Here is a 246,163-nt window from a genome sequence, read left to right as displayed (position 1 = left end):
CTTACTTTAAAAATCTACTTATTTGGTTTGAAATTTCTATGCTTTCCTTCACTTTTTATGTTACAAATTTAGCAGTAACTCCAAAAAATAGATTTGTCAATTTGGGCAACCATAATCACATTATAAAGTGGATATAGCTAAGAAAGGAAGTAGAAATGTTGCTAAAATTCATTTAGGGTATTTACAATTAATCTGCTCACTCCTAACTTCACTGTTGGAGCAGGTCAGGGCAAAGGGTCTTTATGGTATGGTAGGATGAATCTCTTTGGGTTCACGGAGATATTGACGCCTCAGCTCCATTCCCTGCATGGCTGGACGTAGCCCAGTGCCTTGCCTGGGGCGGCCTTTCTGTCTGCGTGCCCTGCAAATACAGCGCCCCACACCACTTAAACACACTTGTGTTTAAGTTACTGGATTGAGATGTTTCCAGGCTAAAAAAAGTGAAAAATTGTTTTCTTTAAATCAACGTGGTTTCACCTGACCTTCAGTAAATCTGCTAACTTCAGCTTTCCCCCTGTGAATTAGGTACTGTCAGGCTAAGTTGGTTGGAAACCAGGTGGTAGGAGGGAAAACATAATTATTTAAACAAACCCCAAAACAAATCCTATTTCATAGACAGAGCTCATCTCTTGTAAGTAGGTCAGAGTTGTTACAGAAAACAGCGGTAGTCATACTAATGATAGGCTCTGGTTTGTTTAATAGTTCCTGTTAACATTTAAGACTTTTTTTCCCCTTTTAAAATTTCCATTTTGAAGTCAGATGATTCATGATAATACTTCTGTGGTTGACCCAGCATCTAGGCAGCAGCACTGGGAAGCTGTGGTCAACGGTGAATCCAGGTCCTCAGGTCTCTGAAGGAAGCACCCATGAACGGGTCCCTGGGATTAAGGAGGAAGCAGAGGTTTTAATGAAGCAGTCTCCATTCTTTGGAGGGGTGAAGGGAGGTAAGGGAAGCTCCTGATGCTTGTGTGATTATTGCTAATTACTGTAATTGAACATCCTCATGACAGGAATATTTGGTGCCTGAGGTAAAGCTTGTTTGCTTCCATTCCTTTTTTTTTTTTAAACTGTCTCGTGGTGCCCTCTCGAGGTAGGAGTGCAGCCTGTTTTATCCCCTATTTTATGGCAGCTGGAGCACAAACTGGAAACACAGACCTGGGTGAAGCAGCTGAGAAATTGCTGTTTGCTTTGAAAAACAAATTAAATTTGCTGTAACTCCATGCAAAGTCAGTGGGGTTTTTTCGGATTCCCATTTAAAGCAGCACGCCAATCTCTTTGCCTCCAGCTTTTCCATGAGATCAAGCACTAGAAAGGACAGGAAAAGCACTGAGGATGCTTCTTCGCAGTGCCCTGAGGCCACAAAGGTGCATTTCCCCCCCGAGCGGGAGCCAGCGGATCATTGCAAGGTTAAAGCCTGTCTGTTTCCACGCAGGAAGGGAACGCGTTTCCCACAACATTCTCTTGTGCCCTTGAAGTTTAGCACAAAATGCATCAGGAAATGATGACATGTTTAGAAACTCAAATTGATTAAGAAACCTTAGGAAAGCCAGCCTTTGGGTTCAAGTCAAATTGAGGGTATTGTGCTTTTGGGGAAGGTCTGTGAGTGAGGTGCCTGTCCCTCTTGGTTGGGGGGAAGCTGAACACCTTGGATGTGATCACCACCTTCCTGTGAAGGACTGCAAGCTGTAGGTTTCTCTTTAAAAGTGGCTATTAGATGCTTAGTCTTGAAATATCTCATGCCAGGTGACAGCAGACTGTCCTTCCAAAAATGCTTCATCTTAAAGCCAACAAGGAGCAAGGATTGGCAATATGGTGGGTCCTCAAGAGTCAGTGAATTAATCACTTTTGGTTTGGACTGGGATAAGGCTGATGCTGAGTTTCTGGGGCAAAGACAGCCTGTCTGAGATGAGCACGCTATGGCTGCACACTGATTTATTAGTAGTCTCCCTTACTGCTGAGAGGGTATATTTAACCTCACGGTGCAGCCTCTGCTGTTACCTTTTCACAGGATCCTACTGAATCACGCCAGGCTGTTTCTATCTGATCCCATTCACTGCTGGTATGAGGGTTTCAGGAGATTAGACACAGGAGGCAATTGCTGCTGTATTTTGTCAAAGCCTGAGTCCTTTCAGACCTCATGCCCCTTCCAGGTGCCCTAACAGCAACAGTCACTCTGAAGTCTGCTATGTCCATCTGACCAAAACCTCTGTTTCTTTGTTTCCAATGTACTCTCAGAGATGAGCACAGAGTGCTTGATCTGAACTTACGTTCGGACCTGGGAGCAAGCAGAGGCAGTACCATTGCATCCAGGAGGCCCACCAACATGGTGGGCTGATGAATGCAGCTCTACTTGGTTGTCTTAGCAAGTGGTGTGGCACCTTTTCTCCTCCTGATAGCACCACAGCTGGGATTTTCTGAGGCACCTGAATCAGTAGGCACCTGGGGAGCAAGATTTTCTCAATGAAGGGTTTTTTTGCTCCGATTTTCCTCTGCTGCTATAATAGACTGTGGACTTCATGAACTAGAGCCCCTCCTCCATCCTGTCTTTTATGTGCCGCTCAGTTTTGGAGTTCGGAAGGCTTTTCATGTGTTGATTTTGTGCCCATATTGGATACATTTTAAAAATACTTTTTTTTTTTTTTTAAACACCTCTGGTTCTCATAGGTAACTTTTGATGGGGACAGTTGGAAATAAAAGTAAATAAATGCTGAATTACATGCTGAATCTGAAGGCATAAATCCCCTCCACAGAGCTGTAAATTGAAGACTCAAAGCTCCTGTTGTGTTGAAAAGAGGGACTCTTGGGCCCAACAAGGGGTAAGATGTTAATAAAACCTTTGTTCACTGTTACAATAGGAAACAGCTAAGTGTGGTTTGGGGTTTCTGCCAAGTTAACCCTGACTTATTCCCATTGTCACAAGTACTGCTAAGAAACCCCTTAACATGTTATTAAAGATAAAGAACGAAAAACAGTTAATACTTTTCATTTTCAATGCTGTATTTAAAGCAAAAGCTTTCATTTTTAAAAACATCCTTTATTCCCTTTCCCTGTTGCTAGACTAGAGGCTTTAAAGACAATTCACATTTTATGTGACATTAACTTTCTTTTTGTGGGGAAAAAACAAAGTTAGCTTAAATGCTCTGAAACTGGCACTCTCTTTAATGTTACTGGAGTCTTACTCTCTTTAAGATGAAAGTGCAGGTGTTCTCAGTCCCCCCGAACACATGCTAACCCGGCTTATTTGATTGTTTCCTTTACTGTGGTCTGTTGGGCTCTGCCCATCCGTGGTCTCTCACCCTGTTGTTGTCAGCTCCTTGGGGCAGGAACCTTGTGCAGCACATTCAGATCCAGGACTGGACAGAATTGCTATGATAATGTGAATAATAACAACAAAAAGTCATGGAAAAATAAGACAATATTCAATCAGCATTTCAACCTCTTATTTCTTCAGTGAAGAAAGGCAAAAGAGAGACAGCTGCTGTCTACAGCCCTGCCTTTCATTTGCAACTGTGCTGTTAGGGCATCAGAGGCTACTCAATACAAGGTTTTGGAAACCCTTTGGATGAGTATTAGGTTGTAGGCGGTGTTGTTTTAGGTGCATCTCCATGAGAAGCTGATAGTGGTATGATGATGGGTAGTGTTGTCTTGACAACTAGGGAAGAAAGGAAGGAGAGAGGTGGCAGGTGTACCTGCGTCCTCTCTGGTCAAGTTAGGATGCCTTGAGCATGGGAGCCTCAGGGGTCCAGCGGTGTCATGTTTAAAAGCAGGCTGGCAGAATATAGGTGGTCATAGTCACATTTCTTCCAGCCCTCATACCCTCCTCTGCTCTCCTTTGTGCCACCTACACATCTAAGGAAAGGTGGCATCTTTATTCTGGTAGAATTAACTAATCCAAATACATTGTTGGTGATTTCAATTATAAATGTTTCCTCCCATTCTTAAAATGTTTCCACTTGTTTTCTTGGCAGGACCTTGAGGATCTCTCCCGAGAGTTCCTTTCACATAGATATGCACAAAATGAATAGTTTATCTCCAGCTCCTGCTGACTTTCATGAATAATTTGATGTAAAAAGCTAAGTTGGACTTCTGCTGTCTCAGATAACTTGGGAGTACCAGCTTCTAATATTCCAGCCACAGACTGAAACAGACTTTCTAGTTTTAGAGGCCAAGGTGGCCTCTCTGGCTTCCACTCACCTCCAACCTTTTCTGAATATTTCCACTACCTCATTTTTCCCTCCTTTAGCTACCTGGCTGCTTCAGGCTCCCCCCACAATGAGAGAGTCTCTGGGGCTTCCAGCTGACAGAACTGCTCTTCTGAATCAAAACTATTTACTTAAACAAAGAAGATTTGCTGGGACAGACGATGGTGATTTTTACTGTTTCTTGTTCACCTGCCCAGGTATATGCCAGAAAATACCGTGGTCACTCCTGAATGTGAGCAGCTTGTTTTACGGGGGTTTTCATCTGCCCAGTCTCATTGAAGGCAAACAGAATCGCTTCTCTGAGTAATGTCACACATGTGCCTAAATGACTGCAAGAGACTGAAAGGAGTTGGGAGGAGAAATAATAGCGCTACTTCATCTCGCACAGAGCAGCACCAACAAAATAATGAAGCTGTATGAATAAAGAACCAACATAATAATCAAGGTCTAACCATTCTTGGAAAATTAGCACTTCTTCCATAACAGTAATGACTGCTGGGAAAATGGTACAAAATATTAACTGTCAGGTTATGCACACCTTAATCAACATGTGCTGAACCCCACTGATGCATCCTCAAACCTGTCACTTAAGTACTTGTAAAGGCCAATTAAATAAACAAAATTTTAAAGCCTAATAGCATAAACCACATAAATAACATAAAAGAGCCATAATGGTTGAATGGGTGGGTGTTTAGTCCTTCTTGATTTAAAACAGTGAAGTGAAAAATGTTGGAGCCCTTGAAGGTGATTTCGAAGACGAGGAAGTGACTGTGCTACACAAACAGCAATCAGAGACAATTAAGAGAACTGGGACAAGTGCCTCATTCTCTCTGCAGACTGCATGGGAAATTGCGCTTTACATTTCAGTCTCGTTGCATTTCAAATAAGGCCCCCAGCTATGTCATTTTTCAAGTCCAACTCAAATCAAAAGATACTGCTTAAAATCTTCCTATTACTCCAGAAGTGAAAGGAATGATTGTCTATGCTGATGAGCCTGCAAGATTGTCTTGGAAAGAATTTGACAGTTTTGTCTCCCAGTCCCATTATAATGTTATTACTGCCCCTGAAGAAGACTGACAGAGCCTGAATACCGGCGTAAGTACAGGGGTAGTTTAGGATGGCTCTCTGCCGCTGCAGATTTCATGTTGTTTCTCTGCACAGTAGAGAAACTGTGCGCTACGCTGTGCATGTGTTTTCTTTTAAAGCTTAATCTGATGAAGAATCTTAGTGAGACTATATAGTAACAAAAAAGCAGAAAATACAAGCAAGCTGAGAAAAAAAACTATAAAAAAATGGGAAGAATGGAAATAGGGAAATTTGGAAATAATTATCCATGTCTAATTATAACCCTATCCCTATACAGAATACACAGCCCATGAGTGGTGCTTTTTCAAGAACTTTCTGGTAAGCATGAAAAGGTTTCAGTACGTAATTCAGAAATTTCCAGACATGCTGAAGTGGCCTCACTTTTGTAGCCTTCTTCGCAAAGACAGGAGTACATTGAGCTTTCAGAGCTCTTATAGCTGCTTTGGTTTGTCATAATATGCTATGGTGCCCAGAAACAAACACATTAGTTTTTAAATGTGCTTAAATACTGACTTAAGCGACTAAGTTTCCCCTTGCCTGCATTTGTGTAATACAATAACTTTCGCTGGTGTTTATCCTGTTAGTTGTGAATAAGAAGTAATTGCGAAGTAAGATGAACATATTGAATGAAGTTACTAGAATATCAGTCCTTTTTAATGTGATGCATATGCAAGACAGTTTACTTAAAAAAAACCAAAACAACAAACCAGAACAGGGGCTGGAGGAGGGGTTGAAAGCAGGGTTGTGCTATCTCAGGCGCAGTGCTCAGCTCAACGCTTGTGTCTCTGTTTCCACCTTGCTGCAGCCCGGGAGAGCCTGAACCCTCAGGATGCCCCAGCCCAGGTGCCACTTGCTTCCCCCAACTGCCCCCGACCAGCCACTGCTGTTGCCCCGGCACATGTTGGTGTGCAGAGGGATGCGGGGGGACTCTGCGCTTCAGCTGGCTGCCCGTGCGGTGCCTGATAAACCTTCCTTTAACCAGCTCTGACTTCTCTGCTCACCGTCATGAAAACTGTAAGATGGAGCGGCTGTGTTGTATATGTAGAAGTGATGCAAGCTTTGCCTTACAGCAATTTTCTCAAGGAAGTATCAATGTCAATCTCATCTTACTGTTTTCTTTGTGTAAGGCACTTTTTTTCTTTTAAATATTTTTTTAAAATGAAAGAGGCTCTAAATGTAAATGTTCAATTACAAAGCTAATTAATAGAAAGTTAGTATAAGATCTCTCCACTTGGATTCAATCAACTCTGCATAAACCAGGTCATCTTAGAAAACAAGAACCTAAATCAATTATTTCCAGATTAAAGATTTAAACTTTTACTTTTCACTATATAACAGTTGACTGAGAGATAAATTACAGTTACAATGACAACCTGGTACTTGCTCTCCTCAATCCAGTACATAAGATATCCAGATCTCTGAAAAAACACCCCAATGCCTTGTTGATTTGTGAGAGCTGCAGAGCAAATATGCCCACTGAAATTAAGAGGAATTTGTGAAGGAAACAGGCTGCTTGTGAGCCAGGGATTGTAGAAGTCATTGACAAATCTTGATGACCCCAACAAGAAGCCTTTCTCAGTGTGGTGTCAGAAAGCAAGTCCAGCTAGATCATTCACATATGATACTACACAAAAGAAAGAAAAATACTGAAAACCTACATCCACTGCTTTCAGAACCTTACCAAGAGTCATGATGGATAATGTCTCTAGCAGAAATCTCATCCTTTTCAGTGGGACGTCCTTGGAGCATGGTACTACTCAACTTGATGGCAAGGTTGGGTCCTAAACTGCTTGTTTTAAAACAGGTTTAGCAAAAATATATTTAGAGGCTAATTCTGGTCATAGTAAAACCAGTGGGAATTCTGTGACTTAGTTTCTGTATTATACAATGTAACTTTTCTTATGTTTTCATGTACCTCAAATATGTAACTCCTAACCGGAACACATTTATGTATGTAAAAATGATGTATATAAAAATGCAATGTTTATTATTTTATATTCACTAGTAACTCTGTATTAATATCTCTGTCTTTTTCTGAAACAGAGCCGAAAGGCCAATGGGAGCAAAACACCAACCTGAGATAGCAGTCTAGCAAGAAAAGCAATGCTGTCACCGCAGAGGGACTTCGAGCAGAAGAAGTGACACCTGCAGTTACTGAGACTGTCAGTCCAAATCCATGTTGCTTTGGTAGCCCGGATAAAGATCAGGCCAACTGAAGAGCTGGCGACACGCCATGCAGACAGATGGACAGATTGGTGAGCAACACAGAGACCGTGCAGGAGCATCAAGTGTGGATTCTGAAGGCAGTGTTCACAGCTGGGAGAATCCAAACAGCTGGCCAGCCTGAATTTTTAAAAAACAATTTCTGTTTTAGGAAATGCCGTGTTGTTTGGTTCTACATGACGTAACATACTGAACAAAGCAGGGATAGGAAGGCGTATTGTTATTTAATATCGGCGAAGTTGGCTTGAGCTGCGCAAAAAGAAGGAAGTGAAAAAGGGGCATGCCCTCCAAGCCCTGGAGAGACCGAGGATGAGGAACGGTAATGGAATTTCTCTGTGCTTTTCTGTGGCAGGGCAAAACAGATCCCACATGCTGCTGAGCGGAGCAGCAGAGGGAGTGCCAAAGCTGCTTGTTGGGGACGGGGAGGAGAAATGTCGCCTTGGGTTCAGAAGCTGGAGTTCATCACCAACTCACACTTCAGCCTCCTCTTCAAAGAGGATCAGTGTCGGGGTAGGGTGCTATGGGAATACCGCCTTTGCTGGGACAAGAGTAGCATGTACTAGACAGGATAAACTTGGACTGTTATTACAAACTGGAAAACTGAAATCCAAAGGTGAAAATCTGATGCCAGTGCATTTTGTTTTGAAGAAAATAGTTTAAAGGAGTTTATGTGAATTTAAATATTTAGCTTTACACAGTTTATTTCCTGGCACACCAAACTTTAGATGGTTAAATTAAATTATTCAACTCTAAGTAAAAATGGGGCTGCTGTACAAGAATTTGAATGATTGGTCCCCACATGCATCAGCATCCACTTGACTTGTAATATTTCATCCCTTCTGTTTTCAAAATGGATAGAGTTTTTCCCAGGCAGATACTCTATCTGGACTGTATTATATTCTGTCTTCTAATAATCAATCCATGCTGCATTTCAAACATGACTTCTACTCCACTTTCTGTAATTCGTTCATTATTTCTTTCAAAATCCTGCGTTGCCCCATGTATTTTGCCAGTGTTGATGCATATTGGGCAGCCAGGTCTGGAGTCATCCCAGGTTATTCCTGTTTGTGTTACTCCTGTTGAGAACTCAGCTTATATTTAACTTGGGAATAATTGTCATAAAAAAGGCCAACAGACCAAAAAAAAAAAAAAAATTCATTCAGTGCACTCAATATCATGTCCAGTCACAAACTGGGTTAGAAAGGGACAGGATGAGTGAAGGGACTGATAAAGGGCACCTCAGTTTGGAAGCGGTTTAGATTTGCTAAATCAGAAAACTATTTCCAACTACAAGCACTGATTTATTGCTGGGTACATCTCTTCTGGTGCACTAAAGGGATAATAGAAGAAATGACACCAGCAGACACCCTTGTTGGTCTTTGGAGAAGAAAGGAGTATATTTACTTATGTGAAACTTTTGCTCTCACACATGCGTACGATCAGAGGAATGTTGTGAGATCTGAGTGGGGCCATGCATGTGGCAATTACAAAATAACACCAGGCGTGTATTTCAATGGCAAAGAAAAAAAATTAGAACAGCACCTTTAATAAATACTAGCATATTACATATTTTTTTTAAGTTTATGGAAGAAGAAACACCTTTCCATTAGTGCGCTTGCCTAAGACCTTTGTTCTTCTACCAGAGACAACCAGTTCCTATTAATTTTGCACTGAGATGGGCATGCAGCTGCACTTTTTGTGCTTCTACAGCTAATGCTTACAAGCTTAATAATAATTATATGCCTACAGTACATTAAATAAAAGAAATACAATGAAGGAACATGAAGGGTATAAGGATGCAAGCAAAACAATCGAGTTGTTTATACTTGAGAGTGAAATCTTAATCTGGGGACTTCAGCAGTACAGCTAAACCAGCTGACGCATGAACGCTTCTAGTGACATCTCAGGACAAGACTGTGACATTCTTCCATGGTCTCTATAGTTCCCACATAAAGGTAACATGCACAAAGGCTAGGTGGTGGTTGCGTTGCATTCAGGAGGGCTCTGATTTGGATCATCAGAGGCCCAGGACCATGGCTGTCAGTGTAGACATTATCTAACTGTTGGCCCTCTCTTGGCTTGCAAAGATCAAGCACAGAACATTGTGCACCACCAGCAGAAAGAAAACATTACCATGACCCCAGCTCTAAGTCAGTGATGTTACAAAGGGGTGAATCTGGATTTAAGTCTGCCTCAGCTTTTTTAAGGTCACTGATTCTCTCTAAAGAAACAAAACAATACACAGACTTGTGTGCGCACAAACACACACACACACACACACACACACACACACTAATTAAAAGAATTAACACAGGACTTAGTTTGTGTTGCAAATCAAGATTCTTGTTAACTGGAAATTTGCCATATGCTCTCCAACACTAGACACAAAGAAGAGCCATTCCACTAACTTAAACCTCAGTCTTGCTGTAGGATTGGAGTGCACGTTGCTGTCAATTTGCTTGTTTAGTTTAGAGTATTTATTATGGGGATTGTATACAAAGGTTACTTGGAAGAAATTTTTTGAAACTCTTTTTCTCTCAGGCTGCTGAGCTTTTATTTTGAGGAGAAAGTAAAAGAAATAATAAAATGCAGAGGTAACAGTGGGCTTAGTGTAAAGACTTCGAGGTTTATATGTCTTCCTCCTCTTTTTTTTTTTTTTTTAAACAGTCCAATTATGTACCACATAGCAGCAACTGGGCTAACAACAGCCATATGATGGAATAGCTCGTAATCCGGTTGTGGGTCTAGCTCCATGAGACAGACTCCAAGTAGATGAGTTTTAAATCTCCTTAGAATTAAGAAGCGTTTGGCAACCAAATTAATTGTTTTGGAAAAATCCTGCTTTATGGATCATGAAGAGGATAAAAAGGGAAAAAACATGTCATCTGTACTGGTTAGTCAGATGTTCTTTTGGAGTTACACCGATTTCCTCTCTAATTCCTCTTCTTGTTGACATTCCCGTTAAAAGAATAATGAGTACTATGTTCATTGCCTTAGAGCTACTCATCCCTGTGTACATTACGAAATCTTTGCATTAAGCTACCCAAATGGATTGAATCATATTGTAAGGCAGACAGTAAAAACAATTGCACTCAACTGTAAGCTTGCATAAAAGTGAAGTATAAACTGATACGCTACGATACAAGTGATAATAATTGCTGGTACACTGTACAGTAGTTTGTTTCAAAGAAGTGGTGGGGCCCAGACTCCCGAGAGCATGCATCAATCTGTTTTAGCAGGACTGAATTATTTTAGTCATTGGATTTTTAATATTTATGTAGTTACCCTTTTACCCGTGAGGTTGTGATGCTTTGGAAAAATATGTTATATGTATTATTAATGCCATGTTTAAATAATGGGAGACAATTAAACAATCACTGGATAATAGTTTCCCAGGTGTATTTCTATTTTATATATTTTGTAGATATAGAATGTATTCTCACAGAAGCTACATTACTTAATTACCCAATGCTTTTAAAGTATTTTGGTAAAAATAGGTGTGCAAAAAAAGGTATTATTATTTCACAGGTGGCATAAAAGCGGCTTCATTAAGGAGGCTGGTACTAATAGTCCTTTAATACAGAAAGCCAGGAGATGGTTCTTCACATGGTACATTAAACAGCGAAATATACCAATTTTGACTTGATTTCTATGCTCCTAAACTACCCCACATTCATTTGCTTCAGCTTTAAGCCCTTCCATTCTAGTATTCTCTAGCCCCGGTTACAGAATTGCAGCTTGCTTTTCACCTATCTTCTAACAGTTTAACATAGATGTCTGGGTCCAGTCCATTGTTCCAATTGTATATAGTTTAAAAAGCTCTGCAGTATTTTACTCTTTCCATTATATCTTGGCTTCCCTGAGCGCTCTGCTCGCTGCATTTTGCTTGTACTGGCTCTGTTTTCTAAACCCATTTATGGCTTTTTTTTCTGTACACACTTGTTCATTGGGGAGCTTAAATTGACTTCTCTCCATTCTGTTTCCTTAACTAAAACCGCACCATTAAGGTTGATTGAAGTCTTTTGAAAACACTTCATAAAAAATGAAAGGCCGTAAGAAATTAGGCTACCAGTGTTTGCAAATACCTGTTTTCAGCCAAATTGATGGGAAGGAATAAGAACTGAAATTTAAAAATGCTACTGATATATATGTGTTTGCTACTTATTTTTATGAGACTAGAAAAAGCATGTGTAAAGCATTTTGAGGAATAAAATATTGAGACATTAACAAAATATGCCATGCCGTAGCTTTTTGTTGCAGAAAGCTTTCCTCCAAAAAATATCAGGCACAATTCTGGAGAAAGAACATGGCAGAATGAACAGAAGTATCTGGATCAGTTATTTTCATTATTTTCTTTCTAAAAAAAATAATACTTTTTATTTTCAAATATTTCTCTTCAGAGAATACTGAAAACGATTTCTTTCTCAGAGTAACATTTGAACCATGGAATAACATATTTATCAGGAATAGCAGGAGTTCTTAAGAAATTGCTTTACAAATGCGAGAAAAAGAAAGGTTAATTAAATCAGTGAAACTTTGAGTCTCATTTCAGCACAAAAACATCTGTGCAGTGGTTGAGGATATTAAGTATGTTTTACATTATGTACACGTACACTTCATAAACAAAGCAGCCTCATTTCACAAATCGTCCAAAAAAAAAAAAAAAAGGAAAGTCATTCTGAACAGCATGCTGAATTGTCAGGGAAACTTTTATGGACATATGGAAATGCATCTACTTTAAAAAAAAGAAATATCAAGAGGGATTTGCACAAAGTTAAAAGCAAAGCAAGTGCTTTAGAATCAAAAGTGATTACATTGAAAATGGCAGCTTACTTGTCAGAGCAGCTGAGACAGCTCCCTCACCAAGGAAAATCCTAATCGTTCCAGCTGTTTCTAGGCTCTCCTAATACTGCTGCCTATCATTAAAAAATAGAGAGTTTAGAAATGTGGAAAGTCCTAAAAGAAAAATTATTTGATTTTAGTTTATTTTTAGATAATTTTTCAGACAACTGTCAACTGTTTCTTATTTACAAGATATACTACTTCTACGGCTTTTTCTCTTTTCAGAAATATAGATATTCATTCTGACAGTCATCTCACTAAGTGGAGACATCTAAAATGCAGACAACTTTCAGTATAAAACTTATGTTACAGAACAGTAGCAAAAAAAATCTGCATAGTGTGCATTTTACAGTTTTAATAGACTTTTTCCAACAAAAATAATCTTAATATGGAAAAAAACCAACCACCTAGCCCCAAGATCAAACTCAGGTTTGAATTCAAGATCAAACAAACTTGTAAATGAAAGCTGTTCCCAGACCTTGCCTTTAACATTATGATCCATTTAAGATTTTTGTTCATTTTATAAAAGCAATAGAATAAGCCCGCCAGACTTCAAATGCGGTAGTATTTGATGGTTTACGTGAACACAAATTGTAGCATACTGTATCACTTCCTTTAAGAATTCTCCCGTTAATGGAGGAAAAGAGCAGTGAGATCAACAAGAAAAGTAGCTAAGTACAAGGAGGTCATGCAGCAGCGCTGAGTTCTGCAGCAGAGGTACAAGGGAACCCTGTCACTTTCCATCCCATTAAACAAGCTATGAGCTATGTGTTGGACTCACTGGGATTACCAGCAAACCCCTACCAAGCTGTGTGCTAGCTCTTGCTCACATCCTCTATCAATTATTCAGTTCCTTTTATGCAAATAATGTTTCATAGAAGCAATGGAGATCCATAATGGGAAGAGGAGTTACATCCATTTAGAAGAATTAAATGGTAGATGAAAAGTGTGACACGTTGCAGGCGAAAGCTATTGAAATGGTGCAGTACCAGTACTTTTTAAACGTCTGCATGCATGCACAGATGGGGAGATTCAAAGTTGTGTTTGCTTTCTTTTGATGATCAACTTTATACAAAATTAAATAAGAAGGCAACAGACAAAGACTCCTGCATTCACAGTTCTGCCCAGGGGACAGTTGCAGAAGCAAGGCCTCTGTAGCAGATCTGTCTGTGTTCTTCAGGCTCTAAGCTTTCATTTTGTATTTTACAGGGAATGTACAAGCCTGGATGCAAATGGTGTTTATAATAAAGAGAGGCTTCACTGTTCTTTAGAGTCAGCAGTCAGAAAAAAAAATAAGGGCCACTCCTGCATCCTTTTAGCAGGCAAAACATCCCACCGATTTCAGTGCATATATGGGATCAACACTTCTCTGCTGTAGCACCACTACAGTTCACTGCACCAAATTCAGCAGTGGTGTATGCAGAGGCAGTTCCAGTCCTGTCAGTGGAAGTAAGCCTGCTGAGTGAGATTCAACAAAGATGCTCCAGGAAGGCTTGCTTTATTCTGAGATTCTTCCCACAGAAGAGACTGATAAGTAAACGCAGACAATCCTGGGTGCATCCAGCCAAAGAACTGATCATGTCTCTGTTGCGAGCCTTTAAATCCTTGTCTGGGATTTTACTTGAAGGTTTATCCCTTTTCTTGTCAGTAAACTAATTATAGTCTTCCTGCTGAACTGTCTGTGGGCTGTTTGACCACTTATGTCTGGGTCCACACTGGCAAGTTTGGGAGTGGTGATACCCCACTAATGCCTCTTCCACTGCAAAGGTTGTGGTGGAGCTGCTTGTCATGAACATAAACCTCTCAGTGGGGGTAAGACGACCTCCATCATCAATTAGAGAATCTCATAATAACCTTGAGTTTTATACCAGAAATCCAGCGTTTAATACAGCAGAAGCACAGAAATAGGACCACAGCCTCAAGGCTTCTATCTCTGTCCTGCTGCAGCCCCTTTGCCACACTTTGCTAGTGCTCCTCTTTGTGTGCAAGGACTGTGACTGTGACTCAAAAGTGAACAAAATGTTATTAAATCTTTCAATTTACTTTGGGAGACAACGCCTATATGCTAAGAAACTTCTTACGGCTTGGATCTGTATTTCCTTGAACTCACATACACGCTCCAGTGTTGTAACTATGTCTTCTAGACATGAAGACATCTCATCTAAAAGCTTTGTTATGTGAGTGCCCTGTATATTTATGGTGCTTCTGCATTTAACTATCTTTAATTATACTGTTATTCACAAAGGAAATTTTTTGATAAATAAGGAGAGACTGAAAGTGTGTTTAAATGGAGCGCAGTTAGTCCCCCAAGCAGAAATATGCTGCCATTATAAAATTGTACACTTAAAAAAGCCCCGGCAATAGGCAAAGGTGGAATTTAAGAACCCTGAAAGAGATGGAAATGTGAAAGAATATTACACACAAGCATAGATAAGTTCAGAGAAATAAAAAGAAGCAAAGCTCCAGGGGGTACACATATATTTCTAATTTCATGTTCTCCACATTGTGCTGTTACAGCCTACCGAAATGAAAGCTATTAACCTGTAACAGGCTGGGAGAGCAATGCTTTCCATCTCAGATGGAGGTAGCATGCCACAGAAGCTCCAAGTCCTGTGGGAAACTTTGGCTGCTTTAAAGCACAGGATATTCCTACTCAGGATTATACAAAGGGCTTTCTGTAGGGTTCAAAATTACATGGAGAGCACAAGAGCAAAAAGCTGCACTGAGCAGTCTCTGCAGAGAGCTATCCGAGCTCACTTGCATCTCTATCCTCTCCCCTTATCCCTAGTTAAGGCCAGTCGTAAAGTCTTGCATTGTTACCTGTGGAGGGCTGGCACTGACCTTGTACAGAGATCAGTCACACAAGGCCCTGAGTACCACATGCTGTGTGAGCAGTCCTACTCTTCTTTTTCCTCTACATACATTACAACCAGTTCATTCATAAGGGGCTATCTTCTGGTTTGTGTTGTTCCTCTGCCTCCATCAGATTCTCTCTCCTTTGGGCTCACCTTAGAGGTACAAAGTATTTTCCCTGACACCACCGTGTCCTTGTTCAGGTTGCTCTGGCTCTCCTGCAATGAACAAACCCGACTGCTAGCAGGTGACAGCCAGGCAGTGATCTTTAGGTGCAATGTGATCCAAGTTGTCTGTACAAAAACCAAACCAGTCACACTCAGACCCACTTCTCTACATGTCAGGGCTCCAAATGAGTCAGAAAGCAAAACGAATCTGACCCAAAGGCTGTGCTGCTTTCACAGACCCCTGCTGAGCTCTGCAACACTGCAAGTGGTCTTTCCTTGCCTTGACATTTCAAGAATGGGATTTAAAGCTTTGATTTATTCTGGTGCAAATCTGCCATAACCCAGCTGAAGTGAAGGAGGGGAGTCTCTGTTACCCTATGTACTCATGGCATGTCTTAGCAGCCCTGACGCAGGAAATCAGCAGTACAACAAAGACATCTCGTGGCTGTCCGGCAAACCGCACGCGAGACAAAGATGACTTACTAGCCAGAACGGGGATCTGACCACAATGTGAGTGTCTGCAGTCTGGTAACAATCTTCACACTTACTGCCTGCCATCTGCTTGTAGGTATAATTAATAGTAACCCCACTTTCAAATCACCTAGGAGAAACAAAAAATAATATACAGAAAATGAGTGTAATAATATTTTGTCAAAATTATATAAATCATAGAAATTTGATGATGGCTTCCAAATTAAGCAAGAAACTCAAATTATTAAATTAAAAAACCTCAATAACTCTAGTAGTAATTTAATTTGACCTGATATGAGAAGTGAATGCTATGAAAATTTTATCAAGTCTGGAAGTATGCTCTTATAATAGAGATAGTACTCTAAAGTCTTCTAAGAACTTACCATGTTACTATGAAATTAAAAAGTTATATTTACTTTTGATATACTTATAATTTTATTAGAAATCAGTAGATATAACATGTTTATAGTTTTGTATACCAGTATATTTTTTAAAACCCTATGTAATCCTATACAGTATACCCCAAACCCCATATTTAAAAAAAAAATTATGAAAAGTGAAATGTATTATTTTTAAAAGAGATGGAATAATAAAGTCGATAATTACATTCAGATGTAGTTGCATTGCTATTCCTTGTATCAGTTCACACACATATATATGAGAAAGGCTCTACGGATACAGTAAGCGCATCTCTTATAACGAAGTGAGAATTTTTGTGATCTAAACTGTATTTCTGAACAGCAAAACAAAATCTTGCCTAGTAAATTTACCAGCATAAAACCTTGATCTGATATGTACTGATGTTTTTTTCTTCCTCATTTCTGCATTATTTTCCCAGTTTTGTAAAAATAAAAGAGTAATTAATTCAGATCATGAAGCTCTTGGAAAAAAGAGCAACCCACTATGTAATAAAGGTGGAGAGATCAGATTCTGCCCTCCATTTTTTCAATGCAAATCTGAAGAAATCATTGAATTCAGACTTCTTGTCAACTACATTCTGAGATTTGATTCCTGATTTATACTAGAGTGAGTGAAAATGGAAGAAGTCAAAGGGATCTCTTTGTGTCCCACAGGATCCAGATATTCTGCATGTGTGTAAATGGTTGTTTCACTGAATTAAATAATTTCATTACATAATTGATATTTTGTGTCATTCATTATACGTTCACAATCACCGTATTAAAATCAAAGTACAAACAGCCAAATTCTCCCTTTGGTAACAGCACTTAAGTCTGTGGAACAATCCTCATGAAGATTTTTTCCTAGAATTTCTTTAATTTTCACAGTTGTTTTGACTGTTATGGATGATTTAGCTAGGAGAGGCTAGAAACGATTCCAAGTCAAACCACAGGGACTTTATTTTTTAAAAAATACATGTTAATTTAGAGAAGTAATAATCATAATTATACACATTTAATACATTAAAACCATGACATTCAGTCCTATCATGTGCTCCCATGATAGTAACTTTATTGTGTACCCTTCATGGATGAAATCAGGACTTTGCTGAAGTAACCTGGAGATCTACCTGTCGTGGTTTAACCTCAGTAGTTAACTAAGCACCACACATGCCCAAGGAGATGGGGAGGACAATGGGAAAAAACTTGTGGATTGAGATAAAGACAGTTTAATACATAACAAAGGAAGAGAATAATAATAATACCACCACCACCACAAATGATGCACAAATGCAATCGCTTACTGTATGTGAAAGGAAAATAAGACAACCTGATGCCCAGTCTGTTTCCAAGCAGCGATCCCACCTCCTGGCTAGCTTCCCAGTTATATATGGCGCATGGCGTCACATGGTATGGAATATCCTTCTGGCCAGTCCAGGTCAGCTGTCCTGGCTGTGCTCTCCCAGCTTCTTGTGCACCTGGCAGGGCATGAGAAGCTGAAAAGTCCTTGACTTAGCATAGACACTACAACTACCCAGCAACAACTAAAAATCTCAGTGTGTTATCAACATTATTCTTATCCTAAATCCAAAACACAGCACTATACCAGAAAGAAAATACTATTTTCTTTCTACTAGAAAGAAAATTATCTCAGCCAAAATCAGGACGCTACCACTAATATAGATAATCCAAGGTTTCACCATGTACTTCAGTACATCCCTCTAAAAGTATTTTCATAACTTTTTTTGTTTTATAAAGAAGATGAAATACTGAATTCCCTTAGGATCAGATTTGTAAACATACTTAGGTATTGCTCTGTTAGCCCTGCAAGGCCTAAATATCTTGCTAGTTTTAATCCCACTGAAATTCAGTTATCATATTCCCCATACTAACAGGTGATTCACAAGTGACAAGCAGAGAAATATGCCATTAGTGGTTCATAAACATCCTGTTGCATCTTTTAACTCAAATCTAACTTATTGATTTCTCTGTATAAGGAGAAATCTTTTAACCCTGTTCCAGTTGTGATAACATGAGAACAGTACTGACCTAATACTAAGGAGCATGTGTCCCAGAATGTGACCTGAAAGAACCCGTAAGATAATAACTTATTATCTTATTATCACTCTCATCTACAAGCAGCTGATGGATGGAGTGACCGCCTACTGCTTTGTGCTATCATCAAAGGATAAAAAGCTAACACTCTTAAAACACAGGTGTTTTCATTCCAGTCCAAATTATCTTTTTTTAATCATCTCTTTTTGGTAGAATTTGCCTTCTATTGAAATATAATTTATAACTATAATATATAAAACTGAACAAAATTAATCCTGGAACATCTTTATATTCAAAAGGGCAAACAAATGTGATATTCTGTTTTAAGCAGGGAACTATAGTAGAAACTCCAGTGGTAAAGCAAAGTTGTTTTGCACATTAAGCAAGGATTCAGACTCCTTCTTTTGTACATTAAACAGCACATTACCAGCTCTCTAACAGAATGGGAAAATTCAAGCAAATCCATTTGTTACTTTTTGAAATAAAATGAGGTGAAACTCTATCATTTAAGAGCTTTGCCTTCCTGTGTGGGTTGTTTCTCCTCTGGATCATAACAAAGGAAAAATACATGCGCTTTAAACTTTCAAGGGATATATATATATTATACGTAGACTGCACCTGAATAAATTAGTTGGCAGTAAATTTAAGTTACTAATATAAATCATACACAAGTGTTATGATTAACTAGGTTACACACAACCCTAGGACAAAAACCCCCATCAGTTAACTCCAAAGGGTAACTGTCTTAATATGCGTCCACCAGCCACTGACCCTGTGGCCCCCATGGCTCATTTTCATACAACAATTCCACATGTTGCAGTGGCTCACTAGCATAAAGGTGTTAATTGAATGTTACCTGCCCTAAGAATTGTCACGGCTGCATGGTACCTTGAATAGCAGTAGAGCAAAGGACAGTGGGCTAACTTTGGGCATTGAAAGAGCAGTGTCAAAAGACCTGACGCAACCTTACAACTTTTTGGACTCAGGAAATCAGGATCTTCCTTCCTACATAGATACATAGTCACAGTTGAACTTACATTGCCATACAAACTAACTCTTTGACTACAAAGATCAAGGAAGAAATACATGGGTTCATATGTTTTCTGGTGATGGAATGCAACTATAAATTTAGCTTAAATGACTCCTGTAGTCTTCCTGCTTTGATGTAGCAGTGAATCTTCCTTGAAGTTCAAAAATTAAATACTGATTAAAGACAGATCCTGTATACAGAAATAATGAAAAGTATCACATAACAGTATTCTTGTTTTATTTTTACTTTAGGGTAATGAATGCAACTCTGCAAACTGATTCCAGAAAGAATCACCTCACTGACTTACACAAATGATTTTGAGGGAATCTCTTCAGGTAGTAAATATCAGTAATCAAGATGGAAATGTAAAAGTCTTAGTGCCAGACCTGTTTGTTCACTGCCCTGTTGTGGAGAAATGTTTGATATGATAAGAAATGTTAGTGTAACAGTCAGTCACACACTGGCTTGTGCCAGCTGCTGGCAGTCAGTAATAGCAAGATACTGCTGTTTGTATCACAATTATTAGACATATTTAACCACAGAAACAGCTTTACCCTTGCATTTCTGCTTCCATACTTGGTATTTTTAATTACTAAACAAAACTAGACTTTATGCAACAGAAAACAAACAAATGAACAAACAAACCAGAAAGTCTTGAGTAGGATTAAGCATGGATTTGGGAGATACCAGCTTATTTCTGTTAAACAGCTGGCTCCATTTTATAGTATAGACATTGTTCTAATTGAAAAAGTTTAAATTGTTGTCTAGATGTTTTCTTAGATGCACTGGACGCTTTATCAGAAGAAAGAGAGTAAACACATTATTGGTGTCTCTGGAAACTGAGGTAAAGAAAATACAGCAGCATTTAGAGAAAGAAAAGTAATGTTTGAAGAGAAGTGCTTTGGCTGCACTCCCCTAAGAAAGGAAAGACACAGCAGCAGTGTTTAGGGCTGGTAAGAGCCTCACCTGCATTTTCTGTCTTGCCCTGATGCAGTTGGCTGGTTCGAGAAGCAGCAATGCGATGCACCAAATGGTTTAGAAGATTAGTTGCTGCTCCTTTGGCTTGCCTAAGAGCTCTTTCTGCATGGATGCTTCAAAGATTATTTGTTGTAATTCCTGGGTTCTTAGACTTATCTGTAACACAAAATGCACATGGATGTGCTCCCTATACAGCCTCACCCCAGATGCCAATCAAGCACTGCACTCATTCTTCTTTTCTTCTTAATTTGCCTCACTAGGACAATGTTACATCATTTCCTTTCAGTTCCTAGCATAGTTAAAACTTTAATTTGCAGACTGAAATTGGTTAATAAATTAAAAAAAATTGAAACAAACCAACAACAAAACCCCAAAGCTTTTGAAAGCACTGAAAGGCTAATTCTTCTATCAATCACTTAGACTGAATCTGAAGATCCATCCTAGGGTAAAGAACTGACAAAGATATGTATTCCTCCAGAAAATACATTTCCCAGCTCTGGGATGGTTGTGAGAAAGTTACAGACTTGCAAGATACCTAGGAGAGATAAAAATGTCCTTGTTAAAATGCTTTATATGGCCATATAATACGTAGCATGAACTACATACTATGGAGCGCAACTGTGTTAAGTATCCACAAATACGTAATCCTGTTTGTTTATGCTTACTTTCATTTGATATATTTGGTAGAGGCTCTTCAAGTTCATGACCAAATACAAGATCAGAGCCAAATAAATGGTAAATGGTTTCATTTAGATTCCCATTTGTTATTCTGAGAGGATTACGTCTTCTAAAGTTTGCTGACAGTGTGAGAAATCCAGAGTCCTCTGGAGAGTTTGTAATTACAAAACCCTTCATAAGAAAAGGAAAAATAAAAATAAAGATTACATATCTTGCTCTTTATGATGTCTTTTTGGTTTTGCAGTAATATAAACAGTAATGATCCATTTTTTGTGAGTAAAGAACTGCAGGGTCAGTTCTTCAAATTACTTTTGTGAGCTTAAGATTTGACTGTTGCACTTTCTAGATCAGCTGTCAAACACAGAAGCTATGCAAGTTGTGTACACTAAAAAGCACCAGTAGCTATGAAACTCAAATGTGTGAAACAACACATTTGTTGTTTGTTCAAAGAACAAAGCTACTGTAATGGACTGAAGCTGTTTTCACTGAGAAAGATGGAAACCAATATATTTTCAAATGTAAACCCATTACAGCGGATTGCTGGCAGGAGGCTGATAAAAATTCAGGTTTGGAAGGATCTTTATTTATTTAAAAATACTTAGTAGTTCATAAGACTCATGTTGTGACCACCACTTCTTGTAGCAACACACTTGAGGCTGTGTGCCAGCTGTGCTGATTTGTTAATTTTGTTAAAACTGGGTACAGCACAATGACAACGGTGATTGATTGCCTCCTGTAAATCATCTCTAATTCAGCAGTGACAATGTTAAAAGAGATATAATCAATAGCAGGAAAAAAGAAAATATTATTATGTACAGAGTGTTCTGGTGTCTACCTAAAACAGTACTAAATAAAGTGCTAGCCTACTTTCTGCTGCGAAAATCTCTTTTGAAGCTTAAGATCAAAAGCACTTTTTAAGCTTAAACAACACCATACGGTTTCAATTCTTGCTTTCTAACAAGCACTTTAAAAAGCACAACTAAAATGCAACTGACAAACTTGAAAAATCTTTTGTGTTGTTCCACTTGAATGATCTAATGAGAAAATGGCTCAGTTCTGTTGTAGCTAATGAGGTATAACATCTTCACTGAACCTGAATATAAAACAGAGATTTCTCTAAAGATATAGTTTTAACATGCTTCTATTGCTTTACTCATTCTGCCATGTTTTCATTTAAGTGATGTCCAATGAATAAAAGCACAGGTCAGTTTTGAAATAAAACATTTACGCATGAAATCCAGAAGTGCTTTGAACTCTGTATACAAGCATTGTTGCTTCAAGTGGGAAAATGTGTTTCACTAACTTACTAAGGTCTTAGGTCTGCAAACAGATATTAGTGTAGCCAGAGAGAGATCTGTGATAACAGTTTTTTGACAGATGAAGTTCTGACACAGAACTCAAGCGTACATGGATTTTAACCTATCTGGTTTCAGCAGTGACCTACTATCAATGTGAAGACAGATTTGGCAAAACAGTGAAGATACCACTAACATCAGTATCAAATAATAGTGTTTATTCTGGTAGTACCTAGAAGCTAATATCCTGCTAAAGGGCTTTATTTCTACAATAAAATATTTATGCCAAGAAATTTGTACAAGAATACAATAAGGACATAACCCATAGGAGTGGGAAGCATAAGATAACAGCAAAGGGTTAGATTCAGTGCATCAAGTAGCATTTGCAGCTCAGCAACAGTTTAGATGTGGTTGGGCATGGTGACAGTATTGTGGCAGTAAAAAAATTAAGGAGACAATTGGAGTAGAATAACCTTGTGGTGTGTATTTCTACTGGTAGTGCTTCTTATCTATAAAGCAAAGAGGTTTGAGGAAAAGCTGGACAGGTTGATAAGGATGGGAGAATAAAACCGATCGTACTGATGCCTCTCATCATCCTTAGTACGTATGCTTCAGATGTGTAAAAGAACTGTTCCTGTGCTCCATAAATATGAAATGGAGACATGAAGAGAGAACTGGTTTGCACAACACAGAGTGGGAACAGACTCTAGATCTCCTTATTACTCTATTGATTCTTCTGGGGAAACCGATGGTTAAAATGCACACTGCAGTCTTTTGAGCTGGAAGGAAAGAATTCTGTTCATCAAACAAATCTCCAGAGAAGTTTCATGCTGTGATACAGAAAACACAGGTCTGCTGTGGGACAACAAACTGTTTCAGTGAGTGAGGTCTTAGTGATAAACAGAACCACAGAGACAATGAACCTTCTGTTCGTAGGAGATACGTGCTGGGCTAGCCTCCTCTCTGACTCCTTGCTGTTGTTATTGTTATTCTTGTATTTAGGAAACCTAACAGTGAATCCTACTACAAGTCTCTGTTGCAGTGAATTTATACTGTAAAATGAGATGAGGCACACCCAATGAATGCAGACAGACTGACAGATGGGTGAGCACAAGAAAATAATGAGCAATAAAACTGGTCAGTGTGACAGACAATGGTCATAGCAGATGTCCAACTGTTGTAAAGCTTTCTTTTGGTTTCACAGTCAGAATTTCAGGGCAAGGTCTGGAGGAAAACAAGGTAGCTTGTGCAGGGAACCCCTTCTCAACAAAAAGAGTAGCGAAGGGAGAAGCACGACGGTGAAAAAGAGGTGTTGATGACCAGTAACAGTGGTCAGCTCATGGTATGCAATTGCATCTCAAGGCATTAAGACATGACCTCACTCTGAACAAGAAGCATGGGGGTAGGCAAGACTGAACCACAGCGATGGAGACAAGTACTTTGATGAGGAGGGACACTGAGAGCTAACACAAAGGAACAGGCTTATGGGCAAAGCAATAAATGAAGAATATTATCTCTGTTAAAGTATTTACAATGGATACAGATGGGACATGATAGTATCCTTCAAGATGAGACAATATGATATTGCATTATCAAATTATAGTTGAATATAATTATGAAGGTAACTATCAGCAAGACGAGAAACTGCAATCAGGTGTCAAGAATCCCTTTTACCAAGAAAAGATGGACAGAGAAGTTATAATGGTGAATATTGCACTTTGAAATTACAGATTGACACAGCATTGCTGTGATACTGCATTATGTAGTAACATTATGAGGTAAGAGAATTAGGTTCCTCCGAAACTTTTATTAAAAAATTATCAGACACAGATACCCTGTGAAAGTATGGGTACTTTTGTTCTATCTGGTTGTGTTCCACATGGACATACTTGCATGACACTAGTAGTGCATCTTCTTAACCTATGTATGAGGATTTGGTTCATCAAATGTGCACCTGTAAATTTAATTTCTCCCCATGATCTCATTGTACCTGTAGTCTAGACTATCCAAAAGCTGTGTAAGTGCACAGGAGCATGAACTGAGAGTGAACCCTGCTGGAAAAAAATGAGTGGATTTTCTGCAGCATGGAACTTCAGGGTAAGTATAAGTTACTACTGGGGCTAAATTTCACATTTCTGAACAATAAAATCTATGATGTCATCTGTATCTATAGATAGATGAGCCTGAGATTCTAGTGGGTCTTTTACAGTTTTTAAATGTTTGGTTTGTATTGCAATTGCCTATCACAGGCACCTTGACGGAGATATCACAACACCCAAATAGTAGGCATCTTCCTAGCAGGATGATAGAAAGAACCTGTTATAGGTTCTCACACTCATTACATTGTGTGGTGAAGAAAGGGAGCAGATAATATGTCTTATTTTTCCCAACTTTACAAAACCTGAGGTTGCCTCAGAGAGTTAAGAAGGGGAAAAAAAAAAAAAAAAGTATTTTAATGCTATGATAACCACATTAGGCACACTTTATAGGTGACATGAATATTGTCCTTGGAATTTGAATAACATTTACTTTACTTGTTCTAGAGGCTGGTAGTCAGCTCTCATCCTCTCTTCTGCATTTACTGGCAGTCAAAACACAAGTAATGAACAGTAGTTCTTCAAAGAACCTTGTGCAAAGAAAATACAAAATAACCCAGAAATGGGGTCCTTGTCCAACAAGTCAATCTATAGTATCTCAGCTACACCAGTAAATGTCTGAACCAAACCTTACACCAATGCTACTGTCCGAGGAACAGAATCCAAACTGTGCAGAAATGACTATACACGTTTCAGCACCATTTTTCAATTTTAAGTGCTCATGAATAACTGACACTTTGTACTGACAAAGTGGCATGCTGTGGGCAAATTTATAACTTCATCATCAATGTAGCCGGGACCACAGCAGCTTCTCATGGCCCTCAGCATGTTTGAGGATTTGAGTGCACTGTTTGCCCCGCAGAGACATGTATAGGCAACAGCCTTATAGAAGGCCAAGTGTTGAGAAGCAGGCTGTGCTGCAAACAGAAAAGGCTAGCAATATTTTTCTATTTTAACAGCCAATGTTATTGAAAATGACAGGTGATAAGGCATCTGAAGTGTGGAACATAGTGGTGGGTACTACCTGAAGCTTACTAATACACTGTGAGATGTATTTCTTAATGCCACATTGCACAGGAGACAGCTGAGCCCACCACCTTGGTCGCCTTCAGGAGAAAGTCTAGGCCTGCAATTCTAAAGAAGGAAATCCTGCAACAGCAATTTCCCAAGAGGAATCTGTCTTTTTTTCCTTGTAAAGAGCATGGCTATTCTTGCCATTACTGGGTAACATTCAGTTTGCTTGACATTCTCCTACCATTTCATCATCCCTTTCAGAAGCCAGTTCATTTCCCTCCCTTTGAAAGTTGGTTTAAAACATGTCATAAGTGCAAAAATATTCTTTTGAGTCAACCACTAAAAACAGAGTGCATGACTGCTCCATATGTACTACTGCTCCAACATGCCCCTGCCTTCTCTCTCCCCTGTGCTTCTAGCTGTTGCTTTAGACCAGAAACTGCTGGTTTACAGTAAAAGGAAGTTAAGGGGCATTTAGAACTTGGACTTTCCACCTAACATTCAAGGGTCTATTTATGAAAACATGCCCTATGAACTATATTTTCAACTGAAATTTAGAAAGCCACATTTTTTCTCAAAACTAACAATGAAAAATATATTTTTGTTTCCATTTATGTTTGATGCTACTTTAAAGCTCAGTAGTCCTAAGATACTTAAATACATGAAGCTGAGATCCTACAAACTTTCTTCAAACACTTGGCCCTAGTGAGTTCCACTTGTCCTTTTATGGCTACTAGGAAAGCCTTTTCTACTGTGTGAAAGTGTTAGCTGTCTTCTGTCCCATAGCTATGTATTCATAAAATCAGAAAGGCTAGCATCTTCTTTACTGTGTTCTGATAGTATGTTCCCGGGGATAAAAAAGGCGAACCAATAGTACTACACTGAAAAACATAAGCATTGCTGGAAAAAAAGAAATCTGAAATATCCCTTTGGGACTTTTTCAAGGAGTGATGTGCAAAACAACAAAGATTGCTATCGAGCCATTTTAAAAATAAAATCAAGTATTTCAGAAATCCTTTAACATTGTTTGATCTTTCTTCACAGATCTGACCTGCTTTGGAATATTGAGAGGACAGCCCATCACTGCAACATACTCATGCAAACACACACATTTTAAATTTATCTTGCATCACTATGAAGAACAGTATGCTGAAGAACGAGTGCCGTCTGATCACAGTATGGCTGTGACAGGCACAGTGAGGCGATGTGATCATCACATATACTATGAAGCTTTCAGCCTTAAAACAATAATAGCTGACACTTAGGAATTACCTGGTTATGGAGAAATTCTTAATAGTTTGAATGATTATAATGAGTGCAAAAGCAAAATGAGCACAGAAATTTGTCACACTATGATGGAAGCCCATACAACCCTTAATCCATGTGTGTTTCTACCAATGTCCTTTTTCCCCAGACAATCTGAAAACAAATTCATGTTTTTCCCATATTCCAGATGCTGAGCATATGCAAAGAATGAAGACAAGAAGAGCTGAGTGAAGTCTTGAGAAGTATACACACAATAACTAGGTTTTGCAGGATTCTCTGATGCTCTGTCACTGTTACTTTTATCAAACTTGACCAAGGTATAGAGGGAATTCTGCATGGTGACTTTGCAAGATTTGTCTGATATGATAAAACTGAATTTCACTATGGGTATTGCCTTATATATATGCAGAAATAAGTAAATGAATCTTGACAGCTCCTGGAATTTTCAGGAGTGCACAGAAAGAGAGAAATGTAAACTGAAAGGTAATTTGAAAATGCTCTTTAGGACACAGGCTGATCTAATGTTGATGGCAAAAGGAAGAAGAAAGAAGTATGACCGTCTCCTTCAAAGGATGACAAAAAGACTATCTGTCGTGGTTTTACCCCAGCAGGCAGCTGAGCACCACGCAGCCGCTCGTTCACTCCCCCCTCCATCAGGATGGGGAAGAGAATTAGAAAAGTTAAAGTGAGAAAACTCGTGGGTTGAGATAAAGACAGTTTAATAGGTGAAGCAAAAGCCGCGCGCACAAGCAAAGCAAAGCAAGGAATTCATTCACCACTTCCCATGGGCAGGCAGGTGTTCAGCCATCTCCAGGAAAGCAGGGCTCTGTCACGCGTAATGGTTACTTGGGAAGACAAACGCCATCGCTCCGAATGCCGCCCCCCCCCCCCGCCCCTTCCCCCAAGCTCCTTATAAACTGAGCATGACGTCATATAGTGTGGAATATCCCTTTGGTCAGTTTGGGTCACCTGTCCTGTCTGTGTCTCCTCCCAACTTCTTGTCCGCCCCCAGGCATCCCGCTGGCAGGGCAGTGCAAGAAGCAGAAAAGGCCTTGGCCCCATGTAAACACTGCTCAACAACAGGTTCATAGAACAAAAACATCTCTATATTATCAATGCTGTCTCCAGCACAAATCCAAAACGTATCCCCACACTAGCTACTATGAAGTAAATCCATCCTCTCAGCCGAAACCAGGACACTATCACTTCTGAAATGAGCAAAGGAAAGGAGGTTTACTGGCAGAATGAATGACTACTTAGGCTACACACAACATTGCAGAAGAACTTTGGGTGAATATACAAAAGCCTTCTTTATGCTCATAAAAGGTACTGAACTGGCTGAACTCATTGATTCTAACAAGGGGTTGTGATGGCCATCAGAATACTATACATTGTAAGGCAGCTGAATTTTCACAGGTCAGGCTCAAGGGACTAAAATACTCTCTCAATTTATTCCTCACTATCTGAATATATTCCTAAAGTTTTGTAATGTTGTACAAATTTAAGTAAAGAATGAAAACAGAATATCAATGATCAATCTGATCAGAGATACACGTACGCACTCCCAGATCAAACCAGCAGCCAGAGACAGGTAGGCGGTTCCCTTACTTAAAATGAAATCCGTTGTAGGAAGGTGAAAAAACTTCAATGTATGCTTAACCAGCTATGCAATAGGATCCAAAGAACAGATGACAGCAGCCTGGTTGTCCTGGTTTTGTCTGGGATAGAGTTAATTTGCTTACTAGCAGTTAGAATACTGCTATGCTTTGGATTTAGGATGAGAATAACGTTGATAGAGCACTAATATTTTAGTTGTAGTCAAGCAGTCAAGGACTTTTTAGCTTCTCAACTGGCCTGCCAACAAGAAAGCAGGGGGCACCCAAGAAGCTGGGAGGGGGCACAGCCAGGACAGCTGACCCAAACTGGCCAAAGGGATATTCCATACCATATGATGTCATACTCAGTATATAACTGGGGGAGTTGGCTGGGAGGCAGCATGGCTCAGGAACTAGCTGAGCATCAGCTCCAGGTGGTGAGCAACTGTGCTGTGCATCACTTGTTTTGTATACTTATTATTATTCTTTTCTGTCCTATTAAACTGTCTTTATTCTCAACCCATGAATTTTACCTTTTCCTTTTCAATTCTCTCCCCCATCCCACTGTGGGGGGGATTGACCAAATGGCTGTGTGGTTGTTTTAGCTGCCTGCTGGGTTAAACCATGACAGTCCTTTTGGTGCCGAATGTGGGGCTCAAAGGGCTGAGATAATGACAGATCTGACCAGAGTGTGTTAAAACAAATTATATTAGTTTAATAATTTCTGGTCACAATGCTTTATTATTTGTTCGTATGGTTGTGTCGTGTAAATCCTTACTTGCATTATGTATTCCCTACAGTGCAGTTTGTTTACCATCTCTGGGAGCTGGATGAGGATTTTAATTTTGCCACACTGTGTAATATCACCTTACGATAAGATAACATTATTGGCCATGAGAATAATTTGGTCTGTGTATTCAGCATATAAAGCTGGGGGAAGAAGAAGGAAGGGGGCATGTTTGGAGTTACGGCATTTGTCTTCCCAAGTAACTGTTATGCATGATGGAGCCCTGCTTTCCTGGAGATGGCTGAACACCCGCCTGCCCATGGGAAGCAGCGAATGAATTCCTTGTTTTGCTTTGTTTGCATGTGGGGCTTCTGCTTTACTTATTAAACTGTCTTCATCTCAACCCACAAGTTTTCTCAATTTTACTCTTCTGATTCTCCCCCCCATCCCACTGTGGTGGGGGGTAGTGAATGAGTCGCTGTGTGATGCTTAGTTGCCAGCTGGGGTTAAACCATGACACTGGTATAGTTAGTTTGATGAAGAAATGGCCTAACAAGTTGTTTGCAAAGAACACAGGAAATAAAAGCCAATTAGATGATGCCAAACATACCGTACAAGAGCACGTAGTGATAGAACAACAGGTAATGGCTTTAAACTGAAAGAGGGTAGATTTAGATTACATACTAGGAAGAAATTCTGCCTGATGAGGGTGGTGAGGAACTGGAAGAGGTTGCCCAGAGAAGCTGTGGAGGCCCCATCCCTGGCAGTGTTCAAGGCCAGGTTGGATGGGGCTTTGGGCAACCTGGGCTAGTGAAGGGTGTCCCTGCCCATGGCAGGGGGGTTGGAACTAGACAATCTTTAAGGTGCTCTCAAACACAAACCATTCTATGATTCTACGGTATGTGCACAAAACAAACAAACAACATACTGGGTTTCTTCAAACTAGGAAGGGAAAAAATAGGGAGATCCAAAGCTACTGACACTGAAGACACCTCCTTTCTCCTCAGTGGAGTAAAGGAGAGATAAAAGTATATTTTAAAAAATGATGGTACTTGCTTCCTTTTGCAAGTCTTTGCTGTCCATAGACATGAGAGGCCACTTTTCAGTACAGCTGCTGCCTATTTGTTACCTGATTTGGGAGCTTTTGTCCAGGCAGTATTGATTCAATGTGATTGTAGTTAAGAAACAATACCTGTAAAAAGGAAACATAATTAATCAAACAGAATGTTCCTCTGCTAACATATAAGCAAAACTGCCAATTAAATTTTTCTGTTTCAGAAATTTGATCTTTAGAATGACAATTGGTCAGTTTAAAGTGCTTAAAAAAGTTTGGTGCAATTCACTGATTTTGGATCAGATTACCGCAACAACACTGCAAAATTGAAACAGTGGTTGCAATCAGCTTTGCACTGATTGATTGCTGTTGTTCCAAAACTCCACAAACAACAGTGTATTAAAGGAGATTAAAGACTATTTTCAATCAAAGGAAATTAGTTTATTATTAATATTACAAAAAATAGGAAAGACTGTGTCATGAACCCACCTTGGCATTAGGAAGGAAGATTAAACCACTGAAAGACATGAAATTATTGTTCAGTAAACTCACACTGCAGACATTTCTAAACTGGTCTGCTAACACCAGTTCTACAGCTCAGAATTAACTAAAAAAAGACAAATATGGATTGAGAATAAAAGTAACATGCAAAAGTAAGAGAGAAAGGAGATACATAGCATGAGCAGATCCATAACATGCTGGCTTGGGGTAAGAAATGCAACATGTTTCTATTGAAGAAGCACCCTAATGAAAATCTCATAACAAATTCACAGTTCTTTTTCCAGTAGTAAACAACTACTCTGATACTTGATCAGATTTGATTCTGACACCAAAGGCAAACGCTTTCACCAGTATGCTCTGTTTGCATCTATATCACATTACTGAAATTGCAGTTCCATAGCTCTTTAGGCTGTTTTCATTGCTTTCCAGCAGTACTGGAGCTGCAATTGCTCAGATGGAGTATTCCATTCTCTGCTTACCCCAAGGCCTGCCAAAGCACCACACCGATTGTAATTGTGTACCTCAGCTGCATCAAAGCCTGCTTACAAGGTACTTGTTACTACTTAATGGTAGAAGCAGGATACTCTGTTGGTCAGAGAGACACTCCTCAAGTATTTTTTAGGAATTCATAACTGTGCTGTTGATATATCTCTTCAAGAAATTCAAGGTTTGCAATAAATACCTTAAAAGGCACAGTCAGTGTTATAGTACTGCTCTACAACCTTTTACAACAAAGCCTCTAGGGAATGAATGTCCTTGCAGAAAATAATCCTGACAAAAATGTTTAAATACTTGTATCTGTCCTCACATCTTAAAACAGTCTCTTGAAATGAAGAATCAAACTAAAAGGAGTTACAATTTCTTTATGAGCAAGACTTACTCAATTCCACCAGAGTATTGACACTGATATTCCTGGCATGGTGATACTGTTGCTGAAGGCCTTCTAGGCTACCTATGATCAAAAGATGAAGATCATGGACTGTACCATGAAAATTGTCTTCACATGTTGGATCAGGTAGGGACTTTCACTGACAGATGCAGCATACTGGGAAAGAATAAAATATACATATGTCTCTAAGAAGACAAATACATACATATAGCCCATAGAAATACTTTCCTAAAGATGAGCATCAAGGATGATGTTTGCAAACAAGTGTGACTTGTACTATGTAAAGCACTTTTGTTGCAGAACAGTGACTGTCCCACTGGGTGCACATACTATTGTTCAGTTAAGGATGCATTTAATGCAACCAATCACAGGTCATTCTTGCTCTAAATTCCTGCAGATCTACAATGGGCAAGGCAGCTTTCTCAGAAATCAGATTACAGAAGCAGCCCTGCACATACATACATGTGTGTTCTCACTTGGGCCGAATTTGTTCTGAAAGGAATCAGATCGGATGGGTTTTGATCAAATAAAATCTCTCTTCTAGATATACTTAGTCTGTAGCCAGTACCCTATCTCTCCTACACACTCTTCTGTCAAATTGTGTGCAGGCAGCACCATTCCCTAAATGAAAAATGGAAGCATCTAGAGAAAGAATATTTCTTCAATGAAACAGTGGAAAATAACACTTTGTGATGAAAAATTACACTACAGATCAGTCAAGGTAATTTGGCCTACAAATTCTAGGGAATTATTAGGCATATTTGCTAAACACAGATTTTCACATTCTAACCACAATATCAGATGCTACTTTTAATAGATAATGCATTTCTGAAAATCACTGCACCTGATATTAGAGGTTGTCCAATTTAATTCTTGCATTTCTGTGAAGTTGGAATGTGCCGGTCTATCTGCAGTCATGTCAGAGGTGAGTTTGCCTCCAAACAAATCTTTTGCGCTTTCTCCTTCTGTTGGCTCCTGTTAAATGCATTTGAAGCGATGTCTGCTATATTAACGCTGGTCTAGAACTATCACAATCATATAGGCAAGAAACATTTTACAATTCAATGAATTAAAAAGGTTTTAAATCAAAGTAACTTAAAAAGTGTTATTTTGTCTTTATGTGAGCAGACCGGGGTGACTGCTTTCTTATGGAACAGATTAATGGAGACAGTCTGTGTTGTCTCAGTTTACAGTATAGATTTGTAAGTAAAGTACACTAATTTCACAGGTGTTAGAAATGATTAAGCTCCAAAATTATAGTTAAAGCCTTGGGAACCCTAGCAATGTGCCAGGACACTACTGTACTATGTATTATTACAAAAAAAGGTAATTTCTATCCCAAGATGACTAAAGAAAGAAAGAAACAGACAATGGAGTATTATGGAGTACATGAAAAGATTACACACATATCAACAAGTCTGATCAGCTACATCTCGATTTGTTAAAGAACTATTTCTAAAAAAGTTATAGTAATAATCTGCATACAGAATAACTTACTACTGCGATGCCATCTAAGGCTTTGAGAGAGGGAAGATGGAATAAAAGAAATAGTTGGTAGTGATCTTGTTTCCAGACTATTCTATTTCTACTCACGTCCAAAATTATCAGATTAGTTAAACCCTAAGCAGAAAAAAGCACAGGTTTATTAATATAACTTTAAAACATCCATATATAGGTGCATTCAAACTTTTCAGCTCCTGCTTCAGCCATCATCTACATAACTGAGAAATCACTTAACAAAATCCAGATATCTTCATTTAGATTAATATCACTTTTCAACACTCAAGCCACAAAGCAAGCCCTTAAAGTGAGTGAAAAATATACCAACATCACCTTAAAAGCTTTTGTGCTTTCATGCAGTTTTACAGATTCTGAACATAAATAAGAATCAGGGCCTCAGTCTCCAATTAGTGTTTGAATCCAAAGTCTGTAATACGTACATTAGCGTTCCAGGTAAGCTGAAAAGAACTGGAACTGCTGCGGGTGTAATTGTTCATTATTTGACACGAGTTGCAGAATTATTCCATGGTTTTAGCCTACCTGGTAGAAGTGATGTTTAAGTCTGCAGAATATTTTGAGCCTAATTCAGCCACAAGGTTCAGTACCTCCTTCTCAGGAGTGAGTATCATCAATCCAAAAATGTTAGACTGGGGTTTTCATCAGTTTGGGTCCCACTTTAAAGATGGATGACTGCAGTACCCACCAGCAGAACCTCCAATTTTGTTCAAATACAGCTTCCTCTATACTTGAACAAGTGGGGAAACACTGCATTTCTAATGTAATAAGAAACAAATTAGTTTTGCAATAGTAAATATGTTCTCTTGGTTGATATAAACAAAGTTATTAGTTATGTATAGCTCTATCAGGGAGTAAGTTTTCTTTAAACCAGCTAATGATGTGATTCTGTTCTCAGTGAAAATGTAATGAAGATGAGACAGATTTTCAAGCACATGTCTTTTGAGGCTGATAAGATGGTTGTTTACGCTATGTCTTGTAAGTCTGGTGAGCTTTGAAATTCCTTGAAAAATAAGAAAGATGCACTAAGTATAAAGTGAGCTGTAATAGAAAAAGATGGCTGATACAGAAGGTAAAACACATTACAAATGACACAGTTTGTGTTACTGGGTCCAGCCGTAACTAGATCAATTAGATCATTAAACATTTTAATAGGAAATACTTATTCTCCTGGAACATAACTGTTCTGCCTCATTCCCTTTCTTCAGTTCTGCTAAAGATACACTCAGATTTTTTAATATTTGAAAAACTCACTCTGTTGGCAGCGAGTAAAAACTCACCCTCTGTAACATTTCACTATAAAGAAACTTCTACTGTGTCCCAGCTTAACAGCCTGCATCATCACTACCATAGTAAATATAGTACCATCTAGTGTTGAATTGTAGCTTTTATCTAAAGTGAGTTATGTGAGGTTAAGACAAGACATTATTCCTTCTATTTGTGTGAGATTGTTGTTGTTAAATGATGCCCATCTTAAATGCTCCAATTTTTCCAAGTAGGAAGTTCTGAAGAGTGTTGGTCATCCAGATTTAAGACAGTGATCTGTAATTAAACTCAGCATTAGAATTGAAAGAAACCGACCAGTCAATTGATTTGTAAATTAATTCCACCTATGTATTCCGTGCTCAGTTTCTATGTGTACATTTCCCTGGATGCAGGGTGTGATATTTCCCCATTATAGAATCATAGAATCTTTAAGGTTGGAAAAGACCTCTAGGATCATCAAGTCCAACTGTTGACCCAACACCACCATGTCTACTAAACCACATACCAAAGTGCCATGTCTACACGTTTTTTGAACACCTCCAGGGATGGTGATTCCACCACCTCTCTGGGCAGCCTGTTTTAATGCCTGACCACTCTTTCAGTGAAGAAATTTTTCCTAATATCTAATCTAAACCTCCCCTGGCAAAACTTGAGACCATTTCCTCTTGTCCTTTTGATGGTTGCTTGGGAGAAGAGACTGACACCCACCCGGCTACAACCTCCTTTCAGGCAGTTGTAGAGAGTGATAAGGTCTCCCCTCAGCTTCCTCTTCTCCAGACTAAACAACCCTAGTTCCCTCAGCCGCTCCTCATAAGACTTGTGCTCCAGTCCCTTTACCAGCTTCGTTGCCCTTCTCCGGACACACTCCAGCACCTCACTGTTCTTCTTGTACTGAGGGCCCCAAAACAGAACACAGTATTTGAGGTGCAGCCTCACCAGAGCCTAGTACAGGGGCACAATCACATCTCTACTCCTGCTGGTCACACTATTCCTGTTCCTATTGCAACAGAGCTACTCTTCTTTAATACATCTCAAAAAAGTTCAGCTTCTCCTCCAAAACCAAGAACTCTATGACCTAAGTATGCCAGCTCCCAAATGTACCTTTGCAGTTGAGGCTATCTGAACATAGGCATTTTTTTCTTGTCTGCATTAGATCTTAGATAGTTTTGTTCAATTTAAATCCTTCTGCAATATGTGATTATTTTATTGGCTAGTCTACTTTACACGTCCTCATTCTGCAACAGGACTTTAATGGAGACAGGATTTCAGCCTAACACTAAGGCTGGATATTTAGTCTAGAAGAGGCTGAGTGCAAAGTCAGAGCAGGATTTATCCTAACTTTATAGATCTTCATGCTTTTTATAAACAAAGTACGCTTTTCTCTATACAACAGATTAACAAATTCAGTAATTGTCTTGTTTGAAATATTCTTGAACAGAAACAAATAAATATCGATACCAACCATCTGTTTTGCTGCCCAGGTTGTGAAATGACTGTCTTACAGGATCTGACTTTAGACACCTGGCAGCAAGCTTCCTGTAAAGACAAAACTGCCAGTGATCCTGTCTATAATTTGTTTGTACTACTACAACTCCACCTTTCTGATAATACTACAGTATTTAGCCAATCATTGTACAATGAAGAAAAGATAAGATCAGAGTCCCAATCAAAAAATTCAAATTATCCAGTAGTGTATTGCGATTGTATCCAAGACAAATAATCACTTAAATATAGATTGGCTTTGGTGATGACTAAAAAACATTTTTTGGCTATATTATTTTCCAAAGTATTTATCATGCCCTTTATGAATCCCTTCTCTCTGATGTCACAAAACATATATGACATATGCTAAAGCATTGATTTTCCTGGCAATTTTTCTAAACATGAATTCCCTTAATGCACACAGAATGAAACGCCACACGTATCAGCAGAAATGTGTTTTCCTCTAGCTATTCTATATTCTAATAACAAATTGAACTGACAGAGGAGCTTTTAACCTTTCATACTGGGTAGATTAACATGATTTCAGCTGATGGATCAGAACAGGTTAGGATGACCTTGGATATTCCTCCACGGACTCTTGCAGCTTTTTGCTAGCTCTGTTTCCTAAGGAAACAAGGCTAATGTGATTGTCCTATCTGTATATCCATCTGCTAGCCACTAATTTTTAAACCTATTGGTGAGTTTTGGCCCAATTTGTCAGACAAGCACTAGTCGACGTCCTACAAAATCCATGAAAATGAGCAGCTGAATGAGAGGTATAAACTGACAATCCCAGTGAAGGAAAGTCTGCAATACTGGCTCAGCTACAATGACAACTAGAGGATCCAGGAGAGACCTGTTGTGGTGGGTTGACCTTGGCTGGATGCCAGGTGCCCACCAAGCCACTCTATCACACCCCTTGTCAGAAGGACAGGGAAAGGAGAAAAATAAGATGGAAAAAACCCTCAGGGGTCAAGAAAAAGACAGTTTAATAGAGCAAAAGGCGGCATGTGGAAGCAAAGGAAAAACAAAAAATTTATTCTCTACTTCCCATCAGCAGGTGATGTTCAGCCACTTCCCGGGAAGCAGGGCTTCAGTATGCATAGATATTGCTTTGGAAGACAAACGTCATAAATAACAAATACTCCCCCTTCTTCCTCCTTCCTCTCAGCTTTTATTGCTGAACAGATGTCACATGATATGGAATATCCCTTTAGTAGGTTTGGGTCAACTATCCTGGCTGTGTCCACCCCCCAAGATCTTGCCCACCTCCAGCCTACTGGTGAGGGAAGGAATGCTGGAGAGACAGCCCTGACTCTGTGCTAAGCATAGCCAGAACACTGGTGTGGGCCAGCACTGTGAGGGCTGCTGTGGGGAAAATTAACTCCAGCTCAGCCAGACCCAATACACCTGTTCTGAATGATATGAGAAACTCTGAGAGCTGATTATGCACTGGATAACCCAAAGACAAGGCTCCTTCTGAAGGCAAACCAATTTCCTTCAGCACTGCCGCTCAGCAAGTGACTGCTTAATTAGTTTATAATTTTAGGTAGACTTTCAAGGTGAGAGAGAATGTTCAAAGGGTTATTCTCCATGTTTGCCAATTTGAAATTAGACCTACTAGCTTTCTTCTTGCAATCTGTACTTTGTATTGATATTTAGTAGTTCTCTCTGAAAGTTTTAATCCTGCCCGATCACAGAAATGGATTAGTATAGAGTTTTCAATATGCATGTGGCAAAGCTCATTTGGCTTTAGACATGAAATATGCCTAAGCCTCTAAATTTTAGGGCAGGGTATATTGGAAGGGTCAGTATTTGAAAACCATTTTGCTATATGCATTAGAGAATTTATGTCTATAGAATTTATTAAGAGAACTAATGTTTCAACATGTTTCAACATTATACTTTTTTGACATCAGAAAAAAGTTGGGTTCAAAACTGGTGGAATAAATAAGCTAAGCATAACTACTGAATTTTCTAAGGAAAAATTCTCAGGGCCAATCTCTACTGATCAGGGAGAGAATGCAAAGGAGCTGGCTGCAGTTTCCTGAATCAGTCTGGTTCTCTCATTATCCTTGCCACCAGTGTCCTTGCTCCTTAAAAAAATGCTCAATATTCTTGAAGCTGCACTGACACTCTCCTTTGAAATACTTCCAGAGTATTTGCAATTCCTGGAATCCTTAAATAAACTGAGTAGATTAAGGACTTTGTCTTGCCTTGGGAGGCAATTCTTTAAAAAAACAAGCAGTGTATCTCATAAGCACGTCCTTTATACACCCTTGGTGTTTTAAAAAGGGCAATTTTCATATGCCAAAGGCAGTCACAAGCAAAATGAGTGACACAAAAACTTCAGCTAAAAAAATATGAAGGCTAGTTAGGAGAGGTTTAAAGTTGCAGAAGGTTAAACACTAAACACTTCAGAATTATACACTTTTCCATTTACAGTTTAAAAAATCTTCACCCTTTGAAGTTTACAGACTAAAGCAAATATTCCTGAGCCTGACTGGATCAGGCTATGGTCCTTTTATTCCACTGCAGCAGAAGTGAGTGAAAAATAGGAAAAATGATAGCAGTGAGAATAAAACCGTTTTTAGAAACATGGACTGCTGAAAATGAAAACTAAAAATGTCAATGAGAATTTGATGGCTAATATAATCAGAGATCATAATCAGGACCTAATGAAATTCAAGCAATGCTATAGGCTTGATCCTGTCTAAGGATTGTAAAATAGTAAATCAGAACACAGAAGAGAAAGTTTCAATCTGTGTTTCTCTCTGCCTCTGGGAAGAACCATGATGAGATACTCATAATTTACATGGATAAAGAAATACTTTGTATTTCATTAATTACTAAAAAGAATCTAAAACTGGAACTACTCATGTTAACATTTTTAAAGGCATTTTTCAATCAAGGGTATTAATGAACCAGTTGAAGAACTTTCTGAACCACCCATCAATTCATATTATACAAATGACAGTATGCTTAGGAAATTCTAAAAGGTTATAAACAAACAGAAGTTATAGTAGTTTTGAGGATAAATAGGATGACCAGAATAGGTCAGTTTTAGCTTGATATCATCCTTGGGTAGCACAGAAAGGCTGATATGAAACACAGTAAATAATTAAAAGTTAATGGCCTAATTAATAGATGTCAGTATGATGCATTGGAAACAAAAATTAATATTAAATTGCTTTTGATTACAATTTAAAAGTATTGATAAGATTAATAGCTTCTGTCTGAGAATGTAATTAAAAAAGAATGAAATCCAAAAGTGAAGGTAACTCTTGTTAAATAGAAAAAAACTGGCTAAAGGATGGATCTCAAAATCTAACTATAGAAAGAAAATCATGACTTTACAGACTATTTTTATTGATGTTCTGCTCGAAATTCTTTTTCTCAATGACCTAGCAAAAAGAGCAGGAGTCCCTTTGTGGTAAATTAGGAGATGACATAAAGGTATTAGTAAGGTCAGCTTTACACAACAGTTTTATAATAACTACATGGTGGCTCTATTGAAAAAGCACATTTCTGTATAGAACAAATTGTAAATTATGTAGGAACAGAGAAATTCACACTCACATGATGAAAGACAGTATCTCAGGAACACTGAAAGGACTAGAACTAATGACAGAAAAACAGAAGAATACGAGTTTGTACTGTTGCCACAAGGACATGCATCTCAGTTAAGATTTAATCATTGGACTGGTGAGTAGGATTAGGCAAGTGGAATATCATTATCAGTCCAGTGCTGGAAGTTTCTGTATAGTTTTGTAGGAGGCCATACATAAAACCCATGTGGACATAATGAAACATGTTCAGAAAGGAACTAGAATAATATCATGAGAAACAAAAAAACATGTTATAATGAGACACTCAAGAAGTTCAACCTACCAGTTTCTTTAAGATAAGATGAAGTGGGATGATTTTGGCTAAACAAGGAAAAGACTTCTGATCCTTTAGAACATCAGGTTCTACTCCTTGAGAACACTGGAAAGAGACAAAATGAGACCCAGTGCATTAAATTTGATAGTAGAAACAAGGTAGACATGATAGAGAGATAGGAAAGGTAGATTCACTGTTACTTGAAACCTTAAAACAGAGACTAAAAGTGGGTTCCATAACAGCAAAATAGTATCAGCAGCAGACATATCTCCATCTGGGGTGGCTGGTTGGGCTTTCTGGTAGAATGCAATTCACTGCAACCTACAGTAACCCTCTGAACTACTTTTGTTTCTGCACTGTCTATATAAGGAATGTAGGGTGACTATTTCAAATGTGGTTATCTACACTGTAGGTAAGCAAAGTTAGGCGAAATTCTTCCTAATCTGAATGGTTTACTGTAAAATCTGCTGTAGCTCAAAAAGAGGCAAGGACAAAACTTCTACCTTCACAGAAACCAGAAAACGAAATGTTTGTTAAAAAAATAGGTGCAGAACTGTTCCTAAAGCTTTCCTTGTCCATAGCACTCACTATAATTTACGATAAAACAGAACATCAAACCTGGGTCATCTTTGATCCTGCAATATATTGCAATGCTTTTGCAGCTTCTTCATTAGCAACCAGGACTCCATCTAGGTTAGTGAGAGCCTTTAACTCGCCAATGACACTCACCTGCAATGAGGCAGGTTTGAAGAGATGTATGAAGTGTTACAATTTTTTTGAATTGCCAATATAGTTTACATAGAAGAAGGAGACTTGCATTTCCTTTCTGTTTAGTGTACTGTCATCTCATGGATGTCAAGAGCTAGAACTTTGCTATGAACTTCACCAGAGCCACTGCGTCATCCTTGCTTACATAGTTTGCTAGAAACACATGCGACAAGGTACGTTTGGGCCAGTTTTGATTGTCTTGTTTTTATGTGACACTGACCGTAATAAACTGCTCTGGAGTCACATGGGCTAACTCATAAGTTTACTAATCTTACAAAGCTCACTAATATATAAGATGCATTTGTATTTGTTTTTATAATCGAGGAGTTTCACTTATGACCTATAAATATTACGAAAACCAAAGAAAGCTTCATAGGACATGTGAGAAATATTTAAAGGATTTAGAGGTGTCACCAAAACCTCAAGACATCACCACAAACTTATTCTATACATACAGAATGTGTTAGACTGCCCACTAATTTAAAATATAATGCACAAAATACACACCTCTCACATAATGAATAACAATGTCTTTGTGAATGGAATATAGATATATTTTGACAGCCAAATAAGCCAAATGCAATCACTTATGAGCTAGATGGTAGAACATCCTCTGAGAGGCAGTGTCATGGTTTAACCCCAGCTTGTAACTAAGCACCACACAGCTACTTGCTCACTCACCCCCTTACTCCCCAAGGGGATGGGGAGGTGAATGGAAAAAGAACCTTAATGGGTTGAGATAAACACAATTTAATAGGATAACAAAGGAAGATATCAATAACAACAACAACAATAATAAATAAAGCAAGTGATGCACAAATGCAATTGCTCACTACCTGCAGAGAAAAAAAACAGAAACAACGCAATGCCCAGTCTGTTTCTGAGCAGCGATCCTGCCTCCCAGCTAGCTTCCCCAGTTATATACTGAGCATAACACCATATGGTATGGAATATCCATTTGGACAGTTGAGGTCATCTGTCCCAGCTGTGTCCCCTCCCAACTTCTTGTGCACCCCCAGCCTACTCGCTGGTGGGGTTGTGTGAAAGGCAGAAAAGGCCTTGGCTCTGTGTAAGCACTGCTCAGCAGTAACAAAAACATCCCTGTGTCATCAACACTGTTTTCAGCACAAATCCAAAACATAGCCCCATACTAGCTACGATGAAGAAAATTAACTCTATCACAGCCAAAACCAGCACAGGCAGTAAGGATTTTTTGTTTTGCTCTGAACTGAACTACCTAGACATTGTGGTTGGAGGCCTAAGAAACTCCGGAGAGGCACAGGTTTAGTGACGTGTAATACTCAAGAGTTACCATGTTGACACACAGAGCTGATGGTAAAGAACACAGCAAAATTAAAAGTTTACTTTGAAACACCTAAGTCATAACAACAAAGAACCATAGACCGGAACTGGTAGCTTCTATTATTTCTTTTTATATCTTAGCATGTATTGAAAAGATTCACTGAAGCTTAATTTACAGGCCAAACAGACAAGGCAGCATCTTTTTGAATGCTTCCTGGGTGCCCCAATGGAGTTCTGTTTCCTGTGTGGCTTTGTGGTTCAAATATTTGAGAGAGAGATATTCTATTCAGGTAGTACTCTGTTTGCCTGACTTTGACTTGTACAAAAATATTAAATATAGTGTTAAACGATCATTAAAAAAACTTTTTAAAGAGTCTTTCAATGCCTCAAATTTGTAAGGTTTAACTCTGCTGATTCTGATGGAGCCCTTTAAAGAATGCTAAAATGTACTGATTCAAAGGGAATAAAGAACAGAGAGAAACATTTGTTCCAGAAGCTGGTTGGGCAATAGGAATGAATGAGAGTCAGTAAAAGGGCTGAGTATTGGCTTTTTCACCAAAGCTCTAGCCAACACAGCTGTGCTGCTGCAGACAGATACATGCAGTAACAGAGAGACTAACAGTGTATATGCAATCCCCAAGGCTAGGAACTGTCTCTGCTCCCACCCCTTATTCAGTGCAGCTGAGACAGCAAAATTAAAGCCAGGGCTTGGTTTTTGATATCTGGTGCAGATCACCAATAAATTTAATTCTTAAGGGAAGCAAAAAAGAAAGGAATTATGCCTCAGAGATGTCTCTGAACAAAAATGCCACATGGCTTATTCACTTGGTTAGGCTGCGACTACAAAAAGAAGCAAAGGCCCTGTGAGAACAAAGATGCCATAAAATGATCATAAGGCTTCTTACATTGCAAGGACCTTAGAATTAATAAGGTGCAGGACCAGATTTTAAGCCTTTATAACTGTGGTCATGGTTAGAATGCTCTCCCAAGAATTTCAAGCGCTGCTATGTACCTCATGCCATGTGTTGTGTGTGATGTCAAGACTGAGTAACACTTGGGAGTGTGTTTATGGAAGATGTTTATATCTTCCCTGGATATTTTCAGCTGGATCCAGCTCAGGCTGAAGAACTCCAGTTTGCTTAATGCCCTCTAATGCTCTCAAGGGTGACGACATGGTTATGGTTTGTATCAAAATATTCCCGACTGGGCTGCAAGACAACACAGGTTTGAAAATAGTTGTATGGCCAAAAGTGTCACAAAAGAAACTTTGGTTAAAGTAATTAGACGCATTTAGTCTTTAAACACACTTAACAGGATCCAGTGCCTGGGACTCCCCTTGCTCAGTATTGGGTCTGTTGAGGGAGACCTAGTGCACTGCAACCATGTCACTCTATTTGTTAAAACGAAATGACCATTATAAAGGTCAGATGGGTGATAAAGTGATATCACTGTAATATTGTGATTCAAATTGGAGGCAATATCAACTGGCACCAAAACTGTGGGCTGCTAATAATATCACAGTATTCATGATCCTAGTTTAGTCCCCCATTCTGTTCCCCTGTGTGCATCCTAGCCCAATGCTGCCCTGTGAGCACACCCCACAAGGCAACAATATTTATGTTAGTAAATATTCCTTAGGAAAAAAAAATAATTAGAGCTTAATTTCTCACCAGGTTATAAATATTATTTAAGGAAGTAAATTCATTAAAACTGATGATAAGCTTTTGAAGTGCTTTTAAGTCTAGAGATGTCCTGTAGCGCGCTCAGGCTGTTTCCATTCAAATTCAAAACCTAGGCCAAAAGTAGATCAGTAATGATAATTTTACTGGACGTGCAGCCAAATTCTGTAATACTCCATAGCTTTCTTTAAAATGAAAAAGCTTCAACTGATGGAGTACAAATACTATCCTACTGGTAAATCATAAAAAAGAGTATAAAATATTAATCCAAACTAACAGGAAATAGTGAAAAGACAGTAAAGGCTATGATACTCTTTTTCACTTATTTGAAGGCTATTTAATCTCTATTTTCTCCCTGAAATAACAGTGACATGGGTAAGATGGGGAGTCAGACAGTCAATCGGTTCACAGGAGAAGGGAACAGATGCGGCCGACACTAAGGAACTGCCAATTCTTCCATTATGGGAGTGCAGTATGGGAAGAGTAGAGCAGAGCAGAGACAGGCAGCAGCTCCTTAGGAAAAGGCAAAGGGAGAAGAGAATTGCTAGTATCTCACTGCAAACACAGATCACTGGAAAGATGGTACTTTGGTAAAATAAGCAGAGAATTGTTCTCCTCTTTCTTAACATTGCCTCTAAACGAGCTTTAGAAAAGAAAAAGTTTATTTGAAACTAAAAAAATGGGATTGAAAAAATAACCATCAAGTATAAGAAATAACACCACTCTCAAACTTGAGTTAAAAATGGGACAGTTCAGAAACTATTTCACAGTTTCATGTATCAGATATTTAGCAGGGCTACTTCATCAGAAAAGGCAGCTACTGAAGATGCTACACAACAGTTACGCATATGAATGCAATGTCAGAATTATGCATATAAATGTCCACCTCAAGAAGTGTTTTTCTGGGCAGCTATTATAAAAATATGTATTTCTGAAGCTAAAATCTGTAGCCTGGTACAGTTTTGATGTGTTTTTTTCCCCAGGCTACATTCTTGTGATGTCAAATCTGACCAAAAGACAATCTTTTCAAGAACAACTGGCATAATGGCATGAAGTCATGTATTTCATAAAATTCAAAGGAAAGACTGATAGTTTAGGTCATGTCCTATTCTCAGATACATTCTTCTTAAACTGTTTGTCATTGAAATTGCTTGCCCTTTACACAATAGGACATGCAATTAGGATTCAGCCCAATAATTGTAATTCACATTGCATAATAACTGACAGAGGAACACAAGTTTTGGTGTTGTTAAGTAAATGTAAGCAACATCATAATCAAGCCTGAATGGAAACGTTAATTTTTAACTTTTGTGTTTGGTTAAGGTCATAATCTATCACTCAGGGGATACATATGATACAGAGATTTAATCTGATTACTTAGTGTTTTTCTCAACAGTACTCATTTTTATTTTGCTTAAAGATAAAGGCTGTGGATTTTAAGGGTGAAGATTTCATCTCTGGTATACGCATGTTGCATTTTGCAACACGTGCTCAATCCCACTGTACAAAGAGTGGGTACGAAGCTGTGTGAAGTTGGCTGCTTTTAGTGTGGACTAATGACTAAATAGCAGTGTGGCACAGGTCACTAAACAAGCACAAATATTTATTCAAAGAGGAATCTTCTTGCTTGTTATTGTCTTTGAAAAAATGCACTTCAGCTGAGCAGAGACTGTGTTCTAAGGAATGAAACCTCTTGACACAACCCAAAGTCGAAGAGGAGTTTAGAATACAAGTTAATTTTAAAAAAAGTTAATTTAACCTTAACTTTATGCTAAGTGTCTACAAATACATACCATTGCCAGAAGTAGACACATCACTTTCTAGGCATTTCCATGGCCTGAACACTGAATTAGCTTCTGGGTAGTTGAATTGATGGATGGGATTCATTGCACAAGCTGGCACACTGCGGACAAGGAGAACTTTTGCAATTATCACTTTCCTTAAGTGAGTGAGAAAAAACACTTCATATTTCTAATTCTAGCTTGGGGGTGCTGACAGGATAATACAACAATTGTGCTTAATGTAATAACAAACAGGCTACATCTTGGGTTAGCAAATGAATGCTCTAATATGTATATAATACATATTAATAAAATTATATGGTTTTATATGTATTATGATTCTGGTTTTACAGGGTTTTTATGAAACAAATGTACATTGGCAAAAAAGATTACATTGTGAAATCTAACACTTGTAGTCAGCTAATACTGAAAGCCAGTGGAATCAGAAATACAAGTAATTTCATAAACAGTGAACCTGTGAGGCTAGGTATCCTTTGGACTTGTGTCTTCCAACCTCTTTCTTCCATATTGCAGTAAACCCAGCTTCCCCAAGCTCCCTATGACACCAAGACCAAGCAGAAGGTAGTATGTGCAGTGGCAAGTCTCAAGCTATATATATGCTGACAAATTTGCCCTAAGTCCATGCTCACTGCCCTGTTGGCTGGTGCTAAATGAACCCTAGAAAAGCTGAGAAATGTCTCTTTTCTTTGTGGGGAGGAGGAGGTGTCCTAAATCAGGTTAAGATTTCCAGAAAAATTATAAATACTTAATTACCTTTAAGACTTCTATTTTTTTTTTTTTTTTTCCCAAATTGGGTTGAAATTTGATTGTTTCTAAGTACTGCAATAAGAGAGTCACACAGCATGACTGTTTTTTCCCTTCTGTGTGCCCTGTCCTGGACATGAATTGACCCAATATATTTGTGTCTTTCCTCACTCATCAAGAAAAAAATCAGACATATCTAATGATTGCTCACATGCGCACATCTCTCATAGATGCTTCAAACTCCTGCCTGGGAATTACTCCCAGTAGTCTAAGCCCTTTGTGGAGCTTCCTAATACATAGAAATGCCACTGGGATGGATTTCAGCAAAGTTTTAGAACTCCTTTCAAGGCTGCACATGCCATCTCATGGCCATCTGCTGTATTTACAAAATGTCCTTTCTGTAACAGTAATTCTACAAGCCATACAGCACATATTATACAACATCTTTCCAAACTTTGAATTACCATGCTTGAATGACTTCTCAGGATCACAGCTGGTTTTGCCTTCTGCCTTAGCTTATTGCTTCAGAAACTCTGTTCTGGGACATCTACACATGCTTAGACTGTTATAGAGAAGAAAAGCTTTTTTTTTTTTCCTGTCAGATCACTGCAAAGATTAAAGCAAGGGTCAAGTATCTTTATTTGACTGAGATCATCCCTTAAAAATGTAAACAAATTTAAGCAGCATGAAAATATAGCCATGAATTATGCTAAGGGATGGCAGGCAGGGAAGGTGAAGAATAATGAGTAAGAAAATAGTTTACAGGGTCATTATTCCAACAGAATGACGGATACGAATAAGAAAATCAGATTGTTAGCTCTGTGGGAAAGGGTCCATTTTCCTGTATGCTTATATAGCTTTTGACACCACAAAAAGGAATCTCAGTGGAGCCTCTGCAAACTAGGATGATATAAACAATAATAAAGTGAAACAGGACAATAGATACTGTATTTGAAGATACAATCTTGTCACTCCAAAATGTGATCTCTTCTCAGAGCAAAAAGAGAAGGGCAGGTATGCAAAAGGTTGGAAAGAAGAAAAGGAGAGCAATGGGGACCAAGGAAGAGTTGCCCTGAATTAATTTTCCTACTCTCTATTCTTTTCCTTCATAAGTCAGAACGCAAACTTTCTTACCTGAAATATTTCCATCCTTGGAGATATTCAAAAGCTGTCTGGACATGGTCCTGCACAGCCTGCTGTAAGTGACCCTGCTTGCTTAGGTGGGTTGGGCCAGGTGACCTCCAGAGGCCCCTTCAAACCTCAACTATTTTGTGAAAATACTACTTCTGTTCATAATTTCTTGCTCAGCATGAAATAATATATTCCATCTGCCTGGCTATTTTACAGTCTGGAGATGGAAGGGATCACTGGGGCAGTTTCTAGCGTTATGACTGGTCTGACAACTAGGATCCATGCCAGAGGGACCCTATGTTTAGGGCAGGGCATATAGAGATACCAGAGATAAACGGACTAGGGTTAAATGGAAAAAGGAGGCAGTGATTTAGAGTGAGGATCAGGTTTGCAAGCCAGGACCTGGGATACTATATTACTAGAACTGAGACTGAAAGAACTGAAACCTCATGCTATGTTTTGTGCTAGCACTGGTAGGAAAAACAAAATAATAGCAAAATAATATTGCGTTCAAACAAATACAAATGAAAATTATAAAATAAATGGCTGAAGAAACCACTGAGCCAATGAGTTCCACAGGCAGCAAATACAGGTGCTGCAGCTGTTACTGTGGAGACTTCCAAACCAGTCCTACATCAGTCCCCACAAACTCTAGTGGTGGGCACTGATGAGAAGTGGTGAGTAAGAAGAGACAATTTGCCTCAAAAAGAGCAAGGGCAAGGAAAGGACAAGAAGATGATGAGAAAAACTGGAAAGCACTAATCATACCTCTGCCACAGATGGCATAAAGACATGAAGAAGGAAGCAGAGGTAACACAAAGAAATATAATGAGACAGAGGAAGAAAATAGAAGAAAAATGAATAGAAAAATGATGAAAGGAGGGAGGAAAAGAAAGCAGCACTTTTCTGCATTCTCTCTTTACTAAACAACAGCATTCTTCTGTCCACAATGCAGCATACTGTATGCACTTCCAGACCCTGAAAACTATCCTCCAGCATTTGTAGCAGCTGTTTTTCCTTAACTGGTTATTCAGGGTTGCATACATAACAGAGAGATTCCATCCTTTCTTATTAAGAAACTACAAAGAGAAGACATAGAGAAGGACTCCAGGTTTTCATTATGCTGTTGCAAAAGCAGGCAAAAGACAAGAATAGACATTCTGACCATATAAAGTTTATATATTGCACAATATTTACTAAGGATAACAGACTATAATTAACAGAAATTCCATAATACTGATGTTCACAGTAATCATGAGATCCCTTGCAAGACTTGTTGTTTTTCCCCTGCCTCTTTATAATCAGTAAGAGCAGTCTCCATGTTCTATATTACATTAAAAAAAATTTAAAAAATCTGTTTATTTGCCTCTGGAACCACAAGTCTTGTCTTTCCTGAAGATCCCTAGCAGGAAGGTAGCAATAGCATGACAAGAAAGAGAATAGTACAATAAATGTTGACAGCAGATCCAGAACCCCATACTAATACTACAAAACTGTTGATAACTTATATTCTTCTTGAAATTCTTCTTCATAAGGATGTTGTTTCTGGTGATTTACAACTTCTTTTTACAGAAATATTTGAAACTTCTCCTTAAATTTCAGCCTCAGAATTTGATCATGCACTCTAAAGATATGATTTATTTTCATTCCCATGATACTGTATGATCTGTAGTCCCAGGTACAAAATTGTAATTGAATTATATGACAAGAAGAACTAAACCTGTGTGCAGAAATGCACAGAAGAGAGCACTAAGTTAATATTTTCTTCTTGTTTTGCACTGATTTTTTCCAGTGCTATCTACATGATTTTCTTCTATTTCCTATTCAGAAGAAAGAATCACAAGCCTTTATCCTGTTTCATTTAATTGTAACTTTATTCTCTCACGTGGAGACAAATAAATTTACCTTATTTTCTCCACATGCTGCATTCAAAGTTAAGCATCAAATATCAATATCTAATCATATGTGATTCATTGTGTTCCTTTTCTCTATCTGCACTGTCATATTTAAAATCAGTTCAAATCCTTCTTTACTATGCAAATGAGCAGTTCCACTATACTAAGCACAATCATACACAAAGTGAGCATGCAAGAACCTACAACAGTTTCTGCAGTTAAACTTGAGAAAGAGGAGACAGTCCACTGGCCAGCAAGGAACCTGGGGGCAGAAGCTCACCTGTTCCCTGTGGTACACAAGTCAAATCACTTAAAAATATGTGGCCATTTTCTCTGTGCCTGACTAGGAAGACAATAAACTCCCATATTTGCATCTGGTACTATGAGATTCCTTAAAGATAATGGAGTAACCAAACGCCTTAGAAAGAGAACCAACCTAGAAATGCAGTAGGTTCCCCAGTTTTTCAGTCGACTGAAAATTTTCTTAGACAATAAAATACAACAGTCAAAATCATTACTGCAACTAATAAAAATATTGCTCTTTCTCAAAAAGATTCTGTGCTAAGATTGCTCATCCAAAAAACTTTGTTTTGGTTTTCATTCCTGCAAGAGTAATTTATTAATTTCTCCTTGCCAAAACAAAAAGATCCTTGGCTTGAGAAAGTGGCATTAAAAGTAAGCAGAATGTTATTTACAAACAACCTCAAATGGAACCTGTAAGTACAGGACTACCTGCAGCTCTAACAAACATCCCTGTACACAAAAAGAAGGCATACCTGAGGTGGACAAGCTTGGAGTACTCAAGCAGAAAACAGTCCTTGAAATACTGCCAGTCTAAATTTGAATCTCCCCTTAACTGAGCATCAAGGTTATTCATACAAAGATTATGTAAGCAACTTCTAATGCTTCTTTACAGGTAAAGCTGTGTAGGAACTTAGAATAATCATTATCACTGTTGTTAAACAACATTTGGATAGCTTATTCTTTTACCTCCCTTTTTAAAATAAAGGGCTTCATAAATAGGAAATAAAAAAACCAAAGACAACAAAAAAATCAGTCCTTGTGGATGCAAAGCCTCAGCCTAGAACACCACTAAGAGAAGGAGAGGGGAGAGTGTTTCCTTTCTCGTCAGCTATCTGCAAATGGAGTCTGTGGAGCACTGATGCTTCAAAATACTCCAGATCCTTAGAATAAATTTGTTTGGTTAAAAATTATTAACTTGGAATCATAAGAAACAGGTTCGAGTATGAAGTATCTTTAGAAGTTTACCATGGATTATTTGATAAAGCTTCTTCAACGTGAATGCTTCCCACTATTTCTGATTCCACCAACAAGAATAGTGCTACCAAATTAAAACTTTACTTCATTTCCACTTGGAAATCTTTTTAAGTTCTGCCTGGAACAACATAACAGGCCCAATAAACATAATTTTTTTTTTAAGCAACAAATATAGACGAACAAATTATTACAGAAAGATTTTTTTTAAAAAAAAATCTAAAAGATTACAACTGTGGATATACTGATCATAATATGTAGATATACTGGTCCTATACTGATCCATAACACCAAACTTCATCCACATCACCCTCAGTGTTGTTCTGTAATCATTAACTTAAAAGAATCACCTCCTCAAGTAAGAGAACGTCTTAGTTTGCTATTCAGTATCATAACTATGTCAATCCAAATTGCAGCACTAATGAAATTGTGCTGGACTTGGGTGCAGCGTGAGGCTGGTATGAAATCTGTGGCAAGTAACAGCAACAAATTTCACAGTATGTTTAAATTCTCCCACACCTCCACCAGTTGTTCCATCCTTGAGATGATCAACAGTCTTCCCCTCTCTTTTTAGCAAGCTTTAAAACAGTACTACTTCTGTATACTATTCAGTATACTCAAATGCAAAATCTAAATGATTTGATTCTTTTGCGGCCTGATGCACTACAGACTCTTTGTACTACGCTGGTAGATAGGAACAGTGTTCATTGGTCTTAGACACAAAACCAAAGCAAGAACTGGCCAGCTGAATGGTATATGCCTTAGCTGTTCTGCAGAACATCAGAAAGAAAACGGACAGCTTTCTACTCATCAGAAGAGAGCCATCCAATTCTCCCTTCATAAAAGTTCTGTAGAATGAGCTTCAGACCCATGCTGGCATCCAACACTAGATCTATGGCATCACTGATATCCTCCACATGCCCTGTTACGAAGGATTCTCTGTGTAGACTTTGTGCTGACCATTGCCTTTAGAGTGAATTTGACTCATGAAGTCCTAAGCTAGAATCAAGAATGACAAGAAAAAGAAGCCATTAAAATCACATTGGAATTACAGGGGAAAAAATCCCAACAACAAACAGAAACAAAAAAACCACAGCACTTTGCTGGATCTCTACTGTTTAAAGGCCCAAAAAACTTTTCCAAGCACTGGTCCAATACAACTACTCATCCCAGATATTTTTGTTCAATCCTTTTCCTGTTTACTGAGATCACCAGTAATGGGAATGGCAGCATCTGTCTACTACAAGCTGGCCTGGATCCAGTAATTCAGACCACATAAGAGCTGCTACTTTCATGATATTTGCAATACTCCTAATTTGGACCTTATAAAGAACAAATGTGAGACAGCCTTCAAGTCCTGTCATTAATCTCCTAACCACCAGCCACCATCATACCCAATTATTAATGTCTGAAAATATCAGAATACTCTTCTTGTACAATTCACTAAACATACTCATTCAGTTTTCTGTTCTGGAATGCTGTTCTTTTCTCCAGTGCATTTACTTTTTCAAAGAATACCTTTTCAAGACATGTCTTTTCTGTATCTTCATTATCATGAACTGAATTATCAGTTTCCAGCTTCTTACTCCTTAGAGATTTATTACTTGATGTTTTACCCAACATTTGCAGCTTGGCCAATTCACATTCCAGCTGATAAAAAGACTACATTAGGATTCAGAAGCAAGAGGTTACGTTAAAGTATAGCAGAAAAATGATCTTATTTGTGTTTCCTCAAAAGATAAGCCCTCTAGATATGTGCTAAAAAGCATATCTGAAAACATCGAAACAGAAAATTATTTTAATAAATTCAAACTCTTGATTGACAATAGAAAAAGCTGAATTACTTGCCAAAGGGACAGCTCTGCTCTGAGCAACTGCACATACCCTTCTGTTGTATACTGGCTCATATCCCAGTCCTATTCATATCAATTAGACCATTGTTTCACCCAGGCAGGACCAATCCCTCAACGTGACTTCATTATGATGCAAGTCTGAGCAATGAAAAGAGAGAGGGTACAGTTAAAATGGAACTGCAGCTTTCCTTCAGATACCTAAGGGCAGGGACCATCTCTCCCCATGTTTGACCACTGTGTGGCATAGCAACTACTCTCTGCTTTGTAGAAGCAAAACTCTTTTTGCATTATTTTTTAAGAGGTAAATCTTTAGCTGCTATACAGCTGAGATTAGGTAAAGCAAGAGAATGAACTTCTCATTCCTTTTGAATAACAAGGAAGGATCTGGCTCCCAAGTATAAAATTTCCATAGAACTCTTCTGAAAGAAAGCAACTTACCTCACTCTGCCTATATACCCCAATGTGAATATTATTTAAAATTAACTAACTAGAGGCACTTCTGACAAAGTGAGACTGAAGTTTATGTCTGTTTCCTAGATCCAACCTGATCTACATATGCAATCAAAGGAGGAAGATATGACCATAAAGGCATGAGCCTGCACTGGCAGTCTTTGGTCTGTGCACCCTTGATCAAAAGAACCTGTTGATTCTTGATCAAAGTTCTTTTAAGGGGTCCTATTTATGTAATCGGCAATATTTTTTCAGTTACTTGTGTATAGACATATGTGCAAAGAGCTCACTCAAAGTGCATTAAAGACCTACTAGGAATGTTTACAAAATGCTGTACAGAAAATCTGTGGCGGGTCTTTTCATTTTAGAATAACTGTGGTTGCATTATGTCACTTTTACACTGTTCTTAAAGGAATGGGAACAGGCTAATCAGTTGGAAATCAGAAAAAAACACAGAACAACCAGTAACTTGAGAGCTGGGTGAAAAGAGCTTCCTAATCTGCAAAAGTTTTCTGTATCAGAACAAACAGACCTTTCAGAAATGTTTATAGTATCAACTAGAATAGGCAATAACCATCATAATCTGGGAACTCAGCAGGAAGGTCCTCTGCAGATACCTGTACTAGATGACTAAAAGCAGAAACTTGAAACTCAGTTTACCACATTTGGTGAGTATCTTCTCTAGTCCACTGTTCTGGACTGTATCTCTAAGGCTTCCTTGGTGCAGTTCCATTTAAGAGCCCATTGGTCAAAGCACTCACCTGAGGCTTGAGACACCAGGTTCAAATAATTATGAACCTGGCAGAACTGAAACTGGAAACAGATCCCCTGCAAGTTATTAAGTGTCCTAAGAACTTGGCTGTTGATTATTCTAAAGAAATGAACAATGACATCATACATACAATATATTATTTTCTATTTCCACTCAAAGTGTAGGGATAGCATTTGGAAGAACTCTTCATTACAGATAAAGATAAACCAAGAAAAATTAATAGATTCTCTAGTATCTGCTTAGAAACACAGTCATTATTTACATTTCCATTTACAACCAAACAGGCTTGATTTAAACTAAAAGCCCTTTATACTAAAGGCCGTGAAAAATAAATATATGCACAAATCCCACCGATACCTATTTTCTGTCGTCTTTGACATGGCTACATCAATGGAAAGGAGTTGGGAGTAAACAAAGATGAGCCCTAGGGAGTTCTGACACAGAACTTTCAGATGATGAGGGCTGTGTATATTGGATATGACTCTGAACCATGCAAGTTGGTAGGAAATTTTTATTAGAATGAGAGAAAGATTAAACCATGTACATAAATCCTTGGTAGTAATCAGAATGTTCATGCTAGAAATGCCAGACTGATATCACCTTCCTATTTCTTGCTACTAAGTTCCCACTGAGGTTGACCTCTTGCACATTCTGCAGAGTATGTAAGCCCTGTGAATGTTTTAAACAACACAGTTTTAATCTAATATAGCACTGCAAATGCTGAAGAGCCTGTAGGCTAAGAGGCAGATCATTCAAATGTAAAAACAAATTTGACTGCAGTCTAAACAATGTTGGCCTCTGTTGTAAACTATAGCTTTCTTTTGACATGGAAAGAGAGAATGCATTTCGCCAAAAGGGAATTAGCTTTGAAAGCCTCTGTAAATGATACTGCAATGAAAATAAACTAAGTCCCCCCAGCCTCAGTTTCACAGCTGTGCATAAGAAACCTAACAGATCATGCCTCATGTCATGAGTACTCATTAGCTTTTGGCTGCAGCCCACATCTTGGCCTCAGGATATCATGAGAACTAAATCACTGATGTCAATCATTTCTCTCCATGATGACACTGCAGTTCTTTGCATTGAGATGCCACTAGTCTTTGTAGTGTCCTTGCTAACAATAATAATAATAATTTCTGGAAACACTCTACAGCATTTACACTTGTACTTTCGTCAGCTGTAATTTCTCAGTCTTCGCCTTCCTTCCCTATCATCATGCCCAGCTTCAATTTCTCTCTCCTCTTTTTTACGGCTTTGAAAGATCACAGTGATTTGGTCTCATTCACCCCTATCAGTATGTCCTTCTGCTCCAACTACTTTTATCTTGGTATCAGTATCTCCTTCTGCCTTTTTTTCATGTACTCTCCCAAGGGAAAATGGACTGAGCTGCAGCAATTCCATCTCCCTGTAGGGGCATGAAGAGTCAGGTAATTCAGAAAGCTACATGATCTTTTGCTAGAAATGGACATTTACACATTTCTTCTTCTTTTAAATGCCACGCTGCTAATCACAGAGCTCTCGCTGGTTCTGGACTAGCCTCCAACTCAAAGGTTAGCATGGGGAGAAACTAATTTTTCATAGGAGCTAATTTGATATATGACAGAATGAGAAAAAGCCAGGATAAAACTTCCCCTGAACAGGAGTTCATCTCTCCAAGTTATAAAAAAATAAAAATCTAAACATTAAAATAAAAATTACATGGCAACTCTTTACATAGTACTGAAGTGCAGACAAAAATCTGCAGTTATAAGAAAACTAAAAAAAAAAAAAAAAAAAAAAAAAATCTTTTCCTCATCATGAATCTCAGAGGTCTCTGAAAATGAGTGATTTAGTTAACTCTGCATATGCAGAAAACCTTGACAGCTAATGAGTTCCAAATAATGTTTCAGCCTTAATTCTTATAAATCGAAGGTTAAAATTTTCCTTTCTGTTGTTCAATACTTCTAGAAGTTAGCTCTATTTATTAGACACATTCTTATACCATACTATTAAAATACCACAAATTAGACAAATTAGAAGAAAAGAAATCATAAGAAGGACACCAGACTCACCTCTATATTCTTGATCAGGTTATTATTCAACCAAAGTAAATTCAGCTTTGTTAGGGCTTCCAGATTTTAAATCCTGGAAATTTCATTGTGATAAAGCTTTTGCAAATTTACACATTTTTTAGACCATCTATTTTACCTCTCAGAAGAGGTATTACTTTGCAACACTGAACAACAAAACATCACTCTCTTTTGTCAAGGTGTCATAACTTGCACAGAAAATTGTTAGGTAGTTCCAAATAATTTGAGACCACACCCTCTGTGCAGAATTCTGCTGTTTTAGAAAGCTTTTCTATTAAGCCAACAAAGAAAAAGGAGTAGCAGCTACAACGGTTCATGGTAAATTATTATGCGTTTTTAAATAAAGTTTTATTTTCATTAAAATGTCTTCCTGGAAAAGGTTTCAATGTAATTAAGTATTCTAGTATTAAAAATTATTGTTTCCAATGAGAGACAAAAAAAAAAATCCAACAAAAGGCTCTAAATTACAAAAACCTGTACTAAGTAACATGTAATTTGAGCCATATCTACAATGGGATTTTTGGGTACTTGAGTAAAAAAGTGCTAGATCCTGACTCCTTTGAATAGTGCCTTCTTCCTTGAACAGACAAAAGGAGTGTTTGTGAAAAAATATGATTATTATTGTAAGGGACTGGAAATTGTATAAAGTTGGCTAGAAAGAAAACTCGTAGTTAACTTACCACTACACAGCCTTCATCAATCCATAGATCTTTGAGCAACAGGCAGTACTCTAGGTATGAAATCTTTTAAATACTTTGGCCAATGAGAATGAGAGTAGTTATATTTGGGAAATGTTTCATGCCTACAATTCTGGGATAACCTGAGAAAAACATCTCCAGTGCTGTTGTTTTCAGTCTCTCTTGATCAACGCTCTCATAATACAATCCATTACATGTGTACTGGAAATGGAATGTAACTATCATCTCTTTATGATGAAAAAACCACATTATACAGTAGAATGTCTTACTGCCATTACAGTCAATTAGAGATATCTGCTTAACATCAGTTATGTCTTTTAAAACTTCCTGTGCAGCAGAATGTGTTTGCAATTGGCCACGTTCAGTATAGAGTGGTTACGTAGCTTTCTCCTGCTCCCAAAGCACATTCGCGAAGTATTACACGAGTGCTTCACATCACACCTCAGAATGCACCTTCAATTTAAAACACAACAATTTTCCATTATGCTAATTTTAATGAAAATTAAAGCCTGGAAATCTGTAGCTTTACATAGACTGTAAGCTAGTCTATGTATAAATATACATATACGCATCCATATACATACGTATCCATATACATATATGGATGAGGACAGATGGTGCGCTTTATCAGTCCTGTAGTTTTCCACTTCTGGAGTGGTTGTATCAAGGAAATATAATAATAAAACCTTTTGGCCAGTAAAAAATAAAAAATTTACATGGAATTTCTTTAAGGATGAGATTCAGTTTGAGATTAAGACATAAAGCAATAGGTACCCACACATGTGCCTCTTGCCTAAGCTCTCATTTTAGTCAAGAGATTTAACCAACACAGCCAGAGGATCCTGGAAACCCATACAGATGACTAGAGAGGAGGTGTTTGTGTTACACTAAATTGATTTATTCTGTAGGTTCCCTTGACTATATTAAGTAAGGATGGGATTCAGAATATCCGTTGCGATGTCAGAGACCTTAAAGCATCCTACAGCAGCTGTTCCAGTAGGGTGCAGTTTTCTGTCTATCCTTAGATATGTGCGATGTCTTAGATACCTTGAGGCAAGTAAAATGGCACCTATATCTATGCAGCTGAATCTTATCCTTGATTTCCACTGACTCTGAGACCCAAGAAATGAAACACATGTGTAGACAACTACCTGTGCACACCTAAATGAAGGTGTCTTAAACTGCAGAATTTTAAAAATTCCAACCAGTTCATAGTAGAGAAATTTCCACTATCTTAATCACCTGATTCTGCACCGAACTATCCATTGTCTAGAAAAATGCAAGACTGAGTCAAAACTGTAAGATTTATTTTGATCAAATTTATGTAACAAGCTTGTTTCTTATACAGGAATATTTCTGCAGGGCATTTCACAAGAAACAGACAAAGTAGGGAATAGTACCTTAAAAATAATTTACTCTGAAGATACTCTCTTGAGATATTCTCATTTCTGCATCTTAACTACTAACGTGTTTCCCACAGTTCTGAAATGTTCAGATCACACAAACTCTTATTAATGCATGCCCTATACCACCTTCGAGGCATTCCAGAATGGAGACAGTCCTACAGATGGTATCTCTAGAGAAGCAAAAACAATTGTATATTCTAGCAAGGACATTGACATTTATACAAGTACTGAGAGGGAAAGAAAAAAACCAACTTAAAACCAAAACCAAATTAGTAACTTACCAGCTCCTTAATTATTTCCACAAGGTTCTGGTTTTGGTTATCACTTGCATCATCTCTTGAATTTTCAGCAGTGACTATAATTTCTTAGTATCTTCTTAGAAAAAGTACAGTAATATTACCAGCTGTGTAGCCACTCACATAATATATGTCATGGGATTTCCAAGAAGTTTGGAAAGAAGATCTAAATTCCGAACAGCCCGAGTTCCAGAATCTGTATTTCTAATGGAATCACAATGGAGATTACAACAGAAGAACGTTGAAATTGTCTGGAATACTCTGACTTGTTACTTTTTTTAATTAGCTTTTTTAGATTTCAAAGGTCCAGAAAGTAGTTTACCATAAGCTATTCTGACCATCTCCATAAGGAAAGGTTAGGAATTGCACCCACTTATCCTTGTATTTGACTTGGTAAATTGTATTTGCACAAAGCATAAAGATGCAGTAAAAACTAACCAAAGCTCATAATTCACCAAAAACCTCAAAAAAAGCCCCACTGCATGTATGAAAAAAGATATTGGAATATAATTGAGTATAAAACCTCTGCTACATTTTTTTAATCCAACAGCTGCTACAATTAATCTTTAGAATTACCAAATGCTCATTAGTATACAATTGTTGCAGCAGCTTTTTTTTTTTTTTTCTTCTTTTGAAAGCACTTACGTGCTATATTAACCACAGTATGCACACCCTTAATATACCACATCCCCACTGCTTTTGAATTTCTGCCGCAGTATTTAATGACACCCAGCCCCTCTAGCAAGTAATTTAGGGTGGGAAATGAAAAATATATTTTTCCATTCACAACAGCTAACGAAATTACATTAGACATGAATTAGATTTGAGTGGATGCCCATTCTTCTGGGCTCCATAGAGGAGCTCAGGGAACTGTTCTATCTTGTCTAGAAAGAGCATGGTTTTGCGCACATCTCTTCTGGAGCACTGCCTCCACAGAGAGCTTCCACATCATAGACTCATAGAATGGTTCGGGTTGGAAGGGACCTCAAAGATCATCTAGTTCCAACCGCCCCCCCCCCCCCCCCCCCCCGCCATGGGTAGGGACACCCTCCACTAGAGCATGTTGCCCAAAGCCCCATCCAACCTGGCCTTGAACACTTCCAGGGATGGGGCAGCCACAACTGCTCTGGGCAACCTGTTCCAGTGCCTCACCACCCTCATAGTGGAGAATTTCTTCCCAATATCTAATCTAAATCTCCCCTCTTTCAGTTTAAAGCCATTCCCCCTTGTCCTGTCACCCCATGCCCTTGTCACCAGTCCCTCTCCAGCTTTCCTGTAGGCCCCTTCAGGTACTGGAAGGTGCTCTAAGGTCTCCCCAGAGCCTTCTCTTCTCCAGGCTGAACAACCCCAACTCTCAGCCTGTCTTCACAGGAGAGGTGCTCCAGCCCTCTGATCATAACATAATACCCTCCAACAGTGTAATGCCACCTATTTTCCCACTGCAGCCTAGCCAAAGCCTCAGCCCACAGCACATCTGAGCCCTCAAAACTGCCACCCAGAGTGCCGTGTGTGGGAGACCACCTTGCCCCGCCCACTAACAGACTGAGAGCCAACCAGAGGTGACTGTGTGATGAGGCGATCCCCTGCCATGGGCCAGGTGGGGCAGAGCAGCAGCCAATCAGAGGTTGGGGCGGGACGGACTGGCGGCAGAGACCGCAGCCATGCCAGTCTCCTCAGTGAGAGGAGTTTGCATGGGGTATTGGTACATCCCACAGGGCTCAGCACCAGTAAGCCCAGTGAAAGGGGACAGTGGAAACTGTGTACTTGCATGACTCGGCCATGCTAGGCCAATGGTCTGACAGCAACATGCTGGAGACCTTCCTCATCCTTTTTCCACCTGACCCAGTGCTGGTGATTACGCTGCAATGACTTTTCCTCTTGGTTTGTTACTGTGTGAGGTGGTGGAGTGTAGCTGGTAAGCTGGTTTGTGAAATGTCAAAAAAAAAGAGGGCTAGAGCGTTTTATTCTGGCTCATGTGTCTCCCTTGGTCAGGGAGGGTGTCATGTATGTGCAGCAGTTTATCTTCAGGGGGAAAACTGTGCCAAACTGCAGCACGGATGCTTACCGTGGCTTAGCTTAAATCAATTAGAAATGACAGTGTGAGATAAAATAGGCCATTCTTAAACCAAAAGGACCATGTTCACTGAGCCATTTGCACTGGATTAATTTTATCAGTTTAAGAACAATTATAATTAAACTAGTATGTTTGGGGTTTTTTTGCATGCAGTGACACCAGCTGAACGTTTCCCAGTAGTAGAATTGCTCAGCAGAAAACTGGAACCTGATGGAAATGAATGTCATCAAAGATGTCTGATTTGTGAGTAAGGAGGTTAAATTTATTGAAAATTGCAAAGATTTCTGTTAAAAATTTTGTATTAATGTTTCTTAACATTTTTAATGGATAGGGAGAAAATTGCTCGAGCAGCTTCTGTGGTTCTACCAAAGTGGATCAGCCTGTAGTTCATTACTTGCACTGCTTTTTCTTGTCACCAGATGGCACTCCAAGTCCACATAACGCAGGCAGCTGCCTTTTATTTCTACATTGTAAAAGGTGTTCTGGCTTGGTCTTAAGACTTCCCTATTTGTAGATGCTACATTTCACTTAAAGACAAAAAAAAAATTTAAAATATCGCTTCTTTTAGCAGAAGTCTGTGACAAGGTAGGTCTATGAGTCCAAATTTTCTCTCCTGAATTAATATATCATAACAAGTACATAATGGAACAATTTGAAATTAAAATTGTTAATGCTCTGAAAACTGTCCACACTTTCTAATTCAAGGAAAAAACCTGAACCAATCATCCACTCTGAGCCTTTTTCAGAGAAATTTTTCATAATTTGCTTAAGGGAAGTGTGTTCTGTTACCTTTATACCACATCCTGCAAGAAAGAGGGTCTTGTTTAGCAAATGATTCCTATTTTTTTTTCTTTCTCATTGACAAAGAATCTTAGGGGCAACCTTCTCAGCAAATTGGTTTAGGCAGCTAGGCCAACTGGTACCATTTTGTGACCTGTTTAATATTTTTTAAATGGTAATTGAATGAATATGCATTACAACCGGACATTGCATCCAAATTCAGATATTCATTGGTACTATCAGTAGCAAAATGCAACTGCTTTTGTTTCTGAGTGTCTAATGGAATGACTCATTATTGGCAGTGAGGAAAGCCAAATGATCTAATTTGGGTATAGGGATTTCTGTTTGACTGGAAAGCACTTCTCTCTTACCAGAAGGGAATTATTGTAAAAAAAAAAATCAACATTTTTGTGAAACACTTTGGTCCTGTCTAGGTGACTGAATCATCTCAGAGCGACCTGCTCTGGCAGCCTAAAATCTGTGTGTGTAATATTCTTCTTCAGCTGCAGCAAACATGCAGGGCAGCATTACAATCATTAACTCAGCTCATTAAGAGCTAGCTAATGTTACTGCTAGATAATCTTGTGTTGGTTTATAAAGCCATTAAAATGTATATTTACATGTACAGTATTTAAAAATGTCTGGCAGCAGTTGCTAGGTTTCTCTTTTAATGTAAAGGATTTTCAAACCTATCTCAGACTGAATTAATAATTTCAAGTGTGTTATCTTTCACCTTCTGCTGTGGCACATTCTGCTCTAATTCTGCTAAAGCCTTTTAGTGTAATTTGAAATAATTTCATAGCATAGTTAAAGTAGCTGGTTAAGTGCTGATGATGCTTTGCTGCTGTATATTTACTTTTGGCATTGTCCTTGTAGTTTTGCTGATTACCATAGAAACTTTTGAAACTGATGTTCATCAGATTCTCATGGATCACTGTGCATCATAGGCATGTGTTTCTGCTTCTGCCTCCTACTGGTGTTGATATTTTTATAGGCTAGTAGATGATTTGGTTTCACTGGCATTGCTAAACAGTGATCATTGTATTTGTTTGTAGAATGGTCTCCATCCTTAAAAAAATATCCTTTGTAACCTATGTACAGCTTTTTGACTGCTTCTGCTTTGTATCACTGGAATATTTTTGACTTCCACTGTATCATTTATTAATCCAAGTGCTTCTGGTATCATCTCTGCAAACCAGTGCATATTTAGATGAAATGTCAGATTAAGTGGCAAGGAGCAGTGATGATAGACCTCATGTAAATGTTTGAGAGAGATTACATTTTAGAAACCAGTCTTTATGCCTTACACTTTTAGTATCAGATATGATATATGAGATAGTTTTGGGGTTGTTTTTTCCTACTAATGTTAGCAGTATAAATATTTTGATGTGAAACATGGCTATGGCTTTTGAAGTATTTAAAATAATAGATTTCCCATTAAGCACCTGGGAAATGTCACCCCTTCAGCTGTGATTGGAAGCAGTTAAGTTAGCAGGATAAGCATGGACAGTAGTTGGAAACATGGTCTAGTTATACTGGTGTCTCCACTTAAATGCAGAGTCCTCACTCCCACTGAGGTCAAGAGAAATATTGCTGAGACAAGACTGAGGAAGGCTTCTAGGGTTTGGCCCAGCAATGGTGATGCATTAAGTGTTTTCACAAGAGTCCCATGAGCCATGGGCACAAATAGGCATTATTTGGGGACCATTCTGGCATGTATCCCTTGACCTGCAGGATCAAATGGGATAAAAGTGTGTTGTCTCAAGTATGTCACTAGCGACAAACAGTCACGGACAATCCAGACTCATGACTTTAAATGCAAATGGATTAGTGTTTTATCTAAAATAACTCATGAATATCTGAGCTGTGGGTGGACAAGGTCATTTCCCAGCAACTCTGGCTGCATCCTCATGCCACAGAGTGTATGATGCAGAATGGATGTCAGTGCTGTGGGACCCTGCTCTCTCTGCAGCTCACCTGGTTTTATAGACAACTGCTTACCTTTTTTCTACAGTAAATGAACAGAAGCATATAGGTGAATATGTATTTCTGTGCTTTGTATTGTGCTGTATTTTCTCATGGCTTTGGATGACAGGCCATAAAAAAACTGAGGAGTGAAGATGGGCACTGGGCATCTATATGAAATTCCCTGTGGAACAGGGCAAGCTGCTTCTTAGGTATCTGTCAGTAACATGTAGGAAGGAAGACTGAGTTATCTCAAATGACTTTGTCTTGGGGATAGCTGTTGAAAGTCTCCTGTACGGAGATAAAAATTCAAAACCAAACCAATAAAATTTCATGAGTGCTTCTAAAAACAATAGGTAAGACATTACTTATAGAATGTTTTATTATTGCAGTAACTTCTTCAGCCAGCTCTGGACCGGATGTCATGCTAACAGACAGAAATGAGCTCAGCATTGATCTATAAATTAGCAGTTGCCTAGTGATTCATGATCCTGGCACACTTCCTTTATGCAAACAAAAAATAGCACTATGCAACAATGGATATACGACAATTTTTTGTTAGGGACATTGTCCCAGGGCTTACAGCAATTTTTGACATAAATTTTGACAGGGAGAGTAACCTGGTAATGGAAAATGTCAATGAAAGCAGGGAATTCTTCAGAAACCATCAGATAGGTACCCACAAAGGAATGTTACTGTAAACACCCTGCAAGGGGAAAAAAAACCACACACACTAAAATCTGGCCCAAAATATATGAAAATAAGTAATGTAGCATAAAATAGAATTTGAAGGGCACACATTAAATGGATTAGAAATTAGCTTAAAAGCAGATCTCAAAATGGGAAAAATAATTTTCATTATTATTAATAAATTTAATGAAGCTATCTAATCATCAAAAGTGTAACATAGGTCTCTGCCAGTTAAATCTGTAGATGGCACAGGCTTGCTGAGTAGTAAGTAATGAAGTTACACCTACAAAATGATTTGAATCACCTAATCAAATGTCACAATCCAGCAATATGCATGTCAGTACTGCAAAATGCAAGGCGATACACTGGGGCTACATGGGCTACAGCTACATGATGAGACATCCCAGCTCAAAGTGGTCTGACTCAGGAAAGGGATATAGGGTCATCATAACAAACTGCTTCAGCCTGAGCTCTCGTTGTAGTGGTCAACTTAAATTAACCAACATGATCTATGGTTTATCAAGTAGGTGAACACAGGGAATAAGCCAGGGAAGGTTTTTTCTTTTGTATACAGCATCAATAAAACAGCTTCTGTAACAGTGTGTTCATTTAATGTGCCTTCACTCCAGAGAAGGAGGCCATAAACTTAGCCATGAACTGGAGACCAAACCTGATGATACACTGCTAACAGACCCTCACTGATGAAAGGAAGGTTGAGACTGAACTAAATAGTAGTATATAGATACATATGGAAAATTGAAAGTAAATATACCATGGGATGTGGTGTTCTTACGGGCTCACAAAGTTGCAAGGGAAGTAATTTTGGCTCTACTCTGCAGCCCATGTGTACTCCTATAACTCCACTGAATCCCATAGAATGATGCTAGTTTTGTGCCTGCTGGAGGCCACAACTATATTATGGTCATATTCTTGCCTGCTGTGTTTATTCTACACATGGGGCATTAAACCCAACCACCAGAGTAGGTGTGGAAGAATCATTTCAGTCTTATAAGGCATCCTTATGAATCATCTTTTCCCAGAGCCTAGTTACACTGAGATCAAGACCAGTAGTTACAAAGTGGTAGGGAGAAGCAAACAAAAATATTCAAAAGAGTTCTTGAGCATATTCTGCAGTCACACTAATGTCGGTTACCAGAGGTTTCTAGGAAACGTGAACCTCAAAAAGCACCGCAGAAGTAGCACTGGAACATTTTGTCTAATAGCTGGGGCAAAAGAACTGCACTTGAAAGCAACAATGAAATGCAGTGAGGAATTTTCACCTGCTTTTCTTTTCTTGCATTTTTCCATGGTGACTAGCCCATCTCTTTGCCTCTGATGCACAACGGAAATTGAAAACCTGCTGGACTGGAACAAGCACAGTCAGCTTTCCAGGATGAAATAATACCTTAATTGGTTTGTCTGCGTGAATGAAAAAGGGCCAAGCCCAATCATCCCAGTCTGAGAGATATGATGAGAAAAGCATTCTAGATCTGCTATCAGCAAATCTTCCTTGAGCTATTTGTATCTTTTGATGAAGAGACCTGGTAACATAATTCACAGAACAAGGATACCGTAAGACTTATGTATCAAAACATTGTTTTAAGCATGTAATGGACTTCCTACATAATCACCTTAAGGAAGTCTTAAAAATACATTTTTCTTTCTCTTTTATTTCTTTTTTCATCAAACTTTTTTTCCTGAATCACATAAACAGGACTAGCAAGCACCTTGAGAAGTCACCTAATTCACCCCTTTGCTCCAAGGCAGAAAGGACTTTTTCCAAACCTTCCCTGTCTACTATTTTTGTTATCTGTTTTTAAAAGCCTCGCGATGGAAATTCCAAAACCAAAGACTGATGGAAAATGTTAATCCCAATGAGCAGAGAAGGTTAGTGAGTGCAAGAGAAAATAGTGGTATGCTTAATGGCACTTTGATATTACATTACATTTTAGGTTTTGCTGTGGGAGAGCAAGAACTTGGAGGTTTCTAAGGCTCAGCTGACTGTGTCAGGAGCTTCCATCATTTCTCCGAATTATTTGTACAAGTTTATATCCCTTTATGTTACATAAGGAATACATTTCTTGTTTAAATTCCTGAACTGAAGACTGATAGCAGGGAATGGGATGAGTATGCTTTTGACTTCTTATTGTGATACAGGAGAAACCCCTCGATTTATAGTTTTGAACAGGTTAATGTATCAAAAACCTCCAAAACATAAGTAGCAAACACCTCCAAAACATAAAACCATTTTTGAAATCATCTACAGGGAATTATATTTAGCTGTCAATAGGCTCCCACTGTAAAAAAAATAGAAGTTGTAACACAGTCTAAAGGACTCAAAATTACTCAAAGTATAAAATTAATATTCTAAGTTAATATTCTGAATGAATAACTTAATGAAACATCCTAAAGGCTGCTAAACATTGTTATACTTTGGGCAAAGGAAGACTGAGAAATGGTCAACTGGTTCTGCTCTTCAAAGAAGGACTTAAGGATCTCTGTGTTATAGTTAATTAAAAAAAAATAAATAAATTGAAGAATTCCTGCCCAATTCTGAGAACCACAACGGATGTATTTCTTTTGAAAAGATGCAGCAAAAATGTGCCTTTAATTCTTCTTCGTGTATCTCCATAGGTAAAAATGTTCTAGGGCAAAAAGATTATGCATGAGTTTCTGTTATGGAAGTGACTATCTTCTGACAGGTTAAGATACTGATATTGCCAAATCAAAGGAAAATTTTGAGAAGCCCAAGTGACTGAGTCCATCTGAAATGTAGAATGACTCCGTCAATAGATGTGCCAGGCCTGTGGAGCCCCTGAGCATCAAGAGGCTTGACAACTGCCTTCAGTTGCTCTGGGACAGGGATTATGACTTCGGAAGTGCAGCTGAAAGGCTGCACTCACATTTCTGGAAAATTATTGTAGCAATATAATTTACCAGTCTTTTTGAGCATATTATAGAAACTGGATACAGGGCTCAGGCTACTCTTATCATTTCATTTTCGGAGTGAAGAATGTGTTTTTCAGTTTCTGTGATAATTCTATTGGTTCTGTGACATCTGGTGTTGAAAATTTCATGCACACACCATTTCCAGACCTGCATCTTACCACCTCTGTAACCAGTTGTAGGAGTCACACGTGGATCTGGATCTCTTTGCTCTTTTAAATGCAACTGGAAAAAGAACAGGTAGTAAACCTCCCCACCCATTAAAAAAAAAAAAAATAGGCAAAACAGCAAAAAACCCGACAGAAAACACAAAAACCACACATAGGGGCCACATGGCCTAGTGCCAGTCAACATTCATTCCCAGAGTAGGGTAAATCATTGGTGTGTGTCTCAGTAGAGAATTTCTAGCCAGTACAACCAAGAAGAGGATTTCTCCATTAGGATACGAAACACAAACACTGATAGCATCAGATGCTTTGCTTCTTGCAGAAAAGAGGAAATGTGGCTCCCCAGAATGTTGATTGTAGTACTGCATCATATTCATAACCACATCTTGGCTCAGCTGTGATTCAAATTATTTCTTTCACTAAACTAAACTCCTTACAAGAAACCCACTAGGGAAACAGTAGCAAAGGCTGCTTTGCTATGTACAGCAGTATACACATGCATGCAGAAAAAGTGCCCTCTGGGATTAAGAGGGAGAGCAGACATAGTAAAGACAGCTGATGAGACTTGTTTCTTGGTTGTGCTTCCCACAGACCAAATTAATTCCAACAGATGAGTAAAAGATGGAAAGACATGCTATTTAGCAGCTTTTTTTTAATGAACCAGTACTGTCCTTCAGGATCTAATTTGCTTTCTAGTTAAGGCTTATGATGTCTGTGCTTTCAGAGGCAAAGGTGGCCAGGTTTCTGTTTCTCCAATCCAAGGGTTCATGTATTTCCAATACTTGAAAAGAACTAATTCAGATTGATGAATATTTACTTATATAGTCCATATATACCCTCCAGATGATGCAAGACTTCTTTCACTACAGCTCTGGGCAATTAGATGGCACAATAGATTCTACAAAGACAGAGAAAGTAAAGGGAGCACAAAGGGTTGAAATTCATGGGTAAGACCATTATACCAGCGTGGTGGAGAACAGTCATGGTTGTGAGACAATAAACACAGGGAGAACGGAACAGGAGGAGTCTGGGGGAAACCACTGTAAGAGCAGAAAAGCCAAGATCTAATTGCTTTGCCTACAGTTTATATGTTGAAGGAAGAAAACAGAAAATATTTAGTGGAAAATATGGATGGAAGGAAAAAAGAAATCTAGAGAAATATATAAAAAAGAACTTAGCTAGTTAGATTAAATTGGCTATGAGTATTAGATAATTTCCTGGAAAATATATGTGAATAGTTGTTTGTATCACTTCTCTAAATTTGGGGGAAAAAGATACATATGATAAATAGTTGTGCTGGAAGAAATTGAGACCTAACACTCTCCTCTTTCACAGCCCAACACACTGGCTTTACTACCACAACACATGTACTTTCAAAAATTCAAAGCCATGCTGGCAAGTAATTTCTTCCCAATTTTTATGCTTCAATTTGTGATCAATTAAGATGTTTGAAAACAATTAGGAAAACCATGAAGGAGGCTGAAATGCTAGTTCAGGGTCAGTTGTGTACTAAATTTTGCATCAAGTCTGACTTCATAAATACTCAGATATTTAAAAATAATGGGATGCTAAAATGTTCGCTGACTCATGACATCAAGGAATAAAGGCACAGAGGAAGTGTATGGTACTGTACTATAATGGTAGTAACATGTAGTGAATAAAGCCTTAAGGACTATCTTAGCATGTTTGGAAGACAAACTCAGAGCCTGCAGACCACAAAAGCAGAGGACAGAGGTTAATTCATTTGTTACTGTTACTTGGCTTTGGTACTGGTCAACCACAAAGGATGCATTAAAAAGGCCACCCAACACCCCAGCAGCTTCTCGCAGTGTGACAGATCTAGGACTGTGCTGCCACAGAGGTAATAAAGACAGGCTTGGGCAGCATCTTTTCTCTTCCAAAACTCACATTTCTAAGGAAATACTGAACAAAATAGAGGGGAAAGAATGAGAAAGATGTTACATTTGTCAATGATAATGAAACTCTGCATATTGAGCTAGCATCAGGTTAGACCAATTCTTTCTTGCCAGGCAGATTTGATTGCTTTTTTAATGGAATTATAAAATGTAATGGAAAATGGGAATAAAAAAATCTAACTTCTATTAGATGGAATGTATATTTGGAACTGATACCTCTCAAAATTTGAGGGGATTAGGTGGGGGGACTGTGACTGGCAGAGTGGTAACACCTGTATGAGATGTTATAATGAAACTGGCCATTGATCAAGGGAAGTCTTCAGCTTTGAAATAAAACAACAAAAGCTCAACTTACTGTTTTGACAGATAATACTGAAAGTATAATTTAGTGCTACCTCAATCAAATCAGTTACAGAGAGCACAGGAGTATCCAGACGATTGCTGCTTCTGCTGCAGGGAAAGGAATGGCCATGCTGATTTTCCTACCCAGACACATCCTGTGAGAGGGAACATCAAACACAGTCCACATTGTCTTGATCTGTTCCACTTAAAGTTATGGCAAAATTAATCTGCCTGCATGACATGTGTCCCTGAGGATTATTTATGAGATTCTGGTGTGAGAGACAAATCAGAAATTGGTGATGTATGGATAGGGAAGCAGCAAACAGTGTGCAACATGCTCCTAAATTCTGGTTCAATGGTTAAAACATTCACTGCTCACTGACTGCAATGAGGTTTGGCACTGGTGGTACTCTTGGCAAAACCAAGTTCTTCTTTCTGTCCCTTTCTAATGCCTCTAGACTTTCAGTCACCAAAGGAGATATCAGAGGTCCAAGTTGGGTAGAAGCCAGGCAGAAAGCAACAGCTTCCTTCAGCATTAGTTTACACACTGTTCTTAGTCTCTAGTCTTCTGGGGTTGCAGCTGGATTCAAAAGATGGTTGTGTGGGTTAGATGCTGTTGCCCCTCTGCCTACTGTTCCACCAGAAGAGGAGGAGATGAGCCAAACTTCTGTTAAGACAGTTGTAACAAATCCAGGCAGCCTCTGCAGCTATTGGGACCTGCCTGCAAAGCTGCAAACCCTGTTCTCCAGCCTCTCCCACAGGACCAAAGTACCACTAGACAGAATCACTGAGAGGTGATCTTCACCCTTTTGTGCAAAAGGAGTTCTGTTTCTCACCGTGCCACCAGAGAAAGATGAATGCAGCAAGGGTCAGCTTAGCAGACATGGAACTGGTTCATGGATGCCTGAGTTTAGTGCTTGTCATGTGTATCCTCGTTTGCTGTGCATGTGTGATGTGGTCTCTCTACACAGTATGCCATCCAGCCGTGACATGGCATTCCTTACTGTGCAGAAGCAATGGCTGCGGCATATCCAGAGGGATATTTCCATTGCTGGAAAGTCAGAGTTTGAAGCAGGCTGATGCCACCATGCTCCATAAAAGGCAGTCTCCAAAACCAGAGGACACAAATGGCTAAAATTATCACTGTCACAGCAAAGTGCTGAAGCATAGATTTAGTGCTGTGAGAAGAATTAGCAAGCTAGGCGTGAGGGAGGGAAATGGAGGGGAGGCTTAGTGAGCTGAGGGGCAGGAGAGTGAGAAATGACAACTGAAAAGAGGAGGCATGGGGGCATGGTGTTCAATGGAGGGATCCTCCCAGTGATGTGCAGGGGGCACATGTGCTGGTTATGTGCTGCTCAATGTACTCATAAATGATGTGGAAAACGGAGAACAGTGATGTGACAAGGATTACAAATGATGTGGAATTAGTCAGGTTAGTAAAAACAAAAGCTGCCTGCAAAGAGTTGCAAAAGGGACCTCATAAAATTTGAGCAACCGGATAGTGAAACAGTAGATGAAACTCCATGGTGATAAATGCAAACTACTGCACATGAGGAGAAACAGCCGTGACTACAGATACGCACCCATGAGCTCTAAATTAGCTATCACATCTCAGGAGAAAAGATCTCAGAGTCATTGTGGATAATTCAATGAAAATATCAGTTCAATGTTTGGGAGCAATGAAAAAAGCAGACAAAAAGTTAGAAACCACTGAAGGGGGATACAGCAAAACATCGCACACTGCAGCAGCAAATCCCCAGTGTACCCACACCTTACCTCATACAAGCAGTTTGGCCTCTTCCTAGTTCTTCCTTCACAAATTTTTTTAAAAAATATAACTAGAAAATGCTTAGAGAAGAGTACTTAACATGACTGGCATGGAATAATTTCCATATGAGGAGAGCCTAAATGGAAGTGCTCCCCTTGAGAAGCAGATGACTAAATCGCAGAAGTATATAAAATATCAATAAAATACATATTTATAGATAAAATATGTATTTATATATAAAAATATATAAAATATGCCACACAAGTTGCATGAATATGTAAATAGGGAACAATAGCCATTATTTCTTACTATACAAGCACATAATGAAATTGTCAGGCAGGTTCAGAACAAATAAAAGGAAGTATTTCTTCAAGCAGCCTATAATTACATTGTGGAACTCATTGCTACAGGATGCCATGGAAGCTGAAAGCATAAATGAATTAAAAATGTGATTAGACAAATTTGTGGATATACCTCCATCAAAGGTTGTTAAACAGAAGGATGGAGTTTCAATATCTGACTCAGGAAATCTTTCAGCAAAGATTGCAGGAAATCTGCAAGGATATATTGAGGAAGGAGGGCAGAGGATTTTCACTCCCTGTGAAAGGGAGTGATTTTCGCTCCTGGTTTCCCCACTCTGTGTACACTTTCTCTAATCAGCTGCAACTGGACCCTCTCAGAGACAGGATCCTGAGCAATCCTTTGGCTTGACTCATTATGGCTCTTTATAATTCTTACTTTATTTCCTTTCTCCTCTCCCTGTATCTGTCTTCAGTTTTTATAACCAAGCCATTGGATTAGCTGACTCTCAGTAGCATAGCTTCTGGCTGACCGGAGTTTACAACCCTTTTTGACTCCTGGGAGCACTGGACAGTTTACCCATGTCTTCTCTTAATGCTCAGCACCTGGCAAAATGGGGAGGATTTTTAATTATCTCCTGGGTACATGAGTCATACAGTTTGTTTTCCTTGATGCATCCTATAAGTTTTTGAAGACACCACTAGGGAAGTGTGGGCAGTTGTCTGAAGTGCACAACAGACCGGAGTTACAGTTCTAATTACTGGTGATGTGCTCCTGGAATGACTGTGGTAGTGCAGAGTGACAATAGTTAGTGAGTTGAGCTGGGTTGAAAAAAATCTGTATTAGAGCTACTCTTCATGAATGAATTTCTGTCATCTAAAAGAGCACTTAAAGGCACAATTAAAAAATGTGTAAATGATTCAGCTATGGAACAGGATGCAAACATCAATTGGGGGGAAAAAAAAGCGACTAGGAAATGGATTCTGGAAATTAATTTAAAAAAATGACCTCTCTCTTGTAAACTGATACATCTGGGAATCACTCTGCCCTTCCTCCTCCCTATATTCCTATTCTCAATGGGAGATGGAAATGTTAGTGAGTACATAGAAAAGCAGAGGTTAAGTGAACAGTAACAGGAAAATGAAATGCCAGTGGTATATTGAAATGGAAATGGGGATGACCAATTTGATCTGCATATAGAGAGACATTATGTCATGAAATCTCTTTTGATTTAACTGTAGTAAAAGCATGTCTATGATACTGCAGCTAGTTTCAGAAGAGTGCTAATAATAAAACCAGAACAAATTACACAAAGTTTAAAACCTTCAGCAAAATGAAAATAGGGAGTGACTTTTGGGAAGCTATGAATATTTCAGCAAACACCAGGGAGGGGGAAAAGTTGTTTAAGCTAAAGTACACTGTTGGCACAAGAACAAATGGCAGTAAACTGGCCATGAATAAATTTACGCTGGAAATTAGAAGAATTTATCTAGCCCTAAGAGGAGTGAATTTTTGGAACAGCTTTCCAGTAGAAATAAGGACAGAACACTCTACCTTATTTTAAAATGACAGTGAACAGCTTATGTGATATTGTTGCCTGAAATAGAAAAGCCAGGAAGTCCCTTATATTTTCTGTATTTTAAGCAATTCTGTATTATAAGATGAAGGTATATTTAAGAACATAAACATTTGAAGGGCAGAGGGAGAAAAAGTACTTTCTTGAGAAACTTCCTGAGTGTGGTTATATAATATTTACTCAAAGGAGCTCACAGATGACTCATCATTTGGGTTGTCTAAAATAAGACTGAATAAAGAAGTAATCCAGGTACTTTCATGATGTGCAATGTGCACTGCAGTGGCCAGTGTAATGAACAAGGCAATCTTAATTGGTTCATCTTCATCATGAGTCATGTTACAGGGCCTTGAAGGTTAAAACCCTGACAAAGATATGATACACAGGGAGATGGATTATCTGAACATTGCTGAAAAGGAGGAAATAGGACCAAAAGTCATGGCTGTTGGGCTGCGGACTCCTACCTGCTCACCTCAGCTTGCAGGTAAGTGGTGTCAGGTTTCCACGTTGGTATGAGCAGGGTCTGCATCCTAGAGAGAAGCCTGCAGGGAGATACACATTTCAAGAGGAGCTCCAGGACCAACATTTCCAGCTATGTGGTTCAAAATGTCATGAAAGTACCTCAGATTCTGAGACCAGGTGGCTTCAGGGAAGTTCACATAACTAAGGCACTGACCATGGAAGTCAGCACCTAAAAGATCAGACCTCAGGTATAAGGACCTGATCAGAGGGATGGAGCACCTCTGCTATGAGGACAGGCTGAGAGAGTTGGGGCTGTTCAGCCTGGAGAAGAGAAGGCTCCAGGGAGATCTAATTGTGGCTTACCAGTACCTGAAGGGGGCCTACAGGAAAGATGGTGAGGGGCTGTTTATCAGGGAGTGTAGTGACAGGACAAGGGGTAATGGGTTTAAGCTGAAGGAGGGTTGATTTAGATTAGATGTTAGAAAGAAATTCTTTACTGTTAGAGTGGTGAGGCACTGGAACAGGTTGCCCAGAGAGGTTGTGGATGCCCCATCCCTGGCAGTGTTCAAGGCCAGGTTGGATGGGGCTTTGGGCAACCTGCTCTAGTGGAGGGTGTCCCTGCCCCTGGCAGGGGGGTTGGAAGTAGATGATCTTTAAGGTCCCTTCCAACCCAAACCATTCTATGATTCTATGATTCTATGACTGGCCAGAACAGACTTTAAATTAATTTCTAATTTTAGTTTTATCTTTAAAGAGCTTACTACTTCTCTCTGAAGATGGCTTTTTCTAATATTAAGCTGCCATCTAATCTTGTGTGAAACATGATGTTGGAAAGGCTCAAGGATCCCCTATCCTCTTTCTCAGGCATGAAGGAGCATTTTCTGTCATCTGAATGCCAAACATAGCAGTGGGTTTTCTGTTTAGAGCTGTGGGAACATTTTTTTCCAGATCAATGGTGAAAGTGATAGTATGGAGACTGGAACAGGTGGAAGATACAGTAGGATGGAATAACAGGCCAAAATGTTTTTCTCTTACAACAGCCACCGATGCTTTAGTGCATCTTCGAAATAATAGCCAGGGTGCTTTGTAGTGGGTCACTGGCACTAGGCACAATGCATATTTTAGAGAGTGTCATTATTACACCAACAGGTAATGGTGTCGCAGTGGGGTTTTTAGATCTTTAACAGGGGATGAAGATACAAATTCTAACTTCGTTGATTGTCTGTTTTAATGGAAAATAAGCCATAGTAAAAGCAGGCATAGTTGGGAAATTAAACTCTCCAAATGAATTTTCTAATTTAAATCCAAATAAAGTTTTGATTCTTTACATTTTAAAACTTGTTCGCATGCATATCAGTAGAAGGTCATTTCATTGTCCTCAGAGAGACCTTTTAATCTGCCCCCTTGACATCTGCATTCCTTGATAAAATAAATATGCACCGAGGGCATTTAGTATCTGACTGTGCCCACTTACACAACAGATGTCAAGCAGTTACCCTTTATTCTTAATATACAATGAAATTGCTAAAAGCATTGAAATTTTGGGCTCTGTCCAAGATGAATAATTAAAGTAAAAAAGACTGCAAGTTCTCACATTTCTTTTTCATGAACTCACTTGATGTAACTTTCAATACTGAGAATACCAGAGCTGGACAAAACCCTGTCGGCAATACTTTCACCACTAAAAATGCAGGTTCAGAATCATGAAATGTCTCCTGCTGATTCTGCTGAACTGCTTCAGCTGGGAGATCAAAATGCCAATCCAGAATCCAAACCACTGTTTTGAGGTAGTGTCATTTAAATCATTTAACTTTCATAGAAGTTATCGTATTAACCAAAACTATTTCAAAATTTATTTTATCTAAAATAGTGAACATCTAAAGATTCAGAAAAAAACCCCCATGTATCCACTATTAATGAGCACAAAGGCAATTAAGCTAGTAGCTTGATACAGCTGCAAGTAGGGGATATGAAGAAAGTTCTGAGAAGTCAGAAAAAAACAGAATCGCAAATGATTCCTCCCTGCTTCCACAAGGCAAACCTCAAGCTGCCTCTTCACAGCTTTTAAGTTTTCAACTCTATATTGAATCATGTGGTAACTTACTATGTGTTTGTCTCATTTTAATTTCTCACCCTTGGCTGGAGAGTCAGAGTTGCCAAGATTCCCCCCTTCTTCAGAAGCCTTTTCCTTACACAAGAATTGTGTATATGACACAGAGGAATCAATTGTGTCTTCCAGGTTAATTCTGTGAAACCTGTTCTACTAACAGCAGAACAAAGACACTGCTGACCCAAAATACTTTCTATTAGCATCACAATCCTTCCATTTGGAGTTAGCCTTTGTCATGCTGTCCTGGGAGCTCAGTTACCTCACTTTTTGTTTTTTCCTAGCCCTATTTCCAGTTTGCTTTGTTGATTGAGGTCCTAGAGCTTGCAAAGCTCCTGCTGCCTGGCATAGATGACAGGATTATAGGAACATGCGGTCTTCCCTCCACTTGGAAGGGCAGGGTGATCCTTAGGAAGGGATGTAAAACTTCCAAGTGTAAAGCATAGAAAGTATTCAACTTGTTTCACTTGCTTGAAGTTTCTTCCTCAACTCCCCAAGCTGTGTGAAGGGCAAAAGCTCTTTTCCTCTTACAGCATCTTTCACTGGCTCTTATCTGTTTCTGTTTTCTTATCTATTTCTCTGCCATGTTCAGTGGTAATGAGTTGATAGGAATTCAGATAAGGAAATTACAATGAACTGGATGTTGTTTTCTTCTTAGGCATGATAAGGACAGATTCTTTATGCCTTACTCTGGGAAACCTTTCCTGCAATGCTCCTTGTGAGTGGCAAAATCCACTTTGTTGTCACAGAGATGAGTTGTAACCTGTAATTCTATTTTCATAAACATAATGTTGATGGCCAAAGTTGTATGTTGATGCATACTATGAACTTTCCAAGGCAGTGATTCATCTCAGTGTTTTGAGGAAGGTAACATTTTCTTCACAATCCAGCAGAGGGCCCTGGATCTGATTTCACTTTTTTTTTTTTTTTTTTTTTTTGTCAGAAGGTGACTTTAATTATACAATGAGGCTGTTCACAGGAAACCAGCAAAGTCCTGTTTTAAGTTCAGGTTTTGATTTTTGCAAAAGTTAAGTTACATTAAGAAGAGAACATGCCACATGTTATAAAAACAAGTAATCAGACTTATTTACTTATCTACCCACTTCACTGCAAAATGTAGAGAATAAAATTGATGATTTTAGGGGTTATTTATATCAGGGATTAATCCTGCCTGGTTTTGTGTTTTCAGCACTGACATCAGCTAGAGTTTGGGGAATGTAGACTTGTGTTCATTGCAAACATTTAATTCACAAAATAAAGCCACAGATAAGTAGAGCTGGTAAGAATTTTCAGGTTGTTCTCTCAAATTTGAATAATGTGATGTACAGAATGCACTACAAAGTGATTTTGAAAGGTAAAGCAATAATGTTCCCTTTGAAGTGCTGATATCAAGTGCTAAATGATATATCAATTAAATGCAAAAACAAATCCCAGCCCTGCAAATATTATACAAAACCAGCTTCTTTGAAGTCAATGGGACTAATTACAAATATAAAATAGAGCCTGGTTCTACAGCACTTCAGTTAACTGGAGTTTAATTTCATGAATTTAATAAAAAATAGATAAAGGTCTTAGAACAACTGTAGCTTGGCTTCATACTGGCAAAATACAATCCCTGCCTGACTCAGCCATCTATTGGTCTCTAGCACCCAAACACCTCAGAGCTGTGTTTAACTTTGCATCGCAAAGCATTACAGTTCTTATGTCATAGGTAAGGTGTGTGGGCATCGAGTGGCAAAGGGATATATTCAGTATTATTGCCTAACTATTATTATAACACCTAACATTTAGGCAGGTAGAGCCAGGTCAAAAGGGCAACTACACACATCCGTTACTTGCTGTCTATTTTGAGATAGAGTAGCTGTGCTCAGGGCTGACTGGGTATGAGCCAGCTAATGAACAGGCAGTGGATTCTTGCTCAGATAACTTCTTCTCATAAGAAATATTTAAATGAATAATTAGAAATGGGGAGTTCTGAGCCTGATTTTGATTTATGGATTGGCCCCAGTGGCTGCTGTAAAGATGTTCTTGGTTCTCATTTGTATACAAAGCAAGAAAATTAGGTCTGTGCTATAAAAAAGTGGAAGAAAAGACAAGTATGTTGCTCATTAGCGGAATATAAGTCCCAGCTATCAAGGTAACACTGAGGCAGCTATTGCAGTGTTTAGTTTTATCATATGCAGACCTATCTGTCCTCAGACATCTTACATTAAACTTGACCTCTCAGGTTACGTATTAGCACCGTATTTTTAGATGAACCTAGGCATACACATAGATATCCTCATAGCAACTATTAGAAGCATTGGTGATTACCTCTAGGTGACAATTGCTTAGAGGTATCTCTGGGCACAAAGCACTGTGTCTATCAAGAATGTGTTCCCTTTCACTGCAGTTTTGTCAATATTTGCATATTGCAGCAATTCTGGGTCTTAGGGATGGTGGCTGAGCCTCTCAGTTACACTATAAGGTGTAATCTCTTCTGTGTTTTAGAAGTGATTGCAGGTCTTATCTCCATGGCTGATTCTCTGATACCCTCTGTGCCATGCGAAATCCTAAATGAAAGCATATCAGGCCATTTCTGTTTTTTCCAGCATGCAAGCTGTTATCTTTAGCATCTATGCGTTTCCAGAGACGTGCAAATGGTACATAATCAACACTCAGAGTCTGATAAATGTGTGTACTGTATCAGCATAAATCAGGACTCAAATGCTAACCTCTAATGGACTTGCTGCGGAGCTGTGTAAGTGCACAGAGCACTCTGTGCACAAATGCCTTTGGATGTAATGCAAGGGAATGAGAATTCATAAGGAAAACTGTTCCTGCTTCTCTGGCAGCTGCCTGTACCTTTTGGGTACCAACTGAACTATCTTATGATAGAAGCAATTCTGGTTAGACCTTTGTCTCACTTTCTTCAGCTTCTCCCAAAAGCAAATCTGTGGATATTTTTATTGTAGTTAATTTTTATTTACTTTTGCTGTTTTACCAGTATCAGCACCATTGCCCATATAAACTTCTGGCCACTGTATGATCTGTTTGGAGCTCACATAGACTGTCTTGTTTGATACTTTCTTTTCAGCTGGATCATTAACAGTGAAATTAAATAGCACCAGACCTATTGGTGTCAGTCTGAACATTTTTCTCAGTGATGACTGGCCTGTGAAACTGCTCTGCCAGGGCTTGAAGAAGGAAAGCCTGTTCCATGCAGCTGGGAATCTCTGACAGGACAAATTCTAATGCTGCTTCTTTTAATAACCCTGGGCTGGGGTCCCAGGATGAGCACTGTAAACAGAGAAAAAGATTACTGTTCTGAAGATGCTCGTGAACAGCACTTGCAATAGCACACAGAGATCCTGCTGCCGCATGGAGGATGTACTTGCAAATAATATCATCAGCTAAGATCATGGATTCAGATGCAGACTCCTGCTCCAGTGCCCTCCAGGACAGGGAGTCATTTCAATAGACATATATTCTAGCAGTGAGTGCAGAGCCTTTCAGACATAGCACTTAGATGGCAATTCAGCTACCAAGCGCTGCTGAAACTAGGCCACTACTGAATGTATCTTGCATATGCAGAGCTCCCACCTACTCACCTGTCTACTCTGCTCAGCTCTCCTTCTCTACAAAGAGGTTGAAGCTGGGCAGAAGTGGGAAACAGGCTGTGTTCATTAGGCTGAATGGGAAAGTTCATTAGGCTGAATTAGAAGTGGGAAACAGGCTGAATGTTTGTCATTCAGCCTGGTGGGTTTCCTCCTCTCTGACACCTGATACACACACATGCCATGGCTGTGCCTGCTCACGTGGTCAACATTTTTGTGTTTAAGCTCCTGTCACTGGATTTCCTTGTAAAACTCCCTTTTCAGAGAAACAGAGGTAATCCTTACTGCTCCTAGAGTGGCTGTTGATGTGGAGGGGGCTGAAGGATAGAGCAGTCAGTCAGGCTTACCCGGGGAAGGCACCACCTTTAATCACATTTCATTACAACTGGAGGGCTAGAGATGCTGAAAGCTCTGGCGTGATGTGGGAATTAAAGGGCCAGGCAGGGACTTTATATACTGCTGTGGTACGACCAAAGCCAGGCAGACCTCAGAGCAATGAACTGTCTGCTAAATACTGTGGCTGTGAGCTCTGAAAGTGAAGGAAGGTTAAATTACACAATATACAGTAAAAATGCTACTATTTAGACTCTGGCATTTTTGAAATTGCACTTACTGGTGGCCCTAGTTCAACCAATCTCCTCATTTTACAGCATGTGGTAAGAGATGGCCCTCTCCAGGGGATCATTTTCAGAGCTGCACTTTTGGACTAGAGTACCTGTCTCATCTCTGCAGTCGTTCACTACAAAAGAGAGCACACCCTACACAGCTGTTTGTCCAGGAAGGCTTTTAGTACACCCATATTCAAACTTCTGTCTTTCCTGGTCTTAACCAGTTTTGTTGTTGCTTTCCTGGCACTGGGATGCTTGTGCTTTCAGCAGGAAAATTGGATCTAGGACCCACTTGCTGATGCAGAAACTTACTCCAGGTTATAAAGCAGTGCTGTGGGAGAAGCGGGCAGGTGGATGATGCCTTGAAGCTCTGTAGGAGGTTAGGGTACCTATTTCCAGACAAGCCTGAAGCATTAACCTTTGCAGTTGTAGCAGTGGGAAGAGTAGATGAAAAGGACCCTGGAGAGGCTGCCTGGCCCTGCTTCATTGCCAGATGCCAGGGGGAGTCGTTATTCTCACCAGGAATCCAGCCTTGCCTTGGGAGTCACCTGCCTTGTAGGGCAGGTGTGTGCCTGATTTACCCCACAGCATGGCTCCTGGGGTTTCTACCTGGCTGTGCCTGAATGAGATCTGATTGCATGCTGTGGAAGGAAATTCATGCACGCTGGCCAGGCAGTGCTGTCACGCACTCCCAGAGGTTTGCTTGTTTGGGGGAGAGGATGTGAGACACACGTGGAAACCAGGTGGTCTGCAGTGCAGATGTGGTCAACTGAAAACCAGACCATAGCTGCTACAGTGCTGGAGTCTTTGCTATGGGGTAGGGGGAGGTTGTTTTACTCATCTTTGTTTTCCCAGTTATGTCAAAAGTCTCTTTTTTTTTTTTTCTTTGCTTTTTCCTATTGAAATTTGTTTATTCTAAAACCTCAAGAATAAAACCTCAAGGAAGAGGAGATGATTTTTTTCTGTTGCTGAATCAGTTGATACACCCTGCCAGGTCCTTTGCTCTTTGCCGGTAATGTTACATCTGAGACCAAAAATCCCCTCGAGGTTCAAAGTTACTTTGGCCCAGCAGCATACATCAGCCCCAGAGCACAAAGGACTATAAAGGAAAGAGAAGCAATTTGTGTGTATACGTTTTCAGACTTCGTATATTCAGAGACTTATAATGGCCAAAGGGAAGAGTGAGAGAATTAAATACCAATGAGCAGAAATAGATGAGCCCTGTGCAAGTCAGTTTTCAACACAATGCAATACAAACTACTGGGAGCTTTTGTAAATTTGTTGAAAACAGAAAGAAATCACCTTTGATCCTTTGTGTCGAGTATTACTTAAACTCACACCTCTCTTAAGCACACATTTGATTAAATCTTCATCCATCCTGATCTTCTTGCGGGGATATTAAAAAAGCCTGTAAAATGTCTAGTGACATAACCTTATACATGACAGCCCAGGTTGTGCCAAGTTCAAAGTTGTCTGTACAAGCATGCAAAGATGGATCAATCAAGAGTTCTGAGTATCTGTCTTGTTGTTCCAGTTGATTTTTCTTTCATCCATCCTGGCAAACCAAAGCTTTGCCATCAGAAATGTATGTACCACACCCGTGATGGTGATGGTCAGTCGGAGCCCAGGATTTGTATCCTACATTTGAAATTGAACCTCTAGTTTCCATCCTGACTTTGCGTGGTGATGAGCAGGGCTGATTGTATTGCATGAGACTGTTCCAGGTCACCTGGGGACTGTACAGAAACTGGTGAAATAAAGCCCTGGGTTGCACTACAATTGGGATCCCTGAAGCAAAACCCGACTTTTTTGCTTTATTTATGTACTTATCCCTGCTTGTCCCCATTTCTCTTCAATAAGCAGAGCACACAGTCCACATTCTTTCCTGTCTTTTGCTATAGTAACACTGCCTGTGTTCATGCCAGCAGCCTTCAGATCATGATGACCTTTTTGGTCTGTAGAAATGAATCATTCCTAGCATGTGTGCACACATTCTGATGATGCTGCATTATCAGGAGACCTTTGTGATCGCATATTGCTCACACAGCAAAGCTGTCAGGGGCTCGGTGCTCTCACAGGCCTTCTCCTGAGCCCTCCAGTCCATTACCGACTCACACAAAAAGTGTCAAAGGGCCACCCCAGAGAGTGATGGACACAAAACTGGAGAGTCTGAACAAGGATGTGTATTAAGATCTATGGGAAGATATATTTTTGAAAACATACTGTATATCATTAACATCATTAATAGTAACTTAAGTCACCAGATTCTTGCCAGAATCATAATCAGACAATATACTGTGCATGATGTGGTGTGTTATGTGTGTGCCAAAGGGGGAACTACACATTAGGTAAATTTATCTCCATTGCTCATGAGGTGAGCTTTAGGTGTGGGATCAGACAAGGAACTACTGGAGAGAGTCCAGCGGAGGGCTACAAGGATCTCTCATATGAGGAAGTGCTGACAGCTGAGTCTGTTTAGTCTGGAGAAGAGAAGACTGAGAGAGGATCTGGTCAGTGCTTATAAATATCTAAAGGGTGGGTGTCAACAGGTTGGGGCCAGACTCTTCTCAGGGGTGCCCAGTGACAGGACAAGGGGCAACTAGCATAAACTGGAACACAGGAAGTTCCATCTCAGCATGAGGAAAAACTTCTTTACTTTGAGGGTGACAGAGGACTGGAACAAGCTGCCCAGAGAGGCTGTGGGGTCTTCTTCTCTGGAGATATTCAAAACCTGCCTGGATACAATCCTGTGCAACCTGCTCTAGGTGACCCTGCTTTAGCAGGGAGGTTGGACTGGATGATCTCCAGAGGTTCCTGCCAGTCTGTGATTCTGTGATTTGGCAATACAAACATGATGGCTAAAATCATAAGCTACTGAACTGCAGCAAACACCATCCTATCTTGACATAAATAAATAAAATCCAATAAGCCTGTGTGTATAAGGCGGCTTGAACACACTGGAGGGCATATTTTTACCATTGTTCCAAGAAGGTGTTAAATAATGCTTAATTAATAAATGCTTTATGTGTGAGTTACAGGAGAGTCAACATTCACAAGGAGGGATTCAGCAGGGCTGCATGCTTCAGGCAGCTTTTTCCTCAATCAAAAAGCTTGAAGCTGTTATCAAAGATACGTTTTCTGTCTATCTCAGGAGTATGGATTACCTGGAAATAACTCACAAGTAAAGCTGAATTCGATAGACCATGTTGTGTGACACTTATGTCTGTCATTGTTTTTGCAAAGCAGTGGCTCAATAGGAGATTCCCTGGTAGTCTCTACCCTCTGGATAGCCGTATTTCAGCCAAGTGGTTTGGAGTAGTTTTCTTGTTCTAGCCCAGATGGTCTTGCCTGCTGTGTTAGAGCATATGTTGCCCTGAAAGTAAAATGACCTATACAATAATTGCTGATCTTGAAATAGGGTGCAAAGCATAGCAAGGGGAGAAGTGGGTTTGATGTCATTGTCTTTCAGTAATTAATCACATTAGGGAGCTCACAAGAAGAAAAGTTACTGGTGGTTAGGTTCACACTGTCTGTTGACATCTACCTTAAGTACTAACTCACCAACCTATAACACAAGTTTTCAAGTGTGGCTACCAGGGCAGGCAGATCCTCAAGAGTCCATAGGACCTTGTGTGTACAAGTGCATTTGACAATGGTGTGTCATGAGTCATGTTTGCAGAAGCTGTCCCACAAGGCACCACAGCTTACAGGGCGGACAGAAGACAGTGCATTTGGTTTATAGCTACTTCTGAAGATTTTTTTTCCAGGGCAATACAGAAACAGCTGTGTGATTTCCCTTTTTAAAGTCAAATCTTTGCTAGTGTTAGTCTACAGTGTCTCCGTGCTAGAATTGTACCATGCAACCCCAATCAGAATGATATCTTATTGTTTAAAATCACACTTGCCACTCAGAGCTTGAGACAATAGAGTTTATCTGAATTCACACCAGTCACTTTACTTCCAGTGTGATTTGCTAATCTTGAGCATGTTGCTCACACTGACAGCTTTGGCTGCAGACCTCCAAAAGGACACCCCTGTCCCTGGTCTACCCCACTGTGCTGAGAAGCCCATCTCTGAAGGGCCACAGGGAGCTGACATTGAACAGCATGGACTCAGGCAGCAGCAAGATAGCTTCCAGAAATAGATCTAGACTGGAGTGAGGATTAGGGTGGCAATTCCCTGGGAAGATAACACAAATGGAAATGCTGGATGCTACTTCTAAGACTCTTCATCTTGCAGTGTGGACTTACCCTGAATTTCCCCCCCCCTTTGCATGGAGAGAGTGGAAACATGGTAAGTTTTCAAACCCAAGCATAAGCATGCTGGAGCTGGAGAGGGCCTGAAGCATACCTGGGGATTCTGTGACATAAAGATCTGTTGCAGCAACAGGCAAAGAGCCAGGGTGGGGTGAAGTCGTCTGGCTGGGGCAATCACTCTTCACTTCATAGCTTGACTTGTCACATCACGAGAGAGGTCCTTCTGCAAGACAGTAGACTTCTTTCTTTGACCTGTCAGTGCCGGAGCTCCATGCAGTGCAAGAGTGATCCCGTACCATTTACCTGACTTTGTCTCCTCATCTGTGAAAGAATGGCAAGGATACTGGTCCCCAGCACACCCGGGAAGTGTCACAGATCCTGCCCTGTAGTTTCTCCTTTGCTATAACTCATGCCACTGCTGCTCTCACAAACAGCAAGGATCCCTGACAGTTCCCATCACCTCTAAGCACACATTACTTCTGTGAGAGAGTAAGCAAGCAAATACAATGGCACAACACCAAAAACAAACAAACAAACCCAAAAAAAGGCACACAGACACCTGCTGTGAGTTTATTTTGACAAGTGTCATTTAGATGCAATAAGCTGTCATCATCTCTCTGGTGTGGCTGCAAACAGAAAGGAGCCAACTGGGTAAACAAACCCAGGTACTTGGGAGCAGAGTGCGGGTTGGGGGGCCGGTGGAGAGAGCGGGGAATGGGGAGCTTTTAGGATGCGCTTTGCCGTGGGCTGTCTTTCCCCTCTCCGCCAAGCCTGGAGGTGCAGGAGGAGCTGCGCCGCTCCGTGGGATGCTCTAGAGAGGAGGGGATGCAGAGGAAGGGGGATGCGCGCTGCGTGGGGGAGCGCAGGAGAGGAGAGGGGGGCGGGTGCCTGCCTGGAAGGGGGCATTTCTTCCCTTATACACACAAGCCGATGCCTACCCTGCTGAAGCAGTTAAACGGGGGAGAGCAGCAGCCAGGCTGGCAGATTCCTGCCCTGTGATATGCCAGCCACAGGGTGACGCAAGGGCTGGAAGGCTCCAACTAAACAAGCCATTTTCACCTGCGTAATAAGCGCTAGTGGAGATACAGCAACAGCAGCAGCAGCGGCTCCGAGTCTCCGCAGCCGGCCAGACACCAGCGCGGCCGCAGCACCATCCAGCCCTCGGCGGCCACCGCAGCTTTTTCGGTGGTTCCCGCCGCAGCCCGAGAGCCGGAGACCAGCGGCTGCCTTGCAAGCAGCATGTCAGCCCCGCCGGACCCCCAGGACCTGCTGCTGGCGGGCACTGGGGTGCACTGGGCTGCGGACGGAGCGGACCAGTATGCAGCTGGGGCTCCGCTGCGGGATGGAGATGGGGCTCAGCAGCGGGAACAGCTGGTTTTCGGCTCCGCCAGGGAACACCCGCCCGTTGCCATGGCGACTGCATCCCCAGGTAAAAGGCGAGGGGTACCCAGGGATGCTCAACAAAGGGGGCCTGGCAGCAGCATCTCCTGGTTGTCTCATCCCCGTCCCTTCCCTGGTTCGTCTCCCAGCCTGGCTGCTTGGAAACATTACTAACGAGTTAGTGAGTTCATCTAGGAAAACAGAAAATAATGAGCAATTGCGGCCTTTGCAAATAATCTTTTTTGCTGATGTGGGGGAGGGGGGATGCAGGACCCAGCCAAGTTCCCTAAAGCTCTTTGCAGTTTGGTAGGCACTGGGCATCCAGATTTCAGTTAAATGTTAGAGGGCATTTGATTTCACCTGACTTGATGGGGCTCTGTCCTCATTTGTTGTACACCTGTACACATCTGGAGTGACAGATCTCAAAGGAGCTACTTCAGATGTTCCCTGTGCACCTGGAATTCCTGCATGGCCCCTTCTGTTATTTCCACACGTAGCTTTTAATGGAGTGCCTGTTCTGAAGTGTTACATATTTTCTGCATGCTTTTGAGACATGTCCACTTAATCATGGACTTTTTAGTTGCTGTGTTTTCCTCCTTTTGCCTTTTTAGGTGCATTTGACTTAAGGTGCATTTAGTTTAGCTAGGGTCTGCCGTTCATTGATTTTCATTTTACTTTCGGGGTGTACTTGATTTCTCTTGGTTTAGAGTTCATTTCTTTAGTGGATGTATTAAGAGCAAGTGTATATCTGTTAATGAACCCCAGAAGCCTTCAGTGTCCAGTAGCTCCCGGTAGAAATGTTTGGGGAAAAAAGACTCTATTTCCTTCTTGGTGACACTTCCCTACTTTCTTTCCCATTGCTTCCTGTCAAAGAACTCAAATAACCAAATAACTGAGGTCTTGGGAAGCTGATGGATCCTGTCTAGACTCCTCTTCACTGGGAAGTAGATGTTTCCATTATACAGCCTGACAGCATTAAACTTGTCTTGAGTAAGTTGAGGGTCAGGGCTTGGGACTGGAATCGGTCTCCATTATGCAATAGCTGCAGGAGCATTAGGAACTGCATTTTTGGGCTGAGTCCTTTCTAATCCCTTCCAGTCAATCAGCACAAAGAGTAGCTGGCCAGAAACAACACGGTCTGCGTGACTACATGTATTATTCCACTCATACCCATCTGTATGTTTTTTTCAGGGTCTGAGTGTGCAGCTGTGCATGTGTGTGCTCTCAACATGGATGTTTCCCTGGTGCTTTTCTGTCTGCTTGATGCTACTGAGTTCAGTAGTAAAATGGGATCTAACGCCCATCGGCTGATGTGGGAAATGTTTTGCTGTTTTGTAGCTTTGGGCAGGCAGCAAATCTGCTGATGTGCTGCTCATTCGCTGATCTGAGTGGTAGGTTGTGAAACGTGACTTTTTACTGGAGAGAGGCAGATGGCTTGTAATGTAAGGCTGTTCTAGGTGCAGGGGGTGTGTGTGTGAAGAGGGACAGGATTGAGGTCCCCAGCTAGGGTTGCTTCAACAGTATAATGACATGAAAAAGGGGGAAAGGATCTTGTGAGCTTTTGTTGTTCACTGATGGATAAAAATATGGCCATGCTGAATCTTAATGTACAGAACAAAGAGGGGTGGTCTCTTAAATTGTGTAAATCCCCATTAAGTTGAATGACTGTGATACTGCTTACGTATAATGAAGGCTTCGTCAGGCTTAACCTGGTCTGTAAATTCAGGCTTATAGAATGCAGAATAGACAGAATGAAAGAATGAAAGGAAGAAAGAGAAGAAAAGGAAAGAAGAAATAAAAGGAAAAAGAGAAGCAATAAAAATATTTTTTGGCTTTTTGAATCCTCTGCAAAGGGGCTTTAGACATGTTTGTTTGCATGTGTCAAACTCTGGCAAGGTGGAGATAAAGTGAGCAATACAGATCTTTTTTGGTGTTTGCTAGCTGTGGATTGACAGTCTGTCAAATTAGCAATATCATAAGAGTAGTAATATATTTTAAACATTTCCCATTTTATTCTCCCTGTTTAATAAAATAACTGTTATGTAGTGCTGTGTGTGTCTAGCCGACCACAGCAGACAGAGCAGCATCCCAACCAGTGCAGTCCTGCGCATGCAGTCTCCTTTTCTGTTTGTGGCTGCAGCACCTGTATTTCTGTTCCACATTACCTCAACAGCTACAGCTCCTGATCCTTTCACCAGGGGAAGTAAATAATTTCCCTGCTGTCTCCATGCGACTAAATATTCTTAAGTTGCTGAATAAGAGGTCTGTCATATTGCTGAATATCTAAACCTGTCAAGTATTTCATAAAGCTCTTTAATTTTCCTGCTCTGAGGGGGATTCCTGCGTATTCCTAAGCTGTAGGAATGGACCCAGCGGGAGATACCTAGCTCCAGCAACTTACAACACTGCCATAAACTGCCATAAACTTAAAAGACTCCCTATACAATGGAGTGCCTGGGGACACTTCAGACCGGGAACAATGCATCCAAACAAGAGTGAACTGGACAGTATGTTTTCCAGGTAATTTCCCAACACATCCCATATCTTCCTCCACACCTCTCAGAGCAGTTTTTTTTGGTGAAAAACATAGTTATGCTCTTTGAGGCAAGAACAGGGTTTGGAGACTGAGAGATTCTCCCAGCATGAAAATAACTGAAAATAAATGGTGGGAATTTATCACAAGTTGTACAGAAGTTTTCTTATACAACCTAAAAATTTGCAAACTTTCCCTCATCTCAGCTTTTGTTTTAAGTTTGAAAACCAGCCAGGGATTGTTGAAAGGTTCGGGAATATTTTCAAGCTGGCCATGGGCCCGGCTTTGAGCCAAACTGGCTTTGTGTCAAAACCTTGTGAGTGGTTTCTGAATGATGAAAAGAAATGGATTTCACTCCCCGTTCTTCAGATCAACCAAAATCGGCAATGATTGGGACTGCAGAAAAATTCCCACAAGGAGTGGAATGCTCGGAGATTTCTCAAGAAAAATCAGGGCAATAAGGAGTTGCAGATCCCACATCTGTTTCTCCTCCTGCAGAGCAGGAGTGAAGATAGACTTCAGTAGCTTCTGGGCAGGGACAAAGCAGTTTCTCTTGCTTTTTATATTTGCTGAAAATGCTTTTCTCCCTCAAATGGAGTGTTTCGCTCCTTCCCAAAGATGACTTTGGTTCAGGGTGAGAGCAGCTTGCAGGCAGCTCTTGCAAGGACTGGAGACTGAAGCAGTCCTGAAAGGCTGGTGAGCAGTTGCATGTTGGTGAAGAGAGCCCCATGTCACCCAACACACCATCTGGTCACATATTCTGTTATTTATTTTTATACATCAACAGTGATTAAAATTCCTTGAAAAGAATTATTTCCAAAAATATTACACAGTCTACCAGGCATCTCCCAGGATAAATACATATGGTTTCCTTCAGAGAAATGGCAAAATGTAAGAATGGACTGTACCTCTATAGTGCAGGTGTGCTTAGGGGGAAAAAGAGGGGGAAAAGGGCAGGAACTCATACGAATGGTGATTCCTGTGTCAGGATCTGGGAAGCTGTATGCAGCCTTGTGCATTTGTGGGTATCTGTAGGGTGATTTATAGGCAGCAGTGGTACAGGCAGCCCCTACATCCATGTAGCTAAGACTGAGAGAGCTGCCAGTGAGCCCTGCCTGCTGATACTCATGCCAGGATGCTCTTTGCCTTCAGGCTGGCCACAGCAGTCAGGACATCCCTGGCAATCCTGACCCATTTCCAGCTGCCTCCAAAGACAGGTCGCAGGTAGGATTCAGCTGCCCAAAGGAGAAGTGGCCAGTGCCACAGGAGATGGCATTAATAACTGGGACGTGTCTATGGGGACACAACGGGATGGCAAATATGGCCTATGGGAACCCTTCTGGAACAGCAGCCAGAGGCTAGTTGGGATTCCCCCGGGGTGCCTCAGTGGCACGAAAGTCCTATGATTATGGGACTGAACACACCCATGTGGTATGTGCCAGCAAGGCAAGGTGGGAAGGAGGAACTACAAGCTGCTTGGATGAGGCGGATTTGTTGAGGAACAGCCTCTGCCTGCCAAGGAGCAGTGAGATACCAAATCCCAGGAGTGTTTTATGCTCTGCTGGGTGTAGATGTAGCACACAAGACCGTGAGTGGTCCTGGCTTCTGCTGCTCCGTGACAAGGACGGACTCTCTAGGCTCAGTGCTTTTAGTAAAGCCATTTTTAAAAAACCTTTCTAATTCACATGATTCATAGAGGTTGAGCTTGAAAATGTGTGCTGTGTACCCACATGCTCTCACTACGAACTAACCCACCAACCCCCTGCCAGCAAGGGACTGCAGTGAGGTGCTCCTAGCATAAGCCTGTGTTTGTACTGATAATGCTTCACCTCTAAATCTCAGTTTATTGTTTCTCTCCAGTTACTGGAGAGGGTGAGTTACTGGCAGCTTTACACCTCAACATGAGAGAGGTGTTTAATGGTTTTCAAGGCAGCTTGACAGCCCTGTGGTTCACCTGGGTGGAGAGAAGTGGGTATGAACGTGAATGTCTGCACTGCTTGGGTTTGGCACTGACACTTTTTGGAGAATTCAGAGCACAACCAAATGCAGCATGTTCCCCAAGGCCAATGGGAACACGCTGCATTTGACCTTCCCACCCCTTCCCAAGTATTGCTTTAGCAAGAGGTCCCCCTCCCTAAGCATCCGTGGCAATGTACTGCTCAAGGCCATGTGCACTGTAAAGGCCAAGATCCAAAACCTGATTTATTAAGTTAAGTTATTTATTAAGTTATTAAGTAGAAGGAGTCTTGATAGGGTGGATTCACTGACTTAAGCATGTGCCACAGGGGAGCCGGAGCAGCTGTTTGGAAATACGTCCTCAACTGTCAGACAATCTTGCTCAGATTTAGCCAACTGAGGCCAGATTTAGTCTCACTTTGGAAGAGTACATATTCATACCAATTCTATTATTGACATTTTAGTCTTTCCTGATTTAGAAAATTAAATTTAATTTTTCTGTGTTCCCTGGATTAGTCCTTCAAAACCTCTGACATACTGGTGTGAAGTGAAGGCAATGGAGATCATTTGGTGGAGGCTCTCCCCACTCCCTGCGGTTTTGTGGGTGCAAGCAAATTTTGCAGAGGGATAGAACCACAGTGGATTTCTTCTTGGATCCTTCTTTTCCTGTAATTCTCATGAAGCTTGACAAAGTGGCCATTTTGTCCCAGCTCACAATCAGTCATCTAAAAAAATTCCTATTGAAATACCATCATTCATTCCCACTTGGGTAAAGTAGGAGCAATGGCTCCTGTTGGGCTCCTCCAGCAAGTGCTCTGCATCTGGGGGTGAAAAGTGCTATTGGAGGTGTTTAAAATGTCCTGGTTTAAAATCTGTACAGAGATCTAGTTCTCAGCTCTACACAGATCAGAATGCAGCTGTCTCTGCCCTGTTCCCCGGAGGGATGCAGGTAGCTCCATCCCCACTTTGACTTCCATGCTGATGAAATTTCTTCCGCCTTCAGGGCTGCAAATGGATTGAGGAAGAGGATGAGGCAGATGAAAGAGCAGAGTAGTACCAGGAAGGGTGACTCACCTGCCTTATTCTAGTCTTCATCGCTCAGTAATGAAATGTTTTATTTATAGGCAAGGAACTGAGGAGGAGAGGCTGGGGAGGAGGAGAACAGCATGGAGGGGAGAGGCTTTGGATGTCCCAGTTGCGGCAAGCATTGGGTTTTTTTGTGTTGCAGTATTTCCTGGGCTGCAAGTCTCCCCTGGGCTGGGTGGTTCACTGTTCTAAGGGTCCTGGGAGGCACATCTGCCTCCTTTTTTTCTGCAGCTCTAGAAATGCCATTCAATGACATGTCTTACACCTTATTTCCCCCTCCAAAACTGTAGTGTGCAGTACGTGCACACTGAGCGTGTGCCCTCAGTCTGCCGGGTGATAGTGACCCCAGCAAATGCCTGTGTGCTGCCTCTGGCTCAGTCCTCCTGGAAAAGTTTGGGCAGATCCCACAGCTCTGTTTATCATGCCTTCATAGACTGTCCCACGAAAGGATGCTGGCCCAACTGTGTGGCCTGGATTGACCCGCGATGCTCAGGACTACCGTTTGGCTCTGCTTTAGGCCCTGAGACCTGATTTGGCCTCAAGACCTACCTATTTCATGCATGCGTTTTAGCTCAAAGTTCCTGAAGTACCCAAGGAGTTGTGCTGCAGGTCCACATCATCAACAGGGAATGGAGGTTTTTAAATGGGTGACTTCTTAGGAATTTGCCTCACTTTCCCTCCTAAGTTGTTGGTACCTCTAAAATGGGCCAAGCACACACTAAACCTTTTTCATTTTTAAGATAACATTTATGTCCTTGTGTCTGTTTTTCATGTTGTGTTCTCCTACTGCCAGATCAAGGCTGCTTACAAAATTCTGGGGGTTCTTGTTTTTCTTGGGTTGTTTGTTGTTTTTTTCAAAAGAAAAGAAGGCCGTCACATAGCAAACCATGTTTCAAGTAATGAAGCATAATTTGTAATTAGTTTTCTATTTTAGGGAAAGTAAATATATGTGCTGCTGTAGACTTGGCATGATTCAGCACGCACGAACACACCCCACATGTAGTATTCTGGTTTTTTAAGACACTTCTGATTTATGGTCAGCCTGTTCCTCTAAGAAACCCTGTACCTTCAACAGTGAGAATAAATTCTTGGCACTCACCTGCAAGACAAGACTTGATATAGAGAGGACCTTAATCACCTATTTCAGTCCTCCTTGTTTCAATAAAGTATTTAAGATCCTAATTATACGGAACATAAGCACATTCTTAAGTGCTTTAAAAAATTAGGATGGTCTTAAGCATGTGCATAAAGGTGAGCATGTGTTTTGCTGAATTTAGGGATAAATGAAATAGAAGATATATCATGGATAAATTGTCTTTATTACCCATTAGACCAAACTGCTTCAGGTCACTTGTCTGTAAAATGGAGGCACCAGCACTTATCTATCTCATTACAGCACTGTGGAAATTAACATTTAAAGACATTGAAAACTTGGAATGAAAATCATTATAACGTTGTTGTTGTTTATTTTGATCTATTGTGTGTGTCCAGGTGAGACTAAAAATTGTTGGAAATTACTATTGCCTTCATAAGGCTGTCTCTTTCAAATACTAAAGTATTATCTCATAAGCATTGGCTTTATACTTTAATATTCCTTAAAAGTGGGGTTTTCCATCTTTATTTAAATAACAGCTGCTAAAAGAGTTCTTTGACTATTTCTTTCACTGCTGTAATGAGACACCTGCCCTTGATACAGCCTTCAATTATCATGAGATCTCATATCAGAAAAGGTAGCTGGTTCTTCAGAGATTATTTTGACACAATTGCCGTTAACAGCTGCAGCTTTCCCAACATCTCCTTCGTGTAGCAGTGACTCCCGTCCCGGATGCAGTGCTGCAGTGGGGTGTTTGCTTGGGTACAGGTGAGGATGAAGTGCGGGAGGATGCTTATGGGAGGATGCTTGCTGAAGGATGCTTTTTGCGCCGGAGTGACTCTGCAGAACCGCAGAGTTATGTCAGCTCAAAGCTTTACTTTGCCATTCAGAGCATGAATTATGTCTTATTTTTCAGCAGTGCTGAATTTATTAACTGCAGCTGATTTATTGTTGGTAGCTTTAAAGACACTGAAGGGCTTGTTAACCATGGCCAGTAAAAAGCAAATGTATGGGACAGCCTTGTCAGGCTGGAAACCTTCCTGCTCCCAGCCCCTGGGGATCTTGTGCTTCTCTTGTCTCTGAGGTTTTTTTCTGTGCAAATATCAGCCCATGTCTTGAGCGCACATGCAGGCATCCCTGGGTGAACCCTGTGGCCAAGGAGGAGGACTGTGGTGTCAGGGCACAGCCTCTGGTCACGGGGCTGGACAGGAGCTCCTCGCTGCTAGATCTGAATGACATCCCCAACCAAAGAGCCTGAAAATCCTCACCCTGTGCAGCCTCTGCAGCACAGCTGTGCAGAGAGGCACTGCAGACAGCCCGAGCTGTCAGAGTTTGTAGTGCTTTTCTTCTGCTGGGCCTGGCCCCTGCTCCTAAAAGCACTTGAGGGTACCTGTAAAGGAATTGGAGATACAGACTGCATTTATGGCTATCAATCAGCAAGGGAGTTTTGCCTTTTTCAGGCCTAATCATGCCCATCAACTTGGAGGTAGCAAGGCTGATGCAGGGAAGATGCCTACACCCACCAAAAGACAGCATTTTGCATGCCAGGGAGGTGGGGACCCCCTCACACCATATAGGTCCCAACACGCACATAGCCAGCAGAGCAGCTTTGCTTGGAAATGCTGTTAATCCCAAACTCATTGGCAGAGCAAAGGGCTAGATCCTGAGCAAAGCCTAAAAGTCACTCTTAAGTCTGCCACCACTGTGTGGGTGTTCACCCACATTTGGGTCAGCGGCATCCCCCTCCCTGTGTGAGGAACGTGCACCGAGGCCGCAGCCGGAGCAGGAGGTGAAAACCTGCAGCAGGCAGACCCGGAGGTCACAGCGTCTCATCTCCACTCTGATCTATGGAGCAGCATCCCCTTGTGCTTTGTGGGAGGGTGTAATGAGGTTTCATGGGTCCCATCTCTCCAGTGACTACTGATGTACAGGGTGGTCTGAATGCCAATAAGTCTTAATTAGGTCTTTCCCTTGATGTCCTTAATTGAGAGGCAAAAGCGATGCACTTGCTGCTCATATGCGTAGGACATGTTTTGCATTTCAGGATATTTTCATTCCTGTTGACTTCAGCAATGAAGCGCAATGCAACACACTGGAAATTAAATGTGCTCTTCAGCTGAACAGGAGGCTTAACTGCTCTGTGTGCAGGTGTAGCTGTATGGTATGAACAGTAATCATGTTATTTGCAGACTGATTGTAGTAAAAAGGGAAATGCCTTCTCCCATCCCTTATAAAAGTTATAAAAACTTATATCCTAATTTTGCTCACCATTTTTTCATCTTCTGGTTAGTGCTCATCTGTGTCTTAGGACGTACCATGTTTGTCACTTTGCTGATTTTTTTTTCCTTTTTATTACAAAGGTTTATATCTTCGGTAAACATCATTGACCAAATAGATGCTCTAAACTGCAATATTGCTGTGCACTAAACTTTAATTGAGACAGTTGCCTTTGACGTGGGGCTAACCTAAACCTAAGGCTGATTCCTCTCTTTTGCAGCTTTTGCAGTTCTTTAAAAAAGTCATAATGCAGCATTCACGTTTCTCTACTGCTGTATTCTGTACTGCTCTAGCAAAAGTATCACTGTAGTTGAATATAGAATTGATTTCTCAGAGCCTCCTGGTTATCCTGAAAGTCTGTGTATATAATCTGTGATTCTCAGACTAAAATTAGTTTGTAGGAAAGGTGTTGGGCCCAAAGGTGCAGCTCCAAGATGATGTGTGAGAATCAGAAATCCCAGAGGCTTCAACCTCTTCTGAACACGTTGTTTATGAAAGAAAATAAGATTTTGGATCCTCTGTGCAGTAGCTCTGTTTATCACTTTCACTAAGCAGAAATCCTTATATCAAAACGGCTGGTAAGTGGCATCTTGGTTACAGGCAAAATAGGATTTTTACATCACTGAACAATTTGGAGTAGATCTTTAGTAGGTGGTATCTAATTCTCTACTTAAAAAGTTTTGTGTGTGTGTGTAACGTGGGTATGTTGCATACAGGATTGAAAAGTCAAGCAGGCAAATAATTGGTCGCATGCACAGATGTGGAGTCACTGAGTAAGAAGTGGGTTACTTTTATATGGGTGAAATAGGAACTCTCCCTTTGAAAATGCACACCTGTCTCTGCTGATGCCAGGAAAAAGGACCAAAGTTCCTGAAATATCAATTTTTTGAGAAACTTGCCTTCAGACAAGAAAATCTTTCAACAAGAGATACACAGATTAAAATAATATTTTAAAAAATAGTCAAAATTTTAGAAAGCAGTGTATATATTTTCAAATTATTCCCAAATCAATTCATATGTTTCCCCTGATTTGGTGGGCAGCAGTTTAGAAATGTACTGTATCCACATTTGGTTTTATAGTAGGACATTTATTCCAAATACACATAAATTTAAATTCTGGCCTGCAAAGTTCTCAATTCTATTTTAGAATTGCCATGTCATGCACATTTTTTCTGTTGTTTTTTTTTCTTCTTTTTTTTCTTTTCTTTTCTTTTTCCTACTCTAAAAAATACCACTGGAAATTATGGTGGATCATCTGAGCAGCTATCATAGTAAAAGCCAGTTGCCATTTTTGGAATTTTTTTTTCCTCCAAAGTCTTTCTGACATTAGCCTTTATAATTCAGTTGCTGTGTGGTAGAAGTTCAGGTCAGAGCTAAGGAGACAGGCTTGGGGATTTATGCTGTGTAAAATATATGCAATCTGCTCTCACTTTGAACGTGGTAAACAGACCATGTATAATCCCTGGAATATTTGGTAGATCTGCCAGGCCATGAAGATGGCATTTGTAATATTCGTCTAGCTCCATGTACTTTTACATGGTTGTCCGTCCCTATGCCATCCAAACTCTATTCAAAAGCAACCTGAGGAGAGAGGGCTGAACAAAGAGTGAGAAGAAAATATATCATTCCTGGTAGGAGATTTCAGAGTTTGGGCTTCTTTTTTTCCCCCCTCTCTCTCTGCTGTTGCTTTTTAATTAATCGTTCTTGTAACCTAGTTTAAATTGAGCATCTAGCATGCTAGATGTTTTGCAGATGAATCATACTGTGCAATGCACTTATGCATATCTGCTGTGCAAGTACATTGTCAGCTTGTATTTGATAACCTACCAGCAAACAAGATTTTTTTTCTGGAAGCTTGGGATACTAGCATCGTTCTCCAAGTGAGAATAATGCAACCACTGTTAATAAATCAACCTGGGTCCGAGGATGTTTCACCATTTTCACTGCCTCCTTGATTAGCATTATCCTCAGAGGTATAAATTAAAGAGGAAAATATATAATCTGGGAAGCTTTCCAGCATCATCTTTGAAAATGTGAGCTCGATGCTTTACTGAGATTTCTTTGGTGGAGGAATGCTAATAGCAGTGCTGAAGATGTGCTCTGATTGCACCCTAAAGAGTAGGAAGGTGCACAGAATAGCTTCATTTCTTTTTCCTTTGTCATCAAGATAATTTCTAATGTGATCTGCACAGGATGAATCTCAAACTGTTTCTACACAGTTCTGTGAACTGGTCCCAGAAGTGCAGCTTTGGTCGCTCCCTTTTCTACTACTTGTTCTCTTAGTCTGACATCTGCATAAAATATGTTACATGTTTTCCCATCTCAGCCTGCAGATAATTGCCTGCAGCTGCTAGCAGTGAGTGGACACGGTCCCTCTGCTATATCGGTCAAAGCCTGAGCTTCAGCAATAAGGATTTCAGGAATTTCTTCTGACTGTTCCTACGAGGTATCATCACAGCCGAGTGGTAACTCCTGACGCCTTCCTCCTTGCCAAGGCAGGAAAAATGTGCTGCAGAATGTGCTGATTTGCAAAAAAAAAAAATGTTTCACGGGGAGGGTTTGATTTTAGTGAAGTTCCAGCTGTTCTAAATGGGCAGAAAAGGGATTTTTCAGCATATCAGCAACATCTTGGAAATGGAAATGTCACATCCTCCAGCATTTTCTTAGGGGTCAGTTTTCCCTTTCCCCTGCTCATAACCCACTTGTGTCTTTGGTATTTACTGGAACTAGGAGTTTAGCAAGACTGTAGTACTTGGAGACTTGCTTTATAATGTCTCTGTGTTTCTATTTGCTTTCTCTTGGCCAGCTCTCTGCCAACATCATCCTTTGCTTTCCAAGAGACAGTGGAAGGTGCAGAATGCAAGACTAAGCTCGTGCTCCTCAGGTTGCATTTTGGGGAGGTGTAAGGAAGTAGATGCCTTTATTACTATTTTGCTGATGGGACAACTGATGGACAATGGAGTAAAGGGTCTTACAAATAGTCCCAGCAGGTGCATTTGAACTAGGTCTGGGTCTGCTGAGGCCCAGGCTGCTCCAAACGAGTCTCAGCTTCATCATCGGTGACTCAGTTTGTGGGGCCTCTCAGGCGGAGACTCCAAAAAGTCATTGCTCTCTCCTGAAAAATGTAGGACAGCTATTTTTACTTATGTGCATGAAGATAGTTGGTTTTTTTCCACCTGTTTTTCACTTTTAAACTCGTATTAAGGATTCTTAGTTATGTTTTGTAAAGGCATTCACCCTTCCAGCTGAACAACATAGAGGGAATACCATGTGTTATTTGTAGTCTCTACTGACATTGCTAAATTTGCTGAAGCAACGTGTTTCAACATTTCCAAACATTTTTCCTGTGGAGCTTTCTCTTCCATAGAAAGGTTTTCTGTTTCCGCTTGATTTGAGATGAAAAGAAAATTGAAAATAATATGAAATTTTCCCAGGGGACAGAATTTCTTTTGCAATAGCTCCACTTTCAGCTAACATCAGAAAAAACATAAACAACTGCAGTCAGTATGCTTAATTTCAACCCTGCATTTACAAGTTATTCTTTGCCGTTGCTGTCTGAAGATCAACGACATCAACACACTTTACTCTCAGCTTGAAAATACCCATTAAATCTGAGAGCTAGTGCACTAGCAAGTAGGATTTGTTAGCACCTATTTAATGCACTCACCAGGAGTGTGACCTGGGTTCTCTGTCACTGGTGAATATGAAGTTGCCTCCTGGTCCAGCCCATCTAATTGCTGCTGAACTATAATACCAAGCAGGTTCTTCTCTCTTTATGGAAGATGACTTTGCCACCACCTATCAGCTTTCCCCAACCTAGCAGCTGCCCAGTGTCCTTGGATTCAAACAATTATATAGTGCTCTCCCATTACTCACTTAAAAATGTTGCTTGCCTACTGGTGCTGAGCAAGGAAAGCCAGTGAAGACAGCAAATCTGACTCATTCTTCGTAGGCTCTATAAAAGATAACCTTTTTTTAAATGCCCTCCGCTTCTCTGTGTGATCAGGAAAGCAGTGCAGGCTTCTCTGTCAGCGAGAAGTGAAGACTTTAGAAGCCATCAGGTTCCCTTTCCTGACCTTGCACTTGGAGGTGCAATGGCGACTGCTTCCTCAGCCTTGCTGTGCTGTGTGTTTTAATCAGCATTTTAGAAAAAAAATGAGCTGTTCCAGAAGTTTTCAATCAATTTCAGACCCGTTTAGCTGGATGGCGGTAACTGCCAGAGCAGGTAAGATCTAAGGTTTCCCAGGAGTCCTCTGCTCCTGCCTGCACCTAGCACCAGGTGCCCCAGGCTTTTGTGGCCTTTAGAAATGAAAAAGCTAGATGTGAGCAAAACACCATGTTGCCTGCAGTGTTGCTTGCTCAGGTTTCTGGTCACAACTTCTCTGCTGTGCCAGGTACAAGCCAGTTCTGAGAAGATGCGTTAGAGGAGCTGGTTTCTAACCTCGTCCAACAAAGTGGAGAGGGAAAGGGGTGTTTGCTCCTGGTGCTTGGAGCAAACAGACAGGAGAAATGAGCTACACTAAAAGTCAGTGTAGGCACAAGGACAAAATGGTATAAATTGGACAAGAGCATTCAGGCAAGGGAGGAGAGGAAGTCACGATGGAGAGAAAAATGAATAACAAGAAGAAAAAATCCAAGCTACTCTCAAGGGTTTGGATTTCTCAAGTGATGGATATCTCATCAGTTTATGGAGGAAATTAGGTAATGTGATGCTTGTAGTGGTAGGGAGGTTAAGCTTAGAAGCTCAGCAGGTGCCTTCTGGTCCACTTGTCCTGCGTTCATGAGCTCTGGAGGCAGACTTTCCTAGCAAAACCATCTCCCCCACTCTTTGTTTAGTTGGCACTATTAACATAATTGCTTTTTTAAAAAAGATTTTGAATGCATTTTACTTTTTCAATTACTTCATTTACTCAACTGGAAGGGCACAAAATTGCCATTCTTCAAGGTAGAGACAAATTTGTTCAACCTTTCACCATGCCTGGAGGACTGCTGTGCCACAGCGGGACCCAGTGTGCTGGCTTTGCTCTCCATACCCTTGGAGACTGGCTGACCTCTCCCAGCTTCTACATCTTGCACTGGGAAACTACAAGGAAGACCATGTAAAACTCAGAATGATCTTGGGCATCTGTATAAATGGTCTGAATAAATAGGAAGGGTTTCAGCAGGGACAGGTTATTTCCTCAGGAAGAGCCAACTTCATAAACACAGGATAGGAAGCCACAGATGAGTCCAGCAGAGGAGGACTGGGGTGTTGAGGGTCACAAGGGAAATGCAAGCCACCGTAGGCTGCAAAGCTTGTGCTGTTTTGCTGTTGCTAACCAGCAAATGCCACGCTGAGATATGGTGACGTGGGTTTTGTGTGCATGATGCAGCAAATGGCCTGGGGAGGAGTGTGGTGTCCAGTCTGGAGCACAACACTTCAGGAGCAATGCAGAAAGTCATGCAACGCAGAGGAGAGCAACCAAGGTGATCAGAAGTCTGAGAGACATGATCAAGGAGGAAAGATTTAAAGAACTAGGTTTGTTTCAGCTAAAGGAGAGAATCACCAGGGTACAGAAAAAGAGCAGTCTTTAAGTACATGAAAGCCCAAGCGAAGAGCCTGAGTTAACCTGATCTTCAGGTCCATGGTGGGCAGGAATGGATATGGCTTCAGTTGAAACATAAGAGGTTCAGATTAGTCATTTGGAAAAAGCTTTCAGAGATGTAGACATGTAGGATAGACAAACATGGGTTGCTGGGGGGTGGGGTGGCTGCAGCTCTATTGCTGGAGGGCTGTATGGGCAGTGCAGAGGGACATTGCCCAGATGACGTAGGAAGTGGTACTGCTGCCTGAGGCCAGTGATGGAGCTAGGTGATGTCTTTCAGCCTTTCTGGCCCTATTTTTGGAGGACTGTATAAGCTGGGGTGAGGGATGGCAGCAGGAAATACATTAATTTCTTCTTTTCCCATCTTAGTTTAGTCCCTGTTCTGCTCAAACCAGCAGCTTCTTCTGTTTCCCTTTGAAAGTGTGCACCAACCATGAGTCACAGAAAAGTAGGAATGGCTGATATTTTTGTATTTCAGTGTCTTGTGATGGTAATGATTTATTTTTTTAAATAAAAATAGCTTTTTGTTTGTTTTGCAGGAAAAGCCATGCTTTCCTTGAGGGGGTGAATTGACTCCTGCAGACAAACCTAAACATAGCATTCAATGGCTTAAGTTGGACTACCAGGGCAATCTTCAGCATAAAAGAGTAGTAACAAGGATTTTTAATAAATGCAGGCTTGGCAGGGACAAGCTATAGAAGATGACAGTGCAGTGATAGTTGGAGATTGACAGCATAGTGCCTGCATCCAAGGAAGTAGGAAAGGGAAAAAGATACAGCAAGTACAGGCATATTAATTTGATCTAATTAGTATTGTTAAGAACATTAAGGTAAAAGAAAAATGGGAAAAATGCATGATTGATTTATAAATGTGGATTGTGAAGACAATCATGATAGTTTACTTTAGTAAGATACCAGTTGTTTTCTGACTGGGTTTCAGTGAAGTGTAAAACCCAGTACTACATGGAAAACTGGTGGCTGAGCTGGAGAAGGTGGAGGGCAATACAGCCACGGCGTGCTGCGAGTTACCTAAAGAGCAGACAGCTTATGCTAAAAGCAAAATGCTCAGGCAGCGCAGCTGCTGCTGGTGAGGCTCCTCAGTCAGTCTCAATGCCTATCTTATTAAACACCTTTGTAAAATATTTGGTACCAAAAGCCAGAGCAGACTATGGGAGTACGCTGGGAGTCAAGGCAAGAGGCATCTGGAGCATCTTACGGGGGAAGCTGGCTGAGCTGGGTAGTCGTGAGCTGTAGAAATACACCCTGACACCCTGCAAGGGTGTTTGGGGTGTGTTTGTTGAGGTGTATCCTCTCTGGAGTGAGGTTGTAATGCCTTTGTACAACTGCTGGTTCAGCTTCTGCTTTGACCTTGGGATTGCCACTGTCATTCAGTGCCATGGGTAACTGCACTGGTTGTGTGCAGAGTCACTATTACCCTCTGACGAAATGGTGAAAGCAGTAAGAATGACATCAGAAAAAAAAAAAAGAAATGTTAAATATTTGACACTTGGTTTCAATGTTTTCCAAAACAAAAATACATTTGTTTGGGAAAAGTATTAATTGGACAAAAAATTTCCTGAAATTACCTTTTCCAGCCAATTCTTTTAACTAGAATTTTCTGACCTCCTCAAAGGATGAGGAAATAATCAAAGAAAGTAGTTTTGAGAAATGTAGCACCTCTTCCCAGCTGTGTTAATATCAATGAGCAAACAGTGTTTCCTCAGACCAACTCATGAACCAAATTTGGAAATTATTCCCTTTGTATTTGGGCTCTATAGACTGAACATGAATATTTGAAATGTGAGCTGTACTGCTTAATTGTAGCCTCTTATAAGTCACATGATTATTTAACGAGCATCCTTGATTGGAAGAATGAGCAAACACATCTTTTATACATACTTGATTGTGCCTGTTTCAGTGCTTATTTTCTCTTGATGCTGATATATACACATTTGTCATTGGCCTTGGGAAACATTTCTTTGCCAAAAAAATCATTTCTCAAGCATTGACAGAAAATGAGATATGGATTTACCTAATATAAAATCATTTAAACTTGTAATAGCCACTGAAGAATGTTTGTGTCATCCCCTCTGTACCAAAATTAAGAACATAACACTGAGATTCACTTGCGAGATATTTGGGTGGCAGCATTGTATGTGTCCAGCTGTGGAAAATTTATTAGGTGAAGTCGGAACCAGCTTCACGAAAGGCCGATTCGATTGCTTGCTTAGGTCTGCTGTAAATTGGAGGCTTGGGGTTTTTTTTTCATTTCTTGTATGTTTAGGTTTCTCCTGGGTGTTAGCGTGGCTGTAATTCTCACCTCAGAACAAGAGTGGGTGTTGCAGCTCCAATATAGTTGCTCCAATGCCGCATCTTCTGCTGGTCTCTGGGTCTCATCCTGCATGCAGCATTAATGGGGAATCACAAGGTCCACAAAAGATCACTGTGCAAGGACACTGGTAGTTTTATCATTTGTGGTACACTGTTGCAATAATTTTTCAGAAAAGTTTGTTTATTAAGTTTGGGGAAAAAAGACTTTATCTTTCCTGACAATCTCATTAAAGCATTCAGCTACAACAGAGTTCAGAAGAGCCTTCTCTGAAGTACCTTTTCATTGGATTTAAAACTGTTTCATGGATATAAAACACAACATATGTGATCTTCCTTCTGCTCAGCAGCAAAGGCTGCTGCTGATGTAACACAGAGTCAGTGAGCTGCCTGGATTGAAAAATAATCTCCATTTTTCATGCTGTAAAGGTCAGTACGGCTGCAACAGTCCAGGATACCTGACCTACTTGATCCCTGAGGTTACAGATATTTTTTATATGGTACAAAGGTGAGAGTTAATTTGTTTGGATAGTGACTCCATGGGTACAACACACTCATTTTCTATCCCAGCAAAGATTCCTCCAAACATTGATGATTATTTCCCAGTTCAAGTGAATTTTGTAAATTCATCTTGGTGGCATGAATATTTCCAAAATTCCTTGGTCTATGTGTTGGCTTAAATTATTAAGAAGCTGTCCTTTCAAACGCCACTGCCAAGCCAGCCACAACCCCTTGAACCACAAACATAATAAAAGGCAAATTCTTTCCAAAAACACAATACTGTTTGTTGAATAGATTCTACTCACTGGCCAAAGGAATGACAGATTAAGTAAGAAAAAGGGGGAAGAAATAATAGGCTTGGGAATCCGAAGCTGAGCATGGATAAACAAGAGGGGATCGTGACAGTCTTTCAGCATGCAGATAGCACACATTTGAGAAGAAAAAATTGAGAATGTTTTGGAAAACATCTGAAAGGAGCAGTGCCAGAAGGTTGCTTCCTTTTTGATTGGACTAGTATTTTTCTTATAAAATATGAAGACCCAGTTTTCATATTTGTCAATATTTACAGACCTTTGCATGTAAGGAGAAAAATAAGGTCTCAAATAGAACTCTGTGCATGCTTAAAATAAGCTGGATATTCTGTGCTTTGCTGACTCAACCTAAATGGCCTGAGAATTTGAAGTGCTGGGAACACCTAACTCCTTTTTCAGTTGTTGGCATGTGAGAATGCTACAGCCCTATTACAGAAAGGATTTTATTTAGAGGAGCAAACTCCAGGCACCCATGATAAGAAAATTTTAGCTTATGTTCCTACCACAGCAAAATCTTGCTGCTGAGCATTGACTGGAATCAGCTTTCTTAGTTTCTACTTGTTGCTGGTGATGCAGTGAAAGGTTTGTTGCTTGAGAGATTCGGGACCCTGTCTAATATTGCAGAGCAGGGAAAAGCTCAAAGAAATAAAAGGAGGCAAAGAAGAGAAAGAGTGTATGAAAATTGGCCTGTGCTGGATATTTCGTTATTAAATGTTTTCAACTGTAAACATACATGTTCCCGCATCAACCACTCTGATAAGCAGAGGACAAAATCTATTTTTTAAATAGCTCCCTCGATTTTTGTTATATGGCTTTGCAGTAACATTGTTTTACACACTTATAAGGGAACATATCCATTTTATATAACCTTGAATAGCTTCAATTAGTAGTGAATGGGTTTCATATCAAATGTTTGGGTTTTCTTTCACAAATCAATGGTCTTAAATTTATGTTTGTAAGACATGCCATTCAAGTGGTGTTGAACTGTGGGTATTTTTTCATTTCATTGTATGCAAGATTGGGAAGAACTTCCATCCAATTTGAAATTCAGATGCTGGAGTTTGAGTGGGACTATTATCTAACGTCACTATCCCATGGGGTAAAAATACAATTTCTGAGGAAGTTGTAGAAGTTCTTCTGCCATTTTCTACCGGGGGCCGTTCCATGGAGATCTCTGGAAGATATCCTGAGGATGTTCCAATCCAAGTGATGCTCCCATCCAGCTGGACATCACCTTTGTAACACAAGATGCTGCTGCATTTCAAGGACCCCCAGGTGCAACACCACCCACTGAGAGCCTGATATTATGGGGAGCAGGGGAGAGGATGTGGCACGGTCGTGGGTGTGTGATACCCAGGAGGGCTCCAGGCTCTGCTGCCCTGAGTCACCCTCCTCATCACAGACCTCGTCCTCCCCTGGTGACATGTGGATCACTGAAAGAAGGCCAAAAATCTATGTTATGGGGCACTGAAAGCAAATCACTTCTTACACAGGGAGCGAATAGAACTTTTTAGAGTCCTTCTTAGGATTTTACTGGACTTTATTAATTTAAAATTCATGAGAATTTTGCTAGCATAATCTGAATAATGCATTTATTCATGCAAACATACATGTGTACATTGCAAACACATGGTGCAATTGTCCTGTCAGAATGATGTGCAAAGATTCTGGTGGTGAGTGGGTTATGCTGCATGAGCTGTACTAGAGCAAGAGCAAAGCCAGTGAGTTGAGAAGAGATTATTCCTTCTATTCAGCCAAAGGAAAATATTGAGCAACCTGAGCTAGCTTTGAAATACCACCGCTTTGAGCAGGAGTTGGACTGGAGACCTCCAGAGGTCCTGTTCAGCCTGAATGTTTCTGTGATTCTGTGACTTTCAAGACTCTGTTATATCACCTTTTTCTCTGCTGTGCTTCTGCCTACTATTCCTGACCACTTCCACCTTTTATCCCATTATAAATATAAAGGTGATTAGGGCTATTTTAAAAGCTAGCTGCTGGCCCTCGAGGCACTTCTGTACCAACAAAGGTCTTGGGTTTCTTCTCAAGCCCAGCTGGGTGTCTTGTTGCTCTGCTGAGTAAGTCCTTTCTCTCTTTCTGGATCACAGACTGAATTAATGAATTAAAAATATAAGTATTTGTGCAGGTCAGCCTGAGAAGGAATTTTCAGTTTCCTCAGGAAAACAAAAAATAAACAAAAAGTTATTTTTATTAAATCCCAGGTGTTCAATTCTTTCCCTGCCAATTCCTTTCACTTCACTTTGGAAACTATTTACTATTTTTACGAAAAGTCAGCTTTGGCAAAAGACACTGTTTGAACATAAACAAATTGCAGTGCCATTTGCCACAACCACTGTGCAGTAAATGCAAGCCTTTTCAACAAAATCTTTTTTCTTAGCTAAAATTACTGTCTGAATTTGGCAGAAACTTCCAACCATTAGGGTTGATCAAGTCTGAGCTTTCCACCAAATGAGCTATTGAGCCCCCATATCTCACCCATCTTCAATCCTGGCAGTGCAGCAGGGAGATCCCATATCCCATATCTGTGCTACAAACTCCAGTTTTTAGCAGAGTAAAGCGGAGATTTGCACTGGTGAAGATGCTGCTGGTTTCAGGGAGGAATAAGCTGGCATGGAGTGTTTCCTTGGTTTATAGGAATGAAAAGCTGGACTGAAGCTAAGGAGAAAGGTGATGGCAGTGATGAGTTTTCTGTTAGGCAATTTGACTGAGCAACTGAAATGGGGACAACCACCCATCATCCCAAGTGCTAACATGTTCAAGACCTGCATGGATGGCTTTTTTCCTGTCTTTCTCTCTCTTTTCCCCATACTCAGAGATGAATAACGGTTGCCTCTTGGAGCTGGCACTTTTTGCCGGTAGCATTTTGTGCAGATGGGTGGTGATAATAGAATAAAGGCAAGGTAGTGACAAAAGTGCTGCTGTTTGCTCACAGGCTGTGTTATCAGTTCACGGGTGGAAAACTCAATTAACGCTTGAGAAATCTTGATTTTTCCAGAGGACAAGGTGTTTGGCCACGAATCTGCTCTCTCTGAGGGTTACTCCAGTTGCACAGTGGTGGGACCCAGCTCATGCCGGTTGGTTTGGACCAAGGCAAAGGGAGGAGAGCAAGTCTTTGGGGCTGCCACATCTCTCCTGCTGTGGGTTGGCTTGTCTATTCTCTGGTTTAATTTCCATGAGCAATGTGCACTTCTCCTGCTGTTCTGCTCACCATGGGGTTGTTGTTACAACATTTTAGTAAGGCAGGAAAGAAAAAAGAAGCACCATTATCTATCATCTCAGCTAGTAGATGCTTGCATGAGGGGAGCTAAGTGGGCGTGCTGGACCCCAAAGGTGCTGTGTGTGAGATGGTGTGATGCAGACTGTCCTCTCGCTGTCAAGTACTGACTTTGCGTTCCTCAGGCCTTGACTAGCTCAGGAGAAACTCCCTCTGGCAAATGCTGTGATAAGAGGACAAGGTGCAGAGTGTGATGTGGGGTCAGTATTCCCAGGGAGCCTGGCCCCAGCAGAAATGCTGCAGTGCAGATGTGAGTGCTGCAGATGATATGGAGAGAGAAGCAGGATCTCCAGATACAGAGAGAATGGGAAAGTGGTGAGAGAGATGTCACTGAGATGTAGGGGCAGTTGAGACCAGGCAGTAGCAAGCAGTGCAGTACGGATGAGCCATCTGTCCGTCCATCCCGGGCAGTGCCACACTCTGTGGAGGTGCTGTCTTGGCCTTGTGAGCTGAGCTTCTGCAATGATCTGCCTGTCTGGACAAAATAAGCCTCTCAGAAGGACTGAGCAGCTGAGGCTTAATACTGTGCTGCTGTGGTGATGCAGTGTGGGCAATGCAGATGTGCCCAAGGACAAGTTGGACATTTTCCACCATCCAGTTTGCAAAGAGTGAATGGGTTTGAGGAGACAGTCAGCCTCCTGCTTATAATGGTAACTGGTCTGTAGAAGGTTTGGGAAATAAGAGGAGGTCCTGGTATGGAGGATTGCATGGAGATTGTAGGTCAAGTGGCAGATGGGAGTGGCACACAAAGGTTTGTAGGACAGAGGGATAAAGGTATGCCAGAAACCTCTACTGTGCTTTGCTGTTGGTTTATAGAAGCCATGAGGTATAACATTTCATTCCTGAGTGCAGTTTTCCAGAAGTCAAGCTGTGCTCCTGAGCCTTAATTTCATAAATAACCTAATACAGTCTGCCCCAAACATAATCTGCTTTGCCATTTTTCTGCACAAAATAGAGTATTTTCTAATGGCAGAAACTCCAGCAACCCTTAATTGGGTGGAGTGGAAGAAAACATGTATTTGAATCCTGAACAAAATATGAAGCCTATTGTTAAGCTCTAAATGCGTTTTGAAAGGAGGTTTAAATAAAGCAGAAATATTTACCACAGATATTTACCACCTCTTTTTGCACAAGACTGCATCTCTCTTGTTTCCTTTAAAAATCTCTGCTGGAGTTCCTCCAGTAAGACCAATAACATCCATAACATCTCTGCTACCCCCACATGGGCCGTGCCTTGCTGTAAGTACCAAGGATGATGTGTGGGGTGGCAGACCCAGACCCTTGGCCACTGTAAGCCAGTGGAGCTCCACTGAGGTCTCGTTTCTGGTTCTTTGAGTTCAGGCGGGGCGTGGATTTGCAAAGGCGTATTCTGAAAGCCTCTGCCCCTAGCCTGTCCTTGGGAAGGGTCGATCTGATCCCTCACAGTTCGCACACTGTTAACTTTTCCCTACTACATTCCTATCTCGATTTTTCCAAGAAGATACTTGGCAATTGCTTGGAAGACTTTTGGTCCCCCCCTTTCTGTTTTCTTTGGATTGCAGGCATGGAAAACCGTGTATACAATATACTAAATACTTTTATTAATTTCACACTGTTTATGAGCTACTCTGTCTCCTGACCTGTCGCAGCAGCAGATTAAGCTGGAGTTGACCTTTGTCTAATCTGCAAATTGAGAAATTTGTCGGCTGTATCCCTTAGTTATGAAACTGGGATTATTCCAGCAAGGTTAAAATCTGAAGGCCATCAACTGCTCTGGCTGAGCTCCTCACCAGCTGGGAGCAGGAATACATTTCCCCCTACTGTAAAATTAGCTGGGTGCATTGTGGGAGAGTGTTTGCCATCTCTTTTAAATGCTGCACTTAAAGCCAGGATGTTCTTTGTTTATGTTCTGAGTAGGAAAATAAAGCCCCTGGCACCATGCTCTGTTGCAGTAGGAGTTAATATGTGGTTTTGTATCCAGGCCATTTCCAAGGAGATGTGATGTTTGCAGGTCATCCCTAGCATACGAGCTTGTCCTACTTGCAAGCAATCTTGCAATTCTGCTTCTGCTGGGGACTGTCACTTTATCAGGCTCGTTTTTTCCTCCCTTTCTCTGCTGAGCATCAGCTGGAGATCCCTTCATATGCTCCTGTAACTCCCCGCATAGGAAGCGAGTCACAGGGTCTCCGTCAGTGCCTTCCTGCTGGCTGGCAAAGCCCCAGTGTCAGACAGCCCTCTTCTCCACCAGCCCGTCACAGCAGGCCTCTCTGACACCACGACAGTGTGTCTGAGATGCCTTCCTCTTCTCTCTTTTCCATCTGTCTCTTGGGGACAAGCACAAAGAGCATCGTTATCTGCTGTGACAGGCAGGGTTATGCAGAGGAGAGCTCCTCCCGGAAAGCAGATGGGACAAACTGAGAGTGGACAGGAAGATGCGCTAAACAAATCTGGACCAACCAGTGCATTGGGCAGGTGGTAGGGAGGACATGTGTGCCAGGAATGGAGAGGTAACAACCATCCACAGGCCTGATTTTCAGCTCTTAGAAGCCAATAAAGCTCCCGTGCAGGAGATCTAGGAACTCAGGGACGTGGTCGTATGCTTCATATTTACTGCTGTCTCTACTGAATGATACCCCCCACCCCAGATCATCCTGTACAATGCTATTTCCCTTATGGGAGTGACTTCAGCTGAATACACGTGCTGTTGACTAGCATGTCGGGATTTCCTCTGCAACTGTGAACACAGTGTGTGTGGCCTCTCTGGCCCATCCGGGCAGGCACCTGGGGCTCAAGAAATAGTTAAATGGATCTGTAAGATAAACTAGGGAAAATAAACGGCCCTTGAGGCCTGTGAGGAAGTTTCAGAAATATTTCTGCTGCTTTTTTTGATCTGTTCAAAAGAGGAATTGGCTGCTGCTTCTGTGTTTAGAAATATACTGTGGAAAGGTGCCTCCTCCAGAAGATATTGAGCTATGCAAGGGGGGCTCATGCTGGGATGGTGAAATTGAGGGCGAAACCCCACTCCAGCAGGCAGAGCAGCAGTCCTGGAGAAGCATGAATTTCCTGATGCTCTCCCATGTCCCTGCTCTTATGTGAAGCCAAGGAGAGTCCTAGGTTGGTACATAGCAATGCCTCATAGCACGCACAGGGTCACTGCCCTGGAGATCTCCGTGGGCATCAAAAACCATCCCAGAGCAAGGGACTGTTTTCCCTGTCCGTAATGGGGAAAGCTCCTGGAGGTGTTTGAAAAACACATTATATTTGCCATAACTTTGTGTTGATGTTTCATGTTGTTTGCTCCCAGAAGCACAAATCTCCAGGTATTTGTTGCTCAGAAAATGGAAATTCTTTGATCTAGGGCTGTTGAAAGCACACAGAAACACAGTGTGGGACAGGGAGAGAAAAGAGACAGGTCAGAAACCCCGTCAAGAAGGGGGACAGTCTTGCCAGAACAATTTCCATGTCATCAGATTGCAACTTTTTCGTGTTTGGAAGGAAAAACAAAAGACTTTGACCCAACTCAAAGTCCAGCCTGGAATGGTTTCTTTTATTTTCTATGTTATTAGGTGCTTATCTCCATCCCTGTTAGCCTGTGAACCCCTGATAACAGCCATTATGCGTCTGACTGCCCGTGACATGTCTGACTGCCTCTCCATCCCTGCGACACACAAGTAGGATACTGCAACAAGCAGACTTCAAAGGTCTGCTGGGGCTCAGCCCTTATTGCCCCAACCTGCTCTGGAGGCAAAGGGTTATAGCAGCCTATAGCCACCCCTCAGCCTTCTGTTTTGTGCCTGTCTTTGTAAATAGCCAGGCATCTTAAGGCAGACAGGGAAACCCTGCTGGGATGCTGCTATTTTTGCAGTCCTCTGGATTTGAAACATTTGCTTTGCAGTTCACCTTTTAAAGGACAAAAATGCTGATGAGCCCAAGATAAGGCTGGCCCTTGGCCATCCTCAGGAGCCCTGTCTGGTGTCAATCATGAAAATCTTGCAAGAAGGATTAACGTATGCCAGGGCTGCTGCTCTCTGTGCAAATGGATCTGGTCCCCTCACAGAGCCCAGACCTGGGCATAGGTGCCTGCCTGTGTCAATGAGCCTGATTTATTCCCTGTGCGCTGCTCCTGTTAAGGTTAATGGGAAGGTGTTCTTAAAGAAATTTTTAAAATACCTTTTTAAATGGAGTCAATTTTAGATCAACTGTTTGTCATTGTGTTTTGGGCTGTTTTTCTGCCATTCAGTGTAAAGGGGTGTAGATAGGAAGGGACTTGTCCCTGTGTGGTTATAATCCCGCTAACTTTAAAGCATGTCCATTGTAGATTTTGCTGGAGGGGTGTGGGGAGTTATATGAGACAAGGACTCCATCAAACACAAAATCAGAACAGCTGATGATGAAACAAAGGGAGGAGGTTTTTTCCACTCTTCAGTTGAAAAAGTATATTTTCCAGCAGCAGTTCTGCTAGATCCTCTGCAACTTGCAAGGACCTGAACAGCTGTAATGAAAAAAAGAACAGTGGAAATAAGTCTTACAATTTTGTTGTGGTTTTGCCCTAGTTGTGACTTTTGATGGCCATTCTTGTTGTGGTGGGAGTTTCATTGCAGCTCAGGGAACTGCGCAGCAGGGCCGAGCTTTATGGTCCCAGCACTGCTTTCCTCCTCCATCCACTTCATTGCATGCTGTGTCTTTGCAGGTGGCAGACCCCGACTGCTGACTTTGTGTGGGGCTTGTGAGGGTTTCCAGAGATGCCTGAGATGTTTAACTAGCAGCTTTTCTAGACAGCTGAGCACGCCAGGCACTTTATTCACATCTCTAGTGGCAAACGCCCTCAACTGCTGTACTGGGGGATGGGAAGGGAAGGCTTGGTGGGTCAAATCTGACCCCCCCACCACCCCAGCCCAGGTCTGAGAGGACAGAAAATTTCCTGAACCGTTCAGAGACAGTGAGTGGTCAGTGGCAGGCACAAGCATGAAGGCAACGGTGCGGGGAAGTGAAGCCTCCATTTACCCGTCAGGAGAGATCAACCCAGCAGGCTTGCCTGCCTCAGCGAGATGCAGGGATGACCTCTGCGTCTGCAGCTTGTGCAATATTTATGCAGCTGATCTGGTAAATGGCATGGTTTTTACTCTTTGTTAGGTGGATGAGTGCTCCTCAGTCTCTCAGCTGTCCCAGCCCTGTCCCTCCAGAGAGCTCTGTGGCTGCCTAAGAGAGATTGTGAAGCATCATTTCCACAGCCCTGTGCATATTAAGTAGGTTGCAGAGAGCTCACACACAAATAAATGCTGGTTTGAGAACACACAGGTTAGCAATGTTGCGGCTTGATAAAACTTGTGTGGGGGCAAAGAGATGCAAGCGTTAGTGAAACTATGCAGCGAGCCTGTTTAACCACCAAAGAAGGAGGGATCCACGGTGAAGAGTGACAGCCCTTCCCTAAAGCAGAGAAAATACCTGAGAAAAGAGGAAAGTATGGCAATGAGGACAAAATCTGAGGCCTTTGCCTCCAAGCCATGATCTGCAGCAGCCCAAGGTGGGCTCAGGACTCAGGTGTCCCCTGGAAGCCCAGGCCACTACAGTCCCTGACCTGCTGTCTGCCCTGCAGGGAGGAGGAGGAGGAGGAGGAAGAGGAGAAAGAGAAGAAGGAGGAGGAGGAAGAAAGGAGGACTTCCCTGCAATGTAGTGGGAGGTGTGTGGGGGCTCTTCTCCCAGGGGATGTCCCCAAAAGGTCTCATTTCACCAATGCAACATGCCTCTTGTGCTTCCCCTTTACTGTGCTGCACTGAAACCTCAGTTACATGCTAATGCTCAATCCCAGGCTGCTTTCTGCGTTGGCGTCAGCAGGAAATTAATCTCTGCCCTGTGCCAAGTGTGGATGTGTGGGAGAGCCCCTGCCTTCACTCACTGGGCAGAGACTGAACTGCTAATTAGGAGCCCAGGCTGAGGCTGTCAGGACCACCCTGAAGGGGATTTGGAGACATGTCTTGCATTAATTCTGGTGCTGTTAAAGCAGTGGAAGTAAGTACCTGAGCCTGATACGAGACACCTGTTTGCATCTTAATCTTGGAGCTGGGTGTCTCGCTGTTGCCTCTCCACCTCTTCTAAGATTTCCAAGCTGTGCCACTCTAGCATCCTGCATGCTGCACCCAGCATGTTTAAAGCCAGCTTTCACCCATGGAGAAACTCTGGAGGATATTTGGTGGTGAGTAAAGTGACATACAGAGACTATGCCCCTCCAAATGATGCCTTTAACATTGTACTCTTAAGGGGAGTGCAAAGAAGCATGCTAGATTTTTACTTCTGCTTAGTGCTATTCACCCATGAAAAAAGAGCAGCTATGTGCCACAAACCAGTTATGTGCATATGCACTTCCCATTTTTTGCAATGTGTTTTCACCTGACAGCTATAGTGCAGATAATGTTGCTACAATAACAAATTGTTGGAAGGTATTGAATTCCAAGCCTGCTAGGCAGTAACTTTCTCTGGCAGAGGGAAGAGCCCCTATCAGCAGCACATGGAGAAATGATGTTGAAGAGTTTCTCTCCAGTGAGCAGAGCCCTCCGAACCAGAACCCTTATGTAATTATGTGGGGTTTTTTTTACTCCAGATCCTAAGAAACTCTCTCTTGAATAGTATGTTTCTCGCTAGTTCGTTCATCTGTGAATTTCCCTGGCAGGTAGCGTATAAATAGCTCTGAGGCACAAGTGATCCACGAGTTCTTTTCAGAATACAGTATTGAGTCATTTTAAAGCCTCCTACTGTAGCTCCTTTAAAGATGAACTCATTATTTTAAGTGTAAGATTTCTGCCCGAGAAAGAATGAGAAAATCCTGGCTTAAGTTGTCCTTCCAACAAAGTACCTTGTTTAAAAACCAATAAAGAATAAAATCACATGTGAGTTGGCCAGTGAAGTGAGCAGGCAACATCTGCCCATCCCTGCCATGGGTTGCTCTGTTCGTCACCAAGAGGCTATACTGCTTTCTAGAGCCAGGAATAGAAACCAGCGTTCCTTATTCCCAGGAGCCCTTTGCCATGTAGGGCAGAGCAATCCAGCTGGATCCCTCCGGCCATCCTTGCTGCCTGACCCCAGACACCACTCGGCTTTCAGTAATTAGGGCAGAATTAGGGCAAGATCCCTGGGGATGGAGGCTGCTGGAGCAGGGCTTGCACAGAGGGCAGAGCTCATCTATATATTGAGCTGAGCCTCCTTTCCCACCTGGAAATTTTGTCCGAAGAGAATTAGGGGATTTGATACACTTGTATGGGTGTGGCATCCCACCAGGTTATAGCAACAGCTCCGTCATTGCCCCTGGATATCTACAAACATCAGATGTGTCTACAGTGAATATTCCGATAAATACCTGCTGTCGGTGCACTGGGTATCCAAAGCTTCTGCTGACAGAGGCTTATAAACTAAAGCAAGAGGGAAAACCAAAAAGAGATCATTTCTCTAGCACCACTGCCCATGGAGTGCCGTGTTAGTTGCCTGAGGAACAATACAACATGGCTATGGTGCTGACTGCACACATGAGATGAATAACATATTTCGATGAAACAGTAGGACACCTCTTAAACAGACCAAACTGTAGTGACCTGCTATGGAAACCGCCCAAGACGCTTCTTCCCTTGTGCAAAATATCACTACACTGCTCATGCATAAGTAGTTAAGGGCTGTTTTCATATGGATGTACCCCAGCACAATTTTCAAGGGGTGGATTAGGATTTACTTCCCCATTAAGTCAGACCAACATCCTTTTTTGGGGGAGGGGCAGCTCTGAGATTATATGTAAATCTGAAGTGGGATATGTGATCAGATTAAGCCTGTGACAGGGGTTTTAATAGGATACCTGGGTGGAATTTTCCTTTCTTTTGTCATCAGAACATGCCTGACTGCCCTGCCCAGAGCAGCTATCTCCTTTGCTAGATGCATTGTGCACACATATACTGGAATTAGTACTGTGTCTTCAGTCCATCTTCCTGCAACGTGGCATCCAAATTCTACCCTCAGCATGAAGTGCAGTAGTGGCTTGTCCCTCCTGTGCAGTCAAAAGAACACACGCAAATCCTGTAAACCATAAACATGTGTAACTTCTCTTAAAGCTCAAGGTGAACATTAAAAATAGCCATTTGATGCCTGAGACTTTTGATGCATCTTTAGCATGTGGTTCTGCTGACATGAGCCGTCTGAGTCACATATGCCATCAGCACTCTGCAGCTTCCCAGTGCACTTTTAGGGGTCCTTCCTGGTGCACTCCTGTCACTGCTCTTTCACTGCCACATCTGCTGTGAGCCAGGGACTGAGCCAGGGGCCACAGAGCAGCAAGATGCAAAGGCGTTGTTCACAGGGATGCAGTTTACCTGGGGCTTGTGGGCTGGGACTGACACCGTAAGTGGGAATAATCTGCTGACAATCAGATGCCCTGTGGTGTGTTACAGATGGACAATGACATGCTAAAGTCTGTAGTCTTAACAGCTGCTGATGTCCTGATAAAGTAAAATATCAATGTAAAAAAAAAAGTTCCTTCTTAAGAACCAAGTGAATAGATTTGAATCCATGTATTATTGAAATAATACATGTCTCTCCTACAGAGACACCCTAATGCATTAGTGCATTGCTTGGGAGGTTACTTTTACTCTTCTTTGACAACTTCTGTGTTTAAAAATAAAGCGGTTAGGGTACTGCGATAAAGCAGCACTCACAAGTGTTTGCTTAAGTTCTGATCAAGTGTTAGGTAGATCATCCAGACCCCAGTGCACCAATATGAAAGTGATGCTTCTCTTCATTTTTACAAGGATAATAGGGGTATTTGCTATTCATAATCTGCTGCTGGTTATTCTCATCATCAACTGAAGGAGACAACATCATACGAGTTAATTGTTTAGTTCTACAGTGACTAATGAGTAGTGTATATATTCCAAACTAACCATTTGCCATAGCTCCACAGGAGAGAGAGTATTAAGTGTTCAGTGACAATGTGCAAACAATGAACATATTTATAGAAAGCAGAACTGAGGGACAATAAAAAGGCCTAGGTTTCTGGGTAATTTATTCAGAACTAACAATAAGATAGTAAAGGAGATCCAGATTAAAAACGTACGTATGCCATTTGGGAACTCAAATGAAATTCCCAGCTTTTCAAAAGTTCAAGCCTTTGACAGGTCCTATTGAAAACAGTGGGAGGACATCTGTGAAAGATGTGGCTGTTCAGTGTCTGGTTAAAAGCGATCCAGCCTTTTTGTCTGGCACTTGTGTCACAGTTCCCTCCTAAGCAAATGTCTTGCTAACATGTTTTCAGCAAGGCAGTGCTTGATTCTTATGTCCAGCCCTCAGAAAACCATGGATTTCAGGTGAGGACACTCAGAAAATGTCTGCCTTATTATTATCATATCTAACTTATAACATCAATCAAGGTCAAGGCACCATTAAGATTGGCACTCTATGGACATGTAGTAAGAAAGATCCTGCCTCTGAGGTGCACAAAACCGAAATAGTAAATGGTCCCAGTTACACTGACACGGCTTCGTGTTCCCCATTTCTCCTTCACTTTCTGCCTCTGTCTTCTCAGACCGTAGCCATTTGGGGCAAGACTATCTTCTTTGCTCGGCATACAGGAGTCCCTCTTGGGACTCCTAGGGTTTATTGAAATTCAAATAATTAGGAATAATAGTACATGCACTAGAGTTAATGTATTGTGTGCCTGTATGCAAGTGCATGCGTTTTTCTAGACTTAAGGTACCGTTGCACCAGATGTGCACCAGAGTGGCAGATTACATTTTAAGAGTGTTTCTCTTTGGAAGCTGTGGCTTGAAAGTCAGGCTTGTCTATTTGACGAAAATTATTTTGAACCTATTTTGAGGACCCTACACTTATGTATCCTAAGAACAGTGTCATGTGGAGACAGGTGAGGCTCTTATATCCTATTGGCACTGCATGAGACAATAAACCCACCTGCAATGCACAGTGGCTGAGCATGAGTGGGAAGCAGTTGTATCTCCTTACCCGGATCAGCAACAACTGTTGCTACTGCTTCACCTCTCCTTTTAGTGAGCACAACAGAGCCTTTGAAGAGTTCTTGAAATTCCCACCTTGCTTTTTAGGACACAGGCAAGGGTTTCCAGGCTGACTTTTTAAAGGGGTATCTCATTGTAATTGTCTGTTAAATCTAGGTTATTAGAGGTGAGTTTCATTGACCCCTCAACCCAGTGATCAAAGGACATTCTCCCACTTGACGGAGAATGGCAGCCATTGACTTCAAGTAGAAGGATAAATGAATTACTTGCGTGATTGGTTTCTTTCTTTCTTTTAAACATCCTTATAGTGACAAGGTTTAGTGTGCTAAATTCCCTTGGCGTTACTAACTTGCTTTTTCTTTCCCTATCCTTAAAAAAAGCCCCAAGCAGATATAGCTAATGCTGTGTTGCATCCCACGCACTCATGTTGCTCCTGCAGTCTGTTGCTTTTTCAGATTCACACACACATTAGCATTTGCAAGCGCCACTATTGCTTTGCAGTAAACACTGCTCATGCCTCTCTCATAAGAGGATCCAGATGTCTTTCTCTCAGGATGGTGCATTTATTTTTAGATTTTTCTGCCTATTGCTGCATACATTGGATTTTCTTTGCTTTTGTGTATAACCCTTGGTCCTCATCACAGACATTGCGTTCTGGGGTGAGGACAGCGATGGGGAGTGAGAGATATTTGTCTTCCAAAAAAAAAAGTTTTATTTTCATTCTCCTGATTCCATCAGGTCCCCACAGACAGGTCTATGCTGTGAATGCTTTTCCCATACAGCTAAGTCTGCCTTTATCAGCCATGTGCTCTTTGATTGCGCATGGTATGTGCAGGTATTTGCTGGCCTTTGGAAGCTGAATAAGAAAAGGATTTTATTTGTTCAGTAGCTGAAATGTAAAAAAAAAAAAAAAGAGAGACTTTCAGCTTTTTTTTAGCAAAGGAAGGAACAATCTGGATGATGGAAGGGGTCAAACTCCTTTTGTTGGGAAAGGAGTAATAAGTGAATCCTGATCACACTGAAGACTAGTGAAGTTCCTAGTGAGTGCAATGACCAGAATATCATCCTGTGAAATTTTACCGCAAGTTCAGTGAGAGCTGGAAATGCGTGCATGGATTAGGAAATGCATTTACTCTTCCTTTCCCTTCAGCCCAATCTTTATGTCATTAACACATCAAACTTGACCATCAGAGTCATAACAGTGTTGCAGCCATGACAGCCTGAGGAACATGAGGCAGAACTGGTAAGCAGAGATAACTTCTAATGGACCAGCTAATATTGATGGGGAAAACACAATGCTCTCAGGCACAAGTGCTTCCTTGTGTCTCCTTCTGTTTGCCTGTCTACAGCATTGAGGGCATTCAGAATGAGGATTTGCATCTTCAAGGCACAAAGTTCCTGCTGACCAGGGTAAAGGACCATCTCCTCAAACTCAGCAGAGAGTGACTGCTATAAGTGAGCTATTTTGTTGCATTCCTGGGGAGAAACCTTTTTTACTTTTCACGTGGTTTCTCAAATCAGGAGCCTAATTGGGTTCAGATGGCTAGTGGGAGCAGATTCACGATCAGCCTCTCTTTCCCCTGTTTTGCTATAGTAAAGGAGAGTGTTTTTAGCAATCAGAAGGCTTTTCTTAATCCTGCTAGGAGAGATGTGTGGGAACTATATCTTCCTTAGCCCCACTGGTGTGTCTTCACGGAGGTCTGAAATTTTCACAAAACAGTAGAAAGTCTAATGAAATAGTAAAAGTGATAGCATTATAAAAAAAGCCACCTGAATGGTGCCATTGTGTGTATACTTGAATGAGTTATAAATACATGTTTATGAATGTACCAGCATAATGCTGTCTAAATGAGAGACATAAGGAGAAGATCAGGCCAAAAGGTGGTTGCAGAGTGGAGTCACTCAAGAACATTGGTTTCACACATGAGGCAACTGCAAAAAGGGAAAGAGAGGTAAAAATATGTCCTTATTACTACATGGCTTACTACAGGCAACCACATGAAAACCTCCAGTGAAAGCTCCGTGCAGCTGTTAGGGTTATATGTGATCCAGTCATTGCATGGAAAAAGGCTTTTTAACTACCTACCATGTGAATCCAAACGCCCCATTATACACCCTACTATGTATGCCCTGCGTGCTCTTCAATCCCAGCAGTATCAGAAGGGCACGTCTCACTCCTCCTGAGCTGCTTCTCTTGGCCCTGGCGCCCTACATGTCTCAATGCTTGCCATGGGATCAGCTATGTCACCAGCACATCTCCTGCCTGACTTGGACCCTCCGTCTCCTCTTTCTCTCTCTCCATAATTTCTTGCAGGAGGGAAACCATCTACTGGAGATTGATATTTCACTGTCTTTTTTTAAAGTTGCGTGGAGAGGAGAAGCAAGAGGGTGATTTGATTTTTTTATAATCTTTCACCCTTTTGTCTGCTTTATAACCTTGATCTGCAGGAGAGTTCTTGTAGGAAGAGAACAGGAGGATTACGATGTCCAGTACTGGACTTTTATCAAGGGGAGTTAGACTGTAATGCAGTGAATTTTTATTTGGAAAATATTTATTGTCACTACCCAGGGCCAGTGTTTTCTGTCCTGCACAGGCAGTGACTCAGGTGATCTCATGCATGTTGAAGAGCAGGGGCTAAATGGGGATTGGATTTAGGATGTCCTGCTGTATCAGCTGTCAGCTGGTACACATGGTTTGCATAAGCTCACAACTTACCAAAACACATGCCTGGAGCTGGGCAGAGGATTCATGTCTGATCTGTCACTGAATTGTTAATTTGCAGATGGAGATGCTGTTGAGGTAGCGTGGCCTTGGGTGAAGATTTAGAACAGGACAAGTGCCAAAATTACCAAAAACAAGGAGCTGAAGTTTTCAGTGTATCACTTGTGGATGGAGCTGTTGACAGCCAAATACTTTAGCAGATATACTGATCCCCTTTGCTAAGTCCTGTCATCACTTGCTGAGCCAAAGCAGAGTGCGTTAACCTGCTGTGAATGGCCCTCTCCTACATACCCCCCTATTGCACATTGTACCTTAGCTACATACTCGTTCTTAGTATAGACTCGCATCTTCATGTCTTAAAATATGAAAGCTTTTCCCAGTGTATTTGAAATGCCAAAGTTAGGACTCCATCCACCACCCTAAGTTTTCTTTGAACTGTCCTACACAGAAGAAATTTGCCCCGTTTCCCTGTGCTAGAGCATCAGCACTCCCACTCGTGCTGCATTTGGAGAGCAGACTCCGGGCCCCACAAGGACCCAGGGGGGACAGGTAGGAAGGACAGGGCTCTGGGGTGGTGCAAGCCATACAAAGGCATGCTGCCTTCTGCACTTACCAGGAGAAGCAGCTTCTTTAATGCCTGAAGACTGACTACAAAACTCAGTATTTCCCCCTAACAGTTACAGAGCACAGAAGTTTCAAAGCTAAAATTTGGAAAATAAAAATGCATCTTAGATCAGTTTTTTTAATTTATTTTTGCTTTCTTAAGTGGTATTGAGGATTACTGCATTTGGTTACATAATAATTTCTCTCAGCCTGAGCTTTTTAGCAGTTAATTAGTCAGGGATTTGGGGGAAAAGATATCTAAACTGTTGAATATTTGCTTACTTGTCCACAAATGTGCTCTATTTTCTTGTAGCTGCTGTTTCTGAAAGCCTCAAGAGAAATTTCTTTTAAAAATTGGAAAAATCCATGACATCATTTTTGGTTTTCATTTTCTCTATCTTTATTCAGTGACCAAGAGTAGAGAGGGTATGAGAAGCTAACACATGGTTAGCAAGGAGAACACCAGTGCTGGTGCCAACAGGTTATGCAGAGCCTCTTCCACCCAGCCAAAGAGATTCAGGTTCTTCTTTTTCTTGAACAGCATTTCCCTCACTGTGTGTCACAGGCAAAACACTTTTGTAACCCTCAGCACGACTCCAAAGTTGCTCATATCTAAGGAGTAGGAGAGTTCTGCTTCATTCAGTGCCTGAGATCAAACCCTTCCAGGTTGTTAACACCAGTCTCCAAGCCACGTAATGACCTGCTCCAGCTGGGTAAGCAGAGCCTTTTAAAGCTGCTGTTTCCTAACAAGATTTGTAAAACCTTTGACTGCTTCAAGATCTGCAGGTTAACTGTGCAATATAGAGGCTTGTTTATTTACTAATGTCTCCCAGCAAAACCCTCATCACAAGGAGAGGAAAAATTACTGGGATGCCTTGGCTCAGAGAGGAAATCCAACTGAGAGTTGAAAATAGAGGATATACCCTGACAATACATGTCATCTATAGATACATCTTTAAAAGCATAGCTGCATTGTTTCAGCCCAGTACATAATCTGTTGAGATGTTCCCTATCCTTTGGAAGCTATCTTTGCTTCTTTTTCCATCCCTCTCCTTTCTCTATGCTAAAAAAGGTCCCAGAGCATCTTTATCCCTAATACAGATATCACTGAAGGAGCACTTACAACTTTACGGGCTTCCCTTCTTATTTTTGCCTTCAGACACCAGCTCACAGCAGTGTGATGAGTGGGTGCTAATTATGAAGAACTACATTTCAACAACAGAGCCTTACTGCTGCTGAATACAGAAAAATTGCTCATTAGAGCAGCATGATATTTAGTCAGATTGGCTTCCCTAGACATTAACATTCTGGCATTAATGCAGACTGGCAGTGTAACACTTGAATAAAATGATCTCAAGATAATATACGCAGAAGGACTTGTACAACCGTTGTCCAACCTGCAAAGTTTGCTAGGCATTTCAGCCGGGGGCTCCCACATGCTGCTCCTGCAAAAAGCCCCATCTTTGGTAACTTACATATACAATTTCTTGGTGGTCTTTTAAAATAAGATGCACCTCACAGGGCATGGTACATCATGCATATGATTTATTTGAATGGAATGAAACATGCAGTGCTTGATTATTTAACTTTTAACCACGTTGTTTGATGTGACTGTGCTGCATCCATGATGCAGGTGGGATGGTTATCTGCTTGATGGCTCTCTCTGCACAGCGAGGTGTGTGCAATGTTGAAGCCACCCTGGAAAATGCATTGTTTGTACCTGTTGCACAGAATTAACATTATAAAGGAAGCTCAGCAAAAGCTCTTTGAACACAAAACCACCCTGGAATCTGTAGGTGCCTTGCTTTAATGCAGGGAGACCGTGGGTTCATAGAAGACTTTAGCACCAAGGTTTTCCCATGTAGTTTTATAAGCAGCAAACACAAAGGCAGCAGTTTGAGTTTGTAATGCTGCAAGCAGAGGGGCTTCTGCTTGCACATGGCTCTCTGGTCCTCCCTCCACAGCAGTGGGGCATCTCCGGCTTGGCTTCCTGCTTGGCTCTGCAGAGCTGCCCACATCTCCAAAGCTGCATGGGGAGAGCCAGCGGCTCTGCTGGGTGCACAGGCTGGTGTCTGTATCTGTGCAGCCATGTGAGCTGCTGCTGCAGAAGCCATAACCACAGGGAATTCCTCGATCCCATGTGCTACCCACTTCTACCTCTGAGCTGACATCAGAAATAGCCGCTCCAGTAGGCTAATGTGATACAAACACGCACAGAAAGGACATAACTGTTCAGCAGACAGCAGTACTCATCTATCCACACATATGCTAGAGTTTCCTCTTCTGCAACCCTCTGGGCTCCCCTTTGACTTGAACACCAGCTTTTGCTAATTAGCTCAGCTTTGTCTAATTAGCACCCAAATGGGAGTGCCTCCCTCAGCTGCCTCTGAGCTTGCAAAGAGCCTAGAGCTAAGGATTTATGTGGAGGGGCAGTGGGAGTTCTTTTTTGGGGTTTGTGTGGTGTGTCCTCAGCTCTGTGCACTGGGAAGATGAATGCGTCCTTGTACTGGTGTTGCTGTTGGTTGATACAGGAACTGGATAGTACCTGCACCAAAATGTCACTGTCTTGTCTAACCTATTTCTTTCCTGTGAGTGGTGTTTGTGGTTGGTGGAGTTTGTGGGTTTTTTTGTTTGTTTGTTTTTTTTTAAATAATGGTCATGGTATTTTGCCCATAGTTTGCCTTGGGAAATAGAGTGTGTCCTACATCCATATCTATTTTAAGACTCTGCTCTGTTGCCTACTACCAGCTGGGGATATGGCTAGAAGGAGTAGTGGTTTCATGTTATAAGAGGAAACACTGGATGTTTCTAGGGAGCTTGTAACTGTGAGATCCTATATATGTTTATAACCCAGAATGTTATGCTCTTAGGGATAGTGCTTATCTCACCTAACTTTAGTATTTTAAAAATTGGCATGCTGGCTTAACTTAGTTGATTAAGATCTATTTGCAGACAATGGAGAATGAGGCACACCCAGAAAGCAGATTATTGTGTTTCCAATGTCTGTATTAACTTCAGAAGAATTTCCTTTTTCTTTGTGTCAGTTATGCTCAGAATTACTTGGGTTTTGGGGGACCAGGGGAGAGTATCTTAATGATAAGAAAATTTGTGCTTAATGCAGAGCAATGAAAAGGAATTGGGACTTATCCCTCTAGATTGTTTAGGCACTCTTCATGACTGCCCCTCTGTCAAAGTCAAGAGAGCCCAACAGAGCAGTGACCTTTGTCAGGAGCAAGCATTGCTTCAAGCCACAGTGTATCTGCATGGTTTCCTTTTTCACAATGTTGTGCAAAGGGGAGACTGAAGTGAGCTCCCAGTTTGTTGCAGTAGGTGATGAATACCGGCACTACAATCATATTAACCTTTGTCATATTGTAGGAGTCTGTGTGGGGTTGATACTTAGAGCTGCAACTGCTCAAGTCCTCCCAATTGGTGTAACCAGAAGTTGTTTAATGGTGGTGGTGCACACCTGTGTTCAGGTACGTGCTTAGTAAAGGTTGTTGTGAGTGAGAACTCATGCAGAGCAGATCAGTCCTGCTCTTACTAATGAAGTGCTTACAGGACCCAGTCCTTTACTGATGGAAACCTATTAACTACAGTGGTCTGTCCAGATTAAAGTAGCTGAGGGTTATGTGCATTTTCTTAAAAATTAAGAGCCAGCCAGAACCACTGTCAGAAAAGCCTGAGGAGGAATTTCAGCTGCGTGGAAGCAAAGAAGATTTGGGAGCAGGAACACGTACGGATCCCTCTCTTAACATTGTGCATCTTGTGTTTGTGCCTGTGAGGGTCTCTTAGCACACAGCTGTCCAGCTCAAACACTGGGTCATTACCATCCTGACTGCTTAGTTGTGTTCTCATATGTGTGGTTTTTTGGGTGGGCTGATTAGCAGGGTTTTAGTTAAATCACAGTTTAAGAAGGAATGTGGGTCAGAACTGGTTCGAGAGTCCAGGTGTCTGGCCCCACCCTGTGTGTGCATTTGCCCCATCCCAGAAGGTTTTGTGTCCCCAGACACCTTGGGGTGCACAGCTTAGGTGATGTGCTTTACAAATGCTGCTCTGCTGCATGGGATGGTGCTTGTATTCACAGATGCAACCAGAAAAGGTTAAAAAAAAAAAACCCACAACAAACAAAAAAAAACCCCAACAAACAAACCCCCCTGCCCCTACCACTCAGCCCACCAAAACCCAAACAAAACCCCCACCAAACAACAAAAAAAACAAAACTAAAACTTTATGGCCAGAGATGAGTCAAGAGGAATCCCAGGGCTGTGTGGTGTCCCTGGACTTGTTTTCGGGTTTTGTTGGTTTTTTTTTTTTTTTTTTTTTTTTTTAGTGCTGTGGCCTGCATAAAAAGAGGGAAAAGAGTACATAACTGTGTCCCTTTAGCTCTGGTAAACCTGGCATAAGTTGTTCCATGGTTAAAGGTGGGTTTTCTCCAAAGTCCTTCTGTTTTGATTAAACAGCTCTTTGCTTTGCAAGAGCTGGATGGTTGGTGGGTCAGACCTGATTGTAAGAAACTGCAGTGTGAGATTGCCGCTCCAGTGCTAGGTCTGAAGGTGAAAAATGCCCCCCCATTTCCCTTGCTCCTATTTATCTGAATATCTGGTGGCCCCAGCTGTTTCTCTGCCTGCACTGAGACACAAACCCATCTTCCTGGATTTAAGCCAATGCACTGGAAATAATGGGGAAGGATCATACTGGTTTTAGTGAGCTTGTCCTGGTGAGTAGAGAGGATAGAGGCTAGAGAGGAATGCTACGAGTGAATTTGGGCCAGGCAACGTGATTTGGAGAGGAGGCAGCCAATATGTGTATTGGTGTTGGCCTGTGCTACATCAAGCTCATTGTGAGTTAAAGAAAGTAACAACCCTGTGTCTGTCCAGCGTGTGCCGTTCATTTACTACCAGGTAACACTTGGTGCTCTCAACAGTCTTTCACAGTGTTCAGTGGTTCTGCTGTTTGGGTTGGTTTTTTTCTTTCTTCTGGGGAGGTCCAAAACCACTTGCAAACCTAAAGCTCACCTCTGAGACTGAAAAGGAGGAGAACTTTCTCAGTCAGAGTTTTCCCTCCACTTTCATCTAATATTTAAGACTCAGCATAAAATTTACAGTTTATGCAGTAGTACTAGGGAGTGAATTTTGTATTGATTTAAAAATTAGTAATTTTTAGCTTACTACTTTATGCATCAGAAGATGGCCTTAACTTCAGTAAGAATGCTGTATATTATTAATATAAATCATTAATTTATTCTTGGCATTGGGGTAGTAAAAGCACTTAATTCATTGCCCTGTCCTTAAAGTTGGACAAGTGAGATCTTAATAAAATTGTGATGAGGAGCAAAGCCATTTTGGAACAGAGCTGTGGTTGCACCCTTGTTTTCCTCAAACACCTCTTCCTTTGGGAGTCACTTGCATCTCCAATCGGGTCAGCACAGCAGTGGTGCATTTGGAGGTGCTGGACTTGCCCGCTGGAAGCTGCAGGTCTGATTCTGGCACCCAGGCAACCAGTAAGGAGACTGTGAAACCCTAATGGTTGATAAAGCAGCTGATTTGGGTTGAGGAAAAGGGATGGGGTGGGGATCTCACCTTGTGTGGGACGTGGGCGCCTTACCCTCATGTTTAGGAGGGCTGGAAACAATCCACACCCCAGTGGGGTAAGTGCATGAGCCTGCGTGCAGCTAGTCGGAGATGGAAAGTGCTAGTGCTTCAGGCAGGCCTCCAAGGCAAAGGACCTCAATTTCAGTCCCTGTTCATATGCTGGTTTATTTATGAGCTATTAAAGATGTATAAAGTGATTTTTGGAGCAGGCAGTGGAGCCTGTGTGTGTCTCCTTCCAAGTGCATGGTCTGACTGACTGGTTACAGACTCCTGCGTGGTGGTGTGGGGTTTTTTTGTGTGAAATCCTCCCATGTTGGACACTGTAGTTGTTCCGTTGACATAAAAGTTGAAATTTTGTAGGATATGGTTTAGTTAAAGCAATGAGCAACACCACATATAGTTTGTTTGGTTTTTTTAAACTGCAAGGAAATGCATCCTGGTAAATCACCACCCTCTCTGTGCAGGGTGTTTCATGTGATGCTTTCCACCAGAATTGCTGGTAGTTGTATTCATGCTGACTGGAGATGGCTCGATCTCTTCTGCTAGCTTTGTGGCCAAGTGACGCTCACTAATTTAAGGCCACTTTTGGTTAAAATTTTCCTTGCAAAAGAACAGCAATTTCAGCGGTAGATGCCTATTCCTCCCCTCTAAAATTATTTTGTTGCTCTTAGCCTGCTTGCTTATAGAATCCTGACAATTAGCTTCTGTTTCACCGGTTAGCAAATGCCACTAAAAGCCACATGTAAACAGAGGAACTGCCACATCTGAGGAGCATACTTGTTCTCTGGCAGGAATGTAATTTACACAAATGTGTGATGTTGTACCAAAGCTACCTTAAAAAAAACAAACCCAACCACTTCACGGGCATCATGATTATTCTGAGTTATTTGCTGGGGTATGTTATTGTACAGATATTGAGGTGTGACATCTGAGTTGGACTGATGGTGCTTTCAACTATCCTGTACTTCGTGATGTTAGTTCAAGAAATACAGCATCATGACAAATGGCATTGTTTTAAAGGCTTGAGGAATGCACTGCGCAAAATACTGATGAACCCTGAGCCTTAGAAAAGGCATTTTGTAAATTGGTCTTTTAAAGTCTTTTCAGTCTGCTGCAGGATCCTTAGCATCACTTACAGCTGGGCATATGATATCTGGAGAAGTGCTGCAGATGTGCCATTGGGAACAGCCAACAACAGATCATTTTAAGCTCTTTGATATATGAGGGTGCACGAGCCAAATTGTATTACTATCATGTGATTTTTATTGTTGTAAAAGCAATTGTAGTACAAGTTACAGTAATCCCTGGCATTCTGCTCCAAAACCCCTTGAAGTCTGCATAATGGCTCCACTGAATTTTAGCAGCCTTTGAATCAGGTTTCCCATTGTAGGACAGTACTGATCAAAAACTGGTGCTCCAAAGCTATCTTCAGAAATCTCTCTCACTGCTGTCTTCCTATTCTGGCAGTTACAAACACTGACACAACCAGCATTTAGAAAGTTTTCTTAGATCTACTGATAAAAAAGGACTGTCTAAGAGCTAGAAATTATTATTCTGCCATCACAAGTCAGGTTAGTGGGTTACAAAGTCTGTGCTACAGTGAGGAGCTTGCTGCCTTGGATGTCTGCAAGAACCAGTTCACCTCCACTTTTAAGCTATGATGATGGAGCTTTCCTTCTGGGGTGACTCTTTGACCATGCTTAATAAACCCCTCTCCATTGCTGCTGCTTTGTCTAAATGCAAGAGCAGTGCCCTAAAAGAGGATTTTAAAACTTGCCTTTTTGGAGACCTTGGGTCTATTCTGAACATGGTGCTGCAATAGATATGTACAAACCCCTGGCAGTGTTTGTGACTGTAAAGAATCCTCCTGCTGAGTGCAGCCACTTGTGCACACCAGTGAAGGGACACATGGAAGGCACCCATTGTGTGGGGTGAGTGGTGACTTGAGATGGCCATTCACTTCCTTGAGCTCCCAGTGTGACTTTAGGCCTATCACTTAAATTTTAAATCTCATGGTTTCCCACCTGTAAAATGAGAAGAGTAACTACTTTCCTGGCCCTGGCCAGGGTCACTCTCTCCAGCAAGGATGCTCTGCCCAGTGAGGGCAGCACCAGATTGCTGGTGAGGAAGCAGGTTGGAGACTGTCCCTGCTTTGACGTGCCCGGAATGCTCCACGGCTTAGGAAATGGGGATACAAACCTGCATATGGTGGGCTGACCCTGGCTGGGGGCCAGGTGCCCACCAGAGCCGCTCTATCACTCCCCTCATTCACTAGACAGGGGAGAAAAAGTACAACAAAAAGCTTGTGGGTCAAGATAAGGACAGGGAGAGATCACTCACTGATTATTGTCACGAGCAAAACAGACTGAAATTAGAGAGGAAAATTCATCTAGTTTATTACTAAGCAAAACAGAGTAGAGGAATGAGAAATAAAATCAAATCTTAGAACACCTCCCCCCACCCCTCCATCTTCCCGGGCTCAACTTCACTCCCAGCTTCAACCTCCACCCCCCTCAGCGGAACAGGGGGATGGGGAGTGGGGGTTACGGTCAGTTCATCACATGGTGTTTCTGCTGCTTCTTCACCCTCGGGGGAGGACTCCTCCCATCATTCCCCTGCTCCAACATGGGGTCCCTCTCACGGGAGACAGTCCTTCACGAACTTCTCCAACGTGAGTCTCTCCCACGGGCTACAGTCCTTCACGAACTGCTCCAGTGTGGTCTTTTCCATGGGGTGCAGACCTTCAGGAGCAGACTGCTCCAGTGTGGGGTCCCCCACCGGGTCGCATGTCCTGCCAGCAAACCTGCTCTGGCATGGGGTCCTCTCCACATGGGTACACAGGTCCTGCCAGGAGCTTGCTCCAGCGCGGGCTTCCCACAGGCCACAACCTCCTTCAGGTATCTCCCCCTGCTCTGGCCTGGGGTCCTCCATGGGCTGCAGGTGGAATCTCTACACCCCCTCATCCTCCCTCCATGGGCTGCAGGGGAACAGCCTGCTTCACCATGGTCTTCACCACGGGCTGCAGGGGGATCTCTGCTCCGGCGCCTGGAGCACCTCCTGCCCCTCCTTCTGCACTGACCTGGGTGTCTGCAGAGTTTCTCACATCTTCTCACTCCTCTCTCCGGCTGCAAAAGCGCTCTCTAACTGTTTTATTTTTCTTAAATATGTTATCACAGAGGCGCTGATTGGCTTGGCCTTGGCCAGCGGCGGGTCCGTCTTGGAGCCGGCTGGCATTGGCTCTATCAGACACAGGGGAAGCTTCTAGCACCTTCTCACAGAAGCCACCCCGGTAGCCCCCCCGCTACCAAAACCTTGCCACGCAAAACCAACACACTGCAGCGCAAACCTGGCTGTGGTTCTCTGTATTGTGCAGTGCTTGAGCTGTTTGTGTGCCGTGTGGAGTGTATTGCTGTCTGTATTTCCTTCACTGAGCAGCAGGCTGTTAGGTTGTTTTTTTTTAAACTGACTTTCTTGCTAGTGTTGCCAGTGACTTGGTGAAACCTAGAAATGCATTTTCCCGTTTAATTGTTCCGCAAAGCCCATTATTGGCTGATTGGGGAGCTCCCATCCTGCACTTAGCAGAGACGCAGCATCGATTCAGTGTGGGTCTTCCTGAAGCTGAATTAAGAGCAGTGTGCCTCTGCTTGCAAGCAGCAATTCCTCTCCTTGTTTAATAATGTCTATGGGAAAATTCCCAGCCCTGAGCATAGGCGGCTTCTCTGCCTGTGTGCTGTTCAGATCATCCCAGAGCATCTTGTAGCTAGAATATGCCTTTGTACCATTTCTGCGATAATTCCTGTAGAAACTTATTAATTCTTCCCCTGTTTTGTTCCTATAGGGGATGAAGGTGACCTGACTGAAAGCTTTAGCTAAGTAGAAACAATTCAGACTGGCTTCACTGAATTTTCAGTTAGGTCTCAAATATGTGAATACCTGCAAAACTGGGATCTCCTTTCTGACAATCACTATAGGTAAAAATACAGTTCATAGTGGACCTTGGCTCTCAGTTTGCTGCAATCATGCAGGTGGGTGTGGAGAGCAGTTTAGGTGTATGGGGAATGGCCCATGATCAGCTAAATACTGTGCTGAGCCGTGCCCCTACAGAGATACCCAAACCTATATAGCATCTGCCTTTTTATGGTAGAGTCCTGCTGGTTAGGTAGCTCTGCACGAAATATATCCCCAACCTGTGTGCACTGCAAGCAGAGATGATGAGGGCTGCTGCTTTGGAGGACAGTATGGATGAGATGATATTGTGACTAGTTCTTTATTTACAGCTTCTCAGAGCACAGCAGACAGCATGTAATTAGAGCAATTGGCTCTGATGTTAGAGAAAGACAAGACAACCTTGTCAATCAGTGTGTCAGAAAGGCAAGAAAGTACGTGTCTGATGGGCTCTAGAGAGAGGAGATGATGCTTTTGGAGAGGGAAGCAGGATGTATTTGCATCTTGCTTTCATTATGGATGGAAGATAAAATATTGCATTAATGGGAAGGTATTGAACAGCCACTAACTGAAGCTTTTTAAGCTGAAAGGGTTAGGAAGAGAATTGGCCAAAGAGATTTTTGGGAATGGGGAATGCTGAATTTGAACCCACTCTGTAACACAGAAGATAGAAAGGACTGGGGAATAAAGCAAACATGGTGGTGGTTCTGGTAAATAAAGTAAATGAAGCAGGATTAGCCTTCAGCCAAATTGAGGGAGTGCTCTGGGAACCCATGGAGGAAGTCACAAACTTGCTCTGAATTTTTGCAGGCAATCCCTATCTCAGTCTTGTCCTTAGTCCTGCAGAGACAGAAGAGCTGCCTCTGCTCTGGAGACAGCTTCATGGGTTCACATCCTGATGGCTGTGTTCCTGTGCTCAGCTGGTTTGCAGCTACTGCATTTAGCAGGTCTGTATTTGACTGGCTGCTTCTGCAGGCTTTTTGTTTAGGATTTGTCAGCAGCAGAGGTGGTGTTGAACACAAAGACCCATGCATGCCTTGGAGTGTGAGGTTAGTGGAAAACATTCTGTTGATGGGCCTGGTGATCTCTTGAGCAAGAGGGCAGTGAAAATGAAAAAAAAAAAAAAGTTTTTATTGAGGCCTGCTAGGTGAAGAAATAGCCAGATGGCTCAGATAATGTTAGAGCAAGGAAGCTTTTTGGGAGGGCTGGGAACTGAAAAGGGAAGAGCCTGAGTAGGATTGATTTATAGACAGTAAAGACCTCAGTTTAGCTTGTGAGTCACAGCTTTTTCTACTTGCTATGGCTTAGCAAAGCATGGGCTTGTATTCTGGCTGCTCCCATGTTTTATGTTAAACATGTAATTAAGAGGTCTGAGTAAGAACCTGTGGGCTCTGCAGAAGCAAGCAAGTTGGTGCAGAGGTGGAAAAATCCAGCACAAAGGTTGGAAGCAAGTGCAGGGCAACACAGACTGAGGACTGCAGGCCACGTCCACCTGATCTTCCAGCCAGGGGTGCCACAAAACACTGAAGGTTTCCTGGGATCTGAGCTTAGCATTGCACCTGTCCTCAGTTAAATAATCCTGATGGGGAAAATGGGCTTCAATTCCATGGTCTGAAGTGCTGAAATCTGGGAATGGTGATAAAATAGGCAGCACGCAGAAGATGAGGGTAGTGGGACAGGCAGCTTGCAAGTAAACCCAGGGATTAGGTGCCCAGCAGGGCTGAAGGCCTGATTCCCAATTGCCTGTGCCCTGGATTTCATAAGGATGGTGAAGTTCCTGGAGGTGGGCCAAGCTGGTTTAGCCCCTCCTGAAGTCTAGGACATGAAAGCCGGCAAGAAAGACAGCCCACAGCTTGCTGGTTCTGGTACAACGCAGGGTGGTGGGAGACCCCAGCCAGCTGCTGTTGGCTTGGAGCAGAATATAGTCCGGGTGCTGATGAAATACTGTCCAATATGATGGTTTATCCTGACATGTATTTAATAAAATCTGACTGTAAATATTACATTGATCCCCTTTGCCCTCTGGTGCAAATGGGATGGAAAGGAGCAGGGGCAGGGGCAGGGGAGTGTCTACAACCTCAGCGCAGCAGTGGATGATCTCCCTTGATCTCCAGGCATGCAGTGAAGGTGACAGCAGGTGATGTCCCCTTGAGGTGAATGTCCTCCCTCTAAACCCTGCAGAGCCGTGTGGGTGCATGCAGCTTGATTTGAGGGGCAGGGGCCAGGCAAGCAGCCCCCACTGCTGCCTCCATGCTGCGTCCTCCTTGTCCGAGAACTAGTAAAGGTGACTTCTCCTCCACGTGCCTGGGGTTGCTGGGCCCTTCCCTGCAAATTAGGCTTGTGGTTTTGCCAGAAATTACATCATTTGTTAGGCAGATTTCTTCATTAGGAAGCTTTCTAATCTCAGACATGAGCGACACAGAAACCTTCCCTGCCCCTCGAGCACTGGGAAAGCCAAGCTGCATTGCCAGTCTCTGCAGTACATTTTGCTTATTTATCATTCATGGCATAGTGTTTGTTTTATGAAAAATGAACTTAATCATGATTTTCACAGTGGAATACACAGGAAAATACCCAGGATAACCATAGCTGCAGGTACAGAAAACCAAACTTAATTTAGAAAGGACATACAGCAGCAGTCTAAGCAGCTGAAGAATTAAATTCATTTAATAAAAAGACTCTGCTATACATAATTCTTTACGCTGGAACAATAGCCCCATGAGATAGGATGGTGCTCAGATTCTGCATTAAACTTTTTTCTTGTATGCTTAATGCTGAACCAAATCATTATCATTATTTGTTGCTGAAAAGTGCATTCAGGTGTTGGGAATATTTTTCCCCCAGTGTTGCAAAGTGGAGGAGGGTAGGAATTGCTGATTATTTATTAACGCTCTGCTCCATTGTGGTCTTAATCTCAAGCAGATGGGCCAGGATGCTCTGGCTAAAATTCAATGTGAACATGCCGACTTGCACAGAGCTTTCCACTTCAAGTACAGCGATGCAGGGACTGGACCAGGGCACTGAGTGTGGTCATCCAGAAATGTGATTCCAGAAATTTTAGAGGCTGAGAGTTAATCACTTCAGCTTGGGAGAGAAAGGGGTATGCATGTAGGTGTGTGTTCACACACATTTCTGACCCTTATTAGTATTTTTCTTCCTCTCATAATACCAGAGCAGAAATTTCCATGGTTGAACCAAGAAGAACAATGCTTCGGAAACTAGCCTACTGCTATCAGTGTATTTTCATGCTACTCCAGCCGAACAAAATAATGTGAGCTGTCTGCACTGCACTAAAATGATTTCACTATGTAGAAACATCATTAAAGAGTGGCTTAAAGTGCATAGCACTAAAGAAGAATTTAGGACAGAAAATAGAAGAAACTTCCCAGACCGTAGCACAAGGCATCGTAGACTCTCCATAAGATTTAGTGTCAGGGTGTGGAAAGTTTTCCTTAGGAGACTACAGATAGTAATTTGTTCAGTCTAGCAAAATGAAAGCTCCAAGGGAACGATTGCTCCCTATAAATATTTTCAAGGGGCAAAAGCCAATGCTGACAGAGGAACTAATGGATGTAGGTTGGTGATGAATAAATTTAGGCTGGAAATTTAGGAGTCTCCTAAACACCAGAGAAGTCATGTTGTTGACCAGTTTTCTAATGGATGTGAGGAGTCAAAAGTCAAATTGTTTTTTAGGACAGAGGTTGATGTCCTGAAAATGGCTCTGTGATAGTGTTTACTATCAGGGAAGAGGATGGCTCTACTCAGTGATCCAAACATTCCCCATTTACAGCTTTATATTTTGATGAAAACTGACTACTTTTCCCATGAAGTGTCCTTAAAATGTGTTGGAAAGCAGCAGGCTGCTGTGTGACTGAGCAGCTTGGCTCCAAAAGTCCGACTCCTTGGTTTAAAGGTGTTGTAGCTGGAGATAAATAGGATGGCCTTGTCTCAAGGCCCCAAAAAGTGCAGTCAAGAAGCGAGGTCATGGAGATGCAAGTCATGGTGGGGCTGGAGAGGGCAGGAGCATAGAGTGTATCACCCTGTGGTGTGCAAGCCCTACCCCCTTGCACATCTGGGAGGCATTTACCCTGCTTCCATTATCACCTTTGAACAAGCTGCCATTCCCTTCCAGCAACATGGGTAACTGAACTCCTGCCAAGTGCTGATAGGAAATAGATTTATTTTTGAGGGCTGAAGTGCTGGTGAGCAGAAGGGACCTTCAGCCATTTCCAAGGCTGGCAGCAAGCCTCAGATCCGAGATATCCAGACTCTTTCTTTAGGTGGCGTATCAAGGCAGACTGTGTTTGAAAGTCTGCAACAGAGGTCTCTCCCACATCTTAAATCCGTAAGGGTTTTGTTTCTGTGTTGTCCATGCTCTGCATGGCTTTGCATGGGATGGATGACAGAGTACCACCATGTGACAGACTGATTCCCATCTGGACACTTGTGTATTCTTCACTTTCTGCATATGCATGATCCATTGAATTCACCAAGAGTATGTTCCTCCGACCCTCAAGCAGCACTTCTGCATCTTCACGGCCTCTGCTGCTGAGCCACAAGCCCTTCCTGGAGTTCAGCACTGCTGCTGCCACGTTTCCACCCAGCTTCACCCTCCTGATGTCTCCCTGCATCTCTGGCACACTCCTCTGGCCATGAGACACAGCCCAACCTGCTAACTTCATTAAAGCCACCTCTGCTGCAGTCAGGACCTCTGGGGCTCCAATCCCAGAGGAATGGACCAAAATTGGGAAACCTACAAATTTTTAAGCAAGAGTCTATATTTTCTGAAAGAGAGTGAAGGGATTTGAGAGCCTCACATCAATTTAATGAGCATAAACTGTGCAGGTACTCAGACTCTGATGCACATTGCTGATATTTTTAGTGTCTGGACTCTCAGGAGGATGCATCTCTGTCAGCCCAACTGCTATAAGACGCAGCTGAGTAAAGTCGGATTGCAGACAGACAAAAGTCTTATTTTTGTTTTACCTCTCATGAACATGAAGCCTCCAGTGCCACTGTAAAAAATGCATCAATGTCCTACTTCATACACTTCCAGGTGAATAAGGCTGCATAATTTAGGTAATCGGTAAAATATAGCAGCCAAAGGGAAGGAACGTGTGGGTAAATGGATAATCAAAAGATAGTTGTGTGAGTACTGCCAAACCTTGTTTTAGGTCCTGTGCCTCAGCTCATGGTTGTCCCCAGACACCTCCCAGGGAGGCAGACAGATGCTTTTCAAAGCAGGCTTAATATATGGTATGGTATAGTATCATCAAATTGCACGTGGCCTGGAGAGAGTGCTGGGGGTGGGTGGGTAGAAATGGCTTTGTGCATCTCCATGTGCTGCTACTCCATGTAGTCACTCTCCCACTGTGGAGTTAGAGCAGCCTTGAGGCAGGGCTAAGTTATGTCAGCCTCAAGCAGCCCTAAGGGGAAGAACCTGGAGCTGATCTTTCCTCAGACTCAATTCCTGCTTGCCTTGTTGCCCTACCCAAGGAGGGATCAATAGCTTATACAAACTTCTAGGTTTTTCCTCCTATAACTGGATAAATCGACCTCAGCTGATGCTTATAGTGAGGGGCAGAGCAGCTGTTATGTGCATGGAACAGGACACTACAGCTTATTTGACTGATTCAAGCACAGAGATGACACTGGGGGGAAGGCTCAGCCTTAAATCAGCACATTTCCGCCTCAGACTAATCCCCTCCCTGCCCAGTGTTTCCTGCTGCAGCCATGTTGGCCAGGAATATCTGTGTTGGGTTTGCGTGGCAAGGTTTTGGTAGCGGGGGGGGCTACCGGGGTGGCTTCTGTGAGAAGCTGCTAGAAGCTTCCCCTGTGTCTGATAGAGCCAATGCCAGCCGGCTCCAAGATGGACCCGCCGCTGGCCAAGGCCAAGCCAATCAGCGCCTCTGTGATAACATATTTAAGAAAAATAAAACAGTTAGAGAGCGCTTTTGCAGCCGGAGAGAGGAGTGAGAAGATGTGAGAAACTCTGCAGACACCAAGGTCAGTGCAGAAGGAGGGGCAGGAGGTGCTCCAGGCGCCGGAGCAGAGATCCCCCTGCAGCCCGTGGTGAAGACCATGGTGAAGCAGGCTGTCCCCCTGCAGCCCATGGAGGGAGGATGAGGGGGTGTAGAGATTCCACCTGCAGCCCATGGAGGACCCCACGCCAGAGCAGGTTTGCTGGCAGGACTTGTGACCCTGTGGGGGACCCACGCTGGAGCAGTCTGCTCCTGAAGGTCTGCACCCCATGGAAAAGACCACACTGGAGCAGTTCGTGAAGGACTGTAGCCCGTGGGAGAGACTCACGTTGGAGAAGTTCGTGAAGGACTGTCTCCCATGAGAGGGACTCCATGTTGGAGCAGGGGAACGATGAGAGGAGTCCTCCCCCTGAGGATGAAGAAGCAGCAGAAACACCATGTGATGAACTGACCGTAACCCCCATTCCCCATCCCCCTGTTCCGCTGAGGGGGGTGGAGGTTGAAGCCGGGAGTGAAGTTGAGCCTGGGAAGATGGGAGGGGTGGGGGGAGGTGTTTTAAGATTTGATTTTATTTCTCATTACTCTGTTTTGCTTAGTAATAAACTAGATGAATTTTCCTCTCTAATTTCAGTCTGTTTTGCTCATGATGATAATCAGTGAGTGATCTCTCCCTGTCCTTATCTTGACCCATAGGCTTTTCATTACACCTTTTCTCCCCTGCCTAGTGAATGAGGGGAGTGATAGAGCGGCTCTGGTGGGCACCTGGCCCCCAGCCAGGGTCAGCCCACCACAATATCCCAGCCCTGCTGATGAGGATGGCAACACAGCAGCACAGAGCAAAGCATCCTGCCTCCCTGCTCCTTCCAGCAGCAGGTCTGCTCCACCCAAGGTCCTCAGACCTGATGTGGAAAAAAATTAGCATCAGACTGGTGCTGCTGAATCTGTTGCAGGCTATCGTTCAGTGGACTGGTGCCAAGGGCATGGGTTGGCCGTGGTGCAAGAAGGAGCTGCCTTGGTGCAGGCAGCAGGAGCTGCACAACAGCTCACATGTTGACCATATTGTTCCTCTGCCTTCATGCACGTGTTGCTCCTCATGCTGTTTGCTGCCCCAGACTGGAAAAGCTCCTTCCCTGCAGGAAGCCAGATAAAATGCCTGAGCCATACAGGGATTGCAACCAGCACCTTCTTGCTCACTCCCAAACATCCTCTTCTTCGGGGCTGTGTGTGCATCTGAGAATAGCTCCTTGCCACAGCCTCCTCCGCAGGAACAGTTATTTATTCATAGGCATTGGGTTTGCTCTGATAGTCTTTCTGAATTTATTCTAAAAAGAATGTGCCGGGGAAGTGCCTGGCCCTTTCTCCAAAATGGAAGCGAGAAAAGCTTCTAGTGTGTCTTTGTATGTAGTTAAAAATAGTGTCCCAGAAATGTATGATGGATAAACTTGAATGAGGGAAGCGTAGATCAAATGTAGTAACCTTCAGACTGTACACACGGACAGGTATGTGTGTCTATCCTAGCACTTCTAAAATTTCTTCTATCTCTTCTCAGCCATTTCATACTTCAGCCTCTGCTTTCTTCTCTACCTCTCTTGTTCTTTGTTCCCATGACTTTTTAAATTCTTCTGCATCACTTGTCTTTCATTTAATTCTCACTCTGCTCTGCCTACTTCTCTCCACATCAGTGTCCTTTTGCCCTTCTGCTTTCCACTCTGCTCCCACACCACCCTATCTTTTCCCTCTTTCCCAGTACCTCTCCCTGTTCTTAGCACCGAGCTCTTTTCCCCATTCTCCCTCTTGTTTCTGCATCCTTTTTGCTTCCTTTCTCAGCTGTTTCCTTCTCATCATCACAACCCAAAAATCTGTCGGGGATGCTCTGCCTATGGAGCCCCTGGGGCAGGCAGGCGCTAAAGATCTCTGGTGCAGTTTAGCCACCTGGTACAGAGATGGCCAAGACCTGCGTGTCAGCTTACAGGCTGACTTGAAAGCTAGCTGAAAGATGCAGAGGTTGGGTAAACGGGGCTGGGGGATGAAGCATGTTGCATCAGGGTGACCGCCTGTGGTTAGGATGGAAAAAGCTATTTTTGGTCTCCCCTTCAAAGACCAATCTGACCTTGGTCTGCAGTTTGAGTGAGACCCACCTGGATATACCTTGAGGCAGGTCCAGGCAGGAGATAAAGGCTCTCGATCCCCAAAGGCAGGGACCTGACCTGAGTTGCCAGCACAGCCTTTGGCTTGGGAACAGGGATGGCAGCCCAGGGAGATGTTTCATTGCATCCTGGATGTGCAGACAGAAATATCTTACAGGAATGGCTGCTTACACTTGTCAAAAGCCAGCATACAATCCTTAAGCCTTTATCTGATATATTTAAGTGGATGAAAACACTAAAGATGAAGAGTCTGCCCATATGTCATGAGTGCCTTATGGTGACAGACCTGAATGTTTATCCACACGAAGGCCCTTTCACACTGCGAAACAGTGTTAAATGGCTTCAGGGTAAGCGGAAGTCGAGCCAGTGAGGGTATAAATAGCCTGTTGGAAATACTCTTCATGCAGTCTCCCATCCTCATCTTCCCCTGTCTCTCCTGTTTCCATTTTTTAAAGGAGGAAAACATTGCTTATTGTCTTTGGGCTATTTCAGATTAGGCTGGGAGCTGCGTGGACCTCAGAAGCCCTTTTTGTGTTACAGCCCCATGGCTGATGTGGACATCTGCTGGCCTCATGGGCAGTAAGAGATGCAGCACCATGTGGCATTTGGATAAGAAGACATCAAATGCTATTTTAAACTTCCTGAAAGTCCTAATTTATTGTGGAAAGCCATTGCCTAATAAATTAGTTGTATTTAACTGCTGAAACCCACATTTCCTCTTGGAGGAGGAGTTTAGTGGAAGAATGTAGTGACTTGTGTTTTAGAGCAATGTGCAGCATGGTTCTTCTTCCATCCAGTCCTCTCTGTCCATCCTGGCTTAATTTCATGTTTGCTAAGGAATGTGCACTGTTCTAACATTCAACATCAGAAAAATGTTGATGGTTCTTTTTAGTAAAAGGGAAATGTTCAGAAAGGTTTACTGCAAAATTTAATCTCTGCAGGGTCATACTCTAAATTCTTGTGAACAGTGGAGGGGAAAGGGGCTTAGATTTTCCTTGTTTGCTTGGCCTAACAAAAGTACCTATTGCCTGCATTTAAATTAGAGCATATTTTGTTCAGTCACTTCTGGAAAATGTGTAAGCAAGTTGCTGTGAAGAAGCAGCTTTAAAGAGCAGCTGCTTTGAACAAGCTGGGCCAGGTGGAAGTGGGGTGCACGTTGCTTTTTGCACTCCACAGCTCAGTGCTGTAACCAATAGAGCTGGGAAAAGATAGGGCATGGTTAATCCACCGCCTGATCATCTGCTGTTGGGAGCTACGTGGAATGGAAAGCTGTGCAGGCGAAGATGGCTCTTACCCCTGCTGCACAACTCCTTCCAATATATGGGATTTTGGGACAGTGATTTCTAATAATACTCAATAGGACGTTACTATAGCAACTATACAATGTGGTGAATAATTTCATGGGCTTAAATCCAAAATGCTGGGAGCTAAGATGGGTCTGAGCGTGATTTAGGACTGCGAACTTCGGTCATGTGGGTGCTATGCTGAAGTGATTTGACTTGGGAAGACGTTAGAGAAGAAGATAAAAGGTCCTTCTCTGCTTCTGAAGGGAGGTGCAGCTGGGGTGGGGTAGGGAGAATGAAGGCCACCCTGCAGAGTTCCCTTGCATGCACCATGTTGCACGTGCTTCCATGAGGGGCCCTGACACACAGCCTTTTCCTTTGATATTTGAAGTTTGCTGTAAACCATATCTGACATTTAGCTTCAGGTCAAATTAAATTGATTTGACCTAGAATGATTTTTATTGGTTTGTTTTTGTGTTTCACTTAAAAAAAAAAAAAAATCTGTTACAGCTCAGTTCCAAGCAGAATTACTTCCCTTTAATTTTCTCTCTTGCCAAACTGAAGAGTCTCTTATTTGCCCAGATTTCATCTGAAGTGCTAATGTACAAGAGGCAAAATTGGGCTATCGACAGTGGTGCCAGAAAAAGACATCTGGAACACCCTCCCAGGGCAGAGCTGGAGTTCGTTGCCTGCTAAGGCCTATCCAGATGTGCTGTAATGGGGAAATGGTGTATGGGCACATACACACACCCTGTGCTACTCCTCTGCCCTTTTCCATCAAACCTGGACATGTAACCTAATTTTATATCTTCAAGCCATTGCTCTTTTTTGCCTCCCATCCTCTAAGACTGTGACTAATTCCCTCCCTTCGCTTATACTGGTACCTTGGGAGTATTTATAGACTGTGATCCTGTTCTCCCCCTCCCTTCCCCCTTCCATACAATATAAATTTATCTCTGTTATTCCCTCCTCCAGACTGGTCCCAGGTGTCTTGCCCTCCAGTGCCTATGCCACCACCATCTTCTATAGCTTCTCTGCATCTTTCTGTACTTTTCCTAAATGAAGAAAACAAACCAGAAAAATACCTTGCTGCTTGTTCATCCGTGCCAGAGGACAAGCTACATATAAATAGTGGGAATCTTTTCTCCCTTCCCATCCCTGTATGGGACCACCTTTGTTTTACATTACAATGTTAGTCTATGAGCTCTTATTTCTTTTGCTGTCTGTTCATGGGCTGCCTCTTGCCTCCTTTAGTGTCCTACCTGGGTACTTAGTCATGCTCATTCTGCCGCACTGCATACACCCTTGCAGTCTGGGCTTCTGCCCAAGGGAAATATGCTACATCCCTGAGCATAGCATTATCTGCGGATGCGTTTACACTACCCCAGCTGAGGTTTTTAATACAAAGAATGATTAGCCAGTATCTGATACTGCATGTGAAGAACTCACTCCAGGACATCTTAGTGTCTTAATTCCCTTGTTATCACTTGGTCCATTTGACTGATTTCCTGTACATGTGTTATGAGTTGATACCAGAGAGGGCTGAATGCCAAAAACAGAAGAGAAAGTGAAGTTTCCCATACTCGCTACTTTTCCTTTGCTTCCTAACACCAAGCTTAGAGCCAAGGCAGCTATTAGATTATTTTATTTTTTTTTAAGCACAACCTAATGCTTAATCCTAGCTAATAGTCATGCTCTTCCAACTGCCCTCTGGCTCACTCACTGTGGTAGACTCTCAAAATGGGCTTTTCCCAGAGGACATATTGCTTCATTTGCCCTGAAGTTTTCTGGATATCCCCTTCTGTCTTTGGAAACACAGCAGAAAAACTGCTTGCCATATTTGTTTTTTTTCTCTTTAGCCATATTTATCATTTTGGCACAAACCTGTATGTGAATTAGCAATATCTGCAGAGATGTCCTGTTCAGAACTCGATCTAGAAGCTGCTTTCTTCTCAGATGAAGCACTCTACCTGGTGTATCTGCTGGCATTGAAAGCTCCTTGTTTGCAATCATAGCTGCAAGTCTGATTGTCGTGTAGCCGTTTTTCCAAATGTAGCTCGTGCTAGAGCCTGAATCAGGAGAGTTGCTCTGGAGGTCATGTATTTATCCTGTCTCCCAAAGCAGGAGCACCTCTACTGATAGGATTCAAGAGTTAGTTGTGTAACTACTCTTAAAAACCTTCAGTATTTAGGATCTGAAACCTCCCTGGGCTGAATAGGAAACTATTTCAGTGCTTTCTGCCTCTTCTAAGGTCAGGATGGCAGCAAAGTCAGAGATTTTCAGGTTTGGAGTCTTGGATGTTTCACAGGAGGAAGGGTCATTCTTTGGAGGAAATCAGACCTCCCTGTGATTGAAAAGCTGAGTTTTCTTTGCAGCTTTTAATAGAAATCTTCCAGCAGATGTGATTGAGGCAGTGGTGTGCAACAGCTGCTCCACAACAACTCTTTCAGCAGCGTCGTCAGCACACGGATGGGAGACCAGGCAGAGGAGAGGAGCAAAGGGAGAGGTCTCTGCTCCTGCCTTTCACTGCAGCTTCCACAGTTACCTGGCAGCTCACCTTCCCGTGTGGCAGAGACTCCGGGAAAGCTGCACGAGGCATCATGATCTGGGTGATTATCCCCAGCTTTTCCCTTGTGAAGCCAAAAGCCAGGCTGTGCTGCTGAATGCAGAGAGAAGTACCTGTCAGAGAGGTTGGTCCTGGTGCTGCTGTCAAGCTGCTGCCCCCCTCCTGCTTTAATAACACACAATAATTCGAGCAAATGGTTGGTTTGAATCAAGGTTGCTCCACCAAAATTTCAAAAGCTTTCAGTAGCGCAGCCTCTGCTGTCTTTAAACCTGCAGAAGACTGTGATTTAGCCACCAACTCTGACTGCGGGGAGCTGGGTCCCCTTGCAAACAGCAGAGGCATGACTGAGCCTTGGCTTTCCCCCGCTCTTCCAGAAGAGTGGTGATCAGCCGCTGCCTGCCCTGGAGCAAAGCAATTGCCCCTATCCCTGCCAGCTGCAGCAGGACAGAAGAAAGGGCCAGAGCCAAAGGTACCCATGTCCTAGGTTTCCTTATCCCAGGAAACAGTGATGAGTCTGCAGTGCTGTCCACAAGGCTGCCTGCACGGTGTGCACGTATAGAGGGGAGAGGAGCTGCTCCTTTCCCCCCAGCTTGGGGGTATCCAGGGGTGAGGAGCTTGTGGGTGACATCCAAAATATCTGTGAAAGGTGCTCAAAGACAAGCCAGCCTGTTGATCAGGCCCCAGCTCACCACAAAGGTCCCACATCACCCTTGCAAGCCTTCAGGCTTTGGAAATGAAAAGAGATGGAGAGCTGCCGAGTAAGGAAGGAGCTGGAGCTTCTCCTGGGCCTTCAGGGAGGAGGACAGTCCAACTAACCTGTGTTCCTTGAAATCTTAATCATGCCTCTTCTCAAAGTACAGACTTCAGACTGCTGGTCTCCTGGGTGGGCGAATATTTTTGGTGTTACGTATTCACAATCAGGAGCTGGGGGGGTTTGTAGTTGTATTGGTTCTTCACTAAAGTAGAGTGAAGGGTGGGATAAGTCTCTAAAAATGTCCTTCAGGGAAGTAAGATGTCTAGGGAGGATTTTTTTCTGTCTCTGCTTGGAGTAAATTAATCTTTTACAGGAGAAGAGACATAGTAGCAGGTAAATAAAGGAGAGACCTTGAAGGCAAGGACATCTATAACATTAGTTATAGCATATATGGCCCAATCCTCCTTAAGCAGAAGCCGGAGCCAGCAGGTTGATGCTGATTTATGACTGCAGTGGCTCTGCCCCACATTCTGCACTACTTTGAGAAGTTTAACTTTTAATATACTGGGAAAACTGTTTCGAAAAGCTTGAAAACTTTTTGATTGATTTCAGATGTACCCTTGGTGCCCCCACCTTCTAGAAACAGAGAGAAATCACTTAACATGCAAAGAAAACACATTAGTGCTTGGATCAGAGCCTGCTGGCTCACCTGCCTCAGCAGGACCTCCTCATTTCTCTCTTTTTTTTTTTTTTTAAAAATCTTTTCTGACACTGCTCATATTTCCTCACTCCTCCCTGATGTTATATATTCTGGATACTACTTGGTGCTATACAGGGTATTTTCTCCTAATGTTTCTGTTGCTGCCAGTAAAGGTAGTCACCAGGAGACAGTGTATGCTGGTCTTCCGGACTTTTCTGGTGCGGGTCATGTTGCGATGGGAAAACCTTGGGTGAAAAGAGAGTTAGATGTTGATTTTTGAGCTGTGTCTCTTTGCCTGCATCAGCCTCGCACCACTGTGTCGTCTCTGACCTATATTTCCCTGCTGTCCCTTGGGCATTAGATTTGATCCTGACTTGTGGCTGGTAATGTCTTGTCTTCAGACTCTATTTCTTGGCTCTCGTAGTTCCTTCCCTGGTGACAACTTTATGCAGGTGTAACTCTAGTGTCTTTGGTGGAGTCACTCCTGATTTACCCCAGCAGTCAGTGCCTGACAGCTGGTTTTCTCCCTGAATTACCGTGCCTGACACATTGCTGTAGGTGTTATGCGTTGTCACAAAATTAATTTTCCTCTTGAGAGCCCTCAGTGATTTCAGCTGAACTTCATTGCAATTGTCGCTCTGTCTCCCTGGAAGATTTATGCTGCTGGGGTGGCTTTGACCTTGGGGGATAGGGAGCCAAGTCTAAGTGCAAGGCCACCCTTTCTTCCCTTTTTTCTCATTTTTTCATAGCTGGATTTCCATGCGATATTGCAGTTGGGTACGAGTGGCATAGAGAAAACTCAGCAGTCCCTCCAGATGTGTATCAAACTCTTACTCAAAGACTCACATTTCAGCAGAAGCCCTTCTCCAACGCTGGCTTTTACCTCCCTGCTGCTGAGCCCTCTCTTCCCAGGCGTGGAAGAGCCTGGAGCTGTAGGGCAATGATTTCTGTCCCGAGTTTATCGCAGCATCAAAAGCAGCTGGCGTCGGCATTTCTCCCTTTTCCAGGCTGAGTTTGAATCTGCAGCTGCATGGCTGTGGATTGCCTTACAGCAATCATGCGAAGCTGAATTTTTAAGTGACTGGCACTCAGAAAAGGTGGGAATGGGTGTGCAGGAGGTGCCTGTGGCAGAGCCCTGGGATGGAGGCTGGGCAGGAGCCGAGGGTGTTTCTGCAGGGGATATTGAAAGACAACCTGGTCTGAGTTTGGAGAGTGACCGACTGCTTTATAGCAGTCTGGGGGTAAAAAAACAATGAATAGCTGAAGTTCCTAAATCATGTTTGAAATCCGATTTAAGTATTTTAGAACAATAAAGACAAATGAGACTCAGCCAAATGCATCCAGATTTTGTGAGATACTTTGGTGTCTAGTGCTCTAAAGGGAGTTGGGCCCTGTTTCAAGTCATTGAAAATCACGATTTAGGTGCTAATTCACTTAGTGATTGGAGTAGTTTTGTCATGGGACTTGGTGGAGTAGGATCATTCCAGGGGAAATGTGACTACAGTGAAATAAGCATGAATTATTCTCATAAACTGGGTTAAATTATCCTTAGCAAAGTGCATTTAATAGTGTTTTAGGCAGTACCTTAGTGTCGCTGAACCCTACTGACCAGTCATGTTACTCATGATACTACCACAGGAGTGAAAACCTGCTTTTTTCCTGAACTAGATTTATGTTAAAACTTAATAAATGATATTTGTTTTCTTTTCTGATAATTATTAACATCTGCTGCAGCTACACCTCCAGCAGAAGCATTAGCAAATTTATGTGTGTTTTAAACAGTTCTTGTGCTCCTCTCAAGGCACTTTATTCAATGTTCGTTATTTTTCATGCTGTCTAGAGTACTGGGGAGGGCTGTCATGGACCTTATACCAGGGTTTTACTGCCAGGTCAAATTGGAGCTCTCTGAGAACATTTATTGAAGCAGAAAGCCTGGAGGGCATATGAGGGTGGGAAGTGCTGAATCATTTACTATGGGTTCACTTTGCACAGCAGCTTGTTGGCTTTGGGGAACCTGATGAGTATCCCCTGTCAGATGCCCTGAGCTCTGTGGATGTCCATGGGAGCTGAGGATATTCAGCATTACCAACCCAAGCCCTGCTCCTCTGTTTGACCTGGCTTGGTTTGGGGTGCACCACGACACCCACAGTGCCTATTCAGCAGCAGCAAAAAGGTGGACCCTGGTACCTTTTCAGAGCAGCGCTGGCAGGGAGGTGATAGCTGTTGTGGCACAGAGTCCATGATAAAGTAAATACGTTGTTAATAGCCTGCCAGGATGATGGTGCTGGCAGCGCAGTGCATCCTGTGTTCCCCAGAGTGGATCTGTTTTAATCTTATTAAAAGCTCATCAGTGTTTCCTACATATCCCTCCTGCAGACAAGGCTGTAGCACTCAGCAGCTGAGCCAGGGCCTGATTTAAGTCCACAAGGTTTTCAGAAGAAAATTTGTTTTAATTTAGGACTTGCTTTCCATATCAGGCAGGATGAATCAGAAGTCACGCCAGTGAAGTCAATGGAGTAACAGGGGTGTACAGAGAATTAAGCCTTGTTTTTCCACACTGTCCTTTTGCCCTCCTACCTGTGCAGGAGACAGCAGCTGCCTCTCTGCATGGCAATGTTTTCTCTGGCTGCTGCAGGAAGGGGAAGGATGAATAACTTGCACAGCTGATGCACTGACTCACTGCTGTCCCCGGGAGCTAAGGTGCAGAGCTGTCAGCTGCTCTGAGACAGCGGGAAGCAGCCTTCTTGCTGTTCTGACTTTCCCCAACACATTCAGGACCCATGCGGAGAACTGAGGTGAGATAATAATAGAATAAAAGCGTGTATCCCTCCGATACATCCAGTTTTCTTAGAGCATCTATTGTGCAAAGGAATCCTAAAATGACTTTTGGAGGATGGCCATTCATGTTTGCAAACACTGTGACTTGTGGAGTTATATCTTTCACGCAATCAGGAGGAGGACAATTCTGGAGGAAAAGAAGTTGCTAACCTGTAAAAGTGGGTTTGTAAATCCTGAGCTAAAACAAAGAGCACCATCTCCTGGCAGCTGGGAATAGCTGGCACTGCTTCCAGGAATGCACGCCTAGTGCAGTTTCTCTTGCAAGCAGCTTGCTGCTCTGTGCATCTAACCTATAGCATCTGGAGGTAGGATAGCTCAGGGCTGACAGCTGGCTCTGGCTATTGAAAAAGGCTAATCCAGGGGAGACTGAGAGCTGGGGTTATCCACAGCACAGTGATGCCTGCACTTGGCATGAGGGGTCTGAGAAGTTTGGGTTTCAAGCTCCACTTCAGTTGACACACAAGTGCTCAAGTACTTTTGAGGTTTGCATGGATGTTGAAATGTCTGGGGTTAAAAAGTTCATGGAGAAGGGTCTTGTAAAATCAAGAGCTTGGCTCCCAAGAGGTACACTCAAATATCCCTGGGGGTACCCAGCCTACTTTGAAGCACTGTGTGATTTGGCACAGGGCTGAGAGATGCCTCTGCCACTCGTGCAAGCTGCCCTTGCTGCCACTGGGAGTGGTACCAGCAAAGGATGCTTGGAAATCTGTGGAGCTTTCCTGAGGTTTGAGTTGCACTTGAAATCAAGGAGAGAGGAAGAAATAGCTTAGTCTGGTTATAAGAAGACAGGGTGTGCTTTGAATTTGGAGATAGACTTGGGACTGCTGGTCCATGTGGGTACTGTAATCAGATGTGGAAGAGTGATAAAACACTGAACATCTGTGTAAAGATGTAGAAGACTACAGATGAGAACATACTATGGCAATATGAGTTTTAAAAAGGAAGGTGACTGAGTGGGGAAACTAAAAAGAAACAATGAGACATCATGTATCAGACTCAAAAGAATAGGTAAAAGTCTTCCCCTTTCCCTGCCCCCCGCCCCGGCCTTTTTAAGGATAAGTTAGGAATAAAAAGAAGCCAAGGTCAAGCACAGGCTTGTTGCTAGTGGCTGATGACAAAATTGTCAATTTGGTACAGAAAAGGCAGGACTGTTTAATAGCTACTTTTGTTGTATATTTGCAAGAAAGCAGGAAAATGCATCTATCTGATGGTCATGGATGAATGATAACAATGAAGGAGAGGCTGGAATGTAAGCTGCTGATGCACTGGGAAACAAGTTGTGTGCTGATCATCAGAGGGGACTCCAAGCTGTGGTTTTATCTCCAGATACAGATGTTTAAATGGTGGCAAGGTCTGGGCAATGGGACTCTCCTGCATCACTGTCAGGCGCAATGGGAGGCCATGATGGCTCCTTGGATTTAGACAGTCAACCTTGCTATGATATCAGCCTTGCTAGAGGAGAGGGTGATTATAAAAAGCTTGGCAAAGTGCTCAACCACCTCATAGAACCTTTAAGACAATATAGGATATCTTTTTAAGAGCCAGGCTTGAGTGAGTGCTGAAGGGAAGTCACTGCATATCCCTGAGCTCTGTGATCTTGGATCAGAGCAAAGTCGCTGTGCTGGAAAATGCTCATCACTCAGTTTTGGCCTCTTTGTTATCTAAAATCTCTGAGTGACACCCAAAGGGTCAAGGTACTGGGAGTGACATGTGGCCTGAGAGACCCTCTAGCATCATTGGGGGCCAGTCGAACAAGAGTACTCCCCTTGCTTTTAGGACTTTGCTCATTTTTATCTCTAGTCCATAAATTACTGAAGGTCAGCGACTGTCCAAACAGGACAAGGTGGATCTTGTTGCCAGGAGGCTGTGACCTGCGTGGACATGGGAGAGAGTTGGGAAGGCCCTGCTCCTGGTAGCTAGCAGCCCTGCAGCACTGGGGTAGCCATTAACAACTCCTGAGGCTCAGTATCCAAAGCAAAAGTCAGAGCCAACTATTTAAAAGACTTACAGGAATTTGCTGGAAGCGGCTTGCTCACACTATTCTGCTTTTGTCTGAAAAGGTCGCTGAAACCTTGATTCCTCCAGTTGCAACCAAAGATCCTTCCACTTCTCAGTGCAGCTCCAGGCTGTAAAAATAGCATCATCTAATTAAAGATTAGTTCCCTCTCGCCTCTTCTGAAAAATTAATAATTCTGACCGAATCACTGACACACAATAAATACTGAATCTCACATTGCGGGGTTGCCAGCTGTTCTGCAGAACTAAAATTTCCTGTCCTTCTGTGTCAGTCTGTGCCATTGAAGGTCACCAGAGTTGCTTGTGAAGATTAAGAAAGGCAGGTTAACGTGGAAACTGGTTATTTCACTGAAAACTGAACACTATATTCTGAACTGATCAAGTTTAAGAAGACTGAGCATTCTGTAGTTGAGAAAAAAAAAATCAGTTTTATTTAAATTAGGTCTTTCTCTTGTCTATTATGCTCAGCTAACTTTTTGTTTCCTTTTTTAGTGTGCTGCAGCAGTTCAGCTTGCATTGATCCAAATTGAGCTTCAGCTGCCTTTCTTAAATTAAGAATTACTCTGCATGGAACCAATGATTTCTAAATTATTTCCTGTGTCAATTGCTAAATAACTCTAAATCCAACACTGTAGGAGAGGATTTCTGGAGCATTCACTTACTTATTCTGAGGAAACAAAACAGTAATTTTCAAATAGTTTTTTCTTTACAGTTGATGAAAACACATGTAACTTGCTGAGCATCTCAGCTGTGCTCAAAATGACTGAATCAGACCCATTACTTCTTAGCTGGTCGCAGGAAGTGAAATTATTTCCCGAGGGCTTGTATTACAAGACAGCGTGACTGCTGCTCTCAGGCACTGAATAGCTTTGCTTTACCTGAATTGGCAGGCATGTTTTGGGGCATATTTGAAGGAAATCCAGATTTAAAAAAAAACAATCCTTTGTAACAACGGTAAATTCAGATCTGATACTGCCATCCGTTACCAGTGCTATTCAAGGCTTCTCCTTCCCACGGATATTGAACTAAATAAACTTAAAGTCAGAGAGGGCATTGCTTAATCACCAGGCTCTGAATACACTATTCTTCAGCAAAAATCTGCTCAGCTGTTATAGGTTTCCATGTCTTTAATAGCCAGGCTAATAGCTGATAGATTCACACTTCCCAAATAAGAGGCAGTTTTACCAATGGCTTTAAATCATTCTCTGTGGAAAGAGAAAGTTGCATTAAATCCTAGTAATTAGGCAATTTCAGCTGTCTTCAGTGCTTTTGACTTTGTGGTTGCCTTGAGAGTTGGGATCCTTCTATGTCCTGCCAATATGAATCCTCTCTATTCACATATGCGCGTGGACAGGTTCACACACCCTTTAACTCTTTGTCTTCCTCCTGAACTCCAGTAAGAAATGCATTTTCTGGTTTCATCGTTATTTGCAAAACCACTGCAGAAAAGAAGAAAAAAGGTCTATGATTAACAATAAGTCCATTTTAAATCAGCTCTTGTGTTAACATCTGCTACAGCATTGAGTTTGTACTATTTGAAAATGTGAAGTGATGTTTCTGTCGATGACTATTTCAGGGTTATTTTTTTCTTTCTGCTGATGAATAATATAAAGAATAGGGTGATATTTTCCCGGGCTCTCTTTATCACAGTAGATCTCCTGCAAGCTCTTCTGGCTTGCTATAACTCTTGCTGTGAAGCACCTGACACAAATGCATTAGAAACCCTTTCACTGCTCTATTGATCAGCATTACTAAGTGCTGCAAAAGCATGTGCATCTGGCTGCCATAAACTGTAGACAAAGCAGAAATGAAAGCTGCAAACAGCATCCATGAATATTGGTTTGACGGCAACTTCAGTCTCCTTTGACTACGTTTGTGCTCCCTCTTTACTAGCAATAGTGGGATGTTTGTAGAAATGAATTTTTGCTCACGGATGGTGTTGTGATGGTGTATTTTTTGTGAGCACCCAGAGCAGAAAATATTGCACAGCCATCTTGAGCTTGTCCAAAGCCTCTCAGAATCAATGGGACTTTTCTAGTGAATTCATTGGGCTTTGGATCAGGCCCAGCAGGCACCAAGGAATCATCTGATGAAAGAGCAGCCCTGAAACCCCATGATTTAGATAGCCACTCACCCAGCACAAATAGTAAATTACAAACAGCAGATACTGGCAGCAACAGGCACGAATAGTCTGTAGTCAGCAATTCACAGCCTGAAACATGTTGGCATAAACAATGCATCAGATAATTCCAGCTAACCAACACATTTGTGAAAATCCAAACCTGTTTATGGACAATTTTCAAAAAGGCAAGTTCAGAAAAAAAAAAAAAAAAAAAATTGCAAGAAAAAGAACCTATCCCTTTTTGCTTACTGATCATTTAGAAATGTGTTTTGGGTATGAGTTGTCCTTGCGAGGCACTGGATGACCTCAGGTAGGACCTGATGTGAGTGCTGGGCAGCCCAGATTAGCATTTATTCTGCTTTAGTTTCACTGTGGTTTTCCACTTAGGCTCCATTCTCACGTACCTTTGCTGATGAAACTGAGTCATTTGGAGCAGCGAGGATGAGAGCTGCCTGCAGAGAGTTACAAGAAGATCTTGCAGCCCTGAGTGAGCTGGCAGGAAAATAGAAGGTGAAACTTAGAGTAGGTAAATGTAAAATTGCATAGATAGAGACGAAAAAAAGTCCCAAATTGACATGTGTAGGAAAAATCTTCGCAGTGACCATCCCACTCTGAAACAAGATCTTGGCTTGATCATAAATATTTCTATGAAAAGTTCTATGCAGTGCTCCATAGTGGTGAGAAGAGCAAACTGAACGCTGGGAATGACTGGGAATGGTGATGATAATTTTTCACCTGCTAGCTGTAGCACCCTTTGCTCTGTGCTCTCACATGCAAAAGCAGCTGCCATGAATCCCTGGCCATGGGCCTTCAGGGTGTGGGGATGGAGCTGCTGTCAGCATCGTGTGTGCAGTAGCAGATTAGTGGGGAGGGGTGGTGGGGGACCAGCAGCACCCAGAGTCAGTGAGGATGAACACACAGGAGCAGGGAGCATAGGCAGGATGAAAAGCAAGATGTGGCACTTTTGGGTTGCTTTTTCCCTATGCTACCAGGTTTTCCCTTGTAAAAGGAGGAGCATGCTGTTCCCACCCTAAATGTGGCACAGGGAAGAGAAGTTGCTTGCAAGTCATCATAGCACTGAGTGATGCAAAAATACGGCGAGGGAAATGGTCATTTTGCCTTTGTGCTTGTCAAATCCAGCAAGGTTGTGCAGTAAAATAAAGCCTGCCGCTACACACTGAACAGTGTTAAGGGGAAAAAAAATTGCTTCGGGGCTCACTAAATGAGCTGCATGTGCCTAACGCATGGAGGGCTGTGGGAAAAAAATAGTTGTGATGGTATTTAGAGATTATATCATTATGTATGTGCAAGGAGAAAGAAAATAACCAAATGCAAGTAGCTTGGGAGCTTTCATGTTGACATTTCCCAGCTTCTGGTTTTGCAGCTGCAGCAATGTCCCTTTAATATTACTGTTAAGTTTTCATTGTGCATAGTAGCCCAGGACACGGCACATGTGGAGCAGGTGAGGAGCCCCACATCCCTTGCAGGGTGACGAGCAGAGATCGGAGAAAGCTGGCCAGACTCTGCGATGCAGCGTGCATCAGCGCACAAGCGGTTAACAGGGTACCGCCCTCCTATAGGCACCAGCTCCTACAGACACTAGCTTTGTTCCTCTACGTCCCTGTTCCCTCAGCCCCTATAAAATTTTGTCTTCCCACCTCCCTCATGGGGGATCTCACTGTTCCTGTGGTCGAGCTGTGCTTTATATTAATGCTGCAAATAGAGAGTGGCCATTGTTTGTAATTTAATTAGTGTCATCCCCAAGAACTTAACGCATGACAGAGGGAATTAGAGGCAGTGTATGAAAATGATGCATGGGCGTGGGTAGAGGTTTAACCACTTTCATGCTGACATGCTTTGTAGATAATGCATACAGGATACATCTTTCTGGACACGTGGAAATCACTAAATGGGGATGTTTAGTCTCTGCCCTGGTGTTTCACAAATATAGAGTGGCTACTGTTAAAAGAGAAAATGAAATCTAAAGCTGTCTACCAATTTTCCATCTCAATTTCTGTCCAGCAGAAATTTTTTCTTAATGAAAAGTTTCCTTTGGGTGAAACTCCTCCATTTCTCTGTATTAAAAAAACAATAAAATCTTTTTGCTAGGATTGTTTTTGTATTAAACATTAGATTTCTTTTTAGGATATTGGATGGTTAGCCCAAGTCAGATTTTGAGGGAGGTTGTGGGATTGCCATCACTTGAGATTTTTATGCACAGGCTGGGCAAATGTTGGCCGGTAACTCTTAGCAGCTATTAGGATTGTAATAGCTGTTTTAAGATAAAACAGCAGCTGGAAGCCTCATCTGACAGATGTGCCACTATGTTGGCCAAAGATATAGTAAAAGACAGTCCCAAAGAGCTTGCAAGCAAAGCCCAGGCTGGTGCAGAAACCGAATCAAATATCGGTGGGGAGTGAGTATGGCTTAGCAGAAAGATTGATGCATGCAGGCACTTCACTGTGCATCATTTTTGTGTCTTTGCTTTAGGTGTCACAGCCTCATCACACCTCTTTGACTACGGCTCCACTGCCAACGGGGGCGACAGCTCCTTCTACACCTCTCTGATCTCGGATGTCCACTACACCACCCCGCGGGACTCTACCTATTTCACGGGCATTTATCAGCAAGAAAACAGCCCCGTTCCCTGCTCGGGCAGCACAGAAGGGTTTAACACTCTGGGGCATCCTGTTCAAGATGTGACTGGGTTTGAATCCCGTGGCTTGTTTAGCTCAGATTCAGGAATAGAGATGACTCCTGCAGAGTCTACTGAAGTCGATAAAACCTTAGCAGATCCCATGAAAGTAGAAGCTTATAAATACATGGACATAAGTAGATCAGAAGAAATAAAATACCAAGAAAAGCATGACCCTGACTCAGAAGATGAAAGCCCAGGCCTTGTTGATAAGTACCGGGGAATACCCACCAGGTCCAGCCACACTGCTGAACCTCAGCAGACGGCTTTGGAGAGCACGAAGGCAGCCAAAGAGCAAAACCTACTTGAAGACACAAAGTCTGGAGATCAGCATAGTGCCTCCGTGGTTACAGCCCCTGTCAAGATCACGCTCACCGAGATAGAAAGCGCTGGGGAAGCTGCCAGCAAAGAGTCAAGCCCAACTCAGCCGGAGACCGGACTGAAGCCAAGCCACGAGGTGGTACCAACGGTGACGGTCTCGGAGCCAGAAGATGACAGCCCGGGGTCTGTCACGCCACCGTCCTCTGGCACAGGTAATACTGCTGCATGACACTGTTTTTTTTTGGTATTCAGTGGTTGCAAATGTAGCCCTGCACGTTGGGGAATTATGGGTTTGTGGGCTAGGTCTGAGGGAGCATGAGCAGACATTAACAGGTCTCCATGGCTGGAGGTGTTTCTGCTCTGCTTGGGCACCGCTTTACATTGCCGAACCGACGGCGATGCGAACTGTGCTGCCCATCACTAATGCACTGCTCAGGATGGGCTGCCCTTTCCGTATGGAATGAGGGGAAGACAGGGCTGGGGATCAACAGAAATAAGTTGCCAAGAGCCACTCAGGAGCACAGCTGGGGTCTTGCCAAGAGCCTTGCTGAGCCTGGTCTCCACGGGGATCTGTCCTCGAGGGGAAGTTGTGAGCTTGCGGGTGTCATTGGGGGTATCGTCAGCCAGGTGACGGTTTGGGCTGGATCCCGGTGATTTTAGGGTCTCTTGGACAACCTGGCTGGCTACACTTCCGAGGGGAAATGAGGTGTGTGGGACCATGGCGCTGCAAATGGCTGGGTTCATTATTTTACAGTTTTAATGGCTGTTTTAACACCTCTTTGCTCTTGCAGAGAATAAGGTTAAATTGTTTCAAAAAAGTGCTGTTTCCAAGAGGAAGTGCTGCTTATAGAAAGTGCTGAGAAGGGAAATGCTGTCACCTCATTTACAAAGGGGACTGGAGGGACAAAGGGCCAGTCTCTTTTAATGGGTGATTTCTGTTGGGGGGGGCACCAAAATCCATTGCGTATACATTGTCTGATAACTGCAGTAGTACGTAATATCTATTCCTCATCTTCCCTGTTATACACTGCTAAAATATGAAAGCAGTATAGTATTTTAAAAAGGAGTAAAGTTCTGTGACAGGAAACAGAATTTTCAGACTTGAAATTAAATTCCAACGTCCTAGATCAAAACCCATTGACAACAAACATTTGACATTTGACAAAGAACATCCCCGAGGTGAAATTTCCACTGCTTTGATGGCATCTAGAAGCATTTAAAAATCAACTGGAATTTCCTTAAAATGGCAGTATGGGACTTCCATCCACATTAATACTTACCCTTAGAGAAATACCTAGTTCCTATCCAAAAGTAAGTGTGCATTTATACACTTTCATACACAAAAAAAGAGATAGGAAGAGTCCACTGCAGCTGGGAGTTTATCCTACCTGCATCAGCCAGAAACTTTAGATAACAAATAGACTTTAGAGTCCCATTTTTCTTCTTTTATTTGACTGGGTGACATCACACACTACTTCTGAGACATGCTGTTTCTTATCAATTTACAGTTTTTACACTACAAGGTAATTAAGAGCTTCAGGCGCTAATTGTTATTTATTCAGTCCTTGGTGGCTGCTCAAGGCTGACTCCGTGACACTTGATAACTATATCCCATCATAACAGCTGAATAGTGTGTGGCTGACCCTCACAGCTGCTGCCTTACTGGGAGGCACTGGTGTGGCTGGTGTAATTGCCGGCATGGAAATATTCCTCTCCATGGGCAAAGCTGATCCCCAGCACTGCCCGAACAGCCCTGGGAGGTCCCACCGCCTTGCATCGAGGTGCTGGAAAGCCAGAAGCCGTGCTTATCTGTCACACTAAGGAAAGAAGCAGGCATCGTCTTTTAGGGGCTGGCTCCCACAGGGTGTTTTGTCTGAACTTCCCCCCTTTCCTGCATCCAGGGACATACTGCACTCAGACTCCGTGTTCATAAGCAAGGAAGAAATGTAAAACCTGCCCTCGCTATTTCTACCCAGTGACCCAGCAAAGTCGTCGCTCTGAGATACCCCTCAAGCATCCTGGCAAAGCCCCCAGTTCCCCCCTGCTTGGATCAGGACTTTTGAAAATGGTTTGCTTTTAATTACTGACCATCATCTTTCTGGGGAAGGAAGACGTGGTCTATTCACACGCTGCAGTGGTGCTGAAAGGCAGTGGGTATTTATATGCTTCCCCGTGCCAGCGGTAAATATGACACCCTGCTGCTGGTCACAAAGGACTTTTTTGTTCGCAAGGTAAATGCCGTGGCTCAGAGTTACAAACTGCCAGCGCAGGCAGGAGCGGGATGAAGCTGAGGGACGGCGCGTTGCTGCGCTATGAGGGCTGGCGATCACATGCCTGTTTGGACGCGTGCCGAATTAAGTCATCGCTGAGGGAGAAAATGCTTTACATGCGGTAATGCAGGAGAGTGGCGCAGCTCACGCGGACTTCCTGCAGCCGGAGGGAAAGGATGCACAGATTCCTGCTCAACGTGTCCGATTCAACAGAAACTTCCCAGCATCTGGACAGGAGCATGTCACAACAGTCCCAAACACCTTGATCCTGTCTGCGGCTGTACTCGGGGTTGCAGAAGGACTTTCTCATGCGGGAGGGATGTCTTATAAGCGAGCTGTTTTGTTGGAGGAACTGCAGATGTGACGACAATATGTGCTCAAAGCTGCTGATGACAGGTGTATTGGCAGATGCACAAACCAAAACTGCTTGGAGGGGTGTGGGGAGGTTGTTTTTCTTGCTCATCTCCCAGCAGGATGTCATGACTCAGGTGCTATCACTAAAATCTCCCCCTTTACCTGATTCATCTGGGGGATGGCATATGATGAGGAAGAAATCAGCTACACTATTGCCATGAGAAATTAAGTCTGGAAATAGGCAGAAATAGTGGTTTTGTCCCAGGTGACATCTGATACTACCTCTTTCCCACCCTCTGTTATAGAGGATCTTCCAGAGGTGGCCAACGCAGCTGAGTGGGTTCAGGGGACTGATGCCAGTGGCTGCACCCAAAGCAGGGGTGGGCTGAAGGCAAATACCCACTGGGAGCTGGTACAGGTCAGCTCGGGGCTCCCCTCACCTGCAACCAAGGGGCTGGAAACCTCCCCCTGCTCCGCTGCAGTCCCCAGATGTGCAGATTCGTGGTGTCCTGCCATGTTCTCTTTATCAGCATCAGCAGGAGGAAACTTGGGGGTCTCTTTTCCTGATGGTTTTCTTGAACCCTAACCACCTGCAATGCCACTTGGTGACCCCTGTCACATTAATAATGATATAAAATCAGTGAATGAGCACTCGAGAGTCCAGAGGACAAATTTCTATGTGTGCTTGATGGCTGTTCCAATGTTCCTCAAAAGGGAGAGTCTTGCATGCGGACGGCAGCTGTCTCTGGGTCAGTGAAGTGCTAGGTGGGAACAGCCGATCAGGAAGCAGCAGTGGCCAGGCGCTGGCAGGGGATCTGGTGCAAACTGCTCCCGTGGTCCTGGTCCCCCTTGGCGCAGACAGGCTCAGCTGGCCCGGCTGGCCTTGCTGCTGCTGCACCAGGTGTAGTCTGAGTTGGAGGCTGGCTGATGCTAATGATAGAGTGAAGCCTGTTCCCCATACAGCGACTCAAGGCAGCTGCTGATGCACCCCATGCTGCCTCTGTTCGCTCTTATTGTGAACACTTTACAGGCAATTTTACTTTCTTTGTTATTTCATTACAAAATCCCATGTGGTAAAGGGATATACAGGGATGTAAAACAGGCTGGAAGTCTGGTGCTGGGTTCCCTTCTAGTACGGGATGTGGGCTCCTTGCTAATCCTGGGTGATCAGCCAGCCTTTTCAACTGCTCATTTTCGCTCTTTGAGCATTTTCACTCTTCTTCCAGTGTGAGCTAGAAAATGCAGAGAAGTTCGTATCAAATTTTGGATGACAGGTTGGTCAGTCATTATTTTAGTTAATGTAGTTCTTCACAATATTAAGAATTACAGTAAAAAAATTAGTTTCATTCTTGGACCCAACTGAAATAAAAGCAAACAGAGAATTCACCACCCACTTCCTTAAAAAAAAATAAAATTAAAAAAAGTCTGGAAAAGTTTCTGACCTGGAACTTTTCACAGCTGAAAGTTAAAGTTTGACAAAATTACTAGTAACTACACATGGGTTGCTATGATCACCAGGGTCAGGAACCCACCAGCCCTGTGTGCGTTTGTCCCCAGAACAGACCCATATCTGTTGGTGACAGTCAGATGCTGTCACATGTGGCCTGAGCCCATGTTCCTCACGACTGGTGATTTTCTTGGTGAAAACCATATTGCTGAGCCACTGGCCAAGTGCTGACCAGCATACCCTTGTGTCTCAACTTTTTCCTCAGTACATGATGCTGATGATACTTCTTTTATAACAAGTATGCGCATGGGAAACACTCCATAAGGGCAAGCTGTTATTACTGTTAGTCATCCCAGACAGGGGGACTTTCTGCCTGTGTTACCAGCCCTGCTAGAGGGTTCCATGCTGGCATGAAATCTATTGTGTTTGTTGCCTAAGCAGCCAGAAAATCTCGTTCTTAAATTTTTTTTCTTTTTTTTCCCCCCTTTCTTTCTGGGTGGCAGAACCGTCCGGCTCAGAGTCGCAGGGCAAAGGCAGCCTGTCGGAGGATGAACTCATCAGTGCCATCAAGGAAGCAAAAAGCTTTTCCTTTGAGACCCCAGAGGTGCAGCGGTCACCAACCCTTTCTGCTGAGAAGAGAGACCAGCGGGTCAAACCTGGGCACCCTGCCGTCTCCTCACCCCTGGATAATGAAGCCAGCAGCGCTGAGTCGGGGGACTCGGAGATCGAGCTGGTCTCGGAGGACCCACTGGCTGCCGAGGAGGTGCTGCACTCCAACTACATGACCTTCAGCCACATCGGAGGGCCCCCTCCGTCGCCAGCCTCCCCCTCCATCCAGTACAGCATCCTGCGGGAGGAGCGGGAGGCTGAGCTCGACAGCGAGCTCATTATTGAGTCCTGCGATGCCTCATCGGCCTCCGAAGAGAGCCCAAAGAGGGAGCAAGACTCCCCTCTGATGAAGCCCATGGTCATGGACATTATCAAGGAAGAGAATGGCTCACGCACTGATGCCTCAGACTACGAAGCAAGTAAAACAACAGAGAGCAGGATGAACAGGGAAAACCTGGCAGAGTCAGCATCCTACCTGAAATGTTCCTTTGTTGCCCCAAAAGTAGGTGCTGAGCCCCCAACCTCCGCCGTCAGCACCGAGGAGCTGAAGGAAAGAATAATCCTGAAGAAACCCATCGAAGAAACTGTTGTTAACCAAAGTAAAGTGTCTTCCAAGGACTCTGGCAAAAGAAGTCCATTGGCTTCACCCCTACTGCCGTTTTTAAATAAGCAGAAAGGTAAATGCAGATGTTTATGTTGTTTTATGCAGTACTGCTGAGAAGGGGGAGGAGGGAGAAGTGTCTGTTCCTTGCAGGGGAGATGTTAGTAGTTCTGAGCAGGGGGGAGCTGCTGGCACTGGATAACCTCAGCTTGAAGCTAGGCACACATCAACAATGTACACATCATCTCCGACCTTCCCATCCTCTTCTTTTTCTCCTTTTCCTTTCCGTTAGGAAAAAAAAAAATACCAGCAACAATAATTTTTAGGCTTAAGCATATAGATACTGGATCAAGCAGGAACCCCAGTAACATAAGGCTGATTTGTCCATTAGGCATCTGGAGGACAAAGAGCAACAAGTGATCATTTGTCCTTTGAAATAGTCCCTGCCTTGCCCCAGGGAAGGGGTGCAATCAGGGAGGTGGTCCTGCCTCTCCCAGAAATGTGAGGATAATGTTTCTGAGGATATATTTAGGAAAAAAAGAAGGATTTGGAGGAGGAGAGGAGTTGGGTTTGGTAGGTCTGCGTGTTTCTAAAGCTGGTGCAGCTTAAACGAATCTCTCTCACCCTCCATCCTGAATAATGAGGGTTTTGTGTACGCTTCCAGGCTGATGCAGGGAGGTGGGTGGCTTGGGGGTGCTCATCCCAGCTCTGCGTGCCTTGAGGGGCATCTGGTGTGCCCCTCTGAAAGCCCCTTCCCTAATCCGGCTCTGGGAGGGGGAAGGGCAGGACACTTCCATGGTAGTCAGAGCTCAAGGGCACTTGTCTCCCCATAGGATCCTTTCAGAGCCAGTGTGGAGCCAGCCAGGACTGGGCTTGCTGTGCCAGGCACGGAGGTCTGACCAGACTCACCAAACCTCTAGAGCCACCACCTGGGCTGGGCTAAACCCTGAGGACCAAGGGCTAGCACATAGTCACTGCACACTGACACTGCTGGGTGTCCCTGCAGTCTGTAACTGGCTTACTTCACAAGGCACACAAGAGAAAAAGGCATTTTATTCTTTGCAAGATACCAGCTCTAAATAGCCAGGATCTCTGTGCACCTCTGGCATTGTAGGCTGGTGTGGGAGGGAGGGATATGGTGCTGCCCCACGCCTGCCCTGCTTGCCCTCTGCCGTCTCCTTCAGCTGGGCAGTGGCTGCCCACAGCTCTTCTGTCAGATGGGGGTTTGCAATTCCGAGAGCTGTTGCTTCCTTGCAAAGAGCTGGATAGAGATGGAGGGGGGTCCAACTCCAGCCCTGCTGCTTAGAGAGCAGCTTTTTCTTCCGTCCGCACTTGTGCAGACATTTGACCACATGATGGCCTGGAGATGTGGCAGACACATTTAAGTGGCACAGTTTTACAACTGATTTATCTAATGCTGTGAACCCAAGCGTGCAAGTCTAATAAGGAAACAGCCTGAACATGCACGATGTGCTGAGGACTGCAAGATCTGCAGTGCAACAAAATATGTTAATACTGATATTCTTACTGGTAATGAATTAATGACATTAATAGGCTGAATAAGAAACATATCATTATTGCTAAGTATGTTTTCCTGCCAGATTCTCAGAGCTTGCAACATCACGCTGTGCATCAATTAGCTCTCTGATGGGTAGGAAGAGCTCCAACCATTTCTCTCTCCCTTCCCAAATTCCCCTTTTGCAGGACTGGCCCAGGCCCTGCCCAAACCCTAGAAGCTGCAGAGCTGATTAAATTTACCTTACATACTACTACTGCAGTGTTCAGTGTTGGGTATTTGCAACCACATTGTGTTCTGTGTGCTGTTCTGGGCACAATCTGTTCCTGGATTCGGGGAAAATAGTTGGGGAATACCACATGGGCACCTAGTTGCCTGTCACTCAATTTTGAGATTTCAGGCCCCATTACAATTTATAGTCCCCCTTAATCATATTCAGATTTTTTTGGCCTAACTTTTGCGTCTCATTTAATTTATGTTATTGCCTAAACTGATGCTAGCAGAGGCTTGTTCTCATATGATGGTTGGAGAAAATCCCCGTGTGCATAAGCAGACTTTCTCCCTGAGTCGCAGTGTGTCCGTGTGTCCTATCTGCATTCCCGTAGGACAGTAGTGGCAGGAATGTTTCCTCCAGCACAGACACAAGACAGCCAATTACTATTTGGCAGTGCGTGGAGGACTATTTCAGTATGTGCTTTTCTCCCTTGAGACGTTCCAGTATCTCAGGCAAGGAAAACAAAAACATAAAGCTTCTCAAGGAGATTATTGCTAAAACTTGTGTAACTTTTTAAAGCTGATTTCAAGATATGGGGAGGTGGCCTCAAGATAAGAAAATATGGATGATAGTGGGGTCCAGTTTATGCTGCCTTCCAGTCATGGGTATTTGCTGTATGTGCACTGTGTCTAGGCACTAGTTAAATTTTTAAGTTGAAGGTATAGTGTGGGGCTCTCCTTTTGACCTGGAGAAGGAGCGCTTGTCGCTCACTTGGAGAATTCCCGTCAAATCCTTCAGAGGTTTTTCAGCTATCAGAGGTGAACTGAGGGATGTGTTAAGTGGCTTGGTGGAACCAGAGCATCCCCCATGGGTCCTCCCAGGCTCCGTCAGCTTGGAGCCGCATCGGGTGGTAGGGAAATAAAAGCACATCCAAGAGGACAGAGTCTGCCTTCATAGCATGAACTTGAGGTCTTGGCACAGCTTTACATCACAGCATCATATATGTGTCATACACCAACTCAGAGGCACCTGGCAGGCATTTGGCATGGGCCGCGCTCAACCAAAGTGACAAGAATAGAGGTAGATGTGGCAGTGCTGCACAACGGAGGTGCAGCAGAACGATGTCACCCAAAGCAAGAACAGTATCATCATTCATTAAGAGAATTATCTTAATTATAGTTATCTATCATTAAGAGAATACCAACAAGATGCAAATATGTACTTGTTAAAAGACAGAAAACAAAAACCCCTTCATTATTTCCTGTTAACCTCCTAGTTACACGTCACCCTGGAAGTGTTATGCTACCACTGCACATCCTTATTAAGACAGAATGATGATGTTCACAGAGTCCAGGTGGGCACTGATCCCCCTATGGCCTTGGCAAGTCCCACCTAAGTTCAGGTCGCTGCTAGCCCAACGTTTCTGGAGATTCATAGGAAAGTGATGGATCAAATGAAGCTGTTTGACACGCCTGGCTGTGTTTTTGACACCCAGCTGTAAATCTTTCTGTGGCCCTTGGCCAGCTCACAGCAAGGTATATGTAATTTAAAAATAGTCAGCCATCGGTTTCACATGTAAGTGTTAACTATTTCAAAGTGTCATACTGTAATACCACCAAGGAATCTTTTACTCATATCCCTGGCATTAAATATACTTCGCATGGCTCATCAAAAGGGTTTGCCCTGGGCTGGCAAGACAAAAGTTGATTTTGAGTGCAGACTCCAGGAAATACATGAAGAAACTGTACAAAGTGAAAGCCCAGCGTTCAACTCAACCCCAGGAACAGTCTTGCTGATCGTGTTGCTGCCAGGCCACAGCTTAATCCCTTAGAGACCTTTCTGGTGTGTCTGCTAGGCATGCTGAAATCACGGCCGTTCCCCTAAACAACAAGGTGGAGCACAGCAAGTGTATGTGTGGTTTGCGCAGTGGTAACATCTCTGCTTAATGTCTGTTGCCATCCAGTGGCAATAACAAAAATGGGCAGGGACTTCCTACCTCCATTTTACTGGAGCTGACTATCACAATTTGAAAGAGCGGAGCTATTCCCATGCCGCTAACTGATAAGCAGCCTCGCTTGCTTTTCTGCACGGTCAGAAAGATCACATCGCTTGCTGCAACACAAGCTTTGTTTTGGCCAGTGCTGTGCAGTTGCTACCTATATTAGTGTTACTAATTCCCTTGCCTCCTGTGGATCAAAGAGGGGAAGGTAGAGCTGTAGCAAGACATCTGCTGTTCGGCTGTCACTGCCTCCACATCTCTACCGGCATCTCCTCCCAGAGATGGATGCAGCCCTTACACAACAGGGCTTAGAGCCCCTTTGGCTGTAGCTCTGCAGAAAGGAGGTTGTCAGCTTAGTTTCTTTTTTTTTTTTTTTTTTTAAAATATTCAGCCACAGAGAAGGAAGATGAGAATCATTGGTGTTTTCCAGTAGCCAGAGCAAGGAATGCAGATTTTTAGGTTTGTTCTAAGAAAACCCTTTCTTGCAACAGATTTTCACAAACTTTGGAAAATAATACAACTGATTGGTATGGTGCTGTGACATTGCATAGCCCAGGTGACATCCAAGCTGGCCTTGCACATGGCTTGGGCATGCAGGAAATTTCAGAAAAGACCTGCTGTTCTGGAAACATGCCTCTTTTGGCCTGGGGCAGTTTGCAAGAAGCCCAAAAGAAGCCTGGACCAAGGCAGGCTGGGAAGGAGCATTTTGTCTGAGTGCTTTCCTGTCTTCTCTTGACGTGCCTGTCGGAGGTCTCTGCCAGGGTGGCCTGGTTTACCACATGCTGGTGTCCCACAGCATGGTGACCTGGTCCTGGGCAGAGATTTCCCTTATGCTGGGGTATCATGTCTCTCTCCAGCCTCTTCTTCAACAACAATACTAGGAGATAACTTCTGCTTGATCCATTTAATGAAGGGTGCAGCAGCTCATTACCTTTCAGATCAGATGTCTGAGCTCAGGTTAAAAAAAAAAGAAAAATATGTGGACATTTATAGTAATGTTTGCTTTCCTTTTTATTTTATGGTGAAATTTAGCACAGGAAAAGGAAAACCCAGGCCCGGGGCTGTGGGATCATGCTGTGACTCACATGCTAGATGTCACAACTGGCAGGACCTGCTGGAAACGCAGTCAAATGATTTAAAATGCTTTATTCTGCAGCACAGTCCTATGCCACCCTGCTATGGGGCATCTGGATTTTTATGCCTTATGGAAGGCTTTTGTAGCATTAATGTGGTTAGTCCCCCACAAGAGTGTGTCCTTACCACACACCCTTTGTGGCTGCTGTGGCTCTAAGTACCCGTGAGGGACACTGAGATTCATGGCCAGTGGCCCAGTGTCTGTCAGGCAGTGTCACAAGCTGCAGTCAGGACCATTTCTGGTTTTGGGGTGACACTGGCAAATGCCCTGGATTGAAGAATATGTTTCCCCTCCTCCCTGGTGCCTCTGGTGCTGTCCCATGGTGTCCAGGGCTGTCACGCAGTGGACAAGCACAAAGCAGTGTGGGCTTTTCCCCTTTAACCTCTCACTGTGTCCACCTCTGTTTGGTGCCACAGAGAAGCTGATTTTACACAGTTTCTCAAGGAGATGGTTTTGCAGCAGAGATCTGGGAGAGACCTTAAGTTATTGGAAATGTTTTTTGTTCAGCAAAACATCATCTGCATCGCGTTAGCACATCCCTGCTGTTGGAGGTGTCGCTAGTGAGGAATTTTTCCGCGGGAAGGGGATGTTTGGGAGCATGATTTAGCATTCCGAGGCTTATTTCTCATCTGTGTGCTTTCACCAGGCTGGCTCTGCAATCAGCAGCAAGCCAGACCACGGCTTAAGCATACGGTAATGTTAGTTTAATATTTTAGTGCCATCTGCTGTAAGTGCCTCCACACTCCGGCCCATCTGTTTTGTGTGCTTCAGTTTGCTTTTTATGGGGCTCCGGTAGCTTTGCATCCTTTGGAAAGACCCTGCTTGGAAAAAGTGTGGGGGAGAGGGATATCCTGCCTGGGGCTGGAGTGTCTTCACCTTGTGATGCTGTAGGAGGAGTGGGGTAAAACCTGCTTGGACAAGTAAATGTGTGAATCTAGACCTGCAATTGCCGCAAAATCTTGGAGTAGACTGGTGAACCTCTGTGCACTTGCCTCCCACATGGAATAATGTAGGTGGGAAGGGACCTGTGGAGGTCTCTGGCCTGAATTCTTGCTCAAAGCAGTTTGGTCAGTTTGCTCAGGGCCTTGTCTACTCATCCGTCTTCCCAGCAAAGTCAGAGGTGTGGGGGTAGCTGAGAGCTGGATCCTGCAAATCTTGGTCAGTCCATGATGCCGCCTCAGCACCAGGAGCTGCAGGCATACTGCAGAGCAGGATAGAGGAGCAATACCACGCAATGTAGCTTCATACAGAGTGGGCTGGCAGGAACTTCACAAGGTCCAGAGAGCCCATCTCCTGGCCTGCAGCCAGGATCCCTGGTAGAGCACTCTTGACAGATGTTTGTGACTCGTTTGGAAAAGCCTCTGTTGGCAGATCCTCCACTAGCTCCCAGGCATCTATTGAAAACAGTTGCCATTCTTCCATCCTTCTTTACTTTAGGCTAAGCAATTCTAGCTTCTTCAGTTTTTCCTCTCTGGTCATGTTCCTGAGCTGTCTGAACCATCTTGTTCCCTTCATTCTTTTTTTATCACTGGTTGAATCCTTCTTGAAGAGAACTCGAGAGGGTGTTGGAGGCTGTCCCCATGCTGATGATGGGTTACTTGCCTGCCCTGCAGGCTAGGACTGGGCTCATAGAGCCCACTGCAGCAGCATGACATTGACTTCTATTGCTGCAAGAGAGATCTCTTCCATGTTGCTTGGAAATGTCTATTTAAGCTTCTGTAGCAGGTTGCGCTGACCCATATTTCCCTACCTGGACTCATTTGACTCTGTTAATTTTCTGCAGGATAACAGGAATGGAGTAATTTTTGAAGGGTTGAGGAAGCCCAGTGGAAAACAATGAAGGTAACTGTGATAATATTGCCCATTTCTGAAAAATGGAGAATTTGAATTACTTCCTTCTCAGACGGTTGAATGCCAGATGAAGTGGCCTTGCTCGGTTAATGCAGAGCAGATGAATCTAGGGGGACAGGTGTTTTCCAAGAACCTTGAGCAGGTATTGAGTGCAAGATACCCTGCAGACATGACTTACAGCTTTTCCAGAAATCTTCTGGACTTTTCCCCTGAGCAAAATGGTTTATTTTTCTCCTAGGCTGTCTGACCCCACAGCCCACTTTTGTTCACAAATCTCCTCATACTCTGCTGTATGGAGGGCCCTTCCTCAGTCTATCCTCTTTAGGAATGGATAACGTGCACTCTCAGTTGAAAACCAGTGAAAAACAGCTTAAGTATAGAGCGTCTTAGAGGAAGAAATGACACCTGCATTGCTAAACCCCATGCTGGGGAAACACCTGGAGCACTGGCAAGCAGTCTGTTGTCCAGGCCATTGTCCTTCCATACCTCTACTTGACCGCCCTTATGTGAGGTCAGGGATGAATTTAAGAGTAGGGTGGTGGGCAGCAGAGAATGCAGCTAAGGCACGCTCCAGCCCACTCTTGTCTCTCCGCTCTGATGTGTGTTCTTCCTTGGCTTTGTGGCCTAGCAACCCAAAGTTAAGGAAAAAAATGGCTAATTAGCCAAAAATGGCCAATAAAGAGTAAGAAAACAGTATTAAAGTGTCTGGGGCATGCAGAACTGCAGCCAGGTGTGAGGGGTGATTTTCTTACTGTGAATAGTTTCATACCAAGGATTTACCTTTCTGCAGTATATTCTTGATATTTTGGGAGGTTTTGCAGTAGATTGGTAGACCAAGAGGTCTTCACTTCCAGCTACTTCACAATTCTGCTTTTGCTCCATTTAAAGAATCTAAAAAATTCCTCTGAACACATGATAGGATGTAAGCAGCGAGCTGTGATGAAATGGACTCCACAGACATATTCAGATGGCCTCATTTTGCAGGGTCTTACTCCAGAGACAGTAGAGTCCCAGACACCTTCTCCAGCCACTGTGACTGGAGGAGTTTCCGCAGAGCTTTTTCACTGTGGGCCAAGCAGTTGGAAATGTTTCTGCCTTAGCAGAAGGATCTAACCTGCTCCCTCATTTCTGGCCAGTTAACGCAATTCAGCTGCCACATGACAGCTTGTTATAACCGTCAAGCTGTGACAGCTCAACCGGAGCTTAGCTGGAGAAACCTGGAGACGTGCAGGTCATGGTGGTGGAAATGAGAAGTGTGTGCAGCAGCAGGTTTGTGCTGTACATGATGTATATTCCACTTCTCCTAGGCCGTTTTTTCTCAGGGAGGGAGGAGTGATTTTGGCACTTTCTGGCCTCAGGAGTGGTTGCAGGGTCTCTGCAGAGGGGACGAGGAGAGCTGATAGATGGTCAGATGCTGGCTCTGGGGTTCTCCCTGGAGTCCTGGTCTGGTGGGAGCATAGCAGGGTCTCCTAAGTGAGGAGAGGTCACTTAGAGGAGATGTCTGAGCCCTGGAAAGGATCACAGCAAAGCAAACAACAGGGCATTTTTGCTCCTCTCTTCAAATGATGGTTTGCTTGGACAGTGGCTGGGATCAGTAACCAACAAGTGCAATGATGATGCCCTCTCACGATGAGCACCCACACATATACCAGAGTATGACCTTGATATGACCTTCAGAAATGTCTCAATAAATCTCATGCCCATCAGATCACAACCTGTGTTGCCCATAGCCTAAACATTTGGCCCATTTCACCTCTGACATCTGTTTCCTCCCCTGATTTTTGGCTGTACTCATGAAAATTACTCCTAATGTGTTGGGTAGGGTCAAACTTTTAACGCATAAATGTTAAAGCATCTTAAACACAGCGGCTGGATGCTCAGAGGTCATTTTAAAATTGGACATAGCTTAATGTAGGAGGATCATACATCTTCTGTTGGGACTGCAATTCACTCCACTGCCTGTGTGTGAGTTAAGTACAGGGCTATAAAAATTTATAGGCCTTATCCTTCTGTTTTCATGTATCTTCCCTTTAAGAGCAGAGGACTGCCTGCCTCTGAAGAGTTGTAATAAGTCATAGCACTCAGGCAGAAGTGTACAGACCTTTCTGATAGATATGACACAGGATGTTGTTTATAAAATGTTTCTGCCAGGTCAAGATTATCTTGTGACCAGTAAAAACAAACAAACAAAAAGCTACTTGTTTGACTGTATATAGGTGCCTGATGGTTATGTCAAATGTCTAAATATCAAAGCCATGAGAGGCAAAGTCTAATCCAAGCAAAACAAGTTGGTGGGTATCTGTATACAAACAGGAACCTGCTGAGAAGAGGTCTGAAGAAGAAAGACGTGCAATGTGTGAAGACCTTTCTCTGCCAGCTGGGCTGCACAAACCCACCACTCTGCTCATGACTGATTCTTCTGTTCATGCGGACAAACCTCAATTGCAGAATCACTCACAGTTTAAGCACACTTTAAAAGCCAAAATCTTGACACGGTGTTCCTTTCAGTGTCCTTTGGTGTCAACGAATGACTCAGCTTTCAGGCAAGGCTGTGACACTGACGATCTGATGGTAGCCAGTTTTTCCCAGATGCCTAGATATAGCAATGCTTTGCCTGGATACTCCTGGCAGATCTCAGAAATGTTTTATTAACAGAGAAATCTAACACCTATTGATAGCTTTTCTGTAGCTGACACAATATATAGTAAGGTGAGATGTTTATTCTGGGCTTACAGAAAAAGACACACACCCCTCCCCCCAAAACCCGTATATAATGAAGAAAAAAAGTTATACTGCCTGCAAGGCTTTTCCATAAATGATGTTAAAGACCTTTCTCCAAGTTTTTAGCTCAAAAGGCACTTAAAGAAGCTTATATACTATCACCCAAATTAGGTGAAGAAAATTCAAAACATTTTGTTTTTATTAACACAGTCTTCTCATAAATGTGGTGTTTTGCAGGGAACTTCTGGAATATTTTGTTTTCTGATTTGCTAGAAATGCTTCTTCTGAACCTCTGCAATGCACTGTGAGCTTGGAATCATGGGGTTTCACCAGTTTCATTGATTAATTCAAATGAAGAGTTTGGACTTATTTCAAGTCAGACTTAAATTTATGATTAAGGCCTGGTGATATAAAATACATCTCTAGTTCTCAAGGAGAGGTGAAATACAAACTTTTGAACATCTCTGCCTGTTTCAGGCTAATTCTAATTCTTCAGCTGTTAAGTAGAATAAGGGCTTCCCGGAGTATCACTATTTGTGCCTGGTAGATAGCATGAGATTAAAATTAACATGTTTGACTGTAGTAAAGTGGGGGCGTGTGATATGAGATCTCCATTGGGAATAAAACCTGGAGGTGTGTATTGATTTTACTGGTGTTTTTCCTTAGCTACTCAGAGTGCACTGCTGATTGGGACATAATAGCAATAGTGACTGAAAAGGGGATTTTTTTTTTTTTTTCTTTTCCTTGGGAGGCTGCTGTGTTCGTGTCAGTTCAGAACAATATAGAAAATAAGGGACATGCAATGATCCAACAATTCAAAGGGCTTGATTTCTCCCCTGAAGAAAGGGAGGTCTGGTGTTACTGTCACTTTGACTCTTAATCTTACCTTGATTACCACCTTTTATTTTATTCCTCTGCAGTATTTTTTTTTCTTCTAACTCTCTTGACCTTTACCCAACTTGGGCAATTTTGCCTACTGTTTTTTCCAGAGGTATCTCAGATATCCTTTCTTCCCCCTCTGGCTCTAACAGCAGCTCAGTGGCTATATGTGAACTGTAGCAGTGAGAGGTCGTTTGGGTGTTTCACTTTCCTGGCATTTCATTTGTGTGTGAGGAATACACACAAGTATGGAAAAAAATAATGCTACAAGAGAACAGGTCAGTCTGAATGGCAATAATCTTCTACTTCCACCACAGGTCTGCCAGGCACTAGCCCACCTGTGGTGGGGACATTTGGTGATGTCAAGGTTGCTTAAATCAACTCTAGCAATGAAAGTGAAGGTTTATCATTTTGGTAGTGATAATAGATTTCACAAGTGCTATGTGTTTATGAAAATTTGGCATACAAAGATCCCCGTGCTTCTGAAATAGGTGTTTCTCCATTCAAGAGGACTGAGTATTTGTCTCCTGCGCGTTCAGGGCTCAGAAGACACAAAGCACAAGCGTTTTGAAAGCCACATTACATGGCAGTGAATATTTTGAGGGGAAAACCCCTGCCAGTTGGGTTGCTTTTAAGTGAAAGGCTCTTCACTTTCCCAGAAGTCTCATTTTAGGGTTTATCTTCCTTGCAGCTTCAACTTGCCTCACAGATCTATGCACTCAAACCCCTTTCGTATCACTTGCTTTCCCAACTGGTACCATGTGATTTTATGTGGAATTGGTGATCTCTTCCAAAGGTTTCAGCTAGTGCTGGAGTTTGCTTCACATCACAGCTCCCCGTAGGACTCTTCTGTAACATGGGCACTGATGAGGTCCACTGGGGTGCTCCCAGTTCTCCAGTATTTTCCTGCAATTCTCTAACATCACTGGAAAAGAGGTCCAGCTTTCTCACAGTTCATATGAAAATAATCCACAACTCAGTTCATTAGAGTGCAAACTGCTGTGAGAGGTGACCTCAGGAGTCCTCTAGAGCTGGGGTAACTTGAGAGGCACAAAAAGGACACAGATAATCAGTATTACCTTTGCAAAAAGCCGTATCTTAGAAAGCGAAGGCTTCCAAGGCAGCAAATTCAGCTTGCATTAAGGATTTGATATTAGACCATTCAGATTGCCAGGCAAAGTGGGAATCTCAGTGAAGAGTGTCCCCTTTCAAACTGGATCCTAAAGAATAATTTGCGAGGGAAACAGCTCTTGGTGTTGCTACATCAGCTGGCTAGATGTAAACACTGTTGGAGCAGCACCTTTCATGAAAATGAGCAAAGTCTGTTTTTTTTAAATTGCTTCTTATCTTTTGAATAGAAGCTGCAATGAGATTGCAGAATTTAAGGAGAAAAAAAAATAGGCAGATTTCTGAGGTCTGATACCACCCACGGCCTGGCTGGTATCAACCCTCTGCCTTGCTTGATGTTACTTGGGATCCACAGTGGTTTAAGATCAAAATCCAGCCTCTGACAATCCCGGAGACACTGTTTTCACAGCAACTCATTTAAAAGCAGCCTAGGATCTCTGCTCACTCAGTGAGTGCTGTTGGCAGAGGCAGGCATTATACAGACAGGGTTTTTTTGCGCTCTTTTAGGGATATAGAGAGTTCCTTACAGAGACAGGGGAGTTAGACCTCCTAATGAAATGCTGATAACATCCACAAAACAAGGTCTGTATCTGGGCAACCAGCAAGGAGCTGGGTATGAGAGCTTACAGAAAAACCAGCAGAGATGAATAGTCAGGATTTCTGAAGGTTACTTTGTCGTCTAACATACCATTGAAACAAGAGCAGCTATGCTTACTTGCTTAGGTTAAGTGCAAGAGCTTTTTCAAAGAATGGAAGTTACTTCCCAAACTGAGAGAATGGGCTGCCTTCGCTGTGCATCTCAGACACCTTTGCTGCTGCTGCTGCTGAAACAGCAACCCCATGTGTACCCTTAGCTGAAAGCAAAAGGTTTCCTGCCCCAACCAGGGAGTCATAAAATGACTGGGATTTAATAAAAGCCATAGTAGTAATTGTGCCTTCTGAAACAAGCACTCACCTATACACTGTATTTGCACAGACAGTTATTGCAGCTGGATATTATGTGCTGACTCTGCTGCCTGGTGCTCTCAGACATGGCAAAGTGGGTCAGAAGTTGTGTGTGCAGTTATGTCTGATGTTCCAGAGAAACAGCCCTCGGTCCTTGCAAGGAAATGGTCCGAGTAGTGCCATTTTGAGATACTGAAAAAAAGATGGTTCAATCACAGTGACAGGACTACTAGAAGCAGTACACCTACAGGTTTTGTCCATGGTGAGAGCCCCACTTTTCTCAGGACTGCAGGTTGGCAGCGAGGGACAGTGAAACAGTCCAAAACAGGCAAAGCGAGAAAGATGATATTGTCATCTTACAGATGGGATGCTGAAGCATGTGCACACCCATCTTAAAGCTCCTTTGTCTCTAAAAGCCAGTGAAAAAGGGACTGAGATTGACTAATTTATCATATGATTAATTGACTTGTTGGGTGTGATGAATTGATTTCACTGCAATAACACTAGGAATACACAATGGAACTGGGAAATGACCCCAGGTTTTTCTGAATCCTGGTTTGTGAGAGTATCCTTATTGCCTGCTTATTGACCCTTGCATCCAATAGATGTCTGTAAAAAAAATAGCGGATTTCTCTCATTCAAAGTGGCAGTGAGCAGGAGCAGCAACGCTCATGGATTGAGCAGAATCGTTAGCAGCACACCATTTCTATCAAAGGGGTGATTTCCATATATATAGCTATATTTCCATATAGCTATGGCAATGTGCTTTCTACTTGTAGATCTTGCTCCTCCAGCAGCAATGAAGGGGAGATTATGTTGGAGTTAAGTTTAAATGGAGAAAAGGGCCAAAGAACTGATCCTACTAAGTGCCAAAGTGGCTTTGACACGTGCTTAATGGTGCTGAATTATTCATTGAGCTGGCCGGGCAAACTGACATTGCAAAGGGAAATAAATGAGGGTACTGGAGAGAAAATGCCAAAGGATTGTCAGCCAAATGCCCCAGTGTCACAGATTTCATGGAGGATCTGGTCTGGGATCTCACCCCTTAAGTGCTGGTTGCTGCTGGGTGCAAGCCCTTTATAAAGGATAGAGTGAATGTTTTGGCCGTGCACACAGGTGTGACTTTGGTGCTGCTTGTGGGGCTAGGTTAGCTCAGTTTGTGATGGGAGACCTTCCCTTTGAGGGGAGGTACTGCAAAGTGCTGAGAATGGCCAGCAGGCAGCTGTCTAGGGCCAGAGACATTGATGGGGCAACTGTGATATAGCAGGTAGAGCCATGAAGTCTGAAAGATTAACCCTTGTCAACCACATCTGTGTGGAGAACATGCCGTCTCCTCTTATTCCCTTTAAAAGTGTCTTGCTTTCTTCTGTTCCTGCTCCCAGTGGTGTTTTGAGGGAAGGGAGGGAGCTGAAGCCTCGCCTTTAGCGTGGTTAGGATCTGACCCTCTTCTCAGGGACAGTCTGACAGAGGCATTGCCTTTGCAGTATTCACTGCACTACAACTCACAGCAGTAGCTAAGAGGAGTGCCTGGGATGAGCAGTAGCTATCTAACAAATGCTTGATGCTACGTGGGGGGGGAGCTGAAAAGATCAATGTGATAATCCTGGGCTCACAGGCCTGGCAATTCTGTGGTTTGAGTCCTGCCTGGGGAGCAGAATTGTTTCCTGGCACCTCTCTGTCTGCTAAGACTAGAAATGTTGCCTCAAACACCATGTAAGTGGCTCTGCTACATATAGCCGAGCTCTCCCGGGTATTCTGTAAGAAAATATTCAGAGCACTTGGCTTCAGCTCCTGTTTTTGTTGTTGCTCTGATTTGGAGATGCTGGCAGCTGAGATTTTCAGGATTTATTCAGATGCAAGCTTTGCTTTTGCCCTGTAGGCAAGGGTGGAGTTCAGATCTGCAGTTTCTATTCATGGATTTGAGTCAGGCATAGATATGTATCATACCTATATGTATAATTCTGTTCCTAAACCTTTCCCCTCCTGCTTGCTTTGTGCTTACTCAATAGAGAGTTCCTGGTGCTGCTAAATGGATTTTTTTGCAGGGAAAGCGAGGGGACAATCATGCAGCAGAAACACAGACAGCAGGAACTGTCTGAGCCTTCACAAAGCCATTATCAGCATGTCCAGCTGTGCTCAGCTGCATCCAAATACCACATCCTTGGTTTCTTTGGGCTCCTGCAGAGTCCAGTGCTCCTTCCTGTTTCCAGAGCCAAAAGCAAAGCAAGCTCCTATGCCATCCCCACCAGAGCTGAGCCCCACTCACATCCAGGGGTAAGACCATCCCATCCACTTCCAGCAAATGCCACAAAACAATTGTGATATTTGGGGTTCATAACTGACCCTTCTCTAAAGATGTCCCTGCTGGGGCATGCTGTGGTGAGCCCTGAGGTCCTTAGTCCCCATCGCTCAGGACAGGGACTCATCGGAAGGACTCACAGCCCCCACCCAACCTGTGTTCAGGTTTCGTTAGGATCTCACATCCAGGTCAAGCCAGGTGTGACCAGGCATGTGGGCCAAGTTATCATCTCATCCCTATCAGCACTGGCTCTGGAAAATGAGGTACAAAAAAGGAAGCATGCACAAAGCATGTGAATCCTGAACCACTGAGGTTTGTGTTTTCCCAGGATCAGTTCTCCCTTCCTCAGTGACAGATCCTAAGAAATGGAGAGAGTCCATCTCTGTTAGCTTATCTTGGGTGATCACCACTGAAGGGAAAGAGGTTTGAAAAATCAAATCACTGAGGAAGGTTCTGCCACACACTTTGGGTTTGTGCAATTTTTTAAAACAAGATTTAACTGTAGGGGTTTGACTCTTTCCAGAAAGGTGAGAATGCAACACGCTTTTGGTTGTCATTCCCGTAGGATTTCACTTTTGCTGACCAAAGTGAAGAGTCTGTAAAATGCTGAGGCACCCCCTGTGCATCCTTTTAGCATATTTCAAACCAAAATAGGGAGAGAGAGGATGTAAATATTTACTGGAATTGTGTATCAGAGAGCACCCAGGGATACACATTTGGATAATCTGCATTGCAAGAGACATCAGGGGAATAGCAGATGACTTTGGAAGACAGTAGTGCTAGACGTGTTTCTTAACACACACAAATTGCCCCCTGATTTCATAAGGAAAAAGAAATCTCTGTGCTGATTATCGGTTTTAGATCTTATTTTAGTTGTAGTGCCTGGAGACCCAGTCAAGATTAGAATCTTTTGTTAGCCAAGATACAAGTATGCAGTAAGGTCCTCTCCTTGGACAGTTTGCAGGATGAATTTTAGTCTAAGAAGGACGGTTTAAGGCATGAAACCAGGAAATTCCACCATTTTGTTTTGGCTGAGGGTCAGCCCTACTTTGCCTGGTGCCCACTCCATTTTTCAGTCCCTCAAATCCCCTCGCCATGGTGTTACCCTTCGGGTGGAGGGGTGGGTGGAAAGGGAAGGGAGAAGGGAGACAAGCGAGGGGGCTGGGGTCTGCTCTGCTTTGTTCCCAAACCTTTTCCTTAATTGGATCCATTTGGGAGGTGAGAATTGGTAAACTCTTGTGCCAGAGAGTCGCTACATGCCCAGCAATGTCAGTCAGCCCCACATACCCCAACTACGCCTGTTCCATTCACGAAGAGGAAAGATGAGGAAATGTGTCTAATATTTGCTTTATAAAACAGACATACCGAAGCCTGCCCACCTCCATTGAAAGATGAGTCTCTCCTCCTCTTCAGGAACTGTTTTGGCCCATTACTTGTAGGTAACATGAACGGGTGACGTTATCGCCAACTCTACCCTTGCACATGTTTGCTGCACGGTAAGATGGGGCTGCCTTTACACCACAGGTCTCTCATCAGTCTGATTCAAAGCTGCCCCATTCCCATTATATGGCACTCAGGTTTAAATACAGCTCATGGAGAAGGATGCAGTGGGATTGGTAGGAGATGAAGCTCAGCCAGTCTGTGTGAGTGCATGATTCCTCTTCCCGCGTACTATAAATGATGCTTCTGCTGTACATTAGAGGAATGGAACTACGTAAGGGCCGGAGGACCGCATGGTCTCCTTTAATTATTCATCATTAGCAGTAGCTATTATTATTTAAAAGCTGCCCTTCTTGGCCTGAAACATTGACTGCTAGCCTGCTTCTTTCCTTGATGGCTACCACCCGACACCCTGCTGCACTTGCTCTTGAAGTGGGCCAGGGCAAAGATCTCCTCCATCGAGTCCAGCTCCAACCCATAGCTGTCTCGCAGTAACACCAGACCTCCTGGAATCTCCTTTAAGGGCTCCTCCTTGCAGTAATTCATACTGAGCCAGCCAGTGCTCTGCTCCTTGTGTTGGTCCCAAGTGTGTGCTGGGTTTCCCTTGCTGTGCTCCATCGATATCCCCCCGAGCCTGACTCAGACGTGTGTACGATACATTCAAGGGAAGAGTTCCCACCGGCAGTGCCAGCACGCCTTACTATTATCTCCATTTCTCCCGGAGAGGCACAGGCCTTGTTTACTCTTCTTTTAATAACACAGATGGTTTTAATAGTTCTCTGCCTTCGCCCCCAGTTCTTTCTCCTTGTCTGTAGTCTGTTTAATGCTTCCTTCTAAGTGATGGCTTTGTCACTTAATCTCATTAAAACTTCTCTTCATTGAACTCCGTGAGCTGCTTATCAGACCGTAAGCCTGATCTCCCATTTGTAATTAATTTGTTCTGTGCCTCCTACAATTTGGCATCATTAGATAATGGCATCACTCTCAAGGTCACTGATACACACCATGAGGTAGACATCCGTGGCTCCAGCACTAGCTGCCCTGCTAGCCTCCTCCTTCCTCCTGTCTTTGCCACACTGCTTGATTTTATTGACAGCTTTCTCCCTTTCCCTCAGCCAATTTCTGATGCATTTCAGATGCTTCCTGTCCAGCGTGTGCTGCTATGTGAGTCTGCAGATCAATATCCTGCACTGTCTTAGACGCAAATGCTTTTCTGATATCCTCCAGACTCATCTGCACTAGTTTTCCGCTTGCCTTCCAGTTCATTCCTATTCAGTCCAAGAATTTAGGTGCACTGTTCTTCCTTTGCTGACTCACATCTTTGTAAAACTTGCAGAGCCTTGTCCTCACAGGCTCAGGGTTGGGAATGGGATACAGGAGCCTTTCACCTTTGGGCCATTGGGCCCAGCGGACACTCAACGGCTCGCTCATCAATGGCACAGGTAGAAACAAGCCACAAATCACTATAATGATTTGATGTCCATATTTTTTTAAAAAGCAAAAAATCCTGAATTATCACAGTTCATGGTACCAACCAGTACCAACCAGTACCACCAGGCAATTCCTGTTGGTGGGATGAAGAAAGCACTAACCAGAGATGAAACCCAAACCAGTGCTTCCGTACTCCCTGCAGGTCCTGCCAGGATGCTGCTACTCAGCACTTCCTCAGACTTTGCCTCCAGCCTGTGTATAAAGGTGTTTGCAGAGTCCTGCCCTGTCTGGGTCTGCTGGCTTGAACCCCCCTTTTAGTAATGAATTTCACAGGCTAGAAAAGGCAAGAATGATACCTTTGGTGATACTGCCACTTGCTCATTGGGATTTGCTGGTATAGGGCTGTCTGGGACCTTTGCAGGCTCTGGAAATAGGGTCAGTCCTGGTCCAGGCTAAATCCCTTCATTTTCCCCATTAGATTTATTTTCATCTCACATATTTCCCTGTTCAGATGCAGTATCTAACAAACTCAAGTTGATTTGACCCATTCTTTCAACTTTTGCTGTTTTCTCCCTGAAAGCTATCTACTAAACATAAGTAACAGATGCACACAGAGCTGCCATTAAATCATAGGTATCGGTATTCAATACAATATTGATCACAGTATTCAGAAATTCAGTGTTCACACAGCTACAGAGAACAGCTCCAAATCTATTACACAGAGCTGCGGGGAGGAAATCTCACAAGCATTGAAACCTCAGGATTTTTAACTCACTAGAGACTGCAACTATATTTTCTAATTGGCGGTTTTTATAACTGTGCCTAATTTTTCTTGCCTGGTAGTCAAGAAAGAAAAAAAAAAATCTACTGGTGAGACGTTCCGCTGCCTTTTGGGAGAAGGCAGACTGCGGTAAAACAGATATATATTTTTCTGAGGGGGTAAATGCAGGAAGGATATTTTGCATTTGCTTACGTAATGGCTGCACATACATCAGCCCTGCTACCTTGCTGGGAGCCGGCAAAAGGCAACCGGGTAGATCCAGCTCAGTTGCTCAAGAGCAGCTGTGTTCAAGTCTCCGAGTGCAACATTTTGGGTAAGAAGCAGCTTTTACCTGAGGATATACGGTAATTACTCCCATTGAAACGTGCCTGGCGCAGCAGCAAGAAGATGTATTTGCAACACGCTTGCAAGCTGTTAGGAACTGCATGTTTTGTTTGAATGCAGTGATGCCTCAAGATGCTAGTTTAAAGGCCAGGAGAACTTTGTGGTTATACTCAAAAATAAGTTTCTGCTTAAATGACATGTTGATAAGAGCAACTGACTGACAGACAGACTGACTTCTCCTGAGATCAGAACTGGGTTTGGAACAACAGATAAACCTTCCATTTTCCTAAACAATCCGTATTTCCTAAACCATCCTTGTTTTGGCCTCTCTCTGCGATACACTCCTCCAAAACATGCTGAAAACATCTTTTTAATCCGTTTATATAACTCCCTTTGTGTGCTGCACTGACATTCTCTGTACTCACACAATCACTACACCAATGTGATCAACAAAAGAACAAAAATCATTTTATTCAGTGCATACTCCATTTCCTCTGCGAATGAGCCCAAATTCGGTTTCATTCAGCTGTGATGCGCTTGGACCCTGGTCCCTAAAAACAACATTGCAGCACTAAATATCAACTATCTATTATCAAAAAGGTTTTTTTTTAAATTTCAGGGTTTTTTTATTTTTAATGATCCATTTGTCTCTTCAGAGTCAGGAGCAGGCAGTGAGATAGCTGTGATTTGCAGCCGCAGGCTGCCCGCTCCCTCCTCTGCTTCCATGGAAACATGTGTTGGATGAGACAAAACCAGGCATAGACTTAAAGTACATGATTTCCAAAATATTTGCTTTTTCTTGTAAGGAATCCTTTACCTCCTGTTTCTACAAAACTCTGGGTAAGGAGGAAATCCCTTTAGGGAGAGGCAACTTTTTGAGGTGCCTGGCTGGTGTTGCTGCAGGGGTCGAAATCATCCTTCCTGAGCACGTGCGCAGGGGTGAAATGGATGAGGCAGGGCAGGGACAGCGGGTTTTGGAGCTGATGTCATTATGGCAGTGGCATTTGCGGTAAGGAGGGTTCAGCTTTAATGTAACCCCGTTGCTTTACCTTCATCTCCTCCCTGGGGAGGTGAAGATCATACCCTCCTTTACATTTTGGGACCCCAAAGATACCCAGTTTGCTCATGTAATAGCTCTGTGTGTCTGCTGAGCAGCCTCTCTCTGCCCTGGGTCATGGTAAAAAACAGATTATTTGCAGTTTGAGGGCAAAACGAGGGAGGGCTGGGGAAAGGCCAGTAGCTCAAACCAACCTGTATGGCATAAGCAGGGCTCAGCACAGCTTTTTGGGTGGCCGCTGTGTTTTGTATGGGGAATTGATTCAGAAAGAAAGAACTTTTAGGAGAAAATGGACAGCCGCCAGCTTTTCCTGCATCTCTCATGCAGCAGGGCATGCTAGAAGGGCTCTCACCCCTTAGGGACACCAGGTTGCTCTGTCACTGGAGGCCGAGCTGGAAACCCACTGCCGGAGGCGTGTCTGCGCTGATCCTGCTGCGGGAGCCAGGTCTTGCTGCGGTGGTCTGGTTTGCAGGAGCTGAGCCTGACCCCTGGCAGCCGCATACTTGGTATCTTCTACTTGACATCTTCTACTTGACCCCTGTTTGTTGGTGAGAGGGGAAAAAAGGCTTTTAGATGTGGTGCCTCTGATAAGACGCTGAGGTGAACGAGTTGCTGGGCAGTACTTATGCAGATGTCTTTCCTGCATGGAAAAGAAGTGTATTTTATCTTCCATCACTTGCAAAGCATTCAAATTTTGAAGGATGCTTCTGTCTGTGGCAGCCTAAGCACAAAGCAGGGCAGAAACCTTCTTTTCCAAAACAAACCCTGAGCCAAGCCCTTTCAGCTGCAGCACAGCCTCCCATTTCAGTGGCCAGGAAGCCCATCCATCCTTGGCCTCTTAACAAAGCCCTGTCTCAGACATCAAGAGGTATAAATAAATGTCACTCCGTGCTGTCTGATGGTTCCACAAGTTTCACGCTAATCAGAGTCCTTCATTAATTATTTAGCTTCAGGGAAATGTGCCAAAGTTCTGACACTTCAGATGTGCAAAGTAATTGCCACATTTACTTCCCAGCTAATGGGGAGGACAAAATAAATTGTACTGGGCTGAGTAGGTATGCGTGGGTGGGCAAGGGAGGGGGGACCAGGACCTTCCTGCCCTTGCACGTGGTTTCATCTGTACCCCATAGCCCACAGAGCTTCACTGTGTCTCAAAGAGCTCAGGGCTGTCCCCCTGCATCGTGGCGTGGGCTGGGCATGTCACATATGCTCAGCCACGGCCACCTCCATCATCCTCTCTGTGCCTGCTTCCGTGCATCACGCCTCCCTTTGTTTTCTGCCTGCTCCGGGGTTGCTCCGACTCCTCAAGTGAGCATGGGGGCTGATGGTTAGTTTGCTCCAAGTTGCCAGAGCAGGATTGGATCCCGTGTTGCGAGCGGTGCGGAGCTGCACCCTGCACGCAGGGCTGTGCTCCTCCCTGTTTGCTGAGGCATGTGGTGACAAGCAGCAGCTCTCCCTACTCCAAAATAAGTAGGTCTCGACTGCAGGTTTGCAACCTGAGGAAAACAAACAAATGCAAAGCAGCATAGCTATATTTATCTGAAACTTAGAAGCTGTGGTTCATAGGAAACTTTGATCACTTTAAATGTCAGGCAACCTGGGAAAAAAGGGAGAAAAAAAGCATAGTTAAAAAGCAAATGTTTTGGAAAAGGTAAGAGCTGCTGCTTCCAAATGAGGTACAATCCCTTCTCTTCTAGCCCCAATACTAGACATCCTAATCTAGAGGGCTGATGTCTCTCAGCTTCAAGCTGGGGGTACTCAGAGGCTGAGGTTTCCAAAGCCCGGACCTGCAGGTGCTGAGGACCAGCAGGACCCAGACACCTGTCTGGCATTCAGCTCATCATGTCTCCCTTACCCCTGAAAGATGAAGTTCATCCAAAACAAAATATGGGATTTGGGTATGGGTTTACTTTGTTTCCACATGCAAAGATTGTGGTTTTCTTGAATTTATCATCATTTAAAATTAATATGTCATGCGATTATGTTTTATCTCTGATTCAATTGCAAGAAATTAATTTTAAGTATCTGACATATGAAAAGCAAGAGCTTTAGATGGGACACAGGGATATCATGCTTTGGTTCCTGGACGTTTTTATTGAGAATGAGGTATCTGATACAGTATGAAGGGGTATTTGGTGGTACCTGTCTCAGTCAGGGAGTTTCAGCAAAGCCCCATGTACTTAAAACATTTGCAAGGAGCAAAACACTAAGGGAAAGCAGTTCAGACCTTTTACAATGCTCGCCCAGACCTATTTTTACTATTCTCTTCAGAATTCCCCAGTTTCTGCTAAAGCCAGACCTGTTGCAAGGGAATTCACTATTCATGCAGAAAATGTAGTGTGCTGTCCTTCCACCTCACGTTGTTCATGCGCAGTGCTCTAGGATAACAGCTATTTCTGTATCTCTGCAAATCTATGCCGTTACTCTGAAATTACTGCTACTTCTACCACATACACATGCTATCTGTTACTGAAGCAGAGTGGTTATATGTACTGTGATATAAGGAAAACATTTTCCCTTGGTCAGTTTTGTCCAGTGAACTTTCATGCTGCTTATTAATTGATGAAGATGGCGAAATAGTTCCATTTTACATATATATATATATTCAAATTCACTCTATACCTCCTATTATATATTCATGCTCATCCCAGAGTAGAGGGCTAGGATTCCTTTGCAGAAGCAATCAGGAAAATGTGCCTTACGATGTTTAACAATATCATCAGGGAAATCTGAATTCCTTAGGCCTTTTAGTTTGGTTTTCTAAATGTGAAATAGTTTTGCTGATCTATCTTTAATCCTTTGGCCTTGAGAATGGGAAATGAAATTGTCTTTTCTCAGATACTCGATGTCAGCATCCATATCAGGACTTTCTCATTGTGTGCAGAGAGGGGGAGTGAGGATACACGATATTCAAGTACTCAGAGATGGAATCTGTTTTTCAGAGAGAAACTCATTTCCACAAATTCAGTGGGTTTATCTGCGTTCTGCATTTTTTTCTTCTCTTTTTCTTCTTTTTGCATCTGTATGCATAAGATACCTAGTTTTAGGGATGACTGATGTTAAGTTCCTAATGAGCTGGCTCCAGGGTGTGGATTTGCATTGCATATTTTGCTGATTTGATGCTGGAAGCTTGCTTGACCTTGCTTATGGTATCTTCCATAAGATATATACATATGATCCTTCCTTTCCTCTTCCCTCTGCCCCATGTGAGGGGATGTGCTGTGGCAGGGCCAGCCCCCCTAGTACTTAAACCATTACTGCTTTTCTGTGTAGCTCTTCTTCCAGCCAATGTCCTAAAATGCCCCACAAAACCATTTTCCCTGATCATTTCCCCAGCAAACACAACTCTGACCACTTTCCAGGCAACACTTCTGGCACATCATTTCCTGATCTAATTTTTATAATTACCCTAGAGGCCCATAATAACATTCAAAAAATCAGAGTGCTGCTTCACTGTCCAAAGCATTTCTCTAGCCAGTGTTCATATTGGCTCTCACCAGAGCCCCACTCATATTCTCTCTCTGCTTTCCATTCCTGTCTTACAGACCAGTATTTTATGTCCTTCATTTCTCCTTTTGTTGGGTTTTTTTTTTTTTTTTTCCCCCCTTGGACAGTACTAACACACTCCTCGTTCATCTGCCCTTCGTGCCACGCAGCACTGTTAGTGTTGCTGCAATAAGGAGCCACACTCTCTGTCTCCTCCATCACATTTGCAAGCGCTGTAGGATGCATTTGCTCAGGGCAGGAGCAGCTGCTTTCTAACCTCCTCCCCCTGACCTGTCCCTCCTTCCTCTGCAACCTCAGCCAAGGTTTCTTCCGTATTAGCAGCTGACTTCCCAGATCAAGAATGATGTAGAGCTGTAGCTCAGCGAGCATCATCCCTCCCTTTGCAGAGAGCATTTTGGTACCCAGTTGTCTCGCATCCATGGAGCAGGCGGTTGTGGCTATTGCATCCAGCAGTGTATTAGTGATCTGTTGCTGTTTTCCAGGGAAAGATGGGGTTGCCATGGCAATTGTGTGTTGGTCGAGCTGCTGTGTGCATGGCCACAGCATCTGCACACCTCTGCCACTAATGCATTTATTCTCCCAGCCTCTCCATGCAGTGGGGGCAGTGGTGGGGGATGCAACGATGTCCATGCTGAGATGCTCAAAGTAGCTTTCCAGCATGGTGCAGAGGGGTGAGCAGCTCAGGGACTGCTCAGTGACTCTCTTCCCCAAAGAAAATTACTTTTGTTTGAATTGGGGCTAGGGAAAGGGGCCTGGTCTGCAGTGAGTCACTCTGCACCCTCTCCCACCCACCTGGTTTGGACTGGCAGGAGAAGCGCTGGGTACAAGGAGCAGAGGAGACGGCAGAAATGCTGCAAACCAGAGTCCATTTGCAAGCACCCCTGACTGCCTGTGAGAATCCCAGCCTGAATCAGAGGCTTGTGACACTGCTGCAAAAGAAGCCTTGGTCTCCTGAGTCTCTGCCCGCAGGCTGTCGGTTTAATTTGCCGTCGCGTTTGCACAATTTGCAGTTGCATTTTGCACTTGAACAGAGTGTCCCAGACCCTGAATCGGCATGTGGAGCTTCAAAACTTGGGCCTGATCCCAGTAGGGCAGGAGCTGAAGGCAGCCCCTGTAAGCTGGAAGCAGGGCTCCAGACATTTTTGTAGGCACATCTTTCCTGGGGGCTGCACCGGAGCCGCCTCAGCCCAGGACCTGGATGTGTGGAGGAGCAAAGGACAACACTTGACAGGGCAGGATGTGGCTAGTGCTGCTGTGTGGCAGAGCTGGGTTGGTGTGGCCCTTTGCCTGGGATTGCAGCAGGGCTGCTGTCTGTGCACCACCACGCCGCGTGCCTGCGTGCTTGTACCTGTCCGGTCCGTTATTTCTGCCTCTCACTGCCTTGTCCTCCCAGCAAAGCCACTCAGAGGGGCTGTGCCTGCCAGCATCATGGGGTGAGAGCCAGTGAGATGAGTTGCTCCAGGGCCACCTCCTCTGCCCCCAGCACAGGACCTTGCCCAGGCAGGGACAGGGGTCCTGGTGGTCACCCATGGGGTGAAGCCCAGGCCTCATTTCCCCAGCTCAGGCACTGGCTGCCAGACCTTGCTTCGAGAGTTTGCTAAAAGTGTGTCTTCTTCATCTCTTCTCGGCATGCTTGGCCAAAGAAGAGGCTCCCCTGTCTCCCAACATCCTTGCCCAGCACCAGGCAGGATTTCACTATTTCCAAGAGCAATGCAATCCCAATTCATCTTTATGATCTTGCTTGATCTTCACTGGTCTAAGAATGACAGCTAGTAACACCTGCCTGCAACTTGCATTGCAAAAATGCGTGAGGCTCCTTTGTTAGAGCAGCAGATGTGCTGGGTGCTGCAGAAACAAAGCTTAAAAAGCAGATGATGCCCCAAATTTAAGTAGACCAAGCAGACCCAGAGACCTAAGAGAGATGATTCCCAAGGTCATGTAGGAAGCCTGTGGCAGACACAGGGACTGAACATAGATCTCCTGAGGCCCAGCCATGCTGTGGTCTCTGGACTGTCTTCTCTTTTGTCTTCCAGTCCATTAGGAAGATCAGTTAATGAAATGGAATTAATAATGCCAGCTGCAGCACCAGCAACGCTGTAAGGGAGACAAATTTAGCAGCATAGTCTTAAAAGCAGCAGGATTGAAAATGGGGGTAGGCTGCAAGTGCCGTAAGAGCCTGCTCTAATGGGGGAACGCAGTAGGTCAGCCAGAGTTTTAGGGTCTCATCAGTTTTACTGATCAAATCTTAAAGGAGAAATGAAGATGTACCAACTTCCTCCCCAAAGGAGAGAAACACCCGATTTTAAGGTTCCCAGCAATTGCAAAAAGTAGTCCCACTGGAAAGAATCAAAAGACTTTTCTAGGTCAGTGGCAGGAATAGAGCCTTCATTTCTATGATCCTCATGGTTCAAAAATAACATTAAAGAACTAAGAGAAATTAGCCACTGCTGAAAAGCCAGGAGTAAATCAAAACTGATTCTTATGTGTTAGACGTGCTGTTTCCTGCAGTTGTCAGTGAGCTGAAACATCACTGCAGAAGTGCCAGCCATCTCTGGGATGGCCGGTGAAGAGGATCTGTGCCAGTTTCTCTGAGGGACTGCACATCAGCGGTTCAAAAACTGAAACAGAAAATTGTATTTTAACAATAGTCCCAAATCTAAGGACTTCCCCCCAAATGGCTCATTTACTAGGATTCAAACAAAGGCCACCTCATGCCCGGGGAGGAAAAGAAGTGCAAAGTGCGTCTCACCTGATTCTTTCACACACTCATTTGACTCATGTCACATGGCTGTGGCCGAAGACCTTATGATAATCTCAGATTTTGAGCAAAAATGGGAATGAAGAACATTTCTGCTGAGCAGAAAGTGAAACAGAGGCAGCAGAACAGCAGCTTAGCAACATATCTCAAAACACACTTCTTGTCCCTGCGAACAACCCCAATATTTTGACTGATCATTTAAAAAACCCTCATAAACCCAGGCATCTCAAGACTTCTAAAAGAAATTTCAGAGAAGCTGGAACATTATGTGACATGCTGGGACATGGGGGTTTCTTTTGTTATGAGTATTTGGCTCCACATTGTCTTTTTTACCAGCTTATTGATTCCCTTTGTGGTCTAAAGACCTGAGGAAAAAAGTAATTAATCTCCTAAACAAAAGACCATGGGCCTAGGAAAAAAGACAGCAAGGACAGAGCTGTCTGTGTACCACCTAGACTGTGAATACTGATGGACCTGAAATAGCCGTCAGTGTCTTCCAGCTCCTGGCCTTTTCACCTGAGCTACCTCTGAGCAATTTTGCAGCCCAGAAAACGTGTTGTGCAAGAATGAGTGCAAGACAGTGGGAAGGATGAGAGGAGAGCCAGGATCTGGCCCATCCCTCTGCTATTGACAGCCTCCTCACGAAAATGTAATTGCTGGCTGCCCTTGGCTTGGAGTACTCAGGCAAAAATTCCCGGTTGCTCTTTAGAGCTTCAAGACATATTAATGCAACTTTTAAAATAGCATCTCCTCTATTTTTGTTGCTAATGCTAAGAGTAAATTAACTTAGAAGAAAAACCCAATCATCTCCCTTAATGCTATTGTTCTCCTAAATGTCAGGATCTTACAGCACCACGTTGCAGATCTGGCGCTGCCCTCAATGTGTCCCATGAACCGTTGACGTGGAGTGATGCAGAGCTCTGTTCTGAAAAAGATAATCAGTCCAAAGTGTCTTCAAAGTCACTGCACTTAGAGCAGAACTGGCAATAGTTTCAGCTCTATCTTTGAATTTGTTATCATTAAGTGTTCTTTGAAACCAATGCTGATTTCCACCCTGCCCTCCAGCAGGATTGTTAAGGGACAGCCCTGAAGTTTAGGGCCATACGTGATCCTTCCCGTGGTAGAACAGTGGGTACTTCTGAGCTCTTATGGACTGTTATGCCAATTCAAGTATCTTTACCTAAAAAGCCTTACATGTTGCTAACTCTGCCTTCATCAGAGCTCATCAGTGGTGCACAGGCAGGCTGGTTCACCGTGGAAGTGGGAGGACCTTTGGAGGGAAGCAAGGTGGGGCTGGAGAGCTAGTACTGACACGGGGCTTGCAGTGTCCCTGTAAGCAGCACAACCCTGGTGGCCCACACACCAGGGCAGGGTGCCTGTGTCCTTTGCTGAGCTGCGGTCCACACCTCATCCAGGAATCCCTGGATGTAAAGAAAGGAGGCAGACAGCAGTACCCTACTCACTTGTTAACTCGGCCGGAGGTTTCCCTCAATGGGAGGTTAGGATGGGCTGAAAGCAGCCAGGTGACTTTATTTTACTGAGTCCTTACCTCACACATCCTACATACATGGGTCATTATCTCCAGCAGAGCTACTTAACAGGCAAATACTGATGAGCCCACTTGGCTTGTGGCTATGCCATCAACATTGAGCTTTAGGTGGCCTCAGTAAAACATCTTAAGATCTATAATAATTTTGGTAACATCCTGCAGCAGAAGGAGGCTTCCCATGGGCAGTGCTCTAAAGGGAAGGGGAGCAAATTTCACTTACTGCTTTTCATCCTGCTTCCAGTCATCATCACAGGAAAACTCTCCTCCAACACTGCAGTATCCTATGGCTGATGCCAAGATCTCTGACCTGTGCATATCTCACCCTTGTAAGATCCAGGCAGCTTATTTGTGCCTTCCAGTCTGCTCAGTAAATGTTTACTTGGTGGTCTTGGTTTAGTTCTGCTGCAAAGAGGTAGTCCTCACCCTCAATCTATTGATGGCCAACTGCTTAGTCTTAATTCTGGCTCACTACTTACTGAATGCATAATTTCAATTCTCATTGTAGAAATGCATTTTTTATTAATTGCTATTTTAGTCTTGTGCTAGTGCTAGTTGGGATTTTGTTAAACTTTTTGTGCAAGTCTTATGTAGACACACGGACAGCGTTAATGCCAGGTGCTGCCTCTGTCCCTCACCTGAGTCTGCTCCTAAGGTGAGTACACACTGCAAGACTTTCTTAGCCCATTTGCATTATCTAAGTATGTTCATCTCACAGTTCCAGTTCCATTCTGTTTCTGACACAAATGCATTGTTCTTGTTACTGGTGGTAATGTGATGGGTTCTGGTGCCCATGAATTAAAATAGCTCTGGAAGTAGCGTGGGACAGTCCAATCATATGGGCCAGGTCTGAAGAGACATTTTTCCAAAGGGAAGTAAGAATTTAAGCAGGAAAACTGATGGTATGGTTCATATTGGTAGCCTGGGGAAGGAGGTGGAGACCTGAAGTCTGGGGCAAGAAAAATCCCTACCAACAATGAAGGAAAGGAGAAATCATCACTGTTTCATACAACACTGGGATGTTAAATGTACATGGACACTCTTCTGTCCAGAGGGAATTTGTTTTTTATAACTGACTGAGAAATGTGGGTTACAGTGAGACTGAGCAGAGATTTTGTGTCTTCTCACTGCTGTGTGGTATTGGGCACTGGTGGTATGTGCCCAATAGCCATGAGTTTCACAGATGCACTAGGTTTGAGGTCTCTTTGGCTTTTTTTCAGGGACTCCAGGATTTAGGAGTTGTGTGTGAATGATGGCTCTGTTTAATATACGCTGCTTGTAAATACATCATGTTATAGATTGGTGCTGGGAACCCCATCACAGAGCTGCAAACTGTGTGCAGGGCAAAACGTATCAATACGGATATTTTCTGTTCTTGTAAAGGGTCTGTCGTGGTTTTACCCCAGCTGGCAGCTGAGCATCACGCAGCCACTCGTTCACTTCCCTCCCCCCCCCCCCCACAGTGGGATGGGAAGGAAAAGACAAGACCTGGTGGGTTGGTATAAGGACAGTTTACTAGGATAGCAAAGGGAGAGGGGAAGACAAAACAAAACAAAACAGTACTTAACAGAGTATACGAAACTGGTGATACAGAATGCAGTTTCTCACCTGAGGACCGTACAACTCAGACCGCACGCTCAGACCTGTCCCGAAACCAGACTGTCCCCGAGCCACGCGTCCTGGAGCTGCTACCGCCCCTCCCCGGCTAGCCCCCTTTTATGCTGAGCATGATGTCACATGGTATGGAATATCCCCTTTGGCTAGTTTGGGTCACCTGTACTGTCTATGTCCCCTCCCAACTCCTTGTGGACCCCCAGCCGTCCCGCTGGCAGGGCGGTGCGAGGAGCAGAAAAGTCCTTGGCCCCACGTAAACACTGCTCAACAACAGGTCCATAGAACAAAAACATCTCTATGTTATCAATGCTGTTTTCAGCACAAATCCAAAACATATCCCCACACTAGCTACTATGAAGAAAAATCAATCCTCTCAGCTGAAACCAGAACAGGGTCTAAACCAATCAGTCCATGCTGAGAAATCATCCTTTGCCAACCTATTTCTTCCTATTTTTAACAAAGCCGGGAAGAACATAAAATCAAGACTTGTAACATTGTTTATAGATGGTTTAATCTTACTCTATGCAATGACAATTGAAGCCTGTTCTGCACCAATTAGTTAATTATTTCCCTGTTAGAGGACTAAAGATGCTGGATTGAAGCCTAGAGCAAGTCTTTTGGGGTATTTCAAAGATGGTTTTGAAACATGAACAGTAGCTGTTGGCCTCTGTAATCCCAGCAGAGTTTCCTAGGTAAAGGTTAAGATCACACTGTGCTGAATCTCTCCTTAAATTTTGGCTTTCTTCTATGAGATGAGTTACCTGAGGGAAGGATAGGTGACCTACTGCTGCAGGTTGGAGGAGATCTCTGTTAACTCAGGCATTAAAGACTGTTTGTTTTTGGAGCCAAAAGAGCAGAGAAGTTGTATACGTGACCCATATGTCTGTTTCCATATAAAAAAGCTAAACTCAGTATAACATGGCTAAAGTAAAGTTATTTCATAAACTAGCAGGATCTAAAAGATTAAATACAGCCTCAGAGCTGAGAGGTCCCCCCAGCTGGGATCGTTCTGCCAACAATGACTGGACCAAGTCTGATATGCTGTATCTCAGGTCACTCTTCAGTGAAATGGGGTGACTTTTGGGGGAGTTTCTTTGTCATTAATAACCACCCCAAAATCTGAAAAGCCAAACAGGTTGGATGGATGTAAAGCATTTTCTTTCCCAGTATTTGCCAAGAACAGCCATTGCTTAGTTATGATATCTCTGCGAGGCTACTTACAGTGGTTTATTGATGGGGAAACTGAGGCAGAGGCAGTATCTTACTGGGGGAGGAGTGTTGGGGTTGGTGTTAAAATTCAGCCATTAGTGGGCTCAGAGTACAGGAAGCCCATACTTTTTCACAAATTGTCCTGTTAACCTGCACTCTTACTCCTCAAATCCTGGTTCATGCAGCATTTTGAGCAGCGAGAGGAGGCAGCGCTCAAACCTCGCACACCGTAACCTGGGTGCAGCTTGCGGTGCTCGGCATCCTGGTGTAGCAGGGCTTGGTGCGAGGGGCTGGGGGGTGCTGTGTGGGTCACCCCGTGCCTGTGGGTGCTCATGCCTGCAGGGGGAGGAGGATGATCCCTGGTGGTGTGGGTACTCTGCTATTTTCTTCTGTTTCTGGAGTAGTTTTGAAAAAAATAGCAAAATGAGGGTTGCTCTGTTGGGGTTGGATCCTGACCTTGGTTTTCTCCTGTCTACTCCCCGAGCTCACCCAGCTGGGCAGAGGAGAGGGGGGCATCAAAACCTGGAGGGGTTGGGCGAAATTTGGCCCTCACCGAAAAATGAAAACACCAGATTTCATCACTCTCAAGAAATTTCTGGAACATGAATAGTCACAACCATACAGCCACATAGGAAACGCTGCTCACCCCCCCATTCCCCCCTCCACCCACATCCAATTTGTTTTTATTTCTTTGCCATCAGGTTGCCTTAACCATTTCGATGGCTTAGGAGGCTAAGCCGCCGAGTGCAAGCTTTTGATTTGAAAGGGGACCGCATCCCCTTTTCAAAGGAGCCTGCTCCCTAGGGCAACCACATCACACTGCTGATTTGCTGCAGTGGAGACCGCAGCGCGTACAATATGCCCTCCCCCCTCCGCCTGTGCTGCTTACAGCATCAGTCCGGAGCCGAGCGGGGAGACGGGAGCGATACCCGCTAACCCACCCATGCTCGGGAATGCCTGATTGGTAACGCAGTGCCTCCGATGAAAGGACCGGCAATTCCTCAGCCCTCCGAGATGCAAGCCAGTGCCGATTCCACCAAGATGGACTGTCTTTGGAGCAACTGGAAATGTCAGGGTATTATATCTATTCTAGTGTTGCATGCTAGAAGGACTGCATGTCAGAGGAGGCGAAGGCAGGATCCATCCATTTTTGCATTGTTCACCTGTGGGCCTTTGCATGCTGTTTTATCTCCCTCCCCGTGAAGCTTTTCTTTGGGGGTAATTTAACAAAGAAAGATAAAAAGCCCTTAATTCTGTGCTTTGAATGTATTTCTCCCATCTCCAGCTGTCTCACCCTGAAAGCATCCAGGATACGGGACCTTCCTTCCCACCTTACAGCTCATTCCCAAAGCATCCGCCCTTGCTGTTAGCGGTGTCATTTCTCATCCCTGACTCTCTCCGTCGGGCTGCCGCTGGCATAATTTCATACCTTTCGGGCTTTAGGAAAGCCGGGCGATGGTGAATTTGTGCCTGCTCGGGCTCGTGAGGGTTCAAGGCGGTGGCATTGGGTGCCTCAGTGCCTCCTGCCCACGGACACACCCAATGCGAGGGCTTAGCCTAGCGTCGACACAAAGAAAACGCAGCTTCGGCAAGAAGTGCGATAGCACCGAGGCGGCCGCGGCATTGCCACCCACTTCGTACTTTGCTGTAGGATTGCTTTAAAAAAAAAAAAAATTTTAATCCTTTCGTTGTGCTTTCAAGCATTCCTCCCAGCCGTTCAGGGGAAAAATATTGCTATGATGTTGTCTTGCTGCCGAGTAGGCGAGGGGAACAATAGCATCTCCCTTTTGGGTTTATTTTCAGCTTATTTTGAGCGGGTCGGTGTCTGCGCTGGGTGGGGCTGGCTACCTTCGCAGGCGCCTCGGACAGCTTTTCAGCCATTTTTAGTCGGCTTCACACTTCCCAGCCAGCATCCAGCCTTTGTTTTGATAAAAGACAGTCTCTGTGACGCTGCTCGGTGGACAGATTAGAGGGAGAAAAGCTAGCGGCTGATCCTGCCGGGCAGGCTGCTGTCTGCTTCGGGCAGGCTTTGTTTGAATGTAGTTTTTAATTTTAAGGTGTGTGTTTATGCTGAATAGACAGTACATGATGTTGATGCGCACAACAGGGTCCCTGGGAGAGAGATTACTCTATAGCATCATCTCATTAAAGGGTCCAGGATGCTTGCAGACATAGTTTTATAAACGCAGCTCAATGTAACAGAAGCCAGAAAACCTTCCTAAACTGTTTTTTGGGTAGGGGGAATATCTTTCAGACACTTGTCTCTAGGGATCTTGATATTTTTGCAGTCTTAATTCAGCACCTAATTGTATTTATAGTCTGAGGGGTTTTTTAGGGAAGACAAGTAGCTGGAAAGTAAACAGATGCACCTGTTAAATGCCAACCTCCAGCAGCTCAGGCTTTCCATACCTTAATCAAGGGCTTGGATTTTCTATAGGATTGCATGATTTGTTAAGCTTACATGAGAGAGCCACAACCAAACTTCAGGGTTATTTCATCTCAGCTTTGCAGATAAACTTCCTTGTTAGATGGGGTTTGGGTTTTCTGTTTGTTTTGTTTCCAAAGAGGCTCGATATTTTGCTGATCCTTATAAAAACATTAATTTGCTGAGTCAGATTGCTGAACCACCTGTATTTAGAGGCAAACTAAATATTTTCCCTCTTTATCAGAAAAAATAATATTTTTTCATAAATTAAAAAGAGAGGAATAACAAAGGGCATGCTGCTATTGTTTAATTAATAATTAATAATAATAGTGGGCTCTCTCTCCTTCTGTGCTCTCCTTTTTGAAACTGAGGTAGATTTGCTCAAAATGAAATGACACAATATGTCCCATGCTGATTTGAAAAAAACCCAGATCTGAAAAAAATCAACGCAGCTGAAAAAAACATCACTTGCCTCACTTCCACATCATTTACATATCCTTTTCTTTTTATTGGGTGGTGATTTATGATTCAAAAATGATTCTGCAGAAAACATGAAATAGTCATTAGAATATTATTTCTGTCAGCAAAATTCTTTGATCAGTCCAAGATAAAATAGAAGAAATTTAAAATTCAGAAGAATGAAGACTAAAGACTTGTTCCATTGATTCTTTTAATATCTATTATTCATGTAGTCTCTGTCTCAACCCAGAATATCAGTTTTGTGCAAACCTGGAATTGCATAATTTTGCCAGCTTCATTATCAATGGAATTATGGTTCCTCTCTGAAAACTCTGGAATATGTCTGTGAACATAACAGATGCAGACACAAACCTCAGTAAATACAGTGCACATTTTTACTGAAGTTATGGAGATACAACATCGAGGTTAACGTAGGTTTTAATTAATAAACAGTCAAGCCTGTAACTAGCTATATTGTTGGTTTGCTCCTATAATTGGTGTAAAACTGGGTGTGGATCTTGAGAAGCTTTGCCCCACTAAATCGATGTACTGTTATTTTCCTTGCAGTGAAGCAATCGATGCTGCTGCATACATTTAGAAATATTGCAATGTGTTTTACCTATCTGTTCTGCAGGTACAGCATGATTATGTCAATGGTAGATCATGATACAGCCCCTCGGGGGAGCGGGAGAGTAATTTGCCCCTGCCGTGCATATGCTTCATTCAAAATATTATCATAGGCAGCTTTGGGGAATTGCAGTCGGCTTCCACACCCAAGTCATCTTTCGCACTGGAAGGTGATGCATTTGAAGTAGGCTGGGATGGAGCCATGCATAATGCATGAGTGTGCGGAGAAATGTCTCCGACTGGGCACGCTGGATGATGTGGGCCTTCATGTAATAACATATAGCCAGTGCCAGCCGCGTGACGCATCACAGTGCGCAGCTCCCAGAGGGGAGGTGCTGGATGAGGTGTGCCTCCAGGTTCAGGTGGTGGAGCAGGTCTCTGCGCCTTCCCCAGGGACCCGGCCCAGCTCGGCAGGACTGGTACCTATGCCTTGCTAGGGAGATTTCTTTGGATTAGGAAGGGCTTTGCGCCCCAGCTTGGTACTGACATATTTTATGTCAGTACACTGGTCCCTGTGAGTATTCCCTCTTCCATTATTTCTTCTACATGCCAGCTCTTGGATGGTCATAAGTCACACTTGTTCCTGAAGCTTCAACCTCCCACAAGATTTATTAAAAAAGAAAATCTGAAAGATCCAGAGAAAAAGGCCCGTGAACTGTTCATAGAAATTGTCCTAAATGTTATCCACCTTATAACTTAATATGGAAAATGACTGCAGACTTCATCAAATCCATCTAGCTGACATAACTCCACTGGGACTGAAGATATTGAGTAGCATTTTCTTGGCAGCTGTTTCCAGAGAACGAGCTTCCTTGCTTAATTGATATATCAATTGGTTTCCAAAGTGTGCTGAGAAGCTAAACCAACTATTCATGGCAACGTTCCTCACTTTAAGACCGATAAAAAGTTCAATGGCAATAATATGGATGCATGCTATTAACCTATAATCTTATTGACAGTGAAGTCTGTCTAATTACAGCTATTATCATGAGAATATAACTTCAGCCAGTCAGTACCTTCAGGCCTTTCCTGAAAGTATTGTGGGCTGAACTCTCAGCTGGGAGAGAGTTGTCCACTTGTCTTGTTCAAATGAGCTTGCTCTTTTTTCAGCAGCTAAAGATCTGTCCCAGTAGTTGGTTCTTATGTTGGACCTTGGTAGAGCTAAAATCTTGGAACCATGTCATCATCTGATGTAACCAGTTTACCTAATAGTTTCACAAAACTACACTAACTTATGAGGAGTTGACTTCCTAATTTAACAGTTGATTTCCTGTGAAATTTGAATGAAATTTGTCAAGACTTTTTTTCCCACGTTCAGATTTGCTTTCATTTTTTTGTTGCTGCTGCAGAAATTGCATCAATCCTTCACACTACATTCCTGTTGATGGCAATACAACTGCAAGATCAAGAGCTTAGAGGTCAAACTCTCTTAGACGAGCTTCACACTGACTGCTAACCATCCCAACAAACACCTTGACTTAGATGGTATCAAAAAAATCAGTGAGATTTCAATAGCTCTGCCAAAATGTGTTCTGCACACCTGCTGTGCCATGTCTGAATGTAGGTTTGTTTTGTTTTCTTTTAAGAATAGATGGACAATATTCTTTCATTGCCAGAACAAGGAGAAAATTCCCCAAGAGTGAGGGTATTTTAAGGTATTCCCTGAGGAGTAATTTAAACTCTAGCAAGAGGGTGATGACGAGGCAATAGCTGAAGGCAACACTGGAGGGCTGCTTTTGCTTTCATTAGGTCTCTGGGAAGTGAGTTTCAGTGAGGCTTTTTTTGGTATCAGAAGGGAAGATCTCTCCACATCATATTTAATTCTCACAACATAGGTCTGAGCCATTCATTCTGAAAAGCTGCAGATTTTCAAATGTTTGGGTAGAGTTAGGAAGGGTCTATCTAGGTCTATTATTTTGGTCCAGGAGTGTCTCGGGAATATCTTAACATTTCCATAGCATTATGTGCATTCAGGGACTCTGCTTGATCTCCTTCATTTCTGCTCACTTAAGGTGAGAGAAACAACATCCTCCACAGAAATTGTCCAAGGCAGGTAGTGATATGGTTTGATGAGCAGGAGGTGTGTGGAGGCTTTCTCCTGCTGGTATTTTAAATCCTGGTCTTAAAGCATCTCTCATGTGAAAATGGTAATAACAACATCAAAATAATAATGTTAATGTTAATGTTAATGATAATAATAATACAATAGACTTGTATTAATGATTAAGACTTGTGTTAATGATAATAATAATACAATAGACTTGTAGGATGGTTGTAGGGCTGATTTTTTTATTGCTAATCCTCTTCTGTCTACCCAAGTGCACTCTCATGCCTCACATAAGGTAATGAGTCAATACTGGTTTGCTCGCACCTTGATCTTGCAGATGGAGTATAACATGGAGGGCATCCTATATCAAGATTTTCCTTTTCCCTGGTCCTATTCCTGTTCTCCTCAGAGTTTGGGGACCAAGAAGGTCTGGACTTTCAAGTTGAGTCTTGGGGCAGGTGGATGATAAAGATATAAAGCTGAACTGAGGACAGGAAGTTAATGAATAAAGTGTGTACAAGAGGTAGAAGTATGGAGAAATTCTTCAAGGCTGGAGGTAAAAGATAAGGAGAGATGCCTTCTGTCTTGGCTCTGCTGTTGATCACAGCAGTCTCCTGAAGGCATCAGACTGCTCATTAAATGCTGTATCCATCTGTATTGCATTTGAATCAGATCTGTTGCGGGGAGGGGAGCAATGACCATATTGGATCCCTTACTGGAGAGAAGAGGGAAAGCCTGGTCCTGCAGCCTGTGGTTAAAGCAGCAAACTGGAATTGCTTTGAGCGTGAGCAGTATTAACTTCTATTCAAAGACTTACAGCTTTGTTGCATTTGTTGTCAAATATTGTTGCGACAATGCTATAAACAAGATTGCCTTTCTTAAATTATGTTTCCTGATCTTTTCCCTTCCAGTAGGTCGGAGAAATTACTTATGAAGTCATTATGAAGTCATGATATTACACTGTGTACAGAATTAAAGGGTGTGTGTAGACAGGTTTTTCTCACTTCTCATTAATACTAATATTACATAGGGAATGAAGCTGTACAACCCATTGATTTTACCACCTAAGGAGGCCCAGTGGGACTGCCATTGTGGGGAGGGCAGCTCGATCACATCTAAGGGTGTTACTAGTACACTGAAGAGAATATAACCTTTTACTCAATCATCAAGGCCCATGGGCCTCATTTGAAGGCTGGATCCAAGGGGTTTGCACATATTTATTATACTAACTCCAATGTAAATGCTGCTTGATGCATGTTCATTTTTCATACACTTGTTGCAATAGAGGAAAAACTTGCTAAGTCAGAAGGGGAGAACAGAGGTTTTCAGAGGAAGGGAGGGAAAAGCTGTGGGAGATGTGAATTGTCCATTCTGTGCTCAGTTGATCTTCATTAATTTTCATCTTAAAATGCTTTCTTTGAGACATGGAATGGAAAGATCCCTGTTTCTCTTACAAAAGATTTTTCAAAAACATAACCATGCAGGAGTCTGAAGGTGTGAGGACGTTTTAGCTACAAGTTGGTTTGGATCCTCTATTCTCCCTCTGGGATCTCCACTCAGGAGCCTTGGGCTGCAGCAGCCCCACACCACGGTGCTTCTGGGGACCGTGTAAACCACCAAAGCCCAATCCTCATGTTTCAGCCAGGTCCTGAGGAGAATGGATTCAGGAGCATCACTATTTAGTCTCAAGTTGTTCGCCCCTTGCCTCCAGCACTGCCCCTTCCAGCAGCCAGGTCTGTCTTCTGGCTTTTTTTGATGCCAAATATTGAGGAGCAGAAACATTTTCTGCAGAAAGCCATGAGAGCTGGGAGAGCTTTCAGGCACTGTGCTCAGGAGCATTTCCTTGCTGGCACAAGCATTGCATGCTGCTGCTGTTGCTTATATTTGTGAGGTTACTTTTAGCTTGCCTCGCTAACATGGGTATTTACCAGCTACTCATACTAACAAGTGATTGTTTGTATCATAGAATTTACCTTTGTGCATCATCCGGGGGTTGGCTCCAAATGGAGGACACACTTTAGTTTAATGGTATGAAGTTACACCATAAAGTCTAGCTGAGACACAGATTTGGCACCCTTGAAAACTTTTTCTTTCAACTAGGCGACTACTGAATAACATTTTACAAGTTCTGCTGTCAGTTAAAAAACATGGGCAGGTGATACTTTCAGATAAACCACTCATCAGACAAGCTTCTCCTAGAAAATTCTTCAAAGGCAGTTGCAGTGACCTCCATCACTGCTGTCTTAGAATTGGCTGGCAAGTCCCCCTTAATAAATACAAATACTTTTGAGTCTGAGGCAGTTCTGGCAAAACCCAGAGTCTTTTTATACCTCCACAAATGAGCCAGAGGTCTGATGTGTTGTACTGGAGAGTGCAAAGTGACTGGCGCTGCTTTCCTCCTTCCAGGAGGCTAAAAGGAGATCATGGAAGGCTACAGCTGAACAGCTTCTGCATGTTAATGGGCATGATCAGGATTTTACAGTTGGGATTTTCAAAACAGAAGGAAACCAAACCTCAGTGAAGCCGAGGCTGATTTCAGTGCATGTTTTCCAAACCCTGTTTGCAAATCCTAGCTGCAAACCTTAGGTGGTTTGCAGTTGGTGTTTTGGCTCTCAGAAGTGTGTCTTGCTTGGCCGGGCAGATTGACCCACTGTCCAATTGCATGCACATCACATATCGACAGGCTCATGTGGCACCAGCCTCCTGCTTCATGCATATTCAGCATGCATTGCTCAGAATCATGCCATTGTAGTCAGGTCTGGGCAGTGCTGCGCACACACACGCGCACGCAGACACAATGTCTGCACACACTCAGCGGTTGCAGGACCCTTCACCACACTAGGACCTTTTATTCTTTCCCTAAAGATTGACCAAAGCACTTAATTATTATGTCATTAACTCATGCTGTGAAGGATCCTCTCTCCTTTAATTTATCTGGGGAACGGTATACCTGCGTAAGAGCTGGACTCAAAGCCTGGCTGAGCGTGGGGCCAGCGCGTGCTGGCGAGTGGCTCTGCAGAGGTGTGCGTGCGAAGGTGTGTGCTCCAGCTCAGCTCCTGGCCCTGCCGTCCTCATACTCGCTGTGTCCCCATGTCAGCGTGCAAAGGAAGGGGTGCAGGCAGGAACAGGCAGCTACCCTTCATCAGAGATTCAGGCCACCATTTATATTTTGTGACCTGTTGAAGGGCAGTAAACCTGTGGGGTTAGTGAGTGTTTGAGGGAGTTTTTCGCTGTCTGAATCAGTTTTATATGAATATAGAATGAGATGAAAGTCAAAGCAGACATATAAATGTGGCAGACAACCTCATCTTTCACTTTCATTCCTGTTCAGAATAAAAACTCGAGTGTGGAGAGAGTTGATGCAGCCAGCCCTGGGTTCATATGATGGTGAAGGAGCAGATATCTCATTACTTTGCCCCTTGGTATCTGTTTGCAATGCCAGATGCCGATGTGACAGGTACTTTTGCTCTGGTGTAAATGGTTACAGGAGAAAATGGCACCCCGAGGAAGCCAGGCAAAGGATCCCAGCTAGAGGGTTCTGCATCGGGTGTGCCTCTGTTTGCTTTTAAGGGAGATTTGTTTATGTAAGGAAATGTAGAACAAAAATAATGTAAAAAGCCTTGGAGGTGAATGAAACTGTGACTGAAGGAGCAAATATAGCTCTAATACATAGCTTACATGTTTTCAGCAGCATCTAAATTCCAGGGGAACTGATACATCTCAAATCCCTGAGGCCTGTTGACAAAAAAAGTCCTGTCTCCAGAGAAGCCCATGGACCATGGATGGACCCCACAGATCTCCACTGACTCTCCTTCTCCCCCTTCCCTGCCCAAGGAGCTGTGAGGTTCACCTCCCTTCTGCACTGCCTTTTGCACGGCGGTTTGGGTCACCCCCTTCTCCCTAAGGGAGAGGAGGAGGAATGGCTGGGGGAGCAGCAAATCCTACCCAAACAGCTGGACACAGCAGCAGTGCCACAGCTCCCCGTCCCTGCGAGGGAGAAGGCAGATTTGGTTCCTGCCCTTGAAAATCCTAACTGACCTACTGCAGGCTGTGGGTGGGGGGGTTCTGTTCCCAGGCTGGACCTGGGCACGGGGACAGCCACATAAAAATCATTCAACTTATCTCCCTCCTCTGTGCTGAGATTTTCCACCTAGCAGTTGGCACATATTTTTTCCATGCACATGGGAATATTTGCCTCGGGTCTAAAAGGCACAGGATCCCTCTCTCCCAAGTCTCATTTGGCTGGAGAAAGAGGCCAGCTGCCTTTTCATGTCCTCTCCCGTGCATGCACATATCCCCAGAACTGTGTCATTTGGCCTCTGTCCATCTTTCTCTGAGTGTGGCAAGTCTTTCCTTACCTGATCCAGCTTAGTAAATATCCCAGTCATTTCATGGCAGAAAGGGGCACGTTTCAGGATATACACACTCCTGATCAAGTCTGTTTTGAGTTATTCAGCATCTTCCTTGTGGAGGGGAATGCGAAAATGCAGTTTGGCATCTCTGCATAAGAGTACAGCCCACTTCCAGTCTGCAGGAATATGAGGCAGAAGATCCTAGCAAGAAAGAGAGAGGGCTTAGTTGCTCATTTTGGGTTTATCATCAATTCACCTTAACTCAGGGAACTCTACTGAGGTGGGCTTTTCTATTTTTTGGCTCTGCTCATTTCTTTGCCTGTCTACTGCTTACATCCCAGGTAGTGTTTTTCCCTGGTGTGTGGCCTTTTTCTTTCATCAGCAGATGATGTTCCACGTACAGCATCCTGAGCTAGCTCACCTGTGCTCATTTCATTTAACGTGAAGGTATTGTGTGATAGAAAATTTGAGTATATCAAAAAGTGAAATTTGCATAAATGTCCAATACTGTCCTCTGACAGAGGAATTTTTAAGCACAAAAAATGATGGGGCTGTGAATACTACCTCCTGCCCAAATGCTGGCTGGTGAAAGTACACCAGTTACTGTGCTGTGCTGCAGAATTTTGACCGAAAAAGACTATGAAAAATGGTAAAAACTGCACATTTGTGTTCTGGATGCCATTTTGTAAGGATGATTTGCAAGTCACATACTCCAGCACCTCAACACTGCGAGCAACTGGTGGAGCTCCAGCTGCCTGCATCAACACAGTGGAGTCTGCTGCTAAACTCCCTGACAAAGGTGCATGCTCTAAGTTGTAACTGCATTTTGGAGCATTCCCTAGTCCATGCCCCTGGGTTTCTGCAGGAAGGAGACCGGGGCATGTATCTGGAAAGACTCTGGCCTGGTCCCTAATGTGTCAAATCAGCACCCAGGACCCCAGCGTGTACCGCCAAGATCCCTGTCCCTTGGCTTCCATGCAGTCCATAGCTCTATTCATGCGTGCTCATGACCACAGGTCCAGTGCTGAACACTGACACTTAAAACCATGAAAGACTTATTATATTGTGTATATTGATGGAGAATATAGTAGGATGTGAATGTTGCATGAAGAGAAAAGAGCTCAGTAATACTATAGCAATTTTTGCATTCAAGCCCATCACTTTGAAAAGCAATGCTAATATGTGTAATAGTAATGAGTAATATAGCTCATTGACTCACGGCAAACATGCTTTGATGACTCACGATTTTTGGAGATTAGATGATAAGAAATACGAGGCTGGATTAATTTTGTTTCTTTTCATATTTGTGATTTTTTTTTTTTTTAACAGATTGCATTTTTCCTGAATTTACTCTTTGTTCAGAATGATTTGACAAGTGGCATCTATGAAATCTGTTTGGCTGGTGGTGTGTTCAAGCTGTTCATGAGGACTTGTGCAGTGTGTGAAATTAAAGCTGTTTTGTTTAGATTGTCATGAGCATGTTCTTTGGCTGGATGAAGAGTCCTCTCAGAAACAGATTATCAGTGTAAAGAAATTAAATTCACCTTCGTGAACTGGATAGTCAGCAATCATTTCATAACATTTTGCTTTTATAGTGGCTATTCCTGATGGTAAGATTGTTTGCTGGAGGGGTTGGAATAAACTATACAAATTGGGTGAAAAACACTGTCAAAATTAACTGCTTTATAAATGTAAAAATATATTAGTTGAAAATGGTTTTCTGCACTTGCTTTGTTCTAACTAACACTTTCCATGGATCTAGACAAGGAAAGTTATCTAACAAGCAGAAAGTTTGGCGGTTTTTTTTAATATTTCCGAGATGGTTGGATTTGCAGTAGCAAAAGGGATTTATTCTGTATTTTAAGGTCCCATCTGAAAAATGTTTTCCTACCCATGTAACTATTAGGCAGTGGTAAAACCAGGAGTCTTTTCCTTTCTCAAGACTTAGCAAATAACAAAATCATATTGTCAAAACTTTGAATGGGAAAGTGGTTTATTGTGGCCAACTACAAACTTTCTCATTCATTTATCAACAACCAAAACTTGAAAATGCTTTGATCAAGCATTTGGCATTTGGACTTTAACCCGGGGTGGGGGGGGGGAATCTAGTTTCCAGACTAGCTAAATGCAAGTTAGGGTAAAAACGTCCATATAACCCTAGCAACAACACAAACCCCAGCTTGCATTTCCCTTGCTGCTACAAGAGACCCACCATGCTGCGGTTGGAGATATTCATCCATCTTATCTAACCCAGACACAGACGCATGAAATACAAGGATTTCAAGTAGGTCATCAGTTGTCATTTCCTCAGCAAGTTGCTGAAGTCACTTCACTGCTTCTGTTGAGGAGTTCCCGTTAATGCTGATGTGAGCAGGGGTATCACTCCTCCCTTTTCCCTCCTGCAGGTACTCCAAGCATTGCAGTGGCCATGGTGGCCATCCTCGATGCCCTTCCAGCTCGTGCCTTTAACATGTTGATCTTCTCTCCCCAGCTATCGACCTCTTGTACTGGCGTGACATCAAGCAGACAGGGATCATGTTCGGCAGCCTCCTGTTGCTGCTCTTCTCCCTGACCCAGTTCAGCGTCGTCAGTGTCGTGGCCTACCTGGCCCTCGCCGGCCTCTCGGCCACCATTAGCTTCAGAATCTACAAATCCGTCCTACAGGCTGTGCAGAAGACGGACGAGGGCCACCCTTTCAAGTGAGTGCTTTGCAGTCATGGCCAGGGGCCGTTTATTTTGCAAAGGATCCATTCCTAGTGGCAATTCACGTTTCTTTAGCTGCTGCTTTTATACTGGATAAAATTCTTTTCTTGTTCATAACAGGGGAAGTAATTTTTTCTGTTGTCCAGTGTCTCAAGAGCTGTTAGGCTGTATTGAAAAAAACACAAAAAAACCCACAAAAGCCCTCGTCCTCTGAGACATGAGAATTTTTTTCCTGAAATTCTAAAGATCTAGAAAATTTTAAGCAAACAGAGAAAAAGAGTTTCATTGGAGCTAATGATAATACAGTATCTCTGCAAGCAGGAAGATCATTGTTTCTGAGCACACTCTATTTGGCGTAGAGGAAAGCTATTCATATCTTTTCTCCAGCACTGCTTGGCTGTGATGTGGCAATCCATTACCTTAGGTGATGGTACCAGAGCCAATGCCAGTGCCCTCCCTACCCTCTGCAGGGTCTGAGTGGTTTGCTCCAGGGAAACACCAATTCTTTCTCCTCTGCTGTGCCAACAAGTTGGTAAACCAGGTCTTGTTGGGATGCTGCTCCTTCTGTTCCACTTGGGTTGGCTCTGAGATGTGACTCATGACATGGGCATAGCTCAGAGAGAGGCGCAGGGCAGGTGTAGGGATGGAGGAGAGAGAAGGGGGTGTCGAAGCTGAAGGTGACACGTGGCCAGACAACAGCTTTGTTCCTCCAGAAGCTGCCAGCTGGAGGAGATGTCCCCTTCTGTGGCAGCAGTGTTGCACAGAAATTCGTGGGGAAACCTTTCCAGCTATGATTTGCATCCCCCTTCAGGTGGAGTAAAGAGAGAAATTCCATCAAAACCAGGCTCTGCGTGGAGAGAGAGCAAGGCTGGAGGCAAACAGCCTCAGTACAGCCCGCAATTGCCCGGGGAGATGGGTCATGCAAGGCGAAGACAGTGTGTGCTGGTGGCTCTGTGCCTGCAGGAAGGGGGACACGTTGCTCCAATGCAAAGAAATGAGGTCTGGGGAGGAGGGAGTGATGGGGCTGACAGGCATGAGTGTGAACGGCAGGTGAACCTCCCTGGGTTTGTAACTGGACCTGTGTTTCTGGCAGAGCCTACTTGGAGATGGAAATGAATCTTTCACAGGACCAGATTCAGAAATACACAGACTGCCTCCAGCTATATGTCAACAGCACAGTTAAAGAGCTGAGGAGACTCTTCCTCGTTCAGGACCTTGTGGATTCTTTAAAAGTAGGATTGCTTTAAATATTTTTAACCCATCTCTAGAGGATCAATCTACATTTCAAAGTACTGCTTCCCATGTTGACAGTGTCTTCACAAAACATATTTTTGTGTAGCTCTAAATATAAAAGTTGCTCTCCTTTTTGATTTCCAAACTGCTTGCTTCTAGCAGTTTAGAGGTTTGCCAATCTACATTTGAATTTATTGATATGTAATATAGGAATTATAAAAGTTGCAGGATGAGCTTAGCTCCACTGCAGTTCTAGAAGCATCTCTGCGTTATGCTTTCTATGGCTTTGCCACAAAATAGTGTGTTCCCCTCTAATGCCTCTGTTAATCTGGATTTCCTCTAATAGTGGCATTTACTGCTATGGAGGAAGGTCTTCTTTCCCCTCCTGCTGAGATAATTATTTATTTTCAGCCTTACACCCAAGTAGGTGTTCTTCAGAGCGAAGGGAAGATCGTTAAGAGAGCAGACATGGGTTAGGCTCCTAATTACTAAAGATTTTTAGAAAAATGTACCCATCTCCTAGCCTCCAGAGTTTTCAGTCACCGGGATTATCACTGTGGGGCTGTGATTAACCTGTGTGCGATGACCCCTGCCATCACCAAAATTGGATGCAGTAATCTGCCTATGCCATGCTCAATGCAGAGTCCTAAATGTATGCAATTAAGCCCTAAATCTACATGAAAGCTCAGCTAAGAGGGTGAGAAGCAGTGAACAGCAGAATGGAGAAAGGGGTTTATACACCCAGAAAAAGTACCTAGTCCCTAATGTGCCTTACTTAACAAGTCCCCTTACACATTAGAAAAGGCTAATGTGCTATTATGTTAGCTAGTTAAGTGAACTAATTTCTTCTTATGCTGACACTGGAGGTGATGTAATGATCCATCTTTAATTTAGTTTGCAGTACTAATGTGGCTGCTGACTTACGTGGGAGCCCTCTTCAATGGCTTGACTCTTCTGATAATGGGTAAAAATCAACATTTCTTTTAAAATCTGCTTTTAACTCCCTCATGATTTCTGCTTAGACAAAACAGCCTATCCTCATTGTGCCTTCCCCACAGTTAAACCATCAACTTTTATTTTCCTTTCCAGTAAATATTCATTATTCCTGTAAATTGTCCCTCCTGCTAGAACTAATTTGTGTTTCATGGTTTTGCAGCTACGAGTCCCAAAGCAAAGGGAAATTCCATATTTGGGAGGTTTGAGCAAAGTTCATTTTTAATACAAAGATCCCTGGTGGATCAGCTGACCAAGTGGCATGATATGCGTTTGTCACTGTTTGAAGTAGGTCTCTTCTCTGGAGAAATCTGATCAGCAGGAATATAACTGTGTGCTCTTTTTCTCCTCAGCTGTGGTGTCTATGTTTACTTTCCCCGTTGTATATGACAAGTACCAGGTAAGTCTGCCTGCACGGTGTGGTTTGGGTGTCTGGGTGGTTCTGCCTTGTCAATGCTTGATTGACTTGGTCTCATTTTGCTCTTTGCAGGCACAGATTGATCAATACTTGGGACTGGTGCGGACCCACATAAACACTGTTGTGGCAAAGTGAGTTCAGCAGCAGACTTGACCAGAAGTCTTGCTGTGAGGTTGCGGTGCACTGGGGGGTGGCTAAAAGCTGGGTGGTCCCGGGGACAACATGCCCTATGGATGATGTTCTCCCCAGCTCCTGGCATGCAGGAGCCTGCAGGTGGGCAGATCCCTGGAGGAACACAGTCCTTCTCAGCTGGGTGTAGACTGAGGCAGAGCTGTGACCCTACATCCTTCCCTCTCCTGCCATTTGGGGGAGCTGTGGACAGAGCAGCCCAACCAGGGACTCATGTCCATACTTTTACATGGCCAAGACAAACAGGAAGGAATGTGTTAACTCTTCTTCCCACTGACTACCCCAAGCCTGGGTTTTTGCATTCAGGGACTTTGTCCTTTAGCATTAATAATATCATTAATGAACAAAGTGGGAATTAGAACACCACTTTCTTACAGAAAGAAAATACCTGGAAGCACCATGATCTTGAGTGTTTCTAACCACCATGGAATGGATGGAAGACCTGGATGAAATTTTTGATGCAGTCTGCTCTAGTTCCTAAAGTGCTGCCTGTATCAAAAGCTTTTGTGGGTTCCCTAAGGGCATGGCAAGGGTCTAAGCATAGTTCTACAAGGTCTAAGCAAGTGTTGAGAACTGATGAAGCAGAATGGCTGGACTGGAAGGTAGATCCATATGTCTCAGCAGTTTGTATCTGTAGCTTTGCAAAAGTTGGCTGAATAACAAGTATCCAATGGAAGGTTACAAAATGGTGAGGTACAGAGAGCAAGCGACCCACAAGGAGCTGCTGAGGAAACTGGGCTTGTTTAGCCTGGCAAGGAGGGAGGTAAGGAGTGATTTCATAGCAGCTTAAAAGTTCTTGATGGGAAGTTACAAGATGATAGAGCCAAACTCTTCTCAGTAGTGGCAGATGTTATAACAAGGAGCAACAACATAAATCTAGCTTAGGAGGTTGATGTTGTACATTAGGAGAACCTTTTTCACTAGGAGAGCAGGACAGCACTGGAGCAGGCTACACAAGGAGGTGCCAGAACCTCCTTCCTTGGAAGCTTTCAAGATGCAGCAAGGCAAAGCTGTGGCCAACCTGATTTAGCATTGGGGATAGTCCTGCCTCACATAGGAAGTTGATTCAAAGACTTCTAGGGATCCTTTCCAGCCAATATTTGTGTGATTCTGCAAAACCCTTAGCCTTGGGCACAACTAAAAGTCTGTACTGAAAAATCTTTGTTTAAATTTCATTCCTGGCTTCCAATAGACAATAGACCAATAAATAACAGACCATGGTAGAATAATGAAGTGGGGGGAATATCACTGAGCATATCCCATGGGTTACGTGAACCATCAAAACTGGGCATTTACAACTAGGGGCCTTCGAGAACACATAGCTGGGCATCACCCCTTTTGCTTATTGGACTCTGGTCCACCTGTTATGACAACACACTGAATGCAAGCTAAAGAGATTACACGTGGATAAGACCCCAAATGGGGATCCACTGGAATGGAATAGCTGTCTGACCATATAATCCTCCTTTTTTTTCTTCTTTATTTCTAGGATTCAAGCTAAAATCCCAGGTGCTAAGAGAAAGGCAGAGTAAAGCAAACTTCAAGAATTCATCAACTACAGTAGTGAATAACAGGGGGAATCTGGAGTGAAACAGCTCTGTTCTTACACTTTACTGCAAATTTATCGTTCTTTTTTTTCTTGACACCATAATCTTAGAAACATAAAACTCGGAAGCAGTGCTTTTCCCCTGCTGCTTCTGCACTTAGAATATTTGCAATCACTTGTGTCAAGCACTAAAGTATAGTAAAGAGAAAAGTGTACTAGATGTGTTTTTTTGTGTTGCTTATAAAGTGCATGATGGTGAGAGCCTAAATAATATTGACCTTTTTTATTTTATTTTTTTAGTGTTTTTCCTTCTTCTATTGGCATTGCTTCTATAACTTTTAATGTTACATGTGGCTAGGGGCTTTCCTGCTTAGCGCACTGACGCAATAGTTAAAATTGCTTCTACGTCACTGGGTTGCTGGTTGGATTCATCTTTATTAACTATATAGAATTGTAGACTGATGTTTTAGTGTTTTCCAGCACAAATAAAATAAACAGTAATCGGTACTTATGGTAATCAGTTTTGTATAACTCAAAAAAATGAAAACAAAACCCAGTACTTTTGTCGTAAGGGATTGACAGGCTGATTTACATGTATGGTAACTGGAAAGTTCCAGCATGTTAAATTTATTACAATTTGTATTACATTCTCTGTAGTTCCTAATGGACTTAATTATGGACTCTGAATATTTGCACTTATGTACTTGATACCGAATGCAGAAATAAATGTTACTAAATGTAAAAAGTTCTCCCTCTTGTTGCCACTGGGATTATCCTGACATGTGGAAACTAGACACATACTGTGCAAAAAGAAGATTTTCTCTCTCTCTCGTCCCCGAGATCCACACACACTTTGCCCTTACAAAATCATGCAGTCCGACGAGATCATCTGTAGTACGTAGCTCATCTGGCAGGTTCACATCTTGATGAGTACAGAAATAAAAGAAAGAGTATGTGGATCCAACAGGTTAATTTTGAAAATAAGCACATTTAATGTCCCATCCCACTGGTCCCATAAATGTGTTCGTCCCAAGCACCACCAATGCAGTTCTATCCCAGACTGGCCTTTTGCAATGCCAAACGCTAAGCAGGATTTCAAGGCTACACCTCTTGTATACCTGGAAAGCAAACAAAATAAACCTTCTGACAGAGTCCAAATATTCTTAAGAGCCTAAATCAATAGAGACCAAGAACCCATTCTTGTCTCCTCCAGCAACACCCTCTCTCAAAACCCACAGCCATCCACTCCAGGCCCTCATTGCCCTGACACACACCTCTCTAACCTATACCCTTCTCTTCTCTCTTTTCTCACACCTGACCTTTCCACCCCAGCTCCCAGACTCCTTGCAGCCATCCTCATTTTCCATATATTTGGCAGTAACAGCCTGCAAGTGGGCAAGTGTTGCTGAGCAGTTGGGGTGGGTTAATCTTGTGTGTGGAACTGAGTTGGAAGACCATGCTGCTGTGTACCAGAAGCAGAGGACTTTAGCCAGGGCTTGGATTGCTTGTGCTGCCCATGGCCACCATCACCTTACTGGGATCACAGCAGCATTTTCCGTGATACCTTTGTACATGGAAATTTGGAAAAAGCCATCATGCCCAAAGCTCCCATGAGCCTTATTTGCAAACCTCTGCTAACTCATGGTCCTGCTATACAACTTGCAATGACAGAGCCCTTGTGCATATAGGGAGTGAAAGCTTCTGATGACCTTACTCTTCCCTGGTAAGTCTCATTCCACTATGGGGAGGGGTTATACCTCCATCTTTTTTGGTTTTCAAACAAGTGAGGGAAAAGAACAACTCTGAGCTCTATGTTTTAAAATATTTTAGTGTGATTACAGTAGAAAGCTGAAGGTACCACAATGACTCACACTCACAGGCTGAGCTGTGTTCTGAGGTACACAGGCTGTAAAGCCCTTTTGTTTCTGATCTTCATTTGCATTCATAGTGAAGAGCAGCTGTAGACAGGCTTGGCTGGTAAAAGTTGTAAATTTATGAGGGTTTCTAGGCAGGTGAAAGCTGGGGAGCAGCTCACACTGCCTGGGTAAAATTGGGGTGGTGGTGAGCTTTAAACCATTGTTGTCTCTTCAATATGTTCCTTTCCATATGAACCTGGACCTCGCACCAAATGACTAGTGCTTCAGGAGTCAGATTGCCCCCCTGTAGTCTCCAAAGGCTGTTTTAACAAGATATGCAAGAGTATGGATGCTTTGAAGACCCGTCTAACCAAGTGAGGTTGTTCAGGTGGTTGTAATTAGGTGTGTGCTAAATACCTTGCCCAAGCAATGTCTTTCAGCCTCTGTCTTGTTTGAGATGCTGATGCTCCCTTTCTGGAGAAGAAGCTGAGAGGTTTCTAAAGTGGATGTCTCAGCTGGGAGGATTGTTTAGATGCAAGGACGGGTCTGGATCAGGCTTTTCCATGGCTGGGAACTGGCTGGCTAATGTAAAGAAGACAGCTGTGTTTTGATCTGCTCAACATGGTGCTGCCTTTCAAGGAAGATAACAGGTCTACCTGCTGTGCTTACCTTTGAAAGCCAGCCCAAATGACTGTGCTACTTTGAACTGAAACCAGCTGAACTCTGTCTCGGGGACATGAAATCAGGAGTGGCGTGCTAGTGGGATAAAAATTTTGTTACAATATCTACATGTACAAATGTGTCTCTTTTAGGCTCTATGACTTTAAAATATCTTCTCCATGGTTTTACCTGTACCTTCCAGAAACATTATAAGCCAGCTCCTAAACTGCTGCCTGTTAAGGAGAGGTTCAATAGTTACTGAAGAGCTCTGTCAGTGCTGTATGTCACTTGAATATCTGTCTGTGTACCTTGAAATGAATACTCCATTGGTAGTTTGATGTGAAATGTGAATACTCTCTAACATTGTTGGGTTTGATTCTCTGCTTCTTGGTGCCTCAGCAGTATCCCACTCTTCCTCTAGCCTATGTATTTGCCCTGAGCTTACTGATCTCTTTTATGCTTCCTCTGCTCTTTAACATTAAGCCAGTGAGAGTAGGATCATAAAACACATCAGTGTCAGGAAAGCCTTGGATTTGGAAGGAGATAAGAATGATATAACATTCTATGAGCAGCTAATCCAATTAAAGAGAGTATGTCTTCTTCCCCGTAGCTTTTGCTATCCCCCTGCACGCTTTCAGATGGCAGCTGGCTCCCATCCCTGTCCTGGTGGGTTACAAGTCAGTCAACTGTAAGCTTATCAGCCTTTCCTTCTCCATATGGGCCCAGGGAAATATGTGGCGAGCCCATGTGTTCGCCCAGTGCAGCTTTGCAAACACCAAGTGTGATGTATTTCTTCCTGGCTCTTCTTAATACATTCTTTTCTTAGGCACAGAATTAAAAGATGCTCCAGCAGTGAACTTGCATGCGAGCTTCCCGGGAAGCCAGGCATCAGTGGAGTGAGGCTGCTGGCATGAAGGAGCCTGGTAAGACTGGCTGGCACATGCAGCCACTGCGGGACATATGGTATTTGGATAAGGGTGAGACATATCCACTGATAAAAGAGCCAATAGCTGCACTGCCTGAAAACAGAAGGAGGAATTGTTTCTATGCATTTCTGCCAGGCTTTCTTGCTGCTCAGCACCTTTACAGGAGAGACTGGCAAACCCCTGCACTCCGCCACGGTAGGGGAGAGATACTGAGGGTGGATGATCCTTCTCCACAGGTACCTGTGGAAATGGGAGGCGACTGTAAGTAGGTACATGGGATTGACCTGCTTCTCTTCATTTCCTTGTCTTTGGTGTTTGCTCGTAAGCGAACAGTCAGCTCACCGTCTGCTAGTGCTCTCCTCAGGTCAGCATCTAATCCAATTGACTGCAGGCTAGCAAGTCAGCTGCCTGTGACTTGCCACTTCTACAACTCTACTTTCTTCTTTGTGTAGGTAGCTGTTATTGGGGGAGGATGAGCTCTGTAGAGCCAGAAAGGGCACCTGAGCCCCCTGAACCTGCTGCAAGCCCAGCTATCTTCACTGCCTCTGTAGCTCCCCTAGAAAGAGTGCTAATTCTACAAGTATGCCAGATTTATAATCCAGAGGACATGACTGTGTGTGCAAGACAAGGTAAAGTTACATGGGCAGGCAAGTGTGTGGGTAGACTTGTTCTGTGTACTGCTCTGGCAAGCCCCCATTGACTGGGATGTGCCCATCTCTGCATTGCCCATGTTCTCGTTTTCTCTTTCACTCCTGTTCTGCCTCAGCCAAAATGCCGGGTGATGCTGAAGGGACCAGGATCAAACTAAGAGGATGGGATAGATCTGCAGGAGTCTATCTAAGAAAACCAAAAGGCAAAGTAGCCCTGTGCTGTCATGCTTTCACTGCTTGTCCCTCCCATCTGTCCCTTAACTACCATGTCAGACTCCTTTCTCATGTTCACTGAATATCAAAGTGATTCAGCCTCAAGGTTGCAATTGATGCCTCCTCATGGCTCTTTTTGTTTAAGATGAAAAAATAATTCAGTCCAGTGAAGCTAATTGTCATTCACAGTAAGGCCCCTCTGCATATATTTCCCTTTATGAGGGAGCTGTAAAAGAGGATATAAGTTACATTTTTACTTCTTTTGTATAGCTCTCTAATTTAACTAAAGTGATGTAAAGTAGCCCAGACCAGTCAAAAAAATGTCTATAATGTTTTATAGACGTGACAAAAAAAACCACCCCCAAAACCCAACAAAAAACCACCATCAAAAAAACCCATCCCGGCAGTGGAGTGACTTGAATAGCAGATATCTTTACACAAAATATCCTTCATTTGCCAAGTTAGACATGAGGCCTAATTTCATTTCTCCTAATTTCACAGTTGCTTGCTTAGAGAAACCACCATCCACACAATTATTTGCATGTTACACTGAGTGAAAAAGTATCACCTTCAGCACAGGCTAAATGTGATCACTGAACAATTACCAGCAGAACATCAGCTTAACTTGTCAGTTATCAGAAAATTTGCAGCACTGAATTAGGAAGCCGTGGGGCTGTAACCTTCTCAGGTTACAGAGGAAGCACCTCTTTTATTCCTTCTAGTCAGAAATTTTGAAGTCCTGGAAAGCTTTCTCAGCTCTCTCTCCACTTGAAAACTAGACAATTTACAACTTTCTCAGCTGAAATATAGAGCTGTGATGAACTACAGAAAGCCAAACTATCAAAAAGTATACTCCAATTTTTCACGTCAGCTTAAAAAAAAACAACTTAAGGAGTATAAAATTCTGATAGTAGTATTGTCACTTTTGAACACCAGATTTTCAGAAATAAGATTAAATTTTAATTCTGACATCAGGATAAAATTAAGAATCTCTCTTAGTCTCAAGTATTTTATCTCGCCCACTTTCCCAACAGCAATCACAAGTCTATGACTCACATACTATACCAATAGTGCAAATTAAAAGAAAACATGGTTTCTACTGCCATTTAGCCAAAGGTACTCCTACAGCTCTCCAGTCACAAGAGACTTGAGTAAGTCTAGAGTGAAATGCTGTGGTCTCTGTTATGCAGGATGAACTATGGTATCGTAACTTAAGTTTTGCAAAAGAAATCAGACAGAGAAGCTGCTGTAGAGTCATGTACCTGGAGTCTCTGATATGGTGCCATGAGAGAAATTATGAGTGAACCAGATAAAACTTTGATTAATAGAAGATTTTAAGGAGATCTTCAGGAGCAGATGATAATTGGTAGCATTAAAAGGAGAGGTCAGTACTGAAGTTTCCCAAATGTCAGCCATATTTCAACTTTTCAAACATAAAATGAAAATAAATAAAATACCCCAGATGCAGAGGATGCTAATGAGCTTTGCTAAAGATACAAAGTGGTGAAGTATCGGAAGAGACCATTGGGATGCCATATGGAAGGAACTGGATAATCTTGAAGCCCATGAGCAATAAAAATCAGATGAAATTTTGTATCACTAATGCAAAGTTATGTCCTGGATTGATAACAGAAAATTCTCTTGTTGGCTAGAAGGTGGCTGGTCAGGAAAGAATATTGATGAGTAACCCTGGTCGAACACAGTATGAAAGTGCTCAGTGGGGCAGAGAAGTGCTATTAGGGATGTCCAAGGGAATGTAGGGGCCATTGCAGGAATGGAATACAGAAGAGTTTGGCTTCGTTACTCTAGCAAAACGAAGGCTGGAAAGAGGGAATGTAGTTGCTCTTTCCACATATATTAGGGGTAAACACCAGGAAGGCTAAAAGCTGTTTAAGCTGGTGCTTAATTAAGCTGCTTAATGATGACACAGGAAAAAAATTTACATTCTGTGGTTTTGATTTGGAAATTAAAATTTATTATTGTTCAGTGAAATTAACACTAGCTCCCAATTACTAGTTAGAAATGAGCACTGTGAATCTAAGAATCATTCAAGGTAGGAAATAGATTACGTACAATGCCAATTGCCTTTTTGATAAAATAAGCAGATGGCAATTCCCCATGCGGCTCTTCTTGTGCTGAAAGTGAGTTTACAAGAGACGATTGCAAGAAATCACACACTTTTTTTTCCCCCCAGCAAATATTGCACTAGTGCATTAACTATTAGAGAGTCTCTGTGTTTGTTTATTTAGCAGGAAGATAATATGACAGATGCTTATGTGATATAGACCAGTAGATCAACTGAAGTCAGAGCAGCTCTCTCCAGATCATATGAACTCAAAATTTGGCCCATTCTCCTTAGAAAGAAAAGATTTCCTTCATAATTTATTGTTAACTACTAATCTTTGTGACCCCAAGAAAGGCATTTGAGGCTCAGCAGAGACATCCAGGCACCAGTGATGCCATCGTTAGACTGGTAAAAAAATTTTAAAGGCTTGTCAATTCTTGCAAATGCAGACAGGGTTTCATGCCTCCTCTGGTTTCCTGGGAGTTAGGAAGATGCTATAAAGACAGACTAGTCCATGTCTCCCTCTATGAATCCAGATTGCTGTGACATAATTTTGTTTTCAGAGAAAAGGGTAACCAGATTAGATTCAGGTTGTGATGGACAGGTTAAGAGAAATGAGTGCAAAAAACCAAAAAGTTTTTTTCTAGCATAAGTAAATGGGGCGGGGGGGAATCTACTGGAATTCCCTTCTTAGTTTTTACTGTAACAAACTTGTCAGGAAGCAGATGATTTATGAGAGATATAAATTTTCATTCACGTTGAACACGTATTTGCTTTATCCATGTTCTGACTGTGAGTTGTAGTATAAGGAAGGAGGGAGAAGCTCCTCTTGGATAAAATTACCCCTGCTTGTTCAGACCTAATATCCTGGTAGCTCTTGTAAGCTGGTGCTGCATTGCCCAGCTACTCTCACCATAAGGCCAGGCAGGGCTTTGACTTTGCCGATGTGGCGATCAATGCAGTAGCTAGATCTATTTCTGATACAGAGCAGCAATAAATTTCTAGAAGTATAGAGCTAGAAATCAAAGTATATCTTAGCTTAAATGTCCTTTGCAACTCTGCAAAAGTGTTTTAATTTCTAGTGAAGCCCTGTCTTGAAATATCTGCTGGTATCCTGGTTTTTGGTTGGGATAGAGTTAATTTTCACAAGAAGCTGGGAGGGGACACAGCCAGGACAGCGGACCCAAACTAGCCAGAGGGATATTCCATACCATGACATCATGCTCAGTATATAAGGGGAGACCTGGCTGGGGAGGAGGAGACAGGCCGGGCATTGGGTTCTGGGCAGTGAGCAAATTGTATTGTGTATCACCCACTTTGTATAATCTTTTATAAGTATTGTTAGTTTCCTCTTCCTTTGCTGTCCTAGTAAACTGTCCTTATCCCAAATCATGAGTTTTACCTTTTTCTTCCAATTTTCTTTTTCCTCTGGGGCAGAGTGAGCAAGCGGCTGTGTGGTGCTTAGTAGCTGGGGCTAAACCATTACAGATGGAAAAGAAGTTACTATTTCACATCAGAAGTCCTGGTTTTGAGGCTGTTTTAGCAGAAAAAAATGGTTATATTTCATAAGAAAACTGGAAAATTACTTTTATTTTTCCATTACAATCTGTTATTCCACTTATAATTTTTACAAAGCTATCTGTACTGCCACAACAGTGAGACTTAAAAAAAAAAAAAGTGAGACTTAAAAAAAACCAAAAACAAACAAACAAAAAACCAAACCACCGAAACAATGGGTAAATTTTCTACCTAGAAATGCTTAATTGCTTGAAAAGGAAACAACCCATATTTTTTCCTCAAGTATAATTTCCACTTGAGGGGCTAAATTCACCAAGAGAATTGAGAACTTGCCCTCAGATACAGAAATCAATTTGTTTACTTGGCCCAAATGTGCCTGAATTTTAGTCAGGTACAAAACTGCTTGTGCTCTGCAACCACTGAGTTCGTTGAGGCTTGACTCCTGCTTACGACTTAAAAAGATTTTCAGAAAAAGAGAGCCCTTCTCTTCTTCCTAACAAAGTTTTATGTTGTAGTTAACAAATTGACTGTCATCCAATGAACACATGACTTTTTTTTAAGCAACATAGGATAGATCTTATTCTAGTCCAGGGATTAGTATGTTCACCCACATAATGGTATTCTGTCTGCAGTGAAATGAAGACATGGATCCATCTACTTTGGGGGGTTAACTGGAGATACTTTGCATACTCAAACTGCAGAAAAGCATTACCACAGTGTACAAGGCAGCGGACACTGATCACCCCCATCTCCTGCACACATCAGGAGGACAGGAGGATGCTCATCTCGCTTGGGATCAGGTCCTGTGTGTGCACCCAACATACAGGATTAACAGCAGATCATTTAACACATGGCTGTTCTTGGCATAGTTCAATTTCCAAAGCAATTTCTTGGAGTGCTGGAGGTGAAGGATGGCACCACCTTTGCTGATTGTCCCTTGCTGAGCCATAAATCAATACTGATTGTGAACGAAGAATGTCTCCAATAATAGCTTTGGCGAGGTGGCAGCAGCCATAAACATGTAGGAAAGAAAGGGGCCATTCTTCTAACAAGCTGGTTATCTCCAGAGGAAAGTTGCAGCACTTTTTATTAGACTTTTTTAGATCATTAAAAAGAGGTGATATTATCCTGCTGATTATTTGTCTGTGTGAGCTTAGTTCACACGGAAATAATCAGCAGTGCCACCTGATATTCCCTCATACAATCACTATTTTATCTTCAATTTTGAATAGAGGATATTTGTTCTTAGAGACCCTGTTTTTGTAATGATAACTGTAAAACACAGATGACTGCATTTAAAAAGATACATGGGAAAGCTTCAAAATGCAACTCAGCTGCAGCCTTCAAGCTTGGAAAAGCAAATAAAGAATCTAAGCTTTACTAATAATATCATTAAATCTTGCATGTTTTGAAAGGTTGAGATGCCAGCATAGTCTCCGAGGCCAGAAATTATCAAGTTTAACTGCTAGGACCTAAAAGTCCTCTATGCACTGTGTTTTGTGAGAAGACCATTTCACATGTTGACCAAGACTCTTCTAGGTTTATTGTAATACTTTGATCTAATCTGACATGATTCATTGCCTGTGACAGAGGAAAGCCTTGAACCAGAAGCACAGAGGTTGGAACAATGAAGAAAACTCCTGATAAATCATTTGCTCCCCAAAAATGACTTCTACAGGGAACGACAACCCAGCTGTTGTCCTCATGGATGTGATGTGGGGAAGGCACTGAGGTCTTCTCCTGCCCAAATCTTCACTTGGATGCCTGTCCACATCATGACCTCCTCATCAGCACCTCTGGGGGGCTGGCATGGGGTGGGGGCTACATCTCTTGTAACCCTGGGAGGTCTATCGGGGGACAGACCCAGCCTGGGCCCCTGGCAGGTCTGTCCCTCTGCCCTGAGGTGAGGGGACAGGGTGTGGCCCTGGGCCCTCAGAACCTGGTTGCCTGGTAACAGTGAGGCCTGGCCCAGCCACCATGTTGAGGCCTGGTCCGTCCACCACAGCACTCTCGTCCTCTGCAGTGGCGCCGGCTGCCCTCAGCCGCCTGCAGAGCCTGGGTGGGTTTGCGCAGGGCTGGGGGGCTGCTGAGGTGCCTCCTGCCCCAGCACTGGGAGGGAGGGCTGCTCTCGCTAGGGACAACGTCCCTCCAGCCTTGGGCAGGCAGAAGCAAGGAAAGACGCAAACCTTGTATTGTACATATCTACTGTGGGGATGTGTGGAGTGAGAGCTTAATAGGGTATTATTTTGCTTTACCATTTTTTGCTGGTTTAAATATCTGCCTAAGAAAATATGGCTAACATCCCCATGGCTGCAGTGGTCATGGACTGTCTTTTCCTGTTTACCTGCAGCCTGGTTTACTGGCATTAATGTAGAAGACATAGAATCCGAAGGGAAGAGTCATTACAAGTGTTTGGTGGGGAAGAGCCATGTGTGGGCCATGTGTAGGCCATGTATTTCAAAATGAGATGGCTGCCATGGTTATTTATGCATTTCCTCCTTGTCTTTTTGGTTTTACTGTCACATATGGGGCCATCTGGTTCCTCTGTGGGACTCCCAAGACTTTTTGGCAAGCACATAATTGAAGATGTCTAGGGTTTTTCCTCTTCAAGCCTTTGTACTACATCTTATTTCTGGAAACGCTGCTTAAAAAAAGAGTTTTCATGGACCACTGCAGTCTGTACCTGCAACACAAACCTCCTCGCTATCACCAGTGCTGACATTGCGTTGAGAAAAATCCCCCTTCACCTACCAGTCTGGTGGCACATTAAGAAAGCAAATGCACTTTGCACAGTGGTTCAGGCACTGTGGCAGGTGGTGCGAGACAGATGCTTGTGGTCCCCTCAGCCTCTGAAGCAAGCATGTGGCATAGTATCTGAAAGCGGAAAGAAATTTTAAATATGCTCAAAGCACAAATTTATTCCTTTTAGGTCTTGAGAGGTTAGAAGCCCTTGAATTGTCTTGAATGTTAATTGTTTTCCTGGGCAATATCAGGCAAGAACCTGCTTATGGAGCTGTTGAGCCTTCTTGGAAGATAAATGTGACCTATAGAATCACATTTATCACAGTGTCTCTTGTAAGAAATACAGCTTGCTTTCAAGGTAGCTGGATAGATTACGGAGATGTGAAACTGGACCAATTCAGCAATAAGCAACTTGGTACGAAGGCCTTTGTGAAGGAGATGAAGCAATGACTAGAAACAGAATAAATTTGCTTGAGAAGGAAAGATTAATCATCATGCAAGAGGAGTATTGCTTCAAGTGTGAGCAAGGAAATTGAGCTACAAGTAATAAAGTTAGCCGAGAAAAAGCACCACATAAACTGAGTACCAGGAGATACATTTCAAACAAGTTTTATCTGGCTCTAAAATACTCCTCTTTGAGAGGCAGGGGCAGACATGCACTAAGGCTGAGCAGTCTCAAGGGATGGATTCCACGCTGGGGGACACTGCCTCTGGTTATCATTTCAAATTTTCCAATTTCAGAACATTCAAAAATTTCCATTGCTGTCAAATCTGTTTAACTGTAATGGAAAGTTATTCCTGTCTAACAAAACTGGTTTCTTATAAATACCGAGGATTGGGCACAGCTTGTGGTTATAGACATATATCACGAAATATTCACTTCTGGAGGCCTCAGCTGTCAGACTAAGGACTGTATGGAACTATGGCCTGAGCTTCCCTCTTATCTTTGAGATTGGTTGCAGGGCATTATCTCAACCGCTTAGTTTCAAAGGCTGTACAATTACAATGTCTCTCAAAAAGCTTGTAACTTAGAAGTCAGAAAAAGGCATACACAGATGAGACAAATGGCTCGGGGTGACGTAAACTGTAGCATGAGATCTAAAATTATGTGGAAACACTTCAGCAGTAAATGTCTCTGGTCTCAGTACTCTCCCTCCCAGCCACTGTCAGGCTGCACTTCATCCCATGCCCAAAGGAACCAGGGGGGTTGAGGAGGGATTTCAGGTGGGACAAAGCAGTGACTTTATAGTTTTTGAGAATGTGGTGTGCAAGTAATGGTCTGCTGTGCAGGGAGGATGAACTGATGCTGTTCTGGAGCCAGAAGTTTGTGCCTGTGGCACTGAGAGTGGCCAGAAGGGACAGAAGAAGGATAGCTGACATTTTTCACATACGTTACCTTGATTTTTATGCCACTTTTAAAAGACTTAAAGGTTTGATTGGGAGAAGAGTTTTGGCAGTGAAGAGAGTGGCACAAAAGGCTGAATTTCAGAGCAGCATGTAGGAAAAAATAGCAAGAGTTTTCAAGGGGATCTTTTTTTAAAAAAAATAAAAACCTGTATTTGGGAAACCTATACTTCACTAAGGGCATTTAGTGGCATTAATTTTCATTTAATAACAGGCATAGGAGGAAACTGAAAATATCTGGAAACTATATTGCAACTTTTTTCTGAAGGAGATGTTTTATCTAGGAAATAGAGATTATTAGAGAGCAAGCACAAAAGAGGAGAGAAAAATCAAATAGATAAAAAGAAATCAAGACGGGGTCTGGACAAGAAAAGACCTAAGAGTTGGAAAAAAATGCTTCACCAGCAGAACTTAAATTAGATTTTAACATGAATTTTCATCTATGTACAATGTGACATAAATTCATTATGTTTCTGAGGAAAATAGCTCATAGTTTTGTTGATCTTAAGGTGTAAAAGTCTGTGGTGTCAGACTGCTGCTCTTAAAAGAATTGTCTGGAATTACTACTAATTGGTGAAGCTGGGACCAATTCTGCAAATCATGCCACCCTCTCTGCTAGTTGCCGCATATATGGGTTTGTTTTCTGACAACTGTCCTGCTGAGAGTTCACAGAAAATGCTGTACTGGTAGGTGCTCATCATCAGGCCTGGAGATGGGCAGGTGGGGCAGAGGCAGCGGCTGCTCCTGGCCTTTGTTCCCACCAACTCTGGATAAAGATCCTAGTGGAATGAGACAGCTGCCAGTTTTCAAACAAGTTAGTAGGTCAAATTAAAAACAGAGCGCTCTGCTGGCTCATTGCCTTGTCTTCACTACAAATTCACTTATGGCGGGATTAAGAATTTTTTTTTTCCTTTTTCCTCCCTATGAGGATTTAGTCTCTGTTACAAAATCAGGGTATAAGAAAAAATTTCATGCCACTGTAACAGGTACAATAATCTTTTGGATGAATTCAAATCCTTGCAATTCTTATTCCAGCTCAAGCTAAATTAAATTTAACAATAAAAAAAGTAGCTTCTGGAGTAATGTAAATCTCACTTCAGGCTTTGATGAATCCGGATTAGTATTTTTGCTTGGAAAGAGACATAATGAAGCCATGACTGCTTGGAAAAATTCTGAAGATTAGCTACACCCTGCTTAAAGGGAAATTATTTTTATCCACAGCTTCTACTTCAGTTTAATAACCTCTGTAAATGTCTCTGAATGACTCTTTTTAAATGATTAATTCTGCAGAATTGATGTTGGAAGCATTTTGTGACTGAAAATTTTACCAGGACCTGTGGACTTCATATGCCACTTTTGCATCTGCCTTTTCTGTGCACCAGGAGGAGTGTGAAAGATGCTGACCTACTTTAGAACAAGGCAAAACAGATTTAGCAAATAGTTTAAAAATAAATCCTTCTCTTTCAGAATCATTATTGCAGAACAATAGAACAATATTTGAAGCTTAAAACCCATAAATTTTAATTTTACTGTATTTTTCATTTAGAAAAACACTTGAAAAATGAAAACTCTGTATTCAGTGGGGAAATTGTGCAGAGTCTTGAAGATACTATTGCTGCTATTAAGAAATTGGTAAGAAAAATCTAATATTTAGCTTTAAGTATATGCAAAAGAGTTAGTTGGTAACCACAAAATCAGTCTTTTTATGGTTGTAATATTTGAAGTGTTCTCTTATGTGAGTTGTAATATACCGAGAGAGAGGCAGTTTGGAGTGAAGTGGATGGATGCTTGTATGCACTTTGCTGTCTGCAGAAGTTTGGCTATAATAGAACAAACCAACCTGAGTAATATAGATCACACAGCTGATCCAAGCCATAGCCCACCTGCTGGTCTTTTAATGGGAGAACAGGAGATGCCATTTATAATAGGGACTAGTGAAATTTGAAGCATGCTCAGACTTCTGTTGAAGTAAAAAGAGGAAGGGTTTTATGCTCAGCAGAGTAAAGTGGGACTCAGGGTTGGAGTTTTATTCCCAACTCTATTGTGTCTTCATAGTTTGCTTTTGTGCAAGAAGTGTAAGCTCTGAACCTGCAGTGACTTAGTAGGACCATCACAAAAATCACCTGAAGGCAACAGCCTACTTGTGTAGGGAGAAAGAGAATGCTTTCCTCTCTGGGCTGCTGTGAGGATACACCCACTAACGTTAGTGTGTTCAGCAGATGGTATGGAGTTCAGCGGGCAAGTGGTTTGACCTCTAACTAAGTGCAAGGGATTTTTTTAACAATTTGTCTTTCCTTGAAACAATTGCATTGTGTGTGATAATAAGAAACCTTACAGCAATTATGAGCTGTGGATGGCTGTTCATAGGTAGCTAACTTTTGCTGTAAGACCTCTGAAACCATTAAAGCCAGAATGGCTTCAAACAGAAGGTATTTTAAAAGTATCTCCATAATGTATTTGTCTAGGTAGGTGTAAATCTTGTAAAACTTTCTCCTTCAGTAGGCCTCTGAATCATCTATTTCAGACCAGCTCTGCATAAGTCTATCAGATGAGTGTTTTATGTAATGTGCTGAAATCATAAAGTTGTTTTCTTTTTCACTGCTTCAGCTAATTCAGGATGTAACTCATATGAAATTAAAACCTTTTACACATTTATTTCACACCTCTAAATATTTCATCCTCCCAAGGAAATGAGAGTAATTTACATGAGTGCATATAGAATTTGCTCTGTAGACAGTAAAATTCAACAGTATCTTTTCTTCCCACAGTGTCTCAGCTGGTGATTGTAACTGCTAGGAAAACTGAAGGAGAAAGATAGGAGTGGTTTTATGCATCAGTTGTGATGCCAAAGTCAACGTCCATTTAAGAACTGATTTCTTTTCCAGGCATTCAGGGCTTCGTCAACCCACCTACAATTCTCAGTCATACAAATTTGGGGATGCAGTTGTTTGAGGGCTTCTCCCACAATCAGTTCAGTCTGGTTTCTCTTGCTCTACCGTCACTCTATCCATCTCATTGCATTAACCATGAACCAGAAGATGACTCAAGGCCAGCTAGAATCCCCCTTCTTCAGTACAGCTTCAGGGCACAGGCAAATGAGGCTTTTCTGTTGCTTAAATAGCACCTTTCATGCATAATGGCAGAAGCTGACAGCTAAGACCTTCCCTGCCTGCACAGCTTTTGTAGCAGAGATGCACTGCTTCCTGAAGATTGTTAACAGTCAGAAGCCAACAGTTCCTGGAGAACTGTCCAGATTCAGCTACCTTTAAAACAAGTTACTTATTTTGAAGAGTGAAAGAAAGGAGGAAAGAGAGCAAGTATGAGCAAGGGGAATGATGTCTCTAGGCATGGAAAATATCCAGCATCAACTGAGTAAAAAAAAAAAAAGAAAGAATGGTTTTGTAAGGAAGAGGTGTTTTTTCATCTCTTGTATTACTTTGTTCTCATTTGTGGATTTTTTTGATTGTCAGGAAGAAATTCGAAGGCATACTCTTGAATGCCTAGAAGAGGAGACTATAAAAAACAGCAATCTTCGCTTCAGAATCCAGAATTTTCCCAGAGAGATTATTGCAGAAATGACAGGTAGTACCGACTTAACCAGCTCTGAGGGGAAAAAAAAAAAAATTAATTTTCTATGCATTTAAAAAATTTGAAGTAGTCTATAAAATAAGTCTTACTGCTAAAGGTAAATCACTTTCAATAATAACTTGTTAAAAAAGAAGATAGGTATTGGCTGATGTATGATGCTGTGAGGGATTATTCTCTCACATAAGAGTGTAAATGAGAGAGATCTTCTCTGAAGACCGTGCACAAGCACTAGAGGAATGACTGGAGAACTGCAGCATTCAGTTCTGATCCCAGCCTGCCACAGCCTTTCTCTGATACTTGAGATGCAGCACTTGAGTGCTCCCTGCTGCAAGTTCTCCCTTTGTGAAGTAGGGATAATAATGCTTATCTGAGGTGACATTGCTTTTGGGTGGGGTTTATCTGACCAAATGCTTATCAACTGGCTGTTTTAGACAGTGAAGAGAAAGACGCGCTTTGAGGCATGGTTCATCTCACCCTAGGAAGATATTTAAAGCAAGTCAGAAGAATCATGAATTTGAAGTACTTCTTTCTCTCCACTGGCTATGAAGGGAGGCTAAAGCATTAGTATTAATATAAATGTAGATGAAAATAAAGTTTGAGCGCTCTCTCTCTTTTTTTCTCAGGTATGGCTTCACTTTTAAGATGATCAAGGCATATTCTGCTATCACCCTTCTATTTGCACTGTAGTCACAGAGCAAAGCGGCCAGGGAGTTGATCTAGATGAAAGTTAGGATTTCATCTTTTTGGGAGAAGCAAGGGAGTTGCAGTTCTTTATCTGGCTAACCATGAGGCTGCATGATTGTTAGTGGTAGCACAGGAGGAGGGATGGAAACATGGCAGGGTGGCCAGGGAGAGCAGGACTGCTGCTTGTGGAGTACTACAAAGTTAGATTAGCTTCAGGTTCATCATAAAACAGCAACCAGAGCTTTTCTTTTCTATTTTTTCTTTTTCCTTTCTTTTTCAGCTGCATTCTATGTTTGTTGATTACTTATAGCAAGTGTCCTCCCTCACCTTCTCTCTGCCTATAGCACGTGGTTGCTATGCAGTTAGTCGGTTGTTTATACTAGCTGCTCCCGTTCTGCACTGCCTAAGTGTTTTTGCGTGGGTGGATGTACACTAATGTGCCTGTTATCTCAGAAGCTGAAAAGATGCTGTAGTACAACGCCCCTGCACAGAGGAGCTTTATCCACAGTGCCTCTTCATGCAGGCTCTTCACTTCCCCACAGCAGTGGCTCATCTGGGAGAAATGCTATTGAATTTCAAGCCAGGTGATCCTGCTCCTTGTCCCTGGCTGCCAGAGCTGGTTGAGAAGATTTTTTTTTTGGGGGGGGGGGGGGGGGGGAAGTAATTTTTTGTGAGTTCACTATATGTCTAGGGAATTTCCTAGGTATATAGTATGAAAAAGAGCAATTGTTCCGTGAGAACTCAGCGGGCTTCTTCTCGTTGATAAATGCAGATGAGTCAGTGAAAATGTGATATGACTAAACTACTGAAAAAAGTATGTGATTTCAGGGATGTTAGTGTCTTAGAATCACAGCTGTTCCTTACCAGGTGACAGTAATAGTAGTGAATTAAAGATTATGGATCGATCCCTTAATGCATTACCTCATTTATACCTTTCTATAGCTAAGAGGCTTCTACATGTTTTGTATTTATTTTTTAGCTCTTGTTACTGCTGCACGTGAATCTAGTGCTGTGAAGATAAATCACCTGCAGTCTGCATTGAAAAGCATTGCTGATGAAATCGAATTACTGGGTGAGAAGCAAACCCTTTGTGAAAGCCAGAATGCTGCACTGTGGTGTGTATTCATTTGAACAAGGAAAACCATACTGGCGAGATGATTAAGGAGAACTGAAATGTTATCGAAACATAGTGAGTCGTGCTTGTCCCTCACCCCTGCAGCTAGCCACAAATGTTCCTAGGCAACTCTTTGCTGCAGCGGCAAGCCTCATTTTTAAGCTCTTGTTTCTTGAACAGCAGAGCCTGCCTGCTGCAGCCTGCCCTCTGATAAGCTAGCTTAGGGAAAACTCTCTGCAGCTTTGCTTCTCACACTGCCAGGCAGAGTTTTTTCTTTCAACTATTAATGTTAAGAAACTACTACAAGCAAAAATCATAGTTTTCAGTTAAAAAAACAACTGTGGAAGGAACTCTGAATCAGTAACTGTGCTAGAGATCTATCTTCCTCTTCAAGAGTTACCCCAAGAGGATACAGAGACTTGGAAGATAGTTGTTTTCTCACTGCCAGATTTCCTGTTACTGTCACCTCCTGCCACGCTGCTAGAGCTGTTCAAAAATAAATCACAATGCATTTTCGTAGGGGAAGCCTGCTTTCTTCATTCTTTTAGTGCTTGCAAGCAGCCCTTCCATTTTTAATGAAACTTGTGGAAAATAATCACATCAGAAAAAGCAAAACTTTGGAAAAGTTATAATACAAATAACTGAAAGCCGTTTCATTGGAATGCAAGGTCGTAGATGGTCTTCATCAGAGGTACCGGTGCATGTCATACTTTATAGTATTTATAATGCTATAGTAGACTGAGTTGCCAACATATGGATAGGCAAGTATTCATTTCAACGAACATCTGAACCAAGTCTTTGATCTGAATGAATGGTAGGAAATATAATTTTCATCTATTATTTATTTTTTTCCAGTGAGGAACAAGAATACTTGCGGACACAGTATAAAGAAAGAGTAGACTTGCTGAATGAAAGGATGGCAATGAAAGTTAACACAAATATTCTCTTAACTGAGACTTGTGATAAAACAAGAGATACAGAAAGAGAAATAATCAAGGCAAAAGCAGCATTAGCAGAATTGAAAGAAAAAATAGCTGAAAAAATGAGTAAACTTGAGAAAGAGAAAGAAGAATGTGATAAAAAGGTAAGGGTTTTGAAATGTAGTTCACAGTTTTACTGGTAGTTATATAGTGCCAAAACCAAAATGACCTTAGAAATTATTCCAGATGTTGTATTTTGCTTTTGCATATGGAGCTAACATATGTCTCCACAGCAGCCAAACAGAAAAGCGACTCTCTTGCCGTTGGGTGCGCACATGGTGTTTTGACTTCTGTATACGTGCGCTTATGTGAGTGGGGTGTACGTACATACACACACAAACATGCACACCACAAAATTACACAGTATATGAAATTTGTTTTCTAGCAGCGCATCTCAGAATGGCATGATTGTATTGGTGCTTCTTACTGACTAAGGGACAAATAATCATATACTGGGAATTCAACCCCTCCAGGCAAACTGCTTAAAATAAAGGTACCTATATTTTCCAGCAAGCTCTGAGATAAGGTTTTACTGTTTTTTATATTCTGCCCTACTTTCAGTTGTGTATATTTTATATCCTTTCTGAATGATAACATAAAAACCAGATGATCGGATTAAAAGAAAACTTCCTAGTAGAAAATATGGTATAATTAGGTTCCTACTCTAGAATAAGTGACATGAAATTTTGACAGATCAGGTCCTAATTTGCATGTTATATTAATCAATTATTGCTTCTTTTTCTTATAGACTTCTGTAATTTGGTCATAGCTGTGCCTTTTGCAGAAAATTATTTTCTTCCAGTCTAAATTTTGTGCTCATTTAATTTTGGAATGCTTCAGATGTTTTAATATAAATTTTTAAATAATTCACAGTACATTGTTCAGGATTAATTAATTGTATCACTTTTTAATGTAGAAGAGAGAAATGAAAAAAATCCTTGATACACAGGAGGCAAAAACTTGTGAGAAAAAGCAGGAATTTGAAAACTTGAATAGAAAGCATTTGAACCTACAGCATTTGATAAATCTGAATTCAGCGGTAAGTTATATACAAAATTGGTTTAGTTCATTAATGCAAAGATCAAAATGCCATTTCATAACTGGTCAAAGTGAGGGGAATTTATAGAGAAATGCAGTCCCTACCTTTAAAGAAGAAAAATAAACTTACATGGTGTCTAAATGACTGACATTATTAACTGTTAATTACTTGGTTATAAAGTCACTTTCAAAAATAGAAGGTTCATATAGACTGTTTATACTAGCTTAATGAAATAGTTGGGTAATTGCTGCTGGTCAATCTGTTTATCAGGACATTCCTATAGGGAACATTAAAAAAAAAAAAAAAAAAGTCAGTGAGAAGATGGCTTAGACCCCAATCCTGCGCATGCCTCTGATGGAGCTAGTTGAAGGACTAGCTGAAAAAGAGAAATGACAATCAACAGGTATTTAGTGGATGTGAACTATGATATAAGGGGAAAAAATAGGAAGAAATTTAGGAAAGAAGACTCTGTTCAAATATTATGAAAAAGTTTGTATTGGGAAAGTGTTTGTAGAAACTAAAATAAGCCAGGAGACTAAGTTACACTGAACTGCCTGGGAATGCACTCAGCAGTGTAAGTCACTCCACTCTGGCGGACATGACAATTTTAAGGAGGCTCAGGATCTGGAATGTCAAAGCTAATAGGGCTAAAAGACAGCAAGGCTTTCTCTGTCTGCCGCCTATTTAATATTGGCTTCAGGTTCAACCCTGCCTGCTACAACTACTTTTTTGTAGGGATAACTTACCAAAGTAAGGAAAGATCAGTGTCTTCACCAGTGTCTTTTATGATTTCTTGCAGAGTTAACTCAAACTATGTGCATTCAGTTTAACATCAGCCCTACTGAAAGCAACCATAGTGCAAAACTAATACTTGTGTAATGAGTTGAGAGAAATTGAGATGTAAAACATCATTTTCTGCCCTAGTCTTGCCAGCTGCTGTTAGCACTGCTGCCTTCCCAGTAAAAGTCCTTTCTGTCTCAATGAGTGTCATGTTAGTAAAAATTCCAGAATTGTGCCTGAGTTAACAGATTTCATAGGTTGTTTTTTTAAAGTTTGTTTTCATTATCAACCTGCATTGATTTTATTTTTTTAACTCTTTTGGTGATTAAATACAATAAATACTACTGTTTTCTCAGTATTCTTTCTTTGCAGGCTGTAGTAATTTTGACTGTGAAATCTCAGAGTGGCTAGAAAATAGCAGTCTCATGCAGATGTTATGAAATCTTAAAAAAAAAAAAAAAAAAAAAGACCAGTGGCAATAAGGGGATTCATTATCTGCTGTTTTGGAAACTTCATATGTTTTGACGTAGTCTGTTATATTTTTTTAATAGGCTATATGTAATGAGGAAATTCTTATAGCAAAACTGAAAGAAAAAAGCAAGCAACTGGAAGAAACGCTTGAATTAAAAAAGACAGACATGCTGGCACTCTCAGAAAAGAAGTAAGAATTATTAAACTATTCGATTTGATCTTTTTGCTGAACCTGCATCAATGTTTTCTGTGGGAATTTTTCCCTGATATTTAAGAAGAACCGGTCAAATTCTATAAAGTATGTGAATTATTTAATGGGACTCTTTCCGTTGGCTTCAGTGGGCATAGAGTAAAGACTTGGAAGACAGCTGGGGCTAATCTAAATTAGCTATCAGGGAACAAATATTCACAAACAGTGCTCTTTTGACTGGATTTATACTGTTTTCCTAACAATTATGCATGGTAGGAGAGCCAGTCATTAAGCCCTGGACATGCTATCATCTTCCTATCAACTGGAATACTTATATTTGCTATGGCAGAGAGACTTCTGTGTGTTACCTGAGGTGCAAAGCATCACAAATGATGTGACTAAGCAAAATAATCTGAATGTTATTGGGTTTGTCTATGTTACGCCCATGGAGCTCAATGTAGAGATCCTCAATTTAGCATTATCCAGGCTAGCTCCATAGCTGCTTCTCTTCTGACTCTGCCATAGGCCTTCTGAAGGGTTATATGACAGAAGTGATGGGGAAGAAAATTGAGACTTCTGGTGATTCAAACTTCTTGTTTGAACCCATTTCCCTTTACAAGCTGAGCTAAGAATCCCTACACAGAAGAAAATAGGAGTTCTAGGAAACTTGGATAAAATTATTGCTCTGAACTCTACAATTTTTCTTGATGGCAGAACTAATTCATTAATGTCTTCATGAAATTACTGTTGCCATTAATTAACAATGTAATTACTGTAAAAAATGAGCTGCAGCCAGGATCCGGCTGTGTTCCTTGATCCTGTAGGCAGTTATAAATTGCTTATCTTTACTCTCCTGAGTATTAACTTCAGTAGAAATAGTTGTGCTAAGGAAGTTGACCGTACTTGTGTTTCAAGGGTCCAAATAGTTATGACCTGGTGGTGACCACAGAGCTGTAGATCATGGTGAATTTCACAGCCTGAGCGTAACAGAAGCATTGTCTTTCTGTTCTTTTTGTGCTCTGTTTTTATAGCTGCTCAGTGCTGTGAAGGTCTTTATTTTAGAGTGTTTGTCCTTCATAACTCATTCTACTATTTGATGTAACAGATAAACAATTGAGTTAAAGAAAGTATCTGGTCAATGTTTTTTTTTCCTTTACAGTGTTTGGCACATGCTTTCCAAGCCTGGTCAATATAGATTTCTGGTTCTATATTTGCTTGCTATAAGACTACTAGGATGCTGGGGCTTTCTATTCCTCTTTTTTTCTTTTTGATATCCTTTCCTTCTCTGTATTATGTTTCTTTCTTCAAACAGTTCCTTAGGTAGGCTTATGCTTCTTGCATGACTCCTGGTTTGTATAGAAGATACAAAAAGGAAGCGAGTACCCCTTGTTCTGACAGCATCCTGTAAGCCATACAAATGCACAATGTTCATCAGAAGCAAGAAGGATAAATCTGTGCTCAAACTTTCCCATTTTAACTTGTGGACCTGTTGCTGGTGGGACTCATCTACCTGAAATCCTATTTTCTCTCTCCTTGTGTACTTTTTCTATCAGTTTGTCAACAGAAAATATTGCCTCTCCCCACAAGCCTTCCTTGACTTGTATTTTAAGATCTTACAGTAGAAAGCCTACTAGTTTTGTACTTCCTTACCTTCTTTGCAGATTTTATTCTCATCAGGTATATTAGAGGGAGGTAATGAATAAGGATAATAATCTGAATGGAATAGAGCTCAAATGTATGCATTCACATAGCTTAGATTCACATGAAGGACCTGAGAATAAGAATGTGTAATTTTTAATAGTTTTAAGAATATTTTTTTGTTAATACTCTCCTAAATATGTCTGCATTCGCTTTGTTTAATAGAACTCAGCTTCATTCTGAGTTATTGCTTTTACAATCAAAAATTGCCCAAGAAAAGGAGGATTTCAATAAGGAGCTTGAAAAGGTAAGAGAGACATTTTTGTTCTGACTCAAGAGTTTTTACTACACCTTGTCACAAAGTGTGACGTGAGGTGCTTTAGGTCCTTTGAATTGTGTATGCCTCGGTGCTTGATGAGTGTGAGCAGGGAAAAGGGGCACAAACATTTGCAGGAAATGTGGCCTTTGCCTTCTACTCTACTTGGGCTTTGGAGGTCATGCTGGAGGTATAGGGGCAAGATCTGCTTTTCAGCTGATGGGCTGATGTTGAAAGACTTAAGGGGCACTGAGAGGTGGGGTGAGATTCAGTGTGTGGTCTTGTGTGCTGGGATGCAGGGGAATAGAGAGAAAAGAGGCTAAGATGTTGATTTGGGAGGGAGTATATATGCAATAAGAGATTGGGGCAGACAAGATGTATGTGGGAGATTTGTGAACAAAGACGTGGTTGGGCTCCTGGTCTGGAAAGCTGACGATGCATTTTTCATAGTCATTCCTGTTGACTTGCTCCAGGGTTTTTTACATTATTATTAACTTTTATTGCATGTAGGGAAAAGCTAACTAGTGGTGGCACTCCATCTGCAGAACCTGTGAAGGAACGCCAACTGAGATTATTGTTGTTATGTAGACTACACACATCTATCGAGGTGGTTTCCTAGTTCATAACCTGCCCTGCAGAGATGTACATATCAAACAAGGTGTTGGTCCATTAAAAACTCCGCCATACTGACATTAGGCTACGCTAGGTGGGAGCCAGATTCTCCCCATTCCATGGCCACCCCACCTGCTCTTCTACTGCATTCCTACCATCAAAAGCCAGGACCCCAATCATCATCTTACTACTTTGTTTTTCTCTTCCATCTTCCTGCCCTTGCCTCCTTCAGCCAGGACTCATGACTCCTGCTTCCTTTCATCTTGATATTGCGTGCCCACCATGCCAGTGTTCCTTCATTGTCAAGCCTTCCCTATTCCCACTTTATCACTCTTTGTAGTCCACACAGTGGAAGTCATTACCTCCAGCTGGAGCAAGGTACCATGTGTCTGGGAGCAGCACACAGCTTGCAGGCTGTTTCAGAGCGATTGGTTCAAATGAGGCCATGGAAATGAAGATACAGAAACATGATCTTGATGTGATCAGAACAGAATAATTTCAGTTGGAAGGGACCTACAAGATCATTTAGTCCAACTGCCTGACCAATTCAGGGCTGACCAAAAGTTGAAGCATGTTGTTAAGGCCATTGTCCAAATGCCTCTTAAACACTAACAGGCTTGGAGCATTGACCACCTCTCTAGGAAGCCTGTTCCAGTGTTTGACCACCCTCTCAGTACAGAAATGCTTCCTAATGTCCAGTCTAAACCTCCCCTGATGCAGCTTTGAACCATTCCCACATGTTCTATCACTGGTTATCAGGGAGAAGAGATCAGCACCACCCTGTCTACTGCCTCCTTTTTTCCAAACTAGACAAGCCAAAAGTCCTTAGCTGCTCCTCATAGGATATTCCTTCCAGCTCCTTCACCAGCTTTGTTGCCATCCTCTGGACACATTCAAGGACCTTCACATCCTTCTTAAATTGTGGGGCTCAGAACTGCACACAGTATTCAAGGTGAGACTGCACCAACGCTGAATACAGTGGGATAATCACCTCTTTTGACTGACTGGTTTTGCTGTGTTTGATGCACTCCAGGATGGGGTTTGTCCTCTTGGCTGCCAGGGCACACTGCTAACTCATACTGAGCTGCTGCCGACCAGCACCCGTGATCCCTTTCTGCAGGGCTGCTCTCCAGCCACTCCTCTCCCAATTCATACTTGTGCCTGGCATTACTCCATCCCAGGTGCAGAATCTGGCATTTGGACTTGTTCAATTTCATCCCATTAATCATAGTCCAATACTCCAATCTATCTAGACCCCTCTGCAAGGCCTCCTGTCTCTCAAGATGAGGGGTATCATCAGCAAACTTGCTAATGGTGCATTCAACTCCTGCATTGAGATCGTTGATAAATATACTGAACAGAACTGGCCCTAGAATGGAACCCTGAGGAACCCCACTGGTGGCCAGTTGCCAGCCAGATGTAGTCCCATTCACTACAATGCTTTGAGCTCTGCCCTTCAGCCAGTTCTTCACCCAGTGCACAATGAACCCACTCATCCCATGGTTGGACAACTTGTCCAAAAGGAGGCTCTGAGGGACAGAAAAACTACATTCACCACTCTCCCTTCATCCACTGGGCAGGTGACTTTATCATAGAAGGATATCATATTAATTAAACAGGACTTTCCTTTTGTGAACCCATGTTGACTGTGCCTGATGATTGCATTATTCATTAAATGCCTTTCAATAGTACCCAGTAAGATCTTCTCCATAATTTTTCCAGGAACTGAGGTTAGACTAACAGATCTGTAGTTCCCTGGGTCTTCCCTATGCCCTTTCTGTAGATTGGAATTATAGTAGCTAGCTGCCAGTCAGCAGGGACCTCCCTAAACTCCCAAGACCTTTGGTAGATGATTGAGAGGGGTCCTGCCATAATATCTGCTAGCTTCTTCACTACTCTGGGATTCATCCCATCAGGCCCCATGGACTTGTGAACGTTCAGCTGACAGAGGTGGTCCCTTACAATTTCAGAGTTCGCAAATGGAAACTCACTGTTCCCACACTCGTGGTCCTCTGACTCAGGGGACCAAGCAGCCCAAGGTCTATCAGTATTATTAAAGACTAAGGCAAAAAATGCGGTGAATGCCTCAGCTTTTTGTTCATCTGTATTAGTCAGATGACCATCTTCAACAAGTATCGGTCCAATGTTTTCTTTAGACCTTCTCTTGCTATTAATGTATTTTAAAAAAGCCCTTCTTGTTATCTGAAACAACACTAGCCAGTTTCAACTCTAATTGAGGTTTAGCCTTTCATGTCTTCTCCCTGCATAAATGAACCAGAGCTCTGCACTCTTCCTTCAAAGCCTGACCTTGCTTCCAGAGATCATGCAATTTCTTTTTCCTCTTGAGCTCCACAAGGAGTTTCCTGTTCAGCCTTACCCATATATGTTCAGGTATCCATATATGTTCAGATATGCATATGTTAATTACGTACATGCTGTGAATCTTGACTCATTGTAAAGTTTAATTTTTATTAAAGGCACTATAGCAGTATAGAATGTTATTGTAAGGTAAAACAGAGAATTAATATTAAGCTAACATCTGTGTTATTTCTAGACTAAGGAAGATCTACACAATGCTAAATGCCTGAATAAAAAACTTAAATTAGAAAATAAAGCTGTGCACCAGAAGTATGAACAAGTACTGGAAGAACAACAACACTGGGCTATAAAAAAGGCTGAGATGGTGGTAAAGTAGGTTTCACCTGTCAGCTTTTGAATACAGATTTTTTTCATTTTGTGATTTTTATGACAGACTTTTCTTGCTACGTAGTGAGATCATGTTTCTGACGAAGTAACTTCTTTCTTTCTTTTTCTGGTAGATTGGAGAATTTATCTGTTCTGTTGGATGAAAAGCTTGCAGTTCTGGCAAATTATGGGATGGAAAAGAAAAACCTAGAGAAGGAAATTGAAAATCTTGAAGACAGCCTACTGTATGTCATCTTTCAGTATTGACAATAGTAAATGGTCTCAGTATTGTTTACTCAGGAATTCAGCTGGTTTAAGAGATTCTGAAATGTAACATTCAATAGGGAACTTAAATGGGTTTATGAACTATACTAGTAGCAGGCTGATAAGAAGCTTCATACAACAAAGAGGTTACCTGCCAGTTACCCTAATTTAATCTGCAGTTTCTTATCACCAAGCAATGAACATACAAATAATGAAGGATATTGAAGCAGTGCAGAATGTAGAACTTCACCGTTGTGACTGTGAACTCCATACTGTGGTACCAGGTCTTGGGCCAAGCTTCTACCCTTTTATGGTGGTATCTGAGAAAATCTGCTTTTACTCAGATAAACCTAAGTAAGCACAGATTTGCCCTGTGCGTGGAAGTGCTCTGAAAAATAAATCTTTGGCTTGGTAGTCTAAGCAGAACAGATGTCCTGTGCCCTATGTAGTGAGGTATGGCTGGGAGGAGTGTGGCGGAAGCACTGCAGCTCTCCGTTAGCGTGTAGTTTCTGGAAGAGATTTGGGATTTTGCTGCCATAGGTGAGAACAGGCCAGTGTGTACTGATCCCAGATAAACTGCATTGGACCCAGTTCAGCTATTTGCTAGAGAATCAGGAGATCAAGGCTTTATGTTGTACACTAATAATCAAATTCTGTCATGTAAGAAGGGTAATCCTGACAAAAGAGACCACTATGGTTTTTGTCTCTGCTGGAGCATTGTCCTTTGCAAGAGAAAGTAAAAAGGTTCAACCAGTTAATCTTATGTCCCCCAAACCTAGCAGAGGCAAATATTTGCACACATGCTGTGTTTTGAGTGACACCAATTGTCCTGGTTCTGCACAGTATTTTCACAGTGTGGCACTGAAGGGGCTGTGTTCCTAGGGTCTTCCTGTTATCTAAATCCTTCTCGGGAATGTTTTGTTAATATGGAATTGCCCTACTTATGGATATAATTATAACTAAAAAGTAAGAAAATAATTGCTCCCTTCCCTTTTCATATTGAATAAGAAAATATACAATAGATTTATTCTGCTTTGTAGGAAAAGTAGTACGTTCCTATCTTGATAGGATCAGTGTCTGTGTCTTTCCTGACAAAGGAGATATTTTTGCCATGTAAATGTGGGATGCAAAAAATAAGACCATGAGGTAGCCACACTGCTAAAAAGGAGGTAGAGGAGGTAGCCACGCACCACTAAAGAGGCGGAAAACTTGTAATGAAGTGCAGTGGAGTTTACAGTTGAAAACTAAGTTAACAAGATAATGAGGTGAAATAATCATTGCATGATATCTTGATGCTAATTGGATATCTACACTAATGATAGCAAAGGAAAAGGTTGTATGAGCTTTTTCCCAGAGTCAATCAGCTCTTAATTTCGGACTTTTAAACTAGACTACGTGGAACTGTGCAAAATGCATCACAGCTCTGACCTCTTAGAACACCTGATTGAAAAATCCCCTTTCCCCAGTCCCTGTCCCCATACTTTCTGAGGTTTTTATTTTATGTTTGTACATAATTATCTTGTTCTGTGAATTTTCACTAGCTTCACAACATCCCTGTACATCAAACTGAAAATAATTTCAGTGTACATCACACAGACTCCCAGTCACTTTAACAGGGCCACCAAATTGGAAATCCAAAATAAGATCTCTTTAAATTTTTATTTTCTCTAAAAGTAATGTGCAATGTATTCAGAATCTCCCCATTCACCTTACAAGATTGACTGATTATTTATTTTAATGAGCAATTTCAAATGAAGTCTATCGGATTTCATTCAAAGAGGGAAATCTTCAAGTGATTAAACCCACTGAACTGAGAAATCCACTGAACAACAGTCAATGTAGTTTTGGAAAGTATGGAATAGAAGTAATAAGACTTTTCAGGGGTATCTAAGAATGATTTGGGACACATTCTGCTGCTATTAAAGTATCTTGCAGTGCTGGCTTCATACATTCAGCTTTGCATTTGGAACAATAAAACCTTTGGAGAAAGCCCCATACTATCTCTTTGTAAATCCTCTTAGGGTTTGAAGTGGGTGCTTCTCACACCTTTATGTCTTGAAGAATCACTGGTTGCACGCTACCAACCATTTTATTGTATTAAACTCTCCTAGCATGTGTTGAATACATATAAAGTTCGTGCATCTTAGTATTTACCACATGTAATATACCAGAAATTATATACTAAGAAATTCAAATAAATTGATTTGTCCATCTGGCCAGAAGTTCTACTTCTGAAAATGCTCTTTCATAGTACTTGCTACTAATACATTAGAGTAATTGTTCATTTCTGAAACATCTGTTCTTGTGTTTTGCATTTGTTTATTTTTTCTGGTTTGCCTTGGTCACTAACAAGAGCCTCTTAATTTTAAACTAATGTTCTCAACTTGAGAGAACAACAATGTGTAATTCACAGCTATGGTTGAACACTATAATATGCGTAAGTTTTTGATATGTGACCCACAGGTACCATGTTGCCTCTTTCCAACCAGTGTAAGTGCTTAGCTTTTTTTCCCCCAGAAATACAAGGAAGAGCTATGCAGAAAAGCTGGCATCTCTAAAGCAAGATTTGAAGACAGAAAATAAGACAAGGTAGGATAAACTAGAAAGTGTGCATTGTATCTTTAAAACAAAGCAGCAAATAATTGAATTACTGCATCTTCTTGTTGCTTCTACTATATCAGAGATATAAAAGAAAAGCCTTACTATGTAAATAGTCAGACATATAATGGTAAATAAAAGGGCATTTGCTAAAGTATACCCATGGTTTCATTTGAATATTATTGCTGTACTGCCAGGTGAACTTATATGGTAAGTGGCCTGTAATTATTATGACAGTAAATGTTCTACTTTAATTTATAAGCTGTTTGGGATTTTTCCAGGCTATGTACAGTTATATAAATTGTAAAACCGGGGCGGGGGGAGGGTGGTGGTGGGTAAAGTGTGTTTTATTTTGATTAATTTCAATTAATGTTCATTGGTAGCTGATCCTGCGCTTTTGATGTCAATGGGAACTCTGTCATTGAATTCAACTCAGTTCCCTGCAGTATCAAGCATCTGCAGCTCCAGCTAGGAAGTATGGGAGCTTTGTGTGCTGAGCACCTTTCAAAATCAGGTCATCAGAATGCTGGGATCTGGGGTTCCAGCCATCATATAGATAAACCCTTTGATAGCATCAGTAAGAATGAAATATCCTTGCATTTTCAGGTATTTAATCTTTCTTCCTTGGGCTTAATCTTTCTTCCTTGAACTTATATATTTTTCTTTAGTTCAGCAGTGTCTTCTAATGAATCTGTCTTTTTAGGAAACCTTTGGCGAGAATTGTAAGGAGCATGTTACACAAAGGCCACAAAAAGACTAAGGGTTATTTTTTCTATATTCAGAACATCTGCCATGAAGTTTGCATCACTTTTCATATAGGCTCACATGTCTACCCACAGTGGTGTGTGGTACCTATAGAAAAAGCCTGGAGTAGGATAAATCTAAGTGAATGATTGTAGCTGGATTTAGAGTGATATAAAGCATTCCTGCTAGTTTTGAGTTTCTCAGCAACTGCCAGATTTTAATTGAAGCTTTTGGGGTTCTGCTCATACTATTTGTCTAAACAGTGTGTCTGGTACTTGTGGTGTCTCAGTTTTGTGTGTCTGGTTCTTGAGGTGCTATCATTCCATGACAGTATGGAGATACCTCCTTTTCAGAGCATTAAGACCTATATACTTCATAGGGTGTTGTGGGGGTTTTTTTCTTCCTTGTATGTGAGATCCCTGATGGGATTTTTACCTCCTCTTCATTATCTGCAAGAAAAAAAGTGGATTCAGAAAGTGCTTAGCACCCTACAGTTGATAGGATACTCTCCAAAATAAACCCATTGTCTGCTCAGCTATTTCACATTAGCTCTGCAGCTCTCACTTATCATTTAATTATTTTGCAAAGAGATCTGGATATTTCTTGATCATCTAGTCCAGTCTGGTTCTCCCTTGAATATTACATTGTACTTTTGTCTTCAAAAAACAATCATGCTCAATCCCCAAACCCCATTGGTGCTTTTCCCTCTTACTTGCATTAAGATGTTGTTCTAAAATCTTGTACTTCTGATGCCTAAGAGTATTTTTTTTCTGACTTCCAGTCTGCCTTTTCACATAGACAGATAGCGTCTTTTTGGTTTTGTACCTGTGTTGTCTTTTATCTTTTTCATAGTTTACAAACCCTAGGGTTTTATGAATATGAAATCTTTTCCCTCTAAGCCTTCCAATTTGCTAAGCTAAATTAACCAAATTATTTGATTCAGACTTATGATAACTAATTTTAGGCACGTAACAGAGGCACTTAAGTGACACTAGTCACCTTAAGATTCCTTTCCCTTGTTCAGTACAGAGAGGCACTTTAAAAGGTTTTAATGTCTTTTTATGCATCTACTTCATTCTCTCTACATTCATTCAGACTCCTGTCTGAACCACTTTAACTGTAATCCTGAAGTTACAGGAGATATGTTTGGTTCTTCCAATCTCTTACATTAGTCTTGCAGTACCTCTGATAATGCTGTGTCTCCCTTTTCTGTTTTTCTCCCAATTTCAACTTACTTCTGCTTATGTATCTGTCACCAGAGTAATGCTTCAGTGGAAGCTACTGTACTTTGCAAAGCAGAGAAAACTCTTTTTCTCAGAGGAGGAGAATATAAACAGAAAAGTGAATGAAAGAATAGAGGCTGGTAAAAAAAGGCATGCTGAACTACTTCTGGAGGTATGTTAAATGGTAGATATTATAACCCATTATATCAGTCTTACGATACGTTCATGCTGTACATAATCAGAGTAAACTGATACCTAAGCAAGTAACCTCCAAGGGCCAATTCTTTGTAAGTTATTAAACATGATATCAGGTCTAAAGATCTTCAGTATCTAAAGGTCTAAATATCTCCATTCTTGGAGATATTCAAAAGCCATTTGGACATGGTCCTGGGCAACTTGCTCTAAGTGGTCCAGCTTGAGCAGGGAAGTTGGACAAGATAACCTCCAGAGGTCCCTTCCAACCTCAACCATGCTGTGATTCTGTGTTCTGACCTTAACTCCTATTAATAGCAATTTAAAAGCAATTATTTTTCCTATCAGATGTTGTGTTTTAAATGGAGATTGCTCTCATTTTGCTTATTTCTGAGTGGTCCACGTAGACATTATGTATTTCAGAAATCACTGACCTTCATTTTCCTTTCCATTATGAGATTGAAGACCTTGAGAAAGAGCTTTTTCAGTCTGAAAATCAAGTCAAAGCCCTGAGCGAAGAAGCAAGTAAGAGGGAAAATGATTACAGGAATTATATACAGGATTTTGATAACAAAATAAAATGTCTGGAGGTAAGTTTTGTTGTTCTTTTTATTAACCTTAGGAAGATTTCTGATGGATGAATTGGCAGTGTTTGTTGCACCTCATTGCAGCTATGCTTATTGGAACTTTGCTTAAATTTGACCTATCTGTCAGTAATTGTTTCAAGAAAATTCTGTACTTTTCAGGTTGGGTTTCTTCCTTTTTTTATTTCTTTTCTTTTTTTTAATGCTCAAAAGCACTTAAGACCCTTAGATTGAGACACTGGAATCAATAAACACCCATATATGTATACATACATATATATATTCATGTACATATGGGCATCTATGTCAAAACAATGCAGTGATGGTGTTTCTCAGAAGGGATGCCTCCCATTTTAAAATAAAAATAGGCACAGAACCAGATTCAGTTCTGAGATGCATCCAGTTTAGCTTTGTAGTGAGCCTCCCAGTGTGTAACCTGTTAATGTAGAGTATGTTTCATCATTTTTGAGTAAACAGGCCAACATTCATGGAAATATGACAGCTTGATTTTAGACACTAGTCAAATTCTCCTCTAAATTATTGTTGTTGTAAATCTATTGGAGTGATTGATGGTGTACAAGATGTAAGCCAAGGCTCCTTAGTGTCAGTGTTCTTTAAAACACTGATGAGCTTTCTTCCCAAAGTAAGTAGGACACTGAAATGCTGGATATCAACTATGCAGAGCTTTCAAAGATTTCAAGCGCTTCTTTGATCTTTGGTGTATAGCATATGCTCTATCCCCAGGGAAACTGTCTGACTCTTGGTCAACAGTCTGATTTGAGATAGGATAAATGAGGTGCCAGGAGTGCAGGAAATATCCTGCCCCATCCCTGGAAGTGTTCAAGGCCTGGTCTAGTGGATGGTGTTCCTGTCCATGGCAGGGGGTTTGGACCTAGATGATCTTTAAGGTCCCTTCCAACCCAGACCATTCTACGATTCCATGATCCTCTTTGTGAGTCTGACCTTAGAAAGGTAGATTTACAGAAGGCCTTGAGGATCTTTCTCATTTTGCTGGTAGAGAGGTTAAGTTCCCATGTCACACAAGACAATTATCGACATGTAACTCCTCAAGGTTCCCTAAAAATCCGGGCTGAGACTGTCACTACAAAGTAAACAGTTGTGCTGGATCCGTTCTCATGCTCTTTTGGGCAGTTGAGGTACACAGAATATACAAAAGAGATCCTCAATATGCCTTGACACTTTGTCTGTCTTTTCTTTATTATGATCCATTCTAAAAGAGTTTTTCCCTCATCTAATATAGTGCTGATGAAACTGTTATCAGAGGGTTGTCCTTTCCTTTGTAGTCCGGACAGAGCCAGGCTGAAAAAGTAATTGTAACTGTTTATTTTCATTCAGTGACATACTCTAACTTTTTCTCCTTTTTTAATTGTTTTCCTGCTTTGTTTGAATTTCCTACCATTTTGATGAAACAATTAAACTTTGCTTTTTTTTTTCTTCCCCATTTTGCTTTTAGAGCTTTCAGCATTTTCTTGCACTTGCTCTCCACTACTTTCATCTCCAAAATGAATCTGTCTGAATGCTGTCCTAAGGATGTAGTTGTGTAAGGGGAATAAATTCCTTTGTGAGAGTCATGTCAGCTCAGGTTCATTCTGTTCTGTCTGGAGCATCATAGTGATGCATGATATCAAAGTAGTCCATAGAAATAAGACTCAGATCACCTTTCTTTCACCACCTTCTTCATATACCTGTTTCTGCCAAGGGAGCCATTTTGTTCTGCTCTGTATTTTCCATTTTTTTCATTCATTTTACCCATCCTTCTGCTACAGTCCTTAAAAACCAGTACATCTTCTGAGCATATCCAAACGTCTATACTTTGAGGTTTTCTCATATTTCTAGTCTTTGATCACAGGAGTGGGTATGACTTACCTGACTTCAGAGTCTCAGAGGGAACAAAACCATGTAGTGCAGCATTTGAGATTAATGTCCTGTAAAGGAGCGAGTTCAGAGTCCTGGTGTTACTTTGCATCCTGGACCCAGTTTCATTTCTTTGTATGGCTTTATTTCCTGGGTATCATCTTCTCTCTCTCTCAACATTGTTCTTCAGGTCTCCCAGTCTATATAGGTTGTGCCTGTTTTCCCTTTCTGTGTTTTTACCTATTGCAGCAAAAAAAAAAAAAAAAAAAAAGAAATGTATTTTTCCCTGAAAAGTCATTTAACTTGTGACTCGTGTTCCTTTGGCCCTAACCAAGATGAGATTCCACTATGTTGAGGGATGCACGTACACTGAATTAGACTTCTTTTTTTTTGCTTTAAAACCAAAGGTCAGACTTTTTTTAAAGCTACAGAATAAGACAGAGAAAGATTAAAATGTACAGATTTGTAATGGTATTTAGGTGATGATCTGCTTAGTCTTTAAGAGCTAATAGTTCTTCTTCCCCGTGTCGATGTAACAGAGTACAAAGATTCCCTGGCTGGTAAGTCTGTGCAGCCCTGTTACAGGGGGATGTACAGATCAGATCCAGGAGCATTGTAGTTACATTTGTATTAAACAAATATTAGTATGATTGAAAAGATATGATTTGGTTGGGCATGGAGCAACAATGTGAGACAGGTCAAGCCACAGAAGGACATGCTGATAGGAAAGGATGTGGAATAACATGAAAACACTCCATATTTGTGGCAACATCTCAGGTATGGAAAGGGAAGGAACCAGTTAGCAAGTGTACCTGGAGAACTCAGATGCCTTCAGATCATCTGAGTCTAATGAAATTCACCTTCAGGTAGTTAAGTGGCTGAAGCCATTTCAGAGCTATTCATGATTATATTTAAGTGCACATGAAGAATTGGTGAGTGAAGCTCGAATCAACGTCAGTTCCCAAAATAGCCATACTGGGTAAGACAACGTTGGTCCTACCAGGATCCTGTCTTCTGCAGTGATCAATAGTCTTGCTTGGAGAAGTAATGTAGGAACAGTCAGATATAGAATGACCCTTCTTCTGTGTAATTTCTGTGATAAATGAAGTGTCAGGAACTTCCTTGGATGGAGATGGTATCTGCATTTAATAGCTTTTGATGGAATTTTATGCTATGCTGGATCTTCAGTGCAATATTCTCCTCTCATTGATTGATTCTTTTAGCTCACATATACATTTATCCTCCATAAAAACCTATAACATATTTAATAAGGACAAGAATTTCCTTTTGTTTTAAACCTGCTGTCTCAAAAGTTTATTGGCATCTTGCAGTGCTTGTGTTATGAGAAAGAGTGAGTAACTGTTGTCTGCTCATCTTCTCCAGCAAAGGTGTGTGACTTTACACATCTTTGTTGTGTGTCTCTTCAGTTGTCTCTTTTCCAGGCTGATGAATCTGAGGTACAAAACCAGATGGAAAATCTTCCTAGATAATAGTTACCCACGCTTTACTGACCAAAGAGAAAAATGATTCCTGTTAGTTTGCGGGAGATCTGCTCTCAGACTGGAATTAATCTGTAATTCCCTTCATGACTCAAGTGACAGGATAGAGTGAATGCTTATCATATCTGCAGATAACAAACATGATAAGAGTGGGACCGTGCTCTGCAGGGCAGAACTAGAATTCAGAACTATTTTAGCAAGTTGGAGAAGTAATTCTGGGGAAAAAAGGTCGTACTAATAATAATGAAAAAAAATCCACATTTTTGCATTTAGCTAAAACCAGTTGCCTGTAGAAATCCATCATCAGGGAGGTGTTTAGGCAGTGGTAAATAGGACTAAAGCTGACAAGTTGAACAGAAGTCAACAAAGATTTGTAGTAATGGAAAAGGCAACTGTCAAACCAGTCTGTATAGAGGCAGAGAGCCTGGCAAGGCTTATGATCTAAGTTTTCCACTCTACCTGGTTTTTGTAGGACACAGCTGGAGTACAGTGTCTGGCACTGATCATCTCATTTAAGGAGGATGTAGATTATTTTGAGGTCCAAGAGGAGCTAAGTAAAGATGATCAGAAAGATGTGCAGACTTTCCATTTAAAATAGGTAAATCTAACAGAAGACATGGTAGTCACTACTGAACAAATAAAAATTGATAGCAAGGTGATAAGCTTTTCTTCTTATCCACTTGTTGAGACAAATAATGAGGAACAGAATAGATGTAACTTAAATCAGGCCCTAAGAAAGCGTTGACAGCAGAAATAGTAAAAACACTGGAATCAGTTGTCTGAGACATGGTAACTCTACCACTAAGGTTTTTAAGGACAAACCAAACATCTGTCATGGGTACTTAGGTCTAATTGATTCTGCTGTACAGCAGAGACGGGGACTAAGATGACCTTTTGGGATCACTTCCAGTATTCTTTTTTCTGGGGTAGTTTTTTTTTTTTGGGGGGGTGGTGTGGGTGGTGTGTGTGTTTCCCCCTCTGGATATGTTGAATTATCTGTGCATTAAATGCTGCTTAGATAGATTATTGATTAATATTTAGTTTCATTAAAGAATGACATCAAAACTGCAACTGAAAATCTGCTTAGAAAAGAACAAGAATTAAACATGAGCAGGCTAAGCTTGGAAGAAACCCAGAGAGAAACAGAACAGAAGTATACAAAATATGAAGAACTGAGGAAATCATTTTTAGGTAAGTGTTAAGTAGCTCCTTTACATAGTGGGGCTTTCTCTTGCTGTTTCTAAAACCAGTGTGCTGTAGCCCTTTGTCTGCTTGTGGCTCAGGTGATCTGTGAAACAAATATAAGCTGAGCTCTTTGCAATACCTAGACTCTGTAGACATGGCCATAGCATAAATATGAAGCATTTTTTAAAAATGCCAGATAAGTTAAACAGATCACTTAGTGATAGAACCTAGTTTTATTTACAACAGCTTAACGTTAATGTTCAGTCATGACACTGTCTAAAAACCCTTTCCTTGCTTTGTAGAAAAGAAAGATGAAGAGGTACGAGTCAAAAAAGCCATTCAGCAGTCAATCAAAACTATTGGGAAGCTCAGGGAGGACACGGTAATAACTTAAAATTTAGCTGTACTACTTCTGCAAACTTTCCACCACCAGCTTTATTTTCTCCCAGTAAAAACCAGGCACCCATGGAGACTGGGACTGTGGGAGGCAATATCTTCTTCTTTGTTGCTGTGCTCCCATCTGAGGGATGCCTCAGACCTCAGCTCAGCCTGTATCCCAGCATTTGTATCAAGCTGCCCTTGTGCTTGATTTTGCATTCCTTAGGCACGTGAGCAAGTCAAAAAGAAGCTGGTGAACTAAGGTCATTTGTGAGTCTGCTTCTATTGAGATGCTTGCTACTGCTAGGGCAGGAATTTTTGCCACCTCAGTAACTCGTATTTGAAAAACCTTTCTGTATCCTTGCCTCTTCACCTGTATTTCCCATTTCTGACTTCAGGCATTCAATCAGCACCAGTGAGAGGAGAGAGAAACTTGTCTAGCTGTGGGGGTAGTTGCAGTGGCTCAAAATGTCTGAGGCGTGCTGCATCTACTGCTCCCAGACAGAGTGTCCCCGCGGAGCTCTCACAGTCACTCTGCCTGTTGGCCACCCTCAGACCTGCTACAGCTGATGGGCCTGAGTGTGGGCACTACAGTGCATGTCAGACCTGCTGTGCCTGCTCTGGCCATTTCTATGGTCCATACACAACCAGACCCAGTATGTACTGGGGCCAGTTGCTTAGGGCAGCCTGGCCAGAGCTTGCTTCAGCTGGGCTGTACATCCCAGGCAAAAAATGAAATTGGTGTTGCTTTCTGTTTCTCTGCCAGAACAAAACTTTGAGGTGATAAAGGAACACGGTCATGCGTTCTGCTGTTAATAGGAAGAGTTAAAGTGTCTTTAGTCACTGAGAAGTGTAAGACAAACTCAATAAACTACATAAACAGCTCTCTTATGAGGCTGATCAGGATTCGTGCCCAAGTGGTCTGGTAATGGGCAAATGTCTCTGAGGAGCTCCACAGAAGCCACACCAACACAGAAATTGTCTCTCTTCAGAGAAGGGAGACTTGTTTCTCCAACCATTTAAGAAAAGGAATAGCACAACAAACAGTTGTGTACACCTGAGCCTCCAGTGACAGAGAAGTGATGCTCCTGCCATTGGGTGGCCCTGCAGCAGGTCACTTCGTGACAGAGCTGGTTCCTTTCTTGTGGACCATAAGCAATCACTTCCCTACTCTCCCCCGCTTCCTTCTTGTTGGTAGGAGGTCATAAATACCTATCTATCTCAGATGGTACTTTGAAATTTTTAAATGAAAGCTGCCACATAACAAAAACTCTTTTCACTTTATTTAATTTAAAAAATCCTATATAAAGATCAGTTAGCAGTGAAGAGTTTATTATTAACAGCTGGAGCTGAGGAACAAATTGCGGATCAAGCGTGATGCTGCAACTGGCCAGTTGAGAAAACACACAGAGAGTATGAAGCTGCTAGAACGAGACATCTATGAGATCAACAGGAAACTTGACATTGTGAACATCGAGAACTGCAGATTCAAATTAGTGAGTATACTGAAACTTGACAGTGTTCCTTCTCAGTATGAAGTTGTCCGTTTTTCATTTCACGGAGAACTAGCGGTGGAAGATGATGAAACATAAACAGCACAGGGCAAACCTGGCCTTTTGAATGGATGTGTGGGGCTGTGTTTAATTTGGAAGAAAACAAAGAGGAAAATCCAAGGGCAAGGCATCTCCCCGAGGCATAATCAATACTGTGTATCTTCTGCATTCAGTCAGGGACTGTAGGAAAAGGCCTTCCTGCCACATGAAGAAGGCTGAGAGAAACATGAGACATAGAATGGGCCAGTGCAATTTGGAATATATGCTTTTGAAAATATCCTGTATGCCTTTCAGGCCCCAGGCTACCAGCGTAGTAGAACCTCTTTCCCTGTAAAACACATGAAGGATCCTGAAAGTGGTCCTATTGCCACCTGTTACCAGGCTGCCGTTTGGACCTGAACCCACATTTGTGCGGCCATGGGGACTAAATTTCTGAGACAGTCTGAACCCTGTGCGGTGTTTGCTGCCTGCAAGCGCAGAGCTCGACTGCTGCAAGGGCAGCTGCCTGGTCTGTGTGTGCTAGCACTGCGGATGCTAGGCATGAGCTACTCTGCAGCTCTAGGTAATTATACCCTTATGGAAACAAACGCTTCCCTCAGGAAGAAGACTCTTGGTTACACACATCCCTCTCCTCATGTTCAGTTCACTAACAGAAGCCGAGAAGCTCTGATTTTTCTGATGCCTACATTGCACCAGGGAATGCTGTTTATTGTGCCTGCCCTGGGCCACCTGACCCATCTCAGCCAAACCTAGGACAGCACAAGCTGGGTTCTGGTAGAGCTGAGCCAACGTGAATGAGTCCATCCGATTTTGGGGGAGTGGGTGAAGAAGAGTTTCCCTGTTTGCATACGACCTGTGCCGCTCTGGCTGTCCTCAGCATCCTCATCCAGTTTATTTGGTAGCATAGACATAGCTGGCTTCTGTTGATTTTGGCAACTGTTAAAATTTGTTCAACCAGATGAAATGGATGTCGTTGTTGAAAGAAAGTGCATCCACAGGAATACATTGACCTTTGTATTTCTGTAAGCTAAAACTCAGTTTATTCTTCCTGACCTCTATTGAAACAGTGAAACTGGAAATAATTTAGAAGAATTTAGAAAAATTATTGTTGTAATTTTTTTTTCACAGTTCAATACGCAGATAAAAGAAGATATTTTTGAAATTAATTCTGAAGCAGAAAAGCACAAGTCAGCCACAGTCAAAATCCTGAATGACCTAGCAGTGCTTCATGGTAATATGTTAATAATGATTTCAAAACAAAAAAAGACTTTTTTTAAAAGAATATCTTTCAGTCCTTATGTCTTTTTTTAGCACAGCAATCTACCACATTTTAACTGTTGACTCTCTTGCAGATCTTCTTCTGAAGGGATGGTCAGAGGAGAGCCTTATTCAAAAGGTGAATTTCAATTTTCTATCGTAACATTTTGTACAAATATATTTCACTTAATGAGTAAAAAAAAAAAAATCATATTGTAAATAAGGCACTACAGTCGTTGAAGTGATACAGGGGCAAAGTATTTAACCTATGTTTTCCAGCATTGTATAAAAGTCCTGACTATAAAAATAATTTTTCCCAATATTGTTCCTTTTGCTGATCTTATGTTCAATTCTTAAACTTGTTCAGTCTCTCTGTATCTAATACATTGTTGCTGTTCTACATTCAGGTCATCAGCCTTTTAATACTTTTCCAGGTGGGGACAACTTTCATTTTGAACAGGAATTAAACCAAACTATCACGTAAGAAAGTTTTTCACCAGTTATTCCATTAGAAAAGCAAACTTTGCTTTTTTCACGCAAGAACTGGGTAGTTAGTGAAAAATCTCTTCAGCTTCCTGCAGGGCTACAGGTCTGGTGGCCAGTCAAGCTGTGGGAAAACAACATAAAACAAGTTTCTTAACATTTTGTGAGGTCTTTGTTTTTTTCTTTTTAAGACAAAGAAATTCTACCCTGTGTCGTTACAGGAATTTCTGGAGAATGAGCAGGAAATACTGAATGCAATGACAGCGCTAACAACAAAAATTCAACAACGAGAGGAAAAGATTGGTGGTATTAATAGCAGGCTACAAAATAAGTTGGAAGGACTGGATTCGCTGTTTGTCAAAAAATCTAGAATGGATGATCACTGCAAGATAGACTAAACTTTTTCTTTTGCACTGTTTTTTTAAAAAATCGCACAATATGTTAATTCTTAGCAGTTTGTGATAAAACACAAGTACTACAGCTGTGTTATATCTCATCACTCTGCTGCAGATTGAGACCTAGCAGTACATTTATCAGAAGAACTAGGTGTGCTTTATAACACAGCCTGGAGGTCATCGTCTTCCACTTTCTAAAGGGCTGTGATAACAACAGTGAGGGGGCTGTAAAATAGTCTGAGAATCACTGATCTTTCCAGAACTATATGTTTGCTTTTCCACAAAGGATAAATAAAACTAACAAACAGACCCCCCCCCCCCCCCAACTCCCGCAGCTTGTAGTTGCATGGTTATCACTGTAGGACTATACGGTTAATTAATGTTTGTGTTCTCTAGAATTTTACATGTGGGGAATTTGTACTGCTATTTCCATTTAAAGGCACAATATTCTATGCTGCTGTCTTGGAGAGGGGTGATATTACACAGGGACCCTAGGTGCATACAAATCACTTGCTTCAGGGCTTCCTTCTAACTCAAACCTATAGATATCAGCTTTACTTGTTGGTTTACATGGGTCTTATTTGTAATGAGCCACAGGTTTGGTCACTGTATGACCATGTCTTGTTACAGAATGTGTTTTTTATACATACTAAAGCTGGAAGGTTATAGCATACAGACTGCTTCCAAATCATTGGGTCTGGGTAATGTGACAGGAAACCAGGGAGAGGAATGATGAATTTAGAGAGGAAGGGAATGTCCCTGGAAGGAAGTCAGGCAGAGCAGGGAAGGACGGTGAACATACAGCAGAAGAAAATCCTGCTTCATCTGAAGACCAGCATCAGTATTATTTTCTGTGTGAAATGTGCAGGGCAGATTTCTTCACAAGGAGCCTGCACAAAAACATTGCTTGGTCATTCCAAACTGTGTATATTTATCTAGCTGTGTCTACCTAACTCTTTGGCTGGCATTATTTTTTTTTTTTTATGGTAGTGAGAGAAGATGATAAAAACAGTTTACTAGTTTGTATTTTACATTCCAGGTATTGCTGAAGGCTAAAGCACTGGAGGCCAGCGGGAAGGTCAGTGTTTGGGTATGCCATGCAAGGGCCCTGGGCTGCCCTGCCTTCCTGTGAGCACTGCTTTTAATAGAGTCCTTCATTCTGCAGCCTTCAAAATTAACACAATTCTTTAGACCTAGCAAAAGATGTAGTCTTTTCTAAAGCTCACGTTACCTGGGAGGAGTTGTTACTTTCCTTTTTAAAAACAAGATACAGCCCAACATTTAAAGCCGATACATATAGCCCATAGACAGAAATGCCCAGAAAATGTACAGTTCTCTGTACTGCACCTTTGCACATGGCTTTTCCTGCAAG

At 42.3% G+C, this 246,163-nt stretch overlaps 2 protein-coding genes and 1 pseudogene across 3 annotated transcripts; 1 reads left to right on the top strand and 2 right to left on the bottom strand.

The window, feature by feature from the left end:
- Positions 1-29,117: 29,117 nt before the first annotated feature.
- LOC142601866 (leucine-rich repeat-containing protein 9-like) lies at positions 29,118-40,192 on the bottom strand. The gene is given in 10 exon segments (XM_075753000.1): positions 29,118-29,179; positions 30,033-30,168; positions 30,520-30,626; positions 32,263-32,395; positions 32,918-33,040; positions 33,724-33,938; positions 34,301-34,447; positions 34,450-34,477; positions 39,575-39,670; positions 40,184-40,192. Coding segments are annotated over 10 exon segments (1,056 nt in total).
- A 1,399-nt stretch (positions 40,193-41,591) lies between these two features.
- LOC142601865 (leucine-rich repeat-containing protein 9-like) lies at positions 41,592-57,269 on the bottom strand (annotated as a pseudogene).
- A 26,787-nt stretch (positions 57,270-84,056) lies between these two features.
- RTN1 (reticulon 1) lies at positions 84,057-205,175 on the top strand. 2 transcript variants are annotated; one of them, XM_075753316.1, is made up of 9 exons: positions 84,057-84,684; positions 151,278-152,015; positions 156,378-157,160; positions 199,840-200,047; positions 201,145-201,283; positions 202,179-202,248; positions 202,631-202,677; positions 202,768-202,826; positions 204,374-205,175. In XM_075753316.1, the coding sequence occupies exons 1-9, from the start codon at positions 84,495-84,497 to the stop codon at positions 204,414-204,416; spliced, it is 2,277 nt and encodes a 758-aa protein (XP_075609431.1). In that variant the 5' UTR covers positions 84,057-84,494; the 3' UTR covers positions 204,417-205,175. The 2 variants fall into 2 exon arrangements, with proteins under 2 accessions (XP_075609431.1, XP_075609432.1); XM_075753317.1 differs by lacking the exons at positions 84,057-84,684; positions 151,278-152,015; positions 156,378-157,160 and adding an exon at positions 188,148-188,513.
- Positions 205,176-246,163: the final 40,988 nt, after the last annotated feature.

This window comes from Balearica regulorum, chromosome 5 (assembly GCF_011004875.1).
Source record: "Balearica regulorum gibbericeps isolate bBalReg1 chromosome 5, bBalReg1.pri, whole genome shotgun sequence".
Classification (NCBI taxonomy): domain Eukaryota; kingdom Metazoa; phylum Chordata; class Aves; order Gruiformes; family Gruidae; genus Balearica; species Balearica regulorum.
The sequence above is the reverse complement of the archived record's forward strand: the minus strand, read 5'-3'. Positions and strand labels throughout refer to the sequence as shown.

Excerpts from the sequence above, each read along its gene's own strand:
- RTN1 (XM_075753316.1), top strand. The coding sequence starts at position 84,495 with ATGTCAGCCCCGCCGGACCCCCAGGACCTGCTGCTGGCGGGCACTGGG. Across the intron at positions 200,048-201,144 it reads GACGAGGGCCACCCTTTCAA|AGCCTACTTGGAGATGGAAA; the intron begins GTGAGTGCTTTG and ends TGTTTCTGGCAG. Across the intron at positions 202,678-202,767 it reads TTGTATATGACAAGTACCAG|GCACAGATTGATCAATACTT; the intron begins GTAAGTCTGCCT and ends TGCTCTTTGCAG.